General features: G+C 41.3%; 11 protein-coding genes and 1 non-coding gene across 12 annotated transcripts; 5 read left to right on the forward strand and 7 right to left on the reverse strand.

Moving 5' to 3' along the window:
- Positions 1–10,849: 10,849 nt before the first annotated feature.
- LOC128735180 (elongation of very long chain fatty acids protein 4-like) lies at positions 10,850–21,746 on the forward strand. The gene is made up of 4 exons (XM_053829675.1): positions 10,850–10,910; positions 11,374–11,567; positions 21,141–21,384; positions 21,445–21,746. The coding sequence occupies exons 1-4, from the start codon at positions 10,850–10,852 to the stop codon at positions 21,744–21,746; spliced, it is 801 nt and encodes a 266-aa protein (XP_053685650.1).
- Positions 21,747–22,464: 718 nt separating this feature from the next.
- On the reverse strand, positions 22,465–34,672 carry LOC128735181 (uncharacterized). Its single transcript, XM_053829676.1, has 6 exons — positions 34,644–34,672; positions 31,882–31,928; positions 23,276–23,475; positions 22,934–23,211; positions 22,699–22,871; positions 22,465–22,636 (listed from the first exon to the last, which is right to left on the reverse strand). The coding sequence occupies exons 1-6, from the start codon at positions 34,670–34,672 to the stop codon at positions 22,548–22,550; spliced, it is 816 nt and encodes a 271-aa protein (XP_053685651.1). The 3' UTR covers positions 22,465–22,547.
- A 31,067-nt stretch (positions 34,673–65,739) lies between these two features.
- LOC128733696 (probable cytochrome P450 6g2) lies at positions 65,740–74,604 on the forward strand. Its single transcript, XM_053827461.1, has 6 exons — positions 65,740–66,080; positions 72,380–72,527; positions 73,245–73,665; positions 73,819–73,925; positions 73,983–74,261; positions 74,321–74,604. Exons 1-6 carry the CDS (start codon positions 65,740–65,742, stop codon positions 74,600–74,602), a joined length of 1,578 nt encoding a protein of 525 aa, XP_053683436.1. The 3' UTR covers positions 74,603–74,604.
- LOC128733697 (probable methyltransferase-like protein 25) lies at positions 73,820–76,189 on the reverse strand. The gene is made up of 2 exons (XM_053827463.1): positions 75,586–76,189; positions 73,820–75,517 (listed from the first exon to the last, which is right to left on the reverse strand). The coding sequence occupies exons 1-2, from the start codon at positions 76,183–76,185 to the stop codon at positions 74,669–74,671; spliced, it is 1,449 nt and encodes a 482-aa protein (XP_053683438.1). The 5' UTR covers positions 76,186–76,189; the 3' UTR covers positions 73,820–74,668.
- Positions 76,103–76,752, reverse strand: LOC128733705 (protein LTO1 homolog). The gene is made up of 2 exons (XM_053827473.1): positions 76,681–76,752; positions 76,103–76,617 (listed from the first exon to the last, which is right to left on the reverse strand). The coding sequence occupies exons 1-2, from the start codon at positions 76,688–76,690 to the stop codon at positions 76,196–76,198; spliced, it is 432 nt and encodes a 143-aa protein (XP_053683448.1). The 5' UTR covers positions 76,691–76,752; the 3' UTR covers positions 76,103–76,195.
- Positions 76,753–79,162: 2,410 nt separating this feature from the next.
- On the forward strand, positions 79,163–96,364 carry LOC128733692 (ATP-dependent helicase brm). The gene is made up of 4 exons (XM_053827458.1): positions 79,163–80,041; positions 91,361–93,293; positions 93,353–95,569; positions 95,633–96,364. Exons 1-4 carry the CDS (start codon positions 79,469–79,471, stop codon positions 95,815–95,817), a joined length of 4,908 nt encoding a protein of 1,635 aa, XP_053683433.1. The 5' UTR covers positions 79,163–79,468; the 3' UTR covers positions 95,818–96,364.
- On the reverse strand, positions 80,060–81,119 carry LOC128733704 (uncharacterized). The gene is made up of 2 exons (XM_053827472.1): positions 80,521–81,119; positions 80,060–80,462 (listed from the first exon to the last, which is right to left on the reverse strand). Exons 1-2 carry the CDS (start codon positions 80,986–80,988, stop codon positions 80,091–80,093), a joined length of 840 nt encoding a protein of 279 aa, XP_053683447.1. The 5' UTR covers positions 80,989–81,119; the 3' UTR covers positions 80,060–80,090.
- A 2,811-nt stretch (positions 96,365–99,175) lies between the features above and the next one.
- On the forward strand, positions 99,176–100,156 carry LOC128733703 (uncharacterized). Its single transcript, XM_053827471.1, has 2 exons — positions 99,176–99,958; positions 100,016–100,156. The coding sequence occupies exons 1-2, from the start codon at positions 99,203–99,205 to the stop codon at positions 100,154–100,156; spliced, it is 897 nt and encodes a 298-aa protein (XP_053683446.1). The 5' UTR covers positions 99,176–99,202.
- Positions 100,073–101,469, reverse strand: LOC128733699 (uncharacterized). Its single transcript, XM_053827465.1, has 2 exons — positions 101,097–101,469; positions 100,073–101,039 (listed from the first exon to the last, which is right to left on the reverse strand). Exons 1-2 carry the CDS (start codon positions 101,378–101,380, stop codon positions 100,208–100,210), a joined length of 1,116 nt encoding a protein of 371 aa, XP_053683440.1. The 5' UTR covers positions 101,381–101,469; the 3' UTR covers positions 100,073–100,207.
- Positions 101,470–106,888: 5,419 nt separating this feature from the next.
- On the reverse strand, positions 106,889–232,866 carry LOC128733694 (uncharacterized). Its single transcript, XM_053827459.1, has 5 exons — positions 232,538–232,866; positions 220,741–221,513; positions 133,439–135,267; positions 107,663–107,875; positions 106,889–107,601 (listed from the first exon to the last, which is right to left on the reverse strand). Exons 2-5 carry the CDS (start codon positions 220,763–220,765, stop codon positions 107,287–107,289), a joined length of 2,382 nt encoding a protein of 793 aa, XP_053683434.1. The 5' UTR covers positions 220,766–221,513; positions 232,538–232,866; the 3' UTR covers positions 106,889–107,286.
- LOC128739009 (U4 spliceosomal RNA) lies at positions 224,421–224,564 on the reverse strand. The gene has a single exon (XR_008412154.1). It is a non-coding gene; the product is annotated as a U4 spliceosomal RNA (small nuclear RNA).
- Positions 232,867–238,309: 5,443 nt separating the features above from the next.
- LOC128733701 (mitochondrial genome maintenance exonuclease 1-like) lies at positions 238,310–239,637 on the forward strand. Its single transcript, XM_053827470.1, has 3 exons — positions 238,310–238,390; positions 238,441–239,234; positions 239,294–239,637. The coding sequence occupies exons 2-3, from the start codon at positions 238,471–238,473 to the stop codon at positions 239,592–239,594; spliced, it is 1,065 nt and encodes a 354-aa protein (XP_053683445.1). The 5' UTR covers positions 238,310–238,390; positions 238,441–238,470; the 3' UTR covers positions 239,595–239,637.
- Positions 239,638–243,793: the final 4,156 nt, after the last annotated feature.

Raw genomic sequence — 243,793 nt, forward strand, 5'->3', positions numbered from 1 at the left:
GTCATTAGATCCATTTTCAAATGTTTTCATTGCTATAGGTATTGATGTTTTAAATCAGCGACCGTGGCTCCACTGCTGCTCCACTATTTTAACTTCTATCGGAAACTATTCATTAGTCGTCTTTGAATGCACTGTTAATCAACGCCCAAGCACAGACCACTTGCAGCGTCAGCTGAGTAGTACCATCAGATGGCAACAACATTGTTATAACTAACAAACAAACGATTTTAATCGCACTGCACTGAATGTTTAACAATCTGTTTCATAGGACATAAAAACCCATGCCCGAGTGCCACCACCGTACATGCTTGTTACCTGTATGTTCATCGCCTCGACAGACACCGAGGAAAAACGATCTCGACGGTTAACCACCGCGGTCTTGACATTGGAAAACTCCCTCAATCAACTGGATCATTATTCTCCGTAGGACGATGCAAATAAAATAAAAGTCCGAACAGCAATACCGGTTCTTTCGCGATGGAACAAAGCAACCATAGGTACCTACTTTGATGACGGCAGAGATTTCATCCGGCCCGGCGGTGTCATCTCCCGCTCGATTCCGCAATGCAAAGCTGACGTTGTTCGTTGATGCGATGTGATTGTCGATTGACTTAATCGAATGAGGTAAGTCAACATTTAAGATACAGTTGCCTGCACGCGTGCATTTCCTGCTCAATCCGAACACGGAGCTGCAGAACAAACATAATGCACTTAATATTACTGCACCTTGCGACGCGATGCGATTGTACGGTGTGGTTTGCACCAGAACGAGGTTCGTTCAGCAGCCCGGGGGCAGAGAGGATTCATCCGTTTTATCTGTGCGTGTCTGTTGTTGAAAAAAAAAATTAAGTTACCTTTCCTGAACAAGTCGGCCTTCGAATTATCACCAGCAGTTCGAAAACCCGGTTCCCGGATAGCGCCGAAAAAAATTGCGTGCAGTTTTTGAAAGTGTTTACCTCTACGTACCTGCAGATCACTTTTGGCGCCAACTTCGGTTCCGTTGCTGTTTGCTAGTTGATGAGATTGAACTTGACAACATTTATAATATTTCTTATTATTTTTTTCTTTTGTAATGTATACCTAATTGAATATATATTTTAATGAAGTCATTCTTGGCTGTTTGTCATGTAACCCACAAGCTTACAAGTGAAGTGTAGACACTGTCCGTCCGAATTAATTTTTCGTTTAGACAGATTCCACAACCGATTCCTGGTGACCAGAAACAACATAATTGCGAACCTAATAGAAATACACTGCTGACACTGAGAATCCTATTCCGAATTGGACCCGAACACATGACAATGCACTTGTAAGGCCAGTGGCTTACCATTGTGGTGTGATAACAAGGTGAACACCGTTCACCGTCATTTTATATGAGTACTTTAAAAATCGTTACCCAAATCTTTGGATTACTATCTTAAGTATTTAAAAGACGAATAAATTATATGTCAAGAATGTTTTCAGTGCTTCACATCTTTCAATTTCTGAGTGTCCAACTGTTAGCCACTCCCCCCTCCCCTTTTGTTAACCACCCATTGCTGATTTCCCTATGCCCAGGAACATGTGTGCTAAGTTTCGTAGAGAACGGTCAAAGCGTTCTGGAGTTAATATAAGAAGAAGGTAGATAAATAGACGATAGTACGCTATTTTCTATCCATGGTATTGCTCATTCGGACGATAACCTATATAATAAAACTTGGTTAGTCATGTCAGTAGTATTTCCCAATTTATTAGATTCCAGAACGCCTTGACCATTCTCAACCAAACTTGACACACTAGTTCCTTGACATACGCGAATCAGCACTGAAAGGCTCCACCATAACTCCAGAATACCTGGACGGTTCTTCATAGAACTTGACACACATGTTTTTTCACATAAAAGAATCAGGGGTTGACAAAAGGGGAAGACAGTCTCTTACAAGGGGGAAGGAAGGTTCAAATGGGTAAAGGGATGCGTCTTTCGTGTATTTGGAACGATAGAAGTTGTACAAGTGGACGATAAGGGGGGATTTCTTAAAAAGCGGAATAGTGTAACCATTAACAAGGGGGAGGTTCAAAAATGTAAAAAGGCTTTGTCTCGCTTTATAGCGATTACCAAAAAGAAGACAGATTTACAAGTGACATGGGGGAAGCTGACAAAGGAAGCAGACACATTCAGATGAAGAAAAAGGGTTTTTCCTTGCATTATGATGCATACCATACCTACAGATGTACAAGTGGCTGAAAGACAAAGGGGCACCGAGTAAGATCGGGCAATCGGCTATTGAGCATTGATTGAGCACTTGAGCATTCTTTCAAGTCCGTTTAAGCTTGGCGCTGTCTAGTTTCCTGCGTGCCAAGAGTCAAAATTGGATTATTTTGGTCCATTGAGTAGTTACAGTGAGGCTTCTCATCGATAGATAGATAAGCAGCTAGGAATCAATCGCACATTCAATCGTATGTAGAGGTGAGTAGTAATAACTGTCACTAAAATAAATAGTCAGAAAACTAAGACGCATGCATAAATTTTATTTTTGAGCGTACTTCGTAGAAATTATGTACATTCATAATTCATTTGTTTTAAATTAGTCCATTTCAAATCTTTCTCCCTTAGCCTTAAGGGAGCAGTCGCAATCGTTGTTGAAAAGTGACATACAACTTTGACGTGTGCTTTGGTTAAAAGAGACTTATTTTCGTCCATTTTGATGATACTGGACTTCATTGTCATGAAAAATCCATTTATGGCCGCCCATCCTAACAAATGGAACCACTGTGCAACGGCGCGTATGTCCTCCGTGAGCAGCGTCACAGGTTCAAGTCCATAAAGAACTACATACCGGTCTAATAAGGGTTTTGTACATTGTTAGCTTCGTGCGGCGGCGTATGCTTCCTGATCGTAGCGTTTTACGAAGGGCAAAGTAGGCCCGATTTCCCGCTTGGATGCGCCACTGAATCTCCTTACTAGCGTTGTTGTCCGCGGTCACCAGCGATCCCAAATATACGAACTCCTCTACCACTTCTAGTTCGTCGTCGTCAACGGTTACCGTCCGTGGGAGACGCGCGTTTGATTCCTTTGAGCCTGTCCTTTTCTAGTATTTGGTCTTCAACGCATTTATTTTTAGCCCAACTCTCCTAGACTCCGCTTTCAGTCTGGCGTAGATTGCCTCCACCGTCGCAAAGTTCCTGCAAAGCCTAGAAGATGGCTACCCTTGGTAAAAATCGTGCCTCTCGTTTCAATGCCCGCTCATTGGATCACCCCCTCAAGAGAGTTTTCATAGCAAGAAGCACAAAACTCACACACATTTTTTCCCGCTTGATCACATTCTGCTTTGGTTCAACTGCTACCCGGAGCTATGCACATATACATACAAATTCGTTGTTGAACAGCATAGGCATTCTCTCGTGCAATACGTAGCTGTGAGTGAGCGTGAGAGAATGAATCTCTAAATAAATCGCAAAGTTAAAATAAAACACACATTCAAATTACATCTATATATAATTCGTATAAGGCTTTTGACTTTCTAGTTAAGAAAATGTCGATTCCCGCGAAGAAAAAATGTAAATGTCAATATGTTTGCCATCGTCATTCATGAATGTGTGCGACATTTTTCGCTGCAGATGTTTTCTCTGGCGGTAGACTCTCTTTCACTGTCTGGTTCGTTATGGTATGAAATGCCAGCTGTGGAAGCTGTGGAATTGAGCAAAATGCTCACAGCTGAATTTGGTTCACATCGCATAGCAACAGAGACATCGCGTATAATAACAAGAGAAATTCATATGTGAGTTTGGCGCTTGTGATCAAGGTTGAAATTGCATGTGCTTGAAATCTCATTGAGTTTTTGCTGCTATGAATTTTTCAACACTGGTGGAGAGGATTCAAATCAGTCGAAGAGGCAGACCACTCTTTCGAAGAAATAAAATCCAGAAAATTATCCTCACACCAAGCCTGTATGGCTTCCGCCTGGTGAGACGGTGTAGAATCTTGTTGGAAGTAGTATTGTGCATTCTTGTAGTGTTTTTTGGCGATGGGAAGCAAATGGTTCTTCAATACATTTTCATTGTAAAATTTAGTGTTGATTTTCATTTATTCATTTCATTTATTCATTTATTCACTTACATCATCGGACAACAGGGTCTACATGATAATACTAAATTATTACAAACATTACATTATACATTATTCATTATATTACTCAAAATAAGCCATCCGATGAAAAGTCAGGCGTTGAAAGTTACTGGAAGGTAGAGGTCTCGCAGCTGCATTTATATCCTCTTGCGCCAAAATGTTGGGTGCGTCTATTTCACCATAAAGCAATTTAGCGATAAATATAGCACGCGTGTAGTTTCTTCTATTTGCCAGGGTATTTATGCTTAATAATCTATAACGACTTTCGTATGGGGGGAGCTCAAACGGGTTAGTCCATCGGAATGCTAATCTGATGAACCTCAATCAGATACAGCCTCAATCCTTGTAGACCACGTTTTAGTATAAGGACTCCAAACTACTGCAGCTGTTTCGAGGGTAGACCAAACTAACAAGTAGTAAAGTGATCCCAACAGTAGGGATCATGGAAATCCTTTCCAATTCTCATGATGAACCCCAAGTTTTTGTTTACTTTCGCGACAATGTAGCTATAGCGGCAGTGGAAAGTCAATTCGGTATCCAACAACACTCCAAGGTCCTTCACCACTGTTTCACGCTCAATTGGCAGGGTATTAAAAGTGTAGCAGTAGTCTAAAGGCGATTTTTTACTAGGAAACGTAATTACCATACACTTTTCTACGCTAATAGTCAGATAGTTGCACGTGCACCATCCGAAAAACAAATCGACTAACTGTTGAAGCCGCGCGCAGTCCTCTTTCGACCGTACAACGGAGAAGATTTTCAGGTCGTCAGCATATAGAGTTCGACAACCAACTGGAAGCGCCAGGCAGACATCATTGAAGAAAAGTGAGAATAACAGCGGGCCTAAATTACTGCCTTGCGGTACACCCGACTTAATCTGTAACTGGTGAGACTTGAAGTCTGCAAGTTTTACTGATAGAAAGCGGTTGGATTTTAACACCAGGTTCAATGAACAGCAATCAACTCTTCAAATTTCTGGAGAAACATCTCCATACCATCACACTCACATCATTTTTCAAAATAATCTTCATAGTGGACTGCGAAATGTTCATTTCTCATCTTACATCTAGACTAATTTTCTCTCGTACTCGTTTGATGGTTTCCGGTGTCCTTACAATGCGTTAATGGCTAGGTTTGGTGTGTATTTCCTAAGAACCGGTTTCCTTGCGTCGTTTATTCCGAGTGGCTTCAGCTTCTATAAAATATCACACAATCGAAAAGTTTTCAAAAACAAACTTATCACAAGTTCCCTTTTAGCGTCCATGATCACCACGATACACTGACAGTTATCACTACTTACCCTGTAATGTGATCAAATTGTTCAAACAGCATCAGACCATAAAGCGTAAGTATGGTCCTACTAGTATACTTGTTATAAAACGGCCGCCTGTTATATGTTTAATTTGAACCAGTTTGTCCGGAAACCCGTGTTCATGCATTATATGCCATAGCTAGGCTCGATCGACTATATCACATGCTGCTTTGAAGTCAATAAGACCGAGGGCACTTTGTACTCTCGACATTTCTGCAAGATGGTAACATTTTGGTCCGTAGAGACACGATCAAGCATGAAGTCTGCCCCATAATTCCCCACGAAACCTTGTGCTACCGGGCCAAACCTTGTGCCGGCGTAACAGGAACTGGTAGAGTGTCTTATAGGTGGCGTTTATCAGCATTATGCCGCAATAGTCGTAGCAATCGCATCGATCACCCTTTTTACAGAGCCATTCCTCCGATAGCTTCGTCTCATCCCAAATCTTGGAAATAATCCAGCGGCCGAGAATATTTGTAAAGCTCTGCTGGTAGACTGTCCTTACGCTGTGGCTTTGTTGATCAACAGCAACCTAATTTCTCTCCAGAATGACAAACTCGGTGGCCAAACTCGCGCAAGGAAACTTACAGGAAGCGGCTAATAAAACCGTTCTGCATTTTGAGGGGTGAGAAAACCTACACCAAGGTCGACACCGTCATTTTGAGCTATCATAAAGCGAAACCTTAGCAAAAGTTCAAAATTGACCAAAAATGAACTTGAATTGAGGAAAACTTGATTAAAAATATCTATGACAAAGGTAAAATTGCAACCTAACGAACACGGTCTATAGTGTCCAATTTGCAATACACCTGATAGCTATCAGCTTGCTTCCTCGTCTAATTTTACTTGACCATTCGTTAAAGTGCCAAGTGCCAACTATCGAATTGGGCCGACTGACGGTTGGTAGAAATTTCAAAACTCGAAAATTCCTTAGAATTTTGACATTCAAGTACTTTTTTAGTTGAAGCATGACGGCCAACTAGCGAACACGCAACTAACGAACCGCCCAATTAACGAAACCTCAATTAGCGAATCATTGATGACCAGAATGAATTACAATCAGCTTTCGCTAATTGCGATAAGCCCTTCGCCCACTTAGTGAAAGACTTTCGTTAATTGCGCTTAGTTGTCAAAACCGAGGGATACATCGATTGCGATTTGTCACAATCGTCACAGAAAGTTTTATAATGAACGTATGCTTATCGACTGTGAAACTATATTTTTTTGGGATGGTTTTTCGGCTATAATCCAGCGTTGGATTATTAGAAGCAAAACGTTGTTTTAGCTGCTATCAAACGACTGCAAAGCCGAAAAACCATCCCAAAAAAAAGAAAGTTTTATAAAAATGTATACTTATACTGAAAACAAGTGGAAATTAATCTTCTCGTTGTTGAAATTTATTTCAAGATTGTTTAGCAAGTAAACAGCAGAATTTCATATGACAATGTTAACGTATATTGGCATTTTAACTGTTCCAACATGATGCTAAAAATGGGATGTTCATGTTTGAAAATCAGAAAGCGACATAATGCAGTTGTATTCCATTTAATTTATTTTAATATGTTCTATATAAATTATTTTCGTCATTTGAAGTTTTTCCTTCAAGAGCCCCTCGGAACAGAAAATACGCTGTCAGAAATGACATTTGACTTCGTTTTAGAAGGGTTATAGCCCAATTAGCGGAAACCCGATTGAAACACCACTGCACTCCAACTATCGAATCGTCATTCGCTAATTGGACCGACTAACAGTTGAGAGAAATTTCTAAACTTGAAAATAGCATAGAATTTTGACACTCAAGTGCTTTTTAGTTGGAGCATGACGGCCAACTAGCGAACACCCAACTAACGAACCGCCCAATTAACGAAGCCTCAATTAGTGAATAATTGCTGTAATATGTTATTTTATCAGTTGTCTAAAATAGAGCCATAACTTTGTTTCTTAGAGGGACCCAGAATGATTTGTAAATTTCTCACTAGTGTAAGGTTTTATACTTTATTAGCGCGTTATACTCATTTGAAGCGCGAATATTCATTTGCATAGAGTTCGATTTTTTATCTAATAATAAAACTTCTAAATATTTTCTTTTCGAAAGTGTAAATATTTTCCTTCGATCCTGAATAATATAGACAGATTTCCACGAAAACATTTACTCTCTTAAAAAGGAAGTTAATTAGCTTGACTTACTATATTAACAGTCAATATAAATGAACTCAAAAGTTATAAGTATAAGTTTAGACATTGTTAATTGAGTTTCTCAAAGACGCCCCTTTGAAGTTTTAAGGGCAGATTGCTCATATAAAGCGGTAAATAAAAATCTTCAATGACACTTCCACAATGAACGTAAATCACAGCCGGCATTGATTTTTGTACAACATATTAAAAAAGATTTTTCATGCGACACCTCAAATTACGCTTGAATTTAAAAATTAGATCAATAGAAGTCAGATCAACTACCTAGCACCACGTTGGTTATATCTGGACAAGTACCGAGGACTCTCGGGAACACCCAGACAAGTGGCTAGTTTCGCACATGAAGGAAATCTTCGTGCGACGCCTTAAATCATACTGGAATTCAAAGAACTAGATCAACGGAAGCCAAATCTGCTATCTAAAGTTACGGCAGCCACGTAGCCAGAAGGGGGGGCCCGGGGGCCCAATTTTGATTTTAACTTTTTTATATGCATAATTTTTCGTTTAGAACTACAATACATTAAATGTATTGTAATGTATTATATTTATAAGCAGCAAGATATGCATATAATGTATTAGGAGCCAAGATAGGACACCTGGCCCCCACCTCTGGCTACGTGGCTGGGTTACGGTAGTCATATGTTCGGAGGACTGTTCGTTTCAAGCGTGTATTTGCAAAGATGTACAGCATATACTTCTACTTGAACAGAGACGATTGCCAAATTAGGCAAACTCTCTATAAAAAATACGTTTGAAAAACTGTGGGCCAATTTCGTATAGTTTCCCTGATGCGCAGTCCGTAGACTCCGGAGCCTGAGCAGGCCCCCACTTCTGAACCATCTGTACTTTTGTATGTAGATGGTTCCAGATGGAAGATCGAGCCCTCCATTGTTCCACATTGTGCGATCTTTTTCAATCAGCTCATATGAAACGCCTGGCTTCCATGCAACCAGAGACATTGAACTGACCGATTTGGTCACCTTCGAGTATAGTTTTACTCCTTTGCAACTGTAGTGCGCCGAGCTCTGCCTCCTTCCGCACATGAAAATGCAAAGGTAGTGCCCATAGCAGTACCTCCATGGCTGCTGTAGGTGTTTTATGCCTGGCACTGGTAACTGAAAGACAGGCCAGGCGCTGAACTTTGTTTAGTTTGGCTCGGGCTGTCACCTCATTCACCTTTGACTACCATACGATTGCAGCATAGGTTATCCTAGGCCGTGCAATAGTAGTATATAAACAAAAGGCTAGTTGAGGTTTCAAACCCCAGGTTTTGCCAAACAGTGAGCTGCATGCCCAGATAGTCAAAGTTGTTTCTTAACAACATAATTTAGGTGGGCAGCTTAGCTCAGTTTTTTATCGATAATTATTCTGCGATGTGTTTGACTTCATTACTGATTTTTTTTTATTTACTTGTATATGACACTATTCGCGATCATGAACGTAAACTCGTACCGGGTGCCAGTAGTTTAGTTAGTAAAACAGTCGAGTACCAATCGAGAAATCGTGGGTGCGAACCCCACCTGACATTGCACAACCCGATATATTTTGGTCTATATCGAAATTTTCTAGTTTACTTAATGAATCATTCTTCGCATAAGACATTCCTCCCTTCCCCAAAAAAAATTCATTACTGAAGCTCAGCTTGACAACATTCAGTATAGAGGGAGTAAGAGTATGTTTCCTTAGCCTAGTAAATGGTATAAGAACTGTTTTGATGCGATTTACATTAAGCCCCTCTAAGCACCATAACATAGTGCTGTTTAGAGCTCCTTCAAACGACTTGTACTGCGTCAAACTTTCCTCTGACGATAAGTACAACGTCGTCGGCGTGAGCAATGGTCTCATAACCAAGCTGTGACAGCTTGTGAAGGAGTGCGTCGGCCACCAGTGATCAGAGCAAGGGAGAGAACTCCTCCTTGTAGACGTCCTTTGATCATCGAAATCGTGAGAGCAAAAGATTTTTACAAGATTTACCGCGGAACAGACTCGATGTGCAGCTCCGAATAGATCCATCACAACCATTGCCATCCGGAGCTGCACGCCGAGCAACAAATCTTAACACTCTTCCAGGCGATTGTGATAGACCGGGTCGGGTCCCGATCCAATTTCCTCATCACTTGTTCACTATTTTTAGGGAGCCACACGTGGCTGTTCATCAGCAAAGATCCGTCACTGGCGTTGGAAGTTTAAATAATTTTAGGAAACATCTAAATAAGCCTACAACCGGCAGTTTCGAATTATAAAACAAAGTTATTGGGTGGGAGCATTGATTTATAAAATACGACTAATGAAAAATATTTTCTTTTATCAAACTATCCTGCTCCCTTCGCACGCATCAAAGAAGTCACGCTCACTGCACATGTCGTATCACAAAACGTAGGACGAAGATCATCGAATGTGTACAAAATTAAATTAACCGTACCTAGAGTTAATTACGAATCTATAAAAAATCACAATAAAACCTGAATAAGCGGAGTTCCTGTATAGCACACATAATTTTTACTGGAAGTCACCTTTTACTAAGCTGATGAGCAAATAGCAGCGTGCTATGGTAATAAAGTCTTAAACTGTCAGCAGCGTCATGACGCACCGAATCTTCAACTGTGTAAGTAGTTTTCCGGAAAAAAATAATTATTCGTGCCTGACAATATGCTACTGCTGTGATACAATAAAATACCATGCGAAGTTTTGCTCCGGTGTTAGTAATACAAAATGATATTCTTACATCTGTCCAAATTTTAAAACAGAGCAATAATTCATAAATCATAAACAAAGTAGAAAAAAAACCTTTTATTACCAAATATATCCGCCTAAGCAACAGTCTGCAAAATAAACATGCTCGACTACCTCTTATCAGAGACTACGCACACTTTTTTTTCTGGTAGCCATACGCATTTCCTTCAAAAACCCACTTCGACTTCCATATCCGAAGTGGAATGCAACGGTCGGTACACAGCTGCATTACATTCGCCACCAGTACTACTAGCAGAATGAACTTGAAACCCAAAACAAATCGTCCAATTTTAGTAAACATTCTCGTTAAAAGCCGCAGCCCGACAGTGAGCCCACCTCAGTGCCGCGTCAGTAGTTCAGCTGCCCTGTACTGTGTACTGTTAAGCTACTTAAAAGTGCAGACCCTCTCTAGTGAGCTGAAGTGCAAGATCAATTCCATACACACAAGAATAATATATAACACAACAACAATAGGCGGCTCTTGACTGCAACAACCAGCAATCAGGATGGCATACGTGCTGCAGAAATTGTTCCATGGCTACAATCAGTTTATAGTGGATCATCGAGGTGCGTCCCCGCAGAGCGCGAGCGCGCAGTTGCAGCGCGAAGTGCAATTGCAATTGCATATCGACTGTCCACCAACTGCTCCGAGCCGAGTCGGGTCGAGCCCGCGAGCTGGCAGATGGTGGCGACAGAAGAGAAACAAAAAGTCGAGATGCAGTATCTCGATTGTTATTGCTTCTTGATCCAAAAGGGAAAGGAAGCGAAAAGTTGCTTTTAGTGCCTAGTTCAAGAACACGACCGGCTGTGGGACAATGATCTGGCCTTTGCTGCAACAAGAAACGAAAAACTGCATGAAAATCAGTTTCCGCGTAGTTTTTCTAGTGCATTTCGGTTAATGGGAGGCTTAAGGATGTATGATAAGATAATGTTGAAATTGAACGTGAGAGTGGCTTACAAAACAAATTAGTTTTAGTACAAATTGTCAAATCCAAATTAAGTGAACAGTGCTATGTTCTGCTTGTTGCAGATAATCGCAGCGTCGATCTCCCACTGTTGAACTCAACCTGGCAGATTCCGGCGATTGTGACGATCTATCTGGTGGCGGTGCTGAATGTTGGACCACGTTTCATGCAGAATCGGAAACCCTACGACCTGCGGCTTCTCATACGAGGATACAATATAGTACAGGTTGCGGCGAACAGTGCATTCTTTCTAGCGGAGGTGAGTGGTTATCGGCGTTAATCTTTCAATCAATATCCAAGGATAATGTTTTTAGTTATGACCGTTAAGCGCGCTTCAGAATGGTACGAGTCGAACAGTAACATGGTGCTGCACATGAAGTGACAAAAATGTGCGATGTTTATTTTTGCAAAGAAAACATTATTTTGGATTAGTGGTGCCTTTAGTAAACAGTCGTGCAAAATGATGAGATCATTCTTTGAACATCGTCTTTATTTGAATATTGAATCCTCATCCTGACCGGGAATCAAACTGGATGTCATTGCCGTGTGATACGGCTATAGTCAGTATGCGTAACATTGCTCTAAATTTTAAGCCTTTGCACTAAAATAGTTTAAACCTCGGTCAATTAATGTACCGTTCGAAAAACAAATTTAAATTTAAAAAATATATCAAGAGCTACCAATAAGCACTGATAGATTCCGTCTCGAGAGATTCTATACAGAAAATTACACTCCTGCCCACACATAAACGTTCCCTAATTTTACTTCCTGTTTATTGTACAAACCAATGTTTCAACCGGATATATAATGGTATGTACACTTTTTCTGGTACTGCAAACATTCATTGATTGAGAAGCCCGCTATACTGTGACATTGTTTGTCTAATTGTTCTCAACTTTGTATTAATTGCTAGTGCAAATACACTGCTCGGCCGCGCCGCATAATAATTTTCTCGGAATTGCTTTCCATGAGATAAATGTTGGCTTAATAAATTTTACCAGTAAATTTTTTGTTTCCGCCCATAATTTCTATAGGTTCGTTGCTTTTAATGTACTACCGATTTTCACTGTCAGTTATTCACTTTTTATTAATCGTCGTTTGCCTTATAAAATAATGCAGGTCCAGAAACGCCAGCTTTCTATTTATTCGGTACTCTCTGCTTTTGTGTTCTGTGCTATAATAAATATTCAAAAATACTCTAACTCTGCAATGTCAAGTAAATCCGCTAAATCCTGATGTTCCACTGATTTTTTGCATTTTTTTGCTAAATATCATAATCATAATTCATAATGGTATACATAATGGATGGTAAACGGCTGGGTGGTGCGAACCATCGGTGCCTTGTGCACTCCCGAGCAGGAGCGAAGAGCAAAATAATATAAAAACAATATCAAACTGTGTTATAATAGTATCGTTTGTTATTGAAAATATATGGAGATACATTGATAACACATTTTGTTATTGAGCAGATATTTAAAACAGTGGTTGTAAGATGAGTTTAATAACTGATTTTGTTATATCTTATTTTGGCCATAAAATGACATTCGATATAATTCATACATTTTTTATTTACTGATTAAAGAGATTTTAGATTATAAATATTTTATAAAATGATTTTTTAATATCTCATATACTACTGCATTTGTTATTCAATACCTTAATAATACTAAAATATTTTATTCCAAACTCTCAATACAGTTATGTTATTGCTTTGTTATTCAAATAACACAAGTAGTTATTCTTGTGGCCTTAAAGGAGTAAAATTTTGATAAGATTTTTTGTTATTTTACCAACTATGTCAGCCAAAACAAGACGAAATTTTGATATGAGTTATTCGATTTCCAATAACACATTTTGATATTATTTGATCTTCGCTCCTGCTTGGGCTGGGCATAAAATAGACCCCACAGTGGTTCACAGCCTCTTACCCAGCAACTCCTACCCCTACCTCCTCGTGGTACCAGCCGGGATACGAGCAACCTCGGTGGAGATCGGGTAACCAACCCCGATGGAAACCAAGATCTTATGCTGACAAGGCAGGAGGGCTCCTTCGAGCTGCGTTGGTCCTCCGGCGATACTGCGGGGTTGGTGGCGGGCTTTGCAAGCCTGAACCACTAAAAAAATCTAAGCAATGGACTCCATAAGTAATAATAATAACTCTAATCGGAACAATCGGCAAAGACCCAGGCGACGAAAACGGACTAACGATTGGAAATTAGGAACATGGAACTGTCGGTCTCTAAATTTCCTCGGAAGTACCCATGTGCTTTCTAAAGAAGTGAAGAGCCGCAAGTTCGACATCGTAGCGCTGCAGGAGGTATGCTTTTTTTGTATTGTTTATGCAAGGAGAAAATCTTCATAGACAGCACCTTCACGGTGCCGAATAGGATTCATATGGTGCCAACATGCGCTTACCTACTAAAAACTATCCTGCTGCCCGTTCCAGAACCCCTTCCGGAACTACCGTTAGGTTTTACTTCAGGAGGGAGGACGTGCCTAAGCATTCCGACTTATACGTTGCGTGTGTGGGTTCACACAGCACCCTTGTCACTTCATACCGCCACTACCCTTCACCTAGGGCCTGGGCTGCCCAATCAGCCCATTACTGACCCTAGCTAAGCTATGTCAGGCCCTGTCGTTGCAAACGTTCTAGCCGTTGCAACTTCGTTATCACCACCGTTGCCGCCCTATCGACGGCACCCCATGCGCGCTGCTAAGCGCACATTCTCTGCACAATGTTGTCGGCGTTGGTGTCTTCCCCAACGACCGCAAGCATCTCCCGCCGAGTGGTCGTGAAACGCGGGCAGTGAAAAATCACATGCTTTGCCGTTTCCTCGGCTACCGTCCAAACGGGGCAAAAGGGTGAGCATACCCGCCCACGCGTATGTAGATACTTCTTAAAGCATCCATGTCCCGACAGAAACTGAGTAAGGAAAAAGTTTACCTCACCATGTCCTCTACCAATCCAGGACGATATGTTCTGGATCAGCCTATGGGTCTACCTTCCGTGTTCAGTGTGATACCATTCCGCCTGCCAACGCCTAACAGAGTCCAGCCTAACTCTGTCCCTAGCGCCCCTGACGTTCCTCTGCCTATGGCACTCGATATCCTCACCTAGAAGCATGCATATGGGAATCATGGCTGCAATAACCCCAATCGCATCCAACGATATGGTACGGTAGCCGCACGCAACGCGCAATGCTAACGGCCTGAACACCTTGTTCAGACATGCCTGATTGCGCTTACTCTCCAAAGCCGGGACCCATGCCGGTGCACCGACATGGTAACGCTGGCCACCAGGCGTCTCTTACTGCTGCTAGGACCGTAGTCGTTCGGCATGATCTTGGATAGCGCAGTAACCGCCGTTGACGCTTTACCACAAGCATAATCCACATGGCTGGTGAAGTTCAGCCTGTTGTCTGCCATAATACCCAGGTACTTCACACTTCGTTTGGAGACAATCACCTGTCCTCCAACGATTATTTTGGCCTCTAAAGCCTGATCATCACTTTTTCCGTCTTGTGATGGGCCAATCGTAGATTGACGCCCGCCATCCAACCCACTATTATGCTTATGGCGTCCGATGCCAGCATTTCCACCTCCTCTAGAAACTCGACTACCACTGTAAGGACGATATCATCGGCGAAGCCAGTGATCTCGACCCCAGTGGGTAGTTCGAGCCTCAGCACCCCATCGTACATGGCATTCCAAAGCGTGGGGCCAAGAATCGAACCCTGTGGAACACCCGCTGTCACTTTGTACTTCTTCGCCCCATCCGCCGTGTCGTACATTAGCGTCCGGTTCTCGAAGTAACTTTTAAGCAACCTGCATAGATGATCCGGTACCCTCATCCTATGCAGCGCTAACGCGGTTGCACCCCAGCTAGCGCTGTTAAAGGCGTTTTTGACATCGATTGTGACTATGGCACAATATCTGTCGCCTCGCCTTTTCCGTTTCATAGGCCTCTCGGCCCTCTCCACCAAGGATTTTATGGCGTCTACAGTGGACTTCCCCTTACGGAAGCCAAACTGCGTGCTTGCCAGTCCGACATCACTTTCCACCACAGGCGTAAGCCTGTTTAGGATTACCTGCTCTAGAAATTTGCCTAACGTGTCCAATAGGCAAATTGGCCTGTACGACGAGGGATCACCAGGCGGTTTCCCCGGCTTTCGCAACAGTACCAATCTTTGGACTTTCCATTTGTCTGGAAATTCGCATCCCTCTAGGCAATTCTGAAGCGTCTCTCGAAACATATCGGGATATGCTCGGATCGCCACTTTGAGTGCCTCGTTCGGAATCCCGTCAGGACCGGGCGCTTTCTTCGTTTTTAAACCCCTGGCAATTACGATGAGTTCCTCATTCGTAACCGGAATGAGGACATCATTCGATTCACCGTACGGGGTCGGAGGCCACCAAACTGGATCGTTTTGCGGAAAGAGCCCTTCCACGATGACTTTCAGCTTTTGGGGGCAGGTTTCCTGCGGCGCGGATGTACCCTTCATCGTTTTCATCACCACCTGGTATGCACCGCCCCAGGGGTTTGAATCCGCATCGTGGCATAGCTCCTGAAAACAGGAACAGGTCCGGGCCCTCTGCGCTAGCCTTCTCGCTCTGTGGCACCTGGAACGGAGCTGGGCAATGGTATCACCCCATCAGTATACCGAGCGACGACCGTTCATTGGCTGCCCCGTCCTGGGCATAGTGAGTGATATCACATGCCCGTACTAGGACGTTGGTCAGCTCACGACCACTCAGGTTCGAGCGGATGCTCTCTGCACTGAGTGCTTCAACGAACAGGTCTTTGTCGAAGGACTTCACTTTCCACCTCCTCCCTGTCGATTTCAACCCGCGTAGCCGTAGCCTCCGTCGTTCAACCGTGTACCGTATAGCTTGGTGGTCGCTATGCGTGTACTCATCTGACACCCTCCAGCCCATGTTGGCAACCAACGTTGGGCTGCAGAAGGTGATGTCGATGATCGATTGTTGTACCCCCCTACAAAAGGTACTGACGGATCCCACGTTAGCCAGACTTACATCCAGCTCGGACAGAGCTTCCAGCAAGCTTTGTCCCCTAGGGGTAGTGCACCTGCTACCCCATTCGACAGCCCAAGCATTGAAGTCTCCTCCAATGACAACGGGCTTGCGGCCCGTGAGTTCGTCGGTGAGCACGTCTAGCTTCCGGTCAAACTGCTCCGACGACCACCTAGGTGGAGCGTAGCAGCTACAGATGCAGACGCCATCGACCACAACAATCACGAACTTTTCTTGGTAGGACGAAACCACCTCCTGGATCGGGTATCTACCCATCACGACAATCGCTGCCATCCGTTCCTTGTCGATTACCCAGTTGGCACCGCCCCGGGTGTTCCGGTAAGGATCCGCGATAATGGCAATATCGCACCCCGTTTCGGCTGCCGTTTGCCAAAGCAACTCCTGTGCCGTCTCACAGTGGTTCAGGTTGATCTGTATAACCTGCACCATTATCGTTGCAAAGCCCTCCTATAAGCCGCTCACAGTGGGCCACCTGTGGCATGCTTATTTCCCGCTTCGGCTGTGCAGAGCAAACACCTGGGGGGATTGCTACATCCCCTGGCGAAGTGGCCATCTTCACCGCACCGCCTGCACAGCTTAGACCAATCGGGGGCCTTACACTTGCCTGCCCGATGGCCAAAGCCCATACACCTGAAACAGCGTTCGATACGCCGTTTCGACGCAAGTTTACAGACTGACCAACCCACCCTAATTTTGCCAGACGCCAACATTTTGTTGACGATTGCCTCTGGCACGTTTAAGATTGCGGTTTGCATATCTCCATATGCCTTCCGCAACCGGATGTCTGCGGGTGCCACATCAATCTTAAGCTGATCCCGCAGAGCATCGTTCAGGTCAACTGCCGTCGTAATCTCGTCGAGGCTTTTATACTCTACAAGAACACGATGCGACAGCGCCTTTACTTGGCCCGCTTCACCCAGGGAGTGCTCAACCAGTTGCCTGTAATTCGAGCTCTGGACCGTTGGGTCCTTTTTGAGCTCGAAGAGCATATCCCCGGCCTGGGTTCGGCGGGTCTTCACGACGTTGGCCCCAAGCTCCTGCAACTTGGGGTCCACCCGAACCTTACGCAGTAGATCAGCGTACGACAGATTACTTGCCAGCTTCACTACTAAGGCGTCGCCCTTATGGACACGCCTTGGCTTTGACTTTGCAACCGCAGCCTCGCACGGTTTCGGCCTTGGCGGTTTAGGCGGTTTATGCCTAAGCACCCGCCATTCATCTTCCCCGGTCCCGGTGCCGTCCGGGACCGCCTCCGCACGTTCGCTGGTAGAGGCGCGAGCCAAAGTCCGCTGCCTCTTGGCCACCAGCGTTGGTCCATGGTCGGGCGTAGCCGCCTTGCGCTTGGCAAGCGGCGTACGCGCCTGACTAGGCATGGCCACAGCCTTAGCGGCTATGACCCGAGCTTCTGTGATTTCGCATCGCTGCAGAAACTCCTGCCTCTCCACCTCGGCAGCTATGACGGTAGAGCGGAGGCTCACCGCCGGCTTTTTAATGTCGAGGTGGACCGAGGTCCACCAACCTTTTGGCTTCCTCCAGCTTGCTACTGGCTGGAGGAAGCCCAACTCCCGCCTCAAGAGGGTGCACCACGTCCTCCGTTGACATGTTCCTACCGCTGTCGCCCGCCCTCTTGGCTGAGCTAACAGCGGTAGCCACCGGCGTTCTAACTGGGGTGTTAGACTTTGGTGGAGTCAACTTCCTTTTCGGTATCGCTCCGTTTTTGGGAAGCTTCCCTGTTTGGGCTGTGCCCCCGATTTCGGCTGGCTTCCCTTCTTGGGTTGCGCCCCCGATAACGGGGGGCAACCTGTCTTTGCCGGCGGTGATCTCGCCAGCTTGCTGCTTTTGGCAAAGATATCATCTATGCCTCCAGAAGCACCCGCATTCGTGTCCTCAGTGGAAATTAAAAATTTATCCATACTTATGGGTCCCAACTCTAGGCCGCTATCTCCACTCGTAATTGTGTAGTCGCCGATCCCATGGTGATCTATGCAAGCAGGAAGGCCATGGCTAGGGACACTCCCCCTACCCTTCATGGGGGCAGGGATGTCAGCATCCGATCAGCGTTAGTCAGGAATGTATCATCTGAGCCTACACCACCGCACTTTGACGTGAGTGACGAGCTTTGAACCTACTCGCCGTTTCGGGAAAGTACCACCCTTCCTTACCTAAGGTAGTAGAATAGCACAGCCGTCAGCCCTATAGCACCGAATCCAAACGTTTTTCCCGCCCGTCCAGTACACCATAATTAGGATCTTCCTGGAACCGATCCTAATGTGCCCACGGCACTCCTGACCCGGCTTTTTCGTTTAAAGTCCTGAGCTCTAACAGGACACTACGGCGTCCGCAGCTGGCTTATAGGAGTTGAGCCCCGCACGTTTCTTTACACCACTGCGCCACGCTACCCGCAAGCACAACGTGCCCCCCTTCCTCTGTTAGCACATAACTGAGGGTTTAACCAAAGACTGGTATTTGGTCGACCCTAGGTCCAGTTGCGTCCCGGCCGGCACCGCGTGGAGGTAGGGATAAGAGTTCCCGCTCTCATCTTATTGGCTATACGGAGTCGCGCAAAGTCGAATGCGACTTTGTTCAGCACCTTAACCTCGCTGGGTTAGGGCCTTAACCGGCCAGGATGGTATGCTGGAAAGGAACGATGGTACGTACGTATAGAGATGGTCATACCATTTAACAGAGCTGCGGCAACAGCTTTTATAGTGATGGGCGAGATGCAGAAGCGGGTGATCGGGTAGTGGCCGATCAACCCCCGAATGTGCTGTACAAAACGCTAATTAGACCAGTTGTGCTCTACGGGTACGAAACGTGGACACTGCTAGAAGAGGACCTACGAGCACTCGGAGTTTTCGAACGACGGGTGCTAAGAACCATCTTTGACAGAGTGCAAGAGAACGCTGTATGAAGGCGAAGAATGAACCACGAGCTCGCGCATCTCTACGGCGAACCAAGTATTCAGAAAGTGGTTCAAGTTGGACGAATACGTTGGGCAGGGGCAGGACATGTTGCTTGAATGCCGGACAACTATCCTGCAAATATGGTTTTCGTATCAAATCCGGTAGGAACAAGCGACGAAGAGGGGCACAGCGAGCGAGGTGGCAAGACCAGGTGGAGCGAGATCTGGCGAGCACTGGGTGCCCGCGGAACTGGAGACCAGCTGCCATGGACCGAAATAGATGGAGAAATTATACTGCGCAGGTCTTGTCGTAAGACGTTAGGCCAATTAAATAACTAAGTAAATAAGTAAAGAGTGGCAGCCAAAGATCTAGAAACGTGGAGACGGCTCCTGAATTCGGCACGGTAAATAAACAATAAACGAATTATCGCCGAAATAGCAAAAGTAAGTAAGTACGATTTGAAGAATGTCAGATCATCAACAGCAATCCCGGAAGTAGCATAAAAACAAAGGCAGGTGAACCTAAAGTTCATTTGAAAGTGAAAGATCTTTTCAAACGAAATTATCATCGAGAGTCGCAGAGACAAGACAAGAAATTCACAATTTTATATCCAGACTACAAAGAGGAGGGCGGCTTTTCCAGGTAAAAGTTGTACCGGATCGTACAATAAAGTAAAATCTGAAGGGCAAAACACGCTCAAGGATAGATTATGAGACGTAATGAAGTATACGTTTAGGACAAATTCCTGGCCAGGAATTTCCATCGTTTGAGTTTCCTAGAAAACGCACAAGATAAAATTTTAACAAACAAGCTACACTACCGCTACTTGCATAACATTCCCATTTTCTATGGAGTTTGTGGCAGTACAACTGCGCACTAAACAATAATGCTAAAACTATGAACTAGTAATTTATTAAATCGAGTGCCTTCAGAGAAGTAACTAACACTGACTAACTGGTCTAACAAGACAGCCATCGTATGTTTGAATCTCGGCCGAGACAGGCCGTTAGAGTCAATATGATCGTAGCACTAGTCCCGAGTATTGTCCTGCACTCCGACAGCTTGCTGCGAAGTCACTGGGCAAGTTTGGGCCAAACATGAATGAAATCTTTAAACATTCATCCACTATATAAAATTCGCTGAAAAAACTGTTTATGCATGCTTATTGTCTTGTTGCTTTTAAAACAATAACAAGACCTGTGTTTGTATAAACAATCGTAGCTTTACTACCAGCTACAAACCAGTAGACATAATGTCTACTTAAGCTACGTGCACCTAATCACGTGACCAAATGTCACCATTTCCGTAAGCAGAGTAACAACGTACGTTCCGTAAACCGGATCTACCAAAAAGCTAACAATCTGTATGGCGCTAGCAAAGCAATGATGCACACTATTTCCGTTATGTTGCATCCGTCGATGGTTCCAAAGCATTTAGCATTTTGAATGAAACGGGTGCAACAAAATTACACTTACACCGGGAATCATAGAGGAAAATTCAAAACCAGTTTCATGATTATCACCTCAACAGTGCGTAAGTACAATATGTCAACACAGAGAGAGTCTTCGTATGATTTTCAAGTACAATGTAGATGTAGATGTTTACAACTAGCCAACCGCCGATCGCTTGAATGCATCAAAGGTTCTTGTGTAAACTAAAGCTAGAATCCGCCAGATCCGCCTTATGACAGTAACGGGTTTTTTTTTTCTAAAGACAATTTGTTTTCATTTGTTCGTTTCGATAATTGAATTGCGAAATAAAGATAATATTTCCTTAGTGAGTCGTATTTTCTCAGTAACAAGTCACTGTTAAAATGAAGGATCAAAATTCACAAAAATATTGACAAACATTACTGATTTATCACCTCCTTACTTTAGGTTTATCTTCTATCTCGACGAACTGACTTCTCGTACAGCTGCCAACCGGTAAACTATTCCCCCACCCGACATGGCTACGAAGAAATGTACCTGTCCTACGCCTATCTGTTGCTTAAGGTTATGGATCTGGCCGACACGATGTTCTTCGTTTTGCGCAAGAAACAATCGCACGTGTCATTCCTGCACGTGTACCATCACGCCATTATGGTTCTGATGACCTACTGTGGAGTACTGTTTGTACCAGGTTGGTACCTAATGTCAGGCCCTGAAACTTTGCATAATTAATGTTGGATTTCTTTTTTAGGTGGTCACATCTTCCTGCTGGGCCTATGGAACACTTTAGTCCACGCAGTAATGTATCTTTACTACTATCTATCGTCCTTTAAATCCCCGCTGGCAGCCCGGTTCAAGATGTACCTCACCCGGATGCAGCTGCTGCAGTTCATTCACCTCGGAATTCACTTCGGCCGACCGGCCCTGCTAGGAATTGACTGTGGCTTTCCGCAGCTGTGGCACTGGATCGGCTTCGGGCAGGCGATTTTCATTCTAGCCATGTTCACCGATTTCTACATTAAATCGTACGTGGTGAAGTCCAAAAAAGCATGAACAGTAAAGTAGAGTAGGGTCCTTCCTAGAAGGTGAGCAAGATTTCCTTAAATAACTTAGGTTTAGACAGGTAAAGCAACTTTATCATGTAAATTATTGAATCCAATTGACGCAGTCAATCACCGGATGTGCGATTGAAATGCTAGACAATAGAATGACGTGAACCGTTGCTCATTACTGTTTAGTAAATAAATATTTATTTTCTAATCGTTCGGTTTCGGCTCAACTCAGCGCATTTTACAGAGACTTAATTTTTATTGTACATGTTTTAAAGTAAAACAGGAAAATTGTTGTTAGTTAGCTTAAGTTAATTAATTCATTCAAACAATTATTTACAACATTTTCTTTCACAAAAGTATATGACTCGAACAAAACCGAAACAGCAACTAAATTATAAAGTGCAAAAAATCAGGCAACTTAAAGTGGGACTTTCGTGACTGTTACTAGTCGAAGTATGTATATAGTACAGTTAATCGTTTTAAACGTGAAATTCGCTACGTCTGGAAGACTAAAAACTGTGGGTAGAAAGTAAAATGGCCTATAATAATTAATATTTGTGGTACTCCGGTTTCAAAGGACCAGTTAAAGATTTAAGCGTCATAATTCGTCGTTTCCACTGTTAGGCTTAGAGACTAACGTTGAAATCATTTAGACTATTTAAGAACTGCTAATAAGACACTGGTAGCTTATTAATACCGAATAAATATAGTTTCTCGCGTTTAAACGTTCGTTTCTACACATCTAAATCTGTATGTTGGTGAATCTTTGGCCCGTTCCATTACGTACGCTAAGGTCGCAATGTTAGAATCTAACCGTGCTGGAAGCGATCGCTGCAAACACCGCGTACATCAGCGCTTGTAGAATCGATATGTTAAACCGGAAGGCAGATCCTAAAAAAAAATATTGAATTTAATCACCATATCGTCATCAACATTGCTAATAGTATACGAACCATGGTACATTTTCTCCCGCTTTCTTGTATAATTGGTCCCCGGTATCGACAATTGACAGTGAATAGTTGCATCCTTCGAGTCATCGCTAAGAACATGTTGCAAAACTACATCGTACAAACCTTGTTCGTGATTTTCGGACACCACAATATCGTTGATTTCCGATTCATCGACGCTAAAATATAAAACGAATGTGGTCAAAATCGTACACCAATCAGAAACTCCACTACAACTTACAACAACGACAGCTCCGGTTTCGGAAAGATATCGCTAACCGAACAGGACACCACCGTGCTGCCGTTGCTTTCCTGGTTGTACGTCAGATTGAACTCCGTCTCCGGAACGATGATTTGCAGATGGGACGTTTTGACTTCGTTTTCCAGGTATGTCTGCACCGAACAGCTGTAGTTACCGGTGAAGTTCGCTACCGGATTGATCAGCTTCAGGGCACGGTACTTCTGCAACCGTTCGTCCGATACCGAGTAGTCCAGATCGACGTGACCCTTGAAGGTGGCCTGTAAAATACAATTTTTTTAAGCTGACAATAAGATTCAGTTTATGAGTGGTAGAAGAACTCACCAAAGCCACCGGCTTCTTCGAAGGAATCCACTGATAGATCGGCAAGTTGTTATGCTTCCACTTCAGAACGAACCCTTTCGATGTTTCGTCCTTCAGTTCGTACTCGCAGTCCAGGATGAGCTCTTCCGATGGCTCTTCACCTCGAGTCAGCTTGTACGATTGCGGTACATCCAAGTTTGTTATCTGAAGACATTGGGACGCTGTCGAATAAGGAGAATAAAAAAAACCTATGAGACAACTAGGTAGTTGAACATGATCCAAAAATTTAATTTTCACTGCCACTGAAGACCGGCAGATCATCACGTTAATTTGAGATAGAAGTCGTCAAATTGCGCCGCACGAGTCATAGGCCTTATTTGTAACAATGACCGGTGAAGACGAGTAAAAAAAATTGAAAATTTGGCAAGCAGATCTTCACCGTTTTAGATTTTGCGAAGATACTAAAAATCGGTTGAAAATAGAAATATAGATTCAATTACCAGTTTGGATTGTTTTCGGGTAAAATTCATTATTCAAAACTACCCGACTAGCCATTTGTGTTTTGTTGGAGCTCTTATTGTGGACCTTATGACCAGGTTAGAACCATTTTATGTATATAATAAAACCTAGCACGCTAATTGATTCTATTTGTGAAAGAGATCATCGAAAACTAAAGCTTATAGTTTGATGGTTCGATGAATTAACAATACAAATTGAATCATGACATATGGAGTAATGAAAGGAGGATGATTAGGATATTTGTCTGTACTGAAACTTTGCAAACACTAGAGGCAAAAAACGTTTCCTGCGTATTTTTTTATTATTTTGAATTTCCCTGCAAAGATTGTAATATATAAATGGACTAGATTATTTATTTCAGTGGCATTCAGCCTGCGGTTGGTTCGGCTTTCTATCACGACAGAGCAACCAATTCCTTTCCTATAGCGATCTTACTAGAAAATCGTGTTCATTCGAGTGACCCCATGGAATATCAATGTATTTTTAAACAAAAATGATTTTTCATACACAGATGTGGAAGTCCGAACAACGCGCTGATCAAAAAGTGATAGAAAATTCACTTTCGAGTAACAGTAATATGAGCAGAACGCTTGCTTCCATTGATTAAAGTTACTTTTTGACCGGCTTAGCCGAAACGGAACTTAATAGTGGAATTTGCTTGTGAAAATAGTTTCGACTTTTCTTCATTTGTATTTGGTTTAAATTTAACTTTCACTTCTTTTCTGTGTTGTGGCTCTACGTTTTACTTCGGAACCTGACCTTCTGATTTTTTTTTCGGTGGTCGTTTCCTAGGGGTTCCCGGAGTCCCCGACCATATCCAGATATGACAGACGTGACCTTCGATAGCAGATTTGGGTTCCAAAAATCTAGTTTTTGAATCCTAGTCTGATTTAAGGTATCGCATGATAATCTTTTTTCAGGTGCGAAACTGATCACTTGCCTGGGTGTTCCGGAAGTCCCTGGAACTTGTTCCTGGGTTGTTCTCGGCTGTCTGATCTCAAAACTGCGGGTTTGGGTGACGGCTGTTCAACACGACCTTGTGTGCAGGTAAGCTTAATATAAGTTATTTTAATTATTTGTTTCGTTTTAGCTCATGAAGCACCTCCTACTGTATAGTGAAAACTCGGGCCGAAAAGAAATTTAAATAGTGCTCATGGATACCAGGATACAAATTAAATTAATAATGGAAGCACTTATGGAAACTCAAATGATGCAACTCTATTCCATTCGAAGGACTGCTGGTGAGATTGTTCTATTTTTTCCCATATATCTTCATATATTCTATATTCATATAACACATATATTATTACATTGCCATATACCATCATTAAAGCAAAGGAGTGGGAGCATCCGGGTATCGAATGAATCGAAGACTGGAAGAGAGATGAAGTAACTAGCCCAAGTCTTATAAGGTCGGAGAGGATTTTGACGCGCCCTTCTAGCACACAAATCATCACTCAAGATAAGTTTGCACGGCGAAGTAATGTATCTAAAAACCGGAGGTCTATGCCGGAAGAAGCGTCTTATATTCTCGTGGAACCATGTAAGCGACATTGCTTATACATCCACCCAACCCCGTTTGGTTCTTCACGAACAGCATTCACATGAAAGTTGCTAGGTAGATAAATTCGATTCTGCAGAACGCAGAATTGTAAAACGGTTAATCCGGTTATGGGTGCCCATGCTAATTCCGTCTGTGGAAGAAAGTCCAAGAACAAAAGGACCCTCGAGGACCTTTTGTTTCCTTGTATAACAGCACTATTATTTTTACTAACTTTTTATTCACGTCTGTTTCTTTATTTCGTGTTTGTAGACTCTTGGCTTTTTCTATAATTGTTGTTTAATTGTTTGGCACTAGAATACTAGTGTTTTCCTTTTAACTACACACATACGACACAATCTTAATATTATCTCACAATTGATATGCTGTTTATCTAGCCTGAGCCCTTTTATAATTTCGGTCAGTTAAAAATTTAAATCTTTCGAAGAATTCCAATTTTTAACAATCTTTTGTCCTGGCAACAATTATTTACTGGATAATACCCTATGGCTTTGAATACCTCGGCTATATTCCTCATTAAATTGGTGAGCAATCCTGTAGGGAGGACCCCTCCGTCTAATGGATGTGAAGGGTTATCACACTTGCAGAGGAATCTTCTGGTGTATTAGAAAAGACCTTCCCGAGAGAGTTACCCCTCCGTCCCAGACGCGAGACGCCAGACGTGGAGGGATATAACTCATCCAGTCGATCGCATCACCGCTCTCTTGCGGATTATTGAGAAAGCTTTCCCCCGTGAGTGACCCGTCCGTTTCAGTCTCAACGCGACAGACTTGGAGCGATATCGCTCACCTTGTTGAAAGCAGGCTCAAACCTGTTTAGCTTTGCCAGAGAGAGTTTTACCGGGTGAGTGACCCGTCCGTCCATCGCATAGCGACCGACTTGGAGGAATATCACACACTCAGTAGACAGCTTACTCAGGTCGTTTTAGATATGACCGAAACAGCTTTCCCGCTTTGAGTGACCGCTCCACTCGAAGGTTTGGAATGCAATCATTCAAACAGTCGACAGCTTACTCAGAGATGGACTTGGATGGAAATTTGGATTGGGAATTATGAGCAGATTGAGATAGCGTACCTCCCAGTTGGCCTCGAGGTAAGACGCTGGTCTAATAAGCCAGTCGTCGTATGTTCGAATCTCGGCTGGGAGAGGCTGTTAGGATCGTAACACTGACCCCGCACTGTCCTGTATTCTAACAGCTGGTTACAAAGTCTGTCGTTTAAAAACAGAAGGTCAAATTTCGATAACGGAATTAGCACTCAGGCTTTGCTTTGAGATAGCGTATTGGCAAAGCTAATTTTATATAAAATATGTAACCAGAGGTTACAATTTTAACCGGTCGTTCGAGCAAAGAAATTTTCCGGCAATTTTGAAACAGTTCTACAAGCCCTCGTGGCGTACCACGAGGTAGCAATATGGGCCCACTGCATTTTTCGTTTTTCTTCAATGACATCGCTTTGCTTCTGGGAGACGGTTCCAAGTAAGTGTACGCAGACGATCTGAAATTGTATCCAGTTGTATTGTAACCGTTGGGTTACAAGTATAAGTTGTGGCATTCGCCACAACAATGTAGCCAATAACTTGTAGTGGAAATTTCCCGTCCATTCCCGAAGTCCGTCCCTGATATTAGCTGGACCCGATGAGTGAGGTGCATCCAGATTGTACTAAACTGGTGAACTTCTCAACAGGCCATCTCGCCGTCACCTAAATGTGTGAGTCTTACCACCATGAGTGTGAGGTACATCGTACAGCACACCTCACTAATGGTTAAACGGGAGAAGTTTAGCTCAGTGGACGTAGGCAAATCATCGCTCTCGGTGACATTCGGACTTGCCGTTGCCTCGTCTCACAACTTCCGCTCTTCGAATCTATAAAAGCTCAGCGTTCTCACAGTGAAACTTGTATATGTTCGAAACTGGCACAGATTCCAGAAGTGCGCGTCGTGTGTGTCATTAAGAGTAAATTTATTTTATTAAAAGTGGTGAAAGTTTTAATGTGTTGTTCTATACTTACAGCTAAGGTAGAAGTTAAAAACCTAAAATTTGGCATGCACAAAAGTGAAATCTATAAGTTAAGAATACGGTTAGTGTTTTATTGTACGTGGAGTATTTTATTGTTAATCATTGTCGTTTAGTAGCTTTTGTCTGTGAGCAACATAAAGCTGAGTATTGTCATTATTGTATCGAGTGTCAGACAAATAGATTGTACAACAGAAAAGGTAAATGAATAACTCTGAATGATTGATTATGGTTAAATATTGTGCGGTATGGGTAGATGGTGGAAGAAAAGATGGTATGGCGACCGATTACTAATCGTGCTGGAAAGGTCCAGCGGGCCTTTTCTGTTTTACCGGATTATTTCCGGAGTTTTTCGTCTGTACAGGAAAGCCAACGAAGCCAATTCTTCAGTTTCGGTCGGCGAATTTACCGGTCAAATCAACACGCGTAAACTCTACCCGTGCCACTCGGGGTTGAGATCAACGTCATTTGTAGCCGAGAGTAAATCAACTCATCCGTTTAGAACCGGGCTGCTACCTGTGCACCGTGACCGATAGGCCGACTGGCGGTACATTCATCTGCTGGAGTGTGCGTCGCTAATCCCGGCTATTGCTGAACTTTCCCTCAACCGTCACGACGTTTATATATCGCTCGGCGCTAGATCCGGCACCTGCTGAGATATTCATCCACTGGCACGACGTGTATACATCGCTCGGCGGTAGATCCGGCACCTGCCGAGATATTCATCCACGACGTTTCCAAACTCTTCGTCGGTAGGTCCGGCACCTGCTGAGTTCATCATTGATAGTCGTAGCCACCGTTGATTGTGGGTCGGTGCATACGGCCCATACTGTAAACTGTGGCGTGTCATTCTGTTCCTGAAATTTAACCGCAACCAGCGTCTACTCTTCCCCAATACATACGCTTGCTAAGTGGACGTCATCGAGTCGAGCCGTCAGTGTCGTCATCTGCTGGACGGACCTTATCCAGCTGTGAATACCCATACCCACTACGAGTACCCACGAAACCGCAAGTAAAACCAAGAAGCCATAACTAACCCACCATGTACAATTTGTAATAAAACTTAGCATGTAGGAGAATGTACAAGGTACCTTTAAATTCAAGTACAGTTCACACATCCAAAGATTTTCACCACTTCTATTAGTCGAAAACCGGACTCATAAAGCTAGTCGCCAGGCCTCGGTCTGATCTGGTTTTGGTTCAGTTATCAGTTTCACTGTCGCTTTTGAGTTGTTCTTCGTTGTGCGATTCCACTTTGCGACATTTTTCTTGGACAGTCATCAGTGAGTGAATCGGGTTTAACCTCCTCATTCAAGGTAGGCTGCAGGTTTGGTGAAGGGAGGTTTCAGCTAATATCGTTTGAATCTTCTGCCGCTTCCTTTACCCCATATATCCGCTGACTAGTTAAAGGCTAATAGTATGTTCAATTGAAGATTATCGTAATCTGCAAAAGCTGCTGCATATTTTCATCATTTGGTGTCGCAAGAACAGACTGATCGTTAGTATTTCAAAGTGTCAGGTTATGACATTCAATCGCATTGCTAACCCTGTTATTTTCAAAAACAACATTGATGGTCTAGCACTCAAAAGGGTTGAACAACTCAACGATCTTGGCGTTAGTCTCGATGCTAAACTTAATTTCAACCAGAATTGCTCGGTTATTATCTCTAAAGCATTTCGACAGCTCGGCTTTACTTCGACAATCGGACGAGATTTTAAGAAACGATACTGCTTGCAGGCTTTGTTTTGTTCAGGGCTTGAAAAGGGATCGCAAGTTGAATGTGACTGCGTGACTGCGTACGCTTTTCGCATTTAAGTTGCGCTTTTTTAACGCTTTTTTGATTGTTTTTTGAATCCAGTCAATCTACCGCTTGCGCTGCTGCCATGTTATAATTTATGCGGCCTCTCAGGAAAAGCCAACAGTCGCTCTCCCGCTTTGCGCGTTCATATCGAAGAATCTAAACTGCAAACTGAATGGAAGCATAAGATGACGTATTTTTTCGTTTCTCTTTTTGTCTCCAAATCGGCTGCTCGCAGTGTCACAGTAATAGTTTGTCACCCGGAGTCGGTCCGACGCAAGCAAAATGTTCGTTTATATTGGACGAAGTCCGACCGACTTCTTCCATGCATATGTAGTGGTTGTTTTTTTGTAGTATTGAATCATACGATAGCGCGGTTGCTTTTCGATAGCGTGGTGACTGCCAGTCATTTTACTGTTTTGCAGTCATTCGCTGCTCCAAACGGTAAAGGCAACTTGATCGAAACGAAAATGTTGAAAAGGTTTAAAATGCATTCGTTCTACCGTTCAAAACGGAGGCATGACTGAGCAAGCTGCTAATGGCGTTATGCATAGCGTTCGTATTACACCACAAAACAGACGGTGTGAATTTGAATGCGCGTTGGAGTGACTGCGGTAAAAAAAAAGAATTGGTTGAAGCCTTGGTTCTGTTCCCTGATGAGACCACTATTAGAAAATGCGTGTTCAATCTGGACTATCAACTAACTTGGAATTTACGAATTGAACGAGTGTAGAAGAGGTTCATTCGTTTAGCGTTACGTGATCTTTCCAGGCGAGAGCCTTTCCTGTGAGCCTGCCTCCGTATCCTGATCACTGTCGCCATATTGGGCTCGACACCTTAGGACAAAGCAAAACAAAGCAAAGCCATGGGTATAAACGTCTTTCAGAACTTGACCCTTCTTTATCGACAGACTACGCAGTCGGTTTTTAAAGTACAGGAAAATTGCGGGGCTAGTGCAAAGATCCTATTAACTCTGTAGCGGCATCGCATAGTCGAGATTCGAACATACGACGACTGACTTGTTAGGCCAGCATCGTACCCCGGAGCTGAGATCAATTGGCCACCACCCAATCACCCGTTTCCGCATCTCACTCATCACTACCGTACGTACCGTTGAGCCCTTCCAGCACACCTCCTACAGAGCTACGACGTCGAACTTGCGTCTCTTCAATACGTCGCAGAATACTCGAATGCTTTCTTGACAGTTAAGAAATTAGTAGTTTCACGTTCCAAGTTTACTTTTCCGGCGCATGGGTCTATTCCGATTGTTACAGTCCGAATTTCTTTGTTCGTCGTTCATTGCTTATTAGTTTTTCAAGATGGCGGCCTGCAAGGTCTGCTGCATCAACCCGCTGTCTCGCCGGAGGACCAACGAAGCTCAAAAGAGCCCTCATTTCCAGTCAACATACGACCTTGGCTTCCACCTGCGTTGGTTGGGTATCAGATCTTCATCAAACTTACTCGTATCCCGGCTGGTACAACGAGAAGACATGGATAGCATTTGTTAAATAAAAAGCACTGTAACGTCTATTTTAAGCCTACAGATACGCAGCTCAACAACGGTACCTCGAGGTCCACTGTAGTCAGTTTAGTTATTAAACTAAATCTATACCAGAGTACAAAATTTCATAAAATTTTAGGAACTTTTAGCTCCAATTGCAGGATATTTTTGTAAACTGCCCCACATATGCATTGTTAAAAAGAAACGTTACCTTCAGGGGGATGTTAATCTTTTTTTTTAAATGCATGAAATATAAATCCTGACAAAAGGAGGGGATCCCTAAAAGGGGGGGATGTCGTAACTCCAGAACGCTTTGACAGTTCTCCACCAAACTTGGCACACATATTCCGTAACATAAGGGAATCAGCACTGGAGGGTTAATAAAAAATGGGGTTCCCTAATAGAGGGAGGTCATAACTCCGAAACGCCTTGACCATTTTTTATAAAACTTGGCAGACATGTTCCTTGACATAAGGGAATGAGCACTTGGGGGTTGACAAAAGACGCGGGAGGGTCTCCAACAACGGGGGAGGTTCAAATAAGTAAAAGGGATTGCGTTTCTCTTGCATTTACTGATTGCTGTTGTGTAAGTGACTATTAGAAAAAAAGGGGGCTTCCACCGAGGAGGGATATATGAAAGAAACTTTAGTTCGTTTCCGTTATAGGAATTTTCATAGAGTTTACTCGATGCATGATTAGCTGCATGACAGAAGGGGGAGCTGACTGGGCAGGAGACGACAAGGCGGGCACACGGAACGCCTGGACGTTTCTTCATCAATTGTCGTTTGTCAAACAAAACACGCTACCGGCTACTGCCCAAATAATTTGTTATCAACACACACTACACGTTCCAGGAAAATCCTCGAATATGCTATAAATTTTAGTATGCCACATCCTCCCCCTGCATAAAATGAACAATACAATGTATGATATTATTCCAGGTCCATTATAGATTATTTTTATTATTGGTACAGTCTTCAAATTATTCTTGTTTTGTTTTATTGAAATTCATTAACTCTCATATGTACATATCCTCTAGAGAAATCGTTCTTACTTTTGTAATGTGACGGCCTAAAATACCTAAAGATACATTTCACAAAACCGTGAGTGCGGCAATACTTCACAGTTGGCCTGGCCGATTTAACATTTGTGATATATCTCGGATATATTCCAAATGTTAATAGATACAAGAAAATAATTTTATTTTTTCTATCATTAGAAATAAATAAAACGATTGGCTTGCATTAGAATGATGTACAATCCAATTTCGTCAACTGCTCTAAGTTTATGGCCAATTTTGAGAAAGACTTTCGTTAATTGGACTCAGCTGTTCAAGCTAAGTAAGGATCCTTCTGTCAACTTATAACTTGAACAGACCAACTAATGATGAAGGTCTTTCTCAAAAACGGCTATAAACTTATTGCAATTAACGAAAGTTGACAGCACTATTATTATTATTATTGCATGCAGTCAACATTTGCAGCCATTTCACTGATTGTCACTATGTGACAATTACAAAGGCCAAAAGAAGGCTTTCACACCAGGACGTGTCATTAATTTATGTCGATGAATGCGCCTCCATGCAAATTACGCACGCATGAAATACCTGGGCCGCTGACTGTGATGATACAGGGACTTCCGGATACTTGGCTATTTCCTCGCAACACCATTCACAAAATAGCATGCATAGGTACGCATCATTATTTTTCTTTGAGAGTTTAGACAGGAAAAAGGCAAACTACAGCCACTGACTAAAGATGAACTATAAATGTTTGGGGAGGGTTAAAGTTTTTGTCCAACATTTTTAATTTGCTTGTCATATACCGCAAAAGTTCCAAAAATTTGATGTTTGAGCACGTTACTACTAACAAGAATATTTCCTTGGGGCTGTTTTAAGTTTTCATGGAATCGAAATCGGTTTTGTTTCATATATTAAACTTAAAAGAGAATTCCAACGAAATTTTAATCGAGGTCAATTACACAACATTCAGTTTTCATCCTGAACAATTTTTAAGAGTAACATTGTTTATTAAACCAAACAGTGAATAAACAAATGTCATAAATCAAACACTGAAAGCATACAAATATCCATGGACAATATCGCAGTGCAAAACCTCTCGGACTCGCGCACCCGCCCCGCGTGCAATTAGAGAGCATTACTCACGCAGTAGATCCGGTGAATACCTACGTATGGCCAGCGGCCAACCAGACCCAGTTACCGGTCGTAAAAAAAGTACTGCACTGTACTGTGTCTGCTTTTCATCCCGACGACGATTGTAACCTCACCAACCAGCGATGACGCTTTTATTTGATATGTGTTTTGAAAACCAACGCGTGTAAAACCCGACACGACACGGAAAGGAAGCGTGAACTTGCACACACATAATAAATATTCAAAAATTTTCTTTCCATTTCGTGCACCACTAGCGTGTAAATAAACACTACGAACCGTGGCAGAGCTCACACGACCTTTCGTAATGGTCTTAATTTTAGGCGCGTCTGAAGTGAACGTGTTCTCATCCTCCGGACGTACGGACTGAGGAAGTCGGAAAACTGGCAAAAAGCAAACATACACGTGAATTACTTGCTGTAGGGGTTTGCCAAAAAAAAATTGAGAAAAACCAGTAATTCACATTTTCCTTTCTTTCTAGAAAGATGTGAAGTGTATTTGCAATCGTGATGATGGTGAGGATGATGATGATGATGACGACGACGACGACATCCGCTTCAAGGATTTGGCAATCACTCGAAAGCCCATCGCCGCGCGCCGGTCTCTGTTTTGCTTTAGCCGTCGAAAGTAAACATGTTTGATGTGCACAGACTCTTTGAGGTTGGAGGATATAACGTTGTTTGCCAGTTCACTTGACTGTCGAAGAAGAAAGTGCGCTCTGCCACTGTCAGCACCGTAACGAGTGCAATTTCCTGAAGTCGTTGAGCTATAAAAGTACCGCAGTTGTCCGCCCCCGAATGGAACGGAACGCGCGCGCGGAAATTCCGCTAATGGAACAGCAAATATGCCCCGCGAGCTTGATCAATCTACTCGTTACTGTGTAATTCATCCACCGGGCACCCTTCAGAACCGAACCACCAGCACTGATGATGAGAGAATAACAATATCATAAATCAACTGTCATCAACCAACGAGGACACCACCGCGGCTGAAGAATCTAACGCTAGCACGTCACACTGCTGGGTGGCAATACATCAACCCCCGGCTGTCCAGTCCACCGATTGACCGGTGGAATGTAAAATTTGTAGGCTGCTATCACGAACACACCCAATCCGGCCGGTGCTCTCTACTTGATGACTAAATAGGTGTAGGTAGGTAGGTCGGTACCTGTTTGCATTCTCAGTTAATGGCAGAAAAGTTCAAAAAAAGGGGTCAAGGCTGAAGGTGTAATTCGCAGAGTTCGCGTTAAGTAATCGGGTGATATCACCGAAAAGGACTTACGTCAGTACTTACACTCGAAATAACTGTTTCAGCTAAAACCTTAATGATGGTGGGTGGAATATTGATCAGCAAGGTAAAGCATTTTTTTTTTTTTCAAAAGGATAGTGTTCAAATATATGTACTCCTAATCACTAGCGTTCCCAGACATAAACAAAAGATGGGGTGCCCGCCTTTCAGTAGAATGTATTGGCCTGAAAGATCGAGAAAGCGCAGGGTGGCGAAACTACTATTACTTATCACAAAAATAACGGCCAATTAGGTTGCAAACTCTGAACTTTCGGATGCAATTAGATTTAAAATCTAAGTTGAAATTGGACTTGAAATTAAACTTGGATCTGGAATAGAAATTAGAGTTGAAATTGTACTTGAAATCGAGCATGATAGCATGATTTGCATTTGGACTAATTTGGGCTAGAGGCATTATTTCAAATTGATCTTGAAATTGGACTAGAAATTGGATTCAAATTTGTAGTTAATTTTGATTGAAAGTTTTACTTGGAAATAGACATGAAATCGGACTTAAAGTGAATTTGAAGTTATTACTTGCAATTGGGCTTGAAGTTGGTTGTCATGCCGTAAATTGAACTTTAATTGGAATTGGAATTGAAATGGGACGTAAATTGGAATTAAATTCAGAGTTGGATTCACATATGAAATTAGGCTTGAAATTAGAATTCAAATTTTACTAGAAATTGGAAGTCAGAGTTTAAATTTGACTTAAAATTGGTATTAAAATAGACTTGAAATTGGGTTTGAAATTGGACATGTAATTGGACTTCAAATTGAACTTGATATTAGACAAGAAATTAGATCTGAATTTTGACATGAACAGGAAATTAGGCACAAAATCTTACTTGAAAGTAGGATTGACCTATTTCGTCTTACCTTTTCTAGTTTTTTTCTTTTCTTTTCCCGTTTGTCCACTTCTTTCCATTTTTTTCTTCTTCTTAATTTTTGCTGTTACTTCTCTTCTTTTTTCTTTCAGTTTTTTTCTTTGTGTTTCGTTTTTCTTTCCCATGTTTTCTATTTCGTTTTCTTTGTTTCCGATCCCATTTTTTCTTATGTTCAGTCCTATTTTCCTCTTGTTTTTCACTCATTGTTTTGTTGTTTTTTTTGTCGCATTTTCCGACTTTTCTCTTCTCTTTTCCCTTTTTCCGTTTCCAGTTGTCATCCTTTCTTTCTCGTTTTTCGTCGTCGGTTGTTTCGTTTGTCCTCTTTCAAATGCTCTGTTTTCTCTTCTTTCTGTTGCATTTATTATATTTTTGGATCCTTTTTCTCACTTTGCTTTCTGATATGACCCTTTTTTTCTCCCGTTTTTTGTCTTTTTCTCTGCAATTTTACCTGTTCCTTTAGTCTATTCTTCCTTTTTTTCTTTTCTTGCTTGTCTGTCCCGCATTTTCATCCCACACTCATTTTGTCCCATCTTTTTTCCATCATCTTTTATCCGTTATTCTCTTTTGATTTTTTAACTAAAATTAAAAAAGAAAAAAACTTATCCAATTTAATTCTACTATGTATATTTTATTCACGACAGATATGTATTTCGCCTACGACTTGCAGGCTTCCTCAGTGTCTGTTTTCGAGACGCTCCAAAAACTTCAGTCACTTTTGTTTTTTGTTCCATTTCCCCTTTCTGATCTTGAGTTTATTTTTCTTTTTCTGTCCCGTCTTCCCTCTATTTGTCCCGTTGTCCCTTCTTTTCGTTCTCGTTTTCCCATTTTTCTGTCCATCGTTCCCATCTTTTCCTGTCTCATTGTTCGTCCTTTACAGGCGTTCTTCTTGTTTTTCGTTTTTTCTTCTTTTGTCAGGTCCGTTTTTACTCTTTTCTAGTTCGGTTTTTGGTTTTCTGTCCCATCAGTTCCATTTCTATTTTTTTTTTGTTTTCGGCTGTTTCATTTTTACTTTTTTTTCTATTACGTTTACTCTGTTTTTGGCACTTTTTTCCCTTTGCTCTCTGGCTATCGCTTTTTATCTCCCGTTTTACGCCTTTTTCTCTACAGTATTACCCTTTTCTTTGGTCGGTTTTTCCTGTTTTTCTTTTTTTCTGGCTGATTTTCCCATTCCCAGTTTGGCCCATCTTTCTCCGTTTATATACTGTTTAACTCCTTTTCCCCGTTTTCTTCTATTCCTCCATCGATTTTCTATTTTATCTCTCTATTTATGAATCTTTCCACTACCTAAGCTAAGCTAAGCTAAGCTCTATCCATGAATCTTTTCCCTTTTGGTTCCTCTAGTTTTCTGTTTCATTTTCCCTTCCTATCTTAATTTTTTTTCTCTTTTTCTGTCCCGTCTTCTCTCTATTTGTCCCATTTTCCCTTCTTTTCTACACGCTGTTTCCATTCTTGTCTTCCATTTTCAGGTCCGTTGTCGTCTTTCCAACATGTTTTTTTTTCTGTCCCATCAATTCATTTTCCTTTTGATTGTTACCGGCTTTTCCATCTTTCCTCATTTAGAATCAACTTTCTTCTTCTTTTCTGCTACATTTATACTGTTTTTGGCGCCATTTTTCCCTTTGCTCTCTGGTTTTCCTTTTACATCTCCCTTTTTACGTCTTTTTCGCTACAATTTTGCCCTTTTATTTGATATGTTTTTTCTGTTTTTTTTTCTTTTTTTTTTTTCTATTCCATTTTCCAACCAATTCCTATTTTGACCTGTATTTTTCCCTTTTATATCCCGTTTGACATTTTACTCGATTCAACCGTCAGTTTTCTATTTTGTCTACCGCTATTCGACTTTTCCCTTTTGGTTTCTTCTGTTTTCTGTTCCAATTTTTCTTTCGTGTTTTACGTTTTTTTCTGCCCTGTCTTCCTTCTAACTGTCCCTTTTTCCTTCTTTTCGCTCTCGTTTTCCTTTTTTCCATAAGCAGTTTCCCTTCTTTTGCTGTTTAGTTGTTCACCCTTTCCAGACCAGGCTTTCTTCTTGTGTTTCTGTTCCAAGTTTCATTTTCCGTTTTCAGACCCTTCCTTCAGAAATTCCTGCTTTCCAGTCGGTTTTTTCCTGTCCCATTTATTCTTTTTCGTTTTTTTTTTGTTTTTTCTTTTCTTTTCAACGACGTATAGCAGTCGGATTTACTTTTCTGTTGGGGAAGAATAAATGCTTAATGCGAGAAATGTAGATTCAGGCAAACTGAAAATTCTTGATATTAGGCCAAAAATATAGACTTAGCGAAGGTGAGAGTCGAACTCACAGCTCCCAATCTCTAGTTGAGCGTGTTGTTTAACCAATTACACCACTAAGCCGTCTATACTCTGTGGTCTTATATCGAGGTTTTTTAAAACGCTTGCCTGATTCTATCATTCATTCGCACATTTATCCAGCGCGAATATATTTTTGTTGACTGTATTTGTCTATCAATATATGTCTATCAATCTGTGCGGTTGCAACAAATACAGTCAACAAAAATATATTCGCGCTGGATAAATGTGCGAATGAATGATAGAATCAGGCAAGCGTCATAAAAAAACCTTGATATAAGACCACAGAGTATAGACGGCTTAGTGGTGTAATTGGTTAAACAACACGCTCAACTAGAGATTGGGAGCTGTGAGTTCGACTCTCACCTTCGCTAAGTCTATATTTTTGGCCTAATATCAAGAATTTTCAGTTTGCCTGAATCTACATTTCTCGCATTAAGCATTTATTCTTCCCCAACAGAAAAGTTTTTTTTTTTGTTTTCAGCTGTTCCGTTTTTCCTCTTTCGGAACCTCCTTTTCTTCTTCTTTTCTGTTACGTTTATTCTATTTTTAGCTCCCTTATTTCCCTTTGCTCTCTAGTCCTTTTTTCATCGCCCATTTTACATCTTTTTCTGTACAGTTGTACCCTTTTGCTTCGTCCTTTTCTCCTGCATTTGTTTTCTTTTTTCTGTTTAATTTTCCCTTTACATTCCCTTTTTGTCCCATCCTTCTCCTTTTATGGCCCGTTTGAGTTCCCTTTTTTCCTCCATTCCTACATCAGTTTTTACCTTTCCCTTCCAATTTTTCTCGTTTTCTGGTCCTTTTTCTTTTTTTGTCCCGTCTTTACTCAATTTATTATAATTTCCGATCTTTTTACTCTCGTTTTACCTTCCCGCTGTTTCCCATCTATCCGTTGTTCACCCTTTTCAAACTAACAGTATGTCGTCTTTTTTCTTCCATTTTTAGGTCCGTTTTTATTTGGCTTCCTTTTCACTTTTTGATCTCTGGGTGTCCTACAGTTTTAACATTTGCTTTGGTCACTTTTTCCTGTTTTAGTTTTCTTTGTTTGTGTCCCATTTTCCCATACCAATTCCGTTTGTCATCCAATTTTGGCTCATCTTTCTCATTTTATATTACGTTTGACCTATTTTTTCTGTTTTCCTCGATTCATCAAACGTTTATCTATTTTCTCTTTCACTATTTATCCTTTCCCTTCCGGTTCCCCTTGTTTTCTGTTCTATGTTCCCTTTATTATCAAGAGTGTGTTTTACTGTTTCTTGCCCTTCTTCTCTCTATTTGTCCCGTTTTCCCTTCTTTTCTGCCCACTGTTTCCCTTCTTTTACTATTCCGTTATTTTCAACTTTTCAGACCAGGCTTTCAACTTAATTTTCTGTTCCGTCTGTCGCCTTTTTCTTCCATTTTCAGTCCATTTTTCCTCTTTTGAAGTCTGGTTTGTTGTCTTCCGTCCTTTCAATTCTTCTTTTCTTCTTTCTTATCTTTTTTTTTTATTTCAGTTCTGCAGTTTTTCCTCTTTCTGAAGCTTCTTTTTTGTTACTGTTCTGTTTTGTTTTGTTTTTGGTGTCTTTTTTCCCTTTGCTCTTTAGTTTTCCTTTTATATCTTCCGTTTTACGCCTTTTTCGCTACATTTTTACCCTTTTCTTTGGGTTGGTCTGCTTTCCCAGTTTTTCTGTATTTGTCTCATTTTACCACTCGCATTTCCCATCATATCCCGTATAATTCATTATAATGATTTATATTTCGTCTCTCGCTGTTCATGTCTTCCCTTTTGGTTTGAATTGTTTTCTATTCCATTTTCCCTTTCTTGTCTTACGTTTTTTCCTTTTCTGATTCGTCTTCCGTCTATTTGTACCGTTTTTCCCTTTTTTCGCTCTCATTTATCGTTTTTTTTCTGCTCGCTGTTTCCCTTCTTTTGCTGTCCTGTTGTTATGTGTTTAATGTTTTCATTGTTCTCCATTTTCAGACCTGATTTTTCTCCTGTATTTCTCTTTTTTATACTGTTTTTTCGTCTTTTACTTTCCATTTTCAGGTCGTTTTATATTTTTTTGCAGTCACGTTTTTTTATATTCTATCTCACTCACTCTTTTTCTATTTTTTTCTGTTTTCGTTTGTTCCGTTCTTCGTCTTATGTTCTGCTTTTCCTCTTTTTCTGCCACGTTCTGTCCTTCAAACGGCGTCATTCCGTTTATGTTCCGTTTTTAGTTTTTCTCCTTTTCTGTTCTCGTTTTTCAATTTTCCTGCTCGTGCCATCTGCTTTTCTTTTCCTCCTTTTGAGTCCCGCTTTTCCTTTGGGTTTCGTTTTTTCTCCTTTTCTGTTCAGTTAGTAAGCAACTTTTTTCTCGTTTTCTCTTTAATTTATAGTTTTTCCTTCTTTTCTCTAATTTTTTTTTGTTTTTTTTTCTTCGGTACTCCCTCTTCATCTAGTTCAGTCTACTTTAGTCTCTCTTCTTCTGCCTCATTTTCCCTTTTTCTCCCATTTTCTTCTTTTCCACTGTTTTCTATTTTTATCTCCCGTATTCCCTCCCATTGTATCACGATTTTTCTTTTGTTTTTCTTTTTTTATGTCGATTTATGTCTTCTGTTACTATCCCGTTTGTCCAGTTAATGTCACGTTTTCCCTCGTGCTTTTTTCCTATTCCATAGTTATATTACATCTGTAAATAGAAAAATTTATCTGCATTTTCATAAGAAACTGTATGAACACTACGGTCGCTGTTTGGTTTATGCGATATGAATTTTTGAATTAGATTCGGCTTCAGGAGCAACAAAAAATGTTATCATGAAAATTTAATCATTCCGTAAAGATTAGAAATTGAAAAACACAAATATTGCGAAAAATTTCCAACTGATCACAATTTTCTGACTTTTCTTTGAAATTTTCCAACATCATTGGACCTAAAATTGGACTTGAGTATGTGAGTATAAATTGGTTTTGATTTGGATTTGAAACTGGATTTCAACATTTTGTTTAGCAAATTGACGCATTAGTAAAAATATTTAATTCCAACGAACGGGCTTTAGTCTTTTGCTTGACTTTTGTACAAATTTATTTTATTTGCAACGTTGACTAACGTAACTAGTTAATAGTTACTACAATTGTTTGTAGACACGTGTAAACGTGCCCATTTTATCTCGACCAGCAGCATTAATCCCATTCATCCTGTGCAGAATTCGCGCAACAATAAAGATAGAGTTTGCGAATTCTCATAACTTTGAAAGTTCTTAATTGTGCTGAGAAAATAGCTCTAACATCGAACACATTATTTCCAAGTGCACGCTTTCGCTTCGAGAATAGCTTCGATAACTCAACAGCAACACAGCTGAAAGTTATCCTGTTTGTTATACATATTTGAAAGCAATTCAAAAAGCCATTAGTTTTTTTTTGTTGTAAATAACATTTGAAGCGGCATCCAATATCGGCAGAGTTGTCATCGGCGGCGCAGAAGAGTGATGCAATTTCAATTCGTACAAAATGTGCGGCAGGACATAGTGGAGCTGAAATGCAAGGATAGGTGATGCCATCATCATCCTTGGATCGGACTGGACGATAACATACACGTCAAGAAACAGTTTTTCCTTCCAAAGCGAGGACGTCTACTTGAGTGAATCATCTTCTGGCACTATTCTTGACCGCATTGGTTCAAAATAGTTGCACGACCTCTTGTTGTCAGTTGCTTTCTTGCCCGGGTATCGAAATACCCGGGTGTGGGAAGATAATGGCATGATAATTAATGCGAGCATCGGTGGGTGGTTGGGTGATCTCGTTTTTGCTTTTTGCCAGCTGACGCACGTTAACATATTCGAATGCGGAAGAGCAACTGTAGCAACGCTAAACAGGATCCATCGTATCGGTGCGTCATTCCCCCACTAAAGTCAGTGCACTGGTGCAAAGGTCGTACCGTTCGTTCGCGGAAAGGATTCGATAAGGAAATTTTTAAATTATTCAAGTGAAACTTATCATATTATTATCGAACTTTCTCTCCACACAATGGAATCTGATAAACACAAAAAGGAATGATGCAGAGGAAATCAACTGAATGTTTTTCCATTAATTCCATCCACACCTGAACATTTTTAATCTAAGTTCAAAATTTCAATTTATAGTTCGTATTAATTCAACTAATCCACAATCAACACATTTCGAATATAAATCCCTTGCGTTCTGTCCCTTTCCCTTTTCATTCCGTGCTTTACCACAGGAGGATTGTTTTACTTAACGGTCATGGTCCCGTTTGAGTGATGGATCGAAAACTCACTAGAAAGACACACACCACACGAGTGTACCACGGAGGGTAAATGTCTAAAAATAAATCATTATTTAATAAATTTTGCACAAAGACCGGCGATGTTGGCCATAAATCGTTGGCCATTAGATGAGTAGCAGTAGGTACTAGTAGTAAGGTATCGCTCAAAATCGGAACAGCCTAATGCTATTCGGATGCCGAATGGCGCGACGTGGCGTAGTGGAGAGCACGGTTTAAGTGATGTGCCAATTTGTATGGTTTGTTTCATCCTATGATTAACAGCTGTGTTGTCTGGTATGTAGAATACGTGACCACCATTAACAGGGAACTGATTTATTTATCGTTTATTGTTGAAATCATTCATTAATGGATTTCCGAAAAAGTAAGTTGAATTGTGGGAGATATTGCATAATGATTTCGATTGACAAATTGATTTTTCATTTGTTAAATTAATCTATATTTTCCACTTTTTAATGAAACAATTAATGTAGAAATGGACTCCACGATATGACCATCCTCGATTCAAATAATTTTATAGTATAAATACTATTTTTCGCCCACGACAGCAAAAGTCAATTCTCTCTAATTCTAGGAAAGCACGATTCTGATTTGTTAAATTTTTCTTTTTTGTTAGATACCACGCGTCTGCATAATTTTTCGACAGAGGATGAATTTTTATCGCTAGACGAATGTTCGGTTAGAAGACATCAACTTTGTCAACTTTTTACACTGAATATTTATTTTGTATATGTCTAGTTATGATGCAGGCTAAATTTTTCTTATACATGATGAATATTAAAGGTGTATATACTGTATATCCTTTTATTTACAACTTCTAACAACCCAGTAAATTTGCCCCGAAACATTCGGCAAGAGCCAAGACAACTCTACAAGGACATGGTATGGAGACTTATCGCTTGGGACTGTAGATCGCTGGATTTCGTGGGTGGCACCAGGTGCTGCTTTAGCAGCAAGATCTCCGAAGGCTGAAATGATGATACCGATGACGAGACTTAACGACTTTAAATGTTTTTGTATAGATCTCCGAAACTATAGGAGATCTAACGCAAAGGCGAGAGGGTGTAAAAGAAATGTGGCGAGGCCCAATTCTACAAGAGCAGTGAAGCTTTCAACGAACCGGGAACGAGCTTTGTAGTGTTGGGTATAATACGGGATTGTGTGGGACTGGAAGGCGATCAATGAGAAGATGTGTCTGTTGAATATAAAGAGGCGTTTCTTCAATCACTGCATCGTGAAGAAGGAAGCTTCCTACGCGCAGCAGTTGGCAACGTACGATAGCCGTTCGCCACGGGACATCAAGATCATGAATTTCAGGACATCTAGATATGAACGCAGCTTGTTGAGGCTTGGTGATCAGAAACACTTTCTTTCCCCGCGGAGATGTTCACAAGGTCACCACAAAGTAGATCAGCTGACTAACGAACAATGAACCAAATCAAACACGTTTTCATCGATGACTTTTTTTTTCGAACATGAACTACATACACTTCCTGCGGTGTACGGACATTGACTAGGATCATTAGTCAACCCGTAAGTTGCTGAGAACTAGACGCGCCTGCTGGATGAAGAAGACTCTATCTTCCTCTGCGGTACTAGGTGCTTCGACCCTCGAAAATTCATGGAACAGGATATGCTTGGCCGTTACCACAGTGCTAGATGAAAAAACCCAGAGTGCCAGAGTGCACAAAACCACTGCACTATGGGCAAAAACGAGCGAAAAAACAGACGCAATTAAGATACGGCCTGCAGGCTAATAAAATGTAGGTGATCTTATATAAAATTTTCTGGAGAATCCGGTGGGGTGGTGCCCACCCCTTTCCTGTTTGCCATCGGGAAGTGCCCAATTTTGCTCATTTTTCCTTATTTTTAACATTTTTTTTGACCCGGGTTCAAATCCCAACCCCGCAGAAGTCACAAATTACCCAAAACTTATTAAAGGTACTATAATCGAACAAAAAAAACATTTTTTACACTTATTGAGCTATACCAGGCAAAGCTTTGAGAAAACAAAACTTCTGGCATTGCAGTTAATTATTCCAAGCTCTTTTTTCTTCTCCATCATTTACTGACATTTCTTGACAAACCAGTGTTGTAATTAACTAAGCAATGTCAGAAGAAAGAATATGGCCAAGTATTAAGGCGCGCGGAGGAATTGACCACAAACCCGTAGAGGAAAAAGTGCCAAAAGAAGGACAGAAATCATAAAATTAACCTAGGAGTGCCTACAAACGATAACAGTGTCCTGGCACTCGACATCGCAGGGATCCGGCAAGAAATCGATTCGCTGAAGACTAATAGAGCCACCGGAAAGAACCGAGTCCCGGCAGGACTCCATCAAAATGGCAAGGAAAGAACCACTAGTACCCAAAACTTTATAGAATAAGTTCCATCAGGATTTGGGAGAAGAAGAAACTACTGATGGAGTGGATAAAGGTGTGGTTTTTCCCATCTACAAAATGCATCATATTTTGGTAGGTTTCAGAACAGCGTACGATACAGTCGAGCGTGAAGATTCATTACAGATAAAGCACGAGAACGGTTTTTTGGACAAACTGACGTGACTGATCAAAGCTGCCCTAGAGCGAATGATGTGCTCACGCGTGTTTCGGGGGCACTCTCGAATCCTTTTGAATCGGGTTGCGGTAAAGTATGGTATTTAACATCGCTATTAAAGATATGATCTGACGAGCTAGTATCAACACGAGAGGAACCATCCTCGGCAGAAGTAGCAAACTCCTAACCTTCACAGACTCCCTTGACATTGTTACTGGAAACTTTGGGACGGTTGAGGTAAACTCTGCATGCTAGAAGGATTAATCTTAAAATCAATGCACCAAAAATTAATTATAAAGTAGGAAGAGGCTCCAGAGAAAGTAATGTTCGTCTTTCGCTGACAGTGACCATTGAGGGCGTCAAACTGGAAGTGGTTGATGACTTCATATTTATATTTTTTTTGAAACGATGATTCTACAATTGATGTCCCTTCATCAAGGAAAGTAATGAAGAAGGATTTTTTTTTTCTTCCGGGAATGAAGGGGAAGGGTGGAAAGGAAGGGGGGGGGGGGGTAATAGGTAGCTATGGTTAACAAGTTGTCGTTGTGACTCCTGTCTTTTGTCCAATGCTGGAAGGTGCATGGGTCGAACCAAGCAGTAATCAGAGATTATAATCTAAAAAAAAAATCCTTCTTCATTACTTTCCCTTACCGTCCCTTCATCAATTGTAGAATCATCGTTTAACAAAAAAATTATTATTATATGCCTGACCGCATTTCAAGGTCATGACTAAAGTCACGAGTTTGGTCGACTTCATATTTGTTGTTTGTTATTTGTCAGAATAGACTCGATGAATACTAATGTTATTACAAGAACTCAAATACAGCTAATACTTCACAAAGTAACATATAAGGCTTGTTCGCGACAAAATCTGGACACCTCAATTTTACAATAAACAAACTTGAATCAATTGTGTGTGTATCGTTAATAATTATCAAACAAATTAACATTACTTATTTGGTCTGCATGAAATATTGGCAAACTTTGGAGTTTACCCTTGCCATGAGGGTCGGTGCATACTTGTTAGCAACCAATTTAGCTGCGTTTGTCCAAGATTTTCGAAATTAATCTATAGTTATTGCTTGTTGTTTGTGCTGGGACAGCTCTCTCTCTCTCTCTTCACCAAAGCCCAATACCGCTCGATGGGGCGTAACTCTGGACAGTTAGGTGGATTCGCCTCCTTCGGTACAATATGGACTCCATTAGCATCATACCATTCCAAAACATCTTTGGCGTAGTGACAGGATGCCAAATCAGGCCAAAACAGTGTGTGAATGCTCAATGGCATAACAGGTTTCATGCCAGACGCCATTATAAATCGCACTGTAGAAATCACTCGACGTGGAGAAGCTCTGTGTGAACAAAGTACGTCTTACCTGTCCAAGGATCTGCTGGAAAAGAGGCTGATACGCGAGCAATGTTGCCAATGATAATCGCGCACTGTGACAGCTTCACATGACAGCGTTGCCAACACTTTCGTCGTTAAGGGAGAAGTAGAGTGACTATATCTAGAGTCCTGCATGCACCTCACATACATGTATCTCACATCCTCCTCCTTCTCTAAAAAAAAATCCCGCTCTAATAAACCAGGAACAGTTCCTCTAAATATTAAGAAATTTGCGTAGTGATGTAGCTTTTGCTTATTGGACCACAGCTGCATATGGCCTGCCATACTAAATATTTTTTGGGGAACTTGGCTTTCTTCTCTGTCCTAAAATGCTCTGCAACGCCATTCCGTTTCATGGCAGTGTAAAAAGACATACCAGGAAGCTGTTTAAAGTCTTCTAGGACATACGTTTCATCGTCCATTATAACGCATGGAAACTTCGTTAAATATTCGCGAAAAGCTCGCGAGCGCGTGTTTTGGCCGTCGTATTTTGCTTATCATTACAGTTTGGCACAGTCCTCACCTTGAAAGACTTCATGCCTTGTCGTTGCTTAGAAGTGTGCACGAATGTTGCCAACATTTTTATTTTACGTGCAATTGTACGTACAGAAATATCTGGTTTCCTCCGTAATATTTGTTTTACCTTCGCGTCCTTGCGGTGGTTCCTCAGGTCCGTTTTTGTTCCACTTCTCTTCTTCCTAGCTGTTGTCAAGCGAGTATCGAACGATTTTAAAACACTGTGAACAGTGCTTGGAGGAAATCCAAGCTTTTTGGCAAGTTTTCTTAACGAGAGATCCGGATTTTCATTGCGGCCGCACGCAATTGCTTTCCCACCTGCTCTTCTTTCGACGCCATTTTACGCTGAGCGCTTGTAATATAAACAAGTGTTATATTTTCAGAAAGAACAGACATACGTTTACCACTCTGCAAAATACAGCAAAGTTTCGTTAATTGGTGGTTCGTTAATTGGGCGGTTCGTTAATTGGGTGTTCGCTAATTGGGCTATATGACAACTTGAATGTCAAAATTGTATGGAATTTTCGAGTTTAGAAATTTCCAACAACTGTCAGTCGGCCCAATTAGCGAATCAGCTGGAGTGCAATCGTGGCCCAATTAACGAATTCAGGCTGTATTTCACACATTGTTAATGTATTTCCGAAGCTGTGTGTGTTTAGGGGTGTCCAAATTTTGTCGCGAACAAGCCTTAACTGTCGCCATCACCATATCGGCAGAATCGTCTTCGGCAGTATCGATGGAGATACTGATATCGTACACTATATTGAACTAGGCTGCTATGTACCTTGTTCGATTAAACAGACCATGGTTAACTCTCCTTGCCTCAAGATGGAGGAAGCTCTTAGTTTGAAGAGCTCGTTCTAGAGCGAAGAGATTGAGCAGTTCCAGTAAAGTTGGGTGATCAATATGTCTGTTCAAGAGCTTAGCGCAAGACCTTCAAAAGCTCTTGCGGTTTTACACCTCGATCATTTCGAGTCCCAACAAGTGGCACCGTGGATCATATGGAGGCCGGTCTGATGGATCAGATGGGGACGTCGTCAGCATAAAACAAGCAGCATTCAGGTGATAGTACTATAGAGAGCTCGTTGATGAATAATGTAAAAAAGCTATGGGCCCCGATTACTTCCTTGAGGAGCTCCAATTCTCCTGGGCCGATACTAAAACTGCATTAGGCTTGGAAGAAAAATTGGATTAAGTACACTGAAGTCGCTTTTTACGCGGTTTTTTACGCGACTATTTTTACGCGAATTTCGGAATTTACGCGGTTATTTTTTACGCGAATTTCGGAATTTACGCGGTTTTTTTACGCGATTTTCGGAATTAACGCAGTTTTTTTTACACGAATTTCGAAATTTACGCGTTTTTTTTTACGCGAATTTCGGAATTTACGCGGTTTTTTTACGCGAATTCCGGAATTTACGCAGTTTTTTACGCGAATTTCGGAATTTACGCGGTTTTGATTTACGCGGGACGTATCCTTCGCGTAAAAAGCGACTTGAGTGTACAATAATTTCCAAGATCTTTGAGCAGGCACAAAGTGACGTGATACTGCGAAAATTTTCCACGTTTCCCTTATCTTCCTTTTTACGCACGGGAAACATGACGAATTTCATGAAGTAGCTGGTAGCGCGTAACGAACAATGAAGGAATCGAAAGCAGTTGATTGCTTTCCGTATAAACGGGGTTCAAGTCAGTGAATGCTAGATTGATAAAGGTTGGCGTTGACCCTTAACCAAAATACTGGGGCTAACCATCGCCTTTTTTGTGGGTAGTTTTTTTCACAGTGGCTGTGACAAAATCAAAGGGCTAAATGACAGAGCCGCTGCATCCCTCCGGAGAAAAAGTGAAGGATGAGCCGGGAAAAGCCCATGGTCAACGCTTATTACGGTTAAACCATGAAAAGCCAATGGCCAATGCATATTACAGCTGAGCCGGGAAAAGCAGATGACCAACACCTATGAGGATTGAGTCAAAATGAGACCAAGGCCAACGTTTAAAGGCATTAAAAAATGTTGAATTGGTAGTATTACTGCCAGAATATGGTAGATACTAAGATGAATATGGGTCATTCCACGTCAAGTGTCCGAGTGCCATGTAATCGACCTTCTCGAATTTGGTGCAGATTGGACGTCTCCTAGGTTAAAGAAAAGACACGTTTTTGGCAAATCCTCTTGTTTTCTTTTGCTTATATCTCTGGAAATACTTGGTTTAGAAAGACAATATCATCATGTTTCTAAATTTGATTTGATCTAAATGTTGATTTCAAAAATTCCAACTCCATCGTATTCCTCAAAGTGTTTTTACAATGAATAGAGACTCACAGCTTCAATGCATGTAATTTTACTCTTGATTCTTTATGAAAAATTGTTGGTTTCTTTCTTTAAATCGCTATAACTTTGGATCGGCAAAGAACACCTTGTGGTTTTGAGTGATTCTTATGTAAAAAAATCTGAGAAATACTATGAAGTTGAAATTTTTGAAATCAAATTGTACTCATTCAGAGAAAAATAACATTTTTTTCGGATTCCTTGAGAAGTTTCCTTTAGAAACATGATAATGTTGTCTTTCTAAACCTAGTGTTTCCAGAGAAATAAGCAAAAGAAAATAAGAGGATTTGACCGTGTCTTTTCTTTAAACATGGAAGTACTCCCATTAATCGAGGGGACGTCCAATCGGCACCAAACTTAGGATTTTTTTGCTGACCTGAAACGAACAACGTGATAAAATTTGGTTCAAATCCAAGAAGGTCGATTACAACCTTGTACTTTTTCTCGGTCACTTGACGTGGAATGACCCATATGCATGTCCAAAGAAACACTTCTGGACATGTATAACTTTTTATTTTGAAATTTCAACATAAAAGAAGAGAAAGGAGAGCTATTTAGTATGTAACATATAAGAATGTATTAACGTTCGTTAATGTCAATGTAAAGCCTACTGTGTTTATTTCAGCCATCTTCGGACGCAAAAAGAACGTCTTAACACTGTGAACGTCTCGTACTAATTACAACGTACTAATTAGTATGCTGAAACGCGGTAGGCTGAAACGCGTAACGCATAAAGCATAAACGAGTTATTTATTCACCGAAAAACATCAAGAAAATTCTCAATTATAATCGCACGGTGATTCAAACAACGGGAATAAAACAATATCATATATTGAATTGTTTATTATACACGGGGGGAGGATGTGGCGTCCTAATATTTACACCGTATTACAGGATTCGCCTGAAATGTGTGATGTGTGTTGTTTAATGAATAAAAAAGGATAGAAAGCAGTTGACTTGTTTTATCCGCCTTGTTCGCGTTACAGGTACAGAATTCACGACCAGAATTACCAGTTTTCTGGTAGGACAGGCAATCTGAAATGCTCCAAAAATCGTAGGTGAGCATCACCCCACACTGGTGATTTGCGAGGGGGCACACATAACCAGAAATAAGAAATGCCAAGATTTAAGTAAAGTGACCAACAGCACGATTAACAACCGTGAAAAGGTCAAGGTAACGCCTATCAACACGAGCTAAAGCTATACATTAAGAGCCGACAAGTCTGCCCTTTGAAAGTCCAAATCTCTTGCTTCCAAAGTATCTTCAAACTCAATAGTTGCTAGTAAATCTATAGTGACTTCAAGAGGTCTGGACAATCAGCGTCAAGTGGGACTACAGGTTCTACTGCTCCCTGGACTGAGCAAATCGGAATTGCACATTCGTCAACCAAAACTAGACCGAGAAGAATCGAGTTTTTTGTGACTACCGTATTAGTCCGCGTCAAACCTTGGAGGTAAAAGCCACCGAAAAGTACAGCGCAAGTGTTACATTTGATAAATGATAAATTCGTCGAATAATAGTGTCCATCGAGTTCGGAAAGATTTAGAACCGAATGAATAGCTTTGATGGAACAGATGTGATCCTTAATGATAATCGGAATCGCTTTTCGGTCGGGGGGAGGTAAATAACTTCGACGCTTATGGCTTGACCAGCCCACCTTACTAGTACCTTCATTTTTGTTCAAGTGACTTACAGATAGGAATGGGATCAATGGAAGTACACCTACACAGCCTGGTAGAAACCGCAATAAGTATTCCCCTGCCACGTAATTTTTCACCATTTTGTAAACTTGAATCTCAACGGAATACCACGAAGTGATTCCAGCCAGTTGCGCAGAGTGTATTTTGTTATCAAGCCTTGTTTCAATGAAGACGATGATATCAAAATTGTATTCCGCCATAAAGCAAAGCAAAACCATTAGTATAAACATCCTTTAGAACTAGACCCTTATTTATCGAAAGACTTCACAGCCGGCCATTAGAGTACAGAACAATTACGGGGTTAGTGCAACGATCCTGCTGACTCTATAGTAGTAGTACCCAGTCGAGATTCGAACATACGAACTACTGGTTTGTTAGGCCTGCATAGCACCACGAAGCTAACTGGGCCGACGATTCCCTTCATAATTATGAATAAAATTCGTCGATTTTAGTGCGCAATCCCCGCACGTTTTGATAATAAACCAACAGACACCCGTTCAACGTACTCTGAGTAAGCGAAGCTTGTACCGTACAAGCTCTACGATAGATATTGGCGGAGGAAAGCAGCAAGCAGCCTCTGGAAGATATGGACACTTCAAACAGTAAAACGTCTATAAGCGGCGAGTTCTTGTCTGAAATTTAGGGCGGGAAGACCTTTTTTCCAGTTCCAACCGCAGGACTGAGACAACAGTGACGAACTCGTTCTGCGAAATTCGATAAAGCGATAGATGTTCAAAAGCAATGAGGTATCTGCCTCAAACTAGAAGTCGGGCCTACTTTTCTCTCCGCAAAAGCTGACGATATACAAAACCCTAATCGGCTCGGTAGTCCTCTGCGGACTTTCGTGCACCTGACGAAAGTTAGTAGGCTACGGTGGGCCTGTCACGTTGCAAGGATGCCGAACGACTTTTCTTTTGATAATAACCGTTATCATATAACCGATAACAACTAACAACGCAGTCGTGAATTTTTTTATCCCTAAAAGATTATAAAATGATAAACAAGAACACAATATTTTAAAAATATTCCACGGTTTCCAATCCATATGTTTAACCCATACCATCCTGCATTAATGACGTACCACAACAAGCTTATAAATAGAAAATAGGTTACTTAGTACATAAGCAACACACAATTTCTCTTATTCGTTTCTTTGTTGTGTTTCACGCGCATTAAGATTAACGCATGAGTGCTATCTAAAAATTCGCACAAGAAAAGGCAACACATTTTTAACGTGCGTAGTGCTAACGCATAGAGCATATTTATCCACCATAGCGAAAAATTAAGTATATGTGTTAACTTTATTTTCGTGATTTGTTACCGTTCAAATTACGATTACGTCAAATACGTCAAAACAAAAATCTAAGTAGAATGAAATCATACAAATAACGATTTTTCAATTTCAAATTCAAACAACAAAAGTAGGTAATTATAAAATTATAATATAACTTGATGCCATTAGAAATAAATCATTATATGTATAAGGTACACATCCTGCTAAGACTCCTTATAGAAGGAAGGCACATTGGTAACTATTTTTTTATCAAAAACTTGTCCGAAAAGAATCACTGGCCAAACGCATCACTCGCCGGGATGTTTTGGAAAAAGCAATGCCATCATCTCGAATAGTAAATTCGCTAGCCAAGATGATTTGTTTAATCTCCCAAAAAACCCGCTCTGTCGGTTATATTTAGATCAATCATAGAATTACCTTCAACGAGCAGCAGTATTAATCCAACTTTACACAGCAACCGCCGGCTGCTACTCTGCCTGGTATCCATTTTGACTTAGCTCCAACTGTTCCGATTGATACGTCACCAAAGTTTCCTTGTACCGCGCGAGGTCACCTCGAAAATATAAACTCACGCTGTCTCGTGAACACGGTTTGATCGCTGTTCTGGCAGCCTGGTGCCGTCGCGTCCGTGAGCGTTCAACTAGATTTTCCCACCAGGCAGCTCGATGCGGACGTCACTATCGCTCACCTACACACTAATTAATCTGTTTACGGCAACACTTTCACACTTTTCCAATTATCACAGTTTCAGCTGCATCACCATCCTTCTGCTGATCGATTTCATTCGCCTGCCATGCGTCAAATTTGATCTGTGCGACACCAAAGACAACAGCTTGCCGACCTTTTCCTCTGAAACATAAAATCAAACAAAAATGTCAGCGCTGTGAAAATATCACTCTAGTAAAAATTCCTTTGAACTTTAATTGATTGCTGTGAGTACCATCAATCACAAACAATGCTTTTGTTTGAACTCATGCTATGCAACCGCAATGTAATTCAGAACAGTGTTAGGCAACACATAATAAAATAATAAATTTTATTTTTAGCCCTTACAACAACGAACGGCCTGAATCCTGACTGCACCCGGCTGTACTGTTAGGTCACAAATTGCATTCAAAAAAGTCGGATTTTTGCATACTGTTGGCGCACGTTCAATCGACGGGCACTACAGTGCTGTCCGCTTCAATTTAGGCTAAATGGACCTACTTTTCCTCCAAGGTTAAAATTTCAAAAAAAAAAACATTATTCAAACTGTTTGGGATTTTTTGCATTATTGTGGGGTTCGTTGTCGCAGAACTTATTAGAGGTACCTTTTTGTGGAACAACACTGGGATCAAACACCCTAAATCAGCAAACACGATTTCCGCGTAAAATACGCTCGATTTAATTCGAAATTCCTTGGAGGAAAGAACGTTTCCAACCGGCAGCAACAAGTGCGTGCAGCATCATACGTGCGAAAATATCTGATTGTTATTACAAAAACATACTGTAAAGTGAAATATTTCAAAGTGGAACGCACATATCATCAAGTGCTGATCCAATATGTGAATTAAATGAATTATGTTTGTTAAATTTTCCGTACATCCAAACGAACAGAAATATTTCTTTTGCTGTTAGCTCTAACCGATCTAAAACATCATCACTATATTTATCCTGCGAGCAGAAACCGATTGTTGAGAAGAAATACAGTAGTACAAGCTATAAAAAACTTTGTTAAACGAATTCCAAATATCACTCCAAGCTTGGAGCATGGAATCATCCACCCCACTTGATTACTGCATTTGCTTTCAATGGTACCACACTGAATTTCACTTTAATAATGTTTTTTTTTCTCTGGAAAGCACCCTGTAGTTTTGCTGGTATCCTCTGTATGTTCTGTGCGTTCAATATCCAAATATCTGTTCGACATCCACTTGGAAAACTCTTTCCAGCCGACTACACATTCGGTGCCAAGCCCCGAAACACTTGTCCGGCGAGTTTATCGCATATAAATTTATCTTTCGCCAAAATCGACTTGTATGCGCCTGTTATTCCACCACAGGCGGCGTTCGCCGACGTGCCAAGATTTCTACCGCCCACCGCCCAGCCCAGATCACTTTTCCATAACCAAATATAAAAACAACAACCGATGAACAGCAGAACAATTTTCCATGCTTCAGCGAGCGGCACTAAACGGCTGCACCGACACCGGTTGATGTTCAGCGAGCCGGAAAGGTACCGTACCTCCGGTTCCACGTGCACTTTTGGACAGCAGGAGAAGCGCGCGCCAATTTCTCGACGATATGCGAACGAACGAACGAACGGACGAACGAACCACACGCGGGAAAAGTCAGCTCACCGTCGGAACGAAGGAAAACGACTGGTCTCTAGCAGGCGGAAAGCGTTTGCCGCATCGCATCGCAGTGCACTATGGTTTTTCCGTTCGCTCTCTCTCTCGCCGCGCGCTCTCTTGACTGTACCTAAATGTATAATCTCTCTCACAGGCGCTACCCAGAGAACGGAATATGATATTTAAAAAACTTTATTTTGTCCCTGAATTTGAAAAACGAACGGCCATCGCAACGCATCTGTCGATCTGAGAACTATGCTTTATTTTAATAAAAATATAAATACAAATGATGAGCCTCATTAGCAAGTCATAAAACACTCTGGCGTTAACCTTTAAGGACGATTAAAAATTAATTGAATTGTGCTCAAGGCGGTTAAATCTGACTTTTCGGTTGAAACTTTCAATCCAATTTATGAAACTGCTGTGCTAAAAATGAAACGGAGAACAAAGGTGTACGAAAAATAAAATGGATCAATAAATTGGAATACTACATCATTACACATGCATACTACTTACTTACTTACTTACTTTACTTATTTGGCGAAAATTCGCTTATCGATTCAGAAGACGTCTCCACGTTTCTCGGTCTTGAGCTGCCGCTCTCCAATCGCTCCTAACACCCGCTGCTCTAGCATCCACGCCAACAGTGCTCATCCAACGAGCCTCGAAGTCGTCGGCCTCTGACGGGTTCTCTGCTGAATATTGTTTTCACTTGTCTCTCATCCGGCATCCTTGCAAAGTGGCCGGCCCATTGAAGCCTGCCGTGTTTTATTCACTTCACAATAACCGCATCTTTGTATAGGTACTTGGTATATTTCATGATTGAAGCGCTTGTGCAACACTCCTTCTTCTAATATGCCGCCGCCAAAAATCGTTTCCTTACGCTGAAAGATGCTAGCACCTTTCAATGCAATGTTGGACAGCAACTTCGATAGTCTATCGATGGTCATTGCTTCAAACCATCTAACGTCACAAACGAGTCCGATGTCTCACCCGCTATCCCGACGCTTGATTTTGAACCATCAAGGGTGGCACGTAACAACCTAGTAAGTTTTGTTGGAAAACCATGTTCAAGCATAATCTGCCACAGTTCATTTCGTTTAACTGAATCGTACGCCGGCTTGAAGTCTATAACCAAATGGTGAATCTGTAATTTGAATTCTCGGAAATCACCGAGGATTTGTCGCAAGGTGAACATTCGGTCAATCGTAGTGCGTCCCTCTCGAAAGTCCCACTGTTATTCGCCAGCAAAGGTTTTCTGCAACGGGCTCAGCTTGAGAAACAGGATGCGGGAGATAAATTTGTATGCAGAATTAAAAAGAGTAACGCCTCGATAATTTCTGCATTCGAGTCGCTGGCTCTGTTGTAAATACGGCATATGAGTCCTTCCAGTCATTCCGTAGGTAGTTCTTCCTCAGTCCACACGTTTAGTATAACCTGATGGATTGCACAATACAGCCGTTCACTCCCGACTGTCAAAAGTTCGGCGGAGATGCCGTCCTTCCCAGCTGCTTTGCCGTCTTCACTTCTCTCTCACTGCTTTGCTAACCTCATCCTAAGTTGGTGGTTCAACAGCTTGTCCATCATCATCAATCGTTATCGCATTTTTGTTGAATGCTCCATCTTGTACACCATTCAACAACGCATCGAAATGTTTCCAATGCCTAGCTACCTCCGATCTTTCGGTAATCAGGTTCCCCATCTTGTCATTGCACATAACATGAGCTGGTACGGTCCGGTTCCTGATTACTGTGATCGTAAGAGAAGCTTCGTGCATCTCGAAGCAATTCTCCGCCTCCGCAAGAACGATCCCAGTGCTGACGTTTCGTAAAACGGTGAACTCTCTTTTCGGCAGCCCTAGTATCTCGGTAAAACAGACTCCATTGTGGTCCCTAGCCTCTTATCTAGCTACTCCTACCCCTACCTCCTCGTGGTCTCAGCCGGAATACGAGCAACCTTAGCGGAGATCGAGTAACCAACCCCGGTGAAAACTAAGGTCGTATACCAACAGGGGAGGAGGCACAGTGTTGTCTCGACACTGAAAGATGGCAGCCCCATCCCGAGACTCGATAGCGTAAGCCCTAGTACGGCTACCTATCTAAACCCTAAAAAACTAACAAGAATCAAGAAATATCTTCTCGGAATATTCGGCATGGACCAAGGCGACGAAATAAGGACATGGAATGGAGACTTGGTACCTGGAACTGCAGATCGCTAAACTTCGTTGGTAGCGACAGGGTGCTGCTCGATCAGCTAGAATCCCGAAAGTTTGGCATCGTGGCACTGCAGGAGATCTGTCGCAAAGGCGAGAAGGTGTGGAGGATCCGTGGCGGCAAAGCGCAATTTTTACAGAGCGGTGGAGCGACCAACGAGCTGGGAACGGGCTTCCTAGTGTTGGGCAAGATGCAGGATCGCGTAATGGACTGGAAAGCGATCAACGAGAGGATGTGCGTGTTGAGGATGAAAGGCCGTTTCTTCAACTACACCATCATAAACGTGCATTGTCCACACGAAGGTAGACCCGACGACGAGAAGGAAGGGTTCTATGCGCAGCTGGAGGCAACGTACGACAGCTGTTCACCACGGGACATCAAGATCGTCATCGGGGATATGAACGCCCAAATCGGCAGGGAAGCAATGTATAGACCGGTGATCGGGCCTCATAGCCTGCACACCGACACGAACGATAACGGCCAGCGATGCATCAACTTTGCGGCTTTCCGAGGCTTGGTGATCAAAAGCACCTTCTTTCCTCACAAAGATATCCACAAGGCCACCTGGAGATCACCTGACCAACTAACCTCGAACCAAATCGACCATATTCTCATCGAGGGCCGGTTTTTCTCGAACATCACCAACGTACGCTCCCTACGGAGTGCGGATATTGACTCAGACCACTACCTAGTAGCAGTACATGTGCGGTCAAAACTATCGACGACCTCGCGACAAAGTCGCCCTCCTCGGCTAAACATTCGGCAACTAGACAACCCGCGAACTGCTGAAAACTACGCGCATGTACTGGATGAAGCTTTGCCTTCCTCTGTGGAGCTAGATGCTTCGACCCTCGAAAACGGATGGAGTAGGATACGCTCGGCCGTCAACGAGGCCGCAATCGCGGTGCTACGTGTGGAAACCTCGAGCGCACGAAACGATTGGTTTGACGGGGAATGCCAAGAAGCGATAGAGAGGAAAAAAAGAACTTGGGAAAACTATCTGAGCATATCCACGAGAGAGAATTTGGCCAAGTATCGACGAGCGAGGAATGAGTTGACCACGATCCTGAGGAGGAAAAAGCATCAGAAGGAGGACAGAGATCGTGAGGAGCTAGAACAAGTATTCCGGGCTAATGACTCCCGCAAGTTTTACGAGAAAGTGAACCAAACTCGCAAGGTCTACACACCAAAACCTGACATGTGTAGGGACGAGGGAGGGGATCTAATCACAAACGAGCGCGAGGTGGTCGCCAGGTGGAAGCAGTTCTTCGATGAGCACCTCAACGGCGACATAGCAACAGGAGACGCAATGGAAGTTAACCTCGGAGTACCTAAAAACGACAAAAGCGTACCGGCTCCCGATCTCGAAGAGTTCCGACGAGAAATCGGTCTGCTGAAGAATTATAGAGCCACCGGAAAGGACCGACTCCCGGCAGAACTCTACAAAAATGGCCAAGAACCGCTAGCAACGGCACTTCACTGGCTGATTTCGAGGATTTGGGAAGAAGAGAAACTATCAGAGGAGTGGATGGAAGGAGTAGTTTCTCCCATCTACAAATAGGGCGACCGGCTAGACTGCTGTAACTACCGCGGCATTACGCTGGTCAACGCCGCCTACAAGGTGCTCTCCCAGATTTTGTTGCGTCGTCTATCCCCAATAGCAAGAGAATTCGTAGGGCAGTATCAGGCGGGCTTTCTGGGGGCCCGTGCTACTATGGATAAAATTTTTACTCTCCGACAAATCCTCCAGAAATGTCGAGAGTACAACGTGCCCATGCATCATATTTTCGTGGATTTCAGAGCAGCTTACGATACCGTTGAACGCGAACAGCTATGGCAAATAATGCACGACTACGGTTTTCCGGACAAACTGACGCGGCTGATCGAAGCTACTCTGGAACGAGTGATGTGCTACGTGCGCGTTTCGGGGACACTCTCAAGTCCTTTCAAATCGCGCAGAGGGTTACGGCAAGGGGATGGACTGTCCTGTATGTTATTCAATATCGCTATTGAAGGTGTGATCCGGCGAGCGGGCACCGAAACGAGGGGAACGATCTTTAGTAAGAGTAGCCAACTCCTAGTCTTTGCAGACGACCTCGACATCATTACTAGAAACCGTGGGACGGCGGAGGTAATCTACGCCAGACTTAAAACGGAAGCTAGGAGGATAGGATTACAAATTAATGCGTTAAAAACCAAATATATTGTAGGAAGAGGTTCCCGAGAAAGTAACGTCAGTCTCTCACGGACAGTGACTATTGACGGCGATGAACTGGAAGTGGTTGATGAGTTCGTATATTTGGGATCTCTAGTCACCGCTGACAATAATACGAGTAAGGAGATCCAACGACGCATTCAAGCTGGAAATCAAGCCTACTTTTCCCTTCGCAAGACGCTTCGATCCAGGGGCATACGCCGCCGCACAAAGCTGACGATGTACAAAACGCTAATAAGACCGGTAGTCCTCTACGGACTTGAGACAGTAACTTTGCTTACGGAAGACATACGTGCACTTGCCGTCTTTGAACGAAAGGTGTTGCGGACTATTTTTGGCGGAGTACAAACGGAAACCGAAGAGTGGCGGAGGCGTATGAATCACGAGCTACAGACGCTGCTTGGAGAGATTCCCATCGTACACCTGGTGAAAGTTGGGAGACTACGGTGGGCCGGCCATGTCGCAAGGATGCCGGACGACTGTGTAGTTAAAGCTGTCCGTTCTCTTCAAGAACCCCACCGGCACCAGGAATAGAGGGGCTCAACGTGCTAGATGGCTCGACCAGGTTGAAGCTGACTTGCGTGTGTCGAGACGCGCAACGAATTGGCGACGAGTAGCCCAGGACCGAGTACAATGGAGAGGAATTCTTGATACGGCAAGAGCCACCCCGGCTCTCTGCTGAATAAGTAAGGTAAGTAAGTATCACGGTATCTCTCTCTGCTTTGGCGTGTCACAGTGGCAGTCAATATCTGACTTTGACTCGATTCTTCTCATCAGTCACTCGTTGGCACTCTGCGTCAAACTACTCACTAAAAGTGGCTGCAGCAGTAGCACCCAACACTTCTCGCGCCGCAAGTCTGACTATATCTTTTTGCAATCTGTAATGCACAGCATCATCATTTTTATACTTTGCGTCTTCTTTCTCTTTTTATTATTTTCTATTTCTCGTTTCTTATTTCCTTTTCTGTATTTTTTTCTAACTATCCTTCTGCTTTGCCTTTCTCTTGCTTCTTTTCCATTTTCTCTCTTTCATCTTCTTGTTTTTCTTTAGCTTTTTTAGGCCATTGCAAACTATCTCTAAAATTTTTGTAACCCTACCAAATCCACTTGGTTTTACTTGAATTCAATACGGCATTAATCCTTTCCTCTGGTTTTATTACGGTATTACCGAAGACCCCATTATTAACATGACTGGCCTCTCTGTTATTTTTCCATATAAGCGCCCTGCGCTAGCATCAGCGACGCTTCTATTTGAGAAGGTGATGAATTTTGCATGAGTGTTAGTAAGCTTACCAAAATTCTGTATTGGTGATTGTTCGACTATGTTGGCATGGCGGTATGAATATTAGCACTCACTCACACAGATGCATCCAGGGACCAACTTGGCCGGCAGAGCGAGCTACCATCAGTGTCTCCCGAACATTGGCAGAGCTGCCAGTCTTCTTATTATGGAGTCTTCGGTATTATGCAATACCAAGAGGATTCGAGGTAAAACTCACTTAAAGCTAGCTTTAAAATCATAATAAAACTGTTAATAAAGCAAATTTATTGTGGTTGCTGATATTACCACGATAAAACTAGATGGCTGCACCACGTCTCTAATAAACTTACTATACGTGTGGCGTAGCAATACAATAAGGCGCACCAATCGAAACTGACCTTATTACGGTTACTTGTCAAACCGTAATAAATCTGTTAGTTTTATAGAGGTACGCAGGTTGCAGAATTTATTATCAATCGGTTTTCCCGTCATAGGAAGCAACTAAAAGGATTTTGCTAGAAATTGAGATTAACTAACTGAATACACATGTATTTATTTTGTAAAACAACCAGTTTTCGAAAATTGCTTGATAAAATTTATGCGCATATACTGCCAACCACCGGAGACCGTTGAAAATTTATCAATTATTCTACGGGATTAGACTATCTGAGCTTATAATAACCTGATTCTTAAAGAGGGCCTTAAAAGCCTTCTTAAAGACCTATTGAAGAGTGGACCATTAGGTCGAAAAGCAATTTTGTAGCCGTCATCAGATAGTTCTGGTTGAGCAGTTTTATAAAATTAGTAAAACCACTACAGAAACGTAATAATGATAATAATGATTAATTTGAGGCGTTAGGAAATCGCTACATCCAAAAGTATGGTAAATGTGCTGCTTAGGTTTACAGGTTCTACTAAACAAGCAGTCGAGTGAAAAAATAACAATATAAAAATATGATAGTATCTAGTTTCTACCAGCAGTAAATAAACTCTTTTGATAAAATTAAATTATTAGTTCCATTCTGTCGAAATTTCTAACTTAAAATTATTAGCAACAACTTCGAGAAAACTGAGCAAATGTTGTTAATTGGAATTAATCATATACCAAAGAAACTATAAGGCTAGTACAAATATTTTATACAGTTTTTGTCCTTCCGGTGTTGGTCAAATGAAAGGAGAGAGAGCGAAAAAAACAAAGACTTTTCTAATCGAGCAAAAAATATATGCGTTTTTAGCATTTTTACTTAAACTTCAAACGTAAAAACCAAATTTATTCTTGCTTTTTATATATACGTAATTATTTCCGATGCAAAAATACACGAAAATAAAAATAAAATCGAAAGGATTACCGATTTTCGGTAAATCAATTGTTTGAATTTCCACTTCTGTTTCGTGGTAGAAGCGTTAACGCTCCGTCTCATTCCGTCTCCGACTCATTTTTCGGCTGTAAAGTCCGCAGACAATTCATTTTATATAAAAAAAAATTGATTTATATCCCACAATTTTTTTTACTCCCCGATTTTTCAGGCCAATTTTAAGAGCTGACAAAAACTTTGAAAATAGTTTGCAACGACCCTATTTGTTTTAGAAATGTGGGGAATTCGACAATAGTAAATAATTAAGTATTACATACTTTACATACATACATTACATACATCAATAATTATTTGTTTATTTGTTAATTATTTTTCCATCTGGCCACTTAGGCCTCCATGAAATTCAATTGGATTGGATGGGGAAAAGCCCCTTTGAGATAGTCTAACATACGCCGTTCTCAAAGAGGCATAAAAACTCCATCGTCTTTTGATCATTATCAGTGTTTACAAATTCTATGAAAGTCGTTTTAAAATTACTTACATTCAAATACACAAAAATCATATACTGCTTAATAACTAATCAAATTTCTAGTCGGCGTCATACATATTAAAATAATCTTTGTAATCTTGTCTTAAAATTAACACTGGACGTGCAAAAATCAAAGTGAACATAACATTTATTAAAAATATCTCTCATCGCCCTTATGGGTTCGTTTTGTCCGTATTCAGTTCACTGGTATTGCAGTCTTAGAAAGTCCCATGTTCTTAGGCTTCAAGGCGGAATGTTAATATTGATTTTTATAGGATGAAAGGCTAATCGATTTCCCTAGTAGCAGCTTTCCAACAAAAACTGCTCTGGAAATGTCCCTTCTTCTGGCCAGCGTATTCATAAGCGGCAGCGATCAATGTGGTAACTCCACTAGGTTCTGCCAAGGCAAACGTTTTAGAGCACAGCGCAGGAACCTAAACTGAACTGCTTCGATTCTATTTGACCGAGAAGCCGCGTATGAGCTCCATATAATAGCTGAGGATTCCAATACAGAACGAACAAGGCAGAAATACAATGCTCGTAAGCAGTATGGATCATTAAAATCTTTGGCAACTCTTACGATAAAACCCAAATTTCTGTTCGCCTATGCTATAATATGCGAATAATGAAAGACATTTGTGTGTCCAATAGTACCCCAAGATCTTTTATTACTGTTAGTTACTCTGTTGAGTTGCTCTTCAAAAAGAATATAATTCCAAGGAATAGGGTTTTTCCTACGTGAAAAGAGGTCACAGAGCATTTAGATACACTCAAGACCAGGATGTTTCGGGAACACCAGTCATAAAAATCATTCAGATACTGCTGTAGTTCAATGCAATCTGCTGTCGATCGTACGATAAGGAAGAGCTTAAGGTCGTCGGCATAGATAAGAAATCGGCCTAATGGTATATCTTGGTAGACGTCGTTGAAGAATAATGAAAAAAGTAATGGCCACAGGTTACTCCCTTGAGGTACGCCCGAGCAGTTTGTGAAACATTGCGATTCATGACTTCCTATTTTTATAGAAAGAGTTCGACCAACAAGGTATGATTTGAACCATTCTACCATGTTGGGCGACACCCCAAGGCGTTCAATTTTTGCCAATAAGATAGAAATTATTCTATATAATTATAATAAACTTTGATGCTGCTTAGGAAATACACTCAAGTCGCTTTTTATGCGAAGGATACGTTCCGCGCAAATTTCAAAATTCGCGTAAAAACCGCGTAAATTGCTAAATTTGCGTAAAAAAAACCTCGTGAATTTTAGACTTGTAGAGGACTTTTGCGTAAATTCCGACAATCGCGTAAAACCGCGTAAATTCTAAAATTCGAGAAAAAAAACCGCGAAAATTTCGAACTTTGTGCAAAAATAGTCGTGTAAAAAAACTTGTGAGTGAGTGATATTTGCAATCCTCTTCACACATAATGATATCAATCAAAGCCAAATATTGCAAAACTAAATTAAATTAATAAATAAAATAATTTAACCACATATCAAGTGAACGAAGAAATAGCATGTGAAAAGATTACCTAAAAACTCCTTGCATCATCGAATTTAAACAACATAGCTGCCAACCTTGCAGGTTATTCTGCCCTTGGAAGTTTGAAGTCCATACACTACTCACACGGAATCCCTGAAGGGATTACCCCCGAAATAAACAGATCGCAAAATAAACAAATTTCTAGTCTTAAATTTTGGCCTAGACCTTGACAATCGGTGCCAACACCGCACCCACCGGTGCGGTGATGGCGATCAAAATAGTAATAGGGCAAACCGATGATGATGCTCGTTCCGTTTCATGACCAACCTGAACACGGTAGATCAACAGCATCATCATCATCATCATCAGCTTCATCCCGAAACACGACGGGTGGCTAAAAAGGTTGCCCTGCCCGCGTTAAACTGAACAACTGTTTTCCCCAGCTCGCGGTTGGGAAAGCACCATCAGGACACCCCGCCGCCGCCGGCGCTTCTCGTGGTCGGCTGCACGAGAAACGGCACGGTGCTCGTTTTTCTATTAGCCAAGATGACAGAACTAAAAATAGTACGCGAAATTTTCATTTTCTTCCTCGTGGTCAGTTTGGCGGTGGAGGATTTTTGGAACGTGATGTAACACAGATCTGCTCTCGAGTCGAGGCGGGAAATACTCAACCGAGTGTGCATAGCCGAACGTCTTTTTCGGGAGAATGAGATGGGATTAATCCCATTTTTATTGGATGCTCTATTTTTCTCAAATCGAATCAACATCGAAAAGAGGTTTTATCTCGATTGCTATCGAATCCACATTTATTGCCTCATGACATGTCATTTCAGTTTCACTAACAAATCCACCACATCAAAGTAAAATGATATTCGAAATCATTGCAGCGGAACCACCTTAGACACTGATGACAGTACAGTAGTGCAGTTGCTACTGCTGCCACAAGCAACTAGCTAGGTGCGTCAAAACAAAATCGCGATCACCTTAGACTCGAGTCAAGTTCAGGTACAGCTGACGAAACTGTTGCATACCTATACCTATCAGACATAGCGCACAAACAACGCAACGGTAGGCAGCGGTTCCGGTCGAGGAGCACGTCCGTTGTTGATAAGTTATTTCTATTTTAGTGGTTCCAGTGGGTGCTCATTTCGTCTTTGTGGTGAGCTTATGAGTAAGGAAACTTTCTGCAAGCACCTATCGGCAGTCTTGACGGAATCTAAAGAAGAGCTGAAAAATAGGTAAAGGTATTCGAAACAAATGGATAGCCGATGGATGCCTTCTTGCCGGCCGCACCGGGCGGGCGGTCGGGTCGTCAACAGTGCGGAACCACGTGTGACTTCATCCATATCGCACACATGTTAAAAGAGTACGTATAAGCTAAAGAGTGATATCGATGATCATAAAAAAAACTTTCCAAACAACAGCGAGAGTAGATTGTACGAAATTTGGAACACCTATAGCAATTTGCTTATTGCACAAAAATACCACGTGCGGAGCGCAAAACACTAAAACCTACGTAATTAAAAATATTCAGTTCCGAATTAGAACCAGGATTTGATCGCGCCATCCGGGATACAATGTAAGGCGAAATATATTGATATAGATTTCAAGGCAAAAGCGACTGTATTGGTGGACCATAAAATTTAGTTTACGCTCTAGATTGGTGTGTCTGGTCATGACGGCAGTGTTCGGTGGTGGGGGCCGTGTACATACTGCGATGATCGGCAGTGCTAGGCTAGCGGCAGCTTTTATCCAAGGAAGACGAAAGTAACAAACTTTTATGACAATCCTATTCGAATGCGAACATAAAAAGTAGTTTACACATTCCCTGTGTATGTATGCTTTCGGTGATGGCAACATGTTTGTTTTATACCGCCGACACGATAGCGAATAATTAAAACAGTAAAACGATATTATAATCTTGCAATATTGTTTGTGTCGTTGGTAAACCGCTAGAATGTTGTTATCATTCCGCTACACTTGCTAGTTCGAAATTTTAATCGAACTTTTTTTGCAAAAAAAATTCTGTAAGTAAGAAAAGATTTTTCTTGGCATAGCAAGTGAACAAAACACTATGCGTATGAGTATCTGTCGTATGGTTGTATGTCTTCTTATTTTATACAGCAAAGAAGGTAAGTTTAACAAGAAACCTTATGAGCTCGCAGTTATAATCGCTGCATGACTCTGTACATTACCGTGTGTTACTAATGCATCGTCGCCAGAGGGTAACCATAGTGACAGTTGACAGTAGAAATACTGGTTTAACTAAAATGCAGGTAACATCAAACGAACGAAGATAATAAAGATGTAACGATAATATTATTCCTTTTATTAGATTTTTTTTACTTAACACTGTTCTAAAGTAGGACAAAATTAATGGTTTCAATAAAAAAAATTTTTGTTCCACGTTTAATTAATATTTTAGCTAAAAAGGTGCATATGTCCATTGAATACTTGCGGATTTGTTCCAATTGTCTTCAATTGTCTCATCTCCTCATCAATTAACTAACGTCAATAATTACCGCCGGTACCTTCAAGTGGCAATCCTCATTCGCAAATTATCATTTCTAGACAGTTTATGTTGCTAGTTGCCTGCTAGCATCACCATAGAATTTCATGGTGCAAATAGTTACTCGCCAAAACTTTAGTTTTGTAAGCAAAAATTAATTCAATCGTCCAGTAAGTTGCAGTTCAAAAATCTGAAACAACTCACCTCGACATCGGAGTGCAAAACCGGGAACCGTATCGCGTCGGTAACCCGATCCGATAGGCTAACCTTGATGTGTCGTAATCGTAATCGCAACCTAGTTGACGATTGTTCACCGCGAGATTTGCGCTAAGTGCTCTGGCTCTGGTAACAAAAAAAAAAACATTCGCATTTGTTTACGTGATTCCCGGTTTGGATCATGAAACACCACCGGCAAGCAACCGGAAAGTGATTCAGAACAGCACCCTTCGAAGCGTGTATGGCTTTAAGATCTTCGGTTACTTCCTCTGATATAGTGAAGGTACAGCATCCGAGAACACGAATATATGCAACTCAGATTACATCGAGCACAATGATCAGTGTAAGTTCAGAACTACTCGGTGGCTATTTCACGCTGGTTTTGGCGTTTATGGTCTTATTCATTGGATGGTTCGTGATTACGGCGGGAACCCGATACTGGCCCCGGGTGGATGTACCGTACGTACCGGGGAAGCCATTGGTGGGCAACTTTCTAGATGCTTTGCGGCAGAAAAAGAGCACCTTCGAGCTAATGGATGAGCTCTACCAGAATGAAGCGGTTCGAAAGAGCAAACTGTTCGGAATTAGTATTATGCTGCAGCCGGCCCTAGTACTGCGGGATCCTGAACTGATTAAACAAGTGTTCATCAAAGATACGGTGTATTTTTCAAACAGGTTAGTCAGAAGCTGCGTTATTAGAAGGATATACGGGGTACTAAAAACGAATTAAATTATGAGTAAAAGAAAAAAATCTATTTACCCATTGGTTTTAAACACATACCAAAATTATATCATTCTTTTCGTTATTATATCTAAAATGTTGGCATTAGTTTTAAAAAGCTCGCATAACCCATGCAAAAGGGTTGATTATGCGACCTTTTGAAAACTAAAGTATCAGTCAAGAGTAAGAAAATTGACTGACAGGTTAGACAAGCATTCATTCAGCACTGCAATTCACGAATGAATTGTATTGAAGAGTAGAAAACCTAGAAAGATAAACACTGTCAGCAGCTCAGTAGTCGTGTCCATGGGCTGTCAGATAAAATAATACTACCAGAGGTAAAATTGTATACGCTGACTGCGTTTTATATTCGCCTTCACGCAGGGTTGTGAATTGATGACTCGAGAAACCGTTGTCCTGCATTCCGAGTGCTCGTAGGTTCTTTTCGAGCAATGCTTACGTTTCATATTCATAGAGTACAACTTGTTTAACTACCGTTTTGTACAATATTCACTTTGGATCAGCTTTCCCATCAAGCAGTCCATAATTTCCAAGCTCTTATTGATTTACACTATAATATGCGGCTTTGACTCAGAAGTCGTAGAAAGAAGCGGTACTTTGTTAGCCTCGATTTGCTCAGTAGGTGGGGAGGGAAAGTATATGCTGTAAATCGGATGTGCGTCACGGCTATGTCTATACTTAAACCGTATCTCTAGTTCGACACTGCTGCTAGATTACGGGTTTCTATAGGCTCGGTGAGCAGATAGTTGATATAGAGAGAGCCAACGGCGAACGCGTGACAATGATATTTGTACGAAGGATAATGTCGCTTTGGTAAAAACTCGTTACTTAAAATACAATATTTTATTTTCCCTATTGCAAAAGCTCTTATAGTACTTACTAAACTACTTCCGATTTCTACTTGCTGGTTTTTGCTCACGAGTCGATATGACATCCTATGGGTATGAAATGGGGAAGGCAAATGAGGAGCGTCCAATATAGCTCTAGCCATCCCAAGCCCCTACCTAGCGCCTCGACGTGGCCATTTTTTTTCATGTGTGGACTCATTACTGCGACCAGTCTCCACGTGGCCATACCCGGTAATGCTCTATTGAGTAGCCAAGCTAGGAGGTGCGATACTGGGTGGTTCCCGGCTGCCTGACCTCAAAATCGAGGTTTTGGGCAGACGGCGGAGCCACACGACCTTGTTAATAGGTAAGCATAAAATAAGTTATTCTAATTTTTTATTTGTTTTAGCTTATGGAGCACCTTCTGCTATATAAAACTTTGGCCAATGCGAGTGTTAATACTGCACATGGATATTGGATACCAGAAGAAAAAATTAAATTAATTATTAGAAGCACTTATGGAAACTAAAAGGACGCAATTCTATTCCATTCGAAGGACTGCTGGTGAGGTTGTTCTATTTTTATCCATATATACCACATCTCATAAATAAACTAGAATGGGGACCATCAGAGCGCTTGTTTGAAGCGGTGGGCCTAGGGAGAGTGAAACAGTCAATTTTCTAGGGTTAATCTTGGCCCGATTAACAACACATCGTGGATAATGAGCGGGCTCTTCTCCCCACCTACTGGAGTCATTCTGCATTAAGGCGGTTTATTCAACGATTGACTCAGGCGACTTAGCCCTAGGAAGGAGATTCTCTAAATCCCTGGTACGTGTAAGTGATGTTGCTTATCGACCAATTCCCTTTTGACCCTTCATACAAGAGTTGGGAAGCATGGCCAATCGTTGAATATCTTCAACTCTTTTTGACATGATAGGCTCATTGCTATGAACGGATGTTCTGCTAAGGCAGGTGGTAGTACCATATATTCATATATTCACGAGTCGATATGACATCCTATGTAAGTTCACGGCACAAGGCAAGGGCGGAACCGGGATAACGGGTCTGGCCGGGCAACTGTAGCTCGTAGGTGGCTTCGTTACAGAGCTGAGGCCTCACCGCACACGGAAAGGGTAGGGCCGGTGTAGCGGTCTGGGCCGGCAACCGTTGAGTACCTTCGGTCAACGTTCGTGGCTACGCTGCCTTTGCGAAATATCCGCTGCTTCAACGAAGCTATGGTGGTATAATGCGTCCTTTCGAAAGTTCACACCGGAAGCAGCGGGTGGTGGAATTATCTGGGAGTTAATGTCCAAAAATAAAAGGCCCCTCGAAGACCTGTTAGAGTGCCATTAACCAATTTATCATACCAGCTTTAACCTAGATCTATAGACACAAGCTTCAATAGTTAGGTCATTGCAAATTATTTTTAAAGTTTTTGTCGGACTCTTTGAAATTGACCTGAAAAATCGGGGGGCAAAAAGTAAAAATACTCGTAAATGCTCGATCAAAAAAAAACACTTTTTTTCGACATTCCGTCCCAGGCACACAGCGCCAGGCGTGGAGGCATCCCACACATGCATCTGAGATTAACCGTGTTTGTGTTAGAGAAAGCATCCCCGCGAGAGTAACCCCCCCTACATCCTACATCCTACTTATCCTACAGATTCCAGAGAGAGCTTTCCCGTGTAGACTTCTCCGTCCCAGACGCAATGCGACAGACTTGGAGGGACAACGCTCACCTAATTGACAGCTTGCTCTAAATCCATTTAGCTATGCCTGAGAGAGCTTTCCCGTGTAAGTGACCCCTCAGTCCCAAACGGAATACGACAGACTTGAAGGGATATCGCATATTTAGATGACAGCTTACTCAGGTCGTTTCCAATATCGCAGGACAAGCTTTTCCATGTGAGTGACCCGTCCGTCCTACACGCAAAACGACAGACTGAGTGGGTGATAACTCAATGGACGACTAGCTCAGAGGTGTATTTAGGAAATTTGGATTAGGAATTTTTAGCAAGGCAGAAGACGCAATTGTAATTGGTTGCACATTGTAACCGATGGTTACAACTTCTGAACGATGCAAAGTAAAGGCCCAGACACAATGCATACGGATTTTACTACGTTGCAGATATTTGACAGAAAACCCATGGATAAACTGTCAAATTACCGCAACGTAGTAAAATCCGTATGCCTTGTGTTTGGGTCTTAAGTTTGTTTGCCGGTCTGGTGACAGGACATTGCCCGGGTAAATATCATCTTCGGAATCTCGGTTTCGTGCAAGATGATATTTGTCGCCTGCGTAATACCGAAAGCGAAACCTCGGAACACTTACTCTGCAATTGTGGAACACTAATAGGACGCAGACTGCAGTATCTCAAAAAGGCCCTACTAGAGCCTAGGGACATCTGGTTTGCGTCGCCGATCAGGACTATAAGGTTTATAAACCAAGTCATCCCTGATTGGCACCTGTCTCGCTCCAGCTACCAGCCTACCACTTCTTCAATAAGTGATAGGTAAGCCTGAAGCGTACAGCAAAAGAAACAATGGGGCATACCACAATAGTTCAAAATAATGGACGCAGTGGTGAGAGTACCCAACAGAAGAGGGAAGTTTGTTCTGTTGTAAATCGACATTTCCATGAAACCGACGTGCTAACTACCCGCGAATACAAGCTGACATCCCAGGTGACCAATAAGCATTAATATTGGCAGTAAATCAACCGTATATCACAACATATCAAATGGAACCAGTAAGGTGCGGTCTGGGTGACTGTAAGAATAGGGCCCGTAAGAGAAGTGAGGTGACTGTGGGAATAGGGCCCCTTATCAATCCAGTTTGGTACTTACCGACGAGGACTCCGCTAATGGTCTAAGTGTACAGAATAGGATACGTTAGAGCAAATTACAGAATTGAGCAATGTAGAATAGAAGCTACCTGGGAAACCATCCTTCCCATCAGCCTTTACCCATTTTCAGCTTGCTAATTGCCTTCTTAACCTCTTCCTGCAATGGTGGCATCACAGCTCATAATTCTTGTCCTATTCTTGCTGATCTCCGTGTTTACCTCTGCATTCAACAGCGTCTGGAAGTGCTTTTTCAACCTGGTTATTACCGCCGTTTTTTCAGTTGGTATTGCACAACACAAGCATGGCAAAATTCTTGCACCTGACCATTTTGTAGAAACTCCATGTGTCGCTGCTCGTGAATCGCTGCTCTGCGCCGACGAGCGCATGCTCCTCGTACTTATATTTTTACAGACTTACTTACTTACTTACTTACTTACTTACTTACTTACTTACTTACTTACTTACTTACTTACTTACTTACTTACTTACTTACTTACTTACTTACTTACTTACTTACTTACTTACTTACTTACTTACTTACTTACTTACTTACTTACTTACTTACTTACTTACTTACTTACTTACTTACTTACTTACTTACTTACTTACTTACTTACTTAATTGGCCTAACGTCTTACGACAAGGCCAGCGTAGCATAAAGCTCCATCTATTTCGGTCCATGGCAACTGGTCTCCAGTTATGCGGGCACCCACTACTCGCCAGATCTCGCTCCACCTGGTCTTGCCACCTAGCTCGCAGTGTCCCACTTCGTCTTGTTCCTACCGGTTTCGATGCGAAAACCATTTTTGCAGGTTAGTTGTTCAGCACTCTAGCAAGCTAGCAACATGTCCTGCCCAACGTATCCGTCCAGCCTTAACCACTTTCTGAGTACGGCGAATCCACCGTAGAGACGCGCGAGCTCGTGGTTCATTCTTCGCCTCCATGCATCGTTCTCTTGCACGCCGCCAAATATGGTTCTTAGCACCCGCCGTTCGAAAGCTCCGAGCGCTCGTAGGTCCTCTTCAAGCAGCGTCCACGTTTCGTTCCCATAGAGAACAACCGGTCTAATTAGCGTTTTGTACAGTATGCACTTTGTACGGGGGCTCAGATTGTTCAAACGCAAGTGGTTGTGGAGTCCGTAGTAAGCCCGATTTCCGCTAATAATACGCCTTTTAATCTCACGGCTGGTATTGTTGTGCTCTGTTGCCAGTGAACCAAGGTATACGAACTCGTCGACGACCTCAAGCTTATCCCCGTCGATTACCACGGTACTGCCGAAGCGGGACCTATAACGCACGGTCGCGCCCTCCAACTTATACTTTGTTTTAGACGCATTTATCTTCAATCCAATCTTCTCTGCTTCGCGTTTTAGTCTGGTTACTGATCTTCTACCGCCCCAAATGTTCTGCCGACTGCATCCACGTCGTCAGCAAAGCATCCAGCATTGACTGGATTTATTGAAAATCGTGCCCTGCATTTCAATCTCCGCTCGTCTTATAACACCTTCAAGCGCAATATTGAATAGCAGGCAGATAAGATCATCTCCTTGTCGAAGTCCCCTGTGAGTACCGAATGGGTCCGACAATCTACACGAAATTCTCACCCAGCACTGGATCCCATTCATCGTAGCCATGATAAGTCTAGTAAACTTACCCGGAAAGCCGTTTTCGTCCAAAATTTTTCATGCACCTTTTCGCCTGCGTAATTGCGGGTAGTGGGTACAACCTTCAGAAAATATTAGCATACCTTTGGGAACTTCTTTCACGACAAGTTGTTGTAGAACTATCAAGCGTACGTTAGCGGCGTTGCAAAAAGCAAATAAACATTTTCGAAAAGTGCACCCACTAGCCGCCATTAGGCGCGCGAAAAGGTGGATAGCTCTTGTCAGTTTACTCTATCATATGCGGCTTTGAAATCGATGAACAGGTGATGCGTGGGGACTAGGAATTCGCGGCACTTCTGGAGGATCTGCCGCAGGGTGAGGGTTTGGTCCGTTGTAGACCGACCCTTCATGAAACCGTCCTGATATCAGTTCCTATTGGCTATTGGCGATAGTCTATGAAAGATGACTTGGGACAGCACTTTGTAGGAGGCATTCAGACAGTGATCGCTCGGTAGTTCTCACAATTCAGCTTATCGCCTTTCTTGTAGATAGGGTAGATAACCCCGTCTTTCCACTTCTCCGGTAATCGTTCCGTATCCCAAATCTTGGCCAACTTGTCCGGGCCCATTTTACTCAGTTCCGCTCCAATACCATCCTTTCCCGCTGCTTTGTTGTTCTTCAGTCGCTGGATGGCTTCTTTAACTTCATGAACGCTATATAGGGGACTTCGACAAGAGGGTAGACTTTCCCCTCCTCGTTTCAACGTTGCGCTTCGAGTTACCGCAAACCGTGTGGCAATCAAATTACGAATTAATTCTAATCCCTGATATATTTTTTATAATCTTCTTGTTATTTTTTTTGTACCCAATTTCAATTCTTTTCTTCACAATTAAATTCCTTCAACAAAGTCAATTCAACAATGAATTTACATAGTATTAAATTTTCATATTCGTAGATACATGTGCACCGATCGGAGAAGTGACCCTATTGGGTACTACAATTTGCTAATGATCAAGAACCCCCACTGGAAGCAGCTACGGACCTTCCTGACACCATCACTAAGCTTGAACAAGATTAAACGAATGTACCTTCTAGTCGATCAGGTAAGCCATTCGACACTTACTCGCTCGACAACGAACCCAGATAAGATTATACTTCAGTTTGTCTGTTGATTACGAAAAAGATTAGTGAAGTATTATCATGTTGTCGTCATTATTTTCAAACATTCTCCAGTTCATGACTTCAGTGTACAGTGTTTGAGCATTATTCGCGATTTTCTTGGTTTAAAAACAATGCTTATGACCACGTTGTTATGGGTATTTTTCGTACTATTAGTGTACCTAGGCTGGAAGCGCCACAACTTTTGGAACACCAATGGAATACGCTATATATTGGAAATACCACTGATAGGCAATTTTAGCATGGTTGCCCTGCAAATGAAATCGATGTTTCAATATATGGAGCATATTTACAATCATTCACGAACCAATGAGTCGGATTTTTTCGGAGTGAATATCTTTTTCCGAAAAGCTTTGATCATTCGTAGTCCAGCAATGGTTAAACAAGTGCTCGTAACAGATTCGACGTTTTTCCTAAACCGGCAAATGTGTACTGATAGGATAAATGATTATTTTGGTTACTACAACCTGATGATGATCAAAGAACCCCTCTGGAGGGGCTTGAGATCGCACCTTTCACCCTCGGTTACATCACACAAACTTAAGTACATGCTTCCCCTGATCAATCAGGTTAAAATCGAGTATATTAACAAGCGGTTTCGCACAGAATCCCAGTTTAGGAACACTGCTCTTCTTTTATAGATTGGAACTGACATGCTGGATCACTTGGGAGTGCTTCCGGAGTATCAACCCCGAACGAGACAAACCGAGTTCAAGGAACTGTGCGCCCGCTTCACAACCGACGTGATTGCGAGCACCTTTTTCGGCATTCAGTCCCGGTGCCTGAGCGACGAGGAATCCGAATTTAGATACTATGGTAGAAAAATCTTCGAGTACGGTCCGAAACGGGGAATCACTATGGCGTCCTTTTTCTTCATGCCCGAACTGGTGCCGTACTTCGGGTTCAAGCTGTTTCCACGTGACACGGAGCGGTTTTTGAAAACGATCATACGGCAGGAAATCCAACGACGAGAAGCGAGCGGCGAAATACGAGGTGATTTTATCGATTCGATGATTGGTCTGAAGAACGCCGATGCTACCATCGGGACGAAGGAAAAGATTCGTAAGTAAAATTGTTTTCATATTTTGTAAAATATAAATAAAAATTTATTTTCCGGGTATGCATTATGATTATTTTAAATTACAAGTGTGAGGTAGTCATTTTACTGAATTATAATCAACTAAGATATTTTTCAAAAAAAAACTATATTTCTAGCCCTAAAAGACGACATACTGGTAGCTCAAGCAGCCACATTCTACATGGCCAGTTTCGAAACGACATCTTCAGTATTATCATTCACCCTCTATGAACTAACGAAAAATGTAAATTACTTAACAGTTAGTCAACATGTTCAAATATAATAACATTTTCACCGACAGCCAGATATCCAACACCGTCTGAGGGAAGAAATCCGCTCGTGTCTTCATAAGTATGGTCCAAATCTTCCTTACGAGTGTTTAATAAACGAAATGCCATACCTAGGAGCTGTTATCTCGGAAGCAGCGCGACTATATCCCGTTCTTCCATTTCTTGAACGTCAATGTACCCTGCCTGAGGGCGTTACTGGCTACAAACTTCATCCCTTCCACGATACCTTCGTCATTCCGAACAAGATGCCTGTTTTGGTACCAATTTACGCCATTCATCGACATCCAAAGGTATGACCACTTTTAATTTCAAAATCATCAGAAGAAGATAATGTTTTCCTTTCTTCTAGTTCTTTCCCGACCCTCTACGTTTCAATCCGGACCGTTTTTCGAAGGAAAACTTGAACAGCATTGTTCCCTGCAGCTACATGCCGTTCGGCGTTGGACCGCGAACATGCCTGGGCTCGCATTTTGGTACACTTCAGGTAAAGGTTGCCATTGTAAGACTGCTAACCTGGTACAGTATCAAGCGATCAACTTTAACGCCGGAAGTGTTGACCTACAGGAAAAATGCCTTCACTCTGCATTCTAATGAAGGACTTTACGCGAATCTGGTGCTCGATGAGTTGTGAAATAAGGCTTCAGTTTATTTTATATTTTTTATTAATTGTAAAATGTTTATCTGCAATTTGTGCCATTCATTTGAATGCCAGAATAGCGAATCGCCGCGGTGAAACCACCGGATCAAACATATTCACCAGGAAACTATTGCCGTAGCCGCATTCTTTTAGAAACAATAATCGATCCAGAAGAATAACTCCTTCAACAATTGGAGCGTAAGTCATTCGAAACAAATAAAATATTTTGAGTTGTTCCAGTTCCAAATCAAATCTGGCTTCCATATCATTTAATTCGCCATCCGTTATGCCGGAATCGTCAATCTTTAACCGTTTAAGTGACTTTCTCGTGTAATCCACAAAGCCGGAACATTTCATTTTGCCCACTTGACTGTTTTCTTCTGCATTTAGTTTTTGCAGCACCAGTTGCAACATCGCTCGGTAGCCCAACTTATCGCTGGGATCTTCTCGATTGTTTGCGGATCGTTCTATCGACTCACCAGCCATATTGCGAACATTTCTTCCTAGAAAAAATTGCTTCTCCCGCAGGAACTGACTCATTGGAAAGCCAAAACCTGGATTGTCTTTGAATTTGTCCGGATTGTAATATTTATCGACAACAAATTCCTCAACGAGCAAATGGTAACAGCAGCCTACGTTGCACAGTGCCCGAATGTGTCGATTCTGATGAAACAATCGAAGACAGTTCGGTCCCAGATTTCCGCACGTGTGTAGCCCTGCTAAGCAAAAGTGGTTTGGCTTTGAACTGGGAAATTGTTCCTGCACCAACTCGACCAGGTCCGTTTCGAAATCGATCAATTTCGTTGTTGTTCGGTAATTGGACTGTATTGGATTCTGCTCAAGCGTCATAGCGCCAAAATATTCATCATCAGCAAGGTTAGATCTTCGAACGGCTCCACGAACTTTTTTCTAAACATAACACAAAAATAAAAATCATTATTGCAATAATTAGGTAACAAAAATCAAAGCTGTATTACCTTCAAACGCTCGCGGCGTTGTTCGGCGCTAGCCGTATGCCCTTCGTTTGCATCAATTCCCAGCACCTTAATGCCGTGCTCCAGTGCAACTCTTGAAGAAAGATATCCTTTCCCATCACCGGCATCGATGACCGCTATCTGATCCATATTGGGCAAGCTTGTTTTGCTGGCAATTACCATACAAAGGGACGCTACAGCGGCGGAAGCAATCTCGACTTCATGACACTTTTTCGGACTCATCAATTCCGGCATCTTCAGCCGGGTATGTTTCAGGCACGAATCGAAGGCAACTTTCAGCTGATCAATGTTCATGAGTACATCATTGAATGCATCCAGACGGTAACTTTTACTTAGTTCTATGTGTTTAGCTAGTGATGGAAATCTTTGAACAGTTTGACTGTCATCTTTGAATTGATTCCAAAACAACTCCTTGGCATTCGCAAAATCTTCCCGAGTTTTAAGTTCATGCCTAATTTCTGACGGTACGTACGTATTCCAATGATTATGAGCTAAATAGTCAACCATGTGACAATTCAGGAACGACATCTGAGGTTTCAGAAAGTCAACCAGTCTTTCCAAATGCTGTTTTACTGAATCCATTCTGAGAGGATTAAAACGAAAGCTCATTCGTCGTCTTAGGGTATTTAGCAGATATTTTCAACAGAGCACACAATTTCTTGTATTTATTTCTTATCAGCAAAAGTCGCTCCAAAATGTCAACCTCCAAATCGTTAAACGTAGGAAACTGATCGATCTCGGTTTTCAACTCTTTCAAGAGGGCACTTGCTTTGGCACTCACCTCTCTGGAATCGTCCTCTTGACCGCAAATAACACCGTAGTAAAATCCCAGCTCTGCGCCGACCTCTGCTCCTCGATGGTACCCGAAGTGATAGGCTTCTACGTTTCCTTCCGCAGAACCAACTTCCACTCCTTCTTTGAAACTTTGCTCAGCCACGCGTTCTTCACTTAACAGTAGGTCTTCAAACACATCGTTTATGTCAACTTCAGCGGATGCTTCTGCACCTTTACATTCTGATCACAAAACGAGAAACCATTAATAAGGTCCATAGAAAAAGAACATAAAATTTGTCTTACCATCAGTCATAATAAACAAGTGAAATTATCAGACAATATTGTTGTTGATAGTTGATCTAAAATAAACCAGATTGATATTTAGGTACGAAGTTAAAAGCAACTGCACCAGCTCATACTTTTTCAACACGTTTCTGACCGCCTTTTCATCATCCGAGGAATAAAAACAATCCACCCACTAACACCCTCTCATTTATTATGCAAAATAGCGCATAAAATTTAATGCAGGCGGGATAAATGCAGGGTTGCCTCACGGACCATTTTAATCGTCACCGTCAGGGATACCAGATTTGCAGATTTGTCTGCAAATTGCAGATTTTTGGAACGGTCTTGCAGATCATTATAAATTTGCAGATATTTGCAGTTTTTCTGACTTTTATTGATTTGGTGCAGATTTTTGTTCGAAGCTCTTTCAACTTTCACAGACTTCCTAAAAAAGTGTGCAGATTTTCGCAGATTATTTTTAAACCAGAAAATTCGAGTAGCCAGAAAACTGCTCGATTTTTTCGGTTTTCGAGCAGTTGCAGACATTTTTTTAGAAAATATGGCATCCCTGGTCACCGTTTGGCTTGGTTTGGTTGTTTGGCGAAAAGCAAATATTTTGGATATTGTCAATTGCAAGGAAAATTGTACCATCCAAAGTGCGATATCGCTCATAAAAGTACTATATTAGCTTAAATCGTTTCGGTCTCTTCGGCGCACTTATTGCTTGCAAGATAACGAAAAAGTGCGCCGAAGAATCGAAACCATTTTTTTAAATTCGGTAAGCTATTATTTCACAAACCACTCAAAAAACTCACTTCTTTTTTTATCCACCTTTTTACGAGCCATAATGGCGGACGTGTTCGTAATATTTGAACAGCATTTTTGACATTTTCCTAATACATCGCACGTTTATGGTAAAACGAAAGGAATAAGAAAACGTGCGATGTGTTAGAGAAATGTTAAAAATGCTGTTCAAATATTACGAACACGTTCGCCATTATGGCTCGTAAAAAGCTGGATAGTGTAGATAAAATTATCATCTTTTCGACTCATTTTTCCATGTTCTTCGATATAATACAATTTAATATTTCAAAAAGTTATGATATACGCACTTAAACGATTCGGTAAAATTTACCGAAATCTAAACAGCTGAACGTTCGGTAAAATTTTTTATTGCACCAAACATTACTAATGATCTGTAAACGTCGATTGGCACCATCGAAATTTTTACCGAACGTTCAGCTGTTTAGATTTCGGTAAAATTTTACCGAATTCGGTGCTTTTTATTAAGTGTGTAAGGAAAATGTCTCATATCGAAACAAGATGTTTTCAAAAAAAATTGCATTAGCGGTCGTCAATTTCGGTATTTATTGTGTGTTCACGTTTTTTTAACTATTTATGACAGACAATCAAGCACAGCACTTGGATGGAAAATCAATTAAAATTATCGTACCACCCATTTCGCCTGAACACTAGTACCATCCAATGTACCATCTATGATCAACATTCCCAAAGATCAAATAGCAACAGGAGTATCCCTCGAACTAGCAAATATTTTTATGGGACATTCCCTTCTTTCGTTAAAAAGTACCACTTTGACCAAAATGGAGACATTTCCAACTAAGGCCAAATTTAAAATGACGGTTTAATGTCGGTTTATGTCTGCTTGTCTGTGTATTTATTATGGTTTGAGCCACCCCATCGGCAGGCAACCATGTTTTCGCTGCCAACATCTCGTGAGTGCGAAAATGAATTAGCACTTCACCGCTACCCCAAGTAACATTTTTGTTGTATAATAGCTTATCAGGCACTTGTACCACGGGAATTAGCTGTACAATAGTTTAATAAGCTATTATATAACAAAAATGTTACTTGGGACGTTTCACTCAACTGCCAGCAGTCTGATTTCGGCCCGTTGTTAAAATTTGAGCCCGGACATCCTCTCGCTGTCACTTATTGCAGTTCGATATAGAGATGTCAATAGGGTGGTTTGAACTACTAGTTTTTCACCATTTTTACGTTTATTTTGAAATAATGAGCACTTTCATGGCCTCTCCTGGAAAAGAAAATTAGTTCTGGTTCGTTACCAACCATGTCAAAAAAATTTGTCTTATATCGAGGTAACAATTTTCGTTTTTCGAATTGTCTTATGTCGAGGTTGTTTCAAAACAAGGTTGTTTTATATCGAGGTATTCCTCGAAGTATCAGTTCAGAATGCGAACCATTTCCAAACCAAACAAATATCAGCAACTTCGTAGTCCCGAATCGTGTTAAAAAATATTTATTTAACAGAGCTCAACAAATAAACGCTTGATTGAAAATGTGCTTGTTATAGGTTACCCTTGTTAAAAGTCCTTTGCAATTCTTTCTTCTATTTAGCCCGCCTGTCAACGAAAGCGTTACTCACACAAACAAAAAACTGTCATCGAGTTCGATAATCGGCTTCGGTTTTTTTATTGTTTGCGTCCTTTCTCGCTCGCTTCGTCGTGTCATTTCCACCTTTTTCGAGCAAAGCGGACGAAATCGTTTAATTCAGTGAAATTTCTGGAAATCCACAAAAATACGTGACAAATCAATAATTTCTGGCAGTGACTGTGAGAAGGTGTGTTCAGTGTTCACTTTACGTAAAATAACTCTCCAAAGTTCGACGGATTCAGTGATATTTTAGTGTTTTTTTGAAAATCGTTTGGCAGCCATTTTCTTCTAGCGAAGAGTATGAATCGATGCTGGTATCGACTTTCTGCTGAATGAATTTATAGAAAGTGTCGGAATTGTGTAATTAAGAAGCATAGTTCAGTGTGTTAAAATGGCCAGCCCATCACCGGTGAACAGTCCAATGCCACCACCGCAAGCACCAAGCCCAATGGGACCACCTTCGCAGAGTCCGGCCCCTTCCCCGTCACCGCATAGTCCCTATCAGCCGCCTCCAGGACCACCACAAGGTCCCCCTCACATGGGTCCAGGGCAAGGGCCACCGCATCCTCATGGTCCTCCGGGTCCACCACAAGGTGGTCATTTGCCAATGCAGGGTCCTCCGCAACAGCACGGACCGCAACCTCCCAATCCGCACGGTCCACCACCACCACAACACGGTCCGCCTCACATGAATGGACCCCCACCATCGCAAGGCCCGGGTGGCCCTCAAGGGCCGCCTCCTCCTCATCATATGCAAGGACCCGGGGGACCGGGAGTTCCTCCAGGTCCACCACCTCAACACATGCAACAACATCCGCCCGGTCCACCCCATCCGCAAATGGGGCAACATTCAGGACCTCCCCCAACTCAACAACACCCAGGATTACCACCCCATCAGGGACCACCCATGCCACCGGGAATGGTACCCGGAGGATATCCGCCCCATTCGATGCCACCAAACTCAGTGAGTAGCGATTCTATGAATATTATGTTTTATTGCCATTAAAATACAATTATTGCTTTGATTTAACATTCTCCTTCACCTTATTAACAATACTTTGTATCTGCTGTGCCAGCTGCTCACTACTGGCTGCAATTATATCCGGTTTGAGAATGTCGTACTCTCCACCATTGATGTGTGTTACTACACCGCCAGCTTCCCGCACTATCAATGCTCCGGCTGCAATGTCCCACGGTTTTAAACATTCAATACTATAGCAATCGATGTTTCTACTTGCAATGTAGGCCAACGAAAGGGCAGCTGAACCGAAGGCTCGCAACCCAATACAGTGCTGGATAAACTCTTCGCCACGACCGAAGATGTGCGGTTTAGCGGGAGCGTGGCTTGCAATTGAAAATTCAAGTCCCACAAGAGCGTTTTCAAGCTGCAAGAAAATTGATAATGTTACTTCTGGTTGCAGGACTTTTTTTTTAATGACATACCTCTTGAAGGCCACTGGTGTGAATTTTCTTTTCATTCAAAAACGCTCCCTTTCCTTTCACTGCCGTATAAAACTCGTCCAGGCATGGGTTTGAGACTATCCCAATTTTTAAATCACCATCCACGACAAGAGCTACGGATATAGCAATAAACTTCACACCTCGCACAAAGTTGATTGTCCCATCGATTGGGTCGATGATCCACGTTGGCCGTTTGGCAAGGGGCTCGTCTTGCCAGTTTTCGCTGGCCGATTCTTCAGCCAAAAACCGATGGTCCGGAAAGCGTTTTTTCAAACCCTCGACTAGTATGTCTTCCACACGCCGGTCGTACTCGGTTACGAAATCCCAATGGCGTCCCTTAACTTCGACCGGCTTGGATGGATTGTTAAAGCCTTCCAACACAATGGGGCCACATTCTTTTGTAAGCTTAACAGCCAGCTGGAATGCTTCGTCGATTTCCTGATCGTTCATGGCGTGCAATAATGGTGTCTTGTTCTTAGAATTGAACTCCGCGATGCAATGTGACTACTAATTTATCAAACGATGTGACTACAACTGATAAGATTTCAGATGATGGCATTAGTTGCGTTTACTATTGGATGCTGTTGGTACAGTGATTAAACAATGACTGCAGCTTTGATAAACCTGTTCTGCCAGCCAGCGCTTAGTAGTAGTAGCAGTAGTAGTGATAATGTGACATAAAGATAGAAGATGTTGCCGGATCAGTGGAATGTTACTCGTGATTAAAAGGCATAAAAAGCATAATGCTTTCACTAACTGTAGTTAGAGAAAGGTTGCTAGGTTGAAAAATTTTGATCATGTACATGTTTTCAGTATTTTTCGTTGTTACTTCATGATGGGATATTAAATAGATAGAGGTGGTAGTCATACATCTGCCTTGAATATGGACTGATTAGTATCATAGCTCGTTGCAAACGGGAACACTGGTTATTTTATGAGCGCAATCGCAGTACAAAAGGTGCAACGTCACCTCACTCAAATAGGGTACGTTCACTTATATTTAATCTCGATGTAATTGATTACATGTTCGGTAGTTTTATTTTCTTTATGCCGTGTTTGAAACATGCGTAACTTAGCATTAAAATGGACAAAAAATGTATCTATAAGTTTGAACTAAAATGGGGCTCGCATTGAGTAAATTGGCTTGCACAACAAAGACTACAAACTGTTAGTCTATAGACTATAACCTCCAAACACAGTCCTATTGTTCACAGCTCTTCTTAGGGATGGCGACTCTGTGCTATGAGAGTCATGCCGTCGAAACGGAATTTTCAAATGTTATTTGCTTGAATTCGCTTCGTCCGTTTATTCAAATTTTCCCGTTGGGGTCAATTGTTAACTTAATAAATGTCGGTGTTGTGGTTAGAGTTCACTGCTTCTTTTGAAATTAGATCTTGGGCACGTACCTACTTAGGGATAAATAGCCTTGGCAGTTGTTTTAATGCATGCTTACAAAAAGAATTTCAATTGAAATGACAATTCATTGGCCTATTTCAATAATGTTTAATACTTTAATAAAACAAATCTTAGCTTTTCACATTGTATATAATGTAGAATCACACTATATACAACGTGAAAAACTAAGATTTGTTTATTCGAAGATTTTATAGAGGAATAGTTATAAATCTCATCCCGGCGCTAAATGACTTTATATTCCCTCCAAATGGTTTAAGTAAGAAACCACGAAAATTTCATCAAAAATTATTATGACGCCACTGAAACGGGTTCTGACCATCATTAAGACTAGTAAAGTATTTGAGAGCTTCACCATTTTTAATTTAATTACACTACCTTCGACAAAGTTTTACATGCCTTAGTGACTGAAGGATGTTCTTCCTTGATTCATTTTTTAAAACCCGGCTTTAAAATAAAAAGTAACGCCTACGCCGTTGTGGTTTTGTAAACATGAATTAAACTGTAGTACCTGCTAGGAGTTGCGGAGCTGCCGGGTAGGTACATAAGTTTGGACCGGTTTTAATAATGCTGGGTATATTGACTGCCTTGTATTAGATCAACCCGGAAAAAAACTTATTGATTTGTGCATCTAAACAAAAGTAAATTACCATAAGTTGATTAGCTGACATCGAGCTGAATAAAGAGGTAGAGCATTTGGAATATTTCAAAGCAATCGATTCTCTTCCTACTCTAGCTGCAAAGCAATGTACAACATTGCAACATCCAGTTTTGACCGGGTAAATGTCAGTAAAACTGGAAGCAGGTCGGCAGACGAATCCTAGACTGGAAAGTGACTTCGCGGCGCTAACGCCAACAAGTTTGTTGAACCTGACTCTGAAGTCAATGGTAATATTTTTATGCAATTACACATTACCGACGAATTCCGGGAGCTTAGAAGAAAAACTCATTTCGAATCTGATTATAATTGATTCATCCCCGGATCTCCCTTTGTTAAAAAGGAGCGAATACTTGATTGACACTCCCATTATGTAATTTTCGTGTTGTTCCGCTCTGGGGATAAAATAAAGCATCTATATTTCATTACTTTCTTTTACCATGCCCTTTGTTTATAATAGATCTATTCTGGTAGAACTTTACTTACTTATTGATCCATGTCTGCCGGTCCGACAGAGTCTGCTCAGCCGACGCCTACCATGACTTTCGCCTGTCACCAAGATATGCCCAGTGTGTTATATTCGTACGCAATTTCTATTCTCGCCTTCCAATCGGCCTCGAAGTACGATGCTGGTCTGACAAGCCAGTCGTCATATGTTCGAATCTCGGTTGGGAGGACGTTAGAGATGTACCGCGTACATCGTCAGCATTGTTTGACGGCGTACGTTCCTTGAACGAAACGTCTTGCGGAGAGAAATGTAGGCTCGCGTCGTTTGGACTCCACATCAGCCCACTTAGAAGGTATCTACGTCCAGCATTACTGGACTCACCCTGGCGAGACCCAACAATCTTTCTCCTTATCCGGATTGCTGTCGTCTACTTGGACTGGACACACTCGAACAGGTATTACTCGTGACCTGAATGGCCAAATTGATTTGCCGAAGCTCCGGTCCATGATGAACTACCTTGCATCGCAACGTGTACCGAGACCCTCACCCATACTAATTAACGCCTTTCACCGTACCAATTTCGGTTATTTTGAAGGGCTTTCAGTGTGAGTTTGAAGTTTGAATTTAAAGAGCCTTCTCTCATGGTTAAGCATAAAATTATTAGATGTGATTCACTTCAATTCTTATATCGATTCATTAAGACAAATTTTGTCAGATGATAAGAGTGAATAGAATAAAAAAAAATAAAAAGAACAACAGCTAAACGGCGAGGAACAGACGGTTTATTTACGAATAGAGAAAAACCTAGTGTTCCATTTGCAAACAAATAGTTTAGTTTTCCTATGGCCTCGACAACCTCATCATTTAGTAGTAGTAGTAGCCACCTCAAGGACTTGCCAATGTATGTAGGTAGAATCACAGTAGATCCAAATTTGATTATCAAATAAATTTCACACTAATGCTGTTACAGAGTGGCCAAAAGGGATTGGGCGCCACAAGCAAAGGCACTTTTGCGCATTCCGGGGTTATAAGAGTCGCCTTCCAGCATTTGGATCCTGCCATGTAATAATCAATTTCGCTGTACCAACTTTATCCCACGTGATTATTTGTTTGTTTTGAATTGAGATATGTCATATTTGCTTCAGATCTTAAGGATTCAGGTTGGCAATCCACTTCATCATCCAGCTTTCCACATTTATGATATCAAATAATACTATTAATAATATAATATAAAGATGAAATGGGCAAAAATAGCACAATCTCCCCTACGATAAAACTGAACCTTGTCGTGGTGTAGGGCTTTTTAACTAATCAGTAAATGAACAGCGGTCACGTTTACTTCTGAATGTGGGTATATATCAAAATACTTTTGTGATTTCAAGTGGGACTCGGGGTAAAAATTTACCAAATGTGATTGTTGCGTTGTTCAGAAAGTGCTTTTATTCCGTTTAAGAATAAGGCCAGTATGGGGATCTCTGACAATAGATGAAGTTTTCTGGGATTCATCCCTATTTATCACAACTGTCACAAATATTTCCGAAAAATGTCGGATTGATTGAGTTGGTCGGGGGCTTAGGGTTAGCAAGGGTATGTAAGCGGGATACCAGATCCGATTGGATGCCGAAGGACCACTCTGTAATGATTACGGGTAATAGCACTTCTTAGGTAGCAGATGGGAAAATTAAGTCAATTCGTGTCGCGTGTTCGAGTTTCGGCTAGGCTGTGCTGCTAGATAGAGTAGGATTTTTGCACTGGCCTCGTGGCTGTCTTGAGCTCTGATGGCCGCCCGCGGGCTCTGTTTAAGCCCAGAGCTTTACAGCACTTTGGTCTCGAGGGTTGGAAGACGGACGAGTCTATATTTTGAAGCTTCTGTCGACTACCGCGAACGTCCAGCTTGTGCTGCGCTCAATTTGCTTTGTATCGTGGGAATGCACTGTGAATGCTAAGGGGATGAAAGATTAAATTTGCCCTGATAAGTTGATGACCACTAGTGCTCCGAAATTTGTCTTACCTATTGGTTCATTTGTGGTTGTTTGTGTTGGAAAACTGAAAGCGGGCGCGCGGTTGAAGACCGGTGTCAGGCGTGGCTGACGAATCCTCCACTTCTTCACTATACCACATATTGCAACTCGAGTGGTACAAAAAGTCCAAAGCACATTTACAAATTCGATCTATTATTTTTCTTCTCATCATCATCATCATCATCATTATAGTTAAAATATGACATTCCGGCCTTTGGCAGAGAGATCTTAGAGTCAGTTCGTGGAGTCCGCGCAGGGCCGAAACGCCTCCGCCTGCGGGTATAGGCGTGACGGCTATGCTTGGGGCTCTACCTGTGTTTTAGTGGGCGCCAGTGCTTGTCTCGTCAGGTAGAACTGATGTTTGAGGTCTCCCTGACACTTTGTTGATAACACAAAAGGGCCCAGCGCAGAGTTTTATACGCTATTAAGCGACCAGTTGGATAACCCGAAAAAAAAGGAAATATAAAGATGAAATGGGCAAAAATAGCACAATCTCACAAGCAGTCTTTCGAATGGAACAGAGTTGCGTCCTTTGAGGTTCCATAAGTGCTTCTAATAATTAATTTAATTTTTTCATTCTGGTATCTATGTGCAGTATTAAAACTCGTTTTGGCCAACGTTTTTACTATGTAGCGGGAGATGCTTCATAAGCCAGAACAAAACAAAAATAAATAAAATAACTTATATTAGGCTTACCTATTAGCAAGGCCGTGTGGCTCCGCCGTCTGCCCAAAACCGCGATTTTCAGACCAGTCAGCCGGGTACCACCCAGCATCGCATCTCCTAGCTTGGCTACTCAATAGAGCATTACCAGGAATGGCCACGTGGAGGCGCTAGTTAGGGGCTTGGGATGGCTAGAGCTATATTGGACGCTCCTCATTTGCCTTCCCTATTTCATACCCTCTCGACAACTTCATCATTTACACGAAAAACTTTAACGTTGATGACGTTGATGGCTTCAATGAGCAGAAGCGCAGAAGCAGAGGCAGAAAAGACACTACATATGCAGGCTGTGAGATCTTACTTACTTACTTAGGTGGCTTGCCGTCCTAAGACAAAGTCTGTTGAACAAAGTTTCTCCATGTAACTCGGTTGAAGGCTACCGCTCTCCAATTCCTCGGACACCGAGTACTCTCCGTCAGATCTCGCTCCACCTGGTCTAACCATCTTGCTCGCTGCGCTCCTGGTCGTCTTGTTCCTACCGGGTTTGAGGCGAACACCATCTTGGCAGGGTAGTTGTCCGGCATTGTTGCAACATGCCCTGCCCATCGTATCCGTCCAGCTTTAGCCACCTTCTGGATACTGGGTTCGCCATAGAGCTGTGCGAATTCATGGTTCATCCTCCGCCTCCATACTCCGTTTTCCTGTACTCCGCCGAAGATCGTTCTTAGTACTCGTCGTTCGAAAACTCCGAGCACTCGCAGGTCCTCCTCGAGCATTGTCCGTGTTTTATGCCCGTAGAGAACAACCGGTCTAATAAGCGTCTTGTACAGGGTGCACTTTGTACGGGGACTTAGTCTGCTCGACCGCAATTGCTTGTGGAGCCCATAGTAAGCACGACTTCCGCTGATAATACGCCTCCGAATCTCACGGCTGGTATCATTGTCCGCCGTTACCAGTGAGCCAAGGTAGACAAATTCATCGACTACCTCAAACTCATCGCCGTCGATCAATATACTACTGCCCAAGCGGTGTCGTTCGGCCTCGGTTCCGCTGGCCAGCATGTACTTTGTCTTAGACGGATTTACCTTTAACCCAATCTTTTCTGCTTCGCGCTTTAGTCTGGTGTACTGTTCAGCCACCGCCACAGATGTTCTGCGAATAATATCCTTGTCATCGGCAAAGCAGATGAATTGACTAGATTTGTTGAATATCGTGCCCCGCGTGTTAATATCCGCTGTGAGATCTAGATTTTGTGAATAAAATGGTGCAAAATAAATACTAATAGCATTGACGTAAACAGAGGTACGAACTTTCTGTTGGATTACTTCGTTCTGCGAAAACATTCATAATGTACTTCCCATCATTCCCCTATATAAATCTCTCTAAAGTCTCTTATCGCGCTTATCGTGTGCAAGTGCAAGAAACCAGTGAAATTATTCCGTTGTTTCGCTCAGTTAGGTTTCTGTAGCGAACATAGCAAACAAACCAACGTTCTCCGCTGTGCACGACTTCGGCCGCCGGAACGCCGTTATCTGCAAACAAAAAAAAACGCAGATAAACTCTAAAATTAGGTTGGCCTGTGTTGTGGTGATTTTTCTTTTTGCTTTTGTGTCGCTAATATTTTCGCCAGTAAAGTTAGGTTAAATTAGCTTATGTTAACTAATCTAGTGCAGGTCTGATAATACCTGAAGATATTATTTTATCAAAACATGTGTAATACTAATAATTTTGGCTTCCTTCGTAATTTTCAAGATCCTTTAAGATATTTTTTATCTACTCCCGCTACGATGAAATATAAATTTTGTTTAATTATGCACCCGAAAAGAAAAAAAAAAGCGATTTGTTGACGGTTTATCCAGTGTATCTTATCCAGTGGTTAACTTATTCTATAAAAACAAAAACGAACAACCACCCTCACGCCTTTTCGTCACATTTGTGCTTATTAATTTCATCCATCAGATTTTCCAATTTGTCATCAACACTTTTAGTTGTACCTCGTAAGCCTGCAGTCGATCCATCTATAGAGGCAGTTGTGCTACCCAAGCCTTGGACACCGGGTGTTCCTTCGTTTATTCTAGTGCTTTCAGTAACCGCTTTACTTGGTTGTCCAGAAATTTCGGAACTCGTATATGAAGGAGTAGTTCCATTACAGCTAGGACCAATACATATTGTTGTGTTGCCGATGCTTCCCGGAGTACTTCGACTTGCGGCACCTGGCTGTCCGGGGGGTACGGAACCCGGTAAGGAAGGACTGGTTGTGTTACATTCAGGGCCGATACAGACTGTTGTGGTAAGTTGTACTTGTGCGTCTGGTTTCCCTGGTTGTTCTGGAATTTCTGAACCTGGATAAGGTGAACTGCCTCCTGGAGCCCCTGGTTGTCCAGGAATTGTAGAACCGCTACCTTTGGGTGTGATTTGGCCAGGTTGTCCTGGAATTTCTGAAGCTGGATAGGGCGAACTGCCTCCTTTGCATCCTGGGCCGAAACAAGCTGGTGTGCTGCCTGTGCCTCGTGGAGCCCCTGATTGTCCAGGAGTTGTAGAACCGTTACTTTTGGGTGTGCTTTGGCCAGGTTGTCCTGGAATTTCTGAACCTGGATAAGGTGAACTGCCTCCTGGAGCCCCTGGTTGTCCTGGAATTTCTGAAGCTGGATAGGGCGAACTGCCTCCTGGAGTCCCTGGTTGTCCAGGAATTGTAGAACCGCTACCTTTGGGTGTGCTTTGGCCTGGTTGTCCTGGGATTTCTGATCCTGGATATGGTGAACTGCCTCCTTTGCATCCCGGGCCGATACAAGCTGGTGTGCTGCCTGCTCCACCTGGAGCCCCAGATTGTCCAGGTATTGTAGAACCTCTACCTTTGGGTGTGCTTTGGTCAGGTTGTCCTGGAATTTCTGAACCAGGATATGGTGAACTGCCTCCTGGAGCCCCAGATTGTCCAGGAATTGTAGAACCGATACCTTTGGGAGTGCTTTGGCCAGGTTGTCCTGGAATTTCTGAACCTGGATATGGTGAACTGCCTCCTTTGCATCCTGGGCCGATACAAGCAGGTGTGCTGCCTGTTCCACCTGGAGCCCCAGACTGTCCAGGAGTTGTGGAACCGCTACCTTTGGGTGTGCTTTGGCCAGGTTGTCCTGGAATTTCTGAACCTGGATAAGGTGAACTGCCTCCTGGAGCCCCTGATTGTCCAGGAATTGTAGAACCGCTACCTTTGGGTGTGCTTTGGTCAGGTTGTCCTGGAATTTCTGAACCAGAATATGGTGAACTGCCTCCTGGAGCCCCAGATTGTCCAGGAATTGTAGAACCGCTACCTTTAGGTGTGCTTTGGCCAGGTTGTCCTGGGATTTCTGAACCTGGATATGGTGAACTGCCTCCTTTGCATCCTGGGCCGATACAAGCTGGTGTGCTGCCGGTGCCCCCTGGAGCCCCTGATTGTCCAGGAATTGTGGAACCGCTACCTTTGGGTGTGCTTTGCCCAGGTTGTCCTGGAATTTCTGAACCTGGATAAGGTGAACTGCCTCCTGGAGCCCCTGATTGTCCAGGAATTGTAGAACCGCTACCTTTGGGTGTGCTTTGCCCAGGTTGTCCTGGAATTTCTGAACCTGGATAAGGTGAACTGCCTCCTGGAGCCCCAGATTGTCCAGGAATTGTAGAACCGATACCTTTGGGAGTGCTTTGGCCAGGTTGTCCTGGAATTTCTGAACCTGGATATGGTGAACTGCCTCCTTTGCATCCTGGGCCGATACAAGCAGGTGTGCTGCCTGTTCCACCTGGAGCCCCAGACTGTCCAGGAGTTGTGGAACCGCTACCTTTGGGTGTGCTTTGGCCAGGTTGTCCTGGAATTTCTGAACCTGGATAAGGTGAACTGCCTCCTGGAGCCCCTGGTTGTCCTGGAATTTCTGAAGCTGGATAGGGTGAACTGCCCCCTGGAGCCCCTGATTGTCCAGGAATTGTAGAACCGCTACCTTTGGGTGTGCTTTGGCCAGGTTGTCCTGGAATTTCTGAAGCAGGATAGGGTGAACTGCCTCCTGGAGCTCCAGATTGTCCAGGTACTGTAGATCCGCTACCTTTGGGTGTGCTTTGGCCAGGTTGTCCTGGGATTTCTGAACCTGGATATGGTGAACTGCCTCCTGGAGCCCCTGGTTGTCCTGAAATTTCTGAACCAGGATATGGTGAACTGCCTCCTTTGCATCCTGGGCCGATACAAGCTGGTGTGCTGCCGGTGCCTCCTGGAGCCCCTGATTGTCCAGGAATTGTAGAACCGCTACCTTTGGGTGTGCTTTGGCCAGGTTGTCCTGGAATTTCTGAACCAGGATAGGGTGAACTGCCTCCTGGAGCTCCAGATTGTCCAGGTACTGTAGAACCGCTACCTTTGGGTGTGCTTTGGCCTGGTTGTCCTGGGATTTCTGAACCTGGATATGGTGAACTGCCTCCTGGAGCCCCTGGTTGTCCTGGAATTTCTGAACCAGGATATGGTGAACTGCCTCCTTTGCATCCTGGGCCGATACAAGCTGGTGTGCTGCCGGTGCCTCCTGGAGCCCCTGATTGTCCAGGAATTGTGGAACCGCTACCTTTGGGTGTGCTTTGGCCAGGTTGTCCTGGAATTTCTGAACCAGGATAGGGTGAACTGCCTCCTGGAGCCCCTGGTTGTCCTGGAATTTCTGAACCTGGATAAGGTGAATTGCCTCCTGGAGCCGCTGGTTGTCCTGGAATTTCTGAAGCTGGATAGGGCGAACTACCTCCTGGAGCCCCTGATTGTCCAGGAATTGTAGAACCGCTACCTTTGGGTGTGCTTTGGCCAGGTTGTCCTGGAATTTCTGAACCTGGATATGGTGAACTGCCTCCTTTGCATCCTGGGCCGATACAAGCTGGTGTGCTGCCAGTATAGCCGACTCCGGGAGACCCTGGAGCACCGCTGATCGTTGTTGGTACGGGCGGGCCAATTACACAAGAGCAGCACATGTCGTTTGTGCTCGGTAGTATTGGAACGTCACTGGATCCGTCATCCGGGGTGAATGGATAGCACTGATGTCCAACATGAACTGCAACGGGACGAGGGTACCACTGACTGGGTTTCTTTATTACATTACCTATTAATAAAAAAGTGAGAGCCGTGTCGTATACTAAACAACCTAGAAATAAACTTACAAGTTCCTAGTTCCCACTCAACGTCGATAAGGTCCTCTGCCTCAAGCGAATGTATGATAAAAAACTGCAACAGTATGGCCAATGGTAAGCGAACCATTTTTGAATGCCAAATTGTCGTGCCAATGGTAATAAAGTTCCTTTTATAAGGGAGTTTCAGTTGCTTAGCATCGGTTTAACTTGTTAATTGGTAATTTGCAATAATTTTGCATGCTAAATTTGCTGTTTTGTAAACATAAAGGAAATTACTCTTTCAGTCTTTGTACGATTCACACAATTTTTACTTTGGCACATACCTGTTAAAGGAAAAGGAATGATTGAAGTGAGTGGTTAATTGTTCTTTTTTATCATCAATTTTTTTGCAAACAATTATTATGATAAACAGTAAATTAGAATTTCGACATTATCTAAATGAAAACCGTTTGAAATCCATCATCAGAACTGATATAAACTGCAAACCATTTTCTTTCAATTCCAAAGGTTCCCCCTCCGCCTGGTCCAATGCAACCGGGTGGTCCTGGTCCTGCTTTGTCCGGTCCTGGGCCCAGCATGTCCGGTCCGGGTGGCCCGGGGATGATGCCAGGTGGTCCACCGCCGCCACCGGGCCAGGAGAATCTGAACGCCCTTCAGCGAGCGATTGATTCAATGGAAGAGAAAGGCCTTCAGGAAGATCCACGTTATTCGCAACTGCTGGCACTGCGTGCCACATCCAAACAACAGAACCTAAACGCATCCCAGCTACATCAGCTGCGTGGACAGATTATGGCCTATCGTTTGCTGGCGCGTCATCAACCGATCAGTAAACAGCTAGCTTCTCAGATACAAGCTCAACGTTCCGACGGAACTCCACCGCAATGTCCAACACCGCCAGCAAGCCCATTCCCCGGACCACAGGGTGGTCCATCGCCGCAGCCTGGCCTCCAACAGCAGCAACCACCCCAGCAGGGTCCCCAACAGGGTCCCCCACAAGGGCCGCCGAGTGTTTCGGTCGGTAAAACTGGTCCTCCAGAGCCAGGAAAGCCACCAGCCGGTGGCATGCCGCCCAATCAAAGTCCTATGCCGGGTATGACAATGGGTGCACATCAGCAACAAATGGGAGGTCCGGGTGGACCTGCTCAGCCTCAGAGACCTAGCTCGCAAGGACCCGCAGGTGCTGGACCCCGTCCGGCAGCTCAAGCACCTGTAGTCCAGCCCATACAGAAGCAAAACCGCGTCACAACGGTTGCCAAACCTGTAGGATTAGATCCGATAACCATCCTGCAGGAGCGGGAGAATCGTATGGCTGCACGAATTGCTTTACGAATGGAAGAGCTGAATAACCTTCCTGCCACAATGCCGGAAGATATGCGGATTCAAGCTCAAATCGAACTTCGCGCTCTGCGAGTTTTGAACTTCCAACGTCAACTGCGGTCTGAAATAGTCCAATGCACCAGAAGAGATACGACCCTGGAAACGGCCGTCAATGTTAAGGCATACAAACGCACCAAGCGTCAAGGGTTACGCGAAGCACGAGCAACCGAGAAGCTCGAAAAACAACAGAAACTGGAAGCCGAACGTAAACGACGTCAGAAGCACCAGGAGTTCCTGGCTTTGGTACTCCAACACGGAAAAGATTTCAAGGAATACCATCGCAATAACATCGCCAAGTTAGGACGACTGAACAAGGCCATCATGAACTACCATGCCAACGCTGAACGCGAACAGAAGAAGGAACAGGAACGCATCGAGAAGGAACGTATGCGGCGTTTGATGGCCGAAGATGAAGAGGGCTACCGAAAGCTTATCGATCAAAAGAAAGACAAACGTCTGGCATTCTTGCTTTCGCAGACCGACGAATACATCAGCAACTTAACCGAAATGGTCAAACAGCACAAGGTGGATCAAAAGAAAAAGAAAGATGACGAAGAAGAACGCAAACGTCGCAAGAAGCGAATGGTGCTGGAAAGTGGCGATATTCAGATGTTGGATACGGACTGTGAGGCGCACGACTGTCGCGTGACGGTGATGGAAACGGCAACCGGTAAGATGTTCACCGGAGATGATGCTCCCTATCTGCGGGATTTGTACGGATGGCTGCAGGTTCATCCGGGCTGGGAATATGTCATCTCCGACGGGGAGGACGACGAGGATGAGGACGATTCAGATGAGCGTAAGAAGAAGCGTGATAATGATCTTTCCGATGAGAACAAAACCCAGGAGGTTATCCAGAAGGCAAAGGTCGAAGATGACGAGTACAAAACGGAGGAGCAAACTTACTACAGCATTGCTCACACCGTACACGAGAAGGTTACCGAACAGGCTTCGATTTTGGTGAACGGAAAGCTGAAGGAGTATCAAATCAAGGGTTTGGAGTGGTTGGTGTCGCTGTTCAATAATAATTTGAACGGTATTCTGGCCGATGAGATGGGTCTAGGTAAGTGTGCTGTAGTTCCGAAGCATACAAATCATTTCTTAATGTTGGTCTACTTTTAGGTAAAACCATTCAAACCATCGGTTTAGTCACCTATTTAATGGAAAAGAAAAAGAACAACGGACCGTATTTGATTATTGTTCCCCTCTCTACCCTTTCTAATTGGGTATTGGAATTTGAAAAGTGGGCCCCCGCCGTTGGCGTGGTAGCCTACAAAGGCTCCCCAGCTGGACGTCGCGCCGTTCAAAATCAAATGAAAGCTACAAAATTCAACGTCCTGCTGACTACCTACGAATACGTTATAAAGGACAAAGCAGTGCTGGCAAAGATTTCCTGGAAGTACATGATAATCGACGAAGGTCATCGTATGAAAAACCATCACTGCAAGCTGACCCAGGTATTGAACACCCATTATACTGCTCCCCATCGATTGCTGTTGACGGGAACCCCGTTGCAAAATAAACTTCCAGAGCTGTGGGCTTTGTTGAATTTCCTACTTCCGTCGATCTTCAAATCATGCTCGACCTTTGAACAGTGGTTCAATGCACCATTTGCCACAACCGGCGAAAAGGTGGAACTAAACGAGGAAGAAACGATTCTTATCATTCGTCGTTTGCATAAAGTCTTACGTCCCTTCCTGTTGCGACGTCTCAAGAAGGAGGTAGAATCACAACTACCGGACAAGGTAGAGTATATTATCAAGTGCGATATGTCCGGATTGCAGCGCGTACTGTATAAGCACATGCAAAGCAAGGGCGTCCTCCTGACCGATGGTTCAGAGAAAGGTAATAAGGGCAAGGGAGGAGCGAAGGCTTTGATGAACACGATCGTACAGCTTCGTAAGCTTTGCAACCATCCGTTCATGTTCCAGCACATCGAAGAGAAATACTGCGATCATATTGGAATGCAGGGAACCGTAACGGGTCCCGATTTGTACCGGTCATCAGGAAAGTTTGAGCTGTTGGATCGTATTTTGCCAAAGCTTAAAGCTACTGGCCATCGTGTGCTACTGTTTTGTCAGATGACACAGTGCATGACCATCATCGAGGACTATCTGAGCTGGCGTGGGTTCGGCTATCTGCGCTTGGATGGTACCACAAAAGCTGAGGAACGTGGAGATTTGCTGAAGAAATTCAACTGCAAAAACTCGGAATATTTCGTATTTCTCTTATCAACCCGCGCCGGTGGTTTGGGTTTGAATTTACAAACGGCGGACACTGTTATTATATTCGATTCGGATTGGAATCCCCACCAGGATCTGCAGGCACAGGATCGTGCCCATCGTATCGGACAGCGAAACGAGGTTCGCGTGCTTCGTTTGATGACCGTGAACTCGGTCGAAGAGCGCATTCTGGCTGCCGCTCGGTACAAGTTGAACATGGACGAAAAAGTTATCCAAGCTGGTATGTTCGATCAGAAGTCTACCGGTAGCGAACGGCAGCAGTTTTTGCAAAGCATTCTACACCAGGACGAGATGGACGAAGAGGAAGAAAACGAGGTACCGGATGATGAAATGATAAATTTGATGATATCACGACATGATGAAGAGTTGGAACTGTTTAAAAAAATGGACGCCGAGCGAAAGGCGGAGGAGACAAAGCCCAGATTGCTCGAGGAATCGGAATTGCCAGATTGGTTAGTAAAGGAGGACGAAGAAGTTGATCGGTGGGAATATGAGGAGGATAATTCAATCTTGGGTCGCGGTTCGAGACAGCGTAAGGAGGTTGACTATACCGACAGTTTAACTGAGAAAGAATGGTTGAAGGCGATTGATGATGGAGCTGATTTTGACGAAGAACTTGAAGAGGAAGAGCGCGAGAAGAAACGTAAGGGACGTAAACGGAAAAGCAAACGAGATGATTCGGACGATGAGAGTATCATTTCTACTGTGACAAAGCGTAGGAAGGGCACAACTCACCCGAAGGTTAAAAAACAAATGGAAAGGGTAATCGATGCTGTTATCAAATACACGGATGCCGAAGGTCGTGTACTGAGTCAACCCTTCCTGAGGTTACCCTCCAAACGGGATCTTCCCGACTACTATGAGGTCATTAAGCGACCGATCGATATCAACAAAATTTTGATGCGTATTAAGGAAGCTAAATACGTGGACTTTGCAGATTTGCAGAAAGATTTCTTCCAGCTTTGCCAGAATGCGCAAATCTACAATGAGGAGGCGTCGCTCATCTATGAAGACAGCTTGGAGCTGCAATCGGTGTTCACTAACGCCAAACAGAAAGTCCTGGAGGCGGCTGAAGAAGAGGATTCCGACGATGATGGTAGGTTTTCCCATTTCTTCGCCCGTTGAAGCCTTCACTAATATTATTATTTCATTGTTACAGACGACGATGACAACTCGGATGAGGAATCGGGTAGCGTGAAAATGAAGCTGAAAATCTCCAAAGCAGGTGCTTCGTCATCGTCCTCACTGTCGACTTCGCGCTCAATGAAGGCCACTCCGGTGCGCAGGAAGCGTTCACAGAAAAAATACACTATCTCGGACGATGACGATGACGACATGGATTAAACTGCTGCAGTAGAAAACACTATGAGCACTCAACGTAAGCTTACAATTGTCTAACCGCACTTATTAATTCTTTTATCTTACTGTTAGAGTAGGTGTAAAAATATGCGTAATCTATAACTATTTGACAGTGGATGGTGTGTGATCAAATTTTTTAATTATTCTTAATTTCTTTACTTGGAAATTTGGCTTGGCAAATCTAATAAGATTCACTAAGAAACGATTTTTGACCGAGAAAATTTAAATGAAGTTTTTATTTATTCATTCGAAAAGATAAATTTATTTGCTAAATTCGAATCATTTTCATAAAAGTGCATGCTTCCTTATATTTGGTTCGTTATTGAGAGTTGAATTGAACAAATTCAACTGTTTTCAACATACATAATATGTTTATTCAAATAAAAACAGCATAGAATAAGCATCAATGACTCTATCAAAACTTTATTAGAAACATATTACATATATTCACTATAATCTAATCAGTATGTAGTAACAATTACGCTGCATATTAAGTGTTTGATGGCATGATCTATATTATTAACAAAGCTAAGCTAGGCAATATTGCAATAGGAACTAAGCAAGTGTTTTTGTTGTCCGAAAATCCGACATGACCGAAACTAGTTTTTAATGTCGTCGCGAAAATATTCACACAATTGCGTCTAATCGAACTTCAACCGAAAGAGAATCGTATTCTTCATTACGAAAAATCATATAGGCAATCAACTCGATCGAAGTTAAAATTCGGTTGGAATAAAAAATATGGATTAATTGGATTATATATGGATATGGATTATAATAACTAATTGGATGAACTGGATTGGAACTACAACTGGATTGGATTTCGATATAGGTATAGATGACAAAAAAAATGAAAAATGAGTTTTATGGCAGGTCTGTCACAACTGTCGATTGCTGGTCACGTGTGACAGCTTTACACCGCCACCGCACGTTTCTGTAAATAATTTGCTCAATCTCTTCTGCAAATCTTCGCTGTAATGCATCCCATTCCTAGGCTCCCAACTTGAAGGGTCTGATTAAATTACCCAATATCGAACAAAGCCTGCATGGCAGCGGCACCACCCTCTCCAGTAACATTGCTCCTTCCTTCCAAACTGGTAACGAATATTTGATTTTTCCTTCCTTCACCTTCCTTTAACAACAACATGAATAAGAAAATCAACCATTTCCAAAAGGTACTAACTACAGAACAACTGAGTAGATGTATAGATGACGTGCGAAGGCAGATCGGAAGTGCGCAGTCCGGTCGGTACGGACGTTTTTAGCGGAGTGACGAATGTGGAGCTGGAACAGGACGTCAACGTCAACGAAATGTGAAAAAAGACTCTGCCTTATTCGTGGTTTTGAATTCGTCTCCAGGGAGTCGTCATGAGAGTCGCATAAGTTTCCCGATCTCAATAAGTTTTTTTTATAACGGTCGTCTTTCTAATAGACGGAGGCAACGGAAGAAGAAAGTAAAAAAATCACAGGTGTTTATACTATCCAAATAGAATGGGACAAGACGTGAACTGGAAAGAGTGGTAAATTAGTTACGGAATGGTCATTGAAGTAACGCTTACTACACTGAGAAAACTTTTCGTATAGTTTCTATGTGTCCCACATATAGATTTTTGCAATGTGCCCAGTAAATGATCTTTATGTGCCAAACAGTTATCATATATGTGCAAGCGAAAAATTAGCACATACTATTCATATGCGTATAATTTTTATGTGTATAATTGCACTTACTATTCATACGCGTATAATTTTTATGTGTATTTCTGGAAAGATCGTGTTTATATGCGGCCCATGATAATCATATGGATTTTCATATGGAAATTTACTATTAGTTATGTGCAGAATATTTTGAGTGTAGGTTCGTAGTCGTTCCTCTTCACCTAAGCGGGGGGATCCGTGAATGGAATCAACCTATAATAGGAGTCACCAACAAGGGACCAGGAAACCGAACCTACGCAGGTTCTTTGGCACCAAAACAACCCTCAAGTATTACATATAGGAAAATTGTGAATGCTTTCAGTATAGCCATTTCCCTGCTTACCAAACAATAACTGAGATAACTGAAGAGCAGGAATATACAGACTTCAAGTGTCTGTATCGTTTTCAGAAAACGCGAAAGTTGTACCAGAAACTGAACGGATTAGGGATGGGAAAACTATCATTAACCACTGATAGTTATCAGTAAGCAATAATATCACTAAGTATCAGTAAGATTTCGCTATTATTGATATTTACTGATATAGTTACGTTGTCCCGTTAGAAAAATTAGTTAGATTAAACTTATTGGTCGGTAGTTGCGTACGATAAACGTGGACGACACAATATATCGTAGTCAACGTCAGTAGCCTAAAGCCGGGGTAGCTCGTGCTGATTCAAGCAGTCGCCTCCATTTAACTCGAACTTGGGCCACTCGTCGCCAATTTTCTAGTCGTCTCAAAAGTCACAAATCACTTTCGACGTGATCGTGCCATCTTGCACGTTGAGCTCCGTGCTCCTGGTGTCAGTGAGGTTGTTGAAGACAACTGTTTCTGTCGCACTATCGTCCGGCATTCTTACGACGTGTATGGCCCACCATAGCCTACTGACTTTCGCCAAATGTACGATGGGATTAACTCCAAACAATGCCTGTAGCTCGTGATTCATACGTCTCCACCACTCTTCGCTTTCAGTACTTCGCCAAATATCCGCAGTACCCTTTCGTTCGGATATGGCAAGGGCGCATATATCCTCCGTGAGCGACCTAACGAGTCCATAAGAAACTACTGACCTAATAAAAGATTTGTGCATTATCAGATTCGTAAGGTAGCGTATGCTTCTTGACCGAACCGAACGTTCTGCTGCTCAGAGTTCGGTAAAATTTACGATAATTTATCGAACTCGGTACTTTTTTTTAAGTGTGTACAATTTTGACATTCAAGTTGTCACATAGCCCAATTAACGAACCACCAATTAACGAAACTTTACGAAAAGAAACTGTATAAAATTTTGAGAACGGTAGTGAGCGTGAGATGTTTCTTCGTGAGATCTATTGCTGTTGCAGTTGAAAATCGTAATAATCGACTCGCGACATTCGCTTTTATTCTTGTTCTGTGTGTCTATACAGCGCACCACGTGCGACGTAGTTGCGACACACAGAACAAGAATGAAACCGAATGTCGCGAGTCGATTATTACAGTTTTCAACTGCAACAGCAATATCATGGGTAAGCAAGATACCTTAACAGCTAAATGTGCTTTGGTCACATTGACAGTTTAGTTTAGTTTTGATTGTGCAACTAAAGCTCTACAAAAGCATATCTTTGTAGGGCTCTATGTGCAACCGTTGAAATTTAACCAATTTAACAGTTTGAGAAGTTGGTTTAGTTAAAATCTGAATGGGTAAAATTACCGGAAATTCACAAATTACTTACGTTGAGCTGCGTTATTGTCCTGTGTTTTGTTTACTAATGGATACCACCGACCAAACTATGGAGGATGATCTAAATAAGCTGTCGGCAAGTGTGATTTCGAATTTAGACAAAATCAATTCCATTCTTTGCACCGGTCGCTTGGATTCTAAGTTGCTATCACACTCGAGCTTGCCCGATCAGTTGCTTGCTATGTCACAACAGGAATGGATCCCGAGTTCGGATGCACGTTCGGTTGATTCCAGCGATCGTCTTCAAGCGGAAGATGTTGATGCCATTTTCAACAAAATTCGACATCGCTCTTCAAATGTCGGATCAGCTCGCCAGAATCGAAACCAGGCCACGAAAAAGGCTATCCCTTTGCAACAATCTCGCATTTTGAACGAAACTAATCTGGCAAATAGCCAGTCTGGATCGCTAACTGATCTGAGTGATGGTGCTGGGAAAATGAAGGGCATCGACGTCGAAACGCTCGTAAAATCTTTGAAACAATCCGCTGCCCTGTTGAGTTGCATCGAAAACCGATCTTTAGAACAAATCGATTTCGAACGAGTGGAACGTTTCAACAAACGAGAATGTGCAAAAGTTTGCGATATTATCCATCAAATCGACGTAATGGTGCAAGATTTTCAAAAGTTCGTCACGAGCGAACGCGATTCAGACAATGAAAAGAAAGAGTTACTTTCCGAGCGAATCGTCGGATTATTAAGAGATCTGTCGGAGGTAGGAAAATCGAAACAGATAGTTTATTCAAAAAGTAATTCAAATCAAATTTTTCAGACAATGTCGCAGGTAATATTTATTAAGAACAACGAATATGTTCCGGATATGAGCCGATCCTTCGATTTGGACTCTTTCCCATTGGCTGAATGTCTCGATGATGTGACTGAGAATATTCGGCAGAAAAAACTATACCAATAAGCGTAAAACATTTTTGTTAACATTTTAATAATTATCTAATAATCTACAAAATTAAACTTTGTGATGTCGTAAATTCTTGTGCATTAATTGCAACTCCAATTGTAGTTTTTGCTTCTCCAGCCGTAGTATTTCGGTTTGCTGTCGAAGTTTATCTCTGCGGGCTCGGAGAACGTCTAATTTAGCTTTCACTAACCGATTGTTTGAACCGCATGCGAAGCAGGATGCCGATTTCCATCTTGAGCGTTTTCTGTTCTCAACGGTAAGAACGGTTTTAATCGGCTCTGCGGAAACGTCATTTTGTACATCAATCAGGTATTCCACCTTAACACCGTCTATTTCCGTTGATATTGGTTTTTCCTCTATCAACTCCGACGAGCTTCCGCCTGCTTCGCACAGATTTTCGTTGATATCTTCCTCTTCTAGATGTTCCTCGAGTGTTTCTGTTTCACCAAAACTGTCAAGCTCTGGTTCAACAGCTTTCTGTTCTATAGCTAATTGGTCAATTTTTTTCTCTTGAATGTATTTTTTCAACTCAGCTGTAAGCTCAGATCCAGTTTTCGTATTTGTTAGCAACTGTTGAATGCGGGAACTCTTTCGCAGCGATGCTGCTATGTTGAATAGATCCTTCGTAGTAAGATCTTTACCTTCTTTAAGATAAACGTATTCTTTTATCAACTTTTTATCGATGTTATGGAAAAGAAGCGTCATCACTTCCTCTTTCATTTCCGCCGAAAGCTTCTTTTTGTGGGCCAGATTTTTAATCAGCTCTTGACTAATCTCATGGTTGTGAACGTTCGATGCAGCCATTACGACAAGCTGTTGTCCACACTTAGATGCACGTAGAGCTATATAGGCAGGACAATCATTCCGCAATGAAGATCGCCTAAAAAAGAGCGAAAAGTCAATCATGCTAAATCACAAAACGATTTGGACAATCTACATTTTTTTCATTCCGGTAGATTTCGTTTCGAAGCGTTGTCCGCCAAAAATACAGGAGTACCGCACCGAGTAGTACCGAAGCGCGTCGGCGATGGGACGGGCAGTTTTGAGGGCTGCCCCTTCGATGGTTCGCGAATCGCGCCGCCAGTAGTATACCAAGTCATTAGCGCTGTGTCGTTCCAGTTTTTCCAGAAATTGTTCGTACGTATCAAAACATTCGCCCTGCCGGAAGCTGTATTCGCTTTCGACTATCACCAGTGGTAGCTGGCCACTAACATCCGTCATTTTTCTGCTTCCCGAACGGATTTTTTCTGGTAATTTGAATGATTCTTTGCACAGAAATGTAGAACTTTAAATTAACTTAAATAATTGCACTTAATAACACTTCTTAATATGAAGTTATTTTGAATGTTTATTTATGAAAATCACTGTGAAGCAAAAGCAGCAAAAGTAAACTGTGCTGTCAAGCCAGAGATGCCAGATGAGCATAAATTTTAAGAGCTTAAAGCTGGAGTCACACGGACAACAGGCAACAAGCAACGTAACGGACCGGACCGTCAGTGTTGTTACATGTATTTTCAATGTGCGCATTCACATCACGCGTCCGGAAAGTAGAATCAATAAAGCATTGCACGCAGATGTAAGTGCGTTTTTTCGTCCCAGGTTTGACAGTGTTGTGGGGTTTGTTTTGATTACTTATTCGCAAGACCCACAGAAGTAAAAATCTGCAAAAATGACAAAAATATATGTTGTGCAGAACTGATATCATTTTCCTGCTTCGGAAATCCTGCTTCGTCGAGCATTTCCGGTTTCCGCAAACAAGTGGAACGAATTACAAGTAATAAACCCACTAGCAATAAAATTAGGTTACAAAGGGAATCAAAACAAAACACACAAAAACGTCAAACCAGAGTTGAGGTTAGGCACCGTGCAAAAGTTTATACTATGGTTTCTCTTTATAAATTGTGTTATCTATAGACCACCCCATCGACAGGCAACCATGCTTTTGCCAACATCCCAGCGTGAGCGAAAATGAAATAGCATTTCATCACTACGTTTCACTCGACTGCCAGCAGCTTGATTTGGGCACGCTGTCAAATTTTGAGCCCAGGTCATGCTGTCGCTGATTTCCACTGCACCTATCGATATAGAGATGTCGATTAGAGGTGGTCGGGTATGAAAATTTGAATACCCGAACCCGACCCGTACCTCATTGAGAAAAAAATTAAAAACCCGTACCCGACCCGAACTCGCAAATTTATTATTTTTGATACCCGAACCCGACCGCAACCCGTCGGGTACGGGACGGGCCCGGGTACCCGACCATCTTTAGTGTTAAATGTGGTCAATAGAGATACTCGACCCAACCCGTACCCAGTTTCAAAAACAAACAAACACTGGCTACCCCAAGGGCTACCCGTACCCGACCCGAACCGGCAAATAATTTTTTTTCAATACTCGAACCCGACCCGAACCCGGCGGGTACGGGTACGGGTGCGGGTTTCAGGCAAATTTTCCGCTACCCGACCATCTCTAATGTCGATGGGGTGGTGTAAATACCAAGGGGCTGATATGACGTCGCATTTTCGTTGCTCATAGGAAAAAGGCGGCAAACGCCAAGCGATTTCACAAAACGAATTTAACTAACCATTTTCATAGTTTGATGTATTTCGCATCAATTGCCGGCCTGGCATTGGCTATGTGATGCTAAACCTTGGCTAAAATCAAAATAAAACTTACCAAATTTAACAATTTACACATCTGACTCGGTTGTCAGCTTGAGCCCATCTATGAAGCTGTCAGCTTAGGGCCCGCTCTATGTTGGCTAAGTTTTTTTGTACAGGTTGGTATTAGAAGTGTCATTCCCATGGTAGACACCGCTTGATACAACCATGCACAACTATAGTTTGTCTATATAAGGTTACCCAAATGTTTATTTTTTGTTCAAAATTTCCCAAAATTTAAAAAAAAACGGGTTTTAACGGCAAAAGCCTAAAAATATAAAATTGAATAACAAAATATGTGTTCCTAACCCTAACCTCATCGATTCAAGCTAAAAACGACATAGGGCTTTAGGACCCAATTTACTTTATGAACGCTTTGATAACAGTTGGATTAAAACTGAGTGCGAATCGACCTTACTTACTTACTTATGTGTCCGTGTCCGCCGGTCCGGCGGAACAAAGGGATGAAATCAGATATCTCCACTGCTGACGGTTACCTGCCATGGCTTTTACCTGTCGCCAGGACAGGTTCTCGTCTACAGCCCGGATGTCGTTGGCTAAGCTCCGTCGCCATGAGCCTCTGGGTCTGCCTCTTCTACGCTGTCCTTGTGGATTCCAGTCGAGTGCTTCTCTGCAAACCTCTTTCGCTCCTTTCCTCAAGGTGTGTCCGATCCACTTCCAACGACGTTCACGACTTTCTGTGGCTATCGGCCGTTGATGACACCGACGATGGAGTTCCTCATTGGATATCCAGTCATCAGTCCACCAGGCACGAATGATGTATCGCAGGCACCGGTTAATGAATACCTGTAGTTTTTACGTTGTCTCCGCTGAGACGCACCACGTTTCGTAGGCATACAGCAGTACGGATTTAACGTTTGAATTAAAGATTCGGGTTTTCGTACGTAGAGTGATCTGGTTTGAGCGCCAAATGTTTCGCAGACCTGCAAAGGCACCCCTGGCCTTCCTGATCCGTGTGGCTATATCAGTCTTGGTACCACCATCGGGCGTTGTTTGGCTACCAAGATATTGAAAGGCGGCTACCTGCTCAACTTGTTGTCCCGCTACTGTGAAGTTGGTGGAATTGGCAGTGTTCACTACCATAGACTTAGTTTTCGCTACATTGACTGTGAGACCTGCTGCCTGGGAGCTCTCGGAGAGGTCGTCTAACTTGCTCTGCATATCGTTTCGGCGTTGTGCGAGCAAGACAATGTCGTCGGCTAGGTCGAGGTCATTTAGCTGCTCCATCGTTAGAGGATTCCAAGGCAATCCTCGATTTGGTCTACTGTCAATTGCTCCAACTAATATCTCATCCATAACGATGAGAAACAGAAGCGGTGATAAAATGCAGCCCTGTCTCACGCCAGCAGTTACCCTTATGGGGTCGGACAAGACGCCGTCGTGCAAAACCTTGCACGAGAACGCCTCGTACTGAGCCTCGATGAGACGGACTAGCTTATCTGGAACTCCTCTACGCCTAAGTGCGCCCCAGATGTTTTCGTGATTGAGTCGGTCGAACGCCTTTTCGAAGTCAACAAACACCAGCAGAAGAGAGTCCTGGAATTCGTTGATCTGCTCCAATATAATGCGGAGCGTTGTGATATGGTCTACACATGATCGGCCAGCACGGAATCCAGCTTGCTGCCGCCGTAGAGTAGCGTCGATCTTCTCCTGGATCCGGTTGAGGATTACCTTACAGAGTACTTTGAGAGTAATACAGAGCAACGTGATGCCACGCCAGTTACCGCATTCCGTTAGGCCTCCTTTCTTAGGGACTTTGACCAATATGCCCTTGCATCCAGTCCACCGGAAAAGTTGCGGTTTCCCAAATATTGCTGAAAAGCTGATGCATCATCTGGGCTGACAAAGATAGGTCAGCTTTGAGCATTTCGGCTGAAATACGATCTATCCCTGGCGCTCTATTGGATTTCATACTCTTGATGGCTGCTACAATTTTATCCAGCGATGGCGCCTCCGAGTTCACGCGATTTATTCGATGAACTGTAGGTGTCGTACGCTGCTGGTTTTGTTGGTCTCTGATATTTGAAACTCGAAAGAGTTGTTCAAAATGTTCAGTCCATCGCTTAAGCTGTTCTGTACGGTCAGTCAATAGCTGACCAGCTCTGTCCTTTAGCGGCATCTTTGCATTCATCCTGGCACCACTAAGGCGGCGAGAAATATCGTACAACAAACGGATATCACCATTGGCGGCAGCGGTTTCTCCTTGTTCGGCTAGGGAGTTTGTCCAGGCTCTCTTGTCCCGCCTACAAGCACGTTTAACAGTCCTCTCCAGTTCTGCGTATCGTTGACGGGCAGCTGTCTTAGCCGATCTGGTCCGCGCTCGCTCAATGCCGGCTTTCGCCTCTCTCCGCTTGTCGATCTTCCTCCAAGTTTCATCCGAAATCCACTCCCTCCGCCTGCTGCGCGCTTTGCCGAGGGTTTCATCACTGGTCATGATGAAGGCGTTCTTGATGCCGATCCATTGCTCTTCGACGGTTCCACCAGGTGGCAACTCCGAGGCTCGAGATTCAAGTTGTTCGACAAAGGCCCTTTTCACCTCAGAATTCTCCAATCGGCGGACGTCGTAGCGGCATCCAACTGTTTCCTCCCGTCGTTGGACACGTGCGACGCGCAGACGTATCTCAGCGATAACAAGATGATGGTCGGATGCAATGTCAGCGCTGCGTTTGTTGCGTACATCAAGAAGGCTCCTTCTCCATTTCCGACTGATGCAGATGTGGTCGATTTGGTTTTCTGTTCGGCCGTCGCGGGAAACCCACGTGACTTTATGTACTGGTCTATGGGGGAAGAGCGATCCACCAATGGCCATGTCGTTATTACCACAGAATTCTGTAAACAGCTCCTCGTTTTCGCTCATCTCTCCTAGGCCATGGCGTCCCATGACGCGTTCAAGGTCCGCGTTGTTTGAACCAATCTTCGCGTTGAAGTCGCCCATGTGAATTTGGATGTCCCCCTTCGGGATTTTCTCAACCACGCTGTTCAGCTGACTGTAAAAGTTCTCTTTCTCCTGCAGGTCGGCAGCATCTGTTGGCGCATAGCACTGGATTGCCGTAAGGTTCCTAACCCGTGTTCTGAATCTGGCAACAATTATTCGCTCATTTATCGGTTCCCACTTCATCAGGGTCGCATGTGCCCCTGGGCTCAGTAGGAATCCAACTCCTCTTTCTCGAGTAGCATTTTCACCTCGTATGCCAGAGTAGAGCAAGATGTGATGATGTGATATTCCCTAAATTTGGAAAACAAATAACTAACAAATGGCATGGTTCTGAAAAGAAGCAGACAGGGCATTTAAATGGAGTAAAAAATTTTTTGACGGTCATCTTGGATTTGGTCGCCATATTAGATTTTATCAAAAAATCGCCGTTTTTGCCATGAGCCCCATGAGCAACCGATTTTTATTTTAAGACCACCATTGGAAAACCGAGAAAAAATGCTATAAGAAACATTCCTAAAATTAGGTGTGACTTGGCATTAATTAAATGAAACAACCAATTATCTGTAACAAAATCCACAATTTTCATATAATTATTGTGACATGTTCAAAATTTGCTATAAAATAAATAAAAAAACGACACGGTTTTGTAAAGTGGAAGGATAGGGGTTTTAAAGGAAGTGAAAACCAAATTGGCGGACATCTTGAATTTGATCGCCATATTGGATTTTATCAAAAAATCGCCGTTTCCGTCATGAGCTCCGCAACCAATTTGAAATTTGAGATCAGCATTGGAAAGCTCATCCGCGGTTTCGTCAAAGTCACAGTTTATTTGAAGTTTAAAAAAATTTGAATATCGCATTTTGATTTTTGTTTTTGGTTTATTCAATTTGCAAAATGTTTGATGGTGACCAAGATGGTGGTGATATTTGAGTGCTCAATTAATTTAGAAACCATACGAAAGCAAGCCTTTAGATTCATGCAAGTTGTTTTTATTTATTTATATGATCGTACAGATATATCGAATGTACATATTTATCCTTGATCAATGAGGGATTGTACAAAATATATAACAAATATGTTTTCAAAAAAAAATATATATGTATATATGACATGATTGACTTGATATTTATTTATTTGATGACAAACCTTTGGTATTGTTATAAATGAATAATGACGAATATGGTCTTTATTATGATCAACAAACTTTTGCTTATTATCTTACTTAGGGAGACTAGGAGTGCACAGTTTAGCAATTCCAGGTTATTGTGTTGGTTTCCAATAAAGGGCAATTTGACACATGATGTCGCAATCGTGACAATGATTACACTAACCGTCTATAACATGTCTAAATTTTGTCACACTACCCTGACCACTCCTTTTATTTAATTGTGCCCAGTTACTATGTACCTATTGCCTATAACTAATAATTGCATAGTTTGTTTAGAAATCATTTTAATGTTCAAACTATATTTTTCCACCGTTAAATCATCATCTGGCATTCGGTGCCTCGCTCAAGTCTGCTCAATTCCTTGAGGAGACGGCGTATCCAGCTTGCGTCGGTTGTTCCGTCGCCCGATCAGTATCACTACATCGCCGGTTTTGATTGATTTGAACACATCGATGGCCTCCTGATGGGACAGCCCCTGGAAGGCTTTACCATTGACCGACAGTATTTCGTCCCCTTCCTGCAGGGTACCCTTCTCGGCAGCCTGTCCGTTCGGGTAAATCGTTTTTACGTAGATACCCATGGAACCTTTGGGGGAATCCTTACCGCCAACAATGGAGAAACCAAGCGCCTTAGCTCCAGTTCCCTTAACAAAACGGGCCTGCGAAAGTACGACAAAAATTAGGTTTCACTTTAATCAAGGTTACCCCTCAAAGACTCACCTGACGAATGGTAAATGCGTTTGGGCCAGTTCTTGGCAGTGTGCAAAATTTGCTCTCCTCGATTTCTTCCTCCTCAAGTTCGTCCTCCCGGGGTGACCCACCAATGCTGACCTGATGGTTGTGGTTGTGGTCTTGAACCTTGAGGAAAGTTACTGCCGTCGGTTTGGTGCTACCGTTAGTGGAGGCGGACGATTTTTGGGAGTTGTTGGAAGTCTGAAAATTAAAACATGGTTAAAAATAATTATGGTTTGGTTTACTACACTGTGCATGGGGAAAAGCAGTAGGCTTTGATGGTCGGTTTTATTGAAAAGATGGTGACCCTTTATCTGTGTCTAGAAAATGCGCTAAAAGTTGATGTTTTTTAAGAATAAAATAAAACGCAGAAAACGTCTTTAGTAAAATTGAGACCGTAACCGTAATTCATTGAATAACAAGCCCACCTAATTCTATTCAAATTTCACAAAAAAGCAGGAAAGAAAACTCGGATCGGCGATCAGTTACAAAGCAAACACAAAGGAATGGTCGGTTTTCGCAAATTTTCACCAGCGAATTAGCGGAACGATCGGAAAGAGTTCAACCAAGTTCAAGTAAGTAGTTATAGGTAGGTACCTAAGCGTTTAATGAACGGCAAACCGCCTAACTGCTGCAGTCGTTTCATTTTGGCTTTTCATTTCCGACCGATTTCGACTCATCTGTGCGCGCGCACTCTTGTACACACACATAAATAGGAACTGAAAGCTAATTTCCGCCCAGAAGGGAGGATACCTAATCGAGCGGTGAAACCGTTAAAATTGACCCATTCACAATTGTAGGTTTGCTTTGGCGGCGGCGGTGCGGAGGAGGAGGCAAGTGCGCTTGCGAAACCGTTAAATTATCATCTATTATATTATAATTGATTTTTTTTTCTTTCGTTTATGGCATACTGACTCAGTGACTGACTGCCTGAGTGGGCGAGTGGGCGAGCTTGGAGTGTGTAATGGATAGTTGGTGCTATGTTCGCCGCGTGTAAACATGGATAGACATTCCTGTCCAAATCAGTCACAGCCTGTCAGCAGCAACAGTACGAAACATAAGTAGCTCTGTCCCCAAGCGGTGATTCACAGAAACAAAAAAAATAACACTCGCAGTCGAAATATCTTTATGCAAATCAGGCTGGTCGCGTGCTTCCAACTTTGGATGTGGATATGGGCGTGTGACGGAATACAGATCGACGACTGCAACTGTGCGAGTTGGGGATGCAGAATGCTTTGACATGTGCCATGTAGGTATTCGATAGAAACAGTGATTTCAACAAGACATGTTTCTGAAATGTAGTCAGATCGTACAGTTCCTACCTCGTGAAAGGGATCGAATTCGATACAACTTGACTGAATTAAAATTGGTGTGATTGAATGTCAGTGACGCCAATCAAAGCGAAACGCTCAAAGCGTTTGACGCGACTTATCAAGGAAGTTTGAAATCCGTAAAGGACTAAATTTTTGCAACACAGTAAATTTACCATCAAATACCTCGTATTTGACAGATAAAAACCAAATTTGTACGACAGATCGTCACCTATTGACAAATATTTCTTCCGCACACATCCCGTTTCCAGATGTGCAAGCAACATGAAAGGTAATGATGAGCCAGATCACTGAACAGCGTTACATACTAATCCACATGTTTGGGAAATCACGCATGCGGCAGGTTGACAGAGAACCGAACAACACATCAAGTCAATTCAAGCATGGTACGTGCGGAACTTTCTTTCTGACCGTGTCTCGTCACCACCTAATGTAGCAGTGCAACCCTGTGAAGACGAGGAGGGCGATGGGAAAACCTTGCAATCTATACCTATAAAGAAGGATTTCTGTCTGTCTATCTGTCTGTCTGTCTGTCCTTTGTTCCTTATAGCATCGAAAACTACTGAACCAATCGGCGTGAAAATTTGCATGTAGAGGTTTTTGGGGCCAGGAAAGTTTTAGTGATGGTTAGAGACCCCTCCTCCCACTAAGAGGGGGGGCTCCCATACAAATGAAACAAATTTCTGCATAACTCGAGAACTAATCAAGCAAATAGAACCAAATTTGGCATGTGGGTGTTTTCGGTGACAAGAATTTATTCTAGGGTAATTTGAGACCCCTCCCCTCTTTATAAGGGGAATTATAACTCCTCTTCCCTTTAAGAGGGGGGGCTTCCATACAAATTTCCTCATAATTCGAGAACTAATCAAGCAAATGGAACCAAATTTGGCATGTGGAGGTTTTCGAGGGCAAGAAAATTTTCTATGTTGAATTAGGACCCCTCCTCACTTTAAGAGGGGGGGCTCCTGTACAAATGAAATACCAATTTCCTCATAACTCGAGAACTAATCAAGCAAATGGAACCAAATTTGGCATGTGTGTGTTTTTGGAGACAATTTTTTTTCTATGATGAATTGGGACCCCTCCCCACTTTAGGAGGGGGGGCTCCTATACAAACGAAATACAAATTTCCTCATAACTCGAGAGCTAATCCAGCAAATGGAACCAAATTTGGCATGTAGGTGTTTTTGGAGGCAAGAATTTTTTCTATGATGAATAAGAACCTCTCCCCACTTTAGGAGGGGGGGCTCCTATACAAATGAAATACAAATTTCCTCATAACTCGAGAACTAATCAAGCAAATAGAACCAAATTTGGCATGTGGGTGTTTTCGGTGACAAGAATTTATTCTAGGGTAATTTGAGACCCCTCCCCTCTTTATAAGGGGAATTATAACTCCTCTTCCCTTTAAGAGGGGGGGCTTCCATACAAATTTCCTCATAATTCGAGAACTAATCAAGCAAATGGAACCAAATTTGGCATGTAGAGGTTTTCGAGGGCAAGAAAATTTTCTATGTTGAATTAGGACCCCTCCTCACTTTAAGAGGGGGGGCTCCTGTACAAATGAAATACCAATTTCCTCATAACTCGAGAACTAATCAAGCAAATGGAACCAAATTTGGCATGTGTGTGTTTTTGGAGACAATTTTTTTTTCTATGATGAATTGGGACCCCTCCCCACTTTAGGAGGGGGGGCTCCTATACAAACGAAATACAAATTTCCTCATAACTCGAGAGCTAATCCAGCAAATGGAACCAAATTTGGCATGTAGGTGTTTTTGGAGGCAAGAAATTTTTCTATGATGAATAAGAACCTCTCCCCACTTTAGGAGGGGGGGCTCCTATACAAATAAAATACAAATTTCCTCATAACTCGAGAACTAATCAAGCAAATGGAACCAAATTTGGCATGTGAAGGTTTTCGAGGGCAAGAAAATTTTCTATGGTGAATTAGGACCCCTTCCCACTTTAAGAGGAGGGGCTCCTGTACAAATGAAATACAAATTTCCTCATAACTCGAGAACTAATCAAGCGAATTGAACCAAATTTGGCATGTGAAGGTTTTCGAGGGCAAGAAAATTTTCTATGGTGAATTAGGACCCCTTCCCACTTTAAGAGGAGGGGCTCCTGTACAAACGAAATACAAATTTCCTCATAACTCGAGAACTAATCAAGCGAATTGAACCAAATTTGGCATGTGTGTGTTTTTGGAGACAAATTTTTTTTCAATGATGAATTGGGGCCCCTCCCCACTTTATGAGGGGGGGTCCTATAAAACGAAATACAAATTGCCTCATAACTCGAGAGCAAATCAAGCAAATGGAACCAAATTTGGCGTGTAGGTGTTTTTGGAGGCAAGAATTTTTTCTGTGATGAATTAGGACCTCTTCCCACTTTAGGAGGGGGGGGGGGGGCCTATACAAATGAAATACAAATTTCCCCATAACTCGAGAACTAATCAAGCAAATAGAACCAAATTTGGCATGTGGAGGTTTTTGGAGGGAAAAATATTTTCTATGGTGAATTCGGATCCCTCCACACTTCAAGAGGGGGGGCTTCTACACAAATGAAATCCAAATTTCCTCATAATTCGAGAACTAATCAAGTAAATGGAACCATATTTGGCATGTGAGAGTTTTAGATGGCAGAATTTTTTTCTGTGGTGTATTACGACCCCTTCCCCTTTTAAGAGGGTGGGCTCCCATACAAATGAAATACAGATTTTCTCATAATTTGAGTACTAATCAAGCAAATGGAACCAAATTTAGCATGTAGGAGATTTTTGAATATTGAATTTATTTTATGATAGTTAGAGACCTCTCACCCCTGTGGTAGGGGGATATGGACTCTCATACAAATAAAACAGAAATTTTTGCGAAACTCAAAAACTAATCCAACTCGAGACTCTTCCATAAAACGTTAATCAATAACAAGACCACAAAAACTATCTATAGTAACACTAGATCATTCAGGACGAGCCGGTCGCGAGTGTTGCCGGTGACCCGCCGTCGGAAGCGCCGCACACTGGGGGGCTTGCAAAACTCGAGATTGTGACAAAGATCATCCGAGATTCATGATTTATGTACAACACAGGTTAATTTGTGGCAATACGAAGTTTGTCGGGTCAGCTAGTACCCTTTAATGACAGCTAACCTCAGACAGTCAATTTGTTGTTAAGTTCGGACCAGATTTTTGTAGACTGTCGCCTGATGCAACTGAAGCCGTGGGGGTAAATGATCCGGCTGCTCAACTAAATGCAAATTGTGCTGGAATCAAGAAACGGCAATCCCGCCAGAACACGAGTAGCTTTCACTGCACCCTTGTCAACTTCCACAAGGCCAAAGACGCGTCCAGTGTCCCGTCTAGTGTTTATCAGGTCATATATATATATATATATATATATATATATATATATATATATATATATATATATATATATATATATATATATATATCATTTTTGACTTCGAAGCTAATCGTTCAAAGAGAGAACGATTCAGCAATCCGAGGAAAACCAATTGCACTTCGTTTAGGAAACATCGCCTCACGTAATTCTTACCACAATAATATACAGACAGGCAGCTTGCGACCTGCAATGTAGGATCATAGCTGAGTGTAACTGAAACTGCCCGGTAAACACGCGAACAGTTTGTCGTAATGTGCCCTGGTGCAATGAGACACTTGGTGATCCCCCGCTCAGGAGTCTTAGAAAGAAGACCAAAATTACAACTAATTGGGGCTGTTGAAGAGTAGTCGAAATTTCTAGTCGCATTGTCGTCCAGCACGACGTATCCTTACGACGTATCCGACCCATTGTAGTCTACCGACTTTCTTCAGATGTGCGATGGGAAACACTCCAAGTTGTGTCTGTAGTCTGTAGCATGCAGGATAAGCCGTCATCTCAACCCTCGCCACGTCTCGAAGGATTTAAGAATGTCTTCGAGATGCGCACGAAACACATCCTCGATCCAATTTAGCTGTGATTAGTCGCGTCAGTTTTTGGAAAACCGTGTTCGTGCATTGTCTGTCATAGCTGGTCTCGATCGACTGTATCGTATACTGCTTTGAAATAATTTAGGATGTGATGCGTGGGCACGTTGTACTCCCGGCATTTCTGTAAGATCTGCCGGATGGTAAAAATATGGTCCCCAGCTACGCGAGCCCCCGTGAAACTTGCCTGGAAATGCCCTACAAAACCCTGCGCTATCGGTGATAGCCGGTGTAACAGTATCTGGGAGAGTATCTTGTAGGGGGCGTTTAGTTGCCGCGATTAGTTGCAGCAGTCGATCCATAGATTGTACATAGGACAAACTACTCCTTTCGTATATTGCACCGGTAGCTTCTCCACCTCCCAAATCTTGGAAAAAACCAGTGTAGTGCCGTTGCCAGCGCTTCTCGGCCATGTTTCTAAAGATCTGCCTGTAGACGATCATTATCAGCAGCTTTGTTGGTCTTCAGCAACCCGATTTCTCGTTTGACTTCTTAAAGATCAGGTGCTGAGGCATTACCATCTTCCATGGGCACTCCCAGATTAAATTCCGTTTCGCCTTCTTCTGCAAATTTGCCTTTTAGGCGTTCATTGACGGAAGAGCTGCTTCTATCTGCCGACTACCTCGCGCTCGTTTGTGATTAGGTTCTCTCCCTCGTCCCTCACATGTCAGGTTTCGGTGTGTAATATCGCAACTACAATTTGTAGTCTACAAAGCTGTTGACATTCCTTTTATTTTTTGTGCGAGAAAAATATTTTTGGGAACATACACACTGATTTTTTTTCCAGTTTTCGAATTCCAATGGTTCTGGAGGATGCCCACAGAATTCTGGGACAGCCTACTCAAGAAACATCACCTTGTGCTTTTCTCGACATTGAAGGCGCTTTCGATAACACGTACGTCCTTCACTTCAATCAATATAGTTCTCTTTCAAATAGGAAATCGATCACACTACAAGCCGCACCGCCTAGAAAAACCTATACTCCTGTCATATGGTTGCCAAAGGTGAACGAGATGACAACCTGACCTCTCCTGTCTTTCAGTTACCAGCACATCACCTACTGCCATCAAAGAGGCTAGTTTATACTTAGTGCCTTTGCATCTTCATGTGAAGAAGAAATCAAAACTTGGTGCACTAAGGTTGCAGAGCTACAAAACTATACTCCATGGAAACTAAATTGGATTTCAATTTGACTAGTCTCTGACTGCAAGGTCCAATACGAGCATGGAAACATTTATATGAAACAAATCGCTCAATGTGGAATAATGGAGGTCCTGATCTTTCATTACAGAAACTATAGATTACAGATGCGACAAGGCACTCAAAAACCGCTAAATTTTAAATCAAAGCTGAGAGTGCTATTTGTTCGCTCAGGAATTCGGTGGTGAATCAATAAAAAGAACAATGGACTGTATTTTCTGGTTTTACTTCCGCACTTATTAACGGTCTTCTTTCAAGTGAAGTACCGAAATCGTTTTCTACGCAGTAACTAAAATTAAAGAAAGAAAATAAAAGCATAAAAATAAAGTGTCAAGATACAGTATAGGGCTGTGCTGCACGTTAAACAACGATTAGTAAATCTTGTATACGGTAAAATTTTCCATCAACACCATTATAAATAAAGGTAACTCTCCGCTTTGATCCAAAATTTGTCGGTTTTTGAATGCCTTGTTGCCTCTGTAATCTATAGTCTCTGCATCTTTCATCTGGAATCATTTGCTTTTTTACAGTTGGTTTGAAACTGGAGGCCGGTACAGGCTCCAGAGTCTACGGACCGTGTGTCAGAGAAACTATCTCATCGAGAAATTGACCCGATATCTTACAAGAAGATTCTAACTGGCTAGCATTTAAGACCGCCATATGGATGTTAAAATTAGTTTGAATTCTTCCGATAAAACACATTTTTACTGCTTTGAGAGCAGCGTTATCACGCACAGCTTGATTTGATTATGCTCTTTTGACTGTACCGCCATCTTTTTTTTTTCTTGTGTGGACTCATCACTGCGACCAGTTGATCTATTGTGATACCGCCCGGATGTCTGCTGTATAACCTGCACTGCATTTCTTTTTGCTATAATCGACATTGAATGAGCGATGTGCTTATTAAATTTTATGCGTGCTTGTGCGTATTGGGGTTTACCCTTCCTTCAAAGCTTGATCTACCTTACCCACCTATTCCTCACTGCCAGTACTATCCCATATTATAGCCGTCCCTGGCGAGGACTCATTCGTTCCTCTGACCAGTACACTTAACTATAGGAGGAACTTTTGCACTGTCAAGAGGCTTCAGTGGGAAATATAGAATTCAGCATGAAGGAAGGGCAAACGAGGGGGGCCTGAGAATAAACCCATGCTACTTTAGCTACTTGACATCGAATGGCTTGATTCTACTAAGATTCGAACCCATGCCCACTCGCTTGTCAAATCAGACTCGGTAACCTTGCGGCTACGGATCCCCTCGTGTTTTCCATCAGCCATCGTTGGGTTTAATTTTATGTGTGACATGGCGCTCCATCCTGTTGAAGACAAGACCGTAACGTATTTATCATCCGAGAAGTTAACCTTCACCCATGGATGCACTCCTTCAAAATACCAATATGCATTCTAAAAAATTTTCAGCGAAATGAACCGGTTTGTGCGGCTGTTGGACATAGCGTCGATACTGGACAGCTTTTCGTGGGATAACAGGATTAATATCATGTTTTCCTTCTTCAACAAAGAAAGCCATCTCTTCCAACGAGTCACTCGTAGTTCTTTTACCCGCCCTGTAATCAGGTGATTCTGAACCGTTTCTGGGCACGCAATGCAATAAGCATTAATTCACCTTAAATGCACCTTAAAAACTACCCTGACACAATAAAGACTGTACACAACAAAAATGAGACACATTTGTCTAGTTTATAGCCACTTAGCATGAGGGTAAAACGATTGAAATTTTGACAAAAAGAGAGTTGAGGGTGTACTGTTAAAGTTTTAACATCGGCAGAGTTTCATCAAAATCGATGGAATGATGACTTCGGAACAAGAAAAAGTACGGCAAATAAATTTCGGGCATTCGCGTCGAAAATCCAAATGCATCTCTTCGCTGGATCCCAATTGATCAAAACGTTCAAGCAGACTATCCAGGGGCGGTAGCGGCACCGCAGATATGCCGATCACTACTATGAACCAATTTAGGCATCAACCCAACATTTCGATTCGGGATATGGCAAAAAAGGTCTAAAGCTTCTATTTATTTTGTGAAGGAGACAGTGACACATGCTGGATCACACAAAGTACAAAGTATACAAAGTACAAAAGGCACCAAACCGGAGTGACAAATAGAACACGGTGGGAGAAACTCGCGCGAGGAATTTGTACATGAAGTAGCTCACAAAACCGTACTGCATTGTGAAGGATGACGAAGCCGACAGCAGACAAATGTCGGGAAAAGAATACTATGTTGCCGTAGTGTACGTAAGAAGAGCAAACATTCACTGAAAATTCCTTTTTCTTATCTTTTTTAGTATATTGGCATAAAAAACGTGATGTTTTTCGTAGGTCCAATAGAGGTTTTCCGTCAAAAGTTTTTTTTCCATTAAATGTTCGGTTTTAACTCTTAGAAATGATACCCATATAAAACTTTCTTTAATAAAGCCTCTAACTACTGTAAAAATGAAAAAATAAAATGCGTATATTTCAACCCGTCACTTCTCGGATGTATTACATGTCTTTTTGTACCAGTGTCCTCTATTTTCACCACTTCAAAACCATTTGTGCCACTCTTTACTCTTGTGGCAAGAAACACACGAAACGAAAAAGAAGGTAATCATTAGCTGTTCATTCGTTTTGTCCTTTTCACTCAACCGCTGATACACATATGTCAAAATCTGTAGTGCAATGCTGCCAGAAAAACTGAAAATTTTGATAAACAGTGCTGCCGAAACGAATTTTTTAAAACTCAACATTCGTGATTTGGTGGAAAGAAATTCAACATTTTTGCCATTTGCATTGTTTAAAAAATCGTAGTAAATTCTAGAGTCAACGAAAAAAATATTTTTTTGCACCATTGTCACTCGTATTGGGAGTACTTTCGAGAAACAATAAGAAAAGGAGGGATATGATCTGACGGAAAACCTCTATTATATTTTACTGGTGTCCTCAAAAGACTGGAGATACAAACGCGCAAATAGGGAGGGAGGAATTCTTCCGTCCAGTTATTGGAAGACATAGCCTTCATCTGTCGACCAATGATAACGGTCTGAGGCTCATAAATTTTGCCGCGGCCAGAGGGATGGCCATCTGTAGCACCTACTTTTCACGTTTGAATATTCGGAAACACACCTGGAGGCATCCAAATGGAGACTCTAGCTCTCAGATCGATCATGTCTTGATTGACGGTCGACACTTTTCGGATGTTATCGATGTACGGTCTTTTCGGGAACTAAATATCGACTCTGACCATTATCTCGTAGTGAGTGAGTAATATTCGCGCAAGGCTGTCGAACACGGCGAAAGCTCGCACTGAGAGGGCGCTGGGTTTCAATATCCAGCAGTTAACGGCAGATGGCGTAGCAGTGGAGTACGCCAGGAAGCTTGATCAACGAACAGCAGGTAGAAGGGAAGATATAAAGGGGCTGTGGAGGAACATCCATGGTGCCATCAAAACAGCTGCGAGAGAGGTGGTAGGCACGACGCGTGGAAGAAAGCGTAATAGCTGATTTGACGCCGAATGCCAGAGAGTGACAGATGAAAAGAACCAGGCCAGGAGTCGCATGCTCACTGCGGCAACGCGTCAAAACAGAGAGACTAGATCTGCGGAAAAAAGAATCCATCGACACGAGTACGAGGAGCACTTGCTCGCCGGCGCAGAGGAGCGATACGCCAGCAACGACACTCGGAGTATCTATAAAACGGTGAGATGCAGGAATCTTGCCATGCCTGTGATGTGCAATGATAGTGCTGGCAACTTGCTTACCGATAAAACGGCGGTAGCAGCCAGGTGGAAGGAGCACTTTCAGACACTGTTGAATTGAGAGGTAAATGCGGAGATCAGCAGGGACAGGATAGGAATTGTAAGCGATGGTCAAGCTGTAGAGCCACCAACACAGAAGGAGGTTAAAAAGGCAATCAGTGAGCTGAAAAACGGCAAGGCTGCTGGGAAGGACGGTATCCCGGCTGAACTTCTAAAAGCGGGAAGCGAGTGGCTGTACGAAGCAATCCACCGGATCATTGTCAGGATCTGGGAGGAAGAACAAATGCCGGAGGAGTGGTTGGATGGCCGCATTTGCCCAATTTTCAAAAAGGGACATCGACTGGAGTGTAAAAACTATCGAGGAATTACATTGCTCAATTCTGGCTACAAGGTGCTTTCCCGTATCCCGTTCGGCAGACTGAGACCGTAAGCGGAGTCCTTCGTCGGCGAGTACCAAGCTGGTTTTCGTGAGGGTCGCTTCACGATGGATCAGATATTTACCCTGCGTCAGTTGCTAGACAAGTTTCGGGAGTACAACTTGCAGACACACCACCTGTTTGTGGACTTTAAAGCTGCGTACGATTCAGTTAAACGAAATGAGCGGTGGCAGATAATGTTAGAACATGGTTTTCCGACGAAACTCGTTACGCTGATTCGTGCGACGCTGGACGGATCCACATCATGCGTTAGAATAGCGGGTGAGACCTCAGCTGCTTTCGTGACTTTGGATGGACTGAAGCAAGGGGATGCACTCTCTAACCTGCTATTCAACATTGCCTTGGAAGGTGCATTACGAAGAGCAAACGTGGAAAGGAATGGAATGGATCATCACGAAATCTCACATGCTTCTTGGTTTTGCGGATGACGTCGATATCATCGGAATCAAATGTAGAGCAGTGGAAGAGGCCTTCAGGCCCTTTAAAAGGGAAGCTGCGAGATTGGGACTTACCATTAATACCGCCAAAACGAAGTAAATGGTTGCTGGTAGGGAACGTAGCAGCCCAAGTGGTGTTGGTGCCGAGGTGAAGTTAGATGGGGAACGATATGAAGTAGTGGAGGAATTTACATACCTTGGTACACTCGTGACATGTGACAACGATGTAAGCCGCGAAGTGAAACGACGAGTTGCAGCCGCGAATCGGGCTTTCTACGGATTACGTGGCCAGCTGAAGTGCCGTAGTTTGAAAATTCGCACAAAACTGGCGCTCTACAGAACACTAATCCTCCCGGTGGCCCTTTACGGACACGAATCATGGACGCTAAAGGAAGCTGATCGGCCTGTGCGAGGGGTTTTTGAGCGTAAAATTCTGCGATCTATACTTGGTGGCAAAATGGAAAATGGAGTGTGGCGCAGACGCATGAATCACGAGCTGTACCAAGTATACAAAGATGCTGATATAGTGAAGGTAGTGCAATGTGGCAGGCTGCGGAGGGCTGGACACGTGGCCAGAATGCCCGATGAAAGAGTAGCTAAAACTATTTTCAGGAGAGAACCAGGAAGGGGCCGTAGACTCCGAGGCAGACCCCGCACTCGGTGGTTGTGTGCTGTCGAAGACGATACACGTTCAGCTGGTGTTCGTGGGGATTGGAGAACGGCAGCCCAGGACCGACGGTACTGGAGGACCATAATTCGTTCGGCGCAGGATCGGTAACGGACCGCTGCCACTAAAGTGAGAAGAGGTATCCTCAAAAAAGAAAAATATTTTATATTCAAAATGCAAAAATTGTAGGAGTAGGTATTGGACACATAAACCACTTATTGATTGAGTCACTGAGTTTTGAATTTAATGCGTTTTGTTGAATCAGTACCTCATCAAATAACTAAGCTGTTTATGTTGTGAACTAAATAGAAATGAAATGATTACTCCAGCTTGCACATTTACAAAGATAAAATCAGTCGATTACCGATGGAAAAAAGTTTCATTGCAACACGTAATAATATCGACAAAAAAGCTGATTCACCATACACATCTATAACAAAAAAATCGAAGACACGCTAAGCCACAAACAACAATAATTGAATTATACCGCGTCCAATTAGTCAATCAGGCCAGAAAGATGAGATTTTGAACGCACATTGTAAGGTAGCAGCTAGCAGGGGATTACACATAGAGAAGATCTTTGTTTACACCCCGGTAATCTGCAACAATTAATCATAAGCGATTCATCGAAACGCAACAAGAAACCGACGGCGAAAAAAAAGGCGACTCCACCGTACACTAATGCCGACAATCCGGGCTGTACTTAATCGCAATATGCCAAGAGAAACCCTGAACTGGGTCATCAAGCTAGCGCGGCGCTAAAGATTTTCTTCGGCGCATCAAAGAGCAATTGCGTGCCGTGTAAAGCTGGTTGTCTGCTTGCTTTCGGTAGGTGTGGACAAGTTTTGATTATAAATTTCTATTATATCATATTGAATTGGGATTTTCGCCTCATCCAAAGAGGGTAAAAAGTCTATTAATAACTGACAGTTTTACGCTTTCGTTGAGTGGGAAAACTCTCACTTATTGATAGCAACCTCAACCAGTCAGTATGACAAAGCTGTTTCTTTGTTTTACAATCAAACTTACAAGGTGAATAGTGGAGGTGATAGTGGAGCGCAAAATCTGGCGGGTGCTGATGCTGATCAAACGCATCATCTTCTTGTTCCGGTGTCCTAGATTCAGAGATAATACAAAAATCAAGTTTCAGCCGATCAAATTTGGGGCAGTAGAAAAATTTGCAATTTTTTATTGCATATTGACCTGTCAGGGATAAATCACTACCGGTCCCCGTTATAAACGGTCAGAAGTAGACGCCGTCGTGTCATTCCACTCAATTAAAACTTTTCGCGCTCGATTGTCCGCAAGCAGCAGCAGCAGCAGTGGCAGTCACGAGGGGGGAGGGGGCTTTCCATAATGATTTAATGGAACGGAATTAGGTTAGTCATAAATGGTCTACCATTCTGAAATGGAAACTCCTGCCTGTCGGTGCCGGAGGGTGAACCGTTTACAACCACTACAAAGTGGTCCATTAAATTTTTTTAACTCGGAGGAGGTTAATATTTTCATATTTAATATAATTTGCGCTGCGTTTCCCGACCGCTTTGGCACGGGGGTCCGTGTTTATAAGGCCTGAGCGATGGCAAACGGCGTTCGACGATAGGAGTTATAAATTTTATTACCCCATTGTACCGTGTTCCGTAGTGCGCCACACCACGGAAGGGGGACACTGTGTTGCGGCGCCGCGGGCGGCGGTACAATGCAAAAGTTGACCGTAAACCGATACTCGGGTGCTAATGTGCTAACCGAATTTGCCGAGGTGCTTTCTAACGGAAGAGAAGATTTTACTGTGGTGTGTTTGTTGGACTGATGTCACCTTAGGAATGAAACCAATTAAGGGTAAGCTGCTTAGCCGGTAATTGGAAACAACCGGGATTAAGCCACTGCTTGATGATGGCATCGCGTTGTTGTAATTCCAGGTTCCATCAGGTTGTTTCGCATAAGCTTTTTGATGTCAGGTCAGCTGGTATGATGTACCCCCGGGGGTTTTATGGTTTTAGATGTTTATCGACAAGCGGCACCCGGTTTATTCAAATGGGGTGTGTTTGCGAAACAATCTTGTTTTGTGCAAAAAGCTTATAAATCACAAGAACATTGACCTTATTTATTTATTTTATATCCATGATAAGATGATGATGATATTAACTGCATTAGCGTGTTTAATCAATTTAAAAAAAAATTACAATTCTTCAATTTATCAAAAAAAAAATTATTTTTTACTTTGAACTTATAGCTCTGCCCACATTTAAAACAACCAACAATCATTGCACAGGATGGTGGAAAGCAGAACAAAATTTCCATCTCAGATGGCTGTTTAAATAGTTCAGCTCAACGCTGCCATGCATGCGGATTGTTGTGCACGAATAAAATTGTAACCTTCTTTTTAGCAGTATTGCATATTTATCCAACAATTAATTAAAACACAAACAAAAGTAAAAATATCGCCACATTTAAATAAAATTGTAGAATCAAAAGGTTTTACTGTTTGTTAAAATAGGGGAGTTACATATTTAGTCATACACAAATAACCATATAGTGAACCAAAGCTAGACGAAGCACTGCTGGTGTCAACAAACTCTATAGAATCATACACAAGAAACGTTATACAAATAACGTTTAAGTGAGAGGTTCGAATTCTTTTGCCTCTTTACACCAGAAGGCAATGGAATTCCGCTACTGTTTACCGTAGAGATCTACCGTATGTAGAAGTTGAGTTATTGTGCACTCGTCAGGAACGATCTTAGGGCAAGTGAGTTTCAAAGAAAAAGAGTCCGACGGGTCTTTCCAAGCGGCGACGCCACTAACGCAATATGTCTCAAGCAGAGAATCTCAAACTCATAGTGTTATTGGGTTCAACATACTCCAGTAAACGAAAGTAATTAATCTTATTTCAACTTCATTGCAGCGCACGTGCTGGCGTGCAACAGGTGGTCCTCACCATGTCCTTCACCTCAGCTTGTGACCTAAACTACGGTGTCCTAAATGGACGATGATGATTATCTAAATTACCTAATGTCAACCATGATGTTTTTTGGCAATTAAATTAGGTTACCACTTCAAAGAACGTAATCGGTGAAACAAGAGTAAACACTCTTGTTCAACAATATTTTTTTTTGTAGTTTTACAGCTCAGCACTGGATTGCGAGTGCGCCACGAGGAATAAAAAAAAACATTAAGGAACGGCAAGTTTGGTAGCAAGAAAATTCATATCACGTTTGTTCAATTTTGTTCGCACGAACTTCGAAGAACGTCTGTCTGTACGTGAAATAATTGCACCTGATTTGTGTAATGACTTCCTTGTTGAACGCTGACGCTGACGTACAGGCAGCTATTAGGTAAAAAAGTTTATTTCACCGGCATGTCCAAAATAACTTTAAATCGTTTTAAATTCGAATCCAGAAGACAACAACCGTTTCATATGGAATCGTGCAATTTCAGCAACGCATGGTGGGAACTCGATATCCAAACCAGGGAGGTTTATATAGGTTGTAGATTTGTAGGTAATGTATTACAAAGCAAAAACATACTGATCAGTAAATTATTGTTGAAATTATTAAGGGTGTAACACATTCCGATCAGGCTTTTGGTGTTCCGATTTCACTTATTTGACGGCGGTCAACCAAACAAAATTTGGAATAGTTAATTGAATTATTGAATTGCTCCATTTTTAGCAGGTACGGTGCACGCCCCGTACACTTCGTTGGCACAAAAAGAGCAAAGAGATCCGTCGCAAATTACAACTGCTTCCGAATTTGTCTATCTTAAATAATAAATTATTATTTTGTAACCGTGGGCTAACCTCCCAGTTGGCCACGAGGTAAGTCTCTGGTCTAACAAGCCGATCGTCGTATGATTGAATCACGACTGAAAGAGGATGTAGGAGTCAATAGGATGATAGCACTAGCTTCGCAATTGTCGTGTACTCTAACAACTGGCTGAGAAGCCTGTCGAATAAAAAACCGAAGGTCGAGTTCCGAATGCGGACTATAACACCGAGGCATTGCTTCTTTGCTTTGCCTAACAGCGTCGGATTGGTCTCTGTCTATGATTAAATGTTTTCACATTTAGGGTTTATTTCTAATTCCCGTCGTAGTAAGTAAAGCTATTCTAATTTTCATCATTTGTTGGATGGATTTAATGAATACTCCAAAAGTTCTTGTGCTGATTAGACTAAAACACGCTTACCTTCCGATCCGTGAACTTTGAAATCACTGAAAAGCGATTATTAAAGCATATTATTGAAATTACGCAACTGACTTTATTTCTTAAATTCGTCGTACCGTTTTAAAATCCGTCCATCAAAATTTTTCATCGTCCGAACTAAAAATCACAACCATGTTTACGAAGCTAACGCGCATGTATTTGTCTAGGACGGCATGACAAATGTTATTCTGCAATATTTCTGCAGGTCAGGCAAGTTTTCCTGGCTGTAGAATAACGACAATGCCTTGCGTGAGTTATTTTCATTTATGAATGACGGAAATTAAAACGATTAGTCGACATTTTCTTCTTCGTCGTACGAAAAAACGTAGGAAATTTGGCTAGCAGGACTTCTTTAATGATAAAAAGCATTTAAATAGATCTCAGCTCACTTTGATTGATCGGATATGATAGACAACAAACTAAATATTAGGTAATAACTAGTTTTGCGTTGTGTGTCATAAAAATGCTGATATTTTTAATAATTTGTGTTGGATAGGTCGGGGATAGGCAGTTACGACGAAGCAGCAACATAACCAAATTGATTTTATTCCAACAGATACGCATTTCGCCTACGACCTACAGGCTTCATCGATGTCTGTGTCGCTCAAAAAACCAACTCTCAACGTTGTCCCACACCAAATTGCATCACGCAAAAACGCTGTAGACAATTACCCATAGTGCCATTGGGTATTTTCTCTCGAAAATTTTAATAGAAGTAGTTTAGAGTGTATTGCTTACACTGTATATTTATCGCTATCAATTTTTCGAAATTTGGAAAAAATCTGAAAACCTGAAAAACCCTCAACTCTCTTATCGGAACATCAAACGAAAGGAGAAATGCGATCAGAGTCGATATTCTATTAGCGATCACTATCACAAGCGTGTCGTGAAAGCGTTTAAGCGGAATCCCAATGCTTCGGTCAGGGACATGGCCAACAAGTTAAATCTGCCCAAGTCTTTCGTTCATAGCGCCAAGGACCGGGAGTGATTGTACACCCAGATGCTGACGAAGCCTCATTATCTCATCGTGGACTTACGTCAAGGTGGACTTCCGGCAGCTACTGGGGCTACTGTTCTTCTCCAACCAAAACAAGTTTGATGTTCCGGAGGAAGTAATGTAGTAAAAACTTTCAAAGTTTGCCAAGAAATACATGATTTGGCAAGCGATTTGCTCATGTAGCAAACGGAGTACGCCGTTCGTGACTACCGGGACTGTAAACCTCAAATAGTGTTTACAGAAGCGTCTGCTTGCTCTGCAACACGATGAACCTACGATCTTCTGGCTGGATCTAGCTTCGTGCCACCTAGAAGTACAGATGTTGTACAGAACCTTATGGGTAGAATTTTACGTTATGTGCGAGCATGCGGTTATGGTATTGAAGTTGAATGAAATATGCCTATGCCTATGCCTAAAGCTTACTAATGGCCCAAGTAACAATTTTGGTTTTATTACACACTTATGATGGCATTTAAGACCAAAATAGGTCTTCAAAACCGTCGTAAAAATACAATAAAACCCAGATTGTTGCTCGGGGGGTTATATTCTATTGTCTGAAAGATTGAAAAGAATCGATCAGCTAGGTAATTTTGTACAGCGTTTTCTCCGTGATGCAATTTGATATGGGACACCCTTCAGTTACTCAGCCTAACATTTAGGAGATTGTTGCCCGTGAATGCTGCTATGACTATAACTGGTTGGCAAATATCTTGGCAAACAAATAAGGCCAGACTGACGTGTCTTTGTAGGTCTTCGGTCCTCAAATCAGATCCATTTTAGCCTGAAATCCGTGAAAAGCTTTCCAATGTTTGCTAGCTAAACGGGATGCATACGGGCGGATTCAAATTAAAAACTACAGGTTTTCGTTGATAGTGAGCTCGGTGACCTCAAAATACAACTGGATCTCCAATTTGAAGCGCCACCGTCGATGCCGCTAGTACCGAATCGAAACAGATATTCGAGAGTGTAGGTGGATGGGACATACCTCGAGGCCGGGATCGAACATAGTCCAATATCCCCGTTAAACCGACGACTATTTAATCCGGAGATTGGTAACCGGCTGAATAATGCGCACCGTCTGTACCTTGCGTACCTGTAGGCATAAAGTAGACCTTACAGTGCACTGTGGTCCAGAACAGGGCTTCGACCGATCCTTTTTTTCTACCGCAGTCCCATCAACGCGCATTCAAGTTCACACCGTCCGTTTAGTGATGGAATACGAACGCTATGCATAACACAACTGGCAGTTTGCTCAGTCAAACGCCGATGGCACGCAGTAGTATGAACGCATTCTAACGCTGTTTAACATTTTCGTTTCGATCAAGTTGCCTTTACCGTTTGGAGCAGCGAATGACTGCAAAACAGTCAAATGACTGGCAGTCACCACGCTTACGAAAAGCAACCGCACAATCGTATGATTCAATACTACAAAAAAACAACCACTACATGTGCATGGAAGAAGTCGGTCGGACTCCGTCCAATACAAACGAATATTTTGCTTGCGTCGGACCGACGTCCGGGTGACAAACTATTACTGTGAGCAGCCGATTTGGAGACAAAAAGAGAAACGAAAAAATACGTCACCGTATGCTTCCAGTCAGTTTGCAGTTATTATTCTCAAAGCGCAAAGCAAAACGGGAGATTGACTGTTTGCTTCTACAGAGATGCCGCATGAATTGTAAGACGGCAGCAGCGCAAGCGGGAGATTGACTGGATTGAAAAAACAGTCAAATGATCGTTCAAAAAGCGGAGTTTGAATGCGGAAAGTTCGCATTCACGGCAGTCACATTCAACTTGCGATCCCTTTTCAAGCCCTGGTCCAGAAAGCCAAATTAGGTGGAAAAAATTGTTTACTCAGTAGTCGTTGATTTTAGACTATTTACGTCTTAGCTACATAATCTTGATTTAGGATGGCGCTTTTTTTAGCATAAGCTATTTTAGGGTGACCCTTAAATTAACCAAGATCCAGAAATTATCTTCAAAACGAAACAAGATAGAGCGATATTCACTGCAGCAATTTCATAGCTTGAAATATTTTGAGTAATATTGTAGAAGACGAAATCCTTCTATCTCGAACCGTTTCCATATTAGGGCGATTTTCCTGAGTCAAGTTAGGGTGACCCTGCTATTTTGCGATTTTTCTCCATAACTTTTTTATTTTGCATTTCTCGCAAAACACTTCTTCAGATGACTTTTGAAGCTCAATAAGATGCAACTTTTGGTGAAAAAAGAAATTGGCTATCTATTTTACTTCTACACTTATATTAAATTTTATGATAAAAATAGGCCGTTTTCAAATGTTAGTATCTCAGAAAGGTGCAAGCAGAATTAAAATCGGTTGATTGCGTTTGAAAGATCGTGATTTTTTGTGCATAATATCAAAAAATTGGAAAGTGGATTTTTTTCTATCTCAAATAAATCAACTTTGAATATGTGTGGTTTTAACATATTTAAGTATATAAAAGTAAACGAGTTGCGCCATAACTCCGGAAGGCCTTGACTGTTCTTGATTAAACTTAGCGTACATGTTTCTTGACATAAGTAAATCAGTACAGGGGGTTGACAAAAGCGGGGTGGTCGTTGAAAATGGGAGCGGGAGGTACAAATAAGTAAAAGTGGCTGCGATCATCTTGCATTAAGGGGCGAACCAGCCACAGGCTGAAAACCTCTCAAATATAGAATAATAATAATAATAATATCTGGTGGCTGGGAGATAAGATGAAGTAGACAAAAGGGCCGCTGACCGAGAAGAGCTAATCAAGGGAAGGGGTAGATATGTCTAAATGAGGAAAAAAGCTTTGTTTTTTGTATTATGAGAATTTGCAAACTGAAACGTAGTGTTGTGAAGACCGCATTCGCGTGGTCCAATTTCTCTCACTATTTTCTTCTAACGAACACATATGCATGAGCGTTTCTTTCGGATTTTTTTTGCTGATATTCTCATGCACTGCGACAAGTTTTTGCCATAGTGTATTTAGTTATCACCTCCCAGTTGGCCTCGAGGTATGATGCTGGTCTAATAAGCCAGCCGTCATATGTTCGAATCCCGACTGGGAGAGGCTGTTAGAGTCAACAGGATCGTAGCAACTGGCCCTGCAATTGTCCTGCACTCTAACAGCTGGCTGCAAAGTCTGTCGTATAAAAAAACAGAAGGTCAAGTTTCGATAACGGAATGTAGCACCTAGGCTTTGCAATGCTTTGCTATTTAGTTATCAGCTACGGTCGTTGCTTACGCTCGTCATTGCAACCCAGTAGTTGATACCTATCATCGCTCGCATTGGCCCGCACACTTACCCGCCTGTGTAAGCGAGGGTGTAAAATGAAGAAGAAAAGTAAAATCCGTATCCATACATCCTAGTGTGCCGCTCGTGCTCACGACCTATGTACAGCTCGTGAGCTTTGGATTCGCGGGCGGGATGTGTAGAAAGTTAATATGAGGCTGTACACTCGCGAGTGTGCAGGTAGCAGAATGTATATCGGAGACGAATGAATCTAATGATTTAAAGTCTCCGTTAACAAATAAAAAACGAACGAACGCAGAATGTATGCACACAGTGCCAGCAGTTGTTTGGCGTAGGCTTGCGTCAGTGGAGTACGCTTTGGATGCTATGCTTTTCACACACGCTCGCCTGTGATTTTTGACCTTATCGAAAAAAAATGTACAAGTGGCTGAAAGACAAAAGAATGGTGGCCTCTGATGAAAGGGGAGGTGGGAATCACGGAAATCCCCGTCGCGGGTAGAAAACTATTTAAACTTCTCATTCGGTAGTTCCACTCCATGATACTATGAAACACATATGATTTCATTACTTTGTCTACCATTCCCTCTGTTTATTGGAAAGTCTACCGTTTTTAATGTCTAACCTCATTATAAAGTTCAAGTCAACAAACATGAGGTTAAGTTTATACATTCTCTTTTAGATTTGGACCACTCACACAACTTATAACGGTTTAAATGCAATATAATTACAGCCACTTTTACTTATTTGTACCTCCCGCTCCCATTTTCAGCGACCACCCTGCTTTTGTCAACCCCCTGTACTGATTTACTTATGTCAAGAAACATGTACGCTAAGTTTAATCAAGAACAGTCAAGGCCTTCCGGAGTTATGGCGCAACTCGTTTACTTTTATATACTTAAATATGTTAAAACCACACATATTCAAAGTTGATTTATTTGAGATAGAAAAAAATCCACTTTCCAATTTTTTGATATTATGCACAGAAAATCACGATCTTTCAAACGCAATCAACCGATTTTAATTCTGCTTGCACCTTTCTGAGATACTAACATTTGAAAACGGCCTATTTTTATCATAAAATTTAATATAAGTGTAGAAGAAAAATAGATAGCCTATTTCTTTTTTCACCAAAAGTTGCGTCTTATTGAGCTTCAAAAGTCATCTGAAGAAGTGTTTTGCGAGAAATGTAAAATAAAAAAGTTATGGAGAAAAATCGCAAAATAGCAGGGTCACCCTAACTTGACTCAGGAAAATCGCCCTAATATGGAAACGGTTCGAGATAGAAGAATTTTGTCTTCTACAATATTACTCAAAATATTTCAAGCTATGAAATTACTGCAGTGAATATCGCTCTATCTTGTTTCGTTTTGAAGATAATTTCTGGATCTTGGTTAATTTAAGGGTCACCCTAAAATAGCTCATGCCAAAAAAGCGCCATCCTAAATCAAGATTATGTTGCTAAGACGTAAATAGTCTAAAATCAACGACTACTGAGTAAACAATTTTTTCCACCTAATTTGGCTTTCTGGACCATAGTGCAGTGGTTCACAACCTTTTATTCAACAATTCCTAGCCCTTCCTTCTCGTGGTACCAGCCGGTATACGAGCAACCTCGGTGAAGATCGGCTAACCAACCCCGATGGAAACCAAGGTCGAGTACTAACAGGGAAGGAGGGCTCCTTCGAGCTACGTTGGACCTCCGGCGATAATGTGGGGTTAGTTGCAAGCCTGAACTACTCAAATAACCAAAGCAATAAACGACGTTAGTGATAATAACTCTAACCGGAACACTCGGCAAATCCCAGGCAACGAAAATGGACTAACGATTGAAAATTAGGAACATGGAACTGTTAGGCTCTCTAAAAGGCTTTCTAAAAAAGTAAAGAACCGTAGCGCTGCAGGAGGTATGCTGGTCACTAGGGATTGTAACACAATCTACCAGAGCTTTACTCGACGAGCGGATTTCTTCAGGCTTCCATTGCACCGTACTCAGTTCGCTCAAAATAACCCAATGGATGTATGTTGCCGTTAATTTAATACTATTCCTGACTATTATGACTCTAATGTTACTCGGACCACGTTTAAACATAGAATAAGTAGATACAGAGATAGACAATTCTTAGTCTGTACGAAATATTCAAAGACTAGTAAATATAAATAAGCTGCGGCAAAACACAAGTTGGGAACAGCTTTTATAGTAATGGTCGAGATGCAGAAGGTGCAGATTAAGAATTAAGGGCCGATTATTTAATATTAGCATAATTAACGTGCACAGCCCTCACCTCGGAAGTTCCGATGATGACAAAGACGAATCTTACGCGCAGTCGGAGCGCGAATACGACCGCAGCCCAAGACATGATGTCAAAGTTATCATCGGGAACTGTAATGCTCAGGTCAGGAGGAGGAATTTAAACCGGTGATTGGACGGTTCAGCGCACACGCACACCCGCAACCGTACAAAAACAGCCTAAGACTTGTCGACTTCGCCGCCTCCAAGAACATGACGTTACATAGTAGGTATCTTCTTGCAGCATAACCTCCACCATCGGTACACCTGGAGATCACCCAACCAGACTGAATCCCAAATCGACCACGTTCTGATATATGGTCGGCACTTTTCAAGGTCTGAATAATGTCAGACGTTGAAATGCCTTGAAAACAGCCATTTACAGCGTGGCGAAGAACGTCCTAAGCTGTGTAGCACCGAATCGACGTAACGAATGGTTTGACGAGGAATGTCAGCTGATATTGGATGAGAAGAACGCAACGCGGGTACAAATCCTGCGGAGAGTCACCCATCAGAATGTGGAGCGATACAAACAGAAGCGATGCAAACAGAAGCGGAGAAAGCAAATCCGACTCTTCCAGGAGAAGAAGCGACATCAGGAGCCGAAGGAGTGCGAATAACCCGAGCAGCTGTACCGCTTTCTCAACACACGGAAGTTCTATCAGAGACTCAACGAATCTTGCAAAGCCTTTGTGCCGCAAGCCTAATGTGCACGCAGAGATAAAGATGGAGGTATCCGAACTGATGACCGTGCGGTGATCGAAAGGTAGAAGGAGCACTACAATGAACACCTGAATGGCGTACAGGCGGAAGACCATGAGAGTGGAAGAAGTGACTTCATTGGTGTAGCAAGCAATGAAGATGCACCACCCACATCGATAAGAAAAGATAGCTGCTGAAGAACAACAAAGCAGCGGGAAAGGATGGTATTGGAACAGAACGAGTTGGCTGGCTGTTTGCATCAACTTATTGTCAAGATTTAGGATACGGAACAACTACTGGAGGAGTGGAAAGGCGAGGTTATTAGCCCTATCTACAAGAAAGGCGATAAGCTGGATTGTGAGAACTACCGAGCGATCACTATCCTGAATACCGCCTACAAAGTGCTGTTCCAAGTCATCTTCCACAGGCCGCCTTCATGGTCTACAACGGACCAAATCTTCACCCTGCGGTAGATCCTCCAGATGTGCCGCGAATTCCGAGTCCTCACGCGTCACCTATTCATTGGCTTCAAAGCCGCATATGATAGTGTAAACCGAAAATTTGGGACGAAAACTGCTTTCCGGGTATAAGCTTACTAGACTTATCATGGCTACGACGGACGGGATACAGTGCTGTGTGAGAATCTCTGGTGGATTGTCGGACTCATTTGAGTCGAGCGGCGATCGAAATGCGGGGCACGATTATCAATAAACCCAGTCTATTTATCTGCTTTGCTGATGACGTGGATGCTATCGGCAGAATATTTGAGGCGGTGGAAAATCAGTACATCGTACTAAAATGCGAAGCAAAGAAGATTGGGTTAAAGATAAATACGTCTATAATGAAGTTTATACCGGCGGGAGGACCAGCTTGGGCAGTACCGCAGTAATCGACGGGGTTGAGTTTGAGGTAGTCGACGAGTTCGTATACCTTGGCTCACTGGCAACAGAGGACAACAATACCAGCCGTAAGATTAAAAGGCGTATTATTAGCGAAAGTTGGTCCTACTACTGACTCCACAAACACTTGCGGTCGAACTATCTGAGCCCCCGTACAAAGTGCACACGGTACAAGACGTTAATTGGTTGTCCTCTACGGGCGCGAAACGTTTATCGCGTAGACTGGATGTGTCAGTTGTACACCTACGAGCACTCGGAGTTTTCGAACGGCGGGTGCTAAGAACCATGTTTGGCGGCGTGCAAGAAAACGGTGTATGGAGGCGAAGAAGGAACCACGAGCTCGCGCATCTCTACGGCGAACCCAGTGTTCTTCAGAATTAAATCTGGACGGATACGTTGAGCAGGACATGTTGCTAGTATACCGGACAGCTATCCTGTGAAAATGGTATTCGCATTGAATCCGGTAGGAACAAGACGAAGAGGAGCACAGCGAGCGAGGTGGCAAGACCAGGTGGAGCGAGATCTGGCGAGCACTGGGTGCTCGCGAAACTGGAGACCATCTGCCATCGACCGAATTAGATGGAGGAATTATGCTACGCAAGCTTTGTCATAAGACGTTAGGCCAACTAATTAATTAATTAATTGACGTATAAGAAAGATAAGGAATATCAATTCGGATGGAACTTTTTAAACTTTGAGCATTTTGTGTTGTAATTTTGAGTTAAATTAGTTCAATAGTATTGTGTATGAGCATTAGCAGCTGCGCAATCATTACGAAGATAGAGTCGGAAGAACATAAGCAGGACAAACAAAATTTGACCAAAATGGATCTGGACAAGAGTTTTTATTCCGCACTTCCCAGATAAATAATTATTAAAGGGTGTCCGGAATCAAATTGCATCACGAGATTCGACAAAATTAACCTGCAATTTTGCGAAATCAAAAACATTGTTATGAAGGTCTCAAAATAAAATAGGTATATTTTTTGGGAAAATCATGAAACGATTGCTTGAAAAATAATAGAGTTAGCAGCATTTGTATAACGAGAAAAACGAAGTCAGACCATGTTATAACGGCTGGGCCACTGCTATAAAGAACAGGTTCTATAAAAACGATAGTGGCCCGTTTCTCTTAGTATGTTGCCACTAATTATGTGCTTTATTATGTTGGCTGTTAGAAATTCTCCAACCATCAACTTAATTGGCACAAATAGTTATATGAATTTCAAAATTATTCGTACCAACTACAAACGTGATGCGCAATAATATTTAGCCAAATTTTTAGAAAGCGTGTGTAATTATCAATTATGTGCTGATGAAACAAATCGCAAGCTAAAGATTAAAATACTCCTTAATTAAATTATCTATCAAAAAATAAAATAAAAGTTTTAACATGATGCTTGAAAAGATAGCGTAATAATTGTAACTGTTATTTTAATAAATTGTAATTTATGTACGTAGTCAGATCAGAATACAATTATTTGACGTGATGAACACATAAATTCGAAATCAACTCTAGTCTTGATTGAACCGAAACGTCACGGCTATGATCATCGCAGCCATTATGTAAACTATCACAAACAACCTAGCATACTGACTACGATCTAATCAAAGCTCACCTGATTGGACTTCCGCTCACGGCTGCTACTGCTGTCTGTCACGAGCACCGCAGGTGCAGCTGTTTCGGCTTGCTGCTGCTGCGTCGACCCAGTCCGCCGCTGGCCGGTGCTAAGCTGGGTCAACTTTTGGATGGTTGATTGTTTACTAACATTACCGCTGTAACTAACGGCACTGGTGCCGTTTGTTTTTGGCGGCCGCTGTTGCTGCTGCTGCTGTTGTCCGGTAGTTCCCTTTACGGCGCCGTCCTGCACATCGGCACCGTTGTTGCTGGCACGGTTCGGCTTTTCGGGCGAATGGTTACCGTTGCCGCCGTGCATCATGCGGTTTAGCTTGCCAAATAAACCGAACGATTCACGTTTCGGTTTCGGTGTTGCTGTTTGCTGGTCGCTTCCGCCGCCGCCAATACCGAAACCGGAAAGATTAATCCTGATGTTCTTTAGCGGCGAATGACTGCGGGGACGGATTTTACGCTGTTCGGGGGTCTTTTTTGGTTGCGGACTAGCTGCATTGTTGCTGCTGGCGGTTTTCGATCGCAATCGGCTGAGGTTCATGCTTTCGACGCGTTCCCGTAACGAGACGCGTCCACCGATGGCGAAGGCCGGCTTTTCTGGCTGTTTTTCTTTGGGTTGCTCATCCGGTTCTGCTTCAGCAGCAGGCGTCGGAGCTGGAGGTTTTCCATTTTGTGGAGTAGATGCCCTTGAATCGTTTTCTGGTTTACGAATTGGGTTATTTAAGTCGATGTTTCGGTACCATGTTTTGGTACGTTCTTTTCTGGGACTTAATGAACGTTCGCGAAGATGGACATGAGATTGATCAGCTGCTACCAGATTCTCACTGATGTATGGTAAACTTAGGGGACCATCTTCTTCTTCGTTAGATTCTTCCTCGTACCTTGTAGGATTGTGCGGTATTCGTTCACCAACGAGCGGAGACGGTACGTAAAAAGTGGGCTTAGTGGGCGTTGCCTGACTGGGCATTTGGAACACTTCTTGGACAGAAAGGGCTCTTCGTTTTCGTAAGCCGGCATGGATTCGGTTGAATTTACTTCTCAACAGCTGCTGCACCTCGTTAATGGAAGACTTTTGCCCGGGCAGTCGCATTGAAGCTGATTTAAAGTTCTTCAGACTAGGTAGTTTAATCTCTTTGGCTATCTTAATTCCACTTTCACTTTCACTAGCACCAAGTGAGTTTTTCTTCATCACATTCGACACCTCGTCATAATACTGAAGCTTTTCATGACGAAAAAGTCGCGCGGTAGCTACTTGGGCTGGGTCGGTCATGTTTTCGTACTTATGCACGTTGTATTCCCAATCTATGCTGTGCGCACTGCGGCGGTGGTTGGGCGTTACTCGGATTCTATGGGCGTATGTTTGATGAGCACCTAGTCGCCATAGTTTGACGTCGCGTTCATGAATGTGCCAGTACTCTTCGGCAGCATAAATTGGAAGCTGAGTTTGTCCAATCGTGGAAGATGACGTTGAGGTTGAACTAGAGCTGGAATGTCGCAGCTCCCAGTTCGGATCAGTAAGATGTCCGTACTGTGGCTGATCCGTCACCAGTTGCTCGCTGTTTCCATTATGATGGTGATGGTGGTGATGATGGTGCCGATGGTGCCCGTGATGGTGATGGTGATGGTGGTGGTGGGACTGTTGCACCTGTTGAACTTGAACCGGTATCGCCGGACCGGACGCAATAATTTGATAGTGACCGGGATGTTCGGCCAGAATGAAATTGGTGTCCGAATCGAGCGACGCTGGACCGGAGACTGTCTTGAATGAGGCACATCGTCGTCGGAGTTTGTTCCACTTTTGCGAGATGCCGGTTACATCTGTAAGTGCGCACCACGGTACGAAAAAGAAAGAAAACATTATTGAAATTAATTGAAATCATTGCACCGAAGCGAGTATAAACGATCAAAGAGTACGGGGCATAATAAAAAAAGTCAAGAAGGGTCGGAAAAGTGAATGACTGACTCCATTTGTTTCAAGTCCTCCAGGCAGCGGATAAGTCTCGAGACACGCGGCGAGCTGGTGTAGCAACTTTGTTCGGCCATAAAAACGGCGACTGAAATTAAACCACCTCAAATAACGCGAAAACTGCCGACTTTGGAACGCCGTGCCGTTTGAAATGGTTCGCTGAATGTACTGCACATAGGTCGTCGTTGATATATACCATTTGGTCGGTATATTGCGTACTTCATGAGCCATGCTAGATACTGAATAAATGCAAATATCATGCGACTGCCTGCAGCAAATGCAGCCAGTTTGATGCACTTCATTAGACAAGTGTGACGAATTAACGGTTGGAGGGCACTTGTAAAGTACATTATAAACGTATGACGAAACAGACAGAGCAGACTACAAACAACTGTCATACTTATAGCTAGTCAAAACAATATTCTGGCTTTCAAGTAAGACACATGTCTAATTAAACCGAGTATCAATTTGTGGTAATGTTTATTAATCAATGTATAAATTGTAAAATCAAAATATGCCTCACTACAAAAACAGATTTAATCTTTTGCGGCACACCTACACGGTTTGGTTGGCTTTATGGGTGGGGTCGACTCTGAAAGTCTCAATCGCAAGATGTAAAATGGCTTCATTACCAAAGCAATTAATTGATAATGAGAATAACACGCAGGTTGCATTTACGGTGTCGAATTTACAATTATATCGATCAGTCAGCACCGCAGCTAAGTAACCGAAGAGAAAATTGTGAGTCTAAATTGGACGATGTTTATCGATATTATTCGGTCACCCTGGCTAAGTTTTGCGCCAAAGACAAATTTTACTTTTTTTTTAATAATTTAATTGGACCCAAGTAACCAAAAGTTCCGATAAAAGGGGATTTTTGGCTTAATCAGCCAACGAAATGATCATGAATAGAACTCTATTCAACTTCATTTTTAAGTAATTAACCGTACTTTCAAGTTCGTATTTGATGTTTAAACTTCGAAGGAAATACAAAGTAACTTCTAACAGAACTAGAAAGTTCGCAAAAAGTTCGCTTAAGTCGCTATATAGAACACTGTTCAGCCCAAAAAGAAACTCCAATAATTTTCAAAATAAAAAAGATTGGGGGAATATTTTCCCACTTCTTCCTGTTTTGCAGATTCATGACATTTCTCATTAACTAAGGTGTTTAATTTCGGTTAATAATCGACTGTTTTTTACAAATATTAATTTATTGTAAAACTTACCACACACCACCAACATAAACATCGGGAATTTGAACTCGAGTACTTCTTTTCGGTAACTTAGACGCATACCACTGCTCCGTTGCTGGAATATACCATTTGCATCGTTTTTACTCGATGTGCTAATTTCTCATTTATCACAGCCCCGAAACGAACTTACACTTAAGAACAACTCATCGGCAAAATTCATGTCACTAGCGGCGTCAGAGATGGCGCAATGCATCAGGATAGGCATGCAACGAGGAACGCTCGGGTTCAAATCCAGTAGCGGTCGGTGTTAGTTAGGCTTTATGGTCTATCTTAATCGCATGAACCGACTTTACAAAAGTTAGGAGGAGGCGGAAATGGAAAAGTATAAAAATAGAACTACAAGTGCTGTTTTATAAACTTTTACCAAAGTTTCTTCAGAAGCTGCTTAGCGCTCTATGCAGCGGACTCTAGGCAACTTTGAAGTTTGGTTAATTACAGATAAAGCTGCTTAGCAAGCTATACCTCCATAGACATAAAGCATGTTAACCTTCCTTAGACACCATTATCCGAACTCTGAGTTACTTTCAAGTTGTATGTTGAACTTTCAAGCTGCATGTTGGACTTTCAAGTTGCTACAGCTATTAACGGTACTTTAATGAGAATGAAGTTCGGTTTACAAATGTAGTGTCTCGTTGTTCAGCAAGAAAGTTCTGCGGAACTAAATATGAACCAAATATGAACTTTCAAGTTTGTTCCTTAAGTGAAATTCGAACTTTTGGTTGCTTGGGGATGAACTAGAAAATTTCGCCGTTTGCAATGGCAGGTGGGACCCGCACCCGCGCTCTTTCAGCTGGTACCCGGATTTAGTACGGCAGTAGTTTAGTGAGTAAAACACTCGGGTACCAACCGAAAGAGCATGGGCGCGAGCTCCACCTGCCATTGCACAATCTAATTTTGTTTGGTCTGTATAGAAATTGTCCTGTTCATACAAATAATGCAAAATAGTTTATGTCATGATCGCGTATAGAGTCATGTACGAGTAAATAAAACGAAAAAACGAATTTTTACACCATCTTTTCTGAGCAATTCAAGGGCAGACTACTCAAAATGCGATTAAGCTTTGGATGTAAAGACTTAGCTTAATTAAGCAACTTTGTGAACTTTTTTGAAGTAGGACTACGCGCTACTGGAAAGTAGCGCAGATAGAAAGCCATTCCAAAAAATCTATCTCGAAAAGTGGCCAGGTTTAGAACGCTTAAAACTTAGCGGTTTACTGATAGAATTTCAATATTTTTACACCAATCGATCAGAAAATCTTCTACACGTCGACTCTAACGAAGAAAAGTACCGATTTTGAGGTGTGCGCTGTTGATATAATGAAAATTATGAAGCGTCCATCGTCAAGCGTCCAACCATCGTCCTACACATTTTGCTTGCACACTAGCACCCTCTGTTAGGTATATTGCGGAGCAGCTTGCATTTGCAGGGTTTTATACTGTAGGGTTTTTACATTTGTATGGTTTTATACTAAAAACTCGAAGCGACACTTGCGCGCCGCGGTGTGGCTATATTGCGAAACATGCTTTTTTGAGAAATGAGTGGTTTTTGATTGGACTATGGAATAATCACGAGTGTCTCGTCCGTTTGTCTGTAGAATTACGTAGCGTCAGAGGTACCAGCAGGGTTGCCACATGCACAGATTATTCTGTGTTTAACAGATATTTGAAAGAAATCGCCTGTACAGAATCTGTATGCATAGAATACAGATTTTTGCCAAATGACACAGATTAAACAGATTTTTGAGCTCTCATGTAAGAGTGAAAGAGACGAAAATAGTCAGCAAAATAACTCTCTATCTCTTTCACTCTCATTGTTTTGCATTGGACAGATTTTTGCACAGATATTTTTCCTCGCCGTACAGATTGTCAGATTTTTCCAACAAAAAACACAGAATTATATGTGGCATCCCTAGGTACCAGGTACATTTAGGCGTTTTGGTCATACGTTCCGGTTATCTCCGTTATAGTGAATCAATCACAGCTGTGTATCAAGTGTATTTTCGCCGAAATTTAAGAAAATAAGGTTGAGTACCTCCGATAACCTCCGATAAATTAAGAAAAATTTCATCTAATTTCACTATAACTAGTTTAGAGTAAAATTAAATGAATTTAGAATCATTCTGGTTGATGATTCTATTTCTGTGACGTCCTCCATGGGCTCAACAAACGGTACCACAGCTTCAAGTTTCAACAAAAACTGCTGGTCCGAATTTTAAAAGTTTTCTTCATATATAAAGTTGTTCGTTCTGAAAAGAACGGTTTTTGGTAATTGATGAAACACTATTACGAATTTGGGTTTTCTTCTCGGGCTTCTTAGACAGCAAAGCGGCCTTAACGTTCGGCAATACTACGTCTTCGGCGATGGTAACCCCATTCAGAAATTTGTTCAATTGTTTGTCGTTGTGGATGGCCAGCTGCAAATGACATAGGATGATTCTAGTCTTCTTGTTGTCAACCAAAACAATAACGGAGGTGTCCAAAGGTCAGCTCAGTGTGGACAGAAACTACACGCTGAGCATAAGGACAAAAGCTAGCTTGATCAGCGGCATAACCTGTCAGTTCTAAATGTTTTATCACTTGGTAGACAATGCACCTGCACCAATCCGTTCAGCCTAATATCCCTTTCACAGCGGCGTACCGGAAACTAAAGAACAGCACGATTTGCAGTTTGTTGTAGCGAGCCAACCGGGATGGCGTGCTTTCTTCTTCTACCTTCTCCTTTAGTTGTTTTCCACTGGTTTTTGCGTTGACTAGCTCTGAAGCAACCGATAGTAGTGTTGCAAATCGAATCGAAAATCTCACAATCACAAATGAAAGTGTCTGACAAAAATTTGGCGATCAAACTGACCGATGTGGAGAACTTTTTCGGGAAACGTCTGGTAAGTTGTACGTCTGTGTCAATTCAGATGGTAAAATTTGTCTAAAAAATAGAAGTGATGATCTTTTCGCGGCTCGACTGCTGCAACTAACACTGGTAAAAGCCGCCTACAAGGTACTTTCCCAGATTCTGTTACTCCGGCTGTCACCGATAGCACATGGATTCGTAGGAAATTATCAGGCGGGCTTTATGGGGACTCGTGCCATTACGGACCAAATTTTCACCGTCCGACCGATCTCGGGAATGTCGGGAGTACTACGTGCCCACGCATCACAGCTTTATTGATTTCAAAGCAGCATATGATGCAGTCGATCAAGACCAGCTATTATGGCAGATAATGCACGAATGCTGTTTTCCGGATAAACTAACGCGACTAATCAGACATTGGATCGAGTGATGTGTTTCGTGCGCATTTTGGGGACATTCTCGAGACCGTTTGAGACACGACAAGGGTTGAGACAAGGTCACGGCTTATCCTGCATGCTATTCAACATCGCCGGTGATCCGATATCCGACAAACAGGCATCGAAACAAGCGGCACGATCCAGCGGCGCATTCAAGCGGGGAATTGTGCCTACTTCGCCCTTCGCGACACACTACGACCAAGAAGCATACATCGCCGTACGATGATGACCATGTACAAAATGTACAATGTGTTCGAGCGGAAGGTGCTGCGGACGATATTTGGTGGAGTACAGTCTGAAAGTGGAGAGTGAATGAGATGTATGAATCACGAGCTACAGGCACTGCTTGGAGAGATTCCCAAATCTGGCCAAAGTCGGCAGGCTACGGTGGGCCGGACACGTCGTAAGGATGCCAGACGACAGTGCGATGGAAACAGTTCTCTTCAACAAATCCACCGGCAGCAGAATCAGAGGTGCTCAACGCGAAAGATGGCTCGACCAGGTCGAAAGCGATTTGTGACTTTTGAGATGACTAGGAAATTGGCGACGAGTGGCCCAAGACCGAGTTGAATGGAGACGAGTGCTTGAAACAGCATGAGCCACCCCAGCTCTATGCTGAAGAAGAAGAAGAAGAAGAAGAAGAAGAAGAAGAAGAAGAAGCTTGAAGACGACCTTTTTGGAAGAAGGAGAGACGGAATTCTAGCAAAAATCTAGCATATGACTAAATATCTGGCAAAATGCAGAGTATCTGGTATAATGGACCCTTAGCTGCAACCTTTGAGAGGCAACCTTTGTATTATTCTAACCCATTCCAGGTACAATAATTGTACCATTTTTCAAGTTTAGTTATTTCATTACTTACGAAGCCAAACCTTTTCAACGATTATTGCTCTGCTGGGCAGCATTGTTGATTTTAAATAGGTTGAAAAGGTTTAAAAGATTTACAGTTGCCTAACTGGAATAGGCCTCTTACTGGAATAATTTAATTTATGGAATACTACCTCACCCGACAAACTTCGTATTGCCACAAATTAAACTATGTTGTACATAAATCGTGAATCTCGGATGACCTTTGTCACAATCCCGAATTTTGCAAGTTTCTGAGGAGTTCATGGGTATTTTAATATACAAATTTTCCTCACAGTAAAGTAGAAAACAACTCCCCCCATCGCTCAGCCTGATAAAATAAAGCGGATAGCATTTAAATATTCGCCATCATTACGAACCATTTCGCCGAATACCATTTTGCGGAACACCAATTCTCGGTTGACCATAACGCGGAATATAGAGTTTCGCAGAATACCATTTCGAGAAAAACCTTACGCGGGATGTACCATTTCACGGAAAATCTTTTCGTAGAAAGTGCCATTTCGCAGGGGTGACCCAACTGAAGGAAAGTAATAGAGGTCAGTAGATCTAGGAAAATAAATAAACCTAGATAGAAGTGATCTCTACGGGCGGCTGTCCCCCGCAGCGGCCGGCGCATCCGACGACCTATGGCCGACTCGCACTGAATTTTCTAATGTTACTATTGATAGTTTTTGGTGGTCTTGTTATTGATTAATGTTTTATGAGTTTTATTAAAATTTCTCGAGTTTGATTAGTTTTTGAGTTACGCAAAAATATCTGTTTTATTTGTATGAGAGTCCTTATCGCTCTACCACAGGGGTTAGGGGTCTCAAACCTCAAAAAAATTCCTGCCTCCAAAACCCCCCACATGCCAAATATGGTTCCATTTGCTTGATTACTTCTAGAGTTATGAGGAAATTTGTATTTCATTTGTATGGGACCCCCCCTCCTAAAAAGGTAAGGGGTCCTAATTCATCTTAGAAAAAATTCATGCCTCCAAAAACACCCACATGCCAAATATGGTTCCATTTGATTAATTAGTTCTCGAGTTATGAGGAAATTTGTATTTTATTTGTATAGGAGCCCCCTCCTAAAGTAGAGAGAGGTTTCAATTCACCATAGAAAAAAATTTTGTCTCTAAAAACACCCACATGTCAAATTTGGTTCCATTTGCTTGATTAGTTTTCGAGTTAAGAAATTTGTATTTCATTTGTATGGGAGCCCCCCCCCTCTTAAAAGGGAGAGAGGTCTAAAGAGGGGAGGGGTCTCAATTCACCATAGAAAAAAAATTGCCTATAAAAACACCCACATGCTAAATTTGGTTCCATTTGCTTGATTAGTTCTGGAGTTATGAGGAAATTTGTATTTCATTTGTATGGGAGCCCCCCCCCCTCCTAAAGTGGGGAGGGGTCTTCATTCACCATAGAAAAAATTCTTGTCTCCAAAACCACCCACATGTAAAATTTTGTTCCATTTGCTTGATTAGTTCTCGCGTTATGCAGAAATTTGTGTTTCATTCGTATGGGAGCCGCCCCTCTTAGTTGGGGGAGGGGTCTCAAACCATCATAAGAACCTTCCCTGGCCCCAAAAACCCCTACATGCAAATTTTCACGCCGATCGGTTCAGTAGTTTTCGATTCTATAAGGGACATTCGGGCAGACAGACAGAAATCACTTTTTAATGGGAATAGATTTGTATGGGAGCCCCCCCTCTTAGTGGGGGAAGGGATCTCTAACTATCATAAGAATCTTCCCTGGCACCAAAAGCCCCTACATGCAAATTTTCACTCCGATCGGTTCAGTAGATTTCGATTCTATAAGGAACATATGGACAGACAGACAGAAATCCTTTTTTATAGGTATAGATGACTATAACTGGTGCATTTGCCAACACTGGTACCCCTACAGTAGGTAAAATGAATGTGAATGTTCTTTTCATATGAAAATATAGAGCAATACTTAATTTGCAACTTTGTTGATAGGTATCAGTTGATCAGTAAGATCAGTAAGTGTCCTATACTGACTTTCTCAAGCTTTCCTTGGCTAAGATAGTACGGTCAAATGATAGTGTACTGTGGTGTCCTTGCCAATAACGGCCTTAAAATGAATATTTTACTGTTGTGTTAACAGTTCAATATGTTTCAAATCAATTACTTTTCAGCAGTCCATTTAATCGTGACACAGGTAACCAATAAGCATTACCAACGCTATTCACACGCAAGCCAATAAGCACCTTAATTGCTATTTAAAAGCTACCTTGGCAGAATATGAAGCATTTTACTGCCAACCCTCTCATAATGCTGACAATAATTATTTCCAGTAGATTACCGACAAGAAGAATCAAAATACAATTTTGCATGCTAACAGCTATGGCAGTCAAAAAGCTAATATACAGCAACGTGCTGTATAAAACACCAGATATGCTAATAAGCGATTGATTTACTGCTTATGTTAATGCTTATTGGTTACCTGGGGACGAGCAGAGAACGCATTGTAGCTCCATTAAGCTCAGTATTCGAACCGTGTCAAATGAAATACTTAAAAAACCTGAAACAATTGACGATTAAAGCTAGGTATCTCAACCCAGAAGTAGTTAATGGTAGTGGAAACCAAAGCATATCTCCGACACCATTTAAAATCCGTATTTAATTTGCGCTGAATGTAATTGTTTCGATGCGGGACACCATTCCATTTACGAACAGAAAACTCCAATGAAACAGCTGACAGTAACCTACAGACAGCTAGTCGTTAGCCGGTTTTCCGGTACCGGACACAAGCGCGTCGAAACACCGAGCGCTTTGACAGTGACAGTGACATTGAAATTTCCAACTGCGTCAACCCCTAGTCGAACGAACGAAAATAAAGACGTTGACGGTAGATTGGGCGTGATCACCTAATCAATCGTGAGAACTCGAGCGGAATTGGCTAATGAATTCGTTTATTATACTCAAGCGGAGAAAAGTATGAAAATAATAAAGCTGATACTAAACTTTGAAAGTGCACTTTCATCTGACTGACTGTACGGAAAAACGTCTTAAAATGATTGGAAACTGGGTTTTCAGGCGGGCGCACAAACGATGTCGCAACTGACCCAGTAAGAAACTCGGTAATGATCGGCATACCGCGGTGGCGGCGTGCTACCAATTGGATGCAATTTATTTCAACTACTGTTAAGGGAGCGAAAAAACGCGCAGCGGCCAAGCCGTCAGGTACATCAAAAGAAAATAAACGGAAATTAAACATTACACGATCACTGTCATCACCGCGTAATAATGATTGCAAACCAGTTGCACGTGAGAAGAGTGAGATCAGCTCCCGGCTTGTCTCTACTTTTGAAGTAATTCAATACTGCAATAGTGCAATTTGCCGACAGGAAAGCGTGTGCAAATTACTGTTTTTTTTTTTGGATTGTTAATGAAAATATGTAATTGTGTAATCATTTGCCATTCTGAAATGAAATCGAGTGTCGGATTGTGTTTTTGATTTACTTTTCTATCTTTTTAAAAATCGGGTTTGTTTTTCATTTTTCATTAGAAAATGTTAAACCATTGACTTAATGAATCCAATGTCAAGTCAAAAGTGTTGGATACTTCAATGAGTTTTACAAAAGATTGTTAATAAGATGCACGTTAGCTTATCTTCAATCGTTTTCATTATTTTAACTTGAATTTCAGCCTTCGCTGACTGGACAGTAGCTATTGAAATGTTTTAGTACGAGCCACTTGATCTCTCACTTTTCACAACAAATCTCAGTCAGTCCACGGACCATGAATCATAGCCACACCACTTTAAATGGAAACAGAATAGGCCTGCATCGTAAACCACCGCGTCCGGCAATTATTGGCATCTGATATGAGGTACGCCTTATATGTACCGGCTCGTAACTGCTTTTGGCCACACGAAGATAAGCTCATCTGTCTAACGTTTGCCGTCAACGCGCGGCCACCTTGTCCAGATCCAGACGGAGGCGTCTCAGCGGAAGGTTGTTCTCGAAACGTATGATCTTCCACCCACGCTACATACTACTATTGGGCGTGTAATGGCCGTCGCACATTTCTGACGTTTAAAGAGCACTACATCGCGCATATACGAAAGAAAAGCACAACACTAATCGGCTGCCAAGCAAAAAGAAACACGGTAAACATATTCATTAGTATGGAAATTATGCGGTGCTGTTTGGGGCCGCCGCTCGACCTGGTTCCCCGGGCCCTACAGGAGGCGAGCCGACCGCGATGACGACGGTGCGCGAGCGATCGACTCAAGTGGCCGAGCCATTACTTGAGTATAAGTTTTGTAATCGATACCTTTTTTGGAATAAAGAACTTTGAAGCATATCACTTAGAGTTTAATCCTATTTTTAAAAAAGTAGTAGAATGAGAGCTAATACCATAAGAGGGAAACCGCAGCAATTAGATTATGCAATAATGCTGATTTTTTAACCAATCATTAATTTTGATAATTTCGTAATTTTCTTTGTTTCTCTGTTGGTCGACCATTTTTCTTCACGAATGCCGAACAACCGGTTAATTGATCCGTAGTTTTTCTGTGCACTTTGAAACGCTTCGATAATTTAGGTCAAGCTCGAACCGTCTCGAGATTAATATTTTGGGAGTCTCCGGGACCGACCTTGGTTTTCTAGTGATTAATTGAATTTTCCACAAAAAAAAAGTGCAATCTAAAATAGTTTTGTTTTCTAGCGAATTACCCCTTGCGTTCGCAATAATCTTTTTTATTTGGTTCGTTAAACATTGTGGACATTGCTTGCGCAATGATCCTGTAACCTGATGTTGGTTGCGCAATAAACTTTTATTATTTGAAGTTGTATCAAGCAAACCAAATCCGACCAACAACCAATTGCATCAACTAAACCTAATTAGAACATATTGTTCCAATCAAAACGTATACATTCGCTTTAACTTTAACTTTCAAAGTTTTTTTTCGCACTTGTTCAGTAGCCACCAGCACCACTCGCGCGCCTCTCGTAGAACCGTGCCGGGACGGCGAGCATTAATGTAGCGTCTGCTACTGCCTCGACTCGACAAGTATCGAGAACGAGCGAGCGAGCGAGCGGCGCGGCGGCGGCAATCGCTTAGTGTGGCAAATGGCTAGCGTGATTTATTGGGCACATTCTGTGGGTACCTACTAGTAAACGCCTGCCCAATCGGTCATAAATCTTTGCTAGCAAAAAAATAAAAACTAATGTGATCGGAACAAATTCCTCTGATTAATTGGTGGTCGATAATTCAATTGGCAATGAGCAAATTGCTGGTTTTGGAACTTTGCCTTAATTTTTCACTTGAGGGCATTGGAAGTTTTGTAACGTTTTGTGAGAAAATGTTAATTTTAATCTGTGCTCAATTCGTTGTCTCGATAAGTCAAACTTTACTTTCAAAAATTCCATGGTCGATTCCATTGATGAAATTTTCCAAAATGCTTAGTATAGCACGTTAACATCAATAACCACGCGTCCCCACTTTTTACGGAGTCTATGAAGACGCCTTCTTTATTGCGCTTACACCTGTCCACGTTTTTTTACATTTTCATTACATATGCATCGTAAAACTAAATAATTTATTAAATCTATAAGCTAGAAGCTTGTAACAAAATCAACTGCTGGCATTCCTAATCCAAATTCCAAATCCAGGAGACAATGAGCTTGTGTAACATACAACAATCCTGTTTGTAGAAAGGCTGGATATCTTCCAAACGTCGTGTTAAGATGTAACTATTTATAATGAAACGGAAAAATTTAATGATAACCAATTCACCTACCAAGTGAATTCGAATTAGATGTCAAAGACATGACAACTAACATGGCCGTCGTGAGTTGTCAAACTTGAATCACCTTTATCCAGCTTTTTACGAGCCATAATGGTGGACGGCATAATCCGTGTTCATAATATAGCATTATTAGCACGCTTCATAGCAAATGGAAGGGAAAATTCGTCGAATTTAATGACGTCTCGAGAGATGAACAGCTGCTTTGTTTCTACAGTTCGTAAGGGATAACCGTTTGAAGCATATCATGCCATCACCACAGCTCTACTCTTGGAACCTAGATTCTTTATTTGCTGCGACGGGATCCACGCAAACCAAAGAACCTTGCAACCAAATACTCGAAAGCTTCAGGTTGAGTTTCTCCGCCAGCCAAAGCTCTACCGGAATCTTCTGATCAGCCACGGTACAAGTTGTGTTTCTGTTCACACCTGGATTTTGGGGCCATTTATTCAACGGGCTGGTACCGAATGGCCGAAACACAAATGACCGAATAACATGGAGCCGAATTCCAGATGACCGAGCTTCATAAACTGTCACAGTAGGCCGAAATTATATTTTGCCGAACCAACAAAGGTCGAATCCCTGCTATTTGGGCGAGTCACGAAAGGCCGAACCCCTATTTCACTGAGTCTCGAAAGGCTCAACGTGAAAAAATGAATTTTCTCGGAATGTCTAAAGAACCATTCAATAAAAAAAGTATGCATCGGAAGGCAGTCAACTTTAAAGGCAAATAGCTTTAATGGAACATTAAACAAAATAACTTAATAGCGCTTAATAAATGCGCAACTACGTTAATAAAATTTTTATTGCTCATTTGATTTTGTAAGTATTTAATTGATTTTTGAATAGATTAATCTATTTCCCTTTGGGAATCTGGAAGATTCCCCTGAAGAATCTTTATAAGGTATGTTGCGATGGAAATCGCCGAGCAGGCAACTCTGTCGCAGAAAAACGAAAAGCGAGCAGTTTGCTGTTTCTTGCAACACAACTTAGCTGAATGAAAGTTTCGCTGCGTCTCGCAACACGTCAGGAAAGCAGAAACGAAAAAGTAAACAAACCGTTTGCAAGTTTCAGCAGCAAAGTGAAGCGACATATAGTTTAATTTGTTAATTATACCGTGTGAAGTAAATATTAAAAGGCTAAAATTGTTTATTAAATCTAATTACACCTATCTTAAAGCTAATTTGGTAACTATGTGAGTAGAATGTGGTAAAATATCTAATTAAAAGTGGTAAAATAAATACAAACTTGCAGAGTCACCGAACAGGTTACAATCAGTGCTGTAGGAGTTAGTGGTGAATGATTTTACCTAAAATATTACACTAGTAAGTAATTAAAATTAAAAATCTAACCCTAAGTGAAACTAATTACAAAATTATGTACAATTCAGTTGATTTGCGGTATCGACGTATTAGAGAGATCGGATTTAATCTGCAAGAGGAAGATAAAAACGGATCTGAAGACTAAATTTGTAAGTTTAATACAAGTTAAAAAGCTAGATTTAAATTAAGAATAAAATTGTATTTACAGTTTGATCAGTCGTTAAGGAATACGCTGATTTTTCATTAAACGGTTAAAAGAATCCGAACAAAATCAAAAAATTTATCGTGATTTAACCTCAAAAGATGGATACCGAAGGATACGATTGCCAACTGTGTGATGCTTCCAACTTAGTCTGCGACATGGTGCAGTGCGATTCGTGTGAGCAATGGGCTCACTATTCATGTGCTGGCGTTACTGAAGCGGTGAAGGACCAGGATTGGAGTTGCGGCAAGTGTGCCAACAGGTTTCAAGTTCCGAGAGGGCAAAAAACCGTGAAGAGTGGTAATCGAAAAACGGCCGAACGAAAATCGAAAAGCGATGGTGGATCTACATCTGGGAATGGCGGAACGTTAGAGGATGCCCTGAAAGAGCTGGAAAGGGAGCAGCGTGCCAGAGAAAACGCCATAGAGGAGGAAATGATACTCCGGGAAAAGCGGCTGGAAATGGAGAGAGCTCTGAATGAAAAGCGACGACTTCAGGAGAAGGCATTTAGAGAAAAAAAGTTACGGCAAGAACAGGAGATGAAAGATCGTTTGTTGCAGGAGGAACGCGAAATGCTGGAACGAGAATTGGCTCAAGAGAAAGCATATCAAGATAGACGCAGAGAGATGCTCGATGAGTTTGCAGAGGCGAAGAAAGCTGTTGAAGGTTGCGTGGTTGGGGATGGCAGAAAAGAAGCGGAAGAAGCTGAACCTTCCTTCGAGCAGAAAGTCAAAATTTGGTTGAAGAAGCAGACAAGAGAACAGCAGGTGGTAGGCCCGTCTAGGCAAAGTTCGGCAAGAAAGGTCCCGTGTTTGCAGATAAGCGAAGAGAAGAATGAAGACGACAGTTCGTCCGAAGAAGCTAGCGAATATGAATCTGAAGTTGCCCAGTGTGATTCGGTTAGTGAGGTAGATGCGCGCGGGAAGTTTAAGCTGTCTCGAAAAGAACAAGAAGTGCTCTCTCGTCTGTTGGCTTGTAAGCAACAGAAGCAGTGGTTATCGAAAAAGCAGCGGCTGCCACTAAATAAACAACCGTCGGAAAAGAAGCGACATACGTTGTCCAAGGATCAAAAAGCAGCTAGACAAGCTCTCTCCAATAATCTACCCATCTTCAAGGGTGAACCGGAGCTGTGGCCTATCTTCATCAGCAGCTATGAGTATTCTACGCAGGCGTGTGGTTTCTCAAATTTGGACAACTTGAAGCGGCTCCAAGATAGTCTGCAAGGTAGTGCACTCGAGGCGGTCAGAAGCCGATTAGTTCTTCCAGATTCCGTTCCTGACGTCATTGATGACCTCCGTCGTCTCTTCGGAAAACCCGAAAAGCTCCTGAAGATGCTGCTGTTGAAGGTACGTAGCGCTCCAGCTCCGAGAGCCGATCGCCTTGAATCCTTTATTCAGTTTGGAATCACGGTGAAGCAACTTTGTGATCATCTTGAGGCGGCCCGTCTGACAGATCATCTCAACAATCCAATGTTGGTGAACGAGTTGGTTGAAAAACTTCCGCCCAATTATAAATTGGATTGGGTCCGCTTCAAACGAGTGAAGAGAGGAACTCCGCTGCGTGTGTTTGCCGACTTCATGAACGAGATCGAATCGGACGTGTCGGAGGTATCTGAGTTTTCAACGCTCACTTTGAGCGATGCGCAATTTTATGACGAAGGTAAGCCGAATAAAAAAGAATTCGTCCATATTCATAATTTCGTACCAAATACAGAAGAAAGTTCGAAAGGGTCGAAAATTCTTAAGCCATGCTTGGTTTGTAAACGGACAGACCACAAGTTGCGCTTTTGCGAGGATTTTAAAAAGCTTCGCATTACGGATCGATTGAAAATAGTGGAGCAACATAAACTCTGCGTACTGTGTTTAAATAATCACGGCAAAAGTCTTTGCCATTTTAAAGTGCGTTGCAACGTCGTTGGATGCCACGGTCAGCACCATCCCCTGCTACATCGGGCTGAAGGAGTTGTTCAGCTGCTAAACGTAGAGTGTCATACCCATGGACGTTTGAATCGTGCCGTAATTTTCCGTGTAGTACCGGTTACGCTCTATTTTCGAAACTATGCGATGGATGTACTCGCATTTTTGGACGAAGGGTCGTCCACGACGCTCATAGAGGAGTTTATCGTCAACGAGTTGAACGCGGAGGGAATTACTGAGCCTCTGGTCGTTACATGGACAGGTAACGTGAAACGTTATGAGAATCGGTCGAAGAAGTTTGATCTTAAGCTCTCTGCTAGAGGATCCCGAGAAATGTTGCCATTGAAGAACGCTCGTTCGGTGGCAACGTTGAAGTTGCCGAGTCAGGCCATGCCGTACGAGGATATTGCGGATCGCTACGCGCATCTGAAGAACCTGCCGGTGGTTAGTTACGCGATGGAAGAACCTCGTATGATTATAGGTTTAGATAACCTGCACTTGTTCGCTCCATTAGAAACACGCGTGGGTGGACCTGGTCAACCGATCGCAGTTAGGTCGAAGCTGGGGTGGACTATTTACGGACCGGAAAACTGCGCTGCTACTGCGGAGAGTTTCGTAAACGTTCATACCGTTGAACCAGTCAGCACCGAGGACCTTGATGAGACGCCGCGAATCCAGCACTTGCTGGAGGACACCGGTACTCCTTGTGACGCGGTATTAGAGTCGGCGGAAAAACTACGCGCTCATGAGATTCTGCAAGCGACGACGATGCGGGTTGACGACCGATTCAAAACAGACTTACTGTGGCGTGGAGAAGTACGAAGGTTCTCGGACAGTTATCCCGAGGTGGTTCAGCGGATGAAACATTTGGGCTGCCGAAGGGAGCTCAGTAAAAGAAGAATAGTCAAGTGGATGGTCGTAGTGAGGATGATGGCGTGCGTGTTTAGGTTCATATCGACCAGCAAGACAAGGTTAAAGGGTCTACCGTTAGAGACGCTGAAACCGACTAAAAGGCAAAGACGAATCTTCTTTCCAATCAACCATCCAACGTCTCGTACACCATCGAAGCAGAACGAGTTTGAGTGGGTGGAAATCTGGCTGATGCGAATGGCACAGGTGGCTGCGTTTGACGGTGAACTAAAAATTCTGTGGAAGAATTCAAAGCTTCCTGTCGGGCAGTGGTTGGAGATTGAAAAATCTAGTTCATTGTATAAATTAACTCCGTTAATCGACGAAAGCAGTCTTCTGCGTATGGAAGGTCGAGCTGCAAATAATTTGGCAGCGGGCGATTTAATAATGGTGATAGGGATAGATGATGATAGGCGGAAACGTTGGGTGCGAGAGGCCGTTGAAAAGCCGATTGTTGTAGAAGATGGTAGAGTACGGCAAGCCTGGGTTCGTACCAACAGTGCAATGGTTTATTTAAGAGAGCGACAGAGATGCTGGAGATCAGTAAGGGTGACGCTGGACCGAGCGTAGCCACCAGACCAGGTTCACGGGCCGGGGCATGTTGCGATGGAAATCGCCGAGCAGGCAACTCTGTCGCAGAAAAACGAAAAGCGAGCAGTTTGCTGTTTCTTGCAACACAACTTAGCTGAATGAAAGTTTCGCTGCGTCTCGCAACACGTCAGGAAAGCAGAAACGAAAAAGTAAACAAACCGTTTGCAAGTTTCAGCAGCAAAGTGAAGCGACATATAGTTTAATTTGTTAATTATACCGTGTGAAGTAAATATTAAAAGGCTAAAATTGTTTATTAAATCTAATTACACCTATCTTAAAGCTAATTTGGTAACTATGTGAGTAGAATGTGGTAAAATATCTAATTAAAAGTGGTAAAATAAATACAAACTTGCAGAGTCACCGAACAGGTTACAATCAGTGCTGTAGGAGTTAGTGGTGAATGATTTTACCTAAAATATTACACTAGTAAGTAATTAAAATTAAAAATCTAACCCTAAGTGAAACTAATTACAAAATTATGTACAATTCAGTTGATTTGCGGTATCGACGTATTAGAGAGATCGGATTTAATCTGCAAGAGGAAGATAAAAACGGATCTGAAGACTAAATTTGTAAGTTTAATACAAGTTAAAAAGCTAGATTTAAATTAAGAATAAAATTGTATTTACAGTTTGATCAGTCGTTAAGGAATACGCTGATTTTTCATTAAACGGTTAAAAGAATCCGAACAAGGTACGAGACCTGTTTATCATGTCAGTAGCAAATGTTTCAGGGAGAGAACGACAAAAAAATGATGAATAGACGACGAAAAAACGACGGAAATATGACGAAAATGTGATGGCAAATTGGTGAAAAGACGAAAGACGTCAAAGAAGCGATGAAAATGCCAAAAAACAACAAAAAACAAGAAAAAAATTATGAATAGATACAGAAAAGGCAATGATAAAAAGACAGCGACCAAACAACGACTTGAAAGGTCGAAAAAGATTACAAATTGCTATAAAAAGATGTCATTCAGAGTAACTAAAAACGCCACGAAAGACGATAACAAATGACATCTAATTGCTGAAAATGTGAACTATGTAAAGATGCCAAATAACTACGTTAAAAAGACCGAAAAACGACTAACAGCACTTAAAAAGTCAACAACAAAAATGGCAAGACGCCACAGCCCAGATAACACAAAATCGCAATAAAAAGATCACATTAAATCGTTTTCATGACAATTTTATATCGGAATTGTATAATGATCAGAATATGTCAAAACAAAGTAAACAATAAATTGTTTTGCAGTCGTGCGTGTCCTCATATACAACTCATGACTGTGAATTATAAAGCAGTATAGATGATTGCAATAATCAGTTATATCTTAGTCATATATCCAGGAGTATTAAGTTGCGTGTTATAAAAACCGCTGTATAAAATGCAAAATAGAATGACAAATAATTGTTAAAATTTTCGCACGCATATTGCCTCCACGTTGGTATTTATATGTTCTTATCTGCCGTGAAATATAACTTTTTCGTTCAGATATGATGGTGTAGTTCTCAGCTGCAATCAAGATATACAAACCAAATGGTTTACTGGAAGTATAAGGTTACACAAAACACAAAACAAAGGCGAAAAAATGACGATAAAAATGAGATGAAACGATGACGAAAACGTGATAAAGAGATGCCGAAAATATGATGAAAAGTTGACGAAATGACGACGAAAGATGATAAAAATACAACGGAAATAAAAAGCGCATGCAATAAAAAACGACGAAAAGATACCAAAACAACCACAAAAAGAACAAAAACTACCTCAAAAATTACACAATGACTTTTAAAAAACATCAAAAAGGCAACAAAACATGCTCAAAAAGACAGCGAAGAGATGTCAAATATGCAACAGAAAGACGACGAAAGAACGCCGAAAGGATAGTAAAACGATAACATTTTTGAAGATAACGAATAGGCAACAAAAAATGGCAACATGCTTACAAAAAATTAATAAAAAAAAGACAACAACGACAAACGGAAAGAGCGTCAAAAACAGACGTCCACGAACGACAAATATATGACGAAAATATGATGAAAAGATGGCGAAAAGACCATCAAAAGTCAACAAGAGAGATGACAAAAAGACTACGGAAATGCGTCAAAAAACACCACTAAGATAACGAAAAGACAGCAAATAAACGACAAAGAAGCAGTGAAATGCCAACCACAAGACAACTGAAAGTCAACGAAAAAATTATGACAAATAGGAGAAAAGACTATGGAAAAAGACGGCAGATGACAAAAATACGATGAAAAATCGTAAAAGAAGTAACAAAAATTCTAAAAAAAAAATGAAAAACTTGAAAAGGACCATAAATAGATAAAGGAAACGCGAGCAAAGATGGCAAAGCAGCGATAATAATTTTCAATAAAAGACAGCAAATGACGATAGAAAGACGCTATTAAGACCTACCAAAGACTTCACCATAGACGATAAAAAATTGCAATAAATCGTTGAAAAGGGCATGTAAAGATGCCACAAAGTCAGATGTTAAAAAGAACGAAAAAAGACAGACGTAAAAAAGACCCCGAATAACTAAAGACAAAGAGACGAAAAAACTGAACGACGAAAAATGGAAGATGAAAGACGGAAAAATAAAAATGAAAGGCGAATGCTACGAGATCAAGAACGAAGATCGTCAATAAGGGTTCTATATAAGGAAGGGGTCTTAATTCACCATGGAAAAAATCCTTCCTCGTAAAACCCTTTCATGCTAAATTTGGTTCCATTTGCTTGATTAATTCTCCAGTTATGCAGAAATTCGTGTTTCATTTGTATAGGAGCCCCCCTCCCTTTTTAAGGAGGGAGAAGTCCAAATCTACCATGGATAAATTCCTACCTCCTAAAACTCCCACATGCGAAATTTGGTTTCATTTGTTTGATTAGATTTCGAGTTATGCAGAAATTTGCGTTTCATTCGTGTGGAAGCCCCCTCCCTCTTAGAGAGGGGAGGGGTCTCTAACCATCATAAGAAGCTTCGTCGGCCCCAAAAACCCCTGGACACAAATTTTCACGTCTATCGGTTCAGTAGTTTCCGAGTCTATAAGGAACATACAGACAGAGAGACCGACAGAAATTTTAATAGGTCGGTATAGATATAGATATAGATATACATATAGAACAATAGGAACAGAAGAGGTCCGAAGTTGCTACCTTGTGGAACAGCCGATGACGACCCGAAATTATATTCGGTAATCCGTTCTACTGACCATTTTCGACTGCTTCAAAGGTTTTTGGGTGTGACTGTTGATTGGCAACTGACTTGTAACTAGCCCCTTATGTGAAATTTACTCTGCCTTATGAAAAATTTACTAGGTATATTTATCTTGGAATTCTCTGGTCGATTAATCAGTTAGCTCTCAATTTGCTACACAAACGGAACGTGATGGATTTGTTCTAAATTCCTCGCAAAACAGTTCACGAACATGATTCAACATGAAAAGCATCCAATCTAATTCTATAATCTGGCTATTTCCTAAGAAACAGACAACTGAACTGCACCCCTCGGGCAACACCAGCCACGGTTAAACGGAACGTAATTTACCACCCGAAGAGGAATGTCATTTTATTTCAAAACAAACCCCACAGTACAGCTCAGGCTAACTACATGCAAACGACGCCGATCTTCGATGTTTAAATGCCAGTTTTCTGCGCGATGCGAAGTGATGGACAAAACGGCTTTGTGAAATTACCATTCAAATTATCGTGCCAGCAAACAACACCTTACCAGGCGGCCGCGTGGACCGGGACCGGCCAGCCCGGGGACGACACTTCGCGGATTTTCAAATAAATTAGCTGAGTCGTTGGCTGCCGTTGTTGCTTACGTCGTCTGAGCACGATTTCGTATTTCAGACTGAGTGATTTCAGCTTTTTTCAGTTACCTGCCAATTGTTGATGATCATTGATCAATTTGCAAGTGTATTTTCGTTAAGCAGGTTCGGTAAGCAACATGAATAGGAACCTGATTTCGGGTGTTAAAATTTGCATCAACAGCCGAAATACATATTCAAATGGGACAAAGCACTTTGACCGGTTTTTTGCCGGGTTTATCGAATTAAATGTAACCGTTGTGAAACAGCGTTGCGTCCAGCTACTGAACGCATTTCAGTATGACATTGAGGCAATCAAGTGATACAACAAAAAACTGGAAAACCTCCGTACCTTAATTATGCTTACATATAGAAGGTTGAAATTCACTAGCTTTCAACTGTCCCGAAAACCTGTTGAATCATTACCACATGGTGTTATTTAATCAACCAAACTTATTTTTCATCCATCACGAATAGATAATTCACGATAACCTTGGCACAACACAAGAAAAAACACTAATTGGAAATAAATTAATCATCAAACGCATTCAAATCCCACCCAGGCAAATAGAAGGCAGTAGCAAAATGGGTTGTTTCAACCAAAAGCAGACAGTTTGTCTACGTATGCCTACTTGCGGTGTACATTGTGCATTGTTTAGTAATGCATTTTGGACGCCCTCTACCGTATTCCCACATCAATAACTTATTCGGGCATAGATGCTGCGGATGCTGCCGCGGCGTTGGTGGACCGCCAGCAATGACGATTTTCAATGCCAATGCACTTGCGAAGCTCGCTGTCGATCACATTAAATACAATGGGCGAATAAACAACGGTTCTACGGGCTCTTTACTATCGATCAAGCTTGCATCGAGCATCGATTTGCATACTGCCATAAAGTAGCTGGTTGCGATGATTGAGAATGGTTCTGCCTTAGGTTTAGATGCTGGGATGTAGAAGCACCCTGCGGGAAGCACTTTGGAGTGGTGAAGTTCAACGGTGAGCAACCGCAGTTTCGCGAAGATCAGGCTGCCGCCAATGGATCGGTTTGATGATTTATTCAATCTGGGTGCATGTTTTAGTGTCGATGATTAACACTTTATTTATAGATCAGCCGCGCCGTAGAATGGAGTCATCAATTTGATTAGGTAACAGAGGAGGGGTTGATTTATTTCCTACGCATTCCGCAATGCATCGGTTGATTTGATCAAAGCAAGCTCGATCGGGGTAAGAGTTCACCGCCTGCTGTTGTTCGGTGATTTATTATTCAAAATATTCCGCGCTAGATGTATGATATCATCAATAAAATTGATTGTCTGGTTTGTCAAGTGTTTATTGCTCGAGAAATAAAAATATAGGGTAGTTTAATTATACCAATCAACGTGGCCGATTTGTTGGTTTTGTGCCTTTACGGATGAGTGATTTAGCAAAATTTGAACGGTGATCGTCTATCAATTTACTCGGATCGCCTCCACCTCGTAATAATAGACATCAAGAAGCTCAATTTTTTTATGTTGTTCGGCACATAGGCCCCTCGACTCAGTCACTGCCGACTTTTCTGCATTATGGAAATCGGGTCGGTTTTCTTTACTGGAGTTAACGAGTTTACGAAAATACCCGAAGAATAAACATTAAAGCGCTCTGCAGTGTGCGATCAGAACAAATCGAAATTATTAGAGATTTATTTACTGCTTTCCTGTGATCAACTTAGTCAAGTTATTCGTCAGTTTTTGTTGAGTTCGACCTCTGCAATTTGCTAACGTCTGTTCCATAGGTGACGGGCGGCTCAAACAGTGTATGTCTCGTAGCAAGCGGCTGAATATGAAATGCTGTATCCGACAAGTTATGCCTAAGGTAACAATTCCATGGGGTGTAGGCGTGTAGCTGAATTGTCCCAACCATGCATGAACCGATACAAGCTAGCTTGCTTGCGTGAGAGCTATCCAGACTTGGAATCGAGATCGCTGCTATTTAGGAAGATCGGTGGCCAAATTCTGTAGAAAAGGGAGTTCCATCTGTCGGTGGTTTGTTTACTAAGTATCCGTTAGTAGAATTTCACAAACGCGATTTACAGTGTGACACATATATATTCGAACAAAAACAAAGCCATATATTTTTGTAAATACAGGCTTTATTCCGAATTTTAGTTTTAGAAGTTGTTTACCCGTAGATACAGAACGCAACAAACAATAATTACTCTATTGAATCGCCTTTTTCCTGGATAACACACTTCAAACGCATGTTGAAGTCATTACATGCGGCACGCACTGCTTCCATCGGATTGTCATTCCATATCTTGTTGATAACTAACTTAAATCCATCCAAATTATGATATTTATAATCCTTGAACGTGTGCTGCGTGTATCCTCATATACAAAAATCCAGAAATTCAAATCAGGAGAATTTGGAGGCCATTCCTTTTTCGATATGAAATCTGTCAGATTGGCTTTGCACCACGTCTGCACAAGATTTGGAGTGCGGGCAGGAGCTCCATCCTGTTGAAAGCAGTAATATTCTTCGCCATACATTCGCTGAACGTAAGATATCAAATTTTGTTCTAAGACCATATCTAGATAGTATTTTGCATTGACTTTCACACCCTTATCAATAAATACAAGAAAAAGTTTCCCTTTTTTTGAAATACTTCCCCATACTATGACCGCTGATGAATTTTAGTATTGTGGTACATTGCGTTTGTGCTTTGGAACATGATCGAAACCAACCACAACCGATCAAACCGAGAAGCAGTTTACATCTTTCCTGCTGTTTTTATTTTGTTACTTCCGTTAATCCATGGATTTTATGTTTTTGCTTTCAACTGCAGATCCATTTTCAAAATTCGACGAAGAGATTCCCTGTTGATATTCAGCTACACTGACATTTTCTGTGCGGACCGGTCGCAACGGCGACGAATTCGCTCTCGAACAACCCTTTTGACCTCTGCAGTTCTAACGCTTCCGGGTTATTTACGGTTTTCAACAGAACGTCTCGATAAATCCATTTACTGTATAGCATGCAAATCTTCTTTTTATGCGGAGATGTTTGAGGTCACGAAAAATAGTGCCGTGCTACATGCGGTTTCGGAATTTATTTATTATCAACGACCGTAACTCAAACTCTGGTACGTGCACACAGAACGAGACACAATACGGAAATGAAACGACGTCAAGTAAGACTTAAATTATGATGACACACAACATAATCTTAGTTTGATTGTATTAATTGTATATGCCGCTGCAAGCATAAAATTATTTTTGTTCGAATATATATGTGTCACACTGTAGATAACTTTAAGTGAAGCGACTGAAAAGCGTATTATCCAGTCACTACTCTACTTCAAACTGCAAGGAACAATATTCACGTCGATTATATTAGTTCATAGTCTAAGTCCTTACTTACGTAATACCAAGAAATAGAAGCCGCTGGTTTTAAATCTTACAAGATACTTATTCCTGTGTAAAAAACTACAAGGTATACAGCCCTAAGGGTTGTACGACAGGGTGACGTAGGCCTCTATCAGATCATTAGATTAAAAACTAATGTAAACTGCATTTCTGGCATATGTATGTTTATAAGAATCTGTGAGTGCCATTGTTTAAGTTTAAGTGAATGTTTAAAAGAGAAGAGCGAAATATTCAGATTCAATTCTTCATTGAATGCAATGGTGACTTCAAAAATACGTGGACGGGGGTCCATAAGTACAACGCCTGCAACCATTGAGGCACAGAGATTTCTTTTAAAAATCACCTATGTGCATCATACAGGTTGTAATAGTAATGAATGACCAGCCCACAGATTATTGTAATAAATATGATTACAAATAATATTGAAGCCAAAGCACGTTCATTACGTTCATTCATTACATTGACGTGCCATTCGAATGTCCTTCTCTTTTTACATGAATTACAACAGGCACGTAAGTTAGCGGCGTCTATTCACTGTCTTTTGCACCGAGAAGGATTTACTAGTTTACTTTCACAACTTACCGCTTGTTACATTATGTAACATGGCACATGCTATATGGCACATACGCAAAAATGTCTGTATTATTTGTATGTGAATCCTTATCCTTCTACCACAGGGGTGAGGGGTTTCAAACCATCATAAAATAAATTTATGCCTCCAAAAACCCCCACATGCCAAATTCGGTTCCATTTGCTTGATTAGTACTCGAGTTATGAGGAAATTTGTATTACATTTGTATGGAATCCCCCCTTCTTAAAGAAGGCAAAGGTCCTAATTCACCATAGGAAAATTTCTGCCTCCAAAAAACCCCACATGCTAAATTTGGTTTGGTTTGGATTAGTTCTCTAGTTATGAGGAAATTTGTATATTATTTGTATGAGAGGGGTCTAAATTCACCATAGAAAAAATTCTTGCCTTCTGAAACCCTCACATGCCAAATTTGGTTCCATTTGCTTGATTAGTTCTCGAGTTTTGAGGAAATTTGTGTCTCATTTATATAGGAGCCCCCCCTCTTACGCCAACCTTAAAATTGCTCTCTTATCCCCCAATAAAATTGCTGGTCATTTTATGTATCCAACGACATATAAATCGATCAATATCGTTCAGTAGTTTAGTAGTTATGAGTATTTGAAATCTTTCATTCAAACGTTACACTTCTATTTTCGTTTTCACAAAGTGCTACCCAGTCCCAGTATAGTAGACAAAGACGTAGTCCTACGTCAAAAAATGCAGGAAATCGATTGGTGATGGTTTTATGCTGTGCAAACTTCGGGAAGTGGTCGATTTTGCCCTATTATCCCCAAAAATCAAGATAAAAGCTAATCAAATAATATAGAAACTTCTCTGCCGCCGTAAAATAAACTCAAATAGCTTCCAAAAGTTGTCAAAACATCACTAGAATCAAATCCCATCCATTCCATACTGTGCGAAATGCAAGCATAGTCCATATTGCCCAATTCACCCCCATATACATAGATAGCCTACTAAAAGCGATTAAAACTAACTCAAAAACAGTCTTCAGAAAAAATGTATATTTTATAATACTGAATAACTTGGGGAACAGTTGGAAGCAATAAATAAATTGCATGCAAAGTTATTGTGCAGAATTGATTTCTAAGTGTACTTTTTAAGCAAATCATTATATTTCGCAACTAGTAAAAGATATATAGTTACAATATTCAGAAAAGTTGCTCATTTTAGTGTTCTACATATTTGCTGAAGAAAAATTTTTTTTGGACGGATTCAAAAAAAACAAACGTTTGTATTACCCTGATAGATGAATATAAGATCACTCTAATAGTTTAAAAAGATACGCTGTATTTTATTGATAAACTTCTCTCAAGACACCTTTTCGGAGATAATAGGGCAAAATGGATCACTGAACCCCATTTCATATCCGGACGGCAAACGAGAAAGCGACCAACATAGCTTTTGCCAACCCAAGCTTCTATCTAGCGCCTCCACGCGGCCATACCCGGTAATACTTGAGTAGCTAAACTAGGAAGTGCGATGCCGCGTGGTTCCCAGATGCCTGATCTCAAGACTGAGATTTTGGGCAGACGGCTGAACCACAAGGACTTGGTAGCAGGTAAGCCTAATATGTTATTTTAATTGTTTGTTTCGTTTTAGCTCATCAAGTACCTCCTACTGCACGATGAAAATTGTGATCGTAACAAGTTTAAATAATGCACATGGATATCAGAACGAAAAATAATTTATTGGATATTATATGCACTGAAGGAAACTCAAACGACGCATTTATATTTCACTCGATGGATTGCTGGTGAGATTGTTCTATTTTTGCCCATATACTCCATCTATACCTATAAAGAAGGATTTCTGTCTGTCTGTCTGTCTGTCCGTATGTTCCTTATAGAATCGAAAACTACTGAACCAATCGGCATGAACATATGCATGTAGAGGTTTTTTGGGGCCAGAAAAAGTTTTAGTGATGGTTAGAAACCCCTCCCCCCACTAAGAGGGGGGGCTCCCATACAAATGAAACACAAATTTCTGCATAACTCGACAACTAATCAAGCAAATAGAACAATTTGGCATGTGGGTGTTTTCGGTGACAAGAATTTATTCTATGGTAAATTGAGACCCCTCCCCTCTTTATAAGGGGAATTATAACTCCTCTCCTCTTTAAAAGGGGGGGGCTTCCATACAAATTTCTTCATAACTCGAGAACTAACCAAGCAAATGGAACCAAATTTGGCATGTGAAGGTTTTCGAGGCAAGAATATTTTCTATAGTAAATTAGGACCCCTCCCCACTTTAAGAGGGGGGCTCCTGTACCAAAGAAACACAATTTTCCTCATAACTCGAGAAGTAATTAAGCAAATGGAACCAAATTTGGCATGTGGGTGTTTTTGGGGACAAAAATTTTTTCTATGATGAATTGGGACCCCTCCCCGTTTTAGGAGGGGGGGATCCTATACACATGAAATACAAACTTCCTCATAACTGAAGAACTAATCAAGCAAATGGAACAAAATTTGGCATGTGAAAGTTTTCGAGGGCAAGAATATTTTCTATGGTGAATTAGGACCCCTCCCCACTTTAAGAGGGGGGGCTCCTATACAAATGTAACGCAAATTTCCTCATAACTCGAGAATTAATCAAGCAAATGGAACCAAATTTGGCATGTGAAAGTTTTCTAGGGCATGTATATTTTCTATGGTGAATTAAAACCCCTCCCCACTTTAAGAGGGGGGGCTCCTATATAAACGAAATACAAATTTCCTCATAATTTGAGAACTAATCAAGCAAATGGAACCATATTTGGCATGTGGGTGTTTTTGGAGGCAACCATTTTTTCTATGATGAATTAGGACCCCTTACCTTTTTAAGAGGGGGGGCTCTCATACAAATGAAATACAAATTTCCTCATAACTCTAGAACTAATCAAGCAAATGGAACCAAATTTATCATGTGGGTGTTTTTGTAGGCAGGAATATTTTCTATGGTATATTTTCTATGGATTTCCCCACTTTAAGAGGGGGGGGCTCCTATACAAATGAAATGCAAATTTCCTCTTATCTCGAGAACTAATCAATCAAATGGAACCAAATTTGGCATGTGGGAGTTTTAGATGGCAGAAATTTTTTCTATGGTGAATTACGACCCCTTCCCCTTTTAAGAGGGGAGCTCCCATACAAATGAAATTCCTTATAACTTGAGAACTAATCAAGCAAATGGAACCAAATTTGGCATGTTGGAGATTTTGGAGTCTTGAATTTATTTTACGATAGTTAGAGACCTCTCACCCCTGTGGTAGGGGGATATGGACTCTCATACAAATAAAACAGAAATTTTTGCGAAACTCAAAAACTAATCAAACTCGAGAAATTCGAGACTCTTCCATAAAACATTAGTCAATACAAGACCACAAAAACTATCTATAGTAACACTAGATCATTCAGGACGAGACGGTCACGAGTGTTGCCGGTGACCCGCCGTCGTAAGCGCCGCCCACTGGGGGGCTTGCAAAACTCGAGATTGTGACAAAGATCATCCGAGATTCATGATTTATGTACAACACAGGTTAATTTGTGGCAATACGAAGTTTGTCGGGTCAGCTAGTATCTTATATATAAAAATGGATTTCTGCCCGTCTGTCTGTCTGTCGGGATGTTCCTTATAGAATCAAAAACTAATGTACCAAACGGCGTGAAAATTTGCATGTAGAGGTTTTCGGGGACAGGAAAGGTTTTAATGATGGTTAGAGACTCCTCCTCCAACTAAGAGGGGGGGGGGGGGGGGGGCTCCCATACAAATGAAACACAAATTTCTGCATAACTCGAGAACTAATCAAGCAAGTAGAACAAAATTTGGCATGTGAGTGTTTTTGGTGACAAGAATTTATTCTATGGTACATTGAGACCCCTTCCCGTCTTTAGAAGAGGAATTATGACTCCTCTCCGCTTTAAGAGGGGGGGGGGCTTCCATACAAATGAAATACAAATTTCCTCATAATTCGAGAACTAATCAAGCAAATGGAACCAAATTTGGCATGTGAAGGTTTTCGAGGGCAAGAATATTTTCTATGGTGAATTAGGACGCCTCCCCTCTTTAAGAGTGGGGCTACTGTACAAATGAAAAACAAATTTCCTCATAACTCGAGAACTAATCAAGCAAATGGAACCAAATTTGGCATGTAAGTGATTTTGGAGGCAAGATTTTTTTCTATGGTGAATTGACATCCCTCTCCTCTTTAGAAAGCGAGTTATAACCAGGGCTTCGACCGATCCTTTTTTTCTACCGCAGTCACACCAACGCGCATTCAAGTTCACGCCGTCCGTTTAGAGGTGGAATACGAACGCTATGCATAACACAACTGGCAGTTTGCTCAGTCAAACGCCGATTGCAGGCAGCAGTACGAACGCGTTCTAATGCTTTTTGACATTTTCGTTTCGATCAAGTTGCCTTTACCGTTTGGAGCAGCGAATGACTGCAAAACAGTCAAATGACTGGCAATCACCACGCTAACGAAAAGCAACTGCACAATCGTATGATTCAATACTACAAAAAAACAACCACTACATGTGCATGGAAGAAGTCGGTCGGACTCCGTCCAATACAAACGAATATTTTGCTTGCGTCGGACCGACGTCCGGGTGACAAACTATTACTGTGAGCAGCCGATTTGGAGACAAAAAGAGAAACGAAAAAATACGTCACCGTATGCTTCCAGTCAGTTTGCAGTTTATATTCTCAAAGCGCAAAGCAAAACGGGAGATCGACTGTTTGCTTTTGCTGAGATGCCGCATGAATTGTAAGACGGCAGCAGCGCAAGCGGCAGATTGACTGGATTCAAAAAACAGTCAAATGATCGTTCAAAAAGGGGAGTTTGTATGCGGAAAGTTCGCATTCACGGCCGTCACATTCAACTTGCGATCCCTTTTCAAGCCCTGGTTATAACCCATCTCCCTTTTAAGAGGGTGGGCTTCCATACAAATGAAATGCAAATGTCCTCTTATCTCGACAACTAATCAAGCAAATGGAACCAAATTTGGCATGTGGGAGTTTTAGATGGCAGAAATTTTTTCTATGGTAAATTACGACCCCTCCCCCTTTTACGAGGGGGGGCTCTCATACAAATGAAATACAAATTTCCTTATAACTTGAGTACTAATCAAGCAAATGGAACCAAATTTGGCATGAGGGGCTTTTAGGGGGCAGAAATTTTTTCTATGATAAATTAAGACCCCTCCCCTGTTTAGGAGGGGGGGGGCTCCCATACAAATGAAATACAAATTTCCTTATAACTTGAGTACTAATCAAGCAAATGGAACCAAAATTGGCATGTGGGGCTTTTAGGGGGCAGAAATTTTTTCTATGATAAATTAAGACCCCTCCCCTGTTTAGGAGGGGGGGGGGGCTCCCATACAAATGTAATTCAAATTTCCTTATAACTTGAGAACTAATCAAGCAATTGGAACCAAATTTGGCATGTGGGAGATTTTGGAGTCTTGAATTTATTTTATGATAGTTAGAGACCTCTCACCCCTGTGGTAGGGGGATATGAACTCTCATACAAATAAAACAGAAATTTTTGTGAAACTCAAAAACTAATCGAACTCGAGAAATTCGAGACTCTTCCATAAAACATTAGTCAATATAACAAGTCCACAAAAACTATCTATAGTAACACTAGATCATTCAGGACGAGACGGCCGCGAGTGTTGCCGCCGACCCGCCGTCGGAAGCGCCGCCCACTGGGGGGAGGCAACTCCCCGCAGAAATCACTACTGTCTAGGTTTATTTGTTTTCCTAGGTCTACCTGGGTCTCCTGGAACGAGCGACAGCGAGTAAGGAGAGGATCACGAAATAGTACTTTCCACGAAAAAGTTTTCCGTGAAATGGTACATTCCGCTTAAGGTTTTTCGCAAAATGATATTCGACGAAACGTTGTACAATCATGGCGAATATTACTATCCGCTTTCTGGCTATGTGATGAGGGGACAGGGGAGTTGTTTTCTACTTTAGTGTGAGGGAAAATTGCAAATTTGTATATTAAACTACCCATTCCTGGTAACTAATAAGCATTAACATAAGCAGCAAATCAGCGTATCTGGCATTTTATAATGCACGTAGTTGTATATTAGCTTTTTGACTGCATAGGTGTTGTAAATTGGCATCCATAATTGTATTCTTCGTGTCAGTAATTAGCTGTAAATTAGCATTGTCGGCACTATAAGAAGGTTATCAGTAAAGTAGCTGTATATTTTGACAAAATGGCATTTATTGGCCTGCATTTGAATAGCATTGGTGATGCTTGTTGGTTACCTGGGATACTTTCGTAGTTACGCAACTGCCAAAATGAATCATCTAAGGTTGAACTCCTCCGAAACTTGCAAAACTCTGATTGTGACAAAACTGATTGTGGCAAAACTGAGATTGTGACAAAGATCATCCGAGATTCATGATTTATGTACAACACAGGTTAATTTGTGGTAGTACGAAGTTTGTCGGGTCAGCTAGTATATTATAAAAATATATTCGCTGTGTTCAGATTGACAAGAATAATGCAGTAAATACATTTCTATAATCAGAACCCCGCTTTTGGGCCCAAAATCTGCTTCCGAAATTGGGCTCTCTGACGAAAAGTTAATGTTTCCCGTTGAAGACAATAATTCGTTCAGTGCAGGATTGATAGTGGACCTCCACCGCTAATGTGAAGAAGTGAGCTTCTAGAAGTCCATTAATAAAATAAAGTTCACAAATTATTATTGCACTATTTTATAGGAAACCAGATGCCCTTTGTGTAGCCTTGAGAAACCCCGGCTTAAGAGGACGCTTAATGTCAACAAAGTAGTTACACAAATTGGCACATGATGATAATATCAGTGACGTAATTAATTAGGAAACTCGGTTGAGACATAATTACATGAATCAAATAAATGCAGAAAACAGAAACGGAACCAAGGAGCAGCTGGATTTGGAGCTAACAATTCGAAACGTGATACGTTACAGAACGACTCATTTTTTTGCTTCTAACAACCGCTGATCAAATATTGATAAAATCAGCTACACGCTGCTTCCCCCTATAGTCGGTTGTTCGGTTTAATCAAACAAAACCGGCTGCGATCACGGGCGAAGGTCGAACGATCGCGGCTAGTCCGATGATGGAACAGAGCGGTGGTGGCGGAAGCCCTCATAACGATGATGGGTTTGTTTCGTAATATTGATGCTTAATTATACATTTTCACTTTCACAGCAGACCGAACAAAACGGGCAACATCTGCATATTGTCGCCCCAGTTTGTTATTCACTTCCTTCCACATTTATCGGACTTTTATTTTTGGCTATGTTTCCGTGGCCCATCGGAAGGGTCACTCTACTGCAGTAGACTTTGCGCATCTGCGCCAATAAAATATTTTTATCACACATCACTCGTGCTCTTAGCATCTGGAACCCTTTACCCGGAATTTCCGATTATAAAACTTTGAATTTCCCATTTCGTGATTTTTCGTCATGATAAAACACAAAACAATATGTGCGTAAACAACACCTTCAAGGTGTAGCAGCCAAATATTTGACAGCTGCCTGTGTCTCAGCCATCAGTTTACTACGGCTCGCCCACGCCGAACGTATTGATCTAGATAAGCGGATAACCGTGGAGTTCGTGGGCTTATTGGAAATTGATCCCGATATTTACCTGCCCGACAGCCTTCGGCCGACAGTTGTCGCCTGCCCACAAATTTCTGTTTGGTTAGACACAAACACGACATCAACGTGTGTTGATACCGTTAATCATAGCCGTCGCCGCGTTCGTTTCATTCATGAAAACTACTCCGCTCGCGCTTTTCTGACGACGTGTCGGCCACCGCGGGCCGGACGTCTCGTATGAGCCGTCGTCTTTTAATCACTTCCGTTCCCAGTGCCTATTCCACCCATGTTAAGGGAGTTTCGGTAAAATTGTATGCTAGCGTACGTTGCGTTGGAAAATGAAAACCAGTAGAACCCAATCTTCCCTGCAGGTTTGGTTAATTGAACCCGCACGCCGGGTCACTCGATCCGGCGCAGCGGCGGCGTAGTGGTTGCAGCGGGAAGCAAACCGGGCGCTCCCGCACTTTCCGATCCGATTCCTCAAATATTTACACATAATGCATATGCGCTGCATAAAATGCTGGTTTGACGAACGTGTCACCAGTTTTATATTTGAAATCGATTGATAAGCCAGCAGTACTGAAAGGGAAAATTGAGCTGTCTGTGACTAAACCGTCGAGTTTGCGTTTTTATGAGTTGTGAAATGTATGTACATATTTGCGCTTGAAATTACATCGATAAATGGATAAAAGTAAACACATTAGGCGTAATCGAATATTTGACGTCTATTACTAAACCGGAAAAATAGATTATTACACATTTATGTTTCACGGAATCTAGCCTTAAGTTTCATGTTGCATCATGGTGCCAGGTTGCTTTGCTTTAATCATTTTATTCGTCAATCTTTCAATGGCTAAATGGAAATTTTTTGATCAAAAGATATCTGGAGCATCGACTACGCAACTCACGGGAATAGCACGCGTCTGTTCTTGCACTGTAGTAGGATTGCAGAATAAATATAAAATCAATAGTTCTTAACATTTCTTCGGAAAAACAGCTCTTTCCACCAGTCGAGAAAAATTAACCAAAGTTTATTCTGTTCTTCCTTCAAGGAAGTACAGAAATTACAGTTAGTTTACAGGGTCAACAGTTAACAGACCTACCTGAAACTAAACTCAGCATAGGAACATATTTTGCAAATTCAGCCGGACAGCTGTGCCGAACATTTATTCGTCTAAGAAACATCTGTTCGCGATTGATTTCCTCCTTAGTAAACACATTAAAATTCGAAACAGCCCGTACACAGCTCATCATTCGTTACAGTCCAGTTTTTCTCAGCTTCTGTCTTACGCCGCCGAAGTTTTTGACCGAAGGAAGATTACCGTCATTTACTCCAACAAACAATCAAATCGCGCAAGACCAGCTTGATTGGATTAGGGCATTTGCAATCAAGTGGCCATCCGTCTTCTATGCTTTCTATCGCACACTGTTTTTGTTGCTTGACTGACTCTTTCGAGTTTAGTTCAGTACGCAATTTTGGATGGCCGAATTGAAGCCTAATTTGGCGAATAATTCGTTTTCTGGTCGATTTTCAGTGTGGAGTGGACTGAATCACAGCGCCGCGCCGCGGCGACAAGTTGAGCCAAGCTGCCTCACCGTGAAAACCATGGCGTTAGCGCGATTGATGTGATGTGATTTGTCTCATTACATATGGACGAGTTGAATCTAGCGGGATATTGCTCAATTTAAATGCACTGAACGTGCGGACGACGGACAACGGTCGACAAGATTGTTGCGGAGGATTTATCTGCGTTTTACATTGTTGAAGCAGCGAGAGAGGTTACTGCCTTTTGTCTTAGACTATATTTCATCCAGTCAGGGTTAAGTGTTGATAGATTGTTGTTTCGAAAGGAACAAACCGGCGCTGAATAGCTTCGTTATACGCAATGAGATAAGCCATTTTAATGACAACAACGTGTAGTTGCGTAGTGAATACATACTACGAGGCTCATATTAACCAGTGTAACCGCCCAGTACAAAATAGGTAGTCATCCTTGCACCTGAACTTGTTGCCTTTGGATAATACCTTTTATAGTGAAGTACGTTTCGTCAATAACACCTCTAACATGCTATATTAATAATACAAAGCAATGCTATTTATCATGTAATAGCTATACAATACTTATTGAGTTAGCTGATGTTACAAATTGATGAAGTTGAAACAAAATTCAAGGAACGAACTCGATCTTCCTTGATAAGTTGATTTAGAGAACTGGATTTTCTGCTTCAATTTTTATGTTCATCGCCAGTCTATGACAGACATTTACTCCGTCTTCAAAAGGCGACATTCAAATGCCTACCGAGGGCACTGAATCAGAGATAATTAATTCTTTTATCCTAATTCTTAATGCTCTAGCAAAACCGTGGGACCTTAATAGCGAGAGCCGCAGTCTTCCTACACATCCATCCATTCAGGTGTTTCCCGTTGTTGATTGCTCTTTTCTATGGTTCAGATTCGAACATAAGAAAAACTAGATTCGAGATGGCTGTAATAGGTAAACGGTCCCTTCTTTTTTTCAATGGACCCACCGAAAATCGTAAAACAAAATTGGTGATACGTGCGTAATTGTAGCGTCGTCTTAGCATCTCCTTTTTTTGGTTTCTTCAATATATTCCTTCGCACAAACAGCAGTAGCAGCAGCAGCAGTCCTTCGGTAGATCGATTCATTAATTCACGTGTTCATCACGCCGATCGCCCTGCAACCAGCACGCTGGCAGGAACAGGACTAATACGTGATCCTGTTTCTTTATGATGCCGCAGAAGGTAAATTGAAAGAAAGCGAATCTAAGTCGGTGTTACCGTTAGTTTGGGTGTTTGTGAGCTCAAAGTAGATTCTTGTAAAAATGCTTTTCATCGTAAGTACTAGTGATTGCGAAAGCCTGGCAGTCAGTGGTTTCTCAAAAACAATGAATGATAAAAATATTAGGAAAGAAAAAATATTTGGAAGGCAAAAATTTGACGAAAGTGCAGTTGGAAATATTCTTAATACATTAAGTAATACATTCCTAAACGTTAACTTGATAAACTTGTTCAAGAAAGCAGCTTAAACTTGATATAAAATACAATATGTTGAAGAACAAACGTCATTTTTTGAAACTGGTAAGTGTCCTTTTATGGCTGGACACAATCTTGACAGCAGAGTAAAGTTACCAACGAAATGTAACTGTTTAGTTAAAAATATTATGCAGCGAAATGTCCTCTTGATTTCAACCTGCAATCATACTTGGTAAATGGAGTTTCCGCCTGCATGTAAAGGTTACCAACAACCTTTGGTTTTTTATTGGACAGTCTTTCCCCTAGTAATTTTATTTACTTGTAAGAATAACAGTGAAGTTATAAAAATTGCAAATAATACCTACTACTTCACTGTTATAAAATTCAAGTGATATCCCTAACTTAAATTTTAGAAAAAACTGAAATAAAGGTGAGCGCAATTGAAACGAAACCGCGCCAAACTGAGCTACATTTATAACGTGGCTGTTTAAAAAACCTTATTTGTAATCTGAAATCAAACGAATTTAAACTAAAATACAAGTTAAATTGATGATAAAAAATCAACATCATTGGTGTTCTGAGTGAAAATTAAAATAAAACCAATTAAAACAATTTTATGTTATTTTTGTCACTTCGTCGAAGGACCCCATTTTGATGTTATTTTTCTGTCGTTTTTGCATCGTTTTATCATTTGTGGCATTTTTGTGGCCTTCCAGATGACCGCGAGCTAACACGGGGGTTTAACGAGCCAGTGTGTTAAGTTCAAATCTCTGCTGGAAGAGGCTGTTAGAGTCAATAGAATCGTAGCACTAGCTTCGCAATTATCCCTGTACTTTAACAGCTGGCTGTGAAGTCTGTCGAATGAAAACAGAAAGTCAAGTTTCGAAAAAAAAAACGGAATGTAGCATCTAGGTTTTGTTTTTATTTGGCATTTTTGTTTTATTTTTGTGACGTTTTGGAGTAAATTTAATATCATATGTGAATTTTTGTTTTCATTCGATGTATGTTTGTTTTCCTTGTCATTTCTATATTATTATGTCATTTTAATTTAGGCCGTTGCAAATTACTTTTAAAGTTTTTGTCACCCCACCCCCCTTGGAAATTGGCTCCAAAAATCGGGGAGCAAAAAAATAATTTGTATGCGTTAATTTTTTTTATAAAATCAATTGTTTGTGGGCTTTATAGCCTGAAAAACTCGAAAAACCAAAGAATAAATTTGGTTTTCACGTTTATACTTTTAGTAAAAATGCCTAAAATCCATTTTTTTTGCTCGATTAAAAATTCTCTTTGTATTTTTTCGCCCCCTCCCCCCCTTTCAGTGGCCCAACACCGGAGGGACAAAAACTTTTTAAAATATTTGTATTGGCCTTAATTAAAAATGGTAATGGTGCTATTTTCGTATTTCTATAAATTACGACAATTTTTGTATAGTTTGTCTCTTTTACTTAGTACCTACATTTATTTTTGTATCTCTGTTGTGCTATTTCTGTACCATTTTTGTATTTTTTGTTTCATTTTGCGTGCAATTTAGTATATCATTTTTATGACATTACTGGGGTGCGAATGGATAGATTTTTTATTATTTCTGGATCATTTTTGTATGATTTTTGCATCACTTTTGTAACATCAAATTATATAATATTGTATCTATTTTGTGATATTTTTATTCCAGGTTTGAATCATTTTTACAAAATTTTTAATGTAATTTTTGACTCATTTTTGTATCATTTTTGTTGTCTTTCTGTAACATTTGCGTATGTGCATCATTTTTTGTATCATTTTCGCATCACTTTTGTACCATTTTTGCATCATTTTTGTATAATTTTTGCACAATTTTTGTATCAAATTTGACTTATGTTTGTATTGTTTTTGAACCATTTTTGTTTTGTATTATTTTTCTATTTTTATTTTTTAACTCCTTTTTGAATCAGTTTTGTATCAATCATTTTTGAATCGTTTTTTTTTATTTTAATTTTGTTTCATTCTTACACCATTTTTGATTCATTTTATGTCTGTATATATCATTTTTGTATGAATCATTTTTGTATGAATCATTTTTAATCCATTTTTGTATTATTTTTGCATCATTGTTGCACTATTTTTTTTGTTTTTGCACCATTTTAGTAACATTTTACATAATTTTTGGATCATTTTTGTATGATTTTTGTATAATTTAGTATAATAGTACAAACATTACAAATTTTTGAATCATTCTTGCATCACTATGGTATTATCAATTGTACTATATTTTGTGGTATTGACTTAGGACTACATCTTTGTTTACTATATTGGGAATGGGTAGCACTTTGTGAAAACGAAAATAGAAGTGTAACGTTTGCATGAAAAATTTCAAATGGTAATAAGGCCATTGCAAATAATTTCAAAAGTTTTTGTCAAAGTTTTTGTTTTGAAAAGAAAACAAAGTAAATTTTTTAATCGAGCAAAAAAAACTTGGGTTTAAGCATTTTTATTTAAAGTTTAAACGTGAAACGCGAATCTATTCTTGCTTATAATATACGTTATTATTTTCTATGCAAAAATCTACACGTACACTCATTTTTCAAGTTTTCCAGACTGTAGAGGCCACAAACAATTGATTTTATAAAAAAAATTTAAATCATATCCTACAAATTATTTTTCTGCCCCCCGATTTTTCAAGCCAATTTCCAAGGGGGGGGGGGGGTTGACAAAAACTTTGAAAATGATTTTCAATGGCCTAAATGGAACCAAATTTGTCATGCGGGGGTTGTGAGATGCAATAATTTTTTTAATGGCGAATTATGATCCCTGATCCTTTTAAGGGGAGGGGGCTCCCATACAAATGAAATACAAATTTCCTTATATCTCGAGAACTAATCAAGAAACTGAAACCAAATTTGGCATGTGAGGGTTATTGGAGGGAAAAGTTTTTTCTATGGTGTACTGAGACCTCTTCCCCTTCTAAGAGGGGGGGCTCTCATACAAATGAAATACAAATTTCCTCGCATTTCGAGAACTAATCATGTAAATGGAACCAAATTTGGCATGTGTTCCATAAAACTTTCCTTCAGTTGGATCCGAACGAGCGACAGCGAGTAAGAAAAGGATCTCCCCTGCGAAATGGTACTTTCCACGAAAAGGTTTTAATCATATTTAATACAATAATCTGTGGGCTGGTCATTCATTACTATTTCAACCTTTATGATGTACACACGTGATTTTTAAAAGAAATATCTATGTCTCAAAGGTTGCAGGCATTATACTCATGAACCCCCGTCCACGTATTTTCAAAGCCACCATTGCATTCAATGAAGAATTGAATCTGAATATTCTGCTCTTCTCTGTCAAGCATTCACTTAAACAGTGACATTCACAGAATCTTATAAATAGAAATGCAGTTTACATTAGTCTTTGTTCTAATGATCTGATATAGTCCTATGTCACCCTTTCGTACAACCCTTAGGGCTGTATAGCTTGTAGTTTTTTTGTTCAATCAGTCTTGATAATTTTTGTACTACTTTTTATCATTTAGACTCATGTTTGTATTATTTTTATATCGTTTTTGTTTTTTTCTGTATCATTTTTGCACCATTTTTGTACAGTTTTTGTATCTATCATTTTTGCAACATTCGCTCATTTCTATATATATCATTTTTACACAATTTCTGCATCATGTTTGTACTTTTGTATCAGTTTTGACTCATTTTTGTACCATATTTGAAAAATTTTTGCACCAGTTTAGTATCAATTTTGACTCACTTTTGTTCTTTTTGCATCATTTTTTCGACATTTTGCATCATTTCTGAATCATTTTTAACTGTTTTTGGATAAATTTTATAAAAATTATCATTGAATTATTTCTATAATTTTTTTTTAATTTAATTCTGCCACCAAATGTGGTAATTCCCTTTAACTTGTTACTCTTTAACTTAATTAAGACGCTAAAAGTTATAACTTTAGATTTTTGGCATTTCATTTTTGACGTATCCCACGCAACAATCTGAGTTTTATGGTACTCCTATGGCGGTCTTCATGACCAATTTTGGTCTTAAATGCCATCATAAGAGTATTGTAAGACCCAAATTGTTACTTGGGATGTTTTTGCATCATTTTAATGAATTAATGAATCATTTTTGTTATATTTTTGTATCATTTTTCTTTAATTTTTCTACCATTTTTGTATTTTTTGTATCATTTTTGTTTCATTTTTGTATCGTTTTTGTAACATTTTTGTATCTTTTTTGCGTCATTTTTGCATCATTTTTGTATAATGCAAGGACCTAAAAATGCAATTGGAAGAAGTCGGTCGCACAAACGAACATTTTGCTTGCGTCGGACCGAGTCCGGGTGACAAACCATTACTATGAGCAACCGATTTGGAGACCAAAAGAGAAACGAAAAAATACGTCATCTTATGTTCCCAGTCAGTTTGCAGTTTAGATTCTTCGATATGAACGGAAAGCGGGAGTACTACTGTTGGTCTTTCTTGAGAGGCCGCATGAATTGTAAGACGGCAGTAGTGCAAGCGGCAGATTGACTGGGTTCAAAAAGCAACCAAATGATCGTTCAAAAAGCGCAGGTTGAATGCGGAAAGCGTACGCATTCACGGCAGTCACATTCAGCTTGCGATTCCTTTTCAAACCCTGGCTACAGTCAATAATACTTCCAATATAAGAGCAGAACGTGCCGCCTGAGGTACCTTTACTGATACCTGATATAGTCAATAAAAAGGTTAGTTGTCGTATGTTATATGTCTATGTGTAATGATATTTTGTCTTATATTTTAATATCATTTAAGATCTATTTGGTCTTATTTTCTATTGTTTTTGTATCATTTTTTATTAATTTTTGCATCATTTTAGGGTCATTTTTTATTACAATTTTTGTATTTTTGTGTCATTTTGCTATCATATTTCTATCATTTTTATGTCATGTTTGGATCATTTATCTCTCAGTATTGCGGACATTTTTGCATCATTTTATAAAAAATATTGTTGTTTTTTAATCGAAAGTGATTGTAATTATTTATTTAGACAACTCAAATCAATATTAAAATGACATTTAGCAAACAAACTAAATACCTACTCTAATTTAAAATCCAAATAATTGCCGGAATACATTTAAAGTTTTTGTTCAATTGGCTGTAGTCGTTGTTGTTGTTTTTTATTAGCGACACTTTACACCTGTTAGTGCATTCGTGTCGGGCATTTGGCTGTTATAAGTAATCGCCTCTATTCTAAATACCGATCGGAGCCGGATCCGATCTGAAATTGCGCTTCGATCGGAATACATCGTATGCTATAACACACGTCGATCGGAACGCTTCTGATAGGAACGAGCCCGATCGGAATGCAGAATCGAGGCGAATATTGCTATGCATTTCCAAGTAGAAACTAAGTACCATGTTTGAAATAAGTGTAGCGAAACAGACAAAACAGATCCATATCAACCTCGTACGCGAAGCGATGTATAATGTCAAACAACCCCCTTCTAGAAACCAACTGCAGCTGTTTCTACTATAACATATAATATTAAAATATCGCACCAGGAGCATGCCACAAATCGCAGCTCAGCATCACTTCTCCCTATAGCATTTTGGAAATTACGCTATTTATTTCTGTCATGGTAAATTGTCAGTTCCTCGCGAAAATTGTTTCCGATGAATTGAATTTAATTCGGGCCGAAATCAAAGGTCACGGACACACTTACGGTGCGCACCATAGCCGTCCGTCGTTTTGAGAGTATCCTAATACTGGAAAGAATTCTGTCATCACCAAGGGTGAAGGGGAAAAATCCGGTTCCATGCACCCCTCGTCACTTGGTAATATTTGAAAATTGATAGACGGTGTTTGCTATGGGTATAGTTACAGAGTCGCCAGCCCTTGAATTAGTTTTATTGGATGGGAGTTTGGTTTTTAATTTCAAGTAATTGTATGTTATTGGAAATCTGGATTAATTAATTTTTGCATTACGCCAATCGTATTTCTTTGTGCTGTCAATCGTCAATCTTTTTGAAAGTTTCCCATATCTTGGTCGGTGCAATAAATTTAACAGAAAAATAATTTGACACAATTACACAATATCATTTCTTTTCGGAACTGGCAAAAGTGTAACAATCCATATGTTAAAAATTTCCCTTTTGTACCCACAATATCACAAATCCAACTATCTAGGGAAGAGCACTTCCATAATTAAAACAGCCATAATTCACAGGTAGTGTGACCAAATCCCATTATGCAAAACTTCTAATCGTAAATCACCAACGCTCCGTGATGCAATTGTCGCCTGAAGCATAGGTAGATACTGCACAAACAATGGCTACTAATAGCTGAAAGCACCACACTTTTATGCTCTTCCGAAGCGTACATGATATACACATTAACCGGGCGGTAATTACGGACCACGGCTCACTTCGCACCGGATGGATGGTACAAATATAAAACGGCGCAGATCAAATGCGGGTTTATTATCTACCGCATGCACCAGCAGCAGCACCACCACCACCATCTCCACCGGTACCAGTGGAGAATTCTGTCACCACACCGGGTCAGTTCCTACAGCCAGACTGCTTGCTATATCTACCTACTGCTGAGCTGAGGTCTATTTCAAATGGAAATATGATGTTTTTTACTACCGGCAATTTGCGGTACCACAAAAAAGCCCGCATAGGTTGAACGTGAGAAAATTTCATTCATTCGACCGATCAACGGTCGAGGTTCGAAAGCAGGTTTACTACCCAAATTGTTTATTAATAATGGATTTTGTAGTAGCGCGCCTCCCGGTTGCTGCTGGATTGGATTGGGGGGTGAAATTCGGATCGCATATATTTAAAACATTTCACATGTAGGTATTGCTCGATCGAGAAATCGATTCGGAAATTGATTGGATTGAACGAATGCAACAGAAACTCACCGCATAGGACTATTTGTCAAACAGGAAACTTTTTACAATGCTGCCTCACAAGGCCAGAAACGGGCGCGGTGCCGGGGCGTCGCCGTGTTGACCCAAATGTGAGATTGTAAAACGATTAAAATGCGCTCTAGCTGTCAATTAAATTTGTTTCGTGTATCACAACCACCACTAACCAACAGAAGTATCATGTTCGATTGCCACAAAAGTTCTCTTTTAGTTTGGATTGTGACACTTGAAACTCAATACCTACAACAGATCTCGTTTTATAATTAGGAAACTTTTCATTATTCAACCTTTTCAACGGTAATATTGTACAGCGTCATTTTAAACATGCCGGGGTCACCCAGTTGCCAGTTTACTGTTAATTGCTCAATCAATAACTAATCTAATAAAAAATACCCTTCACTGGTTTCCAATTACTATGAATAGATTCTTAATAGAGTTACATGTGTACCTTTACAGTTGTAAAAAAGCGTGAAATGTTTTTTTACTGAAAGGTATGAGCGGTATGTTCATATATGTACAACCAATATACCGACGATTGTCAACATTTCATAACATTATGATGAACGCATGATTTTTTTGCTATTTGATTCGATCTTTACAGTGAGAACTAATTTTAGAGACTTAATGACTATAAAAAAATCTCATCTAATAAAATGATAGAGCATAATAGTGGTTTTATTGCGACATGTATTATAAATAACCATACGCTATGGACATGGCAGATAGGCAACAAGCATGGTGATTATAAAGTCAAACAACTAATTATTAATGATTTTTTAAAGTTTGTTTATGAAATAGCCATGAGAAGGGTCTATGGAATTTTTCCAGAGAAAGCGAGAAGTTGCGTTAAAGAATCCATTCAACTACGATAAGGTACAAAACCGATTACGTACCGAATACCTACGTCTATGGGAGGTTAACTGGTCGCAGTGGAAAATGTACCCAACGAGGAAAAAAGAGAGGTTAAAATCATTAATTTCTTACCAATAGATAGATGTTTGCAAAACGATTATATTTTGATAAAATAGTTTTAGTTTTGCCGGCATGTAAAGCAGCAGGATTTAACCTACATTTTCTCGACCAAACCTCGTGATTTTAGTCATAACCTTGAAATGCGGTTAGGCATATATTAATATTTTTTTGAAACGATGGTTCTACAATTGATGAAGGGGCGGTAAGGGAAAGTAATGAAGAAGGATTTTTTGGGAACGAAGGGGAAAGAGTGGAAAGGAAGGGTGGAGGTGGGTATTAGGTAGCTACGCTTAACAAGCTGTCGTTGTGACTCCTACCTTTAGCATAGGAGCGGTTCAGAGGTACACGGGTACCTATGTTTCTTATAGAATTTTTTCTTAGCTTTCCAGTGATGGTCTCAAAATTAAAATCAGTTGGGGGATCATGGAGAAAACGGATTTTTTGATAAAATCCAACATGGCGACCAAATCCAAGATGGCCGTCAATTTTTTCACTTCGTTTATAAACCCTATCTCTCCTCTTTACAAAACCGTGTCGTTTGTAGTTTGTTTCATAGCAAATTTTGGAAATATCACATTTCTTGTAGCATTTTTTCTCAGTTTTCCAATGGTGGTCCAAAATGAAAATCGGTTGGGTTCATGGTGAAAACGGCGATTTTTTGTTGAAATCCAATATGGCGACCAAATCCAAGATGGCCGACAAAAAAAATTTTGCCCTATTTGAAAGCCTAGTTCTTCTTCTTTACAGAACCGGGCCATTTGCTAGTTGTTTCATGGCAAATTTATAAAATATCACATGATATAGACTTCAAGGTTTACTTAAAATTCAATTTTTTTTTGAAACTGTTGGGTCCCTTGGCGAACGAGGGGTCCACTATTTCGCGGTATCAAAAGTGTAAGTCTTATTTGTTAACCATTTTCAACCAATTAAGCGCAAAGATTCCAATTTTTAAGACTTCGTGTCAGCCCAAGCAACAATTTGGGTTTTATTATACTCTTATGATGGCATTTAAGACCAAAATTGGTCTTGAAGACCACCATAAGAGTACAATAAAACACAAATTGTTGCTTGGGAGTAGTGGCTCCGTTAAAGCGAGAATTACTCCTATATGCAATGCATGTTAATGCTATTAAACTTGTTAGACTGAGTCGATTATACCGCTTGCAAGCTAACGGCAGAATTGTCTGAAGTTTTTGGAGCATCTTAGTTCGCAGAGAGTGATGAATCGTGCAAGTTGTAGGCGAAATGCGTATCTGTCACGAATAAATATACATAGTAGAAAAGTTCTATTTTAATTTAATTTCAGGTAACGGCAGAATGCCTAATCTTCGTTATGCCTTCCGCATGGTCTTTTTCGGTAGTTTATTATGACTATCGACTATTATGCTTAACATCCATTATGCCTAACGTCCGTATGTCTAATGGGGTACACAGCAAAGCAAAGCAATGTTTAGGTGCTACATTCCGTTTTCAAAACATGACCTTCTACTTTTATTTGACAGACTTCGCAATCAGCTGTTAAGAGTACAGGACAATTGCAAGATCGCTTGTATACCAGATATCACATTGGCGATCCAGCCAAGTGGAATCAATAGTTGAAACAACAATCAATCCAGTTTAGATTGATTGTGCAATGAAAGGTATTGTTGCGTTAAAAAATGAATGTAATTTTGTACCAAACAAAATGAAGGGGTTTTACTTTACTTTATTTTTAGTCACCGTAACGTTGTTAGTAACACGTGTCGTTGATTCTTCTCGGTGTTATTATTAAAAAGAAGGGGTGTTTTGATTCGGAGTGAGTTCATGACCAGAATAATGTGACTAATGAAAAAATGGAGTCTGAAAGGGCCACTACACAATTGGTTTTGTCTCTATCTCTTTATGTGTCTCTATCTCGCTCTGCCTCTCTTTAAATCCTTTAATTAAAACCGCTCGCACACTCAAAACAACCACTCATCCCATCGCCCCGCCCGGAATTCACAGACACTGAGTTTATTTAAACTTCTAGAGCCCAGCACATCCATTTAGCGGATTAGGGAAAAATCTCTATAAATCCTTAAAAATCCTTAATACTTAATACCTTCTTATTAAAGCCATTGGAAAAATTATGTAAACTAAGAAAAAAAATTGGGCACTAAAGGGTTAAGTCTAAATTGGATATCTATAAGTATGGTATGCTGAACAAGTTTTATTATTATCTATTTATATAAGTGGCTTATGTCTGTACCAACCAGATCTCTGACAAGACGTCATAAGAGGCTTATCGGTAACTAAAAACAGCTCCCTGACAGGACGTCATGCTTTCGTAGCAATGGGTTGTATTCTCAGTCACCTCACTGGTCGACTGCTGGACTCCTCGATTGCTCAACTGGTTGACTAGACTGCTCGACTGGACTGGTCAATTAGACTGCTCGATTTGATTGCTCGACTGTACTGCTTAACTGAACTGCTCGACTGAACTGTTCGATTCGACTGCTCGACTGAACTGCTTGATTGAACAGATCGACTTGACTGCTTGATTGAACAGTTCGATTTAACTGGTCGAGTGGACCACTCGACATAACTACTCGATTCGACTGCTTGACACATTTGCTTGACTTACTACTTATTACTTGCCGGTGGAAGACCAGCTAGTCTAAGCCCTCGATCGCTGGTCAGACACCATCGGCGATCTGAGGGTGTGCATTCATCAGCCTCTTTTCCGAAACGACTAGCTCGACCGTGAGCAAAAATTAAAAGTTGTATCGTCCAGCGGAATTCGAATTTTGATTATTCCCCCAAAAAGTTCAATAAAAAAATTATTTTTCTTCAGTATCAATATAATACATTGATGTGTTCTGTAAAGTTTTACAGCATATTATTACAAAAAATTTTGCTGAAGAGAGTAACCTTCTATCTCTTCAGCAAAGATAGAAAAATCGTTAAAATCAGTTTTTCTATTTTAGCTGTTTTTGTATTTGTTGTATGACTTTTTCTTGTTTTACAAAGTGTAAAAATATCCAACATTGCTGAACATAGCATACCTCTATCTTTGCTTGTTTAAGAACTATAGAACCCAAATTTTGACCCCGAATTACTCGCAAGGCATCATTTTATTCAAAAACTCTCCCCAGAGAATCAGAATAGTTTTAAGCAGGCTAAAAAGTTCTATAAATCATGTTTAAAAGCACAAAAGCCAAACAAAATTTAAATGCGGGCAAAATCGGGATAAAAGGCTGATAAAATCGGGGGTAGACAAAATCGGAAGCTGACAAAATAGAAACATTACTGTATTCGAATCGGCTGCTCGACTCAACTGCTCAACCCGATTGCTTGATTCAACTTCTCGACTAGACTACTCGATTTGATTGCTTGACTCTACTGACAACTTGATTCAATAGCTCGACTTAACTGCTTAACTTAGCCACTCAACTCGACTGCTAACTGCTCGATTCAACTGTTTGACTTAACTACTCGACTGAACCGCTTGACCCGACTGCTCGACTAGACTACTCGATTCAACTGCGCAACTAGACTACTCGATTCAACTGCTCGACTGGACTACTCGACTTAACTGCTCGATTAAACTGACCGACTCGTCTGCTCGGTTCAACTACCCAACTCGACTACTCGACTCAACTACTCGGCTGGACTGCTTGACTGAACAGCTAGAGTTAAATGTTCGACTAGACTGTTCGATTTGACTGCTCGACTCATCTGCTTGACTTCTGTTTGTTTCGATAGCTCGACTTAACTGCTCGATTCAACAGTTCGACTGGACTACCCGACTCAACTGCTCGAGTGGACTACTCGACTCAACTGCTCGAGTGGACTACTCGACTCAACTGCTCGAGTGGACTACTCGACTCGACTGCTCGACTCAGCTGCTCAACTGGACTACTCGAATAAACCGTTCGACTGGACTACTCGACTCATCTGCTCGACTCGACTGCTCAAATGAACTGCTCGACTTAACTGCACGAATGAACTGCTTGACTCAATTGTTCGACTTAACCGCTTGACCCGACTGCTTGACTAAGACTAAGACCATCCGAAACGACTGCTCGACTCAAGTGCTCGACTAGACTGTTCGATTCAACTGTTCGACTGGACTACTTTACTTAACTGCTCGATTGAACTGCTCGACTGGACTGCTCGACTCGACAACTCTATTCAACTGCTCGACTCAATTGCTCAACCGGAGTGCTTGACTGGACAGCTTGGTTTAACTGCTCGACTAGACTGCTCAATTTGACTACTCGACTGCTCGACCCAACTACTTGACTCGATTGCTTGATTCGACTGCTCGACTTGCCTGCGCACTCGATTGCTTGTCGCGATATCATATGATCGGTGTTGAATCAGACCGAACCAAGTCGCAAAATTTTAGAAAATGAGTTAATGATAGCAAACGATCAAGAATTTTCTAAGCAACATTTTACTCTAATCAGGCTACATAAATGTTGCAAACAGCCAGAAGTTTTTATTCAGTTAAATAAAATCCAATACGACCATAAAACAACATTATGTACAACATCGTAGAGCTATATTATGCAATATAAGAACTCAAAGAACTGATACAAAGATTAAACATCTTCGCAAACACTGGCCAATGGAATGTATCCGCAGTTTTCGGAATTCTCAACAGACATTTATGTTTTCCGGGTCGTAAAATTCGGGCTCAACTAGTATAGAATATTAGACTAATCTCAAGTTTTTAGTCTTGACCTTGAAATGCGGTCATACATATATATTAATATTTTTTGAAACGATGGTTCTACAATTGATGAAGGGACGGTAGGGAAAGAAATGAAAATTTTTTGGTGAAGGTGGGGAAGAGCGGAAAGGAAGGGGGGGTATTGGTAACTATGCTTGACAAGTAGTCATTTTGACTCCTACCTACCTACCTTGGACAAAAGGTAGGAGTCAAAATGACTACTTGTCAAGCATAGCTACCAATACCCCCCCCCCCATCCTTTCCGCTCTTCCCCACCTTCACCAAAAAATTTTCATTTCTTTCCCTACCGTCCCTTCATCAATTGTAGAACCATCGTTTCAAAAAATATTAATAGAATATTAGACTTAATCTCAAGATTTTTAGTCTTGACCTTGGAATGAGGTCATACATATATTAATATTTTTTTTTTTGAAACGATGGTTCTACAATTGATGAAGGGACGGTAGGGGAAAGAAATGAAAATTTTTTGGTGAAGGATGGGGAAGAGCGGGGAAGGGGGGGGGGGTATTGGTAGCTATGCTTGACAAGTAGTCATTTTGACTCCTACCTTTTGTCCAATGCTGGAAGGTGCATGAGTCGAACCAAGCTGTAATCTGAGATTATAACCGGATTCGAACCCACAACCCTGGAGGGTGTTGTGGGTTCGAATCCGGTTATAATCTCAGATTACAGCTTGGTTCGACTCATGCACCTTCCAGCATTGGACAAAAGGTAGGAGTCAAAATGACTACTTGTCAAGCATAGCTACCAATACCCCCCCCCCCCTTCCCCGCTCTTCCCCATCCTTCACCAAAAAATTTTCATTTCTTTCCCCTACCGTCCCTTCATCAATTGTAGAACCATCGTTTCAAAAAAAAAAATAATAGAATATTAGTCATATTCTGAGATTATAACCGGATTCGAACCCACAACCCTGGAGGGTGTTGTGGGTTCGAATCCGGTTATAATCTCAGATTACAGCTTGGTTCGACTCATGCACCTTCCAGCATTGGACAAAAGGTAGGAGTCAAAATGACTACTTGTCAAGCATAGCTACCAATACCCCCCCCCCCCCCCTTCCCCGCTCTTCCCCATCCTTCACCAAAAAATTTTCATTTCTTTCCCCTACCGTCCCTTCATCAATTGTAGAACCATCGTTTCAAAAAAAAAATAATAGAATATTAGTCAAACGGGTCTGTACTGTAGGCGGCCGTGTCTATGCAGACTATGTCAATAGACGCGGCATATTCCCGTGAGTTCCGATGTAAAAACCCCAGCTTCCAATCAACCGTGAGTATCTTCAGCCTACGCGGCAGGAGTGTCAATTCTATGAAAACTTACTTTTTCGGTTGGAAGCACAGTCTTGATTAAATTGTTCAAATTGGCCCAGTTTATTAGAGCCTTAGATAAACTGTAGGCTAGCTACAATGAAAAGCAGTTCCATGATAAAAAAATGTATCTATTCCAAAGTAAAATCGTTCGCTTTCCCATTTGCAGGATACAAAAGCAGCTTGTAAAATTTGGTATATTGCTGAAAAGTGATATACAATTTAATTTAATTGCATTTTTATCATGAAAGCAAGTTTGGAACAACGCGCCACTGATTCGATCCTATCTCAAATGTCCAAAAAAGAAGCATCGGCGCTTGCATCATCTCCATCAGCTCTAGCATCGAAACGGAAAGCTCAATTTCACAAAGTGTGTTTCACCGAATAGCAGTAGAATACATTACCGACGACGACAACAGCTTGTTGCAATAAGAGGCGTCGAATCGTTGATGAATCGACACACCCACCCTAATTGAATAGCGTCGTTGTGGACAGCTCAGCGAGCGAGATCATCTACCGGACAAGGTGAAACTGCACTACAACTGGACTTATACGGTAACAAACGATACATTTTGACACTTTGTCATCAAAAGGAAAAAGCGCCTCCAGCGCCGTCTTGTGGATGTCTTCGAATGCATTTGGAGTTGGTACATGGATATCGTCTTTAGATCAAACCGATGGATAAAGCCATCGCGTTTAAGTTGATAAATTGTTAGTTTGATAAAATATTTGGACACGTAAGCATCGGTGTATGTTTACGACTTGAAGGCTGTGCAGGCAGAAAATTAAGCCAATCAGCGAAACTGTTGCTGAAATATTAAACAGCTCTCGCTTACGTAACTGTTAAGCTGCACACTTAACTGGAAAACAAGAACACACCGAGAGGCAAGAAGCATTTAAGAAATTTAGCTTCGGGTAATCGAACGTCTCTGTGGGCTTGCGATATGAAAAAAGAAACGCTTTAACGATAATGACCACATGAAATCATATTCAGCGGACACAGGCCAGTGAATGGTACACGCAAGTTGAAAATTATGCGTTCGAGAGCATTTATTATGCCATGCGGTCCTTCGTGTTACGAAACTCCCTGACACTGACTGATAACGTAAGCCAGCTCTGGAAGTTACGTACGGTACGACATGCGCTTTCTAAACTGAAGACGACTATTTTATGCTGCCTGCAATTAAACTAAATTGTTGTGACTAATATCAAAATTACTGGGTCGTGTCAAGCGGACATAGTTGTCAACAAAGACGCTGATAACAAACAACGCCCAAAGTTCGATTTATTTGACAAGCGCTGAAAGTGACGACAGAGGACGGAGGACGGTGACACGATTCTTTCACAAATAATACTAATTCGTTCGATACGCTCGTGATGTTCGGCAGAACACCAAGCGTACTTCCCTTCTCGCGGTGCATTCGTATGGGACGGCGGATATGTAGTCAATGGAGACAAGTGAATGACATCCATTAAGCGGCGTTTTGATACGATCGATTTCGATAAATTCGATTCAGTTTCGATTTCTAATTGCTTCCTCCGGACGACTACGGTTGGGAAAAGATAGAGCAGCAGGGAAAAAATCGCAGCGGAAACGCCTAGGGGGAAACCGATCGAAGACCACCGCCGGCAGTAAACCGAGAAGGTGATAAAGAACTGGTTAAATTATGTTTTACTTCCCGTTTCATCCAATTAATTATATCAACATTAAGACGAATCAATAACCTTTCTTATTACATAGTTTGTTTGAATTAGCAAGTTTGTTTTGGATTAGGTATTCTAATTCAAATTCAATTTTGTCTAATTGATTGAATATTAGGTACCTTCGAGATATTTATAAGAACATACAGTAAAGGAGTCTCACTTGACCAAAACTACGATGGATGGCAACTTCCTACGATGATTTGATGTGACATACCTGCAAGGAAAGTTGAGAAAAAAAAGAAATAGATTAGTAAAACCCCAAGCTCCGTAATTGCAGCAATGTTTTCACAGCGAAAGAGTAAACATTTACAATTCATTACCACACCGCCCAGAATAATCACAATTCCGCCCATTGCTGAGCATGCACTGCACTGATGACTAACTCGATTACGAAAATAGATGTAAATCTTGACTCTCAGCTGCCTGAACACATCGATGATGTTCCAGCCTCCAAACAACACACGGCACCGTTTTCCACGGCAATGAATGGTCGGCGCACTGTATCTAGGGTCGGATATCTTCATCTATGGTGTTGTAACCACGCATCACAGGCAATCTGCTGAAGGCTTCCAGCTGGGTAAATATTCCCGACAGGGTCTAGTGTCATACCGATTAGCACGCGAACGTGCACGCGAATGGCAGTTCAGTGGATCACCTTCTTCGTCGTGCCCCTAACTGGCTTCCCTTTTCAGGACAAAGAGCACCGTTCTTTGCAACCGTCGTCGTCGGGCGAAATCGGTACAGACATTTGGCAGCCGCCTTTCCGATTTCAATAAAGTGCACGCCGCCAATGCTCACCCACTTTTGTTTTCAATAAGCCAACACACCAACCCGGGCAGGCCCCGTAAACAAAGATCGACGGTCTATTGGAGCACAGATTCACCGAACTGATCAAGTAGTCCTTGCTAAAATGTCACCGGAAAGAGTGTTTTTCTGTGACATTTTAGACGCTTTATAGGTTGTCAAAATAACCTACAGTGATTTTTACGATAAAAATAATTGAAATTTGTAACCAATTTTTGCTTGCAGTGTTTTACCTCTTGCCAGTCTGTGGCGGTGGCAAGTGAGAACTGAGAAACATTATGGATTAATCATCGTAATCGTAAACAAAAAACGCAGCACGACTTCTCGACTTCTTTGTCAGTTTTGTGGCACCCTTCTCCGCGCATGGTGAATGTATCTTGACGTTATGATCATTGTTTACACCACACTCGTTACGTTACACCACCGCCGTAGGCCTACATACATATGAGGTTTGTATTGCCAATTAAGTCGACGTCGTTGTTTTCACTTTCAATTCGGTTCACGGAGCACACACTTGGTTGGAGCGAAAATATGTGGCGGTTTAATGCCTTACGTATAAATAATAGGCATAAAAATAAATGCGAAAAGGTTTCACCATAGCAATGAAGTAGAAACCTAAAAGATAATGATTCAGGTCCTAAGGAATCTAATGAAAAATAGTTGAAATTAATTCTTAAGGAAAGTAAAAATGTTCAAACGATCAACTTCTGAATCATACATCAGAACGAGCACGGAAAACTAATTCGTTTCGACGTGAATACCGTGGACCCCCGTTCGTTTGACCATTTTTAATCTGAACACTTTTTAATTTGAACCCCGTTGGTTTGCACGACGTGCAAATTAAAAATGGTTCAAATGTCATTGTCAACATGACATCATTTGTTTATGCAGACAATGCACATAAACACGATTCGTTTGTACTGACCTAGCGTGTTTAATCGGTTTCACATTTCGTTTTCCTAACGATTAAGAGAGAAATCCGATCGGAAAATGCAATATTCGCACTTGCAACTGCCAACTATAAACAAACCACCAAAACAATAACAAAGATCAGGGCGGCCAGTTCACACAGGTTTCAGCATATTTCGGGTTACCAGTTGTTCAAATTAAAAAGTAACCCCGTTAGTTTGCATGAGGAATCGTTCAAACGAACGGGGGTCCACTGTATAATTAAAAGTGGCAACACCATGACAGAATTGCAATTTGACCGCGTTGCTGCACTTTTCCCGAGACTGCGTGTCGCGCAGTGCGATGCGCTCGTAAATATTGTCATTAAAATGTGATGACTGTTCACACGTGACATGATGTAAATATGCATTCTCGATGCTGCTTCCTAGCCTATATAGCTCAAGCCAAGCCAGTGCGAGTGCGACCTCTTGCGTACGAGGGACACAACAAACACCAAACCAACCGAACCGATGGATGCGACGAGGCCGATGATGGACCGGCGAACACGTCATCGCGTTTATTATAATTGTTCTCGCGGACTGCTCTCGTTGTTTGGCGTTTGTCGGCGGGGAAATTTCGCTTCGCTCGACACACTCGGTTAATATCATCGGATCAAGCGGCATCGTCGCCGTCGGATGACAAAAGGCTACCGCAACGATTCTCATACGGCGATGATTCGCCTGTTCTGCCTGCCTGCCTGCCTGCCTGCCTGGCCTGTAGTAGGACGAACCAAGAATAGTAATTTCGGGTGTTCGGGAACGATTAAGCTTCTGCACTGAGCGCGATACGGGACGCTTATTTCGCAAGTCAGGTGAGGTCATCTGTTTTGAATCATGATGATGTTTCCGCTCCTCCCATCAGGTGGCGGCGGCGACGACGACACGCTAGAGGACACCCGCACCAAGTCACGACCGACGTTGGCGGGAAACATAAAACGTGGGATAGTCATGAGCGAGAACTTCGTGTATGATTCTAGAGCTGCACGTACTGGGAATTCCAAACAACTAAAGCGGAGAGCTCCGGGGCAATGAATGGATAATCTCTTTCTGGAAACCAGCCAAGGGTCTCCTTTGAACCTAGCCAGTGCAATTACAAACAAATTAAGAGTGCGCCAGCAATCTTTATGCCAGGAAGAGACGCACGTAAACAATCATCGTTAGAGGCATAAATACTTTCTCTACTTAACTTATGCTGCGTTAAGCAAAAGAATTTCTAGAGCACCCGACATGCAAAGATAGGGAAAGAACACTTTCTTTTGTTTGTAAAACAGCGCCTGGAAGGCACGGAAGAATGCTCAAGAAATAATAAAGATAAGTAAATGTTTACATCCCAGAGAACGGATCAAAGCAGCCGAAGGTCGAATTTGAGGAATCGACGCTGGCACCGCGAACAAACGATGGTCAATACGGTACTTTTCTATCAACAAAGTGAAGAAATTTAAGATTACCACATAAGTTGGAGTCGTTGCAGCAATCCAGTGGCTAACATAGTTGCAGTTTTCTCAGACAAAAACTATTAAAAATTTGTTTCCTGAACCGCCGTTTCTAGTTACATGCAGATACTTTTAACTCAGACTTCCCGTGGGAACGGGAAGTAGCAAGCATTTCCAGCACAACCGGACATTAATGCTCGAGTCTCGAGTGTGCAAGCACAACTGGATGAATCACAAACAGAGAGAGAGAGAAAGAAAGAGACAGTTGATACTGTTCTATAATGCCATTCGTGATGAACAAATTACTCAATTCAAGTTAGATAAAACCATTAGACAATCTTTGCCTCCTTCACGTTCGTACAGAAGAATTATTTTCTTGATTGCATTGTGGATTTGCAAACCAGGCACAAACTTCACTGGTAAATAAACAACCTGCACAAGACCACACATGTTGATCGAATGCCAACAGCGCATTCCAACACGGAATTGTCCTTCTATCATTCTCACCATTGCACTCTTAAATGTTCGCTGTTAATTTTATCTTCTATTTATATCTGAATAGGGTCACAAATGGCAGATGTATGTTACAATGCCAATTCAATAATTGAAAACACTCAAACGGGTACGGATGTATGACGAATAAACCACCTACTTTCCTGTGATTTGGCACCATCACAAAAACTTATGATTGATCCGAATTTTTAACTAGGTTTCGAAAGAAGAATTATATTGATTGCAGAATCTCTGTTGCAAGTAATGATTGCTTAAACTTTAAAAAGAAGACGAACTTTGAATTCAAAACACTTACTTACTTTTACCAGCTGAGAGCCGAGGTGGCTCTTGCCGTATCAGGATTTTCTCGCCACTGTTTTCAGTTCTGGACTACTCGTCGCCAATTTGTTAAGCGTCTCGACACACCCAAGTCGGCTTCAACCTGGTTGACCCATTCGATAACGATAATGAATAACATACAGGATACAGGACAGTCCGTCCCCTTACCGCAACCCTATTCGCGATTCGAAAGGGCTCGCCCCCGAAACACACACGTAGCACAGTACTTGCTCCAGCGTAGTTTTGACCAGCCGCGTCAGTTTTCAGGCAAAACCGTTCTCGTGCATTATCTGTCATAGCTGTTTGCACTCAACTGTATCGGATGCTGCTCTAAAATTTATGAAAATATAATGCATGGATACGTTGTTTCCCAATATTTCTGAACTGCCTGTTGGAGAGCGAAAATTGGATCCGTAGAAGCAGGACCTCATATCGCCTCATATCGCCCTATGAAATCTCTTAGTAGTGGGGATATACGACAAAACGTAACAAAATGTGGAAGAACACCTCATCTGACATTCTAGGCACGTAGTTACCAGCCTACCGTAGCCTACCACACTCTATGCGCCAAACTCCATTTTCCTTTTTACCACTAAGTGTCGGTCGCAGAATTTCACGCTGAAAAACCTCAAGCAATCGTCGATCAGCTTCCTTTAGCATCCATGATTCATGTTTGTAATGGGCCACCGAGAGAATAAGTTTCGTGCGAATTTGCGAATTACGAGATTTCAGTTGGCTACTCAATCCGTATACTTATATCGTTATCACATGTCACGAGCGTTCCCCATCCAGCTCCACCTCGCCACCAATACCATGTGGACTCCCACGATTCCTGCCAGCAACTATTTGCTTCATTTTGACGTTGTTACTTATAAGTCTTGATCTCGCTGCTTCCCATTTAAAATGTATTATGGCCTCTTGGAATACAAACTGGTGATTTTATGGTTCAGCGCACACCATCTGACCAATGAAATGGGCCTAGTACTTATCGACTTTGCCGCCCTCCAGAACATGGTCGTACGTACGCACAGACTCGTATACAAGTACACCTGGAGGTCACCAAATCAGACAGAATCACAGATTGACCACGTTTTGATCGACTGTTGGCTCTTCTCAGACATAATGTCTGAGAGAGATAGAAATGTCATTTCTTTAGCAAAACTGTTTGCCTTTATATTTTCCATAACTTTGCCGAAGAAACCATTTATCTATCTATTGACACAAAAGAATGGACATGTATCGAGCCTATTGCGAACGCGAAACACATAAAACGTATGCTTGCCATACTCTCATTTGGATCCAAGAGATTCGTGGTCTTCTGCAAAAACGTGTATTTTGAGTGCTTCGATAATTGCCTAGAACATTGTATGCTTGTAAAAGGCATCTAAGAAAAGATAAGTATGAAAAACCAATTTTTCAAGAAGTTTTAAAGAATATGCCCTATAGTTCAGCACTCGATAACGATATAAATTTTATTTCTTTGGTAAAGTTGTTTGTTTTTACATTATTTTAACTTTGCCGAAGAAACTATGTGTATATTTTCTAACACAAACAAGTTTTTTTTTAATTTTTATTGTAGTAAGTACCCAAGTAACCAATAGTTCGGATAATAGTGTCTAACGAGGGTTAAGCAGCTTTATGTATATTGATCTTTAACTTGTTAAGCAGCTTCACTTCTTTGTAATTAACCGAACTTTCAAATTGTCTTGAGTTCGCTGCATAGAACGCTAAGCAGCTTCGAAATAAACTGTAAAAAACTAAGAAAAAACTAATATTTAGCAGCACTCCTATTTGTTCTATTTTTATACTTCTTCCTAAACTTCTATATTCGTTGCATTCGCCTGCTGTTGGGTTTGAACCCGGGCGTTCCGCGTAAGCCTATCCCGAACCATTGCGTCATCTTTGTCGTATACGAGCAATGTGAATTTTGCCAATGAGTTGCTCTTGAGTATAAGTTCGTTTTAGAACTTGCAGCAGCTTTATGCAGCGCGAGTTATTTATAGAACATTAAAATTCGGAGTCAGGCAATTAAGTAGTAGTGAGATATGAGGTATGCCTACAGCATGATTTGCGCATAGTTGGAAAATAATTAAGAGCATGGCATTCTAATTTATATTACTAATTAGAAATATGCGATGATTAAATTTCTTTGAGTGATGGAGTGAAATGAAAATAGTTGCTGGTTTGATCACAAGAAATGTAAACATAAAAATAATAACAATCATTTTGTGGCTAGAAGCATATATGCAGAACTTGTTAGCAACTAAGGTTACTTCAGAACTTTATGTAGCATCCTAATAGCTTTGAAGTATCTATGAAGTACTCACATCACTTCTTAAAGCATTTGGTTCTACGTACACTTGATATACACTACTAATCAGCTAGAAAGATCTGTAGAACTGAAATTGAACTAATTCTGAACTTTTGAGTTCGCTTGTCAAGTAATATTCGAACTTTTGGTTGCTTGGGTAATGACTAACTTTTGACAGTTTTAGATTAAGGAGGATATTCATACGAACAAAAGTGCTGAAGACCAAAAATGATAAAATGAAACCAAAAGGCACTAGGCACAAAGTTCCGCATTTCGCCCTTTTGGACCACTGTGGATTGGTTTGACGATGAATGTAGGAGGGTAATAGATGAGGAGAACGCTGCGCGGGCGGCCAGGTTACGCAGTGTCACTCGTCAAAACGTGGAAACAGACAAAAAGAAGAACATGCAGCGAAACAAAATCTTCCGGTAGAAAAAACGCTACCTGGAAGAGCAGGAATATGCAGAGTTGGAACTTATGAAGCCGACTTCGTTGAATGTCGGTCTACAATGGATCAAATATTCACACTGCGGCAGATTCGCCAAAAAGGGCCGTGAATACAGAGTTCCCACGCATCATTTGTTCGTTGACTTCAAAGCCGCATATGATACCACCGACCGGAAAGAGCTATGGAAAATCATGGACGAGAACAGCTTCCACAGGAAGCTCATCAAACTGATTAAATCCACGATGGATGGTACACAGTGCTGTGTTCGGATTTCGGGTGGATTGTCAAGTTCATTCGAATCACACAGAGGGCTTCGTCAAGGTGATGGTCTTTCATGCCTGCTGTTCAACATAGCGCTACAAGGTGTTATGAACCGAGCGGATATCAACACACGGGGCACGATCTTTAACAAATCTAGTCATTTCGGTAAATACGTCTAAAACAATGCACCGCCAGGAGCGGAACCGAGGCCGACCGACGCCGCTTGGATCGACGGCGATGAGTTTGAGGTGGTCGACGAATTCGTCCACCTTGGCTCACTGGTAACGGAGGACAATAATACCAGCCGTGAGATTCGGAGGCTGAAATCGTGCTTACTAAGAGCTTTACAAGCAATTGCAGTCGGGCAGACTAAGCCAAAGTGCACCCTGTACAATACGCTTATTAGGCCGGTTGTTCTCTACATGAAACATGGACAATGCTCGAGGAGAATCCGCGAATGATCGGAGTTTTCAAAAGACGAGTGCCAAGAACGATCTTCGGCGGCGTAGAGGAGAACGGAGTATGGAGGCGGAGGATGAACCATGAACTCACACAGCTATATGGCGAAGCTAGTATCCAAAAGATGGCTAAAGCTGGACGTATACGATGGGCAGGGCATGTTGCAAGAATGCCGGACAACTACGCTGCACAGATGGTGTTTGTCTCAAATCCGGTAGAAACAAAACGACCAGGAGCGCAGCGAGCAAGATGGTTAGACCAGGTAGAGCGAGATCTGGCGGAGAGTACTCGGTGTCCGAGGAGCCTTATTCAACAGGCTTTGTCTTAGGACGGCAAGCCACTTAAGTAAGTAAGTAAGTAAGTAAGTAAGTAAGGCCTCTTCTTCTGCTCTACGGTTTATTTCGATATTATCGTCACCATCCGCAAAACCAAGAAGCAATGGTACTGCCTTCCAAAGCAATGTCGAATAGCAAGTTCGAGAGTGCGTCCCCTTGCTTGAGTTCGTTTAACGTCACGAAAATAGCTGATGTTGTTCTCGCTATATTGGCGCTATATATAATTTTGGCCAATCTAGCGTCGGAAGACCATGTTCTAGCATTATCTGCCACAGCTCATTCCGTTTGACTGAATCGTACGCCGCCTTAAGATCCACAAACAGATAATGACATCCGGTCCGAATTTTTTTAAAAATGTTTTCAATTATTAAGTTCACAAACTATGCCCGTGTGTGTGTAAACTCTGAGTCTGAGACGATAATTTTTTTTGTACCGTGAACGCAGGTTATTCCGATCACTTAACTAAAGTAGTCGATTTTTAAAAGATTCACTCGAAAACCATGCTCAAAAAGCTAGCCCTTGAACTATGAACCTTAATTGAATCTTTTAAAAATCGGTTTCTTTAGTTGAGTGATCAGAATTAGGAACTGATCGGAATCATCTGCGTTCGCGGTATCATTTGATGACATGCATCAATCTAATACTGAGTAATTCTCGTTGAATAAAAGCCACATGAAACACGTGGTCTTCACATATTGAAACTTTTTCACTGAATTGGTTGAAAATGGCTAAAATGAAAATTTTACTTCCAATACCTCGAAATAGTGGACCTTTCGTTCGCCGATAGTTTTCAGAAAAGTTTTTATCAAGCAAACTTTGTCATCATTATCGTGTGATATTACCTAAAATTTCTATGAAATAAATAGCAAATGACATGATTCTGTAAAGGGCTTGCAAATGAAGCGATTGTTTTGGCGGCCATTTCGGATTTGGCCGCCATATTGAATTTTATTAGAACGTCTCCTTTTCAATCATGAACTTAATTTTAAACTCGCCATTAGCAGTGGAAAGCTGAAAAAATGCTATAAAAATCATTCTAATTTGATGAATAATGATGGTGTGCATTGGCATTAACTAAATGAAACAATCAATTTGCTTTAGCAAGGTTTACTATTTTCATACGTGTCAAGTAGTGTCCGACGCACGCGGTGATCTAGTGTGCTATGCGTGATGTATGAATTCGTTCAGTTTTCACAAACTAATTCAACACTCAACACGATACGTTTGAAATTAAATTGCAACGGAACTGAAAGAGATAGCCGTTTCACGCCAACGAACGAATTGTAGAATAATATCAGAGCTTCAAATTGGTAAATAAAAACAATCAGCTTTATTACGCTTTTCAGAAAAAAATTGATAGAAACGCCTCGAGAAACACTTATTTCAAAGTTCTTTGCTTCTAAGAAGTTACTAAATTTCATGAAGTAGAAGATTAAAGGGAAATTTCCAGTACAAAATTTACCCAGCTATCGAATGGAAGTAACAGAATTGAGCTAGCTAGCATAGTTTTGTAATAGAGTTAAATTAAGGTAACGATTCAGATTTCACCATATGCGTAGCGTATAAGGATTTTTTCGTCAAATGTGGTCCTCTGTCACCTTCTGAAATATTTGCACCAAGCTACTTGATCCCCTGTATATCCATATAATTTTTATTTTTATCATATTTTTGTGAAATATGAAGGCTTATTTTGTATTCAACAATTTCCTTATATCGTCGAACGGTTTTCATAGGCAGAAAGCAGGCCATGGCCTTGATCGAACACGTAGATCGACAATTATTCAGTTACCACGACACAAAGGAAGATTACAACGTCTTCAAAAAAAATCGGCATAAAGCAGTTGAACAAAACAAAACATTAGCATTGCATCATATCTCACACAATAACACGCATCATGTCGCACGGTAGGTTGTTGGGAAAACAACTTTCCACACACACCTACATAGATACGATCTTTACCACCTACTGCAGATGTACATCTATGCGTGAGCTCAAGGACGGATCGATGGCAAAAACTTGAGAAACAGCCCGGTTACCCGGCGAATTGTTAATCACGTGCAAAATGCTCTTCATGGCACGGTTCCAACGATTGCACTGCTGGCATCGCAATGTGTGGCTACCAACCAAACAACCATCGAGATCGAGCCGGGAAGCGTCTCGATACGGTCCAATGAGTTCCCAGCTAGTTTACAATTGTTGAATGATGGCCTAGCCTCACGCTCTAGCGTGAGGGGTTCACTTTATTTACACTAAGGCCGACCGACAATGAGGAGATAGCGGAATTTAAAATTATAATTTCTTTTCTCTAGCGTGGCCACAGATGAGTCACTCTGATTTGCTATTTCCAATTAAAAGACCCTGCCCTAACAAATGATTATGAAGTGGCAGAACTGAATCTGTGATCTAAGTTCACTTAAAAAAGTGTTCATTATACTACTAGACCTGTTTAATTTATCAGACGCTGGAAATTTTCGCTTTTCCCCCAACAGCAGTAAAAACTTTTATGTTACCGTCACGGTGATTTATCGTCTAAATTGGCCCATCCGTCCATAAGTCACTGACGCATGGCTGGCCTTTGTCTATAAAGGGAGGAGGGGGCGTAGGTATAAGCATAGGTATTCATTAGATCAAAGGGCGTGTTTTCTTTGTAACCATTCTACCTCATCAGCGTTTTATGTGCATATTTAAGGAACATTCACAATGCTGTTGTGAATACCAGGAAGCTGAAACAATGAAATGTAATTCCACGGGCTTGTCCGAATAGTGAAATTTGTTAAAAAAAAATCAAAGTTACCCATTTTCTTGTGATTTACGCTTACAAAGACAGTGAAATAACATAATGTATGTTCTAATTTACTTAGAGTAAAATTTCGAGAAAATTTGTTAAACATAAAAAAACACTGTCGTAAAGTTTTTAATCTTAACCAATGTATCAAGTGAAAACCCAATTTAAATTTTTGGCGAAGTTAATGTGGTTAAGTTATTAAAGTTATTAAGCAGAATTGGTTTTTTGCATTTTCGAAATATTTGCTCGAATTTTTACTTCTGAAATGTAGTTACCTTTTTCTATAAATTTAATGTAATGGTCCACGTAAACAGTTATAATTTGTTTTTTTTTTTTGATTTTCCTACCAAATTTTGAACCCAAATGACGATTTTAGGTGTTTTCTGTAAGTTATTCTAGTGAAAATTTTGCTATAACGATAATCGACATCTTTCCTTCGTCGCACGAAAAAAGTTAGAAAAATTGGCTGCCAGGAATTTTTTAATGAGAAAAAAACCCAATGATCACCAATGATAGCCAACTAACTAAAATATTGGGAAATAACTAATTTTACTTTGTGTGTCATAAAAAACGTGAATATTTGTAATAATTGGATTCTATTGCACAGAACGGTAATGGTTTGCGCTGTGGTACCAACTTTGCAGTAAAAACTAGAAAGTGGTCAGGTGAGATCAGGTGCTCCATGGCACCATTTCTGTAAGCAGATTGAACCATAGTTCATCGTGAAACACCTACCGCCCAAGATGTGTAATGCAACACTTGCTCAATAAGCACCAATCAATGTTGGACCTTTTAACAAGCCCCAGTCAAATGAGCTGCCCTTTGCTCATTCAAACTAATTGGGCTAGGAACAATAAAATAACTTAATCTACCGATCCATGGTTGGAAGAATAATTACAAATAAAGCAATAAATCTAGCCGTAGATTGACCGACCCTCAGTTTGGAATGGACATCCACAGCGTGAATTGCTCAACTCATGCTTAATGGGGTGGTCTACCAAGACCATCCCATTAAGCATGGGTTGAGGCTGTTGGCCAATACCACGAGATTCTATGAGGGCGGCGCGACGACGACGACGCCTAGACTTGAAGGAAGGATGATCACGATCACAATCGATAATCCATTTGTTACGATAAAAAAAATTAATCGGGACAATTGGTGCGCAATTTGATGTTGGCTCATGCGAGCGGGCGGGGGATTTCAATTGAAAGGATGACCTTGAATAAGCAGTGATTGTTGATTTCGAATTTTTTTTGCGAGGGTTTCTGCGGTCGGAGTTCACAATGGAGGCGTCAATTAGTTCTTCTCGGCAAAATCCTTGTAGGTTCAGTGCATATATCTCTCGACACGGTGGTGCATTGTTTTTCTTTCAAGGTTTTTTCTTCAATTTGCATCAGAAGTACTCTTCCCGTCACGACCCATGGATTCCTATAGCTCACCGGTTGAGGCTTCGCTCGTCATGCCCGGGGAAGCGTGACGTTTTAGGTCGGGTTAAACTCTTTTTTTTATAACATGGCAGTAAATGTCTTCCGAAAGGTACACACTAGCGCGCATCACGCCATACTTTAGCGTTAATCTACGCTTTTTGATCCACGATGAAACATTCTTCGTTAACCCATTGCCTACAAAACACAGCAGCACGTGTGTCCCATTCTCGAGGCGCACGGGAATAGGCATGACGGCGGGTGATTTGAGCCGGAAACGCATATTTCCACTTGTCTAACGAATCGAAAGCTCAGACGCTGCGTCGTGTTCATTACCCGAGTGGGCTCTTTGGGGACCTGTTGCTTACCATTGTGCCAAGCTGCCGATGGCTTTTTTAGATTCATTTGCCATAGTCGGAGACTGACTGTCCATAGGAATTTCTGTATCTATTGCATATCAAATAGGACGTACTGTAGTGCTGCTGCTCGTCCACTGGAACACAAACGCCCAATCGGAACGGAACACGCAGCTACCGGGTTTGCTTTCGAATGACTAAATAGTTGGCTTGCATACGTGTGCCGTGGGCTGGCTGGGGAGAAGGGACAATTCAGACAATATGGTAAATTACGGTTTCGGGTCGCAATGGGTGGTAGACAAAATGAGTGTCCGGAATGGCTTTCAAGCACAGCCGTCGCTTTTAATTTGGTTAGATGCAATTGTACGGCACGAAATTGGTAGGTGTTAATCGGTGGAATTGAATTCTAATCAACGTTCAGGTAATAAAAATGCCTTTGGCGATATTTTAGAGGCATTAAGATTAATGTTTTGTTGCAAGCAGATCATGTCCAGCCTGGTTTGTGAATAGATCCCGTTGGTAAATGTAAACAAACAAACTGGGAATTATTATCTAGAGCCAGCTGATCGTATTTTAACAGATCAGATATGCTGACTGTGGTGTTTTTTTACTATTAATTATACTACTAGCTGACCCGACAAACTTCGTATTGCCACAAATTAACCTGTGTTGTACATAAATCATGAATCTCGGATGATCTTTCTCACAATCTCGAGTTTTGCAAGTTTCTGAGGAGTTCAACCTTAGATGATTCATTTTGGCAGTTACGTAACTATGAAAGCATCCCAGGTAACCAATGAGCATCACCAATGCTATTCAAATGTAGGCCAATAAGCATTTAAATCGCCTTAAATGCTATTTAAATGCTATTTTGGCAAAATATACGGCTACTTTACTGATAACCTTCTTATAGTGCTGACAATGCTAATTTACAGCTAATTACCGACAAGAAGAATTTGAATACAATTTTGGATGCCAATTTACAACACCTATGCAGTCAAAAAGCTAATATACAACAACGTGCATTATAAAATGCCAGATACGCTGATTTGCTGCTTATGTTAATTAGTTACCAGGAATGGGTAGTTTAATATACAAATTTGCAATTTTTCCTCACAGTAAAGTACAAAACAACTCCCCGGTCCCCTCAGTGCATATCCAGAAAGCGGATAGTAATATTGGCCATGATTGTACAACATTTCGCCGAATATCATTTTGCGAAAAACTTTAGGCGGAATGTACCATTTCACGGAAATTTTTTTTGTGGAAAGTACCATTTCGCGATCCTCTCCTTACTCGCTATCGCTCGTTCCAGGAAATCCAGGTAGAGCTTGGAAAACAAATAAACCTAGACAGTAGTGATTTTTGCGGGGAGTTGCCTCCCCCCAGTGGGCGGCGCTTACGACGGCGGGTCGCCGGCACCACTCGCGGACGTCTCGTCCTGAATGATCTAGCATTACTATTGATAGTTTTTGAGGTCTTGTTATTGACTAATGTTTTATGGAAGAGTCTCGAATTTCTCGAGTTCGATTAGTTTTTGAGTTTCGCAAAAATTTCTGTTTTATTTGTATGAAAGTCCATATCCCCCTATCACAGGGGTGAGAGGTCTCTAACTATCATAAAATAAATTCAAGACTCCAAACTCTCCCACATGCCAAATTTGGTTCCATTTGCTTGATTAGTACTCAAGTTATAAGGAAATTTGTATTTCATTTGTATGGGATCCCCCCTTCTTAAAAGGGGGAGGGGTCGTAATTCACCATAGACAAAATTTCTGCCATCTAAAACTCCCACATGCCAAATTTGGTTCCATTTGCTTGATTAGTTCTCGGTATAAGAGGAAATTTGCATTTCATTTGTATGGAAGCCCACCCTCTTAAAGGGGAGATGGGTCATAACTCGCTTTCTAAAGATGAGAGGGGTCTCAATTCACCATAGAAAAAAATCTTGCCTCCAAAACCACTTACCTGTCAAATTTGATTCCATTTGATTGATTAATTCTCGAGTTATGAGGAAATTTGTATTATCATTTGTATAGGAGCCCCCCTCCTAAAGTGGAGAGGGGTCCTAATTCACCATAGAAAATATTCTTGCCTACAAAAACAACCCCATGCTAAAGTTGGTTCCATTTGCTTGATTAGTACTAGAGTTATGAGGAAATTTGAATTTCGTTTGTTTTGGAGCCCACCCTCCTAAAAAGGTAAGGGGTTCTAATTCATCATAGAAAAAATGGTTGCCTCCAAAAACACCCACATGCCAAATATCGTTCCAGTTGCTTGATTAGTTCTCGAATTATGAGGAAATTTGTATTTCATTTGTGTAGAAGCCCCCCCTCTTAAAGGAGACAGGAGTCATCATTCCCCTTCTAATGAAGGGAGGGGTCTCAATTTACCATAGAATAAATTCTTGTCACCAAAAACCAAAATTTGTGTTTCATTTGTATGGGAGCCCCCCTCTTAGTGGGGGGAGGGGCCTCTAACCATCACTAAACCCTTTTTCACGCCGATTGGTTCAGTAGTTTTTGATTCTCCACATCCCCACAGACAGACAGAAATCCATTTTTATATATAAGACTAGCTGACCCGACAAACTTCGTATTGCCACAAATTAACCTGTTTTGTACATAAATCATGAATCTCGGATGATCTTTGTCACTATCTCGAGTTTTGCAAGCCCCCCAGTGGGCGGCGCTTCCGACGGCGGGTCACCGGCAACTCGCGACCGGCTCGTCCTGAATGATCTAGTGTTACTATAGATAGTTTTTGTGGTCTTGTTATTGATTAATGTTTTATGGAAGAGTCTCGAATTTCTCGAGTTGGATTAGTTTTTGAGTTTCGCAAAAATTTCTGTTTTATTTGTATGAGAGTCCATATCCCCCTACCACAGGGGTGAGAGGTCTCTAACTATCATAAAATAAATTCAAGACTCAAAAATCTCCTACATGCTAAATTTGGTTCCATTTGCTTGATTAGTACTCAAATTATAAGGAAATTTGTATTTCATTTGTATGGGAGCCCACCCTCTTAAAAGGGAAAGGGGTCGTAATACACCACAGAAAAAAAATTCTGCCATCTAAAACTCTCACATGCCAAATTTGGTTCCATTTGCTTGATTAGTTCTAAAGTTATAAGCAAATTTGTATTTCGTTTGAATGAGAGCCCCCCCCCCTCCTAAAAAGGTAAGAAGTCCTAATTCATAATGGGAAAAATGGTTGCCTCCAAAAACACCCACATGCCAAATATGGTTCCATTTGCTTGATTAGTTCTCGAATTATGAGGAAATTTGTATTTCATTTGTGTAGAAGCCCCCCCTCTTGAAGTGTGGAAGGATCCTAATTCACCGTAGAAAATATTTTTGCCTACAAAAACCTCCACATGCCGAATTTGGTTCTATTTGCTTGATTAGTTCTCGAGTTATGGGGAAATTTGTATTTCATTTGTATGGGAGCCCCCCCTCCTAATGTGGGAAGAGGTCCTAATTCATCACAGAAAAAATTCTTGCCTCCAAAAACACCTACACGCCAAATTTGGTTCCATTTGCTGGATTAGTTCTCGAGTTATGAGGAAATTTGTATTTCGTTTGTATAGGACCCCCCCTCCTAAAGTGGGGAGGGGTCTCAATTCATCATTGAAAAAAAAATTGTCTCCAAAAACACACATGTGCCAAATTTGGTTCAATTCGCTTGATTAGTTCTCGAGTTATGAGGAAATTTGTATTTCATTTGTACAGGAGCCCATCCTCTTAAAGTGGGGAGGGGTCCTAATTCACCATAGAAAATTTTCTTGCTCTCGAAAACCTTCACATGCCAAATTTGGTTGCATTTGCTTGATTAGTTCTCGAGTTATGAGGAAATTTGTATGGAAGCCCCCCCTCTTAAAGGGGAGAGGAGTTATAATTACTCTTATAAAGAGGGGAGGGGTCTCAATTCACCATAGAATAAATTCTTGTCACCAAAAAAAACACCCACATGCCAAATGTTGTTCTATTTGCTTGATTAGTTCTCGAGTTAGGAGGAAATTTGTATTTCATTTGTACAGGAGCCCCCCCTCTTAGAGTGGGGAGGGGTCCTAATTCACCGTAGAAAATTTTCCTGCCCTCGAAAACCTTCACATGCCAAATTTGGTTCCATTTGTTTGATTAGTTCTCGAGTTATGAGGAAATTTGTATGGAAGCCCCCCCTCTTAAAGGGGAGAAGAGTTACAATTCCCCTTATAAAGAGGGAGGGGTCTCAATTTACCATAGAATAAATTCTTGTCACCGAAAACACACACATGCCAAATTTGGTTCTATTTGCTTGATTAGTTCTCGAGTTATGAGGAAATTTGTATTTCATTTGTATAGGACCCCCCCCTCCTAAAGTGGGGAGAGGTTCTTATTCATCATAGAAAAAATTCTTGCCTCCAAAAACACCTACATGCCAAATTTGGTTCCATTTGCTGGATTAGCTCTCGAGTTGTAAGGAAATTTGTATTTCGTTTGTATAGGAGCCCCCCCCCCCCCCACTTAAAGTGGGGAGGGGTCCCAATTCATCATAGAAAAAAATTTTGTCTCCAAAACCACACACATGCCAAATTTGGTTCCATTTGCTTGATTAGTTCTCGAGTTATGAGGAAATTGGTATTTCATTTGTACAGGAGCCCCCCCTCTTAAAGTGAGGAGGGGTCCTAATTCAACATAGAAAATTTTCTTGCCCTCGAAAACTTTCACATGCCAAATTTGGTTCCATTTGCTTGATTAGTTCTCGAGTTATGAGGAAATTTGTATGGAAACCCCCCCTCTTAAAGGGGAGAGGAGTTATAATTCCCCTTATAAAGAGGGGAGGGGTCTCAAATTACCCTAGAATAAATTCTTGTCACCGAAAACACCCACATGCCAAATTTGGTTCTATTTGCTTGATTAGTTCTCGAGTTATGCAGAAATTTGTGTTTCATTTGTATGGGAGCCCCCCCTCTTAGTGGGGGGAGGGGTCTCTAACCATCACTAAAACCTTTCCTGGCCCCAAAAACCTCTACATGCAAATTTTCACGCCGATTGGTTCAGTAGTTTTTGATTCTATAAGGAACACAGGACAGACAGACAGACAGACAGACAGACAGACAGAAATCCTTCTTTATAGGTATAGATTTGTATTTCATTTGTACAGGAGCCCCCCCTCTTAAAGTGGGGAGGGGTCCTAATTCATCATAGAAAATATTCTTGCCTTCGAAAACCTTCACATGCCAAATTTGGTTCCATTTGCTTGATTAGTTCTCGAGTTATGAGGAAATTTGTATTTCGCTTGTATATGAGCCCCCCCTCCTAAAGTGGGGAGGGGTCCCAATTCATCATAGAAAATATTCTTGCCTTCGAAAACCTTCACATGCCAAATTTGGTTCCATTTGCTTGATTAGTTCTCGAGTTTTGAGGAAATTTGTATTTCGCTTGTATAGGAGCCCCCCCTCCTAAAGTGGGGAGGGGTCCCAATTCATCATAGAAAAAATTTTGGTCTCCAAAAACACACACATGCCAAATTTGGTTCCATTTGCTTGATTAGTTCTCGAGTTATGAGGAAATTTGTATGGAAGCCCCCCCTCTTAAAGGGGAGAGGAGTTATAATTCCCCTTATAAAGAGGGGAGGGGTCTCAAATTACCCTAGAATAAATTCTTGTCACCGAAAACACCCACATGCCAAATTTGGTTCTATTTGCTTGATTAGTTCTCGAGTTATGCAGAAATTTGTGTTTCATTTGTATGGGAGCCCCCCCTCTTAGTGGGGGGAGGGGTCTCTAACCATCACTAAAACCTTCCCTGGCCCCAAAAACCTCTACATGCAAATTTTCACGCCGATTGGTTCAGTAGTTTTCGATTCTATAAGGAACAAAATACAGACAGACAGACAGACAGACAGACAGACAGACAGACAGACAGACAGACAGACAGACAGACAGACAGACAGACAGAAATCCTTCTTTATAGGTATAGATTTAACACAATAAATTATTTTTTGTACTTAACCACAAAGTGTAGAATGACGATTCAAACCAAATGTGACATTCACTTTTTCAATGAATTTTTTTTTCGAAGAGAACGATCAGAACAATCGCTGGTTTAAGTCCCATCAATCATACTAAAATTTCAATGCAATCTCAAAGCCCTTGCATTCAAATTACCTCAATCACAAACGTTCTTCCACGCATCAAAACTCCAAATTAGGATGAGGAATATACGGACCCGAAAGAAAAACAAAATAACACAGTACGTTGGCGTGAGATAAATGTCATCTGCTTCACTCCAGTGACATTCAATCCATCAACGAGACAAACGGATTGAAACGATGAGTACGTACATAGGTATAGGTACAGCATGTATAAACCGAAAATCTCCCAACTCACCGAATGCAGTGCATTTTCGGAACATGGGAAAGATCGGTCTTCAATTGTGTTCCCCCGGTACAATCAGATTGGACAAAAGTGGGCTAATGAAACATTCTCTTGTTCAACTTCCAATTTGCATAATTCACCCGGCGCGATACCACTTCATGTCTACCACCTTCCACCCGCACCGGAGCATTTGGTTAGTTGTTCAAATAGTCTGACTGGTGAGTCACACCACCGCCGCACCGGTCCCGTATGCGTCGTCCCGTACACCCAGAAAACCGCACGCTTTAGCGGACAATGTGCAAGCATACCCACTTATAAGAGAGACCACAATGGTGCTAGAAAGTGAGGTGCCATCATGGAGGGTTTAAATAACACTCTTTCTCTTACTGCTGTTACCCGACGGAATGCGTGCCCATTCACTGCTCTTCCGGCGAAATTTTCTCCACAATGGCAATGGCGAAACGCGAAATTGTCATGCTAAAAGTGCATTTAGGATCGCTATCTACGACCTGAGTGATGTTTCCCAACGTCCGAGCACCGCAGGCCTGCCAGGGGTCATTTAACCAAATTAGTTACCAATGGACCCGCTCATTTCACAGGGAAATTGTTCCGAAATGACACAGATTTTCCACGCCGCAAATTGTCCGTTTCGGCTTGTTTCGGACTTGGGCTTAAAGGAGGAAACATAACGGGTACTTTTCGCGCGACGTGATTGACCTTGCCTTGCTTTGCTTGAAGCAGCGACACGACACGGTGCTGGTTGGAACTTGACACTGAGCTGTGGCTGCGACAGCAGCGCTCAGGGCTTTTCGCTGACGAATGTCTCGCTCGATGCGGAACCGTCTGTCATCGCCGTCGTCTTCGTGGTCGCAAAGGTTTGATGGCATTTGCTTGCTTTTAGTCTGTCTAACTTGTTTCGTTTCGGTTTGTTTGGATACTGTAAAGAATGATGAAACCACAAACGACGAATTGTTTGTCCATGTTCTTAACCTTAGCAAATATGATACAGGCGGCGCGGCAGGCGCGCAGTTTTTGCCGCTTTCGAGCGAGCTTTGCTGCTCTCTGATGGTGTGTCAGCAGCACGGGAAGTTATTATTTTGAATTCGGTTTTCGTTGAAACAAGATCCATTTCGTCGGTTTTCTTCATCTGTGGTATAAATTAAGTATGACTGGAGTGGCATTATGAGCGGAATAATTTCCTAGATCATGGTAATGCGATCTGAACTCATGATAAACTTTAAATAATTGGTTCTTCAATCAACATAAAATTTTCTTCAGCGAGTAAAGTAACGCCTTAGGAGTTTCCCATATAAATGAACAGTATCCAAAAACATTAGAATTGGCAGTTAACGACTACAGAATACTGAGCTGAGTCATTAACTGAGCACTTTGAGCCCCCACCTTATCATTACGGTCGATCAAACTTAAACCAACATAGCGAAAAGCGATGGAAACGTGTCGATTTGAAGACACTTCCGACGGCGATGTACCTATTGTAGCACAGCGATTAACTTACCGGGCGAAAAAATAACAAACTCAATTCTAAACATTACTGCTGTTGTTGTGAAACGAAACGAGCTAACATGCAATTGACGTGTTAGTCATTCAGCAAACCAGCAAATGGTCTATTCTTGGGTTTCTACTATTTGCACGATTTGTGGTTCTCAGCCTTTACACAACGGAATGGCAAATTAGACGGGAAATTGGGAGGAAACATTTTTATAATGCGGTTGACTGCAGAAATCGCAGAACAGAGGAAGATGATCATGATAATTAAAGCGTTCTAGTAGTTGGTAAATTTAAATTGATGAGTTCCAAAACTTTCTAGTTATTTTGTTCACGAGGCTGTGAGTAAAATTTTGGGAATTTTGTTTACTTTTGTTTACAGCTCTTTTTGAGGTAATTAATAATTATAATTAGCCCCGTTAGCCCTTTTTGTTAAAGTAGAGGTTATTAATAAGCGCTTGTTTTTCCGTAAGTTCTGAGGTCAAAATCACAGGGAACTCCAGATGAACCGCGAGTATCGCAAATTCACGTGAACACGCCGTCAGAAGATAGAACAGAAGATTGATAAACTTAACCACACTTGCACACACTATATTTTATTTTTTAGCATTTGCCCTTCTGTTATATCGATGCGTCCAAGCATCCGAAGAAGAAAGTCCGAACTAGTAGCACGTCGAGTAAGCGAAACTGTTCAAAGTGGCCAAATCAACTGCCACCAAGGTAATAAAAGAGTTTCGGGACCTTTTCTCGACTTTCAGGAAATCTGGATCGGGGGAAATCGAAAACCGGAAGCCGCAGCAATGACAAAAGGAGTGGAACCCAATCCTCTCCATCCGAGATGTCGCAAATAAGCTAGCAGTGTCGACTTATAGGATGGTAATGATTCCAAATCGCGATGATAAACAAAATAGACGACCAAACACGATCTTGGAATCTGTACAAGGGGCCATCCATATACCACGTGGACAGTTTAGAGGGGGATGGGGGTATGCAAATGTCCACGCTTGTCCACGGAAGGGGGAGGGGGTAAGGTAAAAAAAATTTTTCATTCCAAAAACAGAAATTGAATTAAGTATACACATTAGCATTAACTATTGATCAGTGATTGTTTTTAGGCTCAAATAAAGTTTTATCTTCTGATGAGGCATATGTTGACGTAAACAAGTGAACCGAGTATTACAGAAAGATTCGTCTTCAGAAAATTTTACTAACCGCGTCGCATCGGAAAGGTCCTCTATTGTGTTGAAGTAGACGGAAAAGCCGAGATGCTCTAGTTAGACAGGGATACTCTTCACGAAGAAGAATCGTCAAGCGAAAGTCAAACTGAAACGGACTTTCTTGCAGTCGATAATAACTCGCTGTAGACAAGATTACTATGAACAGAAGAATTAAGGTCCTAACACCTTGCATACGCATTTTACCGCTGCGGAAATTTGACAGAAAATGCATGAAAAAACTCAAATTTCCACAGAGACTCAAAATCCGTATGCATTGTGTTGACGTAAGCTTTTTTATAAATACTGCGTCAATCAACTTGAAAACAAAATTTAGCACCATCTTCTTCTTCAGCAGCATAGAGCCGGGGTGGCTCGTGCTGTTTCAAGCACTCGTCTCCATTCAACTCGGTCTTGGGCCACTCGTCGCCAATTTCCTAGTCGTCTCAGAAGTCGCAAATCGCCTTCGACCTGGTCGAGCCATCGCGCACGTAGGGCCCCCCTGTTCCTGGTGCCGGTGGGGTTGTTGAAGAGGACTATTTTCGTCGCACTGTCCTCCGGCATCCTTACGACGTGTCCGGCCCACCGTAGTCTGCCAACATTCGCTAGATGTACGATGGGAGTCTCCCCAAGCAGTGCCTGTAGCTCGTGATTCATATGCCTTCGCCACTCTCCGCTTTCAGTTTGTACTCCGCCAAATATCGTCCGCAGCACTTTCCGCTCGAACACGGAAAGGGCGCGTATGTCCTCCGTGAGCAGCGTCACGGCTTCAAGTCCATAAAGAACTACCGGTCTAATAAGAGTTTTGTACATTGTTAGCTTCGTGCAGCGGCGTACGCTTCCTGATCGTAGCGTTTTACGAAGGGCAAAGTAGGCCCGATTTCCCGTTTCGATGCGCCGCTAGATCTCCTTACTAGCGTTGTTGTCCGCGGTCACCAGCGATCCCAAATACATGAACTCGTCTACCACTCCTAGTTCGTCGCCGTCAACGGTTACCGTCCGTGGAAGGCCCGCGTTTGTTTCCTTTGAGCCTCTTCCTTTCATGTATTTGGTCTTCGACGCATTTATTTTTAGCCCAATTCTCCTAGACTCCGCTTTCAGTCTGGTGTAGATTGCCTCCGCCGTCGCAAAGTTCCTGGCTATGATATCGAAGTCATCTGCAAAGCCTAGAAGTTCGCTACCCTTGGTAAAAATTGTGCCTCTCGTTTCGATGCCCGCTCGTCGGATCACCCCCTCAAGAGCGATATTGAACAGCATGCAGGATAAACCGTCACCTTGTCTCTACCCTCGCCGCGTCTCGAAGGGACTCGAGAGTGTCCCAGAGATGCGTACGAAACACATCACTCGAACCAATGTATCTCTGATCAGTCGCGTCAGTTTGTCCGGAAAACCGTATTCGTGCATTATCTGACATAGCTTGTCTCGATCGACTGTATCGTATGCTGCTTTGAAATCATTAAAGATTTGATGCGTGGGCACGTTGTACTCCCGACATTTCTGCAAGATCTATCGCATAGTAAAAATTTGGTCCGTAGTTGCGCGAGCCCCCATGAAACCCGCCTGATAATTCCCTACGAAACCTTGCGCTATCAGTGACAGCCGGCGTAACAGGATCTGGGAGAGTACCTTGTAGGCGGCGTTTACCAGCGTTATACCACGATAGTTGAAGCAGTCTAGCCAATCACCCTTTTTGTAGATGGGACAAACCACTCCTTCCGTCCATTCCTCCGGTAGCTTTTCCTCCTCCCAAATCCTCGAAATAACCCAGTGTAGAGCCTTTGCTAGCGTTTCTCCGCCATGTTTATAAAGCTCTGCCGGTAGGCGGTCCTTCCCAGCGGCTTTATTGGTCTTCAGAAGCCCGATTTCTCGTTTGACTTCTTGGAGATCAGGTGCTGGGACATTACTATCTTTCATGGGCGCTCCTAGGTTAATTTCCGTTCCGCCTCCTTCTGCGACTTCGCCATTGAGGTGTTCATCGAAGAACTGCTTCCATCAGTCGACCACCTCGCGCTCGTTTGTAATTAGATTCCCTCCCTCGTCCCTACACATGTCAGGTTTCGATGTGTAGCCCTTCCGAGTTTGGTTCACCTTCTCATAAAACTTGCGCGAAATTTAGCACCATGCATTTCTGTTTTGTTAAATTATACATAAGAAAAAAAATGTTCACGTGGACAAACAGGGAGCGGGTAGGGGTTGAGTCAATGTCCACGCTTGTTCACGGTAGGGGACGGGGGGTTGAAAACTGATATTTTTCTGTCCACGTGGTATCTGTATGGCCCCCCAGACGATGCTGTTTAAGTTTCCAGTGATGGATGATGAAAACTACGTCAAGGAAGCTTTCTGGACAAGAGTTTATACAACAATCGGAAAGGGAAAGTTGGTAAATATTTTTATGCATATGAATCTGTCTAACTTCGCTAAGAAGAATCTTTGCCAGACTGTATGCACAGGTACTTATGGCTTGTTCGGTAGCTAGTGGAGAACGAAGTGGACTGTATGGGGTTGTACTTGAATCACCAAACTTCCATCGGGCAGAGGGGAATTTAAGCCTTCTCCTTTAAATCACTGGTACTGCTGATTCTCCAAGTAGCACACGCGAAATGTCCCTTCCTTTCGCATGGGGTTTTGGGGTTTTAAAATAAGACACAGCACACTTATCCACTTAAACATACTTATATTTAAGATTTACACACTAGATTATTTACAAAACTTTACATTTGAACCATATCACAATTAACGGCTACCACGCCGACTGGTTTAAACCCGGTGTTGCACGAGCTATATATAGCTTCTCCCGAACAATATCACAAATATCACATTGTCGGGTGGAAGAAAAGCTATCTAGCGCATTGTTGCACTACCGTGAAAGCGTGCAATAGGTATCGATTATCCGCAGTCACAATCGTGACAGTAAGTCCTCCGTTAGGGCGGGCGTAGTCCCAAACAGGCTAAAAAATCGGCTTTTTCATTGCCAACCGGGACCGTCAACTAGGAACTTCACGTGAGTTAGTGTCAGGCCTCGAAAATATTGACAGTTTTGCACGAAGGCAAATATAAAACGCATTTAGCGCATAGTTTTACCCCTAGTAGTATTCTTTTATCTGTAAGCCGATAGACATGACTACTGAACTGTTGACAGTATTTGTCTTTCTCAATGTTCTACCCTTCAAAACAATTCAACCATGAATTGCAGTACTGAATGATGACTCGACTAACCTGTCAGTCTAATTTCTTGCTCTTAACTATTATAGCTATAGTTTAGTTTAAGCTGCTTTTTAAACCCAGGCTAAAGAAAATTAATTAAAACTTCGGCGCAATGTTTACGTTTTTTGTGATTTTGTTTGCCGTTGTCGGCAGTTCAAAATGAATGAATGATTCACATTTAATTTCATTCGCTATTATTGAGAATGAATGAATGTAGAGAACAACACGAACATGAACGCTCGAATCGTTGGTCTTAGATTGGCAATAAGGTTTTGCACGGGCGAGCATAACCTCACTTATTTGACGTCTATCAGTGGTTTGCTTACATGGACTTAGAACATGGGTTAACATGTTGAAACTGAATATTGCTTAAAGGCCTTAACGGCAGTCAGAAAAGTACAAAAACTGCCATTCCGGGTAGTTTGGAGGGCGACACTGCTGGATAATACGCTTTTAAAACGTTTAACTCCAATTTATGCATATCGCGTTCGCCTAACAAATAGTAAACAAACCACGAGTGGATGTCAGATGGGTGAATTGCGTTCATTCCGCTTCATTCGTGACGTCACCTTCCAAAACCTTATGCTGTGTTCAGTTCATTTGTAGTAGAAACAGCGAAGAATGAGCAGCATATTGCATCAATTCAGGCGTATAGCATAAATTGAATATGAGATTTTTAAGCACTGATGAGTGCATCTACTGCTTTTTCTGAAGCAACACGATTGTTTCGTGACATCCTTCCATTATGGAACAAATGCTTCAACTGGTGTTTAACTTTTACTCAAACTTTTTTCAACTTTGTCAATACTGTTAAGCCCTTTTGATTTTTACATATTTTTTTGACGTTTGACTTTTTCTTGTGATTACATTAATTTTACACAGGTATAACTGATTAACACGTACCCTCGTTAGTACAAATCCTCTAAAATACGTGCAAATTGCCTCGATAGTACGTTATTTTCCAGCTATATTTTTTTAATTTAACTGATAGATCAGAATATTATCTCAATGACAAAAGCACAATACCGCAAGACTGTTGCGAAAGATGATAGTTCGAACTGGATTATATAACATTTCGGTATTTTCTGCGTAATAGTTTCACACCAAATACACTGAGCAAAAAAAAATTCCGTACAGTATGGCCTGTTTTTTGGTAGCCATACGGTACGAACAATTATTTTCTCAGTGTAATTTTTCCGCTAAAATGTTGTCCCGAAATGGTACTTTCCTCGAAACAGCACATTTTGCGTTACAGTTAGCACAGTCTTATATGTTCCCGTATTCAAGAAGGGAGGAAAGCGAGACGTAAGAAACTACAGAGGCGTTACAAGTCTTTCTGCTGGATCAAAGCTTTTTGAAATCATCGTCAGTAGTGTAATCCTTAACAGCACCAAAAACTATATTTCAGTAGATCAGCATGGTTTTATGCCGGGTCGTTCTGTGTTGACTAACTTGATCGAGTTTACAAGTACCTGCATCTTACAAATGAAAGTCAGAACGCAAATCGATGCTGTGTACCTACACAGATATTAAGGCCGCATTTGACGCAGTGGATCATGAAATACTGTTGCACAAGCTCTCTAAACTGGATGTATCTGATAGACTGACTGGTTGAGCTCAAATCTTACAGACCGTATATAACGTGTCAAGCACAGTTCCACAGTTTCACGTGCATTTAGTAATACTTCTGGTGTACCGCAAGGTAGTAACTTGGGGTCTTTTCGTCTTGTACTTCCACGACATTACTATTCTGCTGGGTTCCAGATGCGAACTGATATATTTCGACGATCCAAAGATCGATTTAGTTGTAAAATCTGTCGACGATTGTCACCGATTCCAAACACTGCTGGACACCTTCAATTTGCATCACTAAATGTGTGGTAACATTTCATTATTTTAATGTGTCTATCTCATTGGACTACCAAATAAATGGAGCTATGCTCGAATACGTCGATTAGATTAATGATCTTGGAACTCTAACAAGCTCACGTTCAACCAATAGTATACTGCTGTCATCTCTAGAGTTTTGCAGCAACTGGAATTCATCACAAAACTCGCTCGTAACTTTAAAGATCCGCATTGCTTGAAGCATTGTACTTCGCATTACTACGACCAATACTTGACAACGCACGTATCATCTGAAATCCTCATAACGTGTGTTGGACAGCTAGAATAGAACGTGTTCAACGAAGATTTGTCTGTATCGCTCTAAGACATTTACGGTGGCGTTTGCCTACTAATCCCCCTCTACGAAGACCGATGTCAGCTTTTAGATTTGACTACACTAGAGAGTCTTCGGAAGTGACTTTTGTAGCCAAACTTCTCAATACTAAACTTGATGCCCAGTTTTGCTATCGTGAATTGATTTTCTAGCTTTACGTAGACAGCTTCGTTCATCGTGTTTACTGACAACTAGATTCCATCGGATCATGTAGGTACGGATCTTATGAACCACTGACGTCATGCACTCGCACCTTCACGCAGGTGAAGACTTATTTGACTTCAGAAATGTGTTCAGTACACCAACACCAGCTAACGGGAACGTTATTGTATACTGTTTGTATATTAATAAAATTGATATTCGTATCGATACGAATCTATTTAAAAAAAAAATGCATTCACTGTTAAATGGATTAAGGTGGGTATCTCATGTTAGGATTTCACAAAGCGTTTCTTTTGAATGATTTTTTTCCCAACTAAGAATTACACATTCCCCGTCACGCTATATTCTTCCAGCTAAGCCGGATAGCCAAAGTTATGCTCAAACTGCATATAGTTAATATCAATTAGCACATGCAAATGTTTTCAATTGTGCTAAACATATCACTTAAAGTTCCCCACCAGTGACTGACGGTAGATTCTGAGATTCGAACAACATGCTGGAGACAGCATAAAATGTGCAGTCACGCTGAAAAACTACAATGCCTTCTCCATTTTCACTGTCGACTGCACTCGATCTGGCCAGTCAGTGTAATCTGAAACCGACACGGCTAATGCTCGGAGAGGAAAATGTAATGTGCAGCAGCATAGCGAGATGCAATCACACGCGTTCACATTATTACTTAGATGGCATGTAAATGTGGTTTCGTTCTTTTGCTATATCCATTCAGCGAGACTCCCACCAGCGATCAACGTTCACCAAATGTTTGGTGATCAAGTGCATTTCTTATAAGGTTTTTTTTTTCTCTCAACTCTATTACCATAACCCATCCGATTAAGATATGCAACGCAGACCTAACCTATCAGATAGAAAGCACTCGAGTCGAGACAAGAGCCAATTGTTTAATTGGCTGCGCCAGGCACGCCATCTGACGGCCTGACAGCTCATGCGTTTAAGATGGAAAAATGGAGCTTATTGTTTCATTCGCCGGCCTTTTCTGGCTGGGATCGCAACTCGGGAAGAAAGATGGTCCCATGTTGATTCGCACGAGCATGATGGACAACAACATAACCGACACTGTTGCATAGCGCATGAGTCGGGAAAAACGAACGGTACTGTACCTTCCAGCAGCAGCCGTGAATGCAGTTTGTTACGGATTCTGCTGGGTGGGTCTCCGACGGTGGAGATTTTTTCTTTTGATGAGGTAATTAAGAGGATTGGTGTGAAATTTACGGTGCTAATGATGATTGTTTGCCGGTAAATGTTGTATGCGTGTTGAACTGTAAAGTGCGGAATTTAGCATGTTTACTCATGCTGCGGGATATTGGTACACGATGAACACCACACACCGATGGTGTTAATTTCATAATTGAGCATTAAACAAGTACATCACATGAGATGGCATGGTGGGAAGTCGGCTAAATGTACGTTACAGTTTGGACAATTAGGGTTGTTGCCACATCGCCACAAGCTCCCATTATGATTGATGTTCAGTTATTTCTTTCTATGCGCTGTGTGAACTTTTTCTATTCTATAGAATGTCATAAACACATGTTTTTTTTGATTCCATCAGAAAGTCAAAATTTCCTTCAACTTCAAAATAGGTTAACAGGTTAACATGTTAATTGATAGATGCTTCATTGACCGAACAAGTAAAAAGATAAACGCAACTGTGAAAACATGAAATTGCTACCAAACTGTTGCATTACAACAAGGGGAAATTTACCCTTTGTTATCGATTAATGTTCCAGGCAACAGGTGCAGAACGTTGGACACCGTATGAACTTAAAAACTTAGTTGAGAAACCAATCGATTGCTTCCTAGCACACTCATTTAGTACCACATGTAAACTTGATATAGAAAATGTTGTAGGGATTCAGTTGAAACCAATACTAGACCTCAGGACTCAGAACTTCTTACACAATGTTCCTCAATTCCTAATCAAAAATTTTATTCCTTCCACTGTCAAATGGCATCACGCAATATCCGATTCGATTTCACGAAAAAAAAACGGATCGTGTCCGGTTGGTTGTCCGGTATTCAAATTGCATGGCAATACGACTAATGGCGGCAGTCATGCGTTTCGACGTTCCGCACTGACCATGATGTCAGTCAGTATCGATTAAGACCTTTCTTTTGTTTGCCGGTTTGGGTCCGTACGTTTTTTTTTTGTTTTTGTTTTGCGCCTTCCGACGAATCGGACTGTGCCCATCGAGGAGCAAAAAACAGGGAGGAAGTTCCATTTCTCTTCCGCACGTGCCACCGTCGATTCCCATTGTGTAACTGGGGCTGCGCAGAAAGGCCCTCTCAGTGGCACGGAACGGATCAACCGTTAAATAAGCCGTGGAAGGTAAACTCGTTTTCAATATTCATTCATTTTTTTCTCTCTTAATGTTCTTATTGACGATTGTGAAGGGTTTGCGAACTTAAGCAAATTTAACGGATGTGCCTTTCCGTTTTATGGTACGTATCGGTCATAAATACGAAAAAACACCTACTTGAAACTGAGCGGGACTACTTATTTTGGGCTCTTAAAAATGTCGTCATTCTTTCAAAGCATAGAACGCTTTGGAATAGAGTTCGAAATTGAGAGACTGGCCATGTCACTCAAAAACTCGCATCATTAAACCAACGACACTCACTGATTACGTGAAACGTGTGACAAATTCTCGAGAGCTACTGAGTTGCCATGGCCAGTCTCTCGATTCAGTACTCTACTTTGGAATGATGCACTCAAAGAAATCAGCACGTCAAGTTTACGTGAAAACAGTCTTACTTACTTACTTACTTACTTACTTAGGTGGCTTGCCGTCCTAAGACAAAGCCTGTTGAACAAAGTTTCTCCATGTAACTCGGTTGAGGGCTCTCCAATTCCTCGGACACCGAGTACTCTCCGCCAGATCTCGCTCCACCTGGTCTAACCATCTTGCTCGCTGCGCTCCTGGTCGTCTTGTTTTTACCGGATTTGAGGCGAACACCATCTTTGCAGGGTAGTTGTCTGGCATTCTTGCAACATGCCCTGCCCATCGTAACCGTCCAGCTTTAGCCACCTTCTGGATACTGGGTTCGCCATAGAGCTGTGCGAGTTCATGGTCCATCCTCCGCCTCCATACTCCGTTTTCCTGTACACCGCCGAAGATCGTTCTTAGCACTCGTCGTTCGGAAACTCCGAGCACTCGCAGGTCCTCCTTGAGCATTGTCCATGTTTCATGCCAGTAGAGAACAACCGGTCTAATAAGCGTCTTGTACAGGGTGCACTTTGTACGGGGACTTAGTCTGCTCGACCGCAATTGCTTGTGGAGCCCATAGTAAGCACGACTTCCGCTAATAATACGCCTCCGAATCTCACGGCTGGTATCATTGTCCGCCGTTACCAGTGAGCCAAGGTAGACAAATTAATCGACTACCTCAAACTCATCGCCGTCGATCAATATACTACTGCCCAAGCGGTGTCGTTCGACCTCGGTTCCGCTGGCCAGCATGTACTTTGTTTTAGACGTATTTACCTTTAACCCAATCTTTTCTGCTTCGCGCTTTAGTCTAGTGTACTGTTCAGCCACCGCCACAGATATTCTGCCAATATAATCCATGTCATCGGCAAAGCAGAATTGACTAGATTTGTTGAATATCGTGCCCCGCGTGTTGATATCCGCTCGGTTTATAGCACCTTGTAGTGCTATGTTGAACAGCAGGCATGAAAGACCATCACCTTGACGAAGCCCTCTGTGTGATTCGAATCCACCCGAAATCCGAACACAGCACTGTGTACCATCCATCGTAGATTTAATCAGTTTGATGAGCTTCCTGGGGAAGCTGTTCTCGTACATGATTTTCCATAGCTCTTTCCGGTCGATTGATAAGTTCCCATAAATCTATTCGCAATTGGTGATAGACAGCGGAAAATGATTTGGGACAGTACTTTATAGGCGACATTGAGAACGGTGATCGCTCGATAGTTCTCACAGTCCAACTTGTCGCCCTTTAATAGATAGGGCAGATAACCCCATCTTTCCACTCCTCCGGTAGCTGTTCCGTATCCCAAATTCTAACAATTAGGGGAAATGTGTATAATGTGCCCCGCCTAAGTGTAAATGGTTATATCTCCGTTATACTTCCCCAAATTAACGTTACAACTACGTGTATATGTTGGTGTTTAAGCTGACAACCAATTGCAATTGTTTATTTCATTTAGTATTGTGGAATAAACATGCTAGGAATTATTTAATAAAAGCACCTAAATGTTGTGTTTCTCGTCTGCGCGGGGTAAAATGCCCCACCTGCGGTATAATATGCCCAATACGGTAATTTGAGTATTTCTACCAGTGACAGACCAACTCTATTTTGTAGAAAGTAAAACTATTTCCTTTGTTTTGCAAAATATCGTTATTTTATGTAAAATAAACCTAGTTTCGGCCTTCTGGTGCACTTTTTCTTTTCTGCATGGGGCACATTATACTGCAGCTGTGGCGTTTTGTACCGGGTAGTTGAATTACCTAGAATTTGGACGTTGGTAACAAATTATTCCCACCACGGTTGCTCTACAATACTAATTGAATTAAATAATGGCAATTGGCTTCAACTTAGATCTGTTTACCTATGTTTATAGCCACATTTGCAAGGGGGCAAATTGCACCACCGCAAGTGGGGTATTTTGGCCTGCTTTTACTTATTTGAAAAAATATTAAATGCTAAAGCAAATCAAGCGTTTCATACCGTTATTTTTGGAAGGGATGTCTTTTTGAAGTTCACTTTACGCAATCGAATCACAACAACCGGTTATTTACAGATTTTGACAAGAAAATAGCTTATGGAAATGACGCCAAAAGTTACATCGGAAGCTGCCCAAAAACAAATTTATTTTTGTTTTGTTTTTACAGCATGTGACAACTGTCATACTTGCATAGTAGGCTAGTTCCATCAAATACTATGGTTTCTGGGTGGTTTTGCATTTTGATTTCGCTTGTTTAGCGAAAAACGAAGGGGGGGCACGTTATACACAATTCCCCTAGTTGGTGCAAACAAACGGCCAGCTTTTCTGGTCCCATTTTAATAAGCTCCGCTCCGATGCCATCTTTTCCAGCTGACTTGTTGTTCTTTAGCTGCATGATGGCCTCCTTAACTTCGCCTATCGTTGGGGCTGGCACCTCATCCCCGTTTGTTGCACCGTCGAAATCGCTTTCCCCGCCGCCATGGTTCTCCGCCTGGGCGCTACTACATTCATCGTCAAACCAATCGGTCCGCTGATTCCGTGCCATATGCCCGATGGAGCTCTCCGCTACATTGCTGATGGCTGTTTTGATAGTGTTCCAACAGTCCTCGAGAGGAGCTTCGTCCAGCTCGTCCTCTTCCGGCAGCGCAGCTTCGAGTGAATGCGCGTAGTTTGCGGCGACGTCTGGCTGCTTCAGCCGCGCGAGATTTAACCGAAGCTGGCGTCGGTACCGAATGTTGTTCACAACGGAGAGTCTTGGGCGCATCTTAACCATCACTAGGTAGTGGTCCGAGTCAACGTTAGCTCTTCGATAGGATCTGACGTCGATAACGTCTGAGAAGTGCCGACTGTCGATCAAAACGTGGTCGATCTGTGATTGTGTCTGATTTGGTGACCTCCAGGTGTACTTATGATGGATTCTGTGCTGGAAAAAGGTACTACGTACGGCCATATTCTTAGAGGCGGCAAAGTCGATAAGTCTTAGGCCCATTTCATTGGTCCGTTGGTGTGCACTGAATCTTACAATCACCGGTTTGTATTCCTCCTCCTGGCCGACATGAGCATTGAAATCCCCGATGACGATCTTGATATCATGTTTTGGGCGGCGGTCTCCAACTGCGCGTAGAACTCATCCTTGTCGTCATCGGTACTTCTGAGGTGAGGGCTGTGCACGTTGATGATGCTTATATTGAAGAATCGACCCTTGATTCTCAACCTGCACATTCGAGGATTGATTGGCCACCACCCAATCACCCGTTTCCGCTTCTCGCCCATCACTATGAAAGCTGTACCCAGGTCGTGTGTGTTGCCGCAGCTCTGGTAGATGGTATGTCCATCTCTGAACGTACGTACCGTTGAGCTCTTCCAGCACACCTCCTGCAGCGCTACGACGTCGAACTTGCGGCTCTTCAATACGTCGGAGAGCACTCGAGTGCTCCCTTGGAAGTTGAGAGATCGGCAGTTCCACGTCCCGAGTTTCCAATCCATAGTCCTTTTTCGTCGCGTGGGTCTATTCCGATTGTTCCAGTAAGAATTTATTTGTTCTTCGTTCCGTGCTTTAGTATTTTTCGTGGAGACGGCTTGCAAAGCCTGCTACACCAACCCCCTGTTTCGCCGGAGGGCCAACGAAGCTCGAAAGAGCCCTCCTTTCCTGTCAGCATACGACCTTGGCTTCCACCGGGGTTGGTTATCCGATCTCCACCAAAGTTGCTCGTATCCCGGCTGGTACCACGAGGCGGTAGGAATAGGAGTTGCTGAATAAGAGGCTATGAACCACTGTAGGGTCTATTTTATGCCTACACGTGCACAAGGCACCGACGGTACGCATTATTCGTGAAAACAGTCACGTCAGTTTATCCGAAAAACCGTATTCGTGCATTATCTGCCGTAGCTGGACTCGATCGACTGTATCGCATGCTGCTTTGGAATCAATAAAGATGTGATACGTGGACACGTTATACTCCCGACATTTATGCAGGATCAGTTAGATGGTAAAAATCTGGTGAAAGTCCACCTGGTAGTTCCCTACGAAACTCTGTGCTATCGGTGACTGCCGGCATAACAAGATTTGTGAGAGTACCTTGTAGACGGCGTGATAGTTGAGGCAGTCCAGCCGATCACCCTTTTTGTAGATGGGATCCACTCATTCCGTCCATTCCTCCGTCCATTTCTCCTCCTTCCAAGTCTTGGAAATAACCCAGAGTAGAGCAGACTTTACTAGCAGCGGCTTTGTTGATATTTAGCAACACGATTTCTCGTTTGACTTCTTGGAGTCAGGTGCTGATCAGGTCTCATCCTGTATTCGCGCGTAGCTCTTGGTAGATTGCGGGTTATCTAGCTGCCTGGTGTTTAGCCGAGGAGGATGACCTTGACATGTCTGGTATACGGTTGGCATTTTTGAGCGCAAATAATACTGCTACTAGGTGTTGGTTAGACGCAATATCCGCAACCATAGAGTATGTTTGAGATGTTAGACAAGAACCGACCGTGAATGTGAACGTGAACGTGAACGCGGTCGATCTGGTTCATTGAACGTTGGTCAAGTACTCTCTTGGTGGCTTTGGGGTTACCTTCGCGTGGAAAAAAGGTGCTTCGGATCACCAGGCCCCGAGAAGTTTATACATTGCTGGCCGAAAATCTCGAACAAACGCAGCTAAATTGGTTGCCAATAGGTCTGCACTAACCCTCATGGCAAGGGTAAACTTCAAAGTTCGCCAATTTTTCATGCAGACCAAATAAGTAATGTTAAATTGTTTGATAATTATTAACGATACACACATAAATCATATAAAATTGTTTCATGGATTAAACTTCTAGCAAATTTGTTTTACTGCAAAATTGAGGTGTCCAGATTCTGTCGCGAACAAGCTTTACTAGGACCCCTCTACCGAGTCTCGAGATGAAGCTGCCATCTTATAGTACCGAGACAACACTGTGCCTGCTTCCCTGTCAGTATACGACCTTAGCTTGCACCGGTGTTGATTACCCGATCTCCGCGAAGGTTGCTCGTATTGCGGCTGATACCAAGAGGAGGTAGAGATAGAAGTTGCTGGATAAGAGCGTAGGGAAATATAAAAAAAAAACCTCCAAGAAAATCGAAAAATACCAGTGACAACCTAAAAGCATTTCTCCATAAATTTTCTTATAATAATTTTACAAACAAAACAGCACTGTGAATTAACGCAACAGAGCGAATCTTTCCCCTTTTACAATTAACAACCTCTTTTTGGCCGTTGCCTAATGCAACGAGAAGCGACAAAAAAATTAAAATAAAAACTGTTTATGTTTTATGACCTAATAAACTATCGTCGCAGATGACGAATTGCTTTATTTCCCTTCAGTAATGCACTTGAGAAAGATGCATTTGAAAAATTTATTTCCTCACATCTAAAAAACGGAAATGAAGCAATACTTTTCCTGAACCAACGCGTAAACAAAGTGCATCCATTTAGTTATGGTTGTCAATAGCTTACCTAAATCACTGTCGCAGAGCACCATGTTGTCGATTTGTTTTACTGCTTGAAGTATGTATTCCCAAAGGCCAGATGCACTTCTGTTAAGTTCACAGTTTCACAGTTGTTTCCTATCAATTAGCTGAACACAATCCCAAAACGTTCACTACCGATTGTATAATTATTAATTTTTAAGTACAATACACTTTGCAATAATGGAGGCCCATTTCTGCACGATCTGAAATGTAACTTTCTTCTACTCTTTCCACCCTGAATCACGTCGATTCCAACTGGCAATTTACGATTAAGTAATAGGGCACTTCACTTTAGTAACCACCGTTTTAGCTCAATTTGCTAGGCACTTGTTTCTCTTCTCTGGCGTGTTGGTGGCGTTATCCTCTTGCAACAGTAGTGGCCAGCCTAATTTTGCCAGTTCAGCTTGAGCACTGTCCATGCCGTCCGTGCCTATCAACAGAAGATCAATACCACCCACTGCGGCTACCGATGTGGGTCAGTAGGAGGATGTAAGTGCATGCGCCGGGCAGGACGAGGCAGCCGCGGTAGGCCACGAATCGAGCACCAGTCATTGCACTTTCGGAATCGCTGTCATAAACCTATCAACTGTGGCTAATAAGTCACTCGGTAAAGTATACGGAGCGGCCTGTTGTAATCCTTTAATGGTCCCGTGTGCTAGCGTAAGCTGCCAGCACATCGAACCGGTAATCGATCGTAATGACAGCTATTTGCACCAGCCAACCAACAGTAGCGGTGTGCTCGAGTTGAGGCCGAAGAGTCTGAAAATAAAAACAAGAAAAACAAGTGTGGGTTGAAGAGAGTTTCAAATTAGTGGTAAACACAGTCTCATAACCGTTTTGGAATGTCGGGAGATAAAGCGAAAAACCACCCAGTTAATCATAAAGAATTTCACAAAATATATGTATCAAAATATTATTCATTCTCGTGTACAACACGTTCCTTTCACCATACGATCGGTCCAAATGGGCGGAATTGGAATGTAACTCAATCCGTTTCATATGTGTGTACTTTTGCTGACTGACCTGCAGCAAAAATCTGCACGTTATGAGTTTCATTTCAGTTGGGCCGTTCTAGGAGCTCCGAAGTATCGCACGATTTCTGACACAAAATGCCAGCTAAGCGTTCTGCAAAAAGAAACGTGAGCTGTGCCGCCTATCCGATCTCTCATGCGGTCGTCAATTGCTGGCTGCCATACTACCATGCCATGCCATGCGGTATAATGCACAACCGGCAAGTTTTTGGAAGCTGCTGTGGCTGCTGTTGCATGCGGATCATGCGGAACACGCATTTAACTTGCCTGGCTAGTGAATGTACTATACTGGTGTAGCACAAGCATGCAGACCAGACCAGACAGGGGTTCAATTTCTTTTTCTGTTTTTGTTGCTGTGTCAAGGAGGGTCACATGGCAGGGGGAAAAGGCAAAAATTGACTGCTTCCGAATTTCGAACATATGGAATTGATGGATTTTGGTTGCCTTTTCAAACGGTGCTTATGGTGATCCCTGTGTAGAATCACATTTAATCTTGTTAATGGTATATTACATATTGTGCGAGGTTTTGTGATTTCTCAACTTGAAAAGTAATAGATAACCGTGAATAATTTTTACAATCAGAAAATTGAGTGGACTTATACTAATACGACAATATGACAACCGTATTTAAAAGATTCAAAACTCAAAATTGTTTCAGGAAACCCCAAAGTGAATTTTACAAGTTTCTCAAATATCGCTTTTATTCAAAAGATCATAACTCTTGAACCAACCATTGCAAAACAAAAATTTGAATATGCAAAAAAAAAAAAGATTTCTTAGCAGTAAATTATGTTGATTTATTTTCCCAAAATAACGAGAAAATTTACTTACATTTTTAAATAAATCAGTGCCCGTTTCAAATTTAATGAAGCAAGAAGAATCCGAAATACATATCTTTGAAAATAATGATTAAATAGTGTTTTTAAAGGGAAAAGTACCATCTTGCTCATTTCACGGATTCTATTTAGCTGAACTGGGACAAAAATGACTCATCAAATTATCAAAAAAGTTATTTTTGAGCGTCGTCGTATAATCTCAAATAGGTACGATACGAGTATTGGGGATTTACACCACTCGCTTGTGACGTTCCAATGTAATGTGATATTTCAATTTCTGTGAAATGTGACCGTGCGTCCGTCGGTAGTGATAAAAGTTTCTCATGGCGATCAACGCGACACAGCACATGGTTCTTTATCGATACAAAAACTCTCTTGTTTTATTAGCACTCGATTGTTACATTTTATAAAGATATTTCTCTATTTTAGTCTGCTAATCTCAGCTGATACGTCTCCTCGTGCTCACTCGTTTGCTATGCGCACAATAATTCATTCATCCACAGCAGATTAATAGAGGGCAACGAAGGAGAGCTTTTGTAGTTTTAATAGAGGTGAAAAATAATTTGGTCTATTTTATATATTAATGCTGACGCTGATTGTATGATAGATACAGTCTTTTGAGCTGCTCAAAATGAGTAAACCAGACTGTGATAAAATTTCGTCGCAATTGCCTATTCCCGTCCTATCCAACACAAATTATTAAAAATATCAGCGATTTTTATGACACACAATGCAAAATTAGTTATTCCCTAATGTTTTAGTTTGTTGACTATCATACGCGATCAATCAAAGTGAGCTAAGATTTATTTAAATGCCATTTTTCATTAAAGAATTCCTAGCAGCCAAATTTCCTACGTTTTTTCGTGCGACGAAGAAAAAAATGTCGACTAATCGTTTCAATTTCCGTCATTCATAAAATGAAAATAACTCACGCAACGCATTGTCGTTATTCTGCAGCCGGGAAAACTTGCCTGACCTGCAGAAATTTTGCAGAATAACATTTGTCATGTCGTCCTACACAAATACATGCGCGCTAGCTCCGTAAACATTATTGTGATTTTTAGTTCGGACGATGAAAAATTTGGATGGACGAATTTTAAAACGGTACGACGAATTTAAGAAATAAAGTAAGTTGCGTAATTTGAATGAAATGCTTTAATAATCGCTTTTTAGTGAATTCAAAGGGCACGGATCGGAAGGTAAGTGTGTTTGAGTCAAATCAGCAGCAGAACTTCTGGAGTATTCATTAAATCTACCTAAGAAATGATGAAAATTAGAGTGGCTTTCCTTACTACGACGTGAATTAGAAATAAACCCTATATCCTGGATAATCATTATTCAAAAGCATGATTTATCTTGGTTTTATAACATATGCGCTACAACTCACATCACATCTACGTAGAGAGTTTAGGAGGATCATTAACGAAAAAAAATTATAAAGCAAAACAATTTCATACTAAAATTTGTAATTGTGAGAAGAAATCTGTACAGTTTATTACTTTTGCCTAAAGTTTAATTTTCAAAATAATCATCATTTTCCTTTCTACGTGACAACCTGACAACCAATGTCTAGAAACATCTTCAGGAATATTGGAAATTAACACTCATTACTACGCGATTAAAAAATTATAATCTTTCTACATTACTGATTTACCATCAAACGACAATTTAATAATCGAATAAAGAAAGGCGACCAATAGTGTCGCCTACCTACGAAAATTATTCGCTTGCTTGTTGATTGAGTGAATCCACTCAACCTCCACAGCCAACCTTTTTTTTGAGTTTTAATAGATTATGAACCCCTATTACTGGGGTTGCCAAAAATTGCCACAGTGGACGGTATTTCACGTCCCCAAGGCGGGGTATTGGTATTAGTTTTCAACTAGCAATAATCGCACCTCCGTAGAACGTCATTGGTTACGATATCGCCACTGCGCAAAGCTAACGAGTCTAGGCGCTGCCGAGGGACGTCTGTCCGGAGCGATCAGTTCTGCTAGCGATAGATTACTTGCCAACTAACTTCCCAGATGATGTATGTTCCTGGCAATTACTAGTTTTTACCTGATTCAGCTTCATCCTTTGATTGCCTACATTCATGTGTGCAAAAATAAAACAAGTTTTTGATGTGCATGTAGTCTAAAAAAATCCAATTGCAAGGATGCGTTTGTGGATAAGATATTGAAAGGGGTTAATTTTTCATCACTATTAGGTAGATATATTGCATTTAACCATTAAAATTATATACAAGTATGCTGTTTTGTTGCAGTTAAGTAACCTGTAGATTGCTGGAAAGTTGCCTCTATTATGTAACGTTGCCATTTTAATATAGTGTATTGTAATTAGTGATGTGAAAAATTTTCAATTTTCGTTGAAAGTTGCTTTCATTAATCGATTAATTCAGCGATTTACGCTGGTATTATTCGATTAAAAACTATTCGAATATTTCTTTTGTTATTGAATTAGTTCAAATTAATTAAATGATTAACGGAAATTCTTATTACAGTAGAGATTTTAGTAATTAGTCAAATTATTTTTAGACAGTATTCAAATAAAAATTATTCGAGTATTTCTTTGGTTATACGATTCAATTCTAACAAGAAAAATGCATAAAATTCTAATTGTAAACCTTTTCGTATTTTTAATGCAACCAAAAAGTGTTAGGGTAGATGTACCAGTAATAGTGGGTGTACCAGTAATAGTAAAAACTCGAAACATTTCGTAATTTTGGCGAATTGTGGCGAATAATTTCGAAAGAACTTGAATTTTCTATTGTTAAATATACATATTTATTAACAGTTTTTCTAAGGTACACAATTAACATTTATTATGTTGGTGCAGAAATTACAAATTTCTTTTGAAAAAGTTGCAATTGCTCAAGAAATTCGTAACAAGCCGTAGCGTTTTAACAAGCCTACGCTGTTATCCACCTGCTGCTATGCTTACTGCAAGAATTACTAAGAGCGGTAAACAAAATTCAACTATTATAGGAACATTTCGTACTATTAGAGAAACATTACCACTACTGTAGGAGCACAGAATAATGTTAAGAAAACTAAAACATTTTAAATACATTAGCCAACAGAATAGTACAATTTTGGTATGTGTTTAAAGCCAACATTATGACGCACCATATTATCATTTAGTTCAATTGGAAACTGATAAATTGAATATTTTAATTACTCTGATCTCTCTTCAAATGTCGAATTGAATATTTTAATTGTCTTTAAATACGATCCCCCGACATTATCAAACTATTACCGGAGTATCTCCCCTAGGTTGTGATTAACTAACTCGCCAACTGGCTTGAGGGGCTTGCAAATTAGATTGCAGTTAATTGATACTCATTTTGACTGTTTACTGTACATTTCAACCGATATTTTAATATTAGACATTTTTTAGCGAAACTAACGATTTCGCTAATCACTTTGGAATTTAATTATAGACAAAGTTGTCTAAACTCCAATTTTGTACTTTTGCCATGAAATTATATTTTTATCATTATCTAGAAAATTAACCGGAAAATTTAAGCCCGATTATTCACTTGGATTGTTGTTTATTTTATTGTCAATTGCAAGGAAAATTGTACCATCCAAAGTGCGATATCGCTCATAAAAGTGCTATTTTGCATTAAATCGTTTCGGTATCTTCGGCGCACTTATTGCTTGGAAGATAACGAAAAAGTGCGCCGAAGATACCGAAACGATTTAATGCAAAATAGCACTTTTATGAGCGATATCGCACTTTGGAAGGTACAATTTTCCTTGCAATTGACAATACATAATTAAATATCAAGTTATTCTCCCAAAACAAACTTCATAAATTTCAAAATTCACATAAAAATCGCGCAAATTCCAAAACTTGCATAAAAATGATCGTGAGAAACGAATCGCATAAACGGTAGAAGGGTCTGTGTCTCATGCCACAAACGCAGATTTGGCATAATGCTACGAATGTATACACTTATAGGTACAACCCATCCCCTTAATGTTGATACCACTGACGAACTGACATGACACATAGAAGAAATTCTTTTAAAAACCATCGTCCTACACATTTTGGTTGCACACTAGCACTCTCTGTTATGCATGTCGTGGAGTAGCCTGCATTTGCCGGGTTTTATGCTGTAGGGCTTTTACATTTGTATGGTTTTATACTGAAAACTCGAAGTAACACTTGCACGCCGTGGTGTGGTGATGTTACGAAACATGCTTTTTTTGAAAAATGAGTGGTTTTTGATTGGACGATGGAATTAACGCGAGTGTCTCGTCTGTTTGTCTGTGTTGATACTATGCACCTTTCTATAGATTTTGTATAAAGATTTTAAATTTGAACATTATTAAGTCGAAATGTATACAACAATTCGCCCAGTTAGCTTCGAGGTACGATGCTGGTCTAACAAGCCAGTCGTCGTATGTTCGAATCTCGGCTAGGCGGTGGGAAGGGAAATGTCTAAAGACGGTATAAACCCAAGGCTTTGCTTGTATGCAACAATTCGATATACCTACAGCAATCAATGAATCCCTCTCTTTAAATATTTTAAATGACAGAAAACAATTCGCCCAGTGCCAAATCTGGGTTCCTGGCTTAAGATGATCTAACTTGTGGTTTTCCAATTATTGCCTAATTTTCATATAAATGTAATGCAAGGTCTGTTTTAATATGTTGTCCGTCAAGCTTTAAATCTTGTAGCAAATTTTTGCAAATGGCAGGGGGGGGAGGTTGCGGTGGGGGAAAAGGTATGAAACAAAGGTGTTGATAGGATCCCAACAGAACGGGACCAGGCGTGAAGGGGAATGAGCAGAAATTGAGGTAAGGGAGGGTCATTGAAGCAACGCTTAAGAAGTTGTGTACCGCTTCTTTTTATCCAAGCTGGATCGCAGGTAGTATTGAACCATAGCGGACTGGACAGTTTCAGTGACTAATCTTGAAATTGCAATATAGATCTGCGAAGCTTCCAACGCTTTGCATAGTCAATATTTAAAAAATAACACAGAGCTATATGTTAGTTAACGAACAAGACCCGCGCTACTGGTTGAAAAAGTTACCACAAAAAATGTACCCAACTGAAACTTGTATTCTTATAACCTAGAGGGGGGGGCGAAAAAACAAAGAGAATTTTTTAATCGAGCAAAAAAAATGGATTTAGGCATTTTTACATAAAGTTGAAACGTGAAAACCAAATCTATTCTTGCTTTTAATAAATACGTTGTTATTATTCATGCAAAAATCTACGAACAAAAAGATAAAAACGAAAGAAAATTTTTTTGGCCGAGTTTCGGAAATTTCACTGTTTGAACTTCCATTTCTATTTCCTGCTAGAAGCATTAACTCAACGCGTACACTCATTTTTCGAGTTTTTCAGGCTGTAGGTAGAACCCACAAACAATTGATTTTATAAAAAATTTTTTACTCATATCCTACAAATTATTTTTTTGCCCCCCGATTTTTCAAGCCAATTTCCAAGGGGGGGGGGGGTGACAAAAACCTTGAAAACGATTTGCAATGGCCTAATCATATGATAGAAATAACGCGCGACGTTCCTAGGTAACCGATTTTACGATTAAAATACACGTTTATAAGATTTCAATAAAAGTTCCGGTTAGTAACCGCACCATTGCTAAGTGTGCTCCAATGAATTCAAAATGGCGTTCTAAAACAACCACTGTCGGAAAAATGCAACGAGCGAGACATGAAAGCAAACGATGCTAAATTTGCTATACGAAAAGATTCTCAGTATGTAAGCACCGGTTGTATGAGACTAACCTGGATATTTGGAAATTTTCGTGTAAAGCCAGTAATTAAGAAAATTAAGATAAAAAATACAAATTTTTTATAAATGAAATATAATGGTAATGGTACTACATAATGAACCATAGTTTAAAAATTTATATCGAGAAATATTATACACATGCCAGATTTACGGTGGCTTAAAAATCTCGTGACAAATTTAAATTTATTACAGCTGAAATTAAAAATCAGGCACAATGAAGTGTGCCAATATAGTTCCTAAGTTGATAAGCATTTCCTCCTATCAACACTAATATGCAGAGATATAGCGCCCTGTACGCGTTGAATGTTTATAATAGATAGCTTTAGTAGGATAACCTATCTATTTTGGACCCCATCTGTAGCTGTACATAATTTGGACAATTACAGTAAAAACAAATGGAACCGTCCGAATCATATGCGGCTTCAGACTGTGTCCGAAATAGGTTTGTTGCCGTGATCTCATGCCAGATCTACGAATTTATCCGTGCTTCTTCGGATTTAGGAATTTTCTTTGGACCTACGGACCTAAGTGTTCGTATCTACGGATTTTTTTTTAAATTTTACGGAAAAGGTTGAACATTTCTTTAAATTACAAAAATTGCCCGAAAATCAAAAATCCCAAAATTTTGTAATATAAAGTAAGGAGTGGTAAACGTGCGATTCAATGATTTATATGTGCAGATTCCGAGTTGCTTACGAAGCATAGTTGCTGAGTTATGTGCAAATGTTATTTTAGGGCGGTTTTGAGGTAATTTTTCGTTATACGGCAAATACGATATCAACAGGAGGATATTACTCGCTGAAAATTTGTAGCAGTGTTTTACATCACTCACATATCTGGTTTGAAAATACGGTGAAAAGAATTTACAAAATATATTTTGCGTTTCCATAGTTTAATCAAACCCCGTCAAGCGCCTAGCGGGGTAAAAGTGTGATTCACGGACGGGGCAAAAGTGCGATTCATGGACGGGGCAAAAATGTATAGCTAATTATATACAGCTTTAGGCACTATATTACAGATACTAGAAATATAAGATCTGCAGAAAACTGTGTGCTTTATATATGTTGGCCGAATGAAAACAATGTTTTTTCCGCTAATGAAACAGAAAACAAACGTTTGGAAAAGTTTCGATCTGACGGAGGCTGCAATACACCAGCGCAAAATAGGAAAGGTGCAAATTGAAAATATTCCCCTCCGAAACATACCCTAGATTGAAGATAATATAGTTTTGCTGCTGTGCTAATTTCATGGATTCGAGTTTTGCACTTTTGCCCCGCTAGTGGGGTAAAAGTGCGAATCGGAACTTAATCAGAAGAATGAAGTATTTATTTTGCATAACACTATTATTCCATGTGGTTTATAGTTGAATGTGAAGACATTAAATTACTGCATCACTATAAAATATGTTTTGTTGTTATCCTTCTTTTTATCTCAGGAAAATTGATGACAACTTCAAACCTCGCCCTTCAATCTTATGCCCCGCCTTATTCTAGACTTCTTCTGAAAGGAAGAAACGAACAGACGGTATAGTGAAGAAGTTTTACTCTAATGAGTGGTGAATTGAAAAGGGAAGATTTACGTTAATTAGTACGAAGTAATATTCAAAGCCCCGGAGATTCGTTTACTGAGTGATAGGTACCGCGGGGATTCCAAATTTGGATTCTCATACCAGATTCCAGGTTCTATAAACAAGGCATTCTTAACGAAACATCAGTAGAATTTCTCCACACGATTGATATGCAAGGGACCGTGCGAATCTTTTTGGTTTGTCCAGATAGCTTAACTTTTTCGGTTCGGGTCTAAAATAAAACAATTTACCGTTCTGATTCAAACTTAGAACAGTCTCTAACTTCGAACACCTAGAATAAATGCTCATTAGTATCGCTAATATGATAAAATATTATGCTTATTGTATACCACCGTGTTTGTTAGCATGTCCTCTATTCGGTGGTATACAATAATCATCATGTTTTATCATGTTAGCGATACTAACGAACATTTTATTCTAAGTGTTCGAAGTTTGAGACTGTTCTAAGCTTGAATCAGAACGGTACATAAGATGAACATGACACTGTCGTGTACTCAGCACTACTTTCGCTTCATTTTAAAAAGGAACCATCTTGTTAAAAAAAATTCTATCGAAATCACTAAAAAACACAACAAAAAAAGGCAAAAATACGGCGTAAAGACGGCGAAAAACCGTTGATGACGAAAGAGTGATTAAAAGATGGCAAAATACGATACAAATTTGAAGAAATAATAACGAAAAGACGACCAAAAAACAGCAAGAGACAACAATTTTCATTGTCTTGACAACAAACAGGACGACGAAAATATCCTCAAAAAATTGAAAACGATGAATACAAAGAAAGGAAAAATAAGGAATGACAAAAAGAGGGCGACAAGACGCCAAAAATATAGCAATAAAATGACGAAAACCCGGCGAAAAAGAAGAAACGGTGAAAAGATACCGAAAAGACGACGAAAAAATAATGACGAGTAGGCAGAAGACGATGAGAAAAGACGAAATACGAAGAAAAGACGCCTAAAACGCCTAAGAAGCGAAAACAAGCGTCAAAACGGCAATAAAAAAAAACAAAATCAAAAAATGACAAAAACGTCAAAAACGACAAACAGATGCTGAAATAACTTAAGAAAACATGAAATAGAAAACGGTTTAAAATTAAACAAATCGCGGAAAATAGACAAAAGGACGATGTAAAGATACTAGAAAGTAAGATGTTGAACGAAAAACGATTAACAGACGTTAAAGGACGAGAGCAAAAAGCGACAGAGTACACATAACAAAACACGACGAAAAATCAAAGACAAAAGGTGAAAAACAGAGGCGAAAGGCGAATGATGAAAGAAAGAAAAACGAAATAATCTAGGTTGAATCTTAAATGTAGGTATATTGAACTGATTTAATTCAAAAAAGTATTAATTTCCTTCAAATACTACCAAGAACAGTAGCTATAAAATAAATGTAATTAAAAGTTATGCAATAAGGCCATTAAAAATATTTTATAAAGTTTTTGTCCTTCCGGTGTTCGGCCACCGAAGGGGGGGGGGGGTGCGAAAAAAACAAAGTGAATTTTTTAATCGAGCAAAAAAAAACATGGATTTTAAGAATTTTTATTTAAGGTTTAAACGTGAAAACCGAATCTATTCTTGCTTATAATATACACGTTATTATTTTCTAAGCAAAAATATACGAAAAAGACAAAAACGAAGGAAAATTTTTTTGGACGATTTTCGGAAATTCCATTGTTCGAATTTCCATTTCTGTTTCGTGCTAGAAGCGTTAATTCAACTCGGAGACTCATTTTTCGAGTTTTTCAGACTGTAGAGGTGGCAGACTCACTATTTTATGATGTTCATGGACAAAAGATAATAGTATTAATTTTTTAGAAAAACGATTTTACTATTTTCAAGCTTCCTCTCGCACTGTTATGACTAACCAAAGGATAAAGACATGGAAAAATGGGTCTCGATTCTATTCGATTTTAACAATCTAGATTACAAGCATCAGCAAAACATAATTTAATTATTATTAGAATTCCAGATACAAATTTATTGGTTTTCATTTCAAACGACTTTGAATTCCATAACAGGTCTACTGAAGAAAATTTGATTTGAATAAAATGTTCAATGACGCCTATATGTATTCCGCAGAAATTTTATTTGACCAACAAAACAAACAATTTTTCGTTGGTGCCCTGTTAGATAAAAACACTGATTGATAAACATATAATATACCTATCACAAATATAGTCAGATGACATAGTTAAGTGTAAGAAAGCCAGTTGATGTTTTACTGTAAAGTTGTCCTAACATTAGGTCGATCTATTTGATGATTTAAGTACGTATCCTTCGGTTTAATTCAATGCCAGAACTTATAGAACTCACATGTTCCCATAAATTTAAACTAACTATATGCCTTCATCTCTCTTTACGCTCACACCTATTTCCTAACAAGAGCATCCGGTAAACAATAGCAGATTTATTACTCCAAAAAATCTCTGCCTTAGCTAAATCCCACATCTAATCCCCTAAGTTACTTCGTTAATACATTCCGCTTCTACGAAATTTTTACCCTCGTCCTGGTGTGACGCATGACAAAATTCACGGCCAAACCGATCTTACCATTTCCAGCACATGTTGCATTTACGACCCCTGTGTTTACCAGCCTGAGCAGCTAGTTCCGCCCGTCGACGCTCTGCCGGAGGAAATTTCCAATCTCCAAAATGATAATTCGATTTAATACACCGCAGAAAGGAAAATCCACAGTTCAGTACAACTATCGGTGACTTGCGGTGCTTGAACGTTCCATCGACTGCACTTACTAAAAAAACTGATCACTTCACAAGCGGCATGTGCTCAGCAATAGAATATTAAAGAGCGCCAGTGAACCGCAGAAAAAAAAGTTACGAAATGGAAAAATAAGTAATGTAACACAAAACACATGGGACTGCGTTATCTACTTTATTGCCCGCTTATTCATTCTCTCTTCCACACTTTGTTTTTTTTTCTCCTTTTCGGCAGTTTTTTTCTGTAACTTCAAAAACTCATCCACAGAATACTAAATCGAGTTTCATTTCCTTTCTCCACAGGCACGTACGCACAATGTTATGTTTCGTTCACAGCAACCAATTTCTCCACCCGGCACATTGAGAACCATTCCGATGATCGCAATCCCTCACAGCACAGCAACGCACTCTCGCGAAAACCCAAACGCATAATTTGCCCATAAATCACAACCAGGAACGATTCAATTGTATTCAAATGTTGCCGTTTCTGTTTTAACTACACAAAGACCGACCGGCATTATTCCCTGTTAGCAGCTAAAATAACTAAAACAGCCAACGCAAACAACCACAACGATCGACGGTCGCAACCGAACTGAACACTGAACTGAGCGTTGTTTTCCGGCCCGGCGCGATCGCCGTTTGATGGGACGCACCCTCTTCGACAGTTTCAGCAGTTTTATTTTCTGGTACCTCTAGCTTTGTAGAAACCCACACTCCGCAGCCGCACTGCAAGGGAAAACAGCTGCAAACGGCCAAAACAGAGAGCATTGTCGTCCTCCACACGTCCGCTCGCGTCGAAGGAAACAAATAGGAAGCACAAAGCAAAATTGAAGAAAAACAGAGAGAAACATGCGATGTTCATGCTCTACACCAGCAGGGCATCAACGCGCCTCGCACGGTTATGGTTATGGTCGCGGCGAAGCGAGAGGAAAACGTGAGAGCTTTATGCTGAAACGATTATCATTAGGGGTGTCATAAAATTCCAACAAATCAAAGGCCGCTGGAACAGTAAAAATGTTTTGTAACCCAACAAACAATTCCATCGCCCTTTTCTTATAAGACATCAGTTTTGAATGTGTAAATCAGAATATCCATACAATCGTTTAAGTGAGGTCAGTCCCGGTGTAGTGGTTAGCACTCACGCCTCTCACATCGAGGATCCGGGTTCGACTCCCAACCCCGCAGAAGTCACGAATGACCCAAGCTGTTAAAGTGACTATAATTATAATCTAACAAAAAAAATCGTTTAGGTTGGGGGCTTCTTCGCGCACTTTATTAAATCGGTTTACTTTCAGGACATCATATTATTCCAGATTTAAGCAACAAAAATGATAGTAACACTCACTCATGTGCTTTCAGCCGCTTTCTTATTTATTCACTTGATCTCGATGTAGTCTTTCAACTCAGTCTCCTGTGAATTATTATTTGGGAAATGTGTGCATGATTGTGTGCACAAGCATATTTTGTATCTATTTTTCCGTCTGTTTCTAAGATTTTCTTTTCTTTTAGTTTTGCTTTTTATACTAGATAATAGTTCGATTCTTCACAATGACCTCATAGGCCATCGAAACGAATTTATAATTTAAATCATTTATAGTATTTTTGTTTAATTTTTCGAATAAATTCTCCAGTTGGATCCAAATATGTGGATGCTTTAACAGGTGTTGATCCTCAGAATATTTCTGTATACAAAAGGAATTTATTGATTAACTCGCTGCGCTGCTCTGACAACGGATCCGATTTTGATGTTTTCTTCCTGATCGTATAGTTGTATGTGCTCCCACCTTCACAAGTTGGCTACTGTGGTGTTCTTCTGGTGGTAAGAACCCACAGACATCACCTCTCTAAGCACGCTTTTACGAAACGTTTTGATTCAAAAAACGGTCATTCTTCCAGCATTGACGCATCATCAGGAAAATCATCCTGCTCATCCGAGGCAGCGTCTTAGCTTTTCCTCTTCACTCGCTTTGCCGTCTGTTGCTAATAGCGATGAGAATCATTCGCTTTTTTCCAAAACTCTTTCGCTTTAGTAACTAAAAATCAAGCAAAGGGAATGAAATTAGGCGTTATATCTGTATTTTATACACACAATATCTGATACCGTCATAAACTGCACAAATTCATCCCACACTGATCTTCTTTTTACGGCACTCGGATAGCACAGATAGTCGCGATCTTCTTTTTTCTTGTTTCATAAGAAATTTTCCTTGTTTCCTTGTCGGTATGTCTAACCCGGTTTCGTTCTCAAATTCAGAATCGGGTAGACCAGAATCAACTTGGATTATATCCAAATAAACCATCATGCACGCAACACAGAACTTGATTTGAAAAAGGAACAGAAACCATGGAGTTTAACTCAACAAACACGATAGACGAAATTTGTTTCTAGCGAGTGAATGTTCTCAAAATCGCGGGCCGCGCAGTGCTCCAAAAAAAGTGTTATCCTGAACTGTGACAACTTTAACAGAAAGAATTGCAAACAACTAACCGATGCAAAGCAGCAAATTAAACTTGGTTCGACTCATGCACCTTCCAGCATTGGACAAAAGGTAGGAGTCAAAATGACTACATGTCAAGCGTAGCTACCAATATCCCCCCCCTCCTTCCCTTTCCGCTCTTCCCCTCCTTCACCAAAAATTTCCATTTCTTTCCCCTACCGTCCCTTCATCAATTGTAGAACCATCGTTTCAAAAAAATATTAATATATATGTATGACCGCATTTTCAAGGTCAAGACAAAAAACTTGAGATTAGTCTATAGCAAATTAAACGCCCATAACCTGTTTTCGGATAAGACATTAATTTAACGGTTAATTTTTCTTCGCATTGAGCATTGCCGTCACATGCACGAATATCCCGTCAGCCCCGTTTTCGTGCAAGACATCAGTTTAGAATAAAGTATTGCAGTATATTTATTTATTTATTAACTTTTTTATGGGGCTTTCAACCGGTGGCTGGTTCATCCGAAAAATCTAGCAGTAGATGGTATGGATGGAATCAGGCAAAATGAAAAGTTGGTCGGTTCACTTTCAGGACATCAAATAGGTCTATTGTTTTACCTGACTCACTGCGAATATACGTGTTAAACGAATAAAACGTAACCATACCGTTTTATTCGTTTATAATGCATATGCAGCTACTATCGATAACAAAAGATTTTTTTTATAAGTTGTGCTTTTGTTATTGCTTTAACTTGTAAAAAATTGCAAATGATCAAAATTAACGATATTTTCGATACAAGGGCCATATTTTTCGAAACCTTTCGAACCAACACGATCCCGCGAACACAACGCATATTCGCAGTGAGTCTGGTAACACAGTAAGTTCACTGTTCAAACGGTTCAAACGATAAAATCGGCTGAAGAAAAGGGATGGTTTTACACTTTATCAAAATTGTTAGTTTCATGACATCACAATAGTCTGGCTCTATTCGAAAAGAAAAATTCTGAATATGTTGGACGGGAACACTCTATCACTTTTTTCTTAAATCTTTCATGGTCCTGAAAAGCGAAAGCGTGCTTGCATGTTGAATGGTCGAATGGTAAATTTTTGACAGTGCTTAGGGAAGGTTCAATTATGACGTCCACCAAATTTCTGCTTTTTTAGACCCACCCCCCTCCCCCTCTCTGTGCGATTGTATCGCAAAACTCAACCTCCCCCCCCTTTAGACTTCACACAAACCCAAAACAAAAATGAAAAGCGTGTTGAAAGCAAAAAGTGGTTTATAAAAAGAGCTTAACCTTTTAAGAGTTAGAGTATGATTAAAAATATATAGAAAATAACAGTAGCGTATTTTCTCGAAAAATAGAAATTTAAATTTCGAAATTTTTCCGGATAAACTGATCTTGGAGTTATCTTTTTAACGAAATTATAAAAAGATTCCACGTTTGTTTTGTTAACTTTTTTACAGATTTTTTTTATCGAATTGCTGACTTGCTTGTATGTAATTTTTTTTTGTTAAAATATTTTTATGGGCACGATTTATGAACTGCGAACAAGGGCTCTAACAACCATCTCTTGCAAATCGTCACAAATCAATGAAAAAATGAAGCTTTGGTTTCAATTAAAGTAGCACCGCTCCGCTTCAAAACAAGCTTCAATCTACGTCGGCGAAGCAGGTTTCATTACATCGTGACGATAGCTTTTAGAGTTCATTGTACTTTTCTATCAAATATTTAGTAAAAGGCAAGAAACTTTGATTGCAAATGAACTGAAATTAAACAACATATATTCTCCAATGCAACGCGTGGTCTATCTAGTTAACATTGACAAATTGTACCTGACTTTCAAGTCAGCCGTTAGCTGAAACAATTACCAGTTTCAATTGAAGCTTGCTTGAAAGATTCTATTCAACAAATGAAACAAATCGCTTTTTGAGTGAAGCAAAGGTAGAGAATCGGTTTCATTTATTTGTTTCGATGATGTCAGGTCCTGCTGCGATCTTCTGAAGTAAGATAAGTTCGAAAAGCGAAATAATTCGCTGAGTATAAATGATTAAGAAACAAATTTTTGCAGCCTTTTGATGAAAATAAAATTTTCTTCGGTGGATGTCTCATTTGCCTAGGCCCCCTCCCCCCTTTGTCCCAACCTGTCACAAAATTGACACCCCTCTCCCCCCCATGAGCAATTGACGTCATTGAATTATTGAATGGTCTCTTATTTCAAATGCGCTATTGGCAACACAAAATATTTCTCTATCAAAAATATGCTTAAATATCAAACACTTTCCGCATATATGCACTAAATGATGAAAAATGATGCCCTCAGTATGTTCACGAAGAAAGTGGTTATAGAATGTTTCGAACAATAATATTTTTATTGCCGTAGGACTACGTCTTACCGCTGGGTGTCAAAAAGTTACTTGCACCGGACGTATCGCTCTTGGCGGACTTTTAAAACATAAAATGGTTGCGATCGTGGAAAAATAGTTGAATATTTAGTCAATTTCTAACGCATTTACATTCAATTTTTTCATATCAAAAGACGGTCTCCATTTTGGCACGATTTCGATTTTGGCAACATAGACGAAACGCATTTGTTGCCAAATGCGAAATCCTACTGTATTAACATTCTGACGGCTAATCCAGTGTTATTTCCCTGTTTAATTCCGAAAAACAACACGAAAGCAAAAGTGCATTATAGGACAGTCTGGCTGATAATCGCGATCGCGTTCAACTTAGGTCACTCTCCTCTTCTTTCAGCTTCCCTGAAATGCCTACAGCGCTACTCTGCGACGAGCTCCGCAAACTCATCTGACATCAATCGCAAGCTTCGAAAGCTTCGAAAGTGAAACCCGTGAAACCAGAGATGCTAGATGTGCAGACATTTAAATTATTGTAATAATTAATTAGTTACATAGGAACATTTAAAAGGCATTTCTAAAGTTCAAAGTCTTCATCGAACATCTGAACATTTTTTTTTATCTCTGTAGCAAAATTAGTCAATAAAACACTCATTTATGGTGACGCTTTTGAATAATATGTGACCAAATTAAATGCAATAACGATTATGGACGCCACTTCACTTTACTTGGCATCCCTGATTACTCTGTTTATTTTATTTTGTTTTGTATTTTGTTTCGAACGGTCCGGCTCCGGCTTTTGCAGTGCGATTTGTCTTTAACTTTTCATTCATTTCATGCTTCATGTTAAGTTTAACATCCTGAAACCGTTAAATATAGAGTGAAGAAAGTAAGTTTACGAAAATAATATTTAATACACTATCATTGAAATAATTTTAGGTCTCAGATAATTGGCATTTAAATTTAACGATGCTAAGATCACACCAGTTGCGTTATCTGACGACTGCCGTCAAGAAAAAGACCGCAACAAAAAGTCCAGTAAAGAGCCGAGTCCGTACCATAAAAAATCTTAATTATGAAAACAAAACATTGTACGGAGCTGTGACCAAAGACCTAACAGTTACAAACAATAATTCAACTGAAACAAGCAACAGCGCAATGTTGTCATCGGAAATGTATTGGCTGCTGCAAAAGAAAAATGTGCCATCAAAAGCCATTAGTTTAACGTCTACAAACAATAATTGCACACAGAATACTGTTCCAAGTAAGCTAATCCCTTTCAAAGACACTGAACTGAAGTCTCTTCCTACCTTTCCACTGGTACCTTCGACTACTGGCATTCTGGAAAGTCATTGGACTCGGCACCAGCAGTTCGAAAATGAACAGTACAAATCTCCCTCGGTGAATAAAATTCTAACTGCCACAATGCCCGAATCAGCTCGACAGGCTCTGTTGAAATGGAAGGCTTCCAAAATTGCCCTTCTGGGTGAGGATGGTTTTGCCGAACTACAAAAAGCCACCTTTGAACGGGGCATTAATTTTCATTCCTGTTTGGAAAGCTGGCTCAGCATGGAAACTCCGGATGAGAACAAGCTGCGTAAGGTGGATAAACTGTGGACCAGCATTGATCCACTGTTGGATAAAATCCATCGGCCTGCCAACATTATTGAGCGAAAGGTTTATCATCCGTTTCTGCACTACAATGGTGTGGTGGATTGTGTATCATGCATTGAGTAAAGTGACACGCGCGTAAGTTGCTCAATTCAAATCTAAAATATGCGTATTCTTTCAGCAATCAACTACACATCATCGAATGGAAAACTTCAGAAAAGCAAAAGAAGAACTTATCAGGCACCTTCGATGCACCTTTGCAACTGTGTGCCTACTTGGGAGCTTTAAAGGCCGGCTCAGCGGAACTCTCCGAGCTGGACGTCACAAAGGGAGCTGTACTTGTTGCGTACACCGATGGAAAGCCTGCGCACATTCACTCAATCAATCAAACCAAACTCAAACAGTACTGGTCCGCGTGGTTGCAACGGTTGCAGGAATATTGGATACGATATCGAGACGATAATCTGCCAGAGCCTATTTGATCCTGGAGATTTCATTCCCAGTTAAGTGTAGACTTACGATCGTTACTGCCAAATATGGAATAAAAATCAAATTTTGTGGTACTGTTTATTACTATTTGAGCGTTTGTGATCTAAGCTTGAGTAGAAACCAGATTCACGGTAACTGCAAAAGTTTGATTCGTTTTGATGGGTGCAAATCGTGAACGACTAGGTATCTGCTTGTGCAATAAATAAAGCATGAAAAGGTACTGTATCTGTCTCAATAGATACAGATAAACAGTTTTTTTTTTTGCTAAAATCAGGGTAATTCAGACGGGGTTATTTCTGCCCAAATTTTTTATAGTTCTCTGATGGGTATTGACCCCAAAAACAAAGCATCCGGATTTGAACTCAGAGTCAGGTACAAAAATTATACTGCCACCCTCATTATCGAAACGATTTGCGCTTAATAGCTAACTTCACGATTCTCTCCAATATTCCCACCCGAAGTTTCAAGGTCGTAGGCGTATTTTGGCAGGAGCTACAATGCGATATAGAACGACAGCGTATCGTCCTATTCATACCTAAATCAAGCCCAATTTCAAGTTCAACTACACTCCAATTCCAAATTTAATTTAAATTTCAACTTACAGACTGTAAGTTACAGTGCAATTTGAATCAAAGCTTCTACTGTAAATTGGTCCAAATTTAGGTCCAATTTCATATCATATTTCATGCCAATTTTAAAGTCCAGCTGCACGTCAAATGTCAGCCGAGTAAAAATTTCATAACTATGGACAAGATGCGGAAACGGGTGATTGGGTGCTGGACGAGCCTTCCTCGAATGTACAGGTTGAGAATCAAGGTTCACACCCCTCTACTCGGAAGTTCCGATGACGATGAGAAGGAAGCCTACGTGCAGTTGGTGCGTGAATACGAGCAAAGCTTTGGGTATAACCGTCTTTAGGATATTACACTTCTTTATCGACAGACTTCGCAGTCGAAAAGAGTATTGGAAAATAACGGGAACGGCCCCGTTAATATTACCGGTCCACGTAACGACTAGAGGCTCTAGCATACCTTCCGCTCTCAGCAGGTTAGCCACTGAATCATCCACCAACGTTGCCGAGGACCCTTCATCAAGAAACGCCACAGTATTTAACTGTTGATTTCCCGCATAGAATGTAACCTGCATCGTGCGAAAAATTATCGACCATCTCTCACCGTTGTTCAAACTATTCTCAGCTTTCTGCAACTGAATCGACTCTTCCACTCGGTGTAACAGAGGATGATGGTTTCCCTGACAATTTTGCACTGTGCATCGCCAATTTGACACGCAACGCCCGTTGCCGTGTTTCTGGAGGCAGCGTTCGCATAACCCCTGCCTCTCGACCTCGTGCAACCGCTCCGCAATGTCCATTCTGCTAAGCTCATCACAAAACTCCATAAGATGGCTCGACCGCTCACAGACCCAGCACACTTTGCTATTCGTTTCGCTTCGAAACCCATCATTACACCTTTGGTCCGATTCTTGAACATGCACAAACTCTCTACTTCTATGGTTTCCTCTCCCAGAGTGGCTGGATTCGCTGATCGAGAACCCGGTAAACTCCGCCACCTCGGACCTCGAACACTTCGGACACAATTTCGTTCATGAAATTCGTAAACATTCGTAACGTAAACGGACTCTCTACCTTGTTGCGCTTATACCGCACCCAATCGAGTTCGTAAGATGGTGGCAGCTTGTCAACTAACTCCTACACCAACATCGGGTTGGTCAGATGATCTTGTAGACGGGTGGCCTTGAGATGATCGCACAGTTGCTTGCACCTTCACCAGCAAAGTCTTAAGCAACTTCTCCGCCTTGTCGAACAGATTTCGAAGGTCTTGAATCACATTCGGAACGGAGTCCGGCATCACCAACCGACTTCTCACTGCTTCGAGCGCATCACCCATCAAGCAGTCCTGTAACCGCGTCAGAGTATCTAGATTCGAAAATCCGCAAGCTTCTGTCGTATACTCAAAACTGCTAATGAACAGGGGCCAAACTTCGGGCTCCCCCCTGAACTTAGGCAGACTATGGAACACCGCCTTCTGAGCGGCCTACTGATCCCTTGAGATTCGACCTACGTTACACCCCGGCCCATGGCTCGTAGTACAGATGCTACCATGAATACTACCTCTAGCATTCTTTTCCGATACAGCACCGCTTGTACTCCCGTCACTTCGCTGCCTTCTGTACCTTGCTTTTCTGACTGGGGAACCTCCGTTAGGTTACGCCGCAGTCCTGATTTCAGAATTGCACCTCGACTTTTACCTGCCACTGACTCGGTATTTACTTTCTCCTGCAGCCATATTGTCACCTTCTGCTTCGATTTCTCGTCCGGAACACCACCGACTGTGCCCGCAACAGCAGGCGCGTCATCCTTCAGCGCGTGCACCCTCTGAATGCTGTCGTCTATCTCCCTTCGAATAGTTCCTGTTCCAGTTGTAACTCGGAGGCTAGAAGGATAGGGTTACAAATTAATGCGCTGAAAACCAAATATATGGTAGGAAGAGGCTCCCGAGAAAGTAACGTTTGCCTCCCACGGACAGTGACTATTGACGGCAATGAACTGCAAGTGGTTGATGAGTTCGTATATTTGGGATCTCTGGTCACCGCCGACAATAATCTGAGTAAGGAGATCCAACGAAGCATTCAAGCTGGAAATCGAGCCTACTTTTCCCTTCGCAAGACGTTTCGATCAAGGAGCATGCGCCGCCGCACAAAGCTGACGATGCACAAAACGCTAATCAGACCGGTAGTCCGCTACGGACTTGAGACAGTAACTTTACTCACGGAAGACATATGTGCACTTGCCGTTTTTGACCGAAAGGTGTTGCGAACTATTTTTGGCGGAGTACAAACGGAAAGCGGAGAGTGGCGGAGACGTATGAATCACGAGCTACAGGCACTTCTTGGAGAGATTCCCTTCATACACCTGGCTAAAGTTGGGAGACCACGGTGAGCCGGCCACGTCGCAAGGATGCCGGACGACTGTGTAGTGAAATCCGTTCTCTTCAAGAACCCCACCGGCACCAGGAATAGAGGGGCTCAACGTGCTAGATGGCTCGACCAGATTGAAGCCGACTTGCGTGTGTCGAGACGCGCATCGAATTGGCGACGAGTAGTCCAAGACCGAGTACAATGGAGAGGAATTCTTGATACGGCAAGAGCCACCCCGACTCTCGGCTAAATAAGTAAGTAAGCGGATTTTTCTGCTGAACAAACCGCTTAAAAACAGCCTTAAACATCAAACCGTTTTACAGCTGCTTAAAGGTGTTAAAGTGGCTTTATAAACCAGTAGAGGCTTTCATTAGGCTCACAGCTTTCAAACTACTTTAAAGCTGCTTAAGGGTGTTAATGTGGCTTTACAAACTAATACAGGTATACCTCGATAGTACGTACACCCGCGCATCGTTTAGCGTACGTACTATCGAAACGTACGTACTATCGAATCACAATTTTTATGGTAAAGTATTATTTTTATTATACTAAATATTGTCTATAACTTGCAAATTAGGTAGATCAGATCAGATATTGTAAAATAAATAATTATCATAGTAAAATTATTTTGGAAAAAAACTGCAAATGTTAAAAAATAGTTGAAAAGTAAAGCAAAAGGAATCCAAAAACACTTATTTTTTCAAAATTCTCTATCAAATTGAAAATTTACATATTTTAATCGAATAAATCTAGGTAAAGGTTTGGTACATAGTTGTAAATATATGCTAGAATGAGGAAACATGACAAGAGGAGCTCTATAGCCGTCTTTCGGGATATTTCATTCCAAATCCACTAATATCAATCGAGTGAGCTTCCAGTCTATATGCTGGACAATAAGCTGAGTGAGTGCTATAAACAGAAAATAATTAACTACAGTAATCGAAGCTTCAGCTGTAAGCTGCGTAAATTGGAGAAGTTCCTATAAGGCTGTTTATCTGCGTAGAAAAGCATACCTGTCCCATGTGAATATTGATCGATTTTGAGAAAAATACGAAAGTAGCTTATTTATATCCTAATTTACCTTACAAACTGTAATTTAGACGGACTTTGTTCGAAAAATTTTCCAAAAAATATCAAACATGAACAGTTCCATATGCAAAATAAAAGCATAACTGTCCCATAATAATATTGTCCATTATAAACATTTTCTTTTTGCCAATTTAGGTAACAATATTCTTTTAATTTTCGCCTCTAT

The sequence above is a fragment of the Sabethes cyaneus genome, chromosome 2, assembly GCF_943734655.1.
Source record: "Sabethes cyaneus chromosome 2, idSabCyanKW18_F2, whole genome shotgun sequence".
Lineage (NCBI taxonomy): Eukaryota > Metazoa > Arthropoda > Insecta > Diptera > Culicidae > Sabethes > Sabethes cyaneus.

What these genes read in the sequence shown, in the direction of transcription:
- LOC128733699 (XM_053827465.1), bottom strand. Translation starts at nt 101,380, where the DNA reads ATGACGGATGTTAGTGGCCAGCTACCACTGGTGATAGTCGAAAGCGAA. An exon ending in TCTACCGGAATGAAAAAAAT is followed by an intron (nt 101,040 to 101,096) that starts GTAGATTGTCCA and finishes GCTCTTTTTTAG; the next exon opens with GCGATCTTCATTGCGGAATG.
- LOC128733703 (XM_053827471.1), top strand. Translation starts at nt 99,203, where the DNA reads ATGGGTAAAATTACCGGAAATTCACAAATTACTTACGTTGAGCTGCGT. An exon ending in TATTAAGAGATCTGTCGGAG is followed by an intron (nt 99,959 to 100,015) that starts GTAGGAAAATCG and finishes CAAATTTTTCAG; the next exon opens with ACAATGTCGCAGGTAATATT.
- LOC128735181 (XM_053829676.1), bottom strand. Translation starts at nt 34,672, where the DNA reads ATGACAACCAACTTCAAGCCCAATTGCAA. An exon ending in AACTTCAAGCCCAATTGCAA is followed by an intron (nt 31,929 to 34,643) that starts GTAATAACTTCA and finishes CCATAAACTTAG; the next exon opens with AGCAGTTGACGAAATTGGAT. An exon ending in GCGGGAGAAAATGTACCATG is followed by an intron (nt 22,637 to 22,698) that starts GTTCGTATACTA and finishes ATTTTTTTTTAG; the next exon opens with GATCTGCCTTCCGGTTTAAC.
- LOC128733694 (XM_053827459.1), bottom strand. Translation starts at nt 220,765, where the DNA reads ATGGTGCTCTGCGACAGTGATTTAG. An exon ending in GCTCTGCGACAGTGATTTAG is followed by an intron (nt 135,268 to 220,740) that starts GTAAGCTATTGA and finishes GCGCACTTACAG; the next exon opens with ATGTAACCGGCATCTCGCAA. An exon ending in ACGCATTTACCATTCGTCAG is followed by an intron (nt 107,602 to 107,662) that starts GTGAGTCTTTGA and finishes GTACTTTCGCAG; the next exon opens with GCCCGTTTTGTTAAGGGAAC.
- LOC128733692 (XM_053827458.1), top strand. Translation starts at nt 79,469, where the DNA reads ATGGCCAGCCCATCACCGGTGAACAGTCCAATGCCACCACCGCAAGCA. An exon ending in ATTCGATGCCACCAAACTCA is followed by an intron (nt 80,042 to 91,360) that starts GTGAGTAGCGAT and finishes TCAATTCCAAAG; the next exon opens with GTTCCCCCTCCGCCTGGTCC. An exon ending in AGAGGATTCCGACGATGATG is followed by an intron (nt 95,570 to 95,632) that starts GTAGGTTTTCCC and finishes TCATTGTTACAG; the next exon opens with ACGACGATGACAACTCGGAT.
- LOC128733696 (XM_053827461.1), top strand. Translation starts at nt 65,740, where the DNA reads ATGATCAGTGTAAGTTCAGAACTACTCGGTGGCTATTTCACGCTGGTT. An exon ending in TGTACCTTCTAGTCGATCAG is followed by an intron (nt 72,528 to 73,244) that starts GTAAGCCATTCG and finishes CTTCTTTTATAG; the next exon opens with ATTGGAACTGACATGCTGGA. An exon ending in TCTATGAACTAACGAAAAAT is followed by an intron (nt 73,926 to 73,982) that starts GTAAATTACTTA and finishes TTTCACCGACAG; the next exon opens with CCAGATATCCAACACCGTCT.
- LOC128733704 (XM_053827472.1), bottom strand. Translation starts at nt 80,988, where the DNA reads ATGAACGATCAGGAAATCGACGAAGCATTCCAGCTGGCTGTTAAGCTT. An exon ending in ACACCAGTGGCCTTCAAGAG is followed by an intron (nt 80,463 to 80,520) that starts GTATGTCATTAA and finishes ATTTTCTTGCAG; the next exon opens with CTTGAAAACGCTCTTGTGGG.
- LOC128733697 (XM_053827463.1), bottom strand. Translation starts at nt 76,185, where the DNA reads ATGGATTCAGTAAAACAGCATTTGGAAAGACTGGTTGACTTTCTGAAA. An exon ending in AACGCCGCGAGCGTTTGAAG is followed by an intron (nt 75,518 to 75,585) that starts GTAATACAGCTT and finishes TGTTATGTTTAG; the next exon opens with AAAAAAGTTCGTGGAGCCGT.
- LOC128735180 (XM_053829675.1), top strand. Translation starts at nt 10,850, where the DNA reads ATGGCATACGTGCTGCAGAAATTGTTCCATGGCTACAATCAGTTTATA. An exon ending in GTTTATAGTGGATCATCGAG is followed by an intron (nt 10,911 to 11,373) that starts GTGCGTCCCCGC and finishes TGCTTGTTGCAG; the next exon opens with ATAATCGCAGCGTCGATCTC. An exon ending in GTGCATTCTTTCTAGCGGAG is followed by an intron (nt 11,568 to 21,140) that starts GTGAGTGGTTAT and finishes TCCTTACTTTAG; the next exon opens with GTTTATCTTCTATCTCGACG.
- LOC128733701 (XM_053827470.1), top strand. Translation starts at nt 238,471, where the DNA reads ATGCTAAGATCACACCAGTTGCGTTATCTGACGACTGCCGTCAAGAAA. An exon ending in GATTGTGTATCATGCATTGA is followed by an intron (nt 239,235 to 239,293) that starts GTAAAGTGACAC and finishes GTATTCTTTCAG; the next exon opens with CAATCAACTACACATCATCG.